Source organism: Staurois parvus, unplaced genomic scaffold (genome assembly GCF_062004578.1).
Source record: "Staurois parvus isolate SC_StPar_1 unplaced genomic scaffold, SC_StPar_1.0 ptg000302l, whole genome shotgun sequence".
NCBI classification, from domain to species: Eukaryota; Metazoa; Chordata; class Amphibia; order Anura; family Ranidae; genus Staurois; species Staurois parvus.
The window spans coordinates 144785-433142 of record NW_028318098.1 but is presented as its reverse complement, the minus strand read 5'-3'; the positions used below and the strand labels follow the sequence as shown (position 1 = coordinate 433142).

General features: G+C 45.3%; 1 protein-coding gene across 1 annotated transcript; it reads left to right on the top strand.

The window, feature by feature from the left end:
* The first annotated feature begins 51731 nt into the window (after positions 1-51731).
* Positions 51732-186319, top strand: LOC149457841 (proteinase-activated receptor 1-like). Its single transcript, XM_089683087.1, has 5 exons — positions 51732-51845; positions 56228-56285; positions 57262-57429; positions 123541-123567; positions 185213-186319. Exons 1-5 carry the CDS (start codon positions 51732-51734, stop codon positions 186187-186189), a joined length of 1344 nt encoding a protein of 447 aa, XP_089539213.1. The 3' UTR covers positions 186190-186319.
* Positions 186320-288358: the final 102039 nt, after the last annotated feature.

The following is a 288358-nucleotide window of genomic DNA, read 5'->3' as shown; positions in this document are numbered from 1 at the left end:
CCAGTCATTGCCCAGCAGTTGCACCAGTCAATGCCTAGCAGCGCCGCCAGTCATTGCCCAGCAGTGATGCCAGTCAGTGCCACATATCAGTGCTGTCTATCAGTGCCACCTAGCAGTGCTGTCTACCAGTGCCACCTATCAGTGCCGCCTATCCGTGCCACCTCATTAGTGCTGCCCATCAGTGCTGCCTATCAGTGCCCATCAGTGCTGCCTATCAGTGCCCATCAGTGCTGCCTATCCGTGCCCATCAGTGCTGCCTATTAGTGCCCATCAGTGCTGCCTCATCAACGCACATCAGTGAAGGAGAAAAATTACCTGTTTGAAAAATTTTATAATAGAAACAAAGAAACTTTTTTTTTTTTGTTTATAGCACAAATAGTAAAGTGCCCGACAGTGATTAAATACCACCAAAAGAAAGCTCTATTTGTGAGAAAAAAATGATAAAAATTTTATATGGGTACAATGTTGCATGACCGCGCAATTGTCAATCAAAGTGCGACAGCGCTGAAAGCTGAAAATTGGCCTGGTAAAGAAGGGGGTATAAGTGCCCGGTAGGCAAGTGGTTAAATCTGTTCTTTCATCTGTTATATTGAGGATTTGAATAACAGGGGGTGAAGGAAGAATGTCCAGGTTTGGGGCACACCTGAAACACTGGAACATGACCAGATACCCCACACTTCGCAAACTATTTTCACTGAGCTCCTGGAGAGGCCTCGGGCCTCCCTGACAGAGTTTGAACAATACCATGTGATCACCCAGACACAGCGCTAATGTGATGATAACAGCAATCATTGGCTCCCAGGTACATGCTCTGTGAGCCAATCATGAGCCTCTGATGCAGGGAGATGTATAGGTACATCCCGTCCAGCCATTTATGTACATGGGCCAGATGGGAAGCAGCTAAGAAACATTGCAGCACAATTTCTGCTTACAGAAAGAGGAGATGGAAGAAGGAGGCAGAGTGCGGCCCTCTTGCTGTCTACTGCCATCCTTCAGGTGCTGCTCCCACCGAGCTGTGTGGTGAGAAGTCATGTCTTCTTCATACATGCAGGACCCAAATGACTGATGCTATTACTATGCTTGAAACGCTGGTGACAGATACTGATAACAGCTAAGGAGTGGTCTGCAACATGTGCTGAAAAAGGCAGACACAACTGAGCTCTGTGGAATGGACTGGGGATGACAGTTGCCTCACCATGGAGCTCTGCTATCTAGTGGAATAGGGGTGTCTGTTCTTTTCACTCCCCTGTGAGATCCCCCAAATTACATCCTGCTTTGCTGATCTTGTGCTTCTCCCTCAATTTCCTCCATTACTATATCTGATACCCAGGTATGGGTGGAAACCTCATCATCACACTATGCTCCCATAGCTCTCCTCCTCACCCTATGATGCAATGAATTGCTGTGCATCCTTTTGCAGCAAGTGGCTGACGCTGTGTCCAAATAATGCAGCTGACCCCTCAATGCCAGTTTGTGAGGTAATGGTAGGAGTAGCTATGGATGAGGAGGACAAGCAGGGTGCCCTTGTAACTGAAGATGAGTTCAAGATACTCTTCTCCTGGAGACAAAGGAGGTTCTAAGGTTAAAAGAAAGGTATATTTGTCCTGCCTCTTGATGCTGCACCCTGACCACTGCTCTGATGTGTGCATACAGAAGCCACTTGCCCCCTAATAGCTCTAGGGGAACCTCTGCCTCTCCCTTTAGGTCTCCCAGACTTTATGCTAGTGTGAAGGTTATTACCTTCTTGTATTAACAGTTATGAACACATCCTCATTTTACAGTTTTTTCGGAGGTCCATGCAGTCCCCAACCAATCAGAGAACAGGGAGAGAAAGGCCACAAGCAGCTATACATTCTACAACCATCTGGCCATTACTTTCACTTTAGTTCCCTGTTTTCTGATTGACTGCGGACCATATGGACTGCCTATATATGTGTGAGAGGGATAGGTAAGTCTTATGACTGCCCTATGTACGAAGCAATGCAGCCACATAGTGTTCATACACGGTGCACACATCCATGACACCATTACATCAAACATCATGTGTGCATAGTGGCTGTGAGGGGAAGATAAGAGATGAGATGCTCAGCACCATATTTGTTGGTGCTGGCCCATGGGCAAGACATACAAGGAGGACAGCTAAAGGTAAAAGCATAGGATTGTGGGCAGAGGGCAAACCTTATGTAGGACAGTCATCACCAATGGATGGCTAATATTGGTCTGATGATGTAAAAATTATTTTTCAGATTTTTTTTGTTTACAAACGATTTTATTGCATAAAAGTAGACTGTAAAACTACAGCACATTGTCAAATAGAACGTTCAACAATAACAAGGCACTTTTGAATAGTACAATACAGAGAAGTATATTAATGTAAGAAAAAAAAGGAAAATTAAGATTGCAAAAACATGAAGTGTGTAGATGATGAGGTAAATTAAAAGATACATCTGTCAACAGTATATGCCATACGACTTTCACTGGGAATGTTATTAATCATGCAATAGATGTCTACAGTTCCTCCACGACTCCCACTTTTTATCAAATAAGTGCATCCTATCCAATAGGGTATAATGAATGCATTCCATGAGCATTACAGTATCAATTCTGTGTAGGACGGAGGTCAAGGGTATATCATTGGATTTATATTGGCCAACAGCATCTCCTCAGGGAACTTACCCCCCTGCAGAACATCAATAAATAATGTTATTAAATAGGGAGCCAACGTAGAGACAAAATGTTTATAATAACTAGCGGTGAATCCATTGGGGCCTGGTGCAGTAGATCTTTTAAGCGCGCTAATTGCGTGAGTTATTTCCTCTATAGTACAAGGGGCATTAAGAGAGGCAATCTGAGAAGGTGTAAGGGCAGGGAGGGGTATCGAGTCCAGCCATGAATCAGATGGAGAAACAGAGTCTGACTGGGGAGGAGCTAGTAGACCAGAATAAAAGTTTTCAAAAATACCCAAAACTTCTTGAGGTAGAGATGAAATAGCGCCCGAGGTAGTGCGCAATTTATAAACATGTGGGGGGAGTGGTTCAATTTCCTTGCAAACATAGTGGAAGCTGAGTTGCTATGTAGCAAGTATGAAGCCTTCGACCAACGGAGAGCTTTTTCAGTCTTTTGGGAAAGTAGGGTATTCAATTCTAGACGCTTTTGAGACAGCAACTGTTTATTGAGAAGAGATGGATTAGCAACGTGACTTCTATAATGCGCGTCTAACTCACGGGTAAGAAGTAGTATTTGTTGCCATCGTTTTCTATTCCTGGATGAGGCCATGGAGATAAGGCGGCCACGTAGGACTGCCTTATGGGCTACCCATAATGTGGCAGAAGACATATCAGGAGTAGAGTTAGACTGAAAATACTCCCGGAGAGATGTAACCACCTCTTGGCGGAAGTCAATATCAGTAAGCATAGAGTCATTAAGTCTCCAAGAGAAGGGGGTAGGCGCCAATCCTATAAAGGTGATAGATAGAGCCACAACATTGTGATCCGACCAGGGGCTCCGATGAATGCAAGCTGACCTAGAATTCGCCAATAAAATAGGGGTACAATAGATATAGTCTAATCTGGCATATGAGTCATGTGGGTGAGAATAAAATGAATAGTCCCTGGCTCCCGCATTGTGCGCTCTCCAGGCGTCCACCAACTGGAGGGCATCTAACTTCTTAGTAAGGGATTTTGGGAAAGCCTGGGAAGATTGCGAGGAGGAGCTCCGGTCCAAAAGAGGGTTTGCTACCAGGTTAAAATCCCCACCCACCAAGAGATGGGGGGACAAAAACCTATCTAGAACATCAAAAAATTTAGAAAAAAAAGATGCTTGTGCCGAATTTGGTGCATAGATATTTGCAATAGTAAGTTCACGACCTGAAAGGGTGCCTTTAAGAATGATAAACCTACTGTCCGGATCACGGTATATATGTTGGACTTCAAAGGGGAATGAATTATGTAGAAAGATAGCTACTCCTCTGCTCTTGGAGGAATGTAAAGTATAATACCCTGCCTATAGGATTTATGAAAATATGTTGGGTGTTTTGCGGCTGCAAAATGAGTTTCCTGTAATAAAATAATTTTAGCCCCCAATCGCTTATATTGAAGAAAGGCTGTTTTGCGCTTATTTGGTGAATTGAAACCCTGGACATTATGTGAAATACATTGAATTGCCATGGTATACAAAAGTTGTGGCCATCAGCATAAAAATACACATTGAAAAGACATCTCCCAGAATCCTTTGGCTAAACACAAGGACCCATGAGTCCACATCAGACAGATTAACAGACAGTAGTACTAGCAAAGGAGACATCCAGACCCCAATATAGGGGTCTCGACATCCACAAGCCAGCACAAAACCAACATCATATGCAAAAGCTTTGAAAAGAGAAAAAAATAAAAGATAGTAGAAATGAAGCTTTAATAGCTCCAATAATTATAAAGGTAACTGAAAAACATGGATCAGGCAGACAGCCTGCCATGCCTGAAAAAATACCGAGTTCTAACATCAAAGGGCCAAATAAGCCCAAACCCTGCCTCCATAAAACATGGAAAACAGAGCCGCCACCCCACAGTCAGGCGGTGACAACTCCGGCCATGTCAGACGGCAGGGTGGGGAAATGTGTTCAAGGGTTATGAAACCATAAATTAATGGGCGGTATTAAGAGGGTCCGAAGACCCTTGTTAGACTGCAACACATCCAGTTATCAATGAGAAAGCATACATAAGTCTCAGAAATGCAGAAACAGCACAGCAGTAACCACAGAAATGCACATCCTTAAAATATAAAAAGGTACAAATGGGCAAAATCCCTATAACCCGATTTTTGTCTCAGTCATAATAAACTGTGGATCAGGACTAAGGGTAGTTAGAATAATGTGTAATAGACAGGTAAGCAAGGTCCCGTCAACCCGGTTCTTGTCGGACTCTTCTTCTATCCCTCAGTGGAGATGGAGTGTGCCAAATGGGAGAGACACGAGGGATGGAAGGTGGACGTTGAGGTGATGGGGCGTCCGCCAGGCCCAACTTGGCCAAGATTTCTCTTCCTTCGGGAAGGGATGTGGCTATGTACGTGCTCCCATTATGTGGAATTATCAGCTTAAAAGGGAAGCCCCACTTGTAGCAAATACGAGCTGAGAAAAGGGCAGTTGTAACTTCCTTCATTTTTCTGCGTTTTTCCAACGTAGCTGGAGAGACATCTGGAAAGATTTTCAAAACCGAGCCATCCAAGGAGATTGTTGCGGTATTTCGAGCAGCTCTAAGAATATCTTCTTTGGTCAAAAAATCCTTCATACACAGGACAGTGTCCCTAGGTGGTTTATCAATAGGAGGTTTAGGGCGCAGGGCTCTGTGGATGCGATCACACACGAAGGACCCCGGTCACGATCTGGAAGGAGTGACTTGAATGTCTTGGTTATGGTTAGTGAGAGGTCAGACACAGACTCTGGAATTCCCCTGACTCGCAGGTTATTCCTGCGATTGCGATTATCAAGGTCCTCAACCTGCGCCTGCAGTTGTGAAAAGGCCGTTTGTAAATGATCATGATACCTGGAAAGTTCACCATAGGCCAGGCTAAGCTCATCGTGTTTGGTTTCCAAGCAGTCGGTCCTGGAGCCCAATGTGGCGATTTCCTGAGAGAGAACATTAGTGCTTTTATGCAGTTCTGATTGGAATTTAGTGGCCAGCTTGGTGTACATAATTTCCAGGCAAGATTCCAAGTCTCCCTTTGTGAGTTGCTGTGTATCTACATTAACCAGAGCCATTGAGGGAGCTGTGGTATCCTGCGTGAGATCGGACAGGGATGCTCATTCTGCATTATCCGAAGACATGCCGCAAAACTCATGTGTTTTAAGTAGGTATGTCGTGAGGGACTTTTAAACTTGTCCCCTTTTCTTCTTGGTGGACGGCATACAGGGAGTCTCCTGGGGGTGTTCAACTGGAAATTGGATAGCCTAAAAAGATAATAACCCCAGGGGACCTATAGCGCCCAAAACAGGTTTAGGATTGTAGCTACATAGATGCTGACTAGAGATGAGCGAATCGAAGTAGGCGAAGTGGAATTCGTTTCGAATATTAGAAAAATTTTGATTTGCGCCAAATCCGAAAATTAGCATACTTCGGATGCGCGAATCGAAATTTTTCCTAAAATGGCGGCGACATGTGCGGCGACGGAGCGGGGATGTCTGGGAAGGCGCGCAGACAAGGCGCGCTGACCCATAATGCATTCATTCATGACATGTGATCGCATTAGCCAATCAGCAGCCAGCCAGCCAGCACTGTGTAATGGTCGAGCTATAAATGGCGGCCATTTTAGAATTCTCCATTTGCCTCCAGTCATTCAAGAGAGGCAGACCTCTCTGTATTAGGGACAGAGTTAGGGACACAGAAACGTTACTTAGGGACACAGAAACGTTACTTAGGGCCACAGAACCGTTACTTAGGGCCACAGAAACGTTACTTAGGGACACAGAAACGTTACTTAGGGCCACAGAAACGTTACTTAGGGACACAGAAACGTTACTTAGGGACACAGAAACGTTACTTAGGGCCACAGAAACGTTACTTAGGGCCACAGAACCGTTACGTAGGGCCACAGAAAAGTTACTTAGGGCCACAGAAACGTTACTTAGGGCCACAGAAACGTTACTTAGGGACACAGAAACGTTACTTAGGGACACAGAAACGTTACTTAGGGCCACAGAAACGTTACTTAGGGCCACAGAAACGTTACTTAGGGCCACAGAATCGTTACTTAGGGACACAGAAACGTTACTTAGGGACACAGAAACGTTACTTAGGGACACTGAATTGTTACTCAGGGACAGACACTGAATTGTTACTCAGGGACAGACACTGAATTGTTACTCAGGGACAGACACAGAATTGTTACTGAGGGACACATAATTGTTACTGAGGGACACAGAATTGTTACTCAGGGACAGACACAGAATTGTTACTCAGGGACAGACACAGAATTGTTACTGAGGGACACAGAATTGTTACTGAGGGACAGAGAATTGTTACTGAGGGACACAGAATTGTTACTCAGGGACACAGAACTGTTACTCAGGGACACAGAACTGTTACTTAGGGACACAGAACTGTTACTCAGGGACAGACACAGAATTGTTACTGAGGGACACAGAATTGTTACTGAGGGACACAGAATTGTTACTGAGGGACACAGAATTGTTACTCAGGGACAGACACAGAATTGTTACTCAGGGACACAGAATTGTTACTCAGGGACACAGAACTGTTACTCAGGGACAGACACAGAATTGTTACTGAGGGACACAGAATTGTTACTGAGGGACACAGAATTGTTACTGAGGGACACAGAATTGTTACTGAGGGACACAGAATTGTTACTCAGGGACAGACACTGAATTGTTACTCAGGGACAGACACTGAATTGTTACTCAGGGACAGACACTGAATTGTTACTCAGGGACAGACACTGAATTGTTACTCAGGGACAGACACAGAATTGTTACTGAGGGACACAGAATTGTTACTGAGGGACACAGAATTGTTACTGAGGGACACAGAATTGTTACTGAGGGACACAGAATTGTTACTCAGGGACACAGAACTGTTACTCAGGGACACAGAACTGTTACTCAGGGACACAGAACTGTTACTCAGGGACAGACACAGAACTGTTACTGAGGGACACAGAACTGTTACTCAGGGACACAGAACTGTTACTCAGGGACAGACACAGAATTGTTACTGAGGGACACATAATTGTTACTGAGGAACACAGAATTGTTACTCAGGGACACAGAATTGTTACTGAGGGACACATAATTGTTACTCAGGGACAGACACATAATTGTTACTCAGGGACAGACACATAATTGTTACTCAGGGACAGACACAGAATTGTTACTGAGGGACACATAATTGTTACTGAGGGACACATAATTGTTACTGAGGGACACATAATTGTTACTGAGGGACACAGAAGTGTTACTGAGGGACACATAATTGTTACTCAGGGACAGACACAGAATTGTTACTCAGGGACACAGAATTGTTACTCAGGGACACAGAATTGTTACTCAGGGACACAGAATTGTTACTCAGGGACACATAATAGTTGAATTAAAGAGTATGTCAGACAACATGCAGAGGAGTGGCAGAGGAGGCAATGTTTTAGGAGCGAGCAGACGTGGCAGCAGAGGAAGAGGTCGAGGCAGCACTAGTCGCAGCCAGAGGCCAGTGCTCCCGGTGTCATCCAGCGGTTGTGTCTCCACCGACAACCCTGCCGTCATCGATTGGTTGGCTCGGTCGTCTTCCTCTTCCCAGGTCACCTCTGACACCTACAGCCAACGGTCGGTGTGTATGTCAGACACAACCGTTAGTTGGCATGGCCCGGGAGCAAGCCCACTGAAATCACGTGTCCTCTACCTGCCCCTGTCCTTTGCTTTTCCCTCACCAAGCGAAGTATCGCATGCTGTGGGCTCAGCCCCACTGTACAGTGAGGAAGAGCTAACAGAGGGCGGTCAGGAACGGGGGGAGACATCTGCCTCTTCAGCAGCCAGGTGAAGAAGTACTGGCGAGGAGAGTGGCTCGGTAGCCGGTCTAGAGACAGGTCTGTCTCCTGACCCACACGCAGCCGAGGGGGCTAGTAGTGAGGCGGAGACCCTAATTGATGATGAGGAGGTTGATCACACTTGGCAGCCTCGTCGTCATCAGGCAATTTCTTCCGCATCATCAGGAGAAGAGGGTGCCAGCTTGGCAGCGAGCAAAACAGTCGGTGGGTTGCCCAGGAGGCAGCAGGGTCGCAGCAGTGTCAGTGGAGGCAAACGGCCACGGAGTAGAGCACCAGCTCCACTGCAGCCTACCACCACGGCCAGTAGTGGTGCCGGTGTGCACGGAGGAAGTAGCAGTCAGCCAGTGAGGAGTAGCGGGGGCAAAGTTTCCTACTCAGCGGTGTGGCAATTTTTTGTCAAGCCGCCCGAGGAAGTAAACGTAGCCGTATGTCGACTATGTGGCCAGAAAGTCAAGCGTGGCCAGGGGGCCCATGTTGGGACTACAGCGTTGCGTCAGCATATGCAGCGTCGCCATTTGGTGGCCTGGGAAAACCGTGATAAAGATACGGCGGTTCTGCCTGCCCCAGCCCCCGCTCCATCACCCGCTCCGTTACTTGCTCCGTCACCCGACGTCAATCGCCCTCTATCAGCCAGTCAAGGCTCCAAGACCTCTGCTGAGGGGAGTTGTTCCGCTCGTTCAGATGCTCCTTCTCCTGCTACTCCTCTTCACGGATTCCGTCAGCAGTCTTTTTTGGAATCCGTTTCCAAGAGACAACAGTTTGCGAGCACGCACCCGACGGTGCAAAAGCTGAACGTCCTCCTGTCCAAGTTGCTGGTGCTGCAGTCCCTACCTTTCCAACTGGAGGACTCGGCACCTTTCCGAGAAATGATGACTTGTGCCGCGCCGCGGTGGAGAGTGCCAAGCCGGCATTTCTTCACCAAAAAGGCAGTGCCAGCCCTGCATTCACATGTAGTAGAGATGGTGGGCCAGTCTTTGAGCATGTCGGTCTCTGCCAAAGTGCACGGCAGCGCCGACGTGTGGATCTGTAACTACGGTCAGGGACAGTACATGTCATTTACGGCCCACTGGGTGAACGTGGTGCCGGCACAGCCGCACCAGCAACTTGGACAGGTCACAACGCTTTTGCCTCCACGTTTGCATGTCCTTGGTCCAGCAAAGATGTCCGCCTCTACCACCTCTTCCTCCGCCGTGTCCTCAGCCGCCACCCCCGTGCCAAGTCCCATTACCTGACCGGCATATCACATGTGCAGGGCGCAACGGTGTCACGCTGTGCTGCACCTGGTATGCCTTGGCGAACGTAGTCACACAGGGGAGGAACTTCTGAGTGTAATGAACAGAGAAATCGACAGATGGCTGTCTCCGCGCAAACTGAAAATCGGAACCATGTTGACCGACAACGGAAAGAACATGGTGTCTGCTCTGCGTCAAGGAAGGTTGTGCCATGCGCCATGCATGGCTCACGTGTTCAATCTGGTTGTCAAGCGGTTCCTAAAATCCACCATCCCACTGCAAGACATCCTTAAAATGTCACGTAAACTTTGCATGCATTTCAGCCATTCCTACACCGCAAAGCACACCCTCCTTGAGCTGCAGCGGCAGAACGGAATTCCACAGCATCGCCTGATCTGCGACATTGCAACAAGGTGGAATTCAACCCTACACATGTTAGACCGCCTTTACGAACAGCGAAAGGCCATCACCGATTTCCTGATGTTACAAGCGGATAAAGGTACTCCCCTGTGTAACTTCGATGTCAGCCATTGGCAGCTCATGCGTGACACCTGCCGCTTGCTCAGGCCCTTTGAGGAGGCCACGCTATTCGTGAGTCGGCAGGACTATGGGATGAACGACGTCATTCCTCTGTTGCACGTCCTGGAACAAATGCTGTTAACAATGGCTGGTCAGGGTGCGTTAGACGTGGCGCACAGATCTCAACGCCACATGACCCCTGTGGGGGCAGGACAGGAAGAAGAGGAGGAGGTAGAGGAGGACATTGGTGCTCAGGAATTATTGAGTGAAATGGGTGGTTTTTCCACTCAGCGGACAGGAGTGGAGGAGCAGGAGCATCTGGTAGAGGAGGAGGAGGAGGAGACAGAGGACCCAGACGCACCGTGGCAGTATGCTGTGGAGATGGAGGCAGGGAGTCCCTTGCATTCCTTGGCACAAATGGCCCATAGCATGCTCGGTTGCTTGCGTAGCGACAGCCGAATAATAACCATCAGACAGAGGGATGACTTTTGGCTGTCCACCTTGTTGGACCCTCGCTACCGTTCCAAAATGGTGGCCTTTTTCACACCTGCTGAGAGGGAGGCCAAAATTACGTACTATAAAAACCACCTATGTAGTCAGTTGGTCTCTGCCTTTCTGCGCCAACGTCCATCCTCAGACACTGTGGGCCCTGTGCGCTCGCGTTCCGCTGTCATGGCAGCAGGGGAGGGGTGGGGTGGTAGGAGCAGTGGCAGCTCCACCAGCAGCGGCTGCCTCAGTCTGCAGTCGATGATGAGTAGCTTTCTTCACCAGCGCAGTGAGGAAACTACTAACCAGCCGCAGCAGCAGCAGCAGCAGCATCAGGTGGACCTGGAGTAGGAGCTCAAACAACAGGCTTGGGCCTACTTGGACAGCACCCTGCCAACCGAGGTAGACAATCCCCTTGACTACTGGGCAACAAAACTTGACCTTTGGCCCCAACTAGCTGAATTTGCCCTTGAAAAGCTGTCATGCCCGGCCAGTAGCGTGGCATCGGAGCGCGTGTTTAGTGCGGCAGGAGGTATTGTAACTCCGCGGAGGACACGACTGTCCACCCAAAGTGTGGAGAGACTCACGTTTGTGAAAATGAATCAGGCGTGGATTAGTCTGGATTTCAAACCACCAGTTCCTGACACAACTGACTAAATCCGCCATGAATCATGCCCCTGCCATGTGCCACTTTCAGGTCTCCTCACACTCCTGCTGGGTTCCATTTTGTCATAGGATGCTGGCAGATTACAGGCCTCCCATAGCTGCTGCCAGGCCCTTAATCTGCCATGGGCCCCCGTACCGCCTCCTCACGCTGCTGCCAGGTCCACAGTGTGTCATGGGTCCCTGTACCGCCTCCCATTGCTGCTGTCTCCATCGCCACACTCTGCCATGTGCCACTTTCAGGTCTCCTCACACTGCTGGTGTGTTCCATTTTGTCATAGGGTGCTGGCAGATTACGGGCCTCCCATAGCTGCTGCCAGGCCCCTAATCTGCCATGGGCCCCTGTACCGCCTCATGCTGCTGCCAGGTCCACAGTGTGTCATGCCATGTGCCACTTTCAGGTCTCCTCACACTGCTGGTGTGTTCCATTTTGTCATAGGGTGCTGGCAGATTACGGGCTCCCATAGCTGCTGCCAGGCCCCTAATCTGCCATGGGCCCCCGTACCGCCTCCTCACCCTGCTGCCAGGTCCACAGTGTGTCATGGGTCCCTGTACGGCCTCCCATTGCTGCTGTCTCCATCGCCACACTCTGCCATGTGCCACTTTCATGTCTCCTCACACTCCTGCTGGGTTCCATTTTGTCATAGGATGCTGGCAGATTACGGGCCTCCCATAGCTGCTGCCAGGCCCCTAATCTGCCATGGGCCCCTGTACCGCCTCCTCATGCTGCTGCCAGGTCCACAGTGTGTCATGCCATGTGCCACTTTCAGGTCTCCTCACACTGCTGGTGTGTTCCATTTTGTCATAGAGTAATGGCAGATTACGGGCCTCCCATTGCTGCTGCCAGGCCCCTAATCTGCCATGGGCCCCTGTACCGCCTCCTCATGCTGCTGCCAGGTCCACAGTGTCTCATAGGTCCCTGTACGGCCTGCCATTGCTGCTGTCTCCATCGCCACACTCTGCCATGTGCCACTTTCAGGTCTCCTCACACTCCTGCTGGGTTCCATTTTGTCATAGGATGCTGGCAGATTACGGGCCTCCCATAGCTGCTGCCAGGCCCCTAATCTGCCATGGGCCCCTGTACCGCCTCCTCACTCTGCTGCCAGGTCCACAGTGTCTCATGGGTCCCTGTACGGCCTCCCATTGCTGCTGTCTCCATCGCCACACTCTGCCATGTGCCACTTTCACGTGTCCTCACACTCCTGCTGGGTTCCATTTTGTCATAGGATGCTGGCAGATTACGGGCGTCTCCCATTGCTGCTGCCAGGCCTGTAATCTGCAATGGGCCCCTGTACCGCCTCCTCACGCTGCTGCCAGGACCACAGTGTGTCATGCGATGTGCCACTTTCAGGTCTCCTCACACTGCTGCTGTGTTCCATTTTGTGATAGGATGCTGGCAGATTACGGGCCTCCCATTGCTGCGGCCAGGCCCCTAATCTGCCATGGGCCCCTGTTCCGCCTCCTCACGCTGCTGCCAGGTCCACAGTGTGTCTTGGGTCCCTGTACGGCCTCCCATTGCTGCTGTCTCCATCGCCACACTCTGCCATGTGCCACTTTCAGGTCTCCTCACACTCCTGCTGGGTTCCATTTTGTCATAGAGTGCTGGCAGATTACGGGCCTCCCATTGCTGCTGCCAGGCCCCTAATCTGCCAGGGGCCCCTGTACTGCCTCCTCATGCTGCTGCCAGGTCCACAGTGTGTCATGGGTCCCTGTACGGCCTCCCATTGCTGCTGTCTCCATCGCCACACTCTGCCATGTGCCACTTTCAGGTCTCCTCACACTGCTGCTGGGTTCCATTTTGTCATAGGATGCTGGCAGATTACGGGCCTCACATTGCTGCGGCCAGGCCCCTAATCTGCCATGGGCCCCTGTACCGCCTCCTCATGCTGCTGCCAGGTCCACAGTGTGTCATGCCATGTGCCACTTTCAGGTCTCCTCACAATGCTGCTGTGTTCCATTTTGTGATAGGATGCTGGCATATTACGGGCCTCCCATTGCTGCGGCCAGGCCCCTAATCTGCCATGGGCCCCTGTACCGCATCCTCACGCTGCTGCCAGGTCCACAGTGTGTCATGGGTCCCTGTACGGCCTCCCATTGCTGCTGTCTCCATCGCCACACTCTGCCATGTGCCACTTTCATGTCTCCTCACACTCCTGCTGGGTTCCATTTTGTCATAGGATGCTGGCAGATTACGGGCCTCCCATAGCTGCTGCCAGGCCCCTAATCTGCCATGGGCCCCTTTACCGCCTCCTCATGCTGCTGCCAGGTCCATAGTGTGCCATGCCATGTGCCACTTTCAGGTCTCCTCACACTGCTGGTGTGTTCCATTTTGTCATAGAGTGCTGGCAGATTACGGGCCTCCCATTGCTGCTGCCAGGCCCCTAATCTGCCATGGGTCCCTGTACCGCCTCCTCATGCTGCTGCCAGGTCCACAGTGTGTCATGCCATGTGCCACTTTCAGGTCTCCTCACACTGCTGCTGTGTTCCATTTTGTGATAGGATGCTGGCAGATTACGGGCCTCCCATTGCTGCGGCCAGGCCCCTAATCTGCCATGGGCCCCTGTACCGCCTCCTCACGCTGCTGCCAGGTCCACAGTGTGTCATGGGTCCCTGTATGGCCTCCCATTGCTGCTGTCTCCATCGCCACACTCTGCCATGTGCCACTTTCATGTCTCCACACACTCCTGCTGGGTTCCATTTTGTCATAGGATGCTGGCAGATTACGGGCCTCCCATAGCTGCTGCCAGGCCCCTAATCTGCCATGGGCCCCTGTACTGCCTCCTCATGCTGCTGCCAGGTCCACAGTGTCTCATGGGTCCCTGTACCGCCTCCCATTGCTGCTGTCTCCATCGCCACACTCTGCCATGTGCCACTTTCAGGTCTCCTCACACTGCTGCTGTGTTCCATTTTGTGATAGGATGCTGGCAGATTACGGGCCTCCCATTGCTGCGTCCAGGCCCCTAATCTGCCATGGGCCCCTGTACCGCCTCCTCATGCTGCTGCCAGGTCCACAGTGTCTCATGGGTCCCTGTACCGCCTCCCATTGCTGCTGTCTCCATCGCCACACTCTGCCATGTGCCACTTTCAGGTCTCCTCACACTGCTGCTGGGTTCCATTTTGTCATAGGATGCTGGCAGATTACGGGCCTCACATTGCTGCGGCCAGGCCCCTAATCTGCCATGGGCCCCTGTACCGCCTCCTCACGCTGCTGCCAGGTCCACAGTGTCTCATGGGTCCCTGTACGGCCTCCCATTGCTGCTGTCTCCATCGCCACACTCTGCCATGTGCCACTTTCAGGTGTCCTCACACTGCTGCTGGGTTCCATTTTGTCATAGGATGCTGGCAGATTACGGCCTCCCATTGCTGCTGCCAGGCCCCTAATCTGCCATGGGCCCCTGTACCGCCTCCTCACGCTGCTGCCAGGTCCACAGTGTGTCATGGGTCCCTGTACCGCCTCCCATTGCTGCTGTCTCCATCGCCACACTCTGCCATGTGCCACTTTCAGGTGTCCTCACACTGCTGCTGGGTTCCATTTTGTCATAGGGTGTTGGCAGATTACGGGCCTCACATTGCTGCGGCCAGGCCCCTAATCTGCCATGGGCCCCTGTACCGACTCCTCATGCTGTGACGTTGCAACAAGGTGGAATTCAACCCTACAAATGTTAGACCGCCTTTACGAACAGCGAAAGGCCATCACCGATTTCCTGATGTTACAAGCGGATAAAGGTACTCCCCTGTGTAACTTAGATGTCAGCCATTGGCAGCTCATGCGTGACACCTGCTGCTTGCTCAGGCCCTTTGAGGAGGCCACGCTATTCGTGAGTCGGCAGGACTATGGGATGAACGACGTCATTCCTCTGTTGCACGTCCTGGAACAAATGCTGTTAACAATGGCTTGTCAGGGTGCGGTAGACGTGGCGCACAGATCTCAACGCCACATGACCCCTGTGGGGGCAGGACAGGAAGAAGAGGAGGAGGTAGAGGAGGACATTGGTGCTCAGGAATTATTGAGTGAAATGGGTGGTTTTTCCACTCAGCGGACAGGAGTGGAGGAGCAGGAGCATCTGGTAGAGGAGGAGGAGGAGGAGACAGAGGACCCAGACGCACCGTGGCAGTATGCTGTGGAGATGGAGGCAGGGAGTCCCTCGCATTCCTTGGCACAAATGGCCCATAGCATGCTCGGTTGCTTGCGTAGCGACAGCCGAATAATAACCATCAGACAGAGGGATGACTTTTGGCTGTCCACCTTGTTGGACCCTTGCTACCGTTCCAAAATGGTGGCCTTTTTCACACCTGCTGAGAGGGAGGCCAAAATTACGTACTATAAAAACCACCTATGTAGTCAGTTGGTCTCTGCCTTTCTGCGCCAACGTCCGTCCTCAGACACTGTGGGCCCTGTGCGCTCGCGTTTCGCTGCCATGGCAGCAGGGGAGGGGTGGGGTGGTAGGAGCAGTGGCAGCTCCACCAGCAGCGTGGGTCCCTGTACGGCCTCCCATTGCTGCTGTCTCCATCGCCACACTCTGCCATGTGCCACTTTCAGGTCTCCTCACACTGCTGGTGGGTTCCATTTTGTCATAGGGTGCTGTATGGCCTCCCATTGCTGCTGCCTCCACCGCCACACTGTGGCTCCAAACTCTGGTTTTGGCCCGTGACTGCCCAAATGAGTGAAGTGTGCGGTGATTCTAAGATCGACGGCACTCATCTGCATGTCATACTGACTGACAGTATTATTTCTCTTCCCCAGCAGACTCCAAGGGCATTTAAATTAAAGGTACAGTGTTCTGCACTAATATAAAGGCTCTCTGAAGCCTAGAAACACCCTTTTATAAGTTAAATTCACAGCGAATATATTCGACTCAAATCAAATTTTTTTCACGAATTCGCCGAATCAGTCGTATCGAATTTTTGAATACTTCGCTCATCTCTAATGCTGACAGGCTTATCCGCAGAAACTTTGTATTGTAAAAACATTTAGCGAACCGTGAGGGCATAGAGAAGGCATGGGCCGTGGTATATCATTGATGACTTGCAGAAGCAAGATGATGGCTTCAGCTCCCACCTCAGGGCCCGAGAGGGACAAGGGGCATGTGAGGAGTAGAGGTCCCCCAATGATGAGCTCTTGGCCCTCCAACTGGCACTGCAACGGAGCACTATATAGGCCTCAATAGGCCTCTGGGCCCAACGAGGGCCGTGATAACAGAGTAAGGCAGTTTCTGGATCAGCAGATGGAAGCCCCGCTCCCCGAAACACTGGAGGGGGACCTGATGATCAATGGCTGTCAGCCCCTCTGTCCTCACTGTGACCCGGATGAGGGGGGGAGACCGTATCAGATGTAGCAGGCCACGGATGTCCAGTGCCAATAGTCAACTGCACCACCCTTGCAGACCCAGGGGGGGCAGAAATGTCCCAGGCAATCCTCCGCTGCTCGGATGGGTGTATGTATTAACCACTGGAGCCCTGGATCATGCGGCCTTGCCAGGCCTCAGATGGCGCCGTTATCAAGGGCGATGATATCACCCAGAGCCCCTCTCCCAGGGCCAGGAGATGCGCCCAGGAGCCTCCGCAACCCCGCCGCAGCCCGCAGCCGCCCGGATGGCGGTGGATTTTGCAGGCCTACGCCGGAGCCCTGGATCATGCGGCCGTGCCAGGCCGCGGATGTTCGCCACCGCAGATGGCGGAGATATCGCCCGGGGCCCCTTTCTCAGTGGCAGGGGACACCTCCAGGAGCCTCCGCTACCCTGCCGTGGTCCTCTGCTGCCCGGATGGCAGCAGATTTCGCAGGTCGGCGCCGGAGCTCTGGATTATGCGGCCGCTCCAGTCGCCATCTTGGACACACCCCTATTTTTCATTTTTTATTACAGAAGACTGCAATATACTTTGTTTTTGTCTTAGGTGACTCAAGTAATATGAGGATTGATAAAAAATACAAGTGGTCAAAGGAAGGAAGGGGTGGGTAGAAGGAAGGAAGGGATGGAAGGAAGGAAGGGGTTGGTGAAAGGTAGGATGGGGTGGGTGCAAGGAAGTAAGGAAAGAAGAGGTGGATGAAAGGAAGGAAGGGTGGGTGGATGGAAGGAAGGAAAGGACAGGTGGGTGGAAGGAAAGGGTTGGAGGGTGGATGGAAGGAAGGAAGGGTGGGTGGAAGGAAGGAAGGAAGGGTGGGTGGGTGGAAGAAAGCAGTGGGTGGAAGAAAGGAGGGGAGGAAGGGAGGGGTGGAAGGAAGGGGTGTGTAGAAGGAAGGAATGGGTGGGTAAAAGGAAGAAAGGGTGGGTGGAAGTAAGGAAGAGTGGGTGGAAGTAAAAGTGGGTGGGTGGAAGGAAGGAAAGGAGGGGGTGGGTGGAAGGAAGGAAAGGAGGGGGTGGGTGGAAGGAAGGAAGGAATGGTGGGTGAAAGGGAGGGTGGGGTGGGTGGAAGGAAGGAAGGGGTGGTTAGAAAGAAGGAAAGAAGAGGTGATGGAAAGGAGGGGTGGGTGAAAGGAAGGAAGGGGTTGGTGGGTGGAAGGAAGGAGTGGAAGGAAGAGTGGGTGGAAGAAAGGAATGGAGGAGTGGATGGAAGGAAGGGGTGGATGGAGGGAAGGAAAGAAGAGGTGGATGAAAGGGAGGAAGGGGTGGGTGGAAGGAAGGGGTGGGTAGAAGGAAGTAGGGGAGGGAGGAATGGGAGGAAGAAAGAAAGAAAGGAAGAGAGGGGTGGAACGAAGGAAGGAAGGGGTGGATGGATGGAAGGAAGGGGATGGAAGGAAGGAAGGGATGGATGTAAGGAAGGAAGGGGTGGGTGGAAGGAAAGAAGGGGTGGGTGCAAGGAAGTAAGGAAAGAAGAGGTGGATGAAAGGAAGGAAGGGTGGGTGGATGGAAGGTAGGAAAGGACGGGTGGTTGGGTGGAAGGAAAGGGTGGGTGAGTGGATGGAAAGAAGGAAAGAAGAGGTGGATGGAAGGAAGGAAGGAGTGGGTGGAAGGAAGGAGGGGAGGAAGGGAGGGGTGGAAGGAAGGGGTGTGTAGGAGGGAATGGGTGGGTAAAAGGAAGAAAGGGTGGGTGGAAGTAAGGAAAAGTGGGTGGAAGTAAAAGTGGGTGGGTGGAAGGAAGGGTGGGTGAAAGGGAGGATGGGGTGGGTGGAAGGAAGGAAGGAAGGGGTGGTTAGAAAGAATGAAAGAAGAGGTGATGGAAGGGAGGGGTGGGTGAAAGGAAGGAAGGGGTTGGTGGGTGGAAGGAAGGGGTGAAAGGAAGAGTGGGTGGAAGAAAGGAACGGAGGAGTGGGTGGAAGGAAGGGGTGGATGGAGGGAAGGAAAGAAGAGGTGGATGAAAGGGAGGAAGGGGTGGGTGGAAGGAAGGGTCAGGTAGAAGGAAGTAGGGGAGGGAGGAATGGGTGGAAGGAAGGAAGGATGGAGGGAAGGAAGGAAGAGAGGGGTGGAAGTAAGGGGTGGATGGAAGGAAAGAACAAGTGGATGGAAGGGAGCGGTGGGATAAAGGAAGGAAGGAAGGGGTTGGTGGGTGGAAGGAAGGAAGGGTGGTTGGGTAGAAGGAAGGAAGGGGTGGATGGAAGGAAGGAAAAAAGAGGTGGATGGAAGGGAGGAGTGGGTGAAAGGAAGGGATGGTTTGGTGGGTGGAAAGAAGGAAGGGTCAAAGGGAGGGGTGGGTGGAAGGAGGGAAGGGAGGGGTGGGAGGAAGGAAGGGAGGGGTGGGTGGAAGGAAGGGAGGAAGGAAGGAGTGGGTAGAAAGGAGAGGTGGGAAGAAGGAAAGGAGGGGGTGGAAGGAAAAGGGTGTGGAAGGATGGAAGGAAGGAAGGGGGGTGGAAGGAAAGCAGGCTGGGGGGGAAGGGAGGGAAATGATGGATGGGTGGAAGAATGGGAGGAAGGGGGATGGGTGGTGGAAGGGGGGATTGTAAGGATGGAAGGAAGGAGGAGGGAGGTGGAAGGATGGAATGGAGGGGGGGTGGAAGGAAGGGAGGGGGAGGTGCAAGGATGGAAGGGAGGGGGGAGGTGGACGTGAGGGTGGAAGGGAGGGGGTGGGATGAAAGAATATAAGGTTAGGTCAAACTCACCATGACTCCTTCAGAAGCATCAGAGCTGTCACTGTCGGCTGCTGTGTTCCGTTTCCCATCCACACCTCCTCTGAAGCTGCACAGACTGGAGTGTGGGTTGGCACAGGGGACCAAGCAAATCCAGCCTCTCTCCCCTCCTATTTCTCCTATTGGTGCGGAGGATGGAGGGAGGGGCTGGGCACTGAGAAGAACACAGTGGCTGGAGGCGGCGGGAGGGGAGGCAGAAAGAAAACCGAACCATTCTATGCAGCGGTGGGGGTGGCAGTGGTTGTGGTGACAAGCAGCAATCTCCTGTATGGCTTTCAATGAAGCAGCTGGAAGTCGAATCTCCTCCTCTCCCTCCTGTGGCTTTCAGATGCTTCATTGAAAGCCATACAGGAGACCGCTGCTTGTCATCGCAACCACCACCACCCCTCACACACACCCCTAACCCTGGAGCTGTTCACCGGCTCCACCCTATTTCCACTCGCAGGCGAGTGGAAGTTTTGAGGGCTGCAGCCTGCAGGGATGGTTGGCAATTCTCCTCTGGGGGGTTCTGACCCCCCCCCCATCTACGCCCCTGCTTACTGGGATATGACTCTATGAGACAGGTGTGCTTATGTATACTTCTATGGACTGTTTATTGAAATATATGTTCATACTGTATATACCAATGGGATAAATTTATACTGCATACTGTATCGTAGATCAAGGCACCTAATATCTCCCCCTGCATTCTCCACCATACTGGGGTTAGCTATTAGTTTGTAACATTCATGTACACAGCGTAAGATTAACCACTTTCTGAAAAAATGGATACAAATTCTCCTGCGTTGCCAGTACCCCTAGAAATCTTCAGTAAACTGTGAATCAAGTAGTGACCACTGAAAAAACTCTTCCACCAGCTAGCGTGCGTGCTCACCTCCAGCTATGACCCATAAAGGGTCATACACACTTCAAATGATATGTTCAGCGATGGTATTCTTAGATGTCCCCTCTATAATATGTCAAGGAAATCCTCTTAAATGGGTCAAACACCAACTATCTCAATGGTCATGTCCCCCCCCAGATGCGCCACAGAACTCCTCCCACATGGGCCACACATGGAAGAACAAATCACAAAGGACTTCCCATAGTGTAATATGTTTCTCACATTTATTAAATATATACGCAGAGTGATTACTCACATACAAATCTTGGTTGACAGACCCATACTGGCATGTAGTATTAAATGGCAAAGATGGGTGTATCAAGATGAGTGCACCAAGATGGTGGCTGCTGTCCGAACAGGAACAATGTCACCACGCTTCCGTCCTACACGAAACATCACAAATCATGTGATTTCCTCAGGGTGCCTCAGGGTATTTACATTCCCTGTGATAGCAATAAAAGTGATTAAAAAAATGAAAGGGACAGTGTAAAAATAAAAAAAACTTAAAAAAAACAGCATACTCCCCCCCCCCCTTGTGCGTGCACCTGTGTGTGCAAGCGTTGACCCTGTTTCGTTATGTAAACAGCAGTTGTACCATGCATGTGAGGTATCGCTGCGAACATCAGATAAAGGGCAGTAATTATAGCACTAGATCTCCTGTGTAAATATAAATTGGTGACCTGTAAAGGCTTTTAAAGCATCACCTATCAATATTAAAAATGTATTTACTTTGTTGCCATTGCACGGCCATGCGCAATTTTAAAGCATATCATGTTTGGTATCTATTTACTTGACGTAACATCATCTTTTATACTTTATCAAACAGTTGGGCAATATATTGTGTTTTTGTGCATTAAAATTCTAAAAAGTGTATTTTTCCCAAAAGATTTGCGTTTGAAAAATTTCTGCGCAAATACTGTGCAACGTAAAAAAATTCAGCACCCACCATTTTATTCTCTAGGGCCTCTGCTTTAAAAAAAATATAATGTTTGGAGGTTCAAAGTAATATTCCTGTAAAAAAACCTTTTTCATGTGAACAAAAAGTGTCAGAAAGGAAAAGAGGAAGGAGCCTGACCATGGCTTGGTGCGGGATGCTCGATGTGAGGGCTCCCGGCTCCTGGCTCCCAAGCACCTCCAGTGTCCTGCCAAGAAGGGGAGAGATGTGCAGGAAGCCCTGGAGAGACTAGTTGGGGAGAGGGGGGGATTGCCTGGTGGGGTGCGAGGACCGAAGACCTCCGGGAGTGGCGGCCATCGCTGAGGGTCTTCCTGTGCTCTCGGTCCAGCGCTGTGTGTTCCCTGGAGCTCAGTGGATGCTGGGCAATCAGGTGATCTGCTGAAAGGAACTCTGGGAGGCAGAGGAGCCAGCCGGCGTTTCTTGGAGCAAGGGAGATGCCGGCTCTCTTCCTCCTGTACACACAACCGTGGCAGCTGGAGACACGCGGACATGGGCAGGGTGAACCCCCCTGCAATCCACTCATTGTGTGAGGGGAATGTTGAGTGCAATGTTCCCCAGAAGAGAGTACCTGGAGCCGCCTCACCCCTCAATTGGAGTAAAGGAAGAGATGTCCTAAAGTGTGGGAAAGTCTCTCAGAGAAGTTCAATCTCTATAGAAACCAGAGATCTCACATGGGGGAGAAGTATTCCTGATTTGAGTTCAGGAAATGTTTTTCATAGAAGTTCTATTTTTATATATACCAGTGATAATACAAGAGGGAGCAGCTATACTCTTGTTCAGAGTGCGGGAAATGTTTTTCACAGAAGTCCAGCCTGTATATATATCAGAGACCTCACATGAGGAAGATGCTATATCCCTGTTCTAAGTGTGGGAAATGTTTTCTCAGACAAAATTAGACTTTACATATATCAGAGATCTAATACAGGTGAAAAGCCATATGCCTGTCCTGAGTGCGGGAAATACTTTTCAGTGAAGCTCAGTCTTCACACACATCAGAGATCTTACACGGAGGAGAAGTTGTATACCTGTTCGGAGTGCAGGAAATGTTTTTCAGAGAAGCCCATTTCTTCATATATAACAGAGATCTCATACGGGGGGAAAAGCCATATTGGGGACAAGAGGGTGAGTGAGAGCGGCAAAAGTACTGAGATTAATATATTGCATGGGAACTGAACTGTATGTATTGAACTATATATTTAAACTGAGGAGGGGTTCACCCAGGGGGTCTTAGAGGAAAATCAGAAGGAGGACAATGTAAAATAGACTTAGAAGAAGAGGACCCGGGGAGATGAGTCCGGGAGTGGGGGGAGACAAAAAGCAAGAAAAGAATTGAGAGGGGGATACCCATGGAAGACAACAAATGTTGATATCAAATCAAAAATAGACCCCCCCCCCCAAAACCAGAACTGCAGAAAATTGAAATAGTCCCTGACAGCATGAAAAACAAAGTATCAAAGGGAGGAGGGACTAAGGCTTCCCAAACAGGGTCAATTAAAAAATATATACCCTCACAGGAGAAACAGACTCCAGAGAGACAACAGGGAATGAGTGTAAGAGGTGAGAGGGAAAACGGGGCGGGGAATGTTCCAGACTATCCCTGGGAATAGCTAACAGTAGTCAACATATGGAAGAAGAAGTGGATCTGGATAAAGTAGAAGAACAAGAGGACAGCTCACAGATGCCTACTAAAGCAGAAATAGCAGAAATGTTTAAAGGAATTGAAAGATCCCTAAAACAGGAACAGGCAAAATTACGCAAAGACCTGGGGCAAATATTATCAAGGGTGGAGGAGACGGAAGAAAAACTTGATAAACATGCCCAAATTATACAGAAATTAGAAAAACGGGCGATGGAAATGAGAAAAGAACAAAGAAATCTGTTATATGAATTGGAAGACCAGGAGTATAGGGATAGGAGATGCAATCTAAGGATACAAGGCTTTCCAGAGATCTCCCAAGGAGAAGATTTGATGAGAATAATAACGAGAATGCTGAATACTATAATGGATAGAACTATAACAGAACCTCTCAAATTGGAGGGAGTATATAGAATAGGAAAATACATACAAGAAGATAGAAAGGCAAAGCCAAGAGATGTAATAGTGCAAATCCATAATTTTTGGGATAAAGAAGAGCTTTGGAAGAAGATAAAAGGAAGATCAATAATCATATATGGAGAAATAAATATACAGATCTTTGCTGATTTAGCAGTGGAAACACTAATAAGAAGGAGAACTTTGAAACCGTTATTGGAACAGATGAGAAAACAGAATGTTCGATATAGCTGGGGGTTTCCAGCGTGTTTGATCGTATGTAGAAATGGACATTCAGCAAGACTGAGATTTCCCGAAGATCTGAGAGACTTTTGTGAGAGACTTGATATACAGAAAATAAATATCCCTGGTTGGGAGGAAGAAGGAGAAATGTGGGCTATGGGAAATGAGGGGAGGCAGGTAGCTCTAAGCAGAAATAGAGAGTAGGAATAGTAAAGAGCACTAAGATGGGGGGTTCTCTCTTTTTTTTTTTTTTCTCTCTCTCTCTCTCTCCCTCCATTTCTGCCTCTCTCTTATGATCTTTGAAGTTTACTAGAGTATGGCAGGACATGGAGGATGAGACACGCTTATGGGGGAAAGTTCATGGTCAGAGCTTCACCTTAAAAGCTGAATCAAAGGTGGGGTTAGGACCACAAGTGATTCATAGGCAAAATGTAAGCCTAAAGGGAAGGGGCGGACTGACAACTCATGGGGCCCCCGGGCAATAGGGGATCATGGGGCCCCTGTGTCCTTGCCCAAACTCAAAAAAGCCTATGAAAAAGGTACCAGGGGCATATCATGGGGCCCCCTACTGACCCCAGGCCCTCAGGCAGTGCCAGAGTTTCCAAATGGTCAGTCCGCCCCTGCTAAAGGAAGATGGGGGGTGGGAGGAGGGAGAGAAGAGGGAGGGAAGAGGGATGGGAGGGGGGTATGGGAAGGGGATAGGTAGTTTAAGACTCTGCAAAATAGTGGGAGAAACATCAGTCCAGAGAAATCCTAGAGATCAAAGGGAAAGATGTGGAGAAAAGAGGAAGAGAGAAGAGATGGGGAACTGTGTACCGACCCCGGCTTCGTTCCTGACATTGCTAGTTTTCCACCTGTCCTGACCTCAGCTTGCCAACTGGATCTCCTGTGTCTACTCCTGGTGTACCCTGGTCCCGCTAACGGTCTCCTCTACCTCAGCTGGGTGTACCTGGGGCCGCAACCTGGTTCCAGCTTGCTCCAATTCCATCCCCACCCTCGGGCCCTGGTGAACAAGCAGGCTGGGGTTTAGATTCCGCTCCCTGGGGAACCCCAAGCTGTGGTTTTATAGAGCTCACTACCATAGGTGCTGACAGTTTGCTCAGGCCATGAGCTCTTTGGAGACACTGCAGCCTGTCCTGGAACAACTTTAGGCTTTGGCACTGAGAGTTTAGGTCCAGCAGGCCTTCCAAGAACAAATCATGCACTGTCTGCAGGAACTCTACTCCTGGTTGGATCAGCTACAGCTTGCGTCCACTTCCTCATCCTCTTTTTCGGCCCCTGCTCCGGTTCCCGCTGCTCCACCTTCCGCTATTCCCCCAGTGGAACACTGTCCTTTGAGACTCCAGATGCCTCCACCACCTCACTTCTCTGGTGATCTCAAAGCTTGTCAGGGCTTCATCAACCAGTGCTCAATCCACTTCGAGCTAGTAGCCCACCATTTTTCTACTGATCGTTCCAAGGTGGCGTATATGATTTCCCTCCTATCTGGTGAAGCATTGGCTTGGGTCTTGCCACTGTGGGAGTGACAAGATCCAACTATTGGTAGCCTCCCAGCCTTCCTGCAAGCTTTCCGTAAGACATTCAATGTGCCCGGCAGGACTTCCTCTGCCGCAGGAGCTCTTCTTCTGCTTTGTCAAGGTAGCAGGACTGTGGGACGATATGCAGTTCTGTTTCGCACCTTAGCCTTGGAACTGGCATGGAATAATGAGGCCCTCTCTGCAACCTTTTGGCAGGGTCCAGCAGACCGTATTAAGGATGAACTAGCTGGGAGAACCATACCCTCCTCCCTGTATGACTTGATTGCTCTTAGCATCCAGATCGATATCCGCTTCCAGGAGCAAGATCTGGAAAGGGCTCATCCAAGTCACCCTCCAGTGAGTTCTCTTTCTCCTGTTTTCCAGAAGGTCCCTGATCAACTTACCTCTGCAACTGTACCAAGGTCTGAAGAGCCCATGCAGTTAGGCCGAACACACCTTACTCCACAAGAGCGATCGCATCACCTAAGATTCTGCCTGCACCCTACAGTGCCTTCTGTCCCCTGTCCTGTCCCCATACATCCTACAGTGCCCTCTGTTCCTTGTATCACCCCAGGTTCCTGTTCTGCACAGCCTGTTTTGTCCACTGTACAAATCAAAACCTCACCTACTCCTGTGCCCTCCCTGGCAGCCTCCTCACCAGACCCTTCATCCTGGTCATTGGGGTCTGCTCCAGTCCAGATTCCTGTTGTATGTTCTCCTAGTCTTACTCCTTCTGAGGCAAATGTTTCCAAGAGTGTACATAGGTCAGCTTCTAAGTACAAAGTAGCTGCAGATTGTCATCACCGGGTGAGTCCCAAATATTTCCCGGGTGACAAGGTTTGGCTCTCTACCAAGAGTATCCGTTTACGGGTACCCTTTATGAAATGTGCTCCTCAGTTCTTTGGTCCCCTTACCATCCTTCGCCAGGTCAATCCTGTTGTTTTCAAACTCTGCCTCCCTTCACATCTGAGAATCCCTAATGTTTTCCATGTTTCTCTTCTGAGACCGTATATCATCAACAGATTTCCCTATCCTCATTATCATTCTTCCCCAATAGCAAGTTCTTCGGATCAGTATGAAGTCAAGCAAATGTTGGATTCTAAATTCATAAGAGGGAAGTTCTTGTATCTAATTGACTGGAAGGGATATGGTCCTGAGGAGAGGTGTTGGATTCCTTCTACTGATGTTTCTGCACCCCGTCTGGTGGAATTGTTTCATCAGAGGTTTCTCCTTAACTTTGGCCCTAAAAAAGTGGGGAGACCTCGTAAGAGGCGGGGTACTGTCACAAGTTAGCTTGCAGCCTCTTGTGTGTTTACTCTTACCTCCTTGCTGCTCTTGATTTCTTCACATGTGTGTTTGTCTGTGCTCACCTGTGGGTGGTGTCTGCTATTCCCTGGGTTTTATGTCCTTCCCTTCCATCACTTCCTGTCCTACCTCCTTGTCTGCCTGTCTATTTAAGATGTGCTCAGACTGGGCCATATGGCCTGAGCAACTTTGCCTGTTGTCGGAGCTCCCACATGTTTCTCCTGTGATTCCTATTTAGTCTTTCTGTGTACCGACCCCAGATTTGTTCCTGACCTTGCTTATAGTCTATCTGTGTACCGACCCCGGCTTCATTCCTGACCTTGCTTATAGTCTTTCTGTGTACCGACCCCGGCTTTGTTCCTGACCTTGCTTATAGTCTATCTGTGTACCGACCCCGGCTTTGTTCCTGACATTGCTAGTTTTCTGCCTGTCCTGACCTCAGCTTGTCAACTGTATCTCCTGTGTCTACTCCTGGTGTACCCTGCTCCCGCTAGCGGTCTCCTCTACCTCAGCTGAGTGTACCTGGGGCTGAGACCTGGTTCCAGCTTGCTCCAAGTCCATCCCCACCCTCAGGGGCCCTGGTGAACAATCAGGCTGGGGCTTAGATTCCGCGCCATGGGGAACCCCAAGCCGTGGTTTTATTGAGCTCACTACCATAGGTGCTGACAGGAAAATAGAGGTGTGGAGAGGAGAAGAATGGAAGAGATACACTTTGTGACTTATAATGTTAAAGGGTTAAATAGCCCTGGGAAGAGATTTGGGATTTTTCAAGAAATTCAACATAGATTTTCTTCAGTGTTTTTTTTACAGGAGACACATTTGGTGCAAGAATCAAATGTGAAATTAAATTCCAGATATTATCCAATGTGGTTTTATGCAGATTCCCCAATTAAACGTGCCATGGGAGTGGCAATAGGTTTTGCAAAAAATATAATGTTTAAGCTGAAAGACAGATTGGTAGATCCGGAAGGGAGATTTCTGTTTCTGAAAAAATTACAGGAAATAGACTGTACATTAACAAATATTTATTGCCCGAATAAGAAACCGGAAGGTATTCCTAAAAAATACTCTGAGGAAGTTAATGGATTTCAAAAAAGGCAATTTAAGTGGCAGGTGATTTCAATCTCTGCATGGATCCCCAGATGGATATGACATCCCCTGTGCAGAGAGATGGTAGTAGGTCTTTGAATTCCTTGAAAAAATTATATACCAATGTCAACTTGTAGATATATGGAGAATTAAGCACATGAAGGACAGAGACTATACATTTTATTCTCATGCACGAGATGTATTCAAGACTGGATTATATATTGCGGACCAAAGACTTATCAAGTCTCTGGTCAAACTAAAAATAGAAGTGATGTCATTATCAGACCATGCCCCTGTCACAATGCAATTATTATGGGGAAATGAGCAGATCGGGGGGAAATTATGGAGGTTAAATGAGATACTTCTCCAGGATTCAGAGGTGGATCAAAGAATTAAAAAAAAAATAGAGCAATATTTTTAGGAAAATTATTCTGGGGAATTGTCCGTAGCAACAGTGTGGGAGGCTCATAAGGCCTATATTAGAGGAATCCTGATAGCGATTGGAGCAAAAAAGAAGAGGGAAAGAAGAGAAAAAATAAACACACTTTTTTTTCCAAAAAATAATTTTATTGACATAAGAGCAAACAAGATAGCATATAAAGCACATACAGCTATAAATCACATTCAGAATACGGACGTTTCGCAGACGGGACTCATTGTACACTGTAATTCAAGGCCATATGGAATGGAACAATACATCAAACATACACTACAACCAATGGATACGCAGAGGAAAGAGAATCCAGTAATGTAGGTGTGTATGATCACGTCTTGAGTCTCCACTAGAGATGAGCGAATCGAACTAGGCGAACCGGAATTCGAGTCGAATTTCAGGAAATATTCGATTCGTGTCGAAACCGAAATTTTGCCTACTTCGGGTGCGCGAATCGAACATTTCCCGATCAGCCGGCAAAAGTGTCCCTGCAGTGAGCTCCGCTATTTCTGACAGTTCTCTGACAGAAGGAACACATGTTTAGCGGTTGAAACATTGTAGCTATTAGTTTACATTTAGGATACAGATGTTTCAACCACTGTACATGTGAAGAAGCTGTGAGAGAACTGTCAGAAATAGAGGAACTCTGCACATACACTTTTTGCCGGCTTGGAATTATTCTTCTTTTCATCCTACTTCTTCTTCTTCTTCATCCTCATCCTCAGAAGATGAGGATGAGGATGAAGAAGAAGAAGAAGAAGAAGAAGAAGAAGAAGAAGAAGAAGTAGGATGAAAAGAAGAATAATTCCAAGCCGGCAAAAAGTGTAAGTGCAGAGTTCCTCTATTTCTGACAGTTCTCTCACAGCTTCTTCACATGTACAGCGGTTGAAACATCTGTATCCTAAATGGAAACTAATAGATACAATTTGTATCTATTAGTTTCCATTTAGGATACAGATGTTTCAACCGCTGTACATGTGAAGAAGCTGTGAGAGAACTGTCAGAAATAGAGGAACTCTGCACATACACTTTTTGCCGGCATGGAATTATTCTTCTTTTCATCCTACTTCTTCTTCTTCATCCTCATCCTCTTCTTCTGAGGATGAGGATGAGGATGAAGAAGAAGAAGTAGGATGAAAATAAGAATAATTCCAAGCCGGCAAAAAGTGTATGTGCAGAGTTCCTCTATTCTGCAGATACACTTAGAGGAGCTCTGCAGATACACTTAGAGGAGCTCTGCACATACACTTTTTGCCGGCTTGGAATTAATCTTATTTTCATCCTACTTCTTCTTCTTCTTCTTCTTCTTCTTCCTCTTCTTCCTCTTCTTCCTCTTCTTCCTCTTCTTCCTCTTCTTCCTCTTCTTCCTCTTCTTCCTCCTCATCCTCTTCTTCATCCTCATCCTCTTCTTCATCCTCATCCTCAGAAGAAGATGAGGATGAAGAAGTAGGATGAAAATAAGAATAATTCCAAGCCGGAAAAAAGTGTATCTGCAGAGCTCCTCTAAGTGTATCTGCAGAATAGAGGAACTCTGCACATACACTTTTTGCCGGAAACCGCTGTATGGAGTGAATGTCCCAGAACTGTCAGAAATAGACTATTTATGACAGTTCTGGGACATTCACTCCATACAGCTGTTTTAACCGCTGTATGGAGGGAATGTCATGGAACTGTCAGAAATAGACTATTAATGACAGTTCTGGGACTGTCCTTCCATGCAGCGGTTGAAACATTGTATGTATTTGTTTCCATAAATGGATCCATTTATGGAAACAAATACATACAATGTTTCAACCGCTGTATGGAAGGACAGTCCCAGAACTGTCATTAATAGTCTATTTCTGACAGTTCCATGACATTCCCTCCATACAGCGGTTAAAACAGCTGTATGGAGTGAATGTCCCAGATCTGTCATAAATAGACTATTTATGACAGTTCTGGGACATTCACTCCATACAGCTGTTTATCCATTTATGGAAACAAATACATACAATGTTTCAACCGCTGCATGGAAGGACAGTCCCAGAACTGTCATTAATAGTCTATTTCTGACAGTTCTATGACATTCCCTCCATACAGCGGTTGAAACCGCTGTATGGAGTGAATGTCCCAGAACTGTCAGAAATAGACAGAAACTGTCACAGAACTGTCCTTCTTCTCATCCTTCTCATCCTTCTCCTTCTTCTCATCCTTCTTCTCATCCTTCTTCTCATCCTTCTCCTTCTTCTCATCCTTCTCCTTCTTCTCATCCTTCTCCTTCTGCTCATCCTTCTTCTCATCCTTCTCCTTCTTCTCATCCTTCTCCTTCTTCTCATCCTTCTTCTTCTGCTTCTCCTTCTCCTTCTTCTCATCCTTCTCCTTCTTCTCATCCTTCTCCTTCTTCTCATCCTTCTCCTTCTTCTCATCCTTCTCCTTCTCCTTCTTCTCATCCTTCTCCTTCTTCTCATCCTTCTCCTTCTTCTCATCCTTCTCCTTCTCCTTCTTCTCATCCTTTTTCTTCTCATCCTTCTTCTCCTTCTTCTCATCCTTCTTCTTCTCATCCTTCTTCTTCTCCTTCTTCTCATCCTTCTCCTTCTTCTCATCCTTCTCCTTCTCCTTCTTCTCATCCTTCTCCTTCTTCTCCTTCTTCTCATCTTTCTCCTTCTCCTTCTTCTCATCCTTCTCCTTCTTCTCATCCTTCTCCTTGTTCTCATCCTTCTCCTTCTCCTTCTTCTCATCCTTCTCCTTCTCCTTCTTCTCATCCTTCTCCTTCTCCTTCTTCTCATCCTTCTCCTTCTTCTCATCCTTCTACTTCTTCTCATCCTTCTCCTTCTCCTTCTTCTCATCCTTCTCCTTCTCCTTATTCTCATCCTTCTCCTTCTCCTTCTTCTCATCCTTCTCCTTCTTCTCATCCTTCTCCTTCTCCTTCTCCTTCTCCTTCTTCTCATCCTTCTCCTTCTCCTTCTTCTCATCCTTCTCCTCATCCTTCTCCTTCTCCTTCTTCTCATCCTTCTCCTTCTTCTCATCCTTCTCCTTCTTCTCATCCTTCTCCTTCTCCTTCTTTTCATCCTTCTCCTTCTCCTTCTTCTCATCCTTCTCCTTCTCCTTCTTCTCATTCTTCTTCTTCTCATCCTTCTCCTTCTTCTCATCCTTCTTCTTCTCATCCTTCTCCTTCTTCTCATCCTTCTCCTTCTTCTCATCCTTCTCCTTCTTCTCATCCTTCTCCTTCTTCTCATCCTTCTCCTTCTCCTTCTCCTTCTTCTCATCCTTCTCCTTCTTCTCATCCTTCTCCTTCTCCTTCTTCTCATCCTTCTCCTTCTTCTCATCCTTCTCCTTCTCCTTCTTCTCATCCTTCTTCTTCTCATCCTTCTCCTTCTTCTCATCCTTCTTCTTCTCATCCTTCTCCTTCTTCTCATCCTTCTCCTTCTCCTTCTTCTCATCCTTCTCCTTCTCCTTCTTCTCATCCTTCTCCTTCTTCTCATCCTTCTCCTTCTTCTCATCCTTCTCCTTCTTCTCATCCTTCTCCTTCTTATCATCCTTCTCCTTCTTATCATCCTTCTCCTTCTTCTCATCCTTCTCCTCATCCTTCTCCTTCTCCTTCTTCTCATCCTTCTCCTTCTTCTCATCCTTCTCCTTCTTCTCATCCTTCTCCTTCTCCTTCTTCTCATCCTTCTCCTTCTTCTCATCCTTCTCCTTCTCCTTCTTCTCATTCTTCTTCTTCTCATCCTTCTCCTTCTCCTTCTTCTCATCCTTCTCCTTCTTCTCATCCTTCTCCTTCTTCTCATCCTTCTCCTTCTTCTCATCCTTCTCCTTCTCATCCTTCTCCTTCTCCTTCTTCTCATCCTTCTCCTTCTTCTCATCCTTCTCCTTCTCCTTCTCCTTCTTCTCATCCTTCTCCTTCTTCTCATCCTTCTCCTTCTCATCCTTCTTCTTCTCATCCTTCTCATCCTTCTTCTTCTCATCCTTCTCCTTCTTCTCATCCTTCTCCTTCTTCTCATCCTTCTCCTTCTTCTCATCCTTCTCCTTCTTCTCATCCTTCTCCTTCTTCTCATCCTTCTCCTTCTCCTTCTTCTCATCCTTCTCCTTCTCCTTCTTCTCATCCTTCTCCTTCTTCTCATCCTTCTCCTTCTTCTCATCCTTCTCCTTCTTCTCATCCTTCTCCTTCTCCTTCTTCTCATCCTTCTCCTTCTTCTCATCCTTCTCCTTCTTCTCATCCTTCTCCTTCTCCTTCTTCTCATCCTTCTCCTTCTCCTTCTTCTCATCCTTCTCCTTCTCCTTCTTCTCATCCTTCTCCTTCTCCTTCTCCTTCTTCTCATCCTTCTTCTTCTCATCCTTCTCCTTCTTCTCATCCTTCTCCTTCTTCTCATCCTTCTCCTTCTTCTCATCCTTCTCCTTCTCCTTCTCCTTCCTCATCTCCAAGGGCATTTAAATTAAAGGTACAGTGTTCTGCACTAATTTAAAGGCTCTCTGAAGCCTAGAAATCCTTTAAATAAGTCATCTTCGTAGCGGAGAAATTCGCATCGAATCGAATTTCACACTGGAATTCGCCGAATCAGCCGAATCAAATTTTTCATTTCTTCGCTCATCTCTAGTCTCCACATTTAGTTATGATGAAGTGGTAGGAAGAGTAGGGTATGGAGGGCACTGAATGTTTTGGACATCATGGCTTACTTATTCAGAACGTTAGTGTATGATATGGTTGCGGTGAGTCATTTCTGTGTTAAGGTGGGTGCTCTATTCTGGATGGTGGTGAAAGAATAATAAGGTGGAGTGACAGATGTGAAAAAAAAAAAAAAGGAGAGATAGGAAGGAAGAACAGAACGAAAAAGAAATGCAGGATGAAATGGTGGGGGAATATGGGGGAAGAAAGAAAAAAAAAAAGGAATTTTTTATGGGGGGGGGGGGGAGGGTGAGAAGTAATAGGTTATGCGGAGGTAGCGTGTACAGGTACTAAGAAATTAAGATGGATCACATCCCCAAGTATTAGCCAAGCCAGAAAGGTAGTTATAAAGCTTAGAATATGGAACGAGTAAGGTCGGACAGCGGGGTAACACGCGGATCAGAGACCCCGTTAGGCTTGTCAGAATATGTCTCTACAGCCCATCTTTACGCATGGTAGAAGTGTCCCCGGTGATCCGAGTATTCCCTTATTCAGCGTTGTACGGGGTCATTTAGTCCAGGGATATAGATTGATCATTTACTATTAATTGATAGGCAGAAGTGGATTTGAAATGATTCCAGCAGACACATGATTTCCTAAATCTCTCTGGATGTTCCTTAGCTATAGAAATCAGTTCCTCCATTTCTTCAGTTTTGTTGATCCTAGCATACCATTCTCGTACAGTGGGAACATGTCGAGTGCCAGTGTACTGGAATACATTGCTTTGCCGCATTCAACATGTGCATAGCGAGTGACTTACGGTATGTCCAAAATGGAAGTGCTGTATGGTGTATCAGAAATTGTGCGGGGGAAAGGTCTAGGGCATACATGGTAACTTGTGCGATTGTAGATTGAACTGTCTACCAGAAGGGCTGCAACAATGGGCATTCCCACCAAATGTGCAGGAGTGTACCCGTCGCTTTATGGCATCTCCAACACAGATCAGGAATGTTGGAGTCAAAGCAGTGAAGCAGGGATGGAACCCTATACCATCTAGAGTATACTTTAAAGTTATTTTCCTGTGTGGAGACACATAAAGACCCTTTGTGCATGTGTTCATATATGTGGCCCAAGTCTTCAAGTGAAAGTTGGATTTGTAAGTCAGCGCTCCAGGCCTTGCAAGCTTTCCTGGTTGAGAGGTCACTGGTGTGTTCTAGACATGTATAAAGCAGGGATATAACATGTCTCTGGGGAGAGTCCGTTGAGCAAAGTTTCTCAAAGGGGGTAAGATGTCTAGTGAAGTCTTTTAGATGGGATGAGCTGTGGATAAAGTGGTGGAGTTGCCTGTACATCCACGGCGATAAGGTCAAGGTGGGCCATTTGTTCATCAGTCGGTCTCTGGATAAAAGCAGTCCATCTCTGAAAAGGTGATGCAGACTCACACTGCCTGCGAAACCAGTTCCCACAAGAAAGGCATGAGACATACCAGGGGGGAATTCAGGGTTCAATCTGACAGGAGTGAGTGGGCCAGGTGTGGATGAGAACACCATATGCTTGCTGATTTGATGGTAACAGGACAGAGTAGGGCCTATGAGGATGTGTTCCTTGAGTTCAGATGGAATGTGAGGTTTTAGCAGCCAAGGGAAAGTGGCGAGCGGGGTATCCGAAAAAGCCGCTTCTAATTCAACCCTTGCCTTGCGCGCATGGTTCAAGGACCAGTCGACTATTCTTGCCATCTGACACGCTTTGTAGTAGCAGGCGAGGTCGGGTTGCCCTATACCACCACATGTTTTGGGTCTGGTTAGTTGGTCAAAGCCAATTCTAGGGCGTTTATTACTTCATAGAAATGAGGTGCATAATGTTTTGTATGACTTGAAGAAGGAGTTGGGCAAGTGAATTGGAATGGTTTGTAGTAGGTACAAAAGTCTAGGAAGCACGTTCATCTTAATGATAGCTGCTCTGCCAAACCAAGAAAAAAATCGGTTTATCCCATGTTTGTAGATCTTTAGTAATGTTACGCAGGATGGGTAAAAAGATTTTGGCGTAGAATTCTGCAAGATGGGTTGGTAATTGGATTCCTAAATATGTGATGGCTTTTGATTGCCACGTGAAGGGAAAATTAGATTTTGCATGCCTAATCGCATCTTGTGATAAGAAAACATTGAGTGCTTGGGATTTATTGAAGTTTATTTTAACATAGGCCAGACACTGAAACATCTTAAAATGATGTAGTAGGTTAGGTAAGGTATTGTGTGGATGTGTCAAGAAGAGCAAGATGTCATCAGCGAAGGCTGCTACTTTGTGAATTTTGCCATTTATAGAAATCCCTTTAATATTGTCATTCTGTTTAATGCAATTCAGGAATGGTTCTAGTGTAAGAATAAATAGGAGCGGAGATAATGGGCAGCCCTGTCTGGTCCCATTACTTATGGAAAAAGCTTCTGAAAGAAGGCCATTGACTTTCACTTTAGCAGTCGGTGAGGTATATAGCGACATGATAAAGGTCAAAAGACGAGGAGGTATCCCAAGACCGACCAGAACTGCTTCCATGTAGTCCCAGGCCAGTCTGTCAAAGGCCTTTTCAGCATCTAAAGAGAGGAAAAAGCCCTATTGTTGCTTCTGCGTTAACCAGTGATGTATGTTGATGGCCCTGATCGTGTTGTCTCTAGCCTCTCTACCGGGGACGAACCCCACCTGGTCAGTTGAGACAACACAATCTACAATATGCAGTAAGCGGTTGGCCAATATCTTGGCAAAAATCTTTAGATCAACATTCAATAGGGATATTGGGCGATAGTTTGCTGGCAATGTCTGGTCTTTACCCTCTTTAGGGATTAGTGTGATATGGGCCTCGGAGAGAAAGCACATGGGCTGTCCTGGGGTATCTAGTAAATTGAAAGCTTTTAGGAATGGATGTGCTAGGACGTCAATGAAAGACTTGTAATACGTGGTAGTCAGTCCATCAGGTCCCGGGCTTTTGCCTGGTTTCAGTTGTGCAATGGCCTGTTGCAGTTCTTCAGCATCAAGATACCATCCAATTCTTTTGCTTGTGACTGGGAAATGGGTTTAGGGAGAAATTGAGCAAGAAAAGACTGGATGATGACCTTACGTGGTCTAGCGTCCCCTGATGGTTTGGGTGGTAGAGGTAAATTGTACAGGGAAGCATAATATTTTTTTAATTCTGCTGCGATATCCGTGGAGGAGGAAAGTGAGTGACCTTGTTTAGATTGAAGTTGAGAGGTGGTACGAGACGCTTTTTTAGATTGCAAGGCCCGAGCTAAAAACCTGCCGCACTTATTTCCATGTTCATAAAAGAGTTTTTGCGTTAAAATGTATTTCCGTTTTGTTTTCTTTTCCACTATGTCTCGAAGTTGTTTGCGGGCTTGGTCAAGTTCGTATGCAGACTCGACCGCCTTAGTGCGTTTATGCAAGCATTCCAATGTACAAACTTTTTGAAGTAAGGAGGTAAAAGACACTTGAGCCATACGTTTCCTAGAAGCAGATATGGAAAGCAAGCGTCCACGAATCACACATTTATGTGCTTCCCATTGAGTAAGGGGAGACGTTTCCGGGGACGAGTTTTCCTTAAAGTAATTGGTTAGAGCTTTGCGTATTTGAGTAATAACGGACGAATCGGTAAGGAGAAAGGAATCTATTCTCCATGTTTTAGATGTAGGAGGGGCATCGGGAATTTGTAAAGTCATCGTAATCGGATGATGGTCAGAAAGAATCATTGGTTCGATGGAGGCAGATTTCAATGTGTGCAAGTCTTTTTGTGAAAGAAAAAGGTAGTCAATTCTAGAATAACCTTTGTGCGGTGCTGAGAAAAAAGTATAATCTTTGTCTGTTGGATGTAGCGTACGCCATGTATCATGAAGGGTCAGGTCATTCAATTCAATTTTAATCTGCCTAAGCGCGGTAGGGTTGTGACGAAAAGCCTGTTGATGTATCCATTAAGGGGTTCAGTGCTACATTAAAATCACCTCCAAGTATCAAAAGACCCGATTGGAATGATGCTAGAGTTTTGGAGATTTTACAAAAAAAACTCACTTGAGCAGTATTTGGGCTATAGATGTTAGCTAAGGTGAGCGATTTATTGTGTATGGTGCCTTTAAGGAAGAGGAATCTTCCCTCCGGATCCTCGAGAGATTCAGAAATCATTAGCGGGAATGTTTTAGAGATCAAAGTGGATACTCCTTTTGCTTTTACCTCTGTGTTAACCAAATGATATACTGTGGGATAATTGGCATTGGCAAATTTAGGGATGTGATCAGCTCGAAAATGAGTTTCTTGAATGAAAAGCACGTCTGCGTGCAGACTTTTCATGTAGGTCAGGAGTCGTGAACGTTTCTCTGGTATATTTAGGCCTTTTGCTTTAGGGATGCCACAGTGAGTGTACAGTGGGTCCATACAGATGTGCGATTAGTAGGCATTATATTGGCAAGAGAGGGGAAAAAAAAACACAAAAAAACAAAAAAAAACAAAGGGAGGGTGGGAGTGGTTGGGGGACAAACGGAGATAGAGGAGCGAGTAAGAATTGAAAGAGAGGGAAAGAAGACTGAAGAAGAGTTCAGGAAATCAGTAGAGGTGAGAAGCATTAGGCATTCTCAAGCAAGAACTTACAGATGTGATGATGTTTAATCCCAAGACTTATCTAGAGGAGTAAATTCCAGGGACAGAGTAGTCCAGCTATGCTGTCCTATATAAGCAATCGTAAGGTATTTGGTGTATGGCGTAGTAGAAATCGGAATTTTGTCAGATCCAGAGGAGGCCTCCGTGAGGTGCCTCAGGACAAACCCAACTAAAACCTCAAGGGCCCACCAGATATCATGGGCATGAGAAATATGTGTAGTGTAAAGTTCAGTAAATGAACGCCATGACACAAGGAGGTAGGTGAATATAAGCTAGTTGTGAAGGAGAGAAGTGCAGAAGGTAGTATGGGGCTAAACGTTGGCGATAATACCTATTAAGGTGTGTTAGGTGTAATATGGTCACCATTTGTAGGTGAGACTCGAAGTGGTCACTCATGTGTATAAAGGAAATGTGATCTAATGGTCATTGCTAATGTGGTTAGTAATGTGTAATAATATTTTAGTAGAACATTAAGGTGTGACTATGTCACCGGATTTGGTGTCTGTATACAGTTACAGTACTATAGTATCATGAGGTGAGGAAGAAATTAGAGTATTGATTCTGTAAATCTGCGACTGGTCACACGTCATGTAGTGCGGCTCAAGAAGGAAGCATGATAAGCTCTCTTATAATATGTCAAAGTATACAGCAAAAACATTAGTTATATATGAAACCATAGACATAGTAAATACGTGATGTAATAACAATCAGAAACGTAGTTCAAGAGCCGACATTCAGGTTAAACTGCAGCTCTCTAATCCTAGTAAAAGAGGTGAAAATGAACTCAAACAGGACGTAGTACGCTGTACAACAGGCCACCACCGTACAAGGAGAAAAACTCCAGAAGCACGTGGTTATGAAAGACCATTGATGAAATATTGTGTGGTTGTGGCCATTTGAGAGCGTGGTCCAACATAATCCAAGAACACATAATTAAAGACCAACACAACTTTAAAGCACACTGATATTGTGCATAACGCATTAGTGAACTCCTATTCAGTGTACATGTTGCTACCTCAGGTTTGAAAACAGTTAAGAAACTGAATTTTGAGAACTAGGAAAGTCCTAGCTTGCTAGGGTAAACATATCCTAAATTAAGATGGATGGGAAGGCACTCAAGCTATAATAAAAGAGAGAGGTGATAATGAATTGGTATTAAAGGGAAGGAGGAAAGGACAGTAGTGCATTACCCGCAGTGTGTCACTAGTAACTGCATACACCTGGATGCGTATGTGTGAGTAGGGGTAAACATTATAATCTGGACAAAGCGCATAGGTAGTTAAGACTTTTGCGGAGAAACTTAAGGGGGGAGGTATGGGCACAAGCATGGCATAACTCTGAACCAGCAATGTCACAGGACCGTAATGTCAAATATGAGCTCATATATATCTGTCTCCTTCCAGAATAGCTCGCGGGTCAACGCACGTACTCAGCGAGCAAGTCAGGAAGGCCTCAGCATAACAAGATAAGATAAACAAAAAATCACAGTTGCATGACCTGTCCTATCTGGGGAAACCATCTGCCAGGTTTGTTACGATTCAGTGACGTATACATAAAGCCAAGTAAATAAGCATTCTGTAGCACCAGTGTTCAAAATCGCATCAAAATCGGCCGATACCACCAGCAAAGTGCGCGAGGTCGTCATTGACCGGTCCTATAGAAGTCAAAATCGTTAACAGTATTTACCATAACTCTGTGGACACCACTACCATGCAGCCTGCAAAAGTCAATAGCTAGCATAATCCCGGTGTCATCAATCAAAATCAATGTACACATATAATGAGCAGATGATGTACATAAGAGTTGAAGCAGTCCATTGCAATACACATACACTAGCGCCTTGTCTCAAAGTGTTTAGGATTACCTTCGGCGGTGAAAATGAACCAGCATTTGGAACGTTAGTTCAGCTATAAGGATAGCCATGTAAGAGATAAGTGGTAATGCACTGATGTAGGGAGAGGGGGAAAGGAAAAGTGTTATTCATGACATGCCTTACGGTGCACTGGAGAAGCTGGAAGATTCTCCCCAAGGTTGAGCCGTCGGCTTGCAGGAGAGGACGAGATGCGATGAGACAGTCTACGTCGCCTTGTACCTCCAAGGTGTCCAGCAGAGTGGGCCTCCATTGGTTCTTCTTCTTCCAGGGATGTGAAGCGTGAATCGCCTGACCAATTAGGTATGTCCACTTTAGGAATGTTGAGTGCTTCACAAAATGGTGCTACATCTTCCGGGAATCTTAGGAGTGCTGATCTCCCCATGTGTGTTGCTGAGAGGCCAAATGGGAATCTCCAGTGGTAAGTAATACCCCTGGAGCGTAGGAGCTCTAATAAGGGGCGCAAGTCCTTTCTACGTTGTAAGGTGAGATGTGATAGTTTTTGAAAAAATATAATGTCTGCTCCATTGAAGATCACACGATTGCGCTCCCTAACTCTACGCAATATTTCTTCTTTAAGACGGAAATCGATTAAGCAACAAATTATGTCCCTTGGGGGGTCAGACTCCCTACCCCTAGGTCTTAATGCCCTATGGAGGCGTTCAAACTCAATAGGAGACTCTTGCAGCCGTTCCAGCAGATCATTGAAAATGGTTAAAAGCGTTTGGTTGAGTTGACCAGGTTTGATTGTTTCAGTTATGGCGTCGCCCCCTGTTGTCGAGGTCTTCGATGTGGCGGTCCAGCTCTCTTAGGTGCATAGTTTGCGTATCTACCAGCATGCGAATATCATGAATGGCAAGGTCATGAGTGATAACTTTATCCTCCACCGCATCAAGCCTTTGGGCAACTGCCTGCATATCGATATGCAAATCTGCTATTGCAGCAGAGAGGGTCTCTTTAATATCTGAAGCAACCGCTTTCAAATCCTCTATAGTGAGAGATGGGGTGTCAAGATGACAGGCTGTGGTTGCTGTGGCTGAGTACCTGTTTTGCGAGTAAGGGGTCTTGTGAAGCGACTGTGTTGGAGAAACAGGAGCCGAAGCCTCAGCGTGTTCTGGTGTTAGAGAGCGGAATAACTCTGGAATGCTGCGATTTGTGGAGCTGTTAGGCCTGCGGGGGGATCTGGAGCGTGGTGTAGCAGGTTTCCTATCTGTTTTCCCCATAGCAACAGTGTCTCTCCTAGATAGTATCAAAGCTTTCACCTCCTTGTGTCAGGTCTCCCGTAACTAAGCCACCATGTTTTCTAGACCCAGGCTGGTCCCCACAATGATTATAAACTTATGTGCGACTCTGTCAGGCCCCGTAATGCGTGGGTTCTCGGGTCCCACAGGGTGGATGTAAGGGGCCCTTCTGCATTCCCCAGATGCCAGGCTGCAGGAGCTGAAGGTTTTGTGGACCCTTTGGTGACTCAGCAGGGTCTATAGCAATGTGGGCACCTTGAGGCCCCCAATGTAGGCTGTGCCTCTGGCCCACTGAAGGCTCAGTGAGGCCTGTGTAAGTGTGGGCGTCCTTAGGCCTATATTTGCAGGCCATATCTCCTGGTCTGAAAGGGTGGATGGGTCCACTTGGCTGGGGGGAGGATTGCCCGCTGATCTGGGAAGGGGGGCTCTGATCCACAGGGGCCCCCTCCCGCCTCCCACTGCTTACACCCGGCTCCCAGGCGGTAATGATTTTAGCCGTGGCCGCGGCTTCAGCAGGCCGTAACTGGCCACAGGGGATTGCAGCCGCGGAGGGGGGCGATATGCACCCGGCTCAGCTCCGCTGAAATCCCGCTTGTGTCACGCTGTCTCCGCCTGTCGCTCCGGGTCCACTGCCGCCCAGATGGCAGCGGATTGTGTTAATCACCGCCGGAGCTCCGGGTTATGCGACTTGTCCGGTCACCATCCATAAACACACTTTTTAGTGAACTCTGTGAGTTAGAGCAGATACATAAACATAAAGTAACAAAAGAGATTATGCAGAGGGTAATAAATAAAAGAGAATAATGAAATACATTTCTGGAAGAAGATAAGAGAAGCGTGTTCAATAAAATGATAAGTGAGAGATACAGATGGGGAGATAGGTCAGGAAAGTATTTAATGAAGGCTCAGAGAAAAAAAAATCTAGGAACTATATAGAGAAAATAAGAGACCACAAAGGAGAATTAATGTAACTAAAGATATAGCTAAAGTGTTTAAAGAATATTATAATACGCATATAATATTATCCCCCACAGCTCCATAAGTAAAGATGAAGTAGGAAAAATAAAAAAAAGACAGACATACTTAAAAAAGGCAGGATTACCAAAATTAAGTGAGGAACAATTAAAATCCCTAGAATCAGCAATAACGCAGGAGGAAATACACTTAGCATTAAAGAGCACTATAGCTGGGAAAAGTCCAGGACCTGATGAATACACCGTGAGATATTATAAAAAATATAAAGAATTATTAGTACCTAAACTCAGGATATCTTTGAATGCATTGGGAGGAGAGCTGGAAATGAGGAGGGAATCCCTACAAGCTCATGTAGTTCTCATACATAAGGAAGGTAAAGATGATACTCACTGTTCAAGTTATAGACCGATCTCCTTATTAAACACAGATACCAAACTATATGCAAAAGTTCTGGCAAATATGTTGGAATGGATACACATAGACCAAGTAGGCTTTGTCCCAGGGAGAGAGGGTAAAGATAATGGACTGAGATCTCTGTTTCTCATACAAAAAAGTAGGAAAGAGAAAATTCCTGCGGTGTTACTCCCTATTGATGCTGAAAAGGCATTCATTTGATAGAGTAGATTGGGGATATATGTTGGATACATTGGAATTGTATTGGGGATGGGACCTAGAATGAGAGAGTGGATAAGGAAATTATATAGTCAGGCCTCTGCAGCAATCATGGTTAATGGGGAATTGTCAGAGTATTTTGGGATGCAGAACGGAAATAGACGGGGTTGCCCTTTGTCTCCATTGCTATATGTTTTATCATTGGAATGTATTTTGGCTACAATAAGGAATAATATAGATATAAAAGGAATTTGGATAGGAGATACAGAGCATAAGGTGGCAGGTTATGCAGATGACATGCAGTTCAATGTGGGAAACCCAAGGATAGCATTGCCAAATTTATTGAAATCACTGAAAGAATATGGGGATATGTCAAACTTAAAAATTAACCCAACAAAAACAGAAATTTTAAACTTAAATCCTCCAAATAGAGAGAAAAATAGCTTACAGGAGGAATTTCCCTTTGTTTGAAGAGAAAAAGAATTGAAATATCTAGGAATAAAATTAACTGTTTCCTCCAAGAACTTGTATAAATTGATTTATATCCCATTGTTAAATGAGATCAGGGATGAACTAAGGGAATTAGGCGGGAGAACCCCGTCATGGATAGGTCGTAAATATTTGATAAAAATATTATTGGGTGATTGTTCCAAAAATATTATATAAATTTCAAATGATACCAATTAAACTACCAGAAGTATTCTTTAGATCAATTGAGAAAATGTTAATAAGATTTATTTGGAGAAATAAAAAACCGAGAATGAGCCAGGAAATTTTATGTAGAAATAAAGAGAAAGGAGGATTGGGAGTCCCAGATTTAAAAAGATATTCTAACTCGGTAATAATGGTGAGAATTTTAGACTGGACATATAATGCAGAGGGGAAAAGCTGGGATAAAATAGAAAATATACTAAGTAATACTATATTAAGTGGAATTGTATGGTTACCTCCACAATACAGGGGATTAGCAGACAGCACAAGTTTGTTCACATTTAATGTTTTAAGAGTTTGGGATGTTTTACAAAAACAGATGAGATGGGAATTTAATTAATTGTTAATGTCCTTAAAGTCCACAGAGTTTTTCCCCCCGGGTAAATAAGGTATCACAGGGAAGTGGATTAAGAAGGAAGATGCACAATTAAGGGATATAATGGTGGGGGAGGATATAAAATCACTTAAGGAATTGGAAAAAAAAGTGTTTACAAGAATGGATGAGTGGCGTTATTTTCAGATGAAACACTTCATAGGAAACTTCCAAAGCCTTTAAGACTAAGAGAGGATTGGAATCCTTTTGAGCACTTATTAGGTATACGGGGAGGTGGGAAACAGGGAACCTCTAAAATATATAAGATTCTCACCGAAATAAATGCAGATATAAGTCCTACATATATAGAAAAATGGGAAAAAGAAATAGGAGTAACAATAGATGCGGAGAAAAAGAGAAAAATGTATAGAAAAATCCACGGAAATATAAATAGGCAGGAGGTAGTAATAAATTATAAGCGTTTGGCAAGATGGTATATCACACCGAGTGTGGCACACAGATTGAGAGGAGATATTTCACCTTTATGTTGGTGTTGGTGTTGGTGTGGATGTGGAGGTAGAGGCACAATGTATCACATATGCTGGGAGTGTTCTAAAATACAAGAGTGTTGAGAGAAAATAGAAAGCTTGATTCAGAAAATTACAGAGGTTGATATTCTAGTAGACTCAGAGATTTGCCTTTTTCATAGTACTAAGCTTTCAGTTAAAAAATACAAAGAATGGAGTGCGCATGCGCGGCCGGAGGGACGGACATGTCCCGATGAGGCTCCGCTTACCCGTCGGGTGATGGCACCCAGAAGCGGTGGGTCCCGGTCCGCGAAACACTCTGGGGGGATCCGATCCCCCGGGCAACCATCCCGGAGTCTGATCCGCCTGGGTCTGCAGCGGATTCTCCGCTCCAGGTCAGAGTACTCTGACCGAGGACTCGATTCCCCGCTGCGAGCTGTGCACAGGCCCGCACACTGCTGCACACAGCTCACCTCAGCACACAGCTCACCACTGCACACAGGCTGAAGAGGGAGAGAGCTGGAGGGACTGAGTCCACTATAACAGCCCCCCCCCATCCTGACAAGCAGCAAAATGGTTAAAGGGGCATCCCGGCACCAGGTACCCCCATCAACTAAAACCATCAAAGAGGCCCTGGCAAAGGCCTCCACCAAAATGGCCACCGCCCCAGCACGTGGAAGCGAGCATGCAGCAGGGGCATTTGCAGATCTGCAGGTCCCGCAGCCCAGCCATCCCTGCACGTCTGAGGGTGAGTCTGACACTGAAACCGATGCCCCTACACAAGCCCTGATGCCTGACCTTACACCTCCTGACCTCTTATCACGCTTTGAAAAAATGCTACACAAAGCTCTGAAACAAACCTCAGACCGCATCACTGCCACGCTATCTAGGGAAATCCGTGAGCTAGGACAACGCACAGCGGACCTAGAACAGAGGGAAGATGGTCTTGACGCCTCGCTTCAGACACATGCGGATGACCTGGAGCTTCTGCGTGACGAAAACGCAACACTATTAACACGACTCGAGGACTTTGAAAACCGAGCGCGACGCTCAAACTTACGTATCCGTGGCCTTCCAGAAACGATAGTCGATGTCCAATCCACGATAACAGCTCAGTTCCAAGAGCTTGCCCCGGCTATCCCAATCGACAGATTGGAATTGGACAGAGTCCACAGGGCGTTAGCGCCACGACGCGCAGATGGTCCACCACGCGATATTATTGCCAAGCTCCACTTTTTCCGTACTAAGGAGCAACTCCTACAAGCTGCCCGTAGCGCGGAAACTCTACAATTCCAAGGTCATCCCTACCAATTATTCCAAGATCTATGCCCCACAACAATCTCCAAGCGCAGGGCTATGAAACCCCATCTACAGGTGCTTCAACAACACACTATACAATATAGGTGGAGCTTCCCTTTCGCAGTGCGATTCCGATACCAGTCCCAAGATTTCACCTGCAAAACTCCAGAGGATCTTTTGGACACCCTACGGGATCTGCAACTACATCCCCCAGCGACGCCTTCAGAAAGCGCCAAGCGGAGGTCCACATCCTGCTCGCCGCGGAAGTCCCTCCCCGCACGTGCAACTGAAGGTCAATCCAATTTCCACAAGAGAGGGCGTTTTTCGTCTCCAGGACTAACCTCACAAGATACCATGGACTGAACGCGGTCCTACATTTATTCTTCTCTTTTCTCCCCTTTTTATGCCACACACACCATATGGTGTACTTGTTTGGTTATCAGGGCGGTTAATACTGTTGTTATCCTTTCTTCCTCTACCTGTTGAATTTTGGTTGCCCCACTACCCGGGGATTGTTCTTCACCCCCCTTTGGTGCTACATTGTTGCTTATATTTGGGACCCTGGACTCCGGCGACATGGGATGCTACACCCCTGCGCCAATGTTGTCTCACCAGCACTACTAATGCCGTCGTAGTCTAGGATCCTTGATTTTCTTGAATGTTGAATGTTCTTTTTATGTACCTGTGTTTTTGTTTTTTACCGGGACCTTGCCACTGTTTGTTAATTACATTGCTGTCATCCTCGCGGTCCACGTACCTGCACACTCCACCCTAGCCCCTGTGTTATTGGTTATTTATTAACACTTGGGCTACTACTGTTCCCTGGCCCACCCTGCTCAGGGTGTCCTTGGGAACCCACCTTTTTGGCCACTAATGGCCTACTACACCCCCTCTTTCCTGTTACCTGTCTCATACCGTACCCCCCCCCTCCTTCCTTTCAACATGACTCCATGACTTTGCGCAACACACTCCGTAATGCTCTCATCCCCAACAGTAATTGTCAGGCTACATCCCGAGTGAGAGGGCCCTACTATTCAAACCACTATCCACTTTGTCCATGGGCTCGTTGAATATCCTTACCCTGAATGTACAGGGTCTCAATATTCCACAGAAACGGAATAAGGCTTTCCGAACCTTTGCAACACTTAAAGCTCACGTGGTCTGTTTACAGGAAACACACTTCACTCCCAACTCCACTCCTAAGTTTTTTGGTCCCCAATATCCTCAGGTCTATACAGCCTCTGCCTCCACCAAACGCAGGGAGGTACTGATTGCTTTCCACCGCACAACACCTTTCACGCTATGCACCGAAATCAAGGACCCAGAGGGTCATTACCTCCTGTTAGTAGGGCAACTCCTAGATGTGGATGTCACCATTGTGGCATACTATGCCCCAAACCAAGACCCCTTACCATTCCTCTCTCACCTACTATCGGTTATAGACCACCATAAGCGCGGAACTTTAATTGTTAGCGGAGACTCTAACAGTGTAATATATCCCTTTCTCGACAAATCTCCTCAACCATCCCCCGTCCCTGCCCCTAAACAAACCTTCCAAGCCATACTACAACGTTATTCTTTGATAGACACATGGCGGGAACTTAATCCGACTAAACGCCAATACACCTTCTATTCTCATCCCCACCAGTCATTCTCCAGAATAGACCATATTTTCATTACCACCGCCTCTTCCACTCGGCTTCTGACCTCTGAAATAATTCCAATCCCCTGGTCTGACCATTGTGCCGTATTCACGGCTATGGCCTCGTTAGCTGCATCCCCCACTGAATCCTCTTGAATCATTAATGATAACCTGCTTGCAAACCCAGCACACTGTCTAGAAATCGAAGCAGCATTAAAAGACTATTTCACTCTTAACCAGTCGCCCGATATATCCCCTCTCCTGTTATGGGAAGCGCATAAACCGGTATTACGAGGGTTCTGCATTAGCAAAGCATCCTTCTTAAATAAAACCAAAAGGCAACAACGCCTCCTACTGGAGCAAACCTATGATCGTTCCCATCAAACCTTTCAGACGGCTCCTACGCCGGCCAATCGTGAAGCCTTGGAGCGATCTAGATTGGCTCTAGATCTCTTTCTCACAGATCAAGCTGAACTCTCACTTCGTAGATCTAGACATAAATATTATACTAGGGCGAATAAACCGAATACATTCCTCGCCCTCTCTCTTCGTAGGCTCGACCAACTCACTAAACCTATCCGGATTCGCACCTCCTCTGGCAACCTTACCAGTAACCCAGAACATATTCTACAGACCTTCCATAAACACTTGTCACAGCTCTATTCTTCTTCCACACCTTTTGACCCCGCACAAGCTGATATGCTTCTCACTTCCATTTCCTTTCCAAAACTCTCAGAGTGCCAGTTGGCGACGCTTGAGCGACCCATCTCCCCTGCCGAAACCCTAGACGCTATTAAAAATCTAAAATTACGGAAACGCCCAGGACCGGATGGCTTCTCGGCTACCTATTATAGGAAATTTGCTCATCTCCTCACTCCCATCCTTACTAATGCTTTTAACGCTTTACTATCAGGCCAAACCTTCAACCATGAAACAGTGCAAGCGAACATCTCAATGATCCCAAGGCCGAATTCTGATGACACGCATTGGTCCAATTATAGGCCAATTTCTCTCCTTAACATTGATATCAAACTGTTAGCAAAAATCCTCTCTTCGCGTCTTAACTTGTGTATTGGTTCTCTAATTCATAATGACCAAGTGGGCTTTATCTCAACTAGACAAGCAGGAGATAACATCAGGCGTGCATCTCTTTTAGCTAACTTAGCCAGGTCTCGTAATATTCCTACCTGTTTCCTCTCCCTAGATATCCGGAAAACATTTGATACCGTCTCATGGCCATACCTCAACTATATTTTGCACCGTTGGGGTTTTGGCTCACACTTCTTAACCTGGATCTTCTCGCTGTATCAAGAGCCTTCAGCCAGAATTAGGTATCTGGGGCACAGGTCAGCTCAGTTCCCGATTTCTAGAGGCACGAGACAGGGCTGTCCTCTGTCCCCCCTGCTCTTTGCCCTGGCTATAGAGCCCCTAGCCCTCTTAATCAGAGCTAATCTGGATGTTAAGGGACTCGAAATAGGGGGCACACATCATAAATTATGTCTCTTTGCGGATGACGTCTTGCTCTTTCTCACATCTCCATTGACTTCCTCGCCTTCCTTACTCCGGCTTCTCGAGAAGTTTGGCGGGCTCTCGGGCCTAATAATAAGCCCTAATAAATCAACAGCACTCAACATTTCTCTCCCCCCTATAGAATTGGCGCACTTGAAGCAGATTTTACCATTCCCTTGGTCACAGTGCCATATCCCTTTCTTGGGAATCAAACTGACACCTAAGCTATCAGACCTTTACGCAGCTAATTATCTTCCGATGCTAAGCCACCTTTCTGCCCTTCTGACCAAATGGTCTTCCCTTCCCCTCGCATGGCTAGGCAGAATAGCAGTTATTAAGATGGCAATCCTCCCAAAAATTCTATATCTGTTTAGAGTCCTCCCAGTCCCAGTCCTCCCTCATTACCTCCGCACACTGCAGCGTCGCATCTTTTCCTATATTTGAGGCAATACTCGCCCTCGTATACCTCGCTCCACCCTCTATCGCCCTAAGCTCAGTGGAGGTCTAGGCCTACCCGATATTAGCAAATACTATCTAGCAGCGCACTTAGCCCAGTTACCTAAATATCATGCAACTTTTGAAATCCCTCAATGGGTTGTGCTTGAATCGATTGAATGTGACCCCTTATCCACAGCTAACTTGCTCTGGTTGAGACCAATAGACCGCCGCACTATATCCAACCCCATCACGTCTCACTTCCTATCCTTGTGGGACAAATTGAAAACCTGCTATCTCCTCCAATCTCCACATAATCCTATGCTCTCGTTCTTGCGAAACCCAGCTTTTCCCCCGGCCTGGCAGACACCCCTTTTATTCAAAGCCTGGTCCTCTGCTAATTTATTCCGTACACATCACTTCCTACAGAGGAATACGTTTAAATCCTTTGCCTCGCTGCGGGAAACACATGGCCTCCCAGCCTCCGAGATATTTCGGTACTTGCAGCTACAACACTTTTACGCCCCCCTATACCACAATAATCAATCGACCAGACACCATGTCTATCTTTGAACGAGCGTGCTGCAAAGACCCTCATAGACGTGGGCTTATCTCCTGCTTATATTCACTCTTTACTACCTCGATTACCACGTCCCCCCCTCTGTATACCCACAAGTGGGAAGTGGATTTGGGTAAGGAACTTGATCCGTCTGAATGGGACCATATTTGGGCCAACACAATCATCCTCACAGAACATCATAGTATTGGAAACGAATTATAAAGTTTTAACCCGCTGGTACTTGGTCCCGGCGAGAATCGCAAAATTCACCCCTAATTACTCGCCCAACTGTTTTAGAGGCTGTACAGACACAGGAACACGTTACCATATATGGTGGGACTGCCCAATAGCCCGAATCTTTTGGGATGAAATTTTCGCCATGTTATCTACACTTAGCACTACTACCCTACAACCCGACCCAACGACCGCCCTACTCAACCATTGCCCCCCTGGCATCTCCAATTCGCAATTTAAGCTCAGCATGCAAGTTACGACAGCGGCTAAACAGGTTATAGCGAAATCCTGGAAATCCCCCACCCTAAGTGTCGTGGCCGTCAAAACCAGAATAACGCAAGCCATGATACATGCAAAGGTGGAAGCCACAATTCTCGACACGATTCCTAAATTCTTACGCATATGGAGCCCCTGGGTAGAGCGCTTCCTCCCGCCTAATTTTGACGAATCACTCCTTCTCCCCTGATTTGTGTATTATGCGCTAAAGATATTGTCATTGGCCCTTGTACACAATACGTAGGAGTTATTGTACACCTGCCGAACGCTCATGGAGTCATTGTTGCTGTTCCTCTTCCCCTCCCCCCCCACCCATGTCTGACCCCCCTTTAAACTTTCCCCTATTTCTTTAACGCATTTGGGAGACATCATTTTGATTGGCTGGAACAATAATGTCTTTTGTTGTCAACTATTACCTACCTGTTTCCGCTAGTAATGCATAGACAACTGTACTATGACCCTCTTTCATATTGTTTTTTTTTTTCATGTTCTATTGCCATTTCAATGTCCAATGTACATTAGCAATGTCTCTTTGTTTGTCCCACTCTGATTTATTGTTAATAAAATTGTTTGAACAAGAAAAAATACAAAGAATCTAGTTTATTGTACTATTTGAATGCAGCAAAGGGACTGATACCCAAGTATTGGAGGAGACAGGAGGTGCCGAAAATAAAAGACTGGGTGGATAGGGTGGATCAAATATGTAAATTGGAGGAACTTTATCATTTGAATGAAGATAAGATGGAGAGTCACCATACAAGATGGAACAAATGGGAGGAATTCAAAAAGTGAAGGCTAGCCTTAGAGGTTGTGGGGGATTAACATAGAATAATATGGAAACACATTTTGTTCTTCTTTTATAGGGATTCTGATCTCCAGAAATGAACCGGAAAATGCAGAGCAGAAGGGGTTAAGGATTGGATTGGAGGGGGGATGGGTGGTATATAGGTAGACGGAGGGGGGAAGGGATGAAACAATAAATGTTTTGATAATATGCTAAGGTTTTAATGAGTGTTTGTATAACTTGTTTATCTGAAAAATTAATAAATATTAAAAATTAAAAATAAAAAAAATGTCGGAAAAGGCTTGGTCTTCAAGAGTGCATGGCATAAGCTTCTAATGTTGGCCCTGAAATGCCAGGATAGTAGAAGCTCCTCCAAATAACCCCTTTTTGGAAAGTAGACACTCCAAGGTGTTTGCTAAGAGGCATGGTGAGTATTTTGCAGATCTCATTTGTTGCCACATGTTTTTGGAAAATGAAGAAAGAAAACAAAAAAGTAAAATAGTATTTTTTTTCTTTTCTTTTTTTTCAAAAGTCTGTGACAAAAATGATATCTGTAAAATGCTCAACATTCCTCTTATCAAATTCCTTGGGGTGTCTACTTTCCAAAAAAGGGTCATTTCGGGTGGGGGGTGTTTTTACTATCCTGGCATTTTAGAGCCTCCGAAACTGTGATAGGTAGTGAGTAAGTGATATGAGGAAATATTCCCTTTGAAATCCTGAAGGTGGTCATAGGCTGCCAAAAAGTCTCTCACATGTGGTATCCCCATACTCAGAAGAAGTAGGAGAATGTGTTTTGGGGTGTTATTCTACATATACCCATGGCATGTGTGAGAAATATATCATTTAAGTGACAAATGACAAAAAGTGTCATTTTTGAAAAATATGTGGCAAAACATAAAATGTTCCATGCACTCAACATGCCTCTCAGAAAAATCCTTGGGGTGTCTGCTTTCTAAAAAGGGATCATTTGGGGGGGTTTAATGCCCTGGCATTTTAGCACCTCAAGAAAAGGTCAGAAAGTACCGTATTTTTGCTTCATAAGACGCACCTGACCATAAGACGCACCTATGTTTTAGAGGAGGAAAGCAACAACAAAAAATATTCTGAACCAATGGACTGCAGACATAGTACAGGGAATGACCGGTGACTGCAGACATAGTACAGTAAATGACCAGAGACTGTGGACATAGTCCAGGAGATGGCCAGAGACTGCGGACTTAGTACAGGAGATGAGGTAAAGAAATGGTAAAAAACCGGGATGCCCCTATATCAGTTATAGAAAATTAACCAACAGGAGGGATGTCAACCAACAATTCCCTAATTGAAAATAATATATGAATGTCGGCTCACATGAGAATGACACAGTGGTGTCCTCAGAACCAATAACAACATGGAAAGAACAGGAGAAGGGAGACCAGAGGAAAGAAATCCCTAAGGTCAAGAAGTCCCAATGAGGACAAACTGCGGCTAATTCAAAAAAATATATATATATATTTTTATTGCAAAATCTTAGTGAACAACCTATATAGACATAAATGGATAGACCTCACCACCACCAACAGGAAAGATGAAGGATGGAGATGACCTGATAGACCGTGGTGATGCCACGCGGTTGGAAATCCCGATACCTGTGTTAGAGTGCCGTGCCAAGTCCAGAGAGGAAAATGAGGACAGGAGAGCCGTATGATAAATCTATGGAAAATTGAAGACCATCAATATGCATGTAAAAGATAATATCATAACAATAATTCTAATGCCAGGAAATAGTCTCCTCAATCAGACTTCCTTGTGAACAGGAAATAGTGACAGAGGGGGAGACACAAGAAATGAAATATGATATATTATAATATATTCTTCCAGATGGTAGGTAAGGATGGGGTCTTCTTGTATAAAGGAACAGATTCCAGAGTACTCTGGGATAAAGGCAGCTCCTCCAGTGATAATCAAATAAAGATAACACCATCATAGTCCCCTTGGTGGTAGGGCCTCATCATAAACATACTGCAGATGTATTGAATAATAATCAGCACAGAGATAATGATGATGATAAACACAGTTAGATTTGTTGTATAATGACTTTCATATATTTCCAGCTAACTGGGTCAAGTGATGACCATAGTGCTAGTTACTGGCTTAGATAGAGGCCATATATTACATAACATAGAGCTGCTGAGAAGGTCACCCCACTCACTATCCCACATAATGGAGGGGATGTAGTCCCACAATATAACAAGGTGAAGGAATGGCCATGGCTGCTGGCTGGTTTAACCAGAATGGTATATCATATGCATGCAAATAACAGTTCAAAGGTTGCCCTTTAGGGATAAGTAGTGTCAAACCTTCCACTCATGAGTGCAGAGTATGCAGCGGTGCGGTTCGATCCACCTGAAGAGTCAGGGATATGTATGCACAGCTTTCCTCATGATAATTGCAGAGTATGCAGCGGAGCCATTTGGTTTTCCTGGGGTATCAGGAGTATTTACAGAGCCTGCAGCTGCTTGGCCAGATGAAAGTTTAGTTGGTGGTAGCATGGGAGACCATAAATGAATCCAGGCAGAGTGCGCAGGGAAGGAGCAGCGTGTCACTGCTGGTGTGGACCACACGGATACATTCACAGACGCTACTGGAACCAAAAAGTTCCATATAAAACATTTTGCTAATTGTACAACTACTAGAGTGATCTATATGCTATGCTGTCCTTGCAATAAATTTATGTAGGTAAAACCAAATGCCCATTTGGAGTCTGAATGGGTGAACATATCAATAGTATCTGTAATCACCAAGACCGCACTCCAGAGTTGGAACATTTCGCACAGGTGCACCAGTCTTCTCCCACTGGACTGAGGGTTAAGGTTATTTATACTTTGAAGCTGTCATTGAGACATGGTGATTTTGATACTATTTTGTTGCGCAAGGAAAAAGAATGGATATTTAAATTAGGCTCTATGGCGATGATCGGTCTGAACAATGAATGTAGTCCTCAGATATTTTTGGACCCATAGCTGAATAATTTGGCCTTTTTCTCCTTTTTCCTTTCCCTTTTATTTCCACCTCAATTATTTTGATCCAATTTTTATTATATTATTAAGTATGTGTATGCATGTATTTGCATATTGTGGTCTATTATTTCCCAGTAGTGGTCCACATATTTTTATCTGGACTGAATATGTGGCATAAAGATCTTGTTTTTATATGATTCCTACTTGTCCCCTTTTAGAGATGACAATGTTCTCTGGCCTTTGTTTAAATATGTGTGGAGCACACGGGAATATTCCAAAATGAGGCTCCCTGGTGGTATACAAGACTCCAGAAACATTGCCATCATCATCTGAAGAAGTCCATGTGACTCAGTGGGCGAAGCAGCTGCAGGCTCTGTAAATACTCCGGATACCTCAGGAAAACCAAATGACTCCGCTGCATACTCTGCAATTATCATGAGGAAAGCTGTGCATACATATCCCTGACTCTTCAGGTGGATCGAACCGCACCGCTGCATACTCTGCACTCATGAGTGGAAGGTTTGACACTACTTATCCCTAAAGGGCAACCTTTGAACTGTTATTTGCATGCATATGTTATACCATTCTGGTTAAACCAGCCAGCAGCCATGGCCATTCCTTCACCTTGTTATATTGTGGGACTACATCCCCTCCATTATGTGGGATAGTGAGTGGGGAGACCTTCTCAGCAGCTCTATGTTATGTAATATATGGCCTCTATCTAAGCCAGTAACTAGCACTATGGTCATCACTTGACCCAGTTAGCTGGAAATATATGAAAGTCATTATACAACAAATCTAACTGTGTTTATCATCATCATTATCTCTGTGCTGATTATTATTCTATACATCTGCAGTATGTTTATGATGAGGCCCTACCACCAAGGGGACTATGATGGTATTACCATCTTTATTTGATTATCACTGGAGGAGCTGCCTTTATCCCAGAGTACTCTGGAATCCGTTCCTTTATACAAGAAGACCCCATCCTTACCTACCATCTGGAAGTATATATTATATTATATCATATTTCATTTCTTGTGTCTCTGCCTCTGTCACTATTTCCTGTTCACAAGGAAGTCTGATTGAGGAGACTATTTCCTGGCATTAGAATTATTGTTATGATATTATCTTTTACATGCACATTGATGGTCTTCAATTTTCCATAGATTTATCATACGGCTCTCCTGTCCTCATTTTCCTCTCTGGACTTGGCACGGCACTCTAACACAGGTATCGGGATTTCCAACCGCGTGGCGTCACCACGGTCTATCAGGTCATCTCCATCCTTCATCTTTCCTGTTGGTGGTGGTGAGGTCTATCCATTTATGTCTATATAGGTTGTTCACTAAGATTTTGCAATAAAAATATATATATATTTTTGAATTAGCCGCAGTTTGTCCTCATTGGGACTTCTTGACCTTAGGGATTTCTTTCCCCTGGTCTCCCTTCTCCTGTTCTTTCCATAGTACAGGAGATAACCAGCGACTACGGACATAGTACAGGAGATAACCAGCGACTACGGACATAGTACAGGAGATGACCAGAGACTGCAGACATAGTACAGGAGATGACCAGAGACTGCAGACATAGTACAGGAGATGACCAGAGACTGCAGACATAGTACAGGAGATGACCAGAGACTGCAGACATAGTACAGGAGACGACCAGCGACTATGGACATAGTACAGGAGATGACCAGAGACTGCAGACATAGCACAGGACATGACTAGAGACTGTGGACGTACTAGAGGAGATGACCAGAGACTGTGTACATACTACAGGAGATGACCAGAGACTGCAGACAGTACAGGAGATGATCAGAGACTGCGGACATAGTACAGGAGATGACCAGAGACTGCAGACCTTTGGTGAGCGAGTACCTGAATTTGACAGGTACCTCCTCCCACTTCCACTGAGTTTTCCTCCCTCCCTCCCTGTAGTCTTCTGGGACACATGACAGGTCCCAGAAGACTATGGGGCCATTCACAAAGTGCAGCGCTTCTCGCACATGTGCAGTGGGCCTCCAGCTGTAAAGCCACAAGCTGTCACAGCCGGGTGCCCACACTAAAGATGCCGACACAGGGGAGAGAAAATGGTGAGGACACCGCTGGACCGAGGAGCAGGTAGGACCGAGGAGCAGGTAGGACCGAGGAGCAGGTAGGACCGAGGAGCAGGTGGTACCGAGGAGCAGGTAGGACCGAGGAACAGGTAGGACCGAGGAACAGGTAGGACCGAGGAGCAGGTAGGACCGAGGAGCAGGTAGGACCGAGGAGCAGGTAGGACCGAGGAGCAGGTAGGACCGAGGAGCAGGTAGGACCGAGGAGCAGGTAGGACCGAGGAACAGGTTCTGCTGCACAGAAGAGCCGAGCGGCCAGCCCGGTGTTCTAACACGGCGGTGGCGACGGGGGTAGTACCAGGGCGGCTGCTCCATATTCGCTTCATAAGACGCACAGACATTTCCCCCCAATTTTTTATATGTTTTATAACAAAAAGTTAAACATCTTTACATTTTTTAAATTGTTGTCCTTTTTTCTTTTATATAAAAAAATCTCAGTGGTGATCAAATACCAAGAAAAATAAAGATCTATATGTGTGAAAAGATATAAGTTTTGCTTGTGTACAGTGTTGCATGACTGCGCAAATGTCAGTTAAAGTAGAGTATTGCCTCATACCAAAAAATGGCCTGGTCATGAAGGGGGGCAAATCTTCCGAAGGGCAGGTGGATAATGAGGGGGCTGGCACATAACAAAGCCTCCAGGATTGGTCCTTCTAAGCCAGCTGACCTAAGTTCAAAGCCTGAGCAATGCATTATAATGACAAAGAATTGCGTTAGTTCTCCAGGCTGGTGAACCTCAAACATGCAGGATTCACTGCAAACCCGTGATAGCGCTGAACCTGAAACGTATCCCTAGTGATGACAGGCCGGTATCATGGGAAGCCATTTGTAATAAGAGGGGCTCTATGATCTCCAGATATCAGACAATATCAGCTGGACTATTTGGAATCGTGTATCCTGAAAAATATGTATTTATGAAATATTTCTTTATTGTTCTTCTTGCAGGATGAGGATGACAGTTTGTTTTCCCTGGACCGCATTAACATTTCCATCAAGAGAAAAGGTAACATACCAAAAAATGTAAACTGTAAGGATATTTTAACAACAATTTAAACTTGTCAGCACAGTGTTCAGATGTAAATGTACTAGTCCAAGTTTAAGGGTCATTCCATTCAAAACTGACATTTCAGTGTTTCGTTAATGCTGGAATGTTAAACCCCCTGACAGTCTCTTCTATCTCTCAGGAGTTACCAGGTATGCACACTGTGGTGACTATGAGGAGTTCTCACGATACCTGCCCTGAGATCCAGGGTCTGCATATCTGCTGTGCCCATTATGAGGAGTTCCACCATCCCTCCACAGAGTTCCCAGCTCTACTTATCTGCTGTGCTCATGGGGGACATTTTTATGACACCCACAGTCATGTTCACCACTGTTGGCGCATGTTCTCACCCTACCTATCCCCAATAATTTCTGTACAAGTATCATTATCTATGTGCAGAACTGGTCTCTGTGTACTGTGTCCCTGTGTCGTAGTCCATCTCTTGATCAGCATTGTATACTAGCAGTCTACCTTTTATCTAAGACCATCTACACCCAGTATTCACCCCGGACACAGTAACCCCATACAGGTTGTATCTTTGCCTAATATTATATTCTTGAGTACTAGTCCTAGTCTTGTTCCTTTCATCCATTTTCATTAGTCCCTACTATAATCAGTTGGTCCATGGTGTCATGGCCTGAACTGCCTTCTGTCCATACACTAATCTAGGCAGGATTACAACCATTTTCTTTGTTGACCCTACTTGTATTTTTTTCATTGCTTGTTTGGGAAATGCTCCTTATGGTCCTCAACTGGGCTGCCTTACAAATCAGTATATTAGTCTAGGCAGGTATGGCATCGTTCTCTTTGTATCCCAGCTCTAGCCATGTCCAGCCTTGTTTCCTATGTATACCATCCCCTGACCGCACATCATTTGTCTTCCTATACTTGTCAGTCAGGATCAGATATAAACTATCTGTCTCTTTTTGCTTTACAGAGGAGAACTTCATAGGTAAATATTTCTTTAACTATGCGATGGGTACCCCATTCGGACAATCATTTACCAGTAAAGAAGTGAAATTTAGGGTTAGTCCTGAGGTGAGCGTTGTGTTCGTGGATGTCAAGGTTCAGGCCTTTGAACCGAAAGGGGACAATTTTGGAAGAGGTAAGTCACTCTATAGGATGACAATATCAACATTCATTATGTAGCATGTTTTCAACAGTAAAAATATATTAAACATTTTTCATGGTTACAAAATGACCATGTACAAGAAACAGTACCACATCTCAGTTACAGCACAGGAAGGTAGCAAAAAGGAAGACATATGACATACGGAGTCCTCATGAGATTATATCACATAACAGTCAATACAGCAAAACACAGATGAGAAATATCACCATTACATTCATAGATAAACTTAGCATTATAAATAAAAAGGGGGAGGTGAGGGGCAAGATCAGGTACAGTTTATCCATGTGTGCCAGATTTTTTCATGCTTAGTTGGACAACCTCTCATCATATACGTCAACTGATACATAGAGAGCAGAACACCAGGCATTATAAGATGGAGGGGTATGAAGTTTCTATTTGAGAAGGATCTCCCCTCTATCATAATAAAATACATAAAGAATTAGAAGTTTGTTATGGTTTTTGATTCCACTGCCAACTTTTTCGCAACCTGTTTTAAAAAACCAGGCAACAGTGCCATATCATATGATAGAAAGTACCAGTGTCACTTTGATATTTATTACAAAGAGGAGAAAGGGCTGGGTTGATAGGATGTAACTTCTGGGGACTGTAATAGTATATTCTATGGGGAAATTTCAATAGGACAAATTTGTCTCTAGCAGAGATCATCAAAGTAATGTATCAAGTCACCCCGTCCTCTCACTCTTCCTCTAATAGAGCTGGTATATGGCTCATCCACTTTTGGAACAGAGATCTTAGAGGCCATGATGAGCTAAGAAGAGGGCATATACAGAAGAAATTTGTTTTTGGAGACCAGGCATTCTCAATAGAGATTCAAGGGGATATTTCTGGAGAGATAGAGAGATAAGAAATTGAACTCTAACAGTATGCCTAAGGTGGAGATATTAGAAAAAACTCTGGTTTGGAAGCCCATAGTCCTCTTTCAGAGAATTATTGGTATGGAGTTTACCCACCTGGAAAAGTTGGATAATACCTTGGTTACCCACTCTCTACCAGACAATAGGGACAGGGTGACTAGTTAAAGAATAAGCATAGGACTGTTCCATAGAGAGGTACGCGAGTACCAGAATTCAGGAATTAGGTACCAGTTGATAATAGATGATCAGGCCCTCACTGTAGCTTCAATTTGAGTTGGGCAATAATCGGGGGCGATATAAAGATCTAGGAAAGACTTAAGATCAAGTGAGACATGAATTCCTAAATATTTAAACTGCAGAAACCATTGCAATGGTGTAGAGCCGGTCAGCATTGATGCATGTCTATCCAGGGGAAAAAGGGTGGACTCGAACCAAGTTATCTTAATACAAGAGTAATGCTTGAAATTATTAAAGGTCTGCAGGGTGGCCATCAAGGAGGACTGCAATACAGAAACATATCATCTGCATACAAAGATAATATATTTTCCAATAACTCCACCCAAAAATCATGAATATTAGGCCAGAGGTTCCATAGCCAGTGCAAAGAAACCTGTAGAGAGGGGACAGCCCTGCCTCCGACCTCTATGGAGGGTAACAGGAGTTGAAAGGACATTGTTATGTAGCATTTTACCTGCATATTCAGGTCATGGTAATCTGATCTCAGCATTGCAGATGGATCACCAAACTTTGGAGAAGTTATTTATTATATGTCTTCTTCCTCTGTTAACATTTGTTTTTCATGACATAATTAAGTTGGCTTTATATTATTGTAAACCTTAAGGCAATTTTTATGGTTTTGAATAGATTGGAGAGGGATTAGAGCCCCTGTCAGGGTTTCATTGCCATCTGTGAGATTTATAGATGTGGTTATAGTAGATGTCTATGTTTTCAATTACACATGGTAAAACCTCATTTATATCCACAGCTAATAGTAATAGTTGGTTGACTGAATTGTTTCTGGACTTCAGTACGCAATATGTCATCTACAGTATATTATAGAGTGCCCCTGTGGTCTACAATATGTTGTACGTAATATGCAAATGTTATGGAAACGTCTACATAACACAGGTTCAGTATACACACAAACTTCTAAAAAAATAGTTTATCTAGACATTCTTCACAATACCATATAAATGACCCTATAGCATTCTGTACTACGTCTATCCAATCAATTCCAAATTCTATGGAGTACAATAGATTTACTAATTTGTGAAACTCTGAAACTGATGTGGATCTATAAACGAGGTATATTATTTCTGGATGATCTTAATAAGAGTTTCTATCTATTAAAATAAAATGATTTATTATATTGAACCTATTTATCACCCTGTTATGGCTCTATACAGTCATGGGCAAAAAAAATATTGGCACCCTTCCATTTCTGTCAGGTAATGCACAACTTCAAATAGGTCATTCACCCTCAGTGTCTATTAGAAACTACTCAAAAGACACCTTTACACTAACATCATCGCGCCATTGTGTTTAAATTGTAAATATAAGTATTGTGTGCTGCTATTAATAATAATACACTGTAAATAATAATAAATTGTGATAAACCAAATAACCACAAATATTAGCGCAACCCTAAACCAAATCAATTAATAAATAAAATTATTTTTTTTTCCAAAAAGAAAGCCTTTATTAATACAAAACAAAATGGTACAAAATACATGTACAGGGTGCCTAAGCGAAACAGCAGGCACAATCTACAGCGACACAGCAGTAACTCAAACAAGAAAATACAGATAATGCAATGATACAAAACCCGAGTACAATAAGGTTATGCTTGCAGCAAACCGGAGCCAATATAGTATAGTATGGGGTGTAAATGCATCATATAATATCCCCTGCGCTCGTGCGTCGTCATGTAGGGCTGTAGCGATAGGAAGAGTGGTCATAGCACCTGAACGTAAGATTCGGTCAAAAACTTATGACGATGGGGAGAGTTACAAAATCGGGAAACGTTGCGGTAGGAGCCGTTGATGGAAGTGGGGAGAGTGAAAGAATGGCATGTCTAATGTTCCAGGTAGCATAGCAAAGCAAAAGGCAAGAAGAAAAGAGAAAGGAGAAAAGAAAGAAAGGGAGGTAGAAAGAAAAATGATGGGAACAGAAAGGGGAGGATGGGGGTGCAAAGAAAAAAAAAAAAAAAAATTTAATAGTGGGGAGGGGGGGGGGAAACATATGGGGTGAGTAATGACAGCAATATCTGGGGTTAATCATGTATGGGGATAAGAGTTGAGCCAACGCCAGAGTCGCATGGGAAGGGAGACATTATCGAAAAGAGTCACAGTGCCTACCACAGAAACTACTGTAAAGAAGTAACATCGGCAGGAAAGCTGGACCAAGTCAGACCTAGTGGTCCATAAGAGACCTGTATGTAGGAGTAGTTGTGAAATAGATCCAGCAGGCCCAGATGTGGGAAAATTTAGTGGGAGTGTCAAGGGCCGACGCAATCAGTTCCTCCATGTCTGCCATTTTACCCACACGGACAAGCCAATCACGAACCGAGGGGGGGCGAGAAGAGCCCCAAAGAACGGGAAGGCAGAGTCTGGCCGCGTTGATCATATGCATGGCCAAAGATCTATGATATTGTCCCCCCGGAAGGGAGGAATGATGGAGGAGAAACTGGGCCGGAGACAGATCCAGAGGCACGGTCGTCACCGAAACTACAATCCTATGAACCTCTTGCCAGAACGGTTGAATGCTCGGACAGGACCACCAGATGTGTAAAAATTATCCGTCCGCAGCCCCACACCTCCAACAGATATTGGGATAAGAAGGATTAAAATGAGCAATTCGTGAAGGGGTGCGATACCACCTCGATACCAATTTGTAACCGTTTTCCTGCGTTGAGACATTAAGGGAGCATTTATGAGAATATTTGAATACACGTGCCCAGTCGGAATCCGACAAATTTTCATCCAGATCTCTATTCCAGGCCTGACAAGAGGGTAGGGAGTTATAGGCCCTATTCTCAATTAAGAGGGGGTAAATTTCTGAAATCAAATGCTTACGCGGTTCTCCTCTCGAGCAAATATCCTCAAAAGGGGTAAGAGGGCGGGTCCAATCACGGAAAGGTTTATGCGAGAGCAGATAATGCCTTATTTGCAAATAAACCCAGAGAGGAAAATCGCGGGTACCCAAGCTTTCACGCAGTTCGTGGAGTGATTTCATCTGGCCTTCGTGGAGAAAGTGTTTGGCTAAAATTTGATCATGAGGCCAATGTTCAGATAGAAAGTTCTTGTGCATTCCAGGGGGGAAGTCAGGGTTGAGTCGGATGGAAGTGAGACAGTTCGGAGACGCAGAAATAGATGATGATTTGCAGGTATAGCGGAAGGCTTTCAGGGTAGGGCCTATCAAAGGGTGAGTGAGAAGAACCTGAGGCGTATGCTTCAGCGGCAGCCAAGGGATCGAAATCAGGGGTGCGAATGAGAAGGCATGTTCTAGCTGCACCCAATCTTTAGAAGCAGAATGGACGTGCCAGTCCACTACACGGCAGAGCTGACACGCCAAATAGTAACGGTGAAGGTCAGGAAGGCCAATACCACCATCAAGTTTAGGGAGAATCAGTTGGGAATAAGCAATGCGCGGGCGTTTATGGTTCCAAAGGAACAGAGAACAGAGCCTCCTACAGGATGTGAAGAAGGCAAGCGATATGTGGATGGGCAGAGTTTGAAAGAGGTAGAGAAGGCGAGGAAGGATGTTCATTTTAATTATCGCAGCTCTTCCAAACCACGAAAAGCAAGGACGGTGCCATTTATTCAGATCCCCTTGGAGAGAACGAAGAGTGGGTAAAAAATTCTTAGCGTATAAATCGTCGGGGTTGCGGGTAAGCTTTACACCTAAATAAGAAAGTGAATCCCTTTCCCACTGAAACGGGAAACGCGACTCACAATCAGAAACCACCTCCGAAGGCAAGGTGACGTTGAGAGCGAAAGACTTGGAAAAGTTAATCTTGAAGTTTGACAAATAACGAAAAAATGCAAAGTCCTTTAGTAAATTCGGCAGAGTAATATGCGGTTCTGCAAGGAAGAGAAGAATATCGTCCGCGTAGGCCGCAAGCTTATATTCCTTATCCGAGACCACAATTCCTTTGATGTCGGGGTTAGAGCGCAACCTCCGTAGAAGGGGCTCCAAGGAAAGGACGAACAAGAGTGGAGAGAGGGGGCAACCCTGACGCGTGCCGTTGCCCAAAGAGAAAGAGTTTGACAAATGGCCATTGACCCGGACACGCGCAGTAGGGCTTGAATACAGGGACATTATGAAATTGAGCATCTTCTCACCCAGACCCAATTGCACCAAAGACTCCTTCAGATAGTCCCAGGCGATCCTATCAAAGGCCTTCTCCGCATCCAGGGAAAGTAAGAAACCGGGAAAGGTAGATTTACAGAGCCAATGTTGGAGGTTGAGGGCCTTAATGGTATTATCCCTGGCCTCCTTACCCCGGATAAATCCAACTTGATCCAAATGGATCAAGGAGGGGAGCAGAGGAAGAAGTCGATTGGCAAGGATTTTCGCAAAGAGTTTAATGTCAACATTCAGCAGGGAGATGGGTCTATAATTAGAAACTTGTGTGGCATCCTTGTCACCTTTAGGAATAACTGTGATATGGGCTTCCAGAAGGCGATTTTGAGGTTGGGGGTCTTGCGAGAAAGTGTTGAATGCCGATAGGAAAGGGGTACCCAGGATGTCGAGGAAAGATTTATAATAGGCCGCCGAGAAGCCGTCCGGGCCCGGACTCTTACCCGGTTTCATCCGTTGCAGAGCACACTGCAACTCATTCAATGTCAGGTCTGTGTCCAGCAAAGCAGCCAAGTCCTCCGGGAGGGCCGCCGGGCCGTGAAGGCGGAGAAACTCGGAAATCAGGGAGGCCCTAGAGTTGTCAGTGGGCAGAGGGGGGTGTTCCGGAGGAAGATTATATAAGGAAGTGTAAAAGTGTTCGAAGTGGGTGGCAATGTCAGGGTTAGAAGTAGCTATAGTGCCATCAGAACCCCTGATTCTGTGCACCGTCATGCTGGATCTTTTCTCACGGAGAGCTCTGGCGAGAAACTTCCCACTCTTATTAGCAAATTCATAATACAGCTTTTGTGAAAGGATGAACCGTTTCTTAACCACCCTGCCCAGTTCGTTAAGAAGTTGTGAGCGTAGACTCGTTAGTTCAGATAAGGTCGACGCAGCCAGAGACCGTTTATGCGCCCTCTCCAGGGAGTGTATCCTGCCCGTGAGGAATTTCAAATGTTCTTGTCTATCTCTTTTGCGCTTTGTCGCTGCTGCAATGAGAAAGCCACGGATAACACACTTGTGGGCTTCCCACAGCGTGAGGGGGGAGATATCAGGAGAGGAATTTAGGGAAAAGTATTCCGTCAGATTGGAGCGTATCTCCTGTAAAATAGCGGAATCTGCCAGAAGGGAAGCATCCAGGCGCCAGAATTTCGAGCGAATAAACACATCAGGGAATCGCAAGGTCATGGTGATGGGGTGATGGTCGGAAAGAACCATTGGTTCTATCGAAGCAGCATGGAGGAGTGGAAGATCCGATTGCGACAGGAAGAAATAATCTATCCTGGAATATTTATTATGGGGAGCTGAGTAAAATGTGTAATCTTTCACAGAAGGGTGAAGGGTTCTCCAGGAGTCATGCAATTGTAGATGTTGTAATTGTGTGCGTATGTGTGTAAGGGCCTTGAACGGCAGAAAGGAGCTACCTGAAGAGGAGTCTAACAGTGGGCTTAGTGGAATATTCAAGTCGCCCCCGAAAATCAACATTCCGGATTGGAACCCAGCCAGGGCGGTGGTAATTGAGCGCATGAAAGTAACCTGCTTGGTGCTAGGAGCATAGACATTGGCCAGTGTAACAGGTCGCTTAGCACAAAAACCCTTTACAAACAGGTATCTACCTTCTGGATCAACAAGGGAGTCCGTCACCGAGAAAGGACAATGTCTAGCGAGTAAAATGGCAACACCCTTTGATTTGGCTAGCGGGTTAGCAGCATGGAGAACCGTAGGGAAATGGAAATCAAAAAGTTTGGGGATAGAGTCCTGGCGAAAGTGCGTCTCTTGGAGGAAGACTACATCCACTTTTTGTTTGCGCACGTAAGAGAGCAACATGGAACGCTTCTCGGGCACGTTCAGGCCCTTGGCATTGAGTGATAGGCATTTCAAGGACAATGGTCCTGAGACTGAGGTGGAGGCCGACATGATAACCCGTCAGTAAATTGCACTAGGGATGAGGGGAAAGGGAAGAAGGGAGATAAAAAAAAAAAAAAGGGGGGGGGGGAGAGTATAAGAAGAAAAAGTGGAAAAGATAAACGGCTTGAGGAAGAGACCCGCTGTTCCTTATAAGAAGAAAAGGAGAAGAAAACTAGGAGAGAAAGTATGAAGGCGGTGGAAAGAGAAAGAAAAGAAAGAGAAGCAAGAAATAGAAACAAACGATATAGTAAAACGCGCCGTATAGACGATCAGTAGGAGCTCACAGAGCCCACTGTGTGGGGAACGAGGAGGACGCCGAGACGAGAATTAACGCCACCGCCGGCCGGTGGTCACGCCAAAATATGTAAGCAGGTGAGAAGTTATGTGATGAGGAGGGAGGAGTTCGATATTGACATAAGGTTTAGGATGTTCTAGAGAAAACACGCGTAGGAAGGGACTCATACCAACTCCATGAAGTGGCAAATTGTAAGCCATGTAGGGGGCACTAAAGCGCAGGCTGTGACAGAAAAAAAAAAAAAAAAAATTCCTGAGAGGTGTAAATCAGGTGAAAAACCGTCCCCACGCTATCCAAGCCCAAGTGTCTGGTTAACTCTAGGACACATATATAAGAGAAGGGTTGGAGAAAGTGGAGACGGTCGCAAGGCCTGAAACGAGGGAAGACAAATGTGGGAGGGTGGAGGGCCAAGACGGATATTGCAAGCATCTCCTGAACAAAAAAACAAAGTTATCAACGGGTTAGCAGAGGCAAAACAAACAAAAATCAAGACATTAACAATGAGAAACACAATGGAACCCCAAATGGTTAGCAAATACAGGCTAAACAACCCAGGATCAGCACCAATGAAGCCGATACTAAACAAAGCACTGACCCTATACTGCGAGTATATATAAGTAGTACAATCAATGACCCCAGCATCACAAAAGGGACGAGCAACACCTCCCCCCACAACCGCACCACCACTAAGATCCTTAGAGCAAAGGGGAAATGAACCTCAAGGGGGCCCCGCCCATGCTATTATCCCTAGAAGCCGCTTGACAGCAAGAGCAGGAAACAGGAATAACCCAATGAGAAGAAGGCAAGGCCAGGCGGGACAACCCCAAAGGAAGCAGGGAAGGGGATGCTCGTCCATCTAACCATAGGCAAGAAGCAGTAACCCCAGGAGCCACCCCACCAGCTCCCCCCACCACAACCATCCCCAAACCCACCCCCCATCCCGACATCAGCCCACCTCCACATTCCCAAATACAGTGCAAGCAATACTCAGCCCTCTTGCGCCAGCACTGAAGAAGTCAACTGGGTATAGCCGGTCATAGAACGCCAGGGAGAGGCTGAGTTCAGCTGGGAGCCGCATCAAAGATAACAGAGCGTCAGACAATGAAGCAGGAGGGATTCCCTTGGGTACGAAGAGGATGCAGCAAAAGGTGGGCGGACGATCCGGAGGCCGACCACTAAGGCAGATACAAGAGCGACCAGATCACGGGGCGGAATCCAGATGAGGAGGGGACAGAAGGTCAGCTGGGGGATCCGGGGAGCCAAATCTCAGCAGTAGAGAGCGAGCCAGGGGTTAAGAAATCCACCACGGAGCAGCCGACTATCACTCGGAGCAGGTCCTGGAACCAATGAGGCAGGGGTACAGTGGAGACATCCCCATGGCGTCTTTCCCTTAGTGGGTGCTGGTCGGAGTCCAGAAGCGTAGGTTCCCCAAAAAGCTAACAAATGACGTGGCAATCAGAAAGGGAGTCCAGCGCAAAACAGGTTGTGAGAGAGGAGGCATGCGGGGCTCCATAGGGAAGGCCATGGGAACAACAGAAGAAGTATAATGAACCACAGGCAGCTGAAAAAAAATTACACAGAAGTGGCCCGATGAAAGGGGAGTGGTAGCCAATTAAGGCTCGTGCCGTTGCTTTCTGTGCGCAGGGGAGGCCGATGGGCTAGAAGCGGCCACCGCGCCTCCAATGGGAGGTCTTGGAGGAGTCGAAGGGACAGACCGTCTTCTACGAAGGGAATGGCCCTGCCAGTCCATGGCACCATCTGCTGAATCTGGGGACAGGGTCGGAAGCCCTCTCAGAGATCCCTGCCAGTCAGGCAGGTCAATCAATGGGTTATTCAGTGACGAGCAAAAAGATGGAAGATCTTCAGGAATTCGCAAATCATATGTGTGGCCGCCAACCCGAGCTGAAAGGCAAAACGGAAATCTCCATCTATATATAATATTGTGGGAACGGAGCGACTCTAGTAGTGGCCTCAAAGCTCGCCTTTGTTGTAGGGACATGCTGGATAAATCCTGGTACAGTTGTATATCCGCTCCTTCATATGACAGATGCCTTCTGATCCTAGCGCATCTAAGTATATCTTCCTTGAGCGGGAAGTTAACAATGCAGCAAATGATATCTCTGGGTGGATCCACATCGCTCCCCCTGGGCCGACTTGCTCTGTGTGCACGCTCAATCTCAATGGGGGTCGCCGGCGGGCGACCCAGAAGGTCGTTAAAGATGGTTGTCACCGCCTTAGGTATATCAGGGTTTTCCACGGATTCTGGTACACCGCGAAGTCTAATGTTATGTCTACGGCCACGGTTATCCAAGTCTTCAATCTGCCTGTAGAACTCTCTGATAGTCGCAGTGTGGGCCCCTGACTGTCGCTGTAAGTGGAGTATAGCATTCTTGTTGCTACTGGAGACCGTTTCTACCTGAGCCAGTCTTGAGCCCATTGCGCGAATGTCTTCCCTTAAATCATTAAGGGCAGTGGTCAGGGTACTGGCCAGAGAGGCCTTTATATCAGAGGCCACAGCATGAAGATCTTTAAGGGACAATGACTGTGTGGCAGGAGAGAGATCATGCTGTGGCACTGTGTCACTTCCAGCCTGCATAGCCATGCAGGAAGAGCAGCCTGTGTCAGAGGCTGAGGCTGCAGAGGGAGGGGGAGAGGGGGATTGAGAGAGAGAGGGAGGTGGCTGCGGCCCTGCTCTCTGTGCCTGGGAGCTAAAGAGCTCCTTGATGTGTCTCCCTGCTGGTTTGGGGCCCCTTGGGGACCGCGATCGGGTGCCGGAGAGCGTCTGGTCGTGTTTCCCCATGTTGTGAGGGGTCTGTCTTACCCCTCCCGATCACGCTGTTTGGCAGTCCGATCCGGCCGGCGGGAGCTCCTACATTAAGCGGCCATTCCGCTCGGCGCCAAGCCACGCCCCCCAATAAATAAAATTATATATTCAATATATTAATAAATTAATATATCCACCACCATGTGTGTGCAATAAATTAATCAGTGCAAAAATCATGTATAGGCAGTCCACATATAATCCATCCAGCGAAGTCCATATATTGTTGAATATGATCCTCAATAAATGAAGCAATGAGATCCTCCTTCACCAATGTGATATTCAGTGCACAAAACACCCCATCAAATTGCACACTCACCACAAACTGGTGATAAACCAGCGTATCTTTAAATATCCAGCATTCCACCACTGAGCTCCAGCTTAAAGAATTTCCAAATAGTACATGTGAATAATATTGTGCAGTATCATCCAGCAAATTTATTAAGATAACAAACCCCCCATTAAAACCGCACTCACAATAAATTTGAAAATATACAGCATTTGTTAACAATCAGAGCCACAAGCTCTCTCTCCAGCGTAAATTAATTAAATTAAGAGACCGTTTAAGGTCAGGGTTCTTGAACATTTGAGGAATATTAGTAAGGGTTATAAGTACCACAGTGTATCCTTACACTTTAAGAAACATCATAATTGTGATCCAACTAATATAAAATTTTGGGCCATAGAATCTATTCCTAAAGCTTGGATAATAGAATTAGGGAGCTATCAAAATGTGAAACCAAATGGATATATTTAACTGAAGCTTTATCTTCCAAGGGATTGAATGTTGAACTAGACTTAAATTGTTTCATTAGTGATGCATAATTTTATTTTATTTTATTTTAATTTTACTTAATTAATTTATCTAATTCATTTATGTATTTTATTAATGTATTATTTTATTATAGCATTTAATGTATAATTGTGGTTATAATTATGTTGATTGTTATTCCATTTATATGTATTAATATTGCACTGTTACTATACTATTTGCACACAAGATGGTGCTGTTGTAATGAGGTAGTCCTTTGTATATACATTGGATTGTGCATACTAATGGAATTACACCTTCAGGTGTTTTATTGATTGGGCCAATTATTGATTGGACCACTCCCTCAGAAGAAGTCTTATGAAGGAACACGTTAGGGCGTGGCTAGTCGGTGACATCACCACGCACGCTGATTCACGTGTCCGGACCACGTGATTGCACCATCGCCATCTTGGTTGCAGGCAGGCTGGTGAGAAGCTAGAGAGAGAGCATGTGGCTCTGATTGTTAACAAATGCTGTATATTTTCAAACTCATTGTGAGTGCGGTTTTAATGGGGGGTTTGTTATCTTAATAAATTTTCTGGATGATACTGCACTATGGTGAGTATTCTTTTTATTCACATGTACTATTTGGAAATGTGAGGATTTCTTTAACCACCCAGGTGGTATTCCCGAGTGAAGCTCGAGGTAAAGTTTCAGTACCACAAACGGTAACCCCCCTGAGCTACACACGGGAATACCATGCGGCGCTGCTCCGCGATCCCTCGATCACTTACCTTGTCCTGCGCTCCCGCGATGTCCCTCCTGCAGTGTCCCCGGCAATGTAATCCAGCGGATGCCGGCATCTGTCTTCTGGGTTTGGTCCCCTGCGAGCGTCAGGACATACGGGGGATGGAACCGGCAAGAAATTTGAAAATGACAAAAAGTGACATTCACTCAATACACTAAAATCACATAGTATAACATTCCTGTATCAAACCATTTCACATACATTTTGTCCCGAGTGCTTTGTCCGGCGCCCTGCCTGCATTTTTACTGTTCTTATTGCCTGCAAACTGAGAGACGTCCATGGCATCCAAAAAGCGTCCCTTTTGGTCAAAAGCAGTTTTAGAACTTCCGGTTCCGGCGCCGCATGAGGTAGGGAAGGCATCCCGCTGCTCCAGAACAACCGGCATAAAAATACAGCCTCTTGCACCAGAGGTCTGTGCCGTAGTGCTCCCCTGCCTCTCCCGCTCCCAACCACCTATGGAGCGGCACTTGCGGCCGGCGGCACCCGGCCAGGATCCCACTCCCTGCACATAGAGGGACAGGTCTCCCATCTGTGCAGCCAAGATGGCCGCCGTGGACCACGCTGCTGATAGCAGCTCCACAGCCTCAGCCACACAGCACAGCAGCCACAGTTCTTCTCCCCTGATGGCCAGTATGGAAACAGAGCGGGAGCCAGACCAGGATCCAGGGCCAGGACCAGGTAGGAGAGAGGCACAGCCGCCCCACACTCTCCTGATAAGGCATGCTTAGCACAGTAGTCCCACGGATCAGTATGAACAAATTGTACAGGCTGTTGCTTCTCTGTTGCTGCCCACCATTACACAAGCAGTAGACAGAGCAGTACATCAGGGCATAGAGCAGCTTAGAAGAGATTTGGGAGAAAACGCCAAGTGCATAACCGAAGTTGAACACTGCCTCTCAGACTTAGAGGATGAGCTTCAAGCTATGCAGGCGCGGTCTACACATGCCAAACGTGAGCAACAGACCATCCTAGAAAAATTGGATGACTTAGAAAACCGCTCACGCAGGAATAATCTACGGGTTGTGGGCCTCCCAGAATCCTACAGTTCAGGCCAACTATCTGAAATATGCTCTAAACGTATACCCACAGCATTGGGAATCACAACACATTGCCAGGTTGAAAGGGCACACCGATTAGGCGCCCCTTCAAACAATCGGCGCACGCCACGGTCTACAATTGTTAAGTATCTTATTTACACTGACCGAATAGCCATTCTTAATTAATTTCGCAACTCACGCTCCCTGCAACTGGATGGTCACAAGCTTTTACTGTTTGCTGATTATTTGCCAGAAGTCTCACGCAAACACAAGTCGTTCCAACAAATTTGTGCTACACTATTTCAGAAAGGGGTAAAATTCACCCTAGCCTACCCCGCTACACTTCGCTTCACTACGCCTGCAGGGGAACCCAAATAGTTCACGCATCCAGAGGAAGCCGTTTTATTCCTACAAAATAATTTATCTGATCTCATGGGCCCTCTACAACCATCACGAGATCTCGGCCCTCGAGATCAACGCAGCTCAGGAAAGGACCCGCCAAAGCGCCAGCGCATTAAAAACACGTCAGCAAAGTCAAGACCACCCTGAAGGCCGGGATAAACCTTACTGGCAAACTTATAGACTGGTAATCACCGCCTCACGCTCATGCTTTTAGTTCAGTTCTAATTAGAGATGAGCGAATTGAACCAGGCGAACCGGAATTTGATACGAATTTCAGGAAAAATTTGATTTGCGGCGAATCCGAATATTTGCCTACTTCGGGTGCGCGAATCAAATTTTTCCCGATCAGCCGGCAAAAGTGTCCCTGCAGAGAGCTCCGCTATTTCTGACATTTCTCTGACAGTTCCTTCACATGTACAGTGGTTGAAACATTGTATCTATTAGTTTCCATTTAGGATACAGATGTTTCAACCGCTGTACATGTGAAGAAGCTGTCAGAGAACTGTCAGAAATAGAGGAACTCTGCACATACACTTTTTGCCGGTTTGGAATTCTTATTTTCATCCTACTTCTTCTTCTTCTTCATCCTCATCCTCAGAAGAAGAAGAGGATGAGGATGAAGAAGAAGAAGAAGAAGAAGTAGGATGAAAATAAGAATAATTCCAAGCCGGCAAAAAGTGTATGTGCAGAGTTCCTCTATTTCTGACAGTTCTCTGACAGCTTCTTCACATGTACAGCGGTTGAAACATCTGTATCCTAAATGGAAACTGCAGAATGTCAATTTTAAGTATGCAGAATTTCAACCGCTGTATGGAGTGAATGTCCCAGAACTGTCAGAAATAGCCTATTTCTGACAGTTCTGGGACATTCACTCCATACAGCGGTTTCAACCGCTGTATGGAGTGAATGTCACAGAACTGTCAGAAATAGCTTATTTTTGACAGTTCTGGGACATTCACTCCATACAGCGTTTGAAACATTGTATCTATTTGTTTCCATAAATGGATCCATTTATGGAAACAAATAGATACAATGTTTCAACCGCTGTATGGAGTGAGTGTCCCAGAACTGTCAGAAATAGCGGAGATCTGCAGATACACTTAGAGGAGCTCTGCAGATACACTTTTTGCCGGCTTGTAATTATTCTTATTTTCATCCTACTTCTTCTTCTTCTTCTTCTTCTTCTTCATCCTCATCCTCAGAAGAAGAAGAAGAGGATGAGGATGAAGAAGAAGAAGAAGAAGAAGAAGTAGGATGAAAATAAGAATAATTACAAGCCGGCAAAAAGTGTATCTGCAGAGCTCCTCTAAGTGTATCTGCAGAGCTCCGCAATAGTCTATTTCTGACAGTTCTGGGACACTCACTCCATACAGCGGTTGAAACATTGTATCTATTTGTTTCCATAAATGGATCCATTTATGGAAACAAATAGATACAATGTTTCAACCGCTGTATGGAGTGAATGTCCCAGAACTGTCAGAAATAGGCTATTTCTGACAGTTCTGTGACATTCACTCCATACAGCGGTTGAAACCGCTGTATGGAGTGAATGTCACAGAACTGTCAGAAATAGACAGAAACTGTCACAGAACTGTCCTTCTTCTCATCCTTCTCCTTCTTCTCATCCTTCTTCTCATCCTTCTTCTCATCCTTCTCATCCTTCTCCTTCTTCTCATCCTTCTCATCCTTCTCCTTCTTCTCATCCTTCTCCTTCTTCTCATCCTTCTTCTCATCCTTCTCCTTCTTCTCATCCTTCTTCTCATCCTTCTCCTTCTTCTCATCCTTCTTCTCATCCTTCTTCTCATCCTTCTCCTTCTTCTCATCCTTCTCCTTCTTCTCATCCTTCTCCTTCTTCTCATCCTTCTCCTTCTTCTCATCCTTCTCCTTCTTCTCATCCTTCTCCTTCTTCTCATCCTTCTCCTTCTTCTCATCCTTCTCCTTCTCCTTCTTCTCATCCTTCTCCTTCTTCTCATCCTTCTTCTCATCCTTCTCCTTCTTCTCATCCTTCTCCTTCTCCTTCTTCTCATCCTTCTCCTTCTTCTCACCCTTCTCCTTCTCCTTCTTCTCATCCTTCTCCTTCTTCTCATCCTTCTCCTTCTTCTCATCCTTCTTCTTCTCATCCTTCTCCTTCTTCTCATCCTTCTTCTCATCCCTCTCCTTCTTCTCATCCTTCTTCTCATCCTTCTTCTCATCCTTCTCCTTCTTCTCATCCTTCTCCTTCTTCTCATCCTTCTCCTTCTTCTCATCCTTCTCCTTCTTCTCATCCTTCTTCTCGTCCTTCTCCTTCTTCTCATCCTTCTTCTCATCCTTCTCCTTCTTCTCATCCTTCTCCTTCTCCTTCTTCTCATCCTTCTCCTTCTTCTCATCCTTCTTCTCATCCTTCTTCTCATCCTTCTTCTCATCCTTCTTCTCATCCTTCTCCTTCTTCTCATCCTTCTCCTTCTTCTCATCCTTCTCCTTCTTCTCATCCTTCTCCTTCTCCTTCCTCATCTCCAAGGGCATTTAAATTAAAGGTACATTGTTCTGCACTAATTTAAAGGCTCTCTGAAGCCTAGAAACCCTTTTTATAAGTTAACTTCGTAGCGAATTAATTCGCATCGAATCAAATTTCTTCCTGAAATTCGCCGAATCAAATTTTTGAAAAATTCGCTCATCTCTAGTTATAATGTTATTGGTTAATGACGCTGCTCAATCCTGTTCTTTATGGATTCATGGGCTCTCTCTTGTTCTTACTTATTTACAACAGTTTATATACAATGTGTATGCAATGTCTTATTATACCTTTGGCTGTTGCGCTGCCGCAGATAATAAGGTGATCTGATCCCTCTTTTCACTAATGGCCTATGCCGTCATAAGGGGCTCTTCCTTCCTCTTATCTGATTACGCGACTCCACACCTAATCATTTCCGGTAACTCAGGCTAAAGAAAGGAGATCACATGCGGAATAATGTGAAGTCTGAGTTAACTATGCAGTTTATTGTTCTTTTCAGTTTTTTGATCGACCCATGTTGGATTGGTCTGATTTTTGTATGTTCTCCCCCCCTCTTCTCTTCTCTTCTTCCTCTTTGCTATATCTTTTTCTTGCCCGGAGACCCCACAACGCCCCTTCTTCTCCTACAGAGCCGAGGGGGCGCAGACCATGCGACTGAGTTCGCGGATCTGCTACCCAACAAGGACAATATTGATACCTTTCTAATCATCCTTGCATTTATTTTCCTATGCTTCGTGTAATTTCATGGAATGTTAAGGGCCTGAGATCGTCTCATAAATGCATGGCCATTCTTCGCCATCTAAAACGCATGAACACAGACATTGCGTTCCTCCAAGAAACTCACCTAACCCAAACAGACTTTATACGTATGAAAAAATTATGGGTAGGACAAGTGCTGGGGTCGCCATCTCCCTCTGGCAAAGCAGGGGTACTCATTCTGTTTCATAAACACCTCACACCTGACATTGTCACATTAGACACAGATGAGGAGGGCCGATACGTTGCGGCTAGAGATGAGCGAAGAAATGAAAAATTTGATTCGGCTGATTCGGCGAATTCCAGTATGAAATTTGATTCGATGCAAATTTCTCCGCTACGAAGATGACTTATAAAAAGGGTTTCTAGGCTTCAGAGAGCCTTTAAATTAGTGCAGAACACTGTACCTTTAATTTAAATGCCCTTGGAGATGAGGAAGGAGAAGGAGAAGGAGAAGGAGAAGGATGAGAAGAAGGAGAAGGAGAAGGATGAGAAGAAGGATGAGAAGAAGGAGAAGGAGAAGGATGAGAAGAAGAAGGAGAAGGATGAGAAGAAGGAGAAGGATGAGAAGAAGGAGAAGGATGAGAAGAAGAAGGAGAAGGATGAGAAGAAGGAGAAGGAGAAGGATGAGAAGGAGAAGGATGAGAAGAAGGAGAAGGATGAGAAGAAGGAGAAGGATGAGAAGAAGGAGAAGGATGAGAAGAAGGAGAAGGAGAAGGATGAGAAGAAGAAGGATGAGAAGAAGGAGAAGGATGAGAAGAAGGAGAAGGATGAGAAGAAGGAGAAGGATGAGAAGAAGGAGAAGGAGAAGGATGAGAAGAAGGAGAAGGAGAAGGATGAGAAGAAGGAGAAGGAGAAGGATGAGAAGAAGGAGAAGGAGAAGGATGAGAAGAAGGAGAAGGATGAGGAGAAGGAGAAGGATGAGAAGAAGGAGAAGGATGAGAAGAAGGAGAAGAAGGATGAGAAGAAGGAAAAGGAGAAGGATGAGAAGATGGAGAATGAGAAGGATGAGAAGAAGGAGAAGGAGAAGGATGAGAAGGAGAAGGATGAGAAGGAGAAGGATGAGAAGAAGGATGAGAAGAAGGAGAAGGATGAGAAGAAGGAGAAGGATGAGAAGAAGGAGAAGGATGAGAAGAAGGATGAGAAGAAGGAGAAGGATGAGAAGAAGGACAGTTCTGTGACAGTTTCTGTCTATTTCTGACAGTTCTGGGACATTCACTCCATACAGCGGTTTCAACCGCTGTATGGAGGGAATGTCATAGAACTGTCAGAAATAGACTATTTATGACAGTTCTGGGACATTCCTTCCATACAGCGGTTGAAACATTGTATCTATTTGTTTCCATAAATGGATCCATTTATGGAAACAAATAGATACAATGTTTCAACCGCTGTATGGAAGGACAGTCCCAGAACTGTCATTAATAGTCTATTTCTGACAGTTCTATGACATTCCCTCCATACAGCGGTTGAAACCGCTGTATGGAGTGATTGTCCCAGAACTGTCATAAATAGTCTATTTCTGACAGTTCTGGGACATTCACTCCATACAGCTGTTTCAACCGCTGTATGGAGGGAATGTCATAGAACTGTCAGAAATAGACTATTAATGACAGTTCTGGGACTGTCCTTCCATACAGCGGTTGAAACATTGTATCTATTTGTTTCCATAAATGGATCCATTTATGGAAACAAATAGATACAATGTTTCAACCGCTGTATGGAAGGACAGTCCCAGAACTGTCATTAATAGTCTATTTCTGACAGTTCCATGACATTCCCTCCATACAGCGGTTGAAACAGCTGTATGGAGTGAATGTCCCAGAACTGTCATAAATAGTCTATTTCTGACAGTTCTGGGACATTCACTCCATACAGCTGTTTCAACCGCTGTATGGAGGGAATGTCATGGAACTGTCAGAAATAGACTATTAATGACAGTTCTGGGACTGTCCTTCCATACAGCGGTTGAAACATTGTATCTATTTGTTTCCATAAATGGATCCATTTATGGAAACAAATAGATACAATGTTTCAACCGCTGTATGGAAGGACAGTCCCAGAACTGTCATTAATAGTCTATTTCTGACAGTTCTATGACATTCCCTCCATACAGCGGTTGAAACCGCTGTATGGAGTGAATGTCCCAGAACTGTCAGAAATAGTCTATTTATGACAGTTCTGGGACATTCCCTCCATACAGCGGTTTCCGGCAAAAAGTGTATGTGCAGAGTTCCTCTATTCTGCAGATACACTTAGAGGAGCTCTGCACATACACTTTTTGCCGGCTTGGAATTATTCTTATTTTCATCCTACTTCTTCTTCTTCATCCTCATCCTCTTCTTCTTCTTCTGAGGATGAGGATGAAGAAGAAGAAGAAGAAGAAGTAGGATGAAAATAAGATTAATTCCAAGCCGGCAAAAAGTGTATGTGCAGAGCTCCTCTAAGTGTATCTGCAGAGCTCCTCTAAGTGTATCTGCAGAATAGAGGAACTCTGCACATACACTTTTTGCCGGCTTGGAATTATTCTTATTTTCATCCTACTTCTTCTTCTTCATCCTCATCCTCTTCTTCTTCTTCTGAGGATGAGGATCAGGATGAAGAAGAAGAAGAAGAAGAAGTAGGATGAAAATAAGATTAATTCCAAGCCGGCAAAAAGTGTATGTGCAGAGTTCCTCTATTTCTGACAGTTCTCTCACAGCTTCTTCACATGTACAGTGGTTGAAACATCTGTATCCTAAATGTAAACTAATAGATACAATGTTTCAACCGCTAAACATGTGTTCCTTCTGTCAGAGAACTGTCAGAAATAGCGGAGCTCACTGCAGGGACACTTTTGCCGGCTGATCGGGAAATCTTCGATTCGCGCACCCGAAGTAGGCAAAATTTCGGTTTCGACGCGAATCGAATATTTCCTGAAATTCGACTCAAATTCCGGTTCGCCTGGTTCGATTCGCTCATCTCTAGTTGTGGCCCATGTCCTGCTAGATTCTTCTCCTTTGGTATTGGCCAATATATACGCACCAAACTCCTCGCCCAAACCTTTCTTCCAAGATTTGTCCTCAAAATTGTCAAATTTTGTACACCTCCCTGTATTGTTGGGAGGAGACTTCAATTAATGTATGAACATGCGGGAAGACAAAAAAAAACCCTTCACACTGAATTGTCCAGCTGATCCCACCTCCACATCAACACACACACTATTGAACAAATTCACAGAGTCGCTGTAGCTCACGGATGTGTGGCGACTAACACACCCAGAGGGAAGGGATTTCACTTTCTTCTCCCCCGTACACCATACCCTATCCAGAATCAATTACTTCTTTGTAAACCACATACTCTTACAAAACATCAAAGGCTCTGATATACATGATATAGTGATTTCCGATCACTCCCCGATCTCCATCTCCATACGACACACGCAAAATAAACACCACTCACGTACCTGGCGTTTCCCCTCCTTTCTGGCACACAATCAGGACTTGCTCCGGGTATTGAATAATGCTTGGAGCGAGTTCTGTGAAACGAATGCGGAACATCAAGCAAACCCCAACCTCTTTAGGGAGACGGGCAAAGTGATTTTTTACGTGGCAGAATCATAGCGTTCACTTCCACCTATAAGAAAAACCTTCTCCGAAACTACTCAGCAGCTAGCCTCCGATTAAGACAAGCACAGCAAGATCTAGCAAATCTTAATTCTCACGAAACTAGGACTGCATGGTCAGAGGCCAAGCATCAATTTGATACATGGGCAGCGGCCCAAGAGGCCATACACCAATCACATACTGACCTGCAATTTCATAAGTTTGGCAATAAGCCGGGCAAGTTGTTAGCAAGACTATGCAAAAAACCGTTTACACCTACCCTCTTTATGTCTCTGAGAGACGCGCAGGGAATACTGAAAAGTGATCCCCTAGACATAATATCTGTTTTAGAACACTTCTACCGCTCTCTCTATGGCCCATACCCTATAGACATTTCCAAAGCTACCTCCTTCCTGGATCATGTCTCTCTGCCACAGTTAGATCCCACCTTATTTCAAGCCTTGAATGCTCCTATTACTCTGGCGGACGTATCTTTAGCTATTAAGTCACTTGCAAATGGTAAAGCTCCGGGCCTCGATGGCTATACAGCCACATTTTACAAGTTAATGGCCGAAACCCTTTCCCCTACACTACAATCGGTGTTTCAGACCATTCAGACAGGAGGACACTACCTTCCCTCTGGTTCCCAAGCCCACATTAAATTGATTGTCAAAAAGGATAAAGACCCGTTAGAACCTGACTCGTATCGTCCTATATACCTACTGAATCTTGATGCAAAACTCTTGTCAAAAATTATCGCCTCTCGCCTAGCAACTATTTTACCTACTCTTATTCATCCTTCCCAAGCGGGTTTTGTGCAGGGACGCTTGGCAGCCTCGAATATTCGGAAGGTGATATCCGCTCTGAATCAAGCCTCGAATGACACACTTCTAGACGCAGCAATAATCTCGTTAGATGCCAAGAAGGCTTTTGATAATGTTAGTTTTGAATGGCTTTTCTTAGCGCTGAGAAAGTTTGGGTTTGAAGGCTCATTTATGCATTTAATCCAAACCATGTACTCATCTCCAACAGCCCGAGTTGTAGCAGCAGGTCACATGTCTAACCCTATTCATCCACAAAGGCACTAGACAGGGGTGTCCGTTATCCCCGTTACTTTTCAACTTGGCCCTAGAACCGTTAGCACGCTTTCTATTATTTCAATCTGATCTCCATGGCATCAATATTGAACAAGAGGAGCTACGACTTGCATTGTTTGCAGATGATATTTTAATTTTCACCTCGCACCCTTCCCTCGACTTACTCTATATCCAACATATTTTTTCTTCTTTTCGTCTTTGCTCCGGACTCCGCATTAATTTTTCTAAGAGTTAGGTGCTTCCCTTATTCCACTCCCGCCTTCCGGTATGGCCCCAAAACTCGACATTCAAAATCGCCCCCAAGCATATCACCTACTTAGGTATAAAGATAGGGAAACTAGCCTCATCCCTATATACGTTAAATCATACGCCAACGATCGCCAAAATGATTGGGAAACTAGATATTTGGAAGGACTTACCGCTTTCGCTCCTGGGCAGATCGCATCTTTTTAAGATGGTCAGCTTTCCGAAGCTTCTCTACCCACTCCAAACCATACCTCTCTTGCTTAAACACAGCGACATAACGAGGCTAAATCGGGCAATATCAACCTTTTTATGGAAAGGCAAACGTCCCCGCATAGCACTTGATAAATTATTCCTACCAAGATGCGAGGGAGGCTCTGGTCTCCCGAATATTCGTATCTATAATATTTCCTGTTTACTTTGGATAGGCTTAGACTGGCTCACCCAATCCTCTAATTACTCTATCACTTGGAATCTGCACTAGCATACCCTTATGATCTCTCGGCTTTATTACATTCCAATGTTAACTCCTTGCCATCCCACTTAAAACATAACCCACTCATTCCCGACACCCTAAATCACATGGAGGGAAGTCAGGCGTAAATTGGGGGTCTCCCCGTGGCTTTCACGTTTTTTTCCTATTCATCACAATCCCTCCTTTCCTCCTCCTCAGTCTCACAATGCATATGATACTTGGCGAGTTCAACACCTAACTCTGGTACATCAATTTGTATGACACCTTTACGGGTTCCCCAAGACCTCTTAACAGTATCCTACAAACCTTTGGACTTCTGGCACACCATTTCTTCTTCATACTCCAAGTAAGGAACTTTGTCAAATCAGTGGCACGTCTTGGTGAACTCTCGAAAATACAACATTTCAAATATATATAGACCGCTGAACCTTCTATTTGACAAACCTTTCAAGACATTCAATGCTGTTAAATCCTGGGTTAAAGATTTCAACAACGCACTCACAGCTGACCAATTACTATCAGGCTTCCATTCCACTTGTGCCTTCAATTGCAATGAATTCTGGCGTGAACAACAACTTAAGATTCTTCACTGTGCCTACATGCCCTGTCTACTCCAAAACAGATCCAGCTCTGTCTACCTGCCCTCTGTGTGGAATTCAAAAGCCATCATTACAACACAGATTTTGGACCTGTCCAGCTATTTCTACATTTTGGAAGCAAGTAGTTCATTTCATATGCGTCATCACTGCTTTGCGATTACCCATCCACAGGCTATCATTACTTTTCGGATTTCTGGAACAGCCAATCATTGTGTTTTTTTTTTTTCTCTTCACAAATGTCATCATTCAGAGATAACAAATCTTGGATATCCACATGCCTTCTATTTGCACGATGGGCCATTCTACGCAAATGGATCTCCAACTGCCCTCCAACTATGACAGACATCAAACAGGAGCTTAACTCTCTTCTCCGCTTGGACAGGCTTCATCTAATCACATCACGACTACCTCAAAGGAATCCCATTACTTTAGAAAATGGAAGTCCTATATCGCAGGCTCCCTATCCATACAGGAGCAGGCCTTCTATACTCAGACGCGGACTTGTAGTTCCATCTTCTAATTGGTCATGTACGTGGTATATTGTTTCATTGACATTGATTTTTTTTTTTTATCTTTATCTCTCACTCATTTCCACTTTGTTTTCATCTCCTCTATATCCTGTCTCAATATTCATTTTATCGACCTGTGGGCTTTTATACACTCAATATTGTCCACACAGCATAGACCTTCATTTGTCAGGTGGAGGGTGACACTTCCGTCTCATCACATCTTTCATGGTGGAACCCGTAATACTTAATACATACTTAATACATACATAATATATAATTATTAACTAATCATTTAATTAATAATTACTACTCTCCAATTTTTTCTTTATTGCCACTTTCTAAATACGATTCACTGATTTTCATCTTCTAATTCTTCACTTACCTCAGTCTCTCGGTCTCCTATCTCTACATATTTTACTCACATCTTTGAGTAAAATCTTCTCTACCTCTACTACTACTTTTGCGTGTTTCCTGACTCCAGATGACATACCATCTTCTCATCTCATCACGTTACACTATTCTCATCAACGCTGTTTATTTTATTTGTTCACAATTTCCCCCTTCTTCTATGTCTACCCCTTTCCTCTTTCACCTCTTGTTACCACTACCATTTACTCCCACCATCCGACTTCCAGATATTGTTCTATGCACTGTATTTTGAACACAATATTGGTGGGACACTGATGATATCTAGGTACATCCCCATTATCCAACACCAGTTACTGGCAAATTACATCTTCACCATATTAAGTCTGGTATCTATCATCAACACAACTGGTATTAGCATTGTATCAATGCCTTTTCTTACTTCCTAACTTCGCACTATGTTTATTTGCCATAATACTGTATTCTTGACCAGATTTGATGTAACATGGGTGTCATAACTGCAGCATTTATCAGTGGTTGTAATTTGTTTTGTTTTTTTTTTCATAAAGTTTATTAATAAACTCAGAGCATACAATAGGTGCAGGTAATACAAGGTATCAGTCGGAAATACAATAGGAGGTAATACACATACAGCAAAAGATACATAGCAATACATAGGCAAAGAATCAGACGTAAGTCATCCCAGGGAAAAGAAAACAGGGGAAAAATGAGGACATGCAAATGCAGGAACATTAAAGGCATATCTGGTCTTAAGCCCTTATTCAGCATATTGGAATCACAGCACTGGCAGGGTCGATGATATATAACCTCAGTTACCGAGCAGCAGCAAAGAGCAGGGCCAGTGAGTCAAAGGTATGCATTAGAAATGTATACAGTAGGTGTGGAGGGGGGGGGGTGCAAGGGCTTGTAGGATAGGACCTTTTACTTTTCTTGTTCAAACATTTTATTAGTTTTGAAACAAAGGGGTGAAGACATTGACATTTGACAATAGACATTATGTTGGCTGCAAAGCATAGTAGAAAATATATACAGTACAAATGTCTATAAAGGAAGGGGGAGAGAGAGTCAAACTAACAATGCAACAAAACTTATGTCTCATGGTATACAGAAAATATTTTAGCATAAGATAATATGTCAAAGAGAGACTTGTTCAATGAGAAAAGAGACTCCCCCGCACTATGTGGGAAGTTAGGGAGGAACCTGGGGAGGTCAGGAGAGGGGGGGAGGGGAATGGGGGGGTAGGGATGGCTCCATGACTAGTTAGAAGGGATATAAATAATTTGTGGGACCGGTTAGAAGTGGTACCAGTACTGTGCAAAGATTATTTAATTTGAATATCATGGAAGAAGGAGGGATTCGTCAAAGTTTTGCGGAAGGAAACTCTCAACCCAGGGAGTCCACATATTCAAAAACTTAGGAATTGTATTGAGAATTGTGGCTTCAACCTGAGCGTGTATCATAGCCTGCGTTACTCTAGTTCTAACAGCGGCAATGCTTAAGACAGTGGTTTTCCAAGATTTTGCTATGACCTGCTTGGCTGCTGTGGTAACCTGCATGATGAGTTTGAATTGTGACATAGTCACATTGGGAGGGCGTAGATTGAGAAGAGCCATTATCGGGGTGGGTTGGAGCGCATTTGTACTAAGTCTGGATATCATAGTGAAGACATCCGTCCAGAAGGTTTTGGCTACCGGACAACCCCACCAGATGTGATAGTATGTTCCGGGGTCTACACAGTTTCTGAAGCAGTTGGGGGAGTAGTGAGGGGTAAATTTTGCAATTCTTGATGGAGTCATGTACCAACGAGTCAGAACTTTATAGTTAGTTTCCAAAGCTACAACATTCTGTGAGGATAATTTTGTATTGGCCCATATGTGTTCCCAGTCGGATTGATCAAGCTGCCTGTTCAAGTCTGTGTCCCACTTATGGGTATATGAAGGGGAAGATGCGGAGGCCGGGGCTGTGAGGAGGGAGTATAGGCTAGAAATGAGGCCGCGCCTATGAGGATCTTTATAGTAAGCTCGCTTAAAGGAAGTCGTGGTGTTAGTTTGGTTGGGTATTTTAGTGTAGGGGCCGTAGAAGTGTTGTAGTTGTAAGTATCTGAATATTTCGGAGGCTGGGAGGCTATGTGTCTCCTGCAGTGAGGCAAAGGATTTGAATTTGTTCCTCAGCAGAAAGTGGTGGGTACTGAGTAGGTTAGCAGAGGTCCATAGTTTGAAAGAGACGACCATGCCGGGGGAAAGGCTGGATTATTGAGATGTGAGAGTAGGGGATTATGTAAAGCCTGGAGAAGGTAGCGAGTCTTAAATCTGTCCCATAGTGATAAAAAGTGAGACGTGATGGGGTTTGTTATCGAGCGGCAATCACTTGGTCTAAGCCAGAGTAAGTTTGTCATAGAGAGGGGATCACAATCTATAGATTCAAGCACAACCCATTGGGGTATTTCATAGGTCGCATGGTATTTTGGCAGTTGAGCCAAGTGCGCCGCCTGATAATATTTAACAATATCGGGAAGGCCAAGACCTCCGTTGAGTTTGGAGCGGAAGAGGGTTGAACGAGGTATGCGGGGGTGGACAGTGCCCCATATATAGGAAGAAATGCGACGCTGTAAAACACTAAGATAGTGAGAAGGTACAGGGATTGGGAGAACTCTGAATAGATACAAAATTTTTGGGAGTATAGACATCTTTATGACTGCTATCCTGCCCTGCCCTGCCCAGCCACGCGAGTGGTAAGGAGGCCCACTTAGTCATAAGAGCGGTGAGATGCGTCAGCATAGGGGTATAGTTAGCTGCAAAGAGATCTGATATATTGGGGGTCAGTCTGATTCCCAGGAAAGGAATGTGATTCCGAGACCAAGGAAATGGAAGTATCTGCTTCAAGTGTGCCAGTTCCATAGATGAGAGGGAGACATTAAGTGCCGTGGATTTGTGAGGGTTTACTATAAGGCCAGAGAGTAAACCAAACCTCTCGAGAAGCCGGAGGAGGGGAGGAAGTCAAGGGAGAAGTGAGAAAAAGCAGAACGTCATCCACAAAGAGGCATAATTTATGATGGGAGCTACCTATTTGAAGCCCTCGAACATCCGGATCAGCTCTGATTAGGAGGGCGAACGGTTCTAAGGCCAAAGCGAAGAGTAAGGGGGAAAGAGGGCAACCTTGCCTAGTGCCCCGGGAGATTGGAAAGTGAGCAGACCTATGTCCTAGGTACCGAATTCTGGCCAATGGCTCTCGATACGGTGAGAAAATCCAGGTTAAAAAGTGTGGGCCAAAGCCCCAGCGACTCAGAATGTACTGTAGATATGGCCATGAGACTGTATCAAATGCCTTCCTGATGTCCAGAGACAGGAAACAGGTAGGAATGTTACGGGACATAGCGATATGCGCTAGGAGTGTTGCGCGTCTGACATTATCTCCGGCCTGTCGAGTTGGGATGAATCCCACCTGATCATTAAGAATTAAGGAGCCTATACACAGATTAAGACGTGTGGAAAGGATTTTGGCAAGTAGTTTAATATCAATATTGAGGAGGGAGATCGGCCTATAATTGGACCATTGCGTATCGTCCAAATTGGGTTTTGGGATCATGGAGATGGTAGCTTGTACTGATTCCGGGTTGAAGGTATGGCCCGATAATATGGCATTGAAAGCATTGGTGAGCGTGGGCGTTAGAAGATGGGCAAATTTTTTGTAATGTGGTGGAGAAACCATCCGGTCCCGGGCGTTTTCTAAGTTTTAGGTTTTTAATTGCGTTTAGGGTTTCGGTTGGGGCAATGGGTTGTTCTAAGGCCGCTAATTGGTGCTCAGAAAGAGCCGGGAAAGAGATAGGGGCCAGGAGAGCATCCGCCTGGGTGGGGTCGATGGGAGTGGAGGGAGAGTAGAGTTGTGAAAGGTGCCTGTGGAAAGTTTGTAGGATGCGTTCCGGATTACTAGTAAGGTTGCCAGAAGAGGTGCGTATTCGAATGGGCCTAATTGTCTGATCGAGCCTACGAAGCGAAAGAGCTAGAAAGGTACAGGGTTTATTTGCTTTTGTGTAGTATTTGTGTCGGGATCTACGAAGTGAGAGCTCTGCTTGGTCCGTGAGAAATAGATCAAGAGCTAATCGGGCTCTCTCAAGAGCTTCACGGTTGTCTGATGAAGGGGTTGTTTGGAAGGCTTGATGGGATTGGTTATATGTGCGCTCGAGAGAGAGACGTCTTTGTCGTTTTGCTTTATTTAAATAGGATGCTTTACTAATGCAGAACCCCCACAAGACCGGTTTATGTGCTTCCCAGAGGAGGAGAGGAGAAATATCGGGTGTTTGGTTTAGTGAAAGATAATCTTTGAGAGCAACCTCAATTTCTAGACAATGAATCGGATTTGTTAGCAGATTGTCATTAATGATCCAGGAGGGGTCAGAAGGGGATGGGGCTAAGGAGGTCATGGAAGTAAATATGGCGCTATGATCAGACCAGGGAATCGGAAGTATTTCAGAGCCCAGGAGCCGGGAGGAGGAGCCGATAGTTATGAAAATGTGATCTATCCTGGAGAAGGACTTATGAGGGTGTGAATAAAAGGTGTATTGACGCTTAGTTGGGTTAAGTTCCCTCCAGGTATCTATTATGGAGTGAAGTTGTAGTACGGCTTGGAAAGATTGCTTGGAGGTAGGGAGAGGGGGGGATTGGGGAGATTTGTCAAGAAAGGGGTATAAAGTGCAGTTAGAGTCTCCGCAGACAAAGTACCTCGCGCATGGTGTTCTATTACCGATAGTAGATGGGATAGGAATGGTAAAGGGCCTTGATTCGGGGCGTAATATGTCACTATGGTAACGTCCACGTCTAGGAGTTGCCCTGTTAACAGGAGGGAACAACCCTCAGGATCCTTGACTTCATGATATACTGTAAAGGGTGTTGTACGGTGGAAGGCGATGAGTACTCCTCTGTGCTTTGTTGCAGCTGAGGCTGTGTAGACCTGCGGGTAACGGGGGCCAACAAACTTGGGGGTGGAGTTAGAAGTGTAGTGTGTTTCTTGTAGGCAAACGACATGGGCCCTAAGTGATGCAAAAGAGCGAAAGGCTTTGTTGCGCTTCTGTGGAGCGTTGAGGCCCTGAACGTTCAGGGTCAGGATATTAATTGGGCCCATAAGGAAGGTGTATGTTGTATCAGAGGATAAAGTGTTGTTAGCCATGAGTGAGACTGGTAGCCACTATGTAAGGTTGTCTTAATGTGAAAGAAACTGGGTAAGGTCATGGAGCCATTTAAAGGGAAAAGTAGGGGGAAATGAATAGGGAAAAATATCAGGGGGAGGTGGTGTGGGGCCATACTAGGCCCGAGAAGCGGTCCCCGAGGCAACCTAAAGTCAGGTTGGCTCGGGGAGCTGTGGTAGTCCAAGCGCTATTAAATAAGCAATAGCGCAGGGCCTAAAGGGGAGTGCACAGATATGCGGACCGCGGGGATGTCAGAGGTTTTGTTAAGAAAAAGAAAGGGAATACATAGTAATAAGATCCCGGAAAAGAGTGGGCAGATCAGTACTCAAACAACTGAAGAGGTCCTGAGCTCTGGCGACTATTTGCTTGAAAACTGACCAACGGGGAGGGGGGGCTGTAGCATCCAATGCCGCCAAAGCTGAGGCCCCTACAAACAATCTAAGACCCGACTGAGGGGTAGCGGTATCAACAATAACACACATTGAGCAACATGCTCTAAAGAATACATGGGAAACAAAGAAATATATTGGCCTTCCCTTATGAGGAAAGCCCAAATAAGGGTGTTTTCCAAAGGCAGAAGTGAACATTATGAAGAAAAGGAACTAGTGGGCTAATCAAGCCCCTATGATCAACGGGAGGTTACACAATGCCTGCCGCTAAGCGTGAGGCAGGGAAGGTGGATATCATAGGCGGTAACCTTGCCGCTGATCAATTGAAGATCAGTCCACTTGATCACTTGTGTGGTAAGAAAGAAGTGAATGACGCGGTTCAGTCCATGGTGTCTTGTGGAGGTGTGCCCGGTGAGGTGAAGCGCCCACGTTTGTGGACACTGAGTTGACCGCCAGCTGAGCGTGGAGGATAGGGTTTCTGTGGTGAGCAGGATGTAGATCTGCGTTTGGTACCCTCCGGCTGGCTCGAGGGGGAGTGTAGCTGAAGGTTCCGCAGGACGTCCAGTAGATCTTCAGGGGTTTTGCAAGAGTAGTCCCGGGACTGGTATCTGAAGCGTACTGCAAAGGGGAAGCTCCATTTATATGGTATCGCATGATGCTGAAGCGCTTGCAGATGTGGTTTCATAGCTCTGCGTTTAGTGATGGTTGTTGGGCAAAGATCTTGGAATAATTGGTATATGTGGCCTTGGAACCGTAGGGAGTCTGTGTTGCGGGCTGCCTGCAGGAGTTGCTCCTTAGTACAGAAAAAGTGGAGCTTGGCTATGATATCCCGTGGTGGGCCCTCAGAGAGTCGTGGGGCTAATGCCCTATGGACCCTGTGCATTTCTAATCTGTCAATTGGAATGGCTGGGGCGAGCTCCTGGAACAGTGCCGTTATAGTAGACTGGACATCAACGATCGACTCTTGAAGGTCACGGATGCGCAGGTTTGAGCGTCTTGCTCGATTCTCGAAGTCTTCTAAGCGCACTAACAATGTAGCGTTTTCATCACGCAAGAGATCAAGATCGTCAGCATGTGTCTGAAGTGAGGCGTCAAGATCGTCTACTTTTTTTCCAGGTCCGCCGTGCGTTGTCCCAGTTCGCAAATTTCTCTTGACAGCGTAGCGGTGATACTGTCTGAGGTTTGTTTCAGGGCTTTATGCAGCATCTTCTCAAAACGCACCAGAGGATCAGGGGGTGTAAGGTCAGGATTCATGGTGTGCGTGAGGGCGTCTTCATCTACATCGGACTCACCCCCAGATGCGTTGGGATGGCTTGGCGGTTCGTCCCTCAGCGCTGCGTAGGATCCTGTAGCCTGCTTGCTACTGTGTGATGTAATTGTGGCCATTTTGGATGAGGCTTTTGCCAGTGCCTCCTTTATGGGCTTCTGCTGTGGTGGAGCCTGGTGGCGGGGTGCCCCCTTCGCCATGCTGCTGTCAGGTGAGAGTGCCGTTCAGAACAGAGCCCCCTTCGATCTGGTAATGGCAGTGGGTGAGCTAAGATGCAGACCTGCGGGAAGTGGGCGTGTCCCTGTGCGGCCTGCGAGGGAGACGGAGCTGCGGCTCCTTATAGCTGTATCGCCGACCGCTGGCCTGCAATCGAGTCGGATCGGATCTGGGGGGTGTCACAGTGGAGGTATGTACCTCTCCAGGTGCCGTGCCGGCCGGGATCTGTGGGCGGATTACCTCTGCAACCCGATGGGGGGACGGAGCTCTATCTCTCCATGTCCGTCCCGCCGGCCGCGCATGCGCATTCAGGGCCTTTTACTTTTGATGAAACTGGGGTAACCCACTACAGGTTGCCAGCATGTGGGTAAAGGGTTTGGGAAAGGAGATGTAAAAGTAAAACATATGTGCAGCTGGAATGCAGATAGGGAGTAGGGCTCCTATGCGTAGAGAAGTGTACCAAAATGGAAAGGGGAGAATGAAAGCTAAACTCTGAGTAGGAAAGCAAGGAAATGAGGATTAAGAATTTAAGAATAAGCATGAAAAAGAAGGGAAGAGAGGGGAAGAAGAAAAAGAGGAAAAAAAAAAGTGGGGAGGGTGGGGGGAGGTAGATGGGGGGGTTGGGGAAGGGTCGGATGGGGAGGAGGTGTGGAGGAGTAGGAGGGTAGGTAAGTCACCTTTACTCAAGACTCCCAAGACATGAGAGATACGCGCAACCCTGGCAGAGAAGCAAACTGGGGAGAGTTGCAGGCGTAGCAGGGTGCCAAGCGTAACTTGTTCCAAGCAGTACAGGATATCGAGACAAAGGACTTCATTCACCACCTTGAAAAAACAGAGAGCCGATATATCACCAGAAACACTTTGGGGTATCAGAGAAGTTCAGAATCAGTCAGCAAGGCCCATGAAAGAATGATATTCAGGGGTCATTCGGAAGTGAATCCAACAGGACCACGTATGAGAATTTAGTAGGGTTATCCAGAGAAGAAGCAATCGGCTCTTCCATTTCATCAATTTTGTTCAAACGTATGAACCAATCTTGCACTATGGGCGGGTGAACAGACCCCCAGAGAACCGTCAAGCAGAGTTTAGCCGCGTTAAGCATATGCATAGCCAGAGATTTGAAATATAGACGTTTGGGAAGTGGAGTGTGGTGGAGGAGGAGTTGGGCTGGAGAGAACTCAATATCAAGAGTAGACACCGAAGAAGTAATCCGATGTACCTCCTGCCAAAAGGGCTGAACCATAGGGCAGTCCCACCAGATATGAAGAAGAGATCCAACAGGAGCCCCACATCTCCAACAATTACTAGGTCTGGATGGATCAAAATGATGGATTCTAGAAGGTGTATTGTACCAACATGTCGCCAACTTGTATCCATTTTCTTGTGCCGAAACATTCAAGGAGCACTTATGAGAAAAGGTAAAGATTTGATCCCAATCAGAGGAAGAAAAGTCAGTTTAAGTCTCTTTTCCAAGCTTTGCAGGCGGGAAGTGAATCAGAGGTTCTGTCACCAAGAAGAAGCAGATAGGTAAATGATACTAAATTCCTCCGTGGTTCAGCCTTTGAACAGAGTGACTCAAAGGAGGTGAGAGGGCAGACCCATTTATGGCGATATGCAGGAGAGAGAAGATAATGTCTGATTTGAAGATAGTCCCAAAAGGGAAAGGTGAGATCATCCATAGTACTTGCCAGGGAAGAACAAGACTTCAGCTGACCTTTGTGAAAAAAGTGGTTCGCCAATACTTGACTGTGTGGCCAATGTGCCGATGGAAAGGACTTATGCATACCGGGAGGGAAGTCCGGATTGAGGCGAAGAAAAGTTAGTGGGTTGGGGGCATTGGAAATGGAGGCCGATTTACAGGCTAAGCAAAAGGTTTTAAGGGAAGGACCGATTATTGGATGTAGGAGGAGGTCTTGAGGAATGTGTTTGGTCAGAAGCCACAGGATCGATGCCAAGGGGGAAGTGGAACAAGAGTGTTCCAGCTGGACCCACGCTTTGGTGGTAAAGTGAATATTCCAATTGATTATCCTAGTAAGATGGCAGGCCCGATGGTAAAGTTGCAGGTCAGGTAGTCCAATCCCCCCTTTTGGATTTTGGGGAGCACAAGTTGGAAGAAAGAAATATGTGGCCGTTTATGATTCCAGAGAAAAGGAGAGCACATTCTTTTGCATGAAACGAAAAAGGTGGGTGGTAAATGGATAGGTAAGGTTTGAAATAGATAGAGGAGGCGCGGGAGGATATTCATTTTTAGTATAGCAGCCCTACTAAACCAGGAGAAGCATGGGCGATGCCACCTAATTAAGTCTGCTCGGATGGCACCAAGGGTTGGAAGAAAGTTTTTGACATACAGATCAGAGAGGTTACTTGTAAGCTGTATTCCCAGATAGGTAAGGGAGTCCCTTTCCCATTGAAACGGGAACTGTGACTGACAAAAGGAAACCAGGTCTGGAGGAAGAGTAATGTTTAAGGCATAGGATTTGGAATGATTCATTTTGAGGTTCGAGATATATTGAAAGAAGGAAAAATCCTTAAGTAGGTTGGGCGAGGTAATCCGGGGCTCCGTCAGAAACAAAAGAATGTTGTCTGCGTAGGCAGCAAGTTTGTATTCCTTGTTCACCACGGAAATACCCCTGATATCTGGGTTTAAGCGGAGTTTGTATAACAATGGTTCTAGTGATATCACAAAAAGAAGCAGGGATAGGGGGTAACCTTGGCGCATACCATTCCCAAGAGGGAATGGATGAGATAGATGCCCATTCACACGGACCTGAGCTGTTGGACCAGAATACAGTGCCGGCATCTAGGGAAAGAATAAATCCTGGACTGCGAGAATCGTGAAGTCGGTGGAGAAGGTTAAGAGCCTTGATGGTGTTATCCCTTGCTTCCCTTCCCGAGGATGAAGCCCACTTGGTCAAGGTCAATCAGGGACAGTAACAAGGGAAAGAGACTGTTGGCTAGAATCTTTGCGTAGATTTTGATGTCTACGTTCAAAAGAGAGATGGGCCTATAATTGGTAACCAAAGTGACATCTTTACCTTCTTTGGGGATGACAGTGATATGAGCTTCCAGGAGGCAATGATGTTGCATGGAGGGTGAAGAGAAAGTGTTGAAGGTGGAGAGGAAGGGTCCACTCAAAATATCTAGAAACTCCTTGTAATATGCCACAGAAAGACCATCAGGGCCCGGGCTTTTACCAGGTTTCATTTGCTGGATAGCTTGGGAGAGTTCCTCTGCCGTGATATGATGTTCCAAATCCTGAACAGTATCATCAGGTACAGTGGAAGGACTATAGAGGTGAAGAAAGTCAGAGATTAGGGTGTCTCTAGGCTTATTGGCCTCAGAAGGGCGACGTTCTGGAGGAAGATTGTATAATGTTTTGTAGTATTGCTCAAAGTGAGATGCTATATCCGCATTTGAGGTGGCCAAAGAGCCATCCGAGCCCCTAATCTTGTGAACCGTTAAACTCGACTTTTTTTGTCTGGAGGGATCGGGCTAAGAATCTCCCGCTTTTGTTAGCAAACTCATAAAAAAACTTTTGCAACAGAATGAATCTGCACTTAGCTGCCTTGCCTAATTTGTTTTAAGAGCTGTGTGCGGGTGTTCATAAGATCAGATAAAGTTGAGGAGGCCTGATTATGTTTGTGCGCCTTTTCCAGGAATTTAATGCGATCTAAGAGTTGTTGTAAGCGAGTCTCTCTCTTTTTTACGTTTTGTGGCCATAGCTATTAGGACTCCTTGAATGACGCATTTATGTGCCTCCCATTGAGTTAACAAAGAGGTATCTGGAGTTTGATTGTTCGAAAAGTAGTCCGTTAATTGGGAGCGAACCTCTGCTTCATTGGCCAAGTCAGAAAGAAGAGAAGCATCCAAACGCCATATCTTAGAACGGGAATGTTTCTCCGGAAATCGTAATGTCATAGTGATAGGGTGATGATCAGAGAGGATCATCGGTTTGATGGAGGAATCATGGAGGAAAGAGAGGTCAGCTTGTGTGATAAAGAGGTAATCGATTCTGGAATATTTTTTGTGTGGAGGGGAGAAAAATGTATAGTCTTTGACATTCGGGTGGAGGACTCGCCAAGAGTCGTGAAGTTGCAGATCTTGAAGTTGAGTGTGAATCTTTCTAATGGATGTATATGGCAAGAAAGGGCTTCCCGAGGAAGAGTCCAATAAAGGGCATAGAGGAACGTTAAGATCACCTCTCAAGATTAGGATACCCGTCTGGAAGGAGGAGAGTGAAGAGGTAATGGAGAGGAAAAAGGATACCTGTCTAGTGTTGGGTGCATAAAGATTTGCTAAAGTGATGGGCCTATTGGAAAAATTACCTTTTTATAAACAGGAATCTACCATCTGGATCCGGAAGTGACTCCGAGATAGCCAGAGGGGGGTGCTTTACAATCAAAATGGCAACGCCTTATGTTCAGCATGAGGGTTAGGAGCATGATAAACTGTCGGAAAATGGGAGTTGGTAAGCTTGGGTATGGCATCATGACGGAAGTGCGTTTCCTGAAGAAAGACAATATCTGCTCTGTTTAAAAAGGTGCAAAAGCAGAAGACAGCGCTTTTCAGGGGTATTCAGACCCTTCACATTAATAGACAGAGCTTTCAGCGAAAGATGTCCTGACAGGGAGTTGAGAGATGGCATGTCCAGGAGAGTAAAGGGAACCTAAATTGATAGGAAAAGGGAATAAGAAGAAAAAAAGGGGGGGTTGTAGGGGGAAGGGGAGAAGAAGGGGGGAGAGGGGAAGGAAAAGAAAATAAATGAAAAGGAAGAGGAAATGAGGGGAGAAAAGAGAGAGCGAGAGATAACCGGCAGTGGGGGTAGACCAGCTGACCCACCAAAATGTGGGAAGGAGGAAAGAAGAACAAAGAAGAAGGGGTAGGAGGGAAATGGCAAAAGATGAACAGTAAATGAAAGGAGATGAGAAGCAGAGGACAAGGGAGTAAAGACGGATGGAAAAAGTTCAGCGAGAGCTCTTAAAGCTCACTGTGTGAGAAACGCGGTGGACTTAGATCCAAAATGAAAGAGTCCGCCGGGCCATGGACCTTAAAAAAATGCAAGAATCGGGGAGGGAGGGTGAGCACAATTCGTTTGAATGAAGATATAGATGGGGGCACAACCGCCATCATCCAGCATAATGGGTGAGGTAAGACAACAGCAACAAGCTTAGGGATATCAGAAGGAAAATGTAACAAATGTCATGAGGGCAAGGAGACCGAATATATATCATTAGGGCGTATTGTGGTGGAAGCATTGTATGTAGGGAAATGAGAAAATGCACATATAAGTGGAATGCAGTCGTGGCATGATCCTAAAGTTATGGGCAGAGTTGTGGTATTGTAGGTGTGCCATGGTAGGGCCAGTGTGCGAGTCCATGCTGAAAATAAAACATCAGTGAAAGCCAGATGGAAAACCTGCATATCATTAAGATGAAAAGCAAATCGTATCCTGATCTGTTTCGGGCAAAAACATTGCAACATCACAGAAACAGCAGGGCAACCATTCAGAAAAAAAAAAAGCAACCATCAAAGGAAACAGTTGGGAAAAATGAGACATAGTGCACCATTTCTTTTTGAAACCCTAAGGTATCTCTCATCTGTCCTAACTCTTCTCTTCCCGACTCCCTCCAAAAAACTCAAACCATCCATCTCCCACCCCGCTCCCGCAGGACTCCACGACATTCTAAAAACCAAGTAGCACCTCCTGTCTGAAAAGAAAAAAAATTGTGGTAGCTAGGCAAGGGGAGAGGATGGGACTAGGGGGGAGCTCAGCAGAAGCTCCAAATGATGGTTTCAAAATCTGTAAGCAGTAAATGTGGTTTAGATGGGTACTATGACATGAGGTGGAGGAGGAGGCTGGACCCCGCAGGGAACAACACCTGGAGAGTGTAACGAGGTGATACTTGATTTCAAACAGATGTAACATAATAATAGTATGGAAATGACAGCCTGGGTCCCGGATCCTCTCCTTCCCCCAACCCAGTCCCCCCCCCCCCCCATCCCACACTACCCCTGGAAAAGGTATAAAGACGAGCTGGAGTATGAAGCCTCTCACAGTAAACTCTGATGAAGAACAGTAGGGATCATGGTCAGGGAAATACAGACAATATGTAATGGAGGGCATGGAAATCACCCATGACCACTGCAAGACCAACAAAAGACCCCTGGGAGGCCATACAACCAAACAGGGGCCGGGCATAGAGGGTCTGGAGATCCTTACTCTCCAGAGACTCTAGGCAGCGGACAAATCAGCATATACATTACAAACAGGGCTAGAGAAAGACTGTAGGACCATTCCCCAGGCTTCCATCAGAGGTAGTAAAAATGCAGCAATAAAAAGGTCGGTGACATGGAGGGTGCCTGCGGAGGTACATCAGGACTGGCAGTCCATTGGAGAAGCTGAGATGGAGAGGAAAAAGGTCTTCATGATCGATAAGGCAAATTTGACAACATCTGCAGGGACATTAAAAGACCTAAACTTCCGGTTCCGTCGCCGGATGCTGTAAACGCGGGACCCGCGGCTCCCGGGATCCCGGCTATACAAATCCCGCTAACTGCCTCCGGGTCCCCGCTCTACAGCCCTCGGGTGTCCCTTACCTTCTGGCAGTGGCCCCAGCATGGAGCGGTACCTTCTGCCGGCGCAGTCCGGCCACGAGTCGGCGGCTAGAGCGGAGGGGTGCGGCTCTCCCCCTCCTGCAGCCAAGATGGCCGACGATGCCTGTCACGCTATGGACACAGGCAAGGAGCGACATCACACTGTGGGAGCAGGTATAATGGAATCTCCCTCCAACCTCCTCACTGACTCTCCACTCCCTTTTGGCACTGACTGCCTTAATGAGCAGTATAATATGATAGCACAGGCAGTGTCCTCTATATTGCTCCCTAATATCACTCAGGCTGTAGATAGAGCTGTCACAATGGGCATGGAACAGCTGAGAAAGGATTTATGTGATCATTCTAAACGATTGACTGAGGCTGAGCAGCGTTTATCTGATTTAGAGGATGAAGTCCATTCCATGCAAGCGGGTACATCACAATCCAATAGTATACAGCAAAGTATTTTGGATAAAATTGAAGATTTGGAAAATCGATCACGTAGGAATAACCTACGCATTGTAGGTCTTCCACAATCTTTTAATACTGGATCTCTCCCCGATTTATGCTCAACACGGATCCCGGCGGCATTAGGCCTATCCTCCTCCTGCCAGGTCGAGAGAGCTCACCGCCTGGGGCCTCCGTCTACCGAGCGCCGAACGCCTCGCTCAGTGATTGTCCGCTATCTCAATTATGCTGACCGCGTGGCGATGCTCACCTCTTTCCGTAATTCACGCTCTTTGCAGATTGAGGGTCACAAATTACTGCTATTTGCGGACTACTCGCAGGAAGTGTCGCGTAAACGGAAAGCATTCCAACAAGTATGTGGCACTCTTTATCAGAAAGGAATAAAGTTCACATTGGCGTATCCGGCCACGTTACGGTTCACTGCACCATCTGGGGTCTCTAAATCTTTTGTCCATCCTGAAGAAGCCCACCAATATATCCGAGATCACCTAGCCGAAGGGGATCCGGCATCACAGCCAGCGGGTAGAAATTTTGGGCCCAGAGATCAACGCAGTCCCCGCAAAGACCCACCTAAACGTCAACGCATCATTCCATCGTCCTCTAAAGCTCGTCCGCCTTGAAGGTCTAGGAGGCCATTGGTCTCTACATTAAAGCTTCAAGCTTTTCTCTTGATTCGATTGGCTCTGATGAAAGAGCTTTCTATTGGTATTCTTATTTTTGAATGGTATTTTTTTTTTGAATACTGACTGACAGCTCACACGTTCTACAGTCTGAGTCTGTTCGGTTGTTCAGCACTAGATGTTCTATGTATTATTTGTTTGGCACAAGGCCTTTGCATTGTCGCCTACTTCAATGTCATGTTTTATTTACATATATGCCTGAATTTTACTTCTTCCTGCCTGCATTTGCCTTGCTCCATACATCAGCGGTGCTGCGGGGGAGGGGTGCTGGAGCCGCTGTCGGGAGTTCATTTGAGGGACGCCCTCACGTATCCTTAGCAATTATAACTTGGTCCCTGGGGCAGGCTCCTCTCACTGCTACTCCCGGTCACGCTGATGTTGGTGGATACAGCATGCGGAATGACGTGAAGTCCTTTATACTGTTGTGGTATATTTAATGTTTGGTATTTTTGTTGGGCTCTGCTAGGGCCCCTGCTCTTGTCTTCGCTTTCTCTCCTCTTTTTTCTCTCCAATTTCACTTTCTCTTCTTTGGAGATCTCCGTCGTCTTCTGAGACCAGATTTACACCACCCACGTCCGCCTAATGAAGCAGCGCTAATTGTTTCTACATCTCTAATTGGTAAGTCTCGTATCTTCTTATCACATACCTTATCCCAGCTAGAATGACACATATTTTTTCCTGGAATGTTAAGGGCCTCAGATCCCCTCACAAGCGCATGGCAGTACTAAGACATTTGCGGCGCTTATGCGTGGATATAGCTCTACTCCAAGAGACTCATCTCACACAGCCTGACTTTGTTCGTATGCGAAAACTCTGGGTGGGTCACGTCTTCGGCTCCTCCTCCCTTAATAATAAAGCAGCAGTACTTATTCTTATTCACAAGAGACTTAATCCTGAATTGGTCTCTGTGGACGCAGATGCCGAAGGCCGTTTCATAGCAGCGCATGTCAAAATAGGACCCCAAGAGTTGGTCCTTGCCAATATATATGCTCCTAACTCCCCGACGAGGCAGGTTTTTCAGGGCCTGTCTTCACGGCTGGAACCCTATATCCACAAGCCGCTTGTCATAGGAGGTGATTTTAATTCTGTTATGCAGGAGCAGGAGGATAAATCGCAGAGTGTTGACCGAGCCTCTCGCTCTACTCAGCCTCCCCGTCCAACGCCCACTTTACTTGGCAATTTTGTTGAAGCTATGCAATTTACTGATATATGGCGCTTGACACACCCAGATGGTAGAGATTATACTTTCTATTCTCCCGTTCACCACTCTTTATCTCGAATCGATTATATTTTTTGCAACCCCACAACGTTGCAACATGTTGTATCATCTACTATACATGACATAGCCATATCGGATCACTCTCCAATTTCTATCATGATAAATTTCTTAGATCCTACACCGCACCCTAGGATATGGCGTTTCCCCTCGTTTTTGGCAAATAATCAGGAGCTTTCCCGGCAGCTACAAGACACCTGGGCAGATTTCCAATCTACTAATGCGGCTCATGTTTCTAATCCAAATTTATTTTGGGATACGGGGAAGGCGGTATTACGCGGTAAAATTATTGCTTTTACGTCCGCATATAAAAAAAGAATTCTGCACCATTTCACGGAGGCTAGTAACCTTCTTAGACTGACTCAGCGCAGGATGACGGACTCAAATACGCAGGACAATAGGACAGCTTGGGTGGACACTAAGAACCAGTTCAACACTTGGGCGGCAGCACAAGAAACACTTCATCACTCATACCTTGACTACAGTATCACAGATTTGGTAACAAACCAGGAAAATTTTTGGCGCGCATGTGTAGGAAGCCTTTTACCCCCACACAATTCACCTCTTTAAAGGATTCTCAGGGGATACTTAAACAATCATCGGAAGAGATTATATCTATTCTGGAAAGTTTTTACGCAAATTTATATGGGCCGGACCCTATAGACCAGGCACGGGCACACTCCTTTCTTGACAGCGTACATCTACCACAAATTGATCCAATAGCACTGCAATCTTTAAATGCCCCGATATCGCAGGCGGATATTTGTTTAGCTATTAGTTTCTTAGCCAATGGTAAAGCTCCAGGCTCGGACGGGTACACTTCTGAATTTTATAAACTTATGGATAAAACTCTCTCTCCTACTCTACAGCTGGTATATCAGTCTATTCAGGAGAGCGGGGTATATCTGCCTTCAGCTTCGCAGGCCCACATTAAATTAATAGTCAAAAAAGGCAAGGACCCCTCGGATCCTGGTTCTTATCGACCGATTTCTCTCCTTAATCTAGATGCAAAGATTCTCTCCAAAATAGTAGCTAATCGTTTGGCCATCATTTTGCCCACCCTTATTCACCCTTCTCAAGCTGGCTTTATAAAGGGGCGCTCGGCCACCTCAAATATTCGCAAAGTGCTCACAGTTTTACATCAGGCTAAACATAACCCATTACAGGATCTAGCGATTGTTTCCCTCGACGCTGAAAAAGCGTTTGACAATGTAAGTTTTCAATGGCTTTATTCGGTCCTCACTAAATTTGGCTTTCCCGGACCGTTCACGCGTTTAATTCAGGCTATGTATTCCGCCCCGACGGCGCAGGTAGTGGCGGCGGGGAAAATATCCAATCCCATTCCATTACATAAGGGTACAAGACAAGGCTGCCCATTGTCCCCCCTGCTTTTCAACTTAGCTTTAGAACCCTTAGCCCGCTTCCTGTTGTTTCAATCACGACTCCATGGCATTCAAATTGCCCAACAGGATCTTCGTCTAGCTTTATTTGCGGACGACATACTAATATTCACCTCCAACCCGACTCTAGACTTACCGTACATTCAGTCCGTTTTCGCAGATTTTCGATGCTGCCCGGGCCTCCGTATTAATTTTGCGAAAAGTGAGGTTCTGCCGTTGTATCACGCTCGACTCCCTGAGTGGGCTGGCGACTCACTCTTTAAAATTAATACGAACCATATCACTTATCTAGGTATTAAAATTGGGAAATTGGCCTCGTCCCTTTATTCTCTGAACTATTCACCAGTAATTCAAAAAATTTTAGGGGAATTGGAAATGTGGAAAGAACTGCCATTATCACTTATGGGTAGAGCCCACCTCTTCAAGATGACGAGTTTTCCGAAGCTTCTGTATCCTCTTCAAACTATCCCTCTCCTGCTCAAACATGCGGATATAGTCAGGCTGAATAAAGCGATTTCTAGTTTCTTATGGAGGGGGCGCCGTCCGCGAATAGCTATACATAAGTTGTTTCTTCCTAGATGTGAGGGTGGTCTGGGCCTTCCTAACATTAGGCTTTACAATCTATCTTGTATTTTACGGGTGTGTGTAGATTGGATCTCCCGTTCGTCCGTGTTTTCTAATTACCGACTCGAATCTGCCATGGTGAGCCCATATGATCTGTCGGCCCTCCTACATTCTAATTCTGCCTCACTTCCTCCGCATCTTCAACACAATCCACTCATACGGGACACCCTCTTCACATGGAGGGAGGTCAGACGTAGACTAGGAGTTTCTCCCTGGCTGTCTCGATATCTTCCTATCCATCACAATCCTTCCTTTTCTGTCTCTCAACAGTATGCAGCTTATGAAAAGTGGTATGACCAGGGTCTTAGATTTGTAAGTCAGTTGTATGACTCAGCATCAGGATCCCCCCTTCCGTTCCAACAAATTCTCAGCGCGTTTGACTTACCTTCCCATCATTTTTTGTATATTTTGCAAGTTAGGAATTATGTGAATTCCATAGTACAAAATAAGTCTTCTCGCTTTTGTTCTACTATGATAGAAGTCCTTGTAAGGAATCAAAAATACAACATATCCAATATCTATGGTCAACTATCTATGCACTATGCAAAACCGCTGGATTCTTATACTTCCATCAAAACGTGGATACGAGACTTTGACAATGCCTTCACCGCGGAGCAATTGCTCACAGGTTTTAATACTACCTGTGCGTTCAATACGAACAAATTTTGGAGGGAGCAGCAATTCAAAATTATGCACCATGCATATATGCCTTGCCTGTACTCCCGAGCAGTCTCATTGATCTCTACATGCCCGCTCTGTGGTTCATATAAACCGTCACTTAATCACAGATTCTGGAATTGTCCACGGGTCTGTATCTTTTGGAACCAACTTTTGAACTTTGTGCTTTTCGTCACTACTCTCCAGTTACCTAGGGACCCGCTGCTTCTTCTCTTTGGCAATCTGGAAATATCAGTGTCTGCTGCCTCACACTGCAATCTTGCTTTGTTCAGAGCAACCAAACCTTGGCTATCCATTTGCTTGATGGCGGCGAGAAGGTCTATTTTGAAAAAATGGGTCTCCAACTGTCCACCTACCATCTCAGACGTCAAATTGGAACTCAACTTTCTACTTCGATTGGATCGGCTTGGTCTGCATATAGCTCCTTCTACAACAGGAGTGGAAAAGTTCAACCGCAAGTGGGGTCAATATGTTTCAAAAGTTCTCCCAAGTCCTGAGCCCCAGCACCCTTCTCATGGTTCTCTAAGCTAGATTTAAGCTAGTTTCCAGGGTATTCCTGATGCATGGTGTTTCTATTGCTCAAGGGGTCAAATGATTGCAACATTATAAATGCTGTGTACCTCTCAGAAATCTCTTTTGTTCTCGCTTTGCTCCACTCCCACTTCGCCAATCTGGCTTATTAATCTCTCTCTCATTTTCCTGGCGGACCTATATGAAGTGGTCCCCTACTAGCACATCTTTATACATACTGATGCGCTGCTTCTCACTATACTTTAATATCTCATTATACTTTACTATCTTATTACTTTATCAATCTATTACTTTTTTATCCTAATCTCTTTACCCTGGCTTGTTTTCATGGTCCTCTGGCCTCAGACTTTTGGTACATAACTTCTTGTACTCCAGTTCTCCTTTTTTTCTTTCCCTTTTGGCATATTCTTTATATGCTGGCTTTTCCAACTCCCTGGTCTTATGTCCCTACTGCTCTATCTCTATCCTATATTTTTACTTTCTTTTTTCCTTTTTTAATCTCATGCACGATGACCTCCCTATCGGTCGATATGACAAATGGTTAACATTGCTCAAGTCGCTTATTCTTTTGCTTTACGTATGTTTATATATATATATGTGAATTTTCGAAATCCTGCATACTTTAACTTCAAGCCCTTGTACCCTGACATATTACATGTGCTATATTTTCCCATAGATACTCTTCATTCCAAACTTCTCCATTCCCTCTCGGATTCTTTCGGGGCTTCTGTAATATGTTTATGAGTAAATTGTTATCCTGGAATTTATTCATCTGTTTTGGCATGTTGCCACGCTATGAATACTGACAAACCTCATCGTTGGTTATTTTGTGTGTACAATAAAACCCAATAAAGCTTCTTTTAAAAAAAAAAAAAAAAAGACCTGGACCAGGGCGGATGGGTTAGAGAGCAGAAAATGAAAGGGTGAAGGTGTCCAGTTAAGGGGCCAAATAGGACCCGAGGTGCTACTGGCATGGTCCTGGAGTCGGGTGGGAGGGATGTGATAAGATCATAGTCTGGATAAGTATTGCTGATGAGAGAAAGTCAGGGAAGAGATCGAAGAAAGGCCTTTAGGCATCATGGCGGGGTCTGCGATGTGCAGGAGAGGCCGTTGGGCTGTTGTTGGTAGTGGAGCCTCTGGCAGGAAGTCTCAGAGGAGTGGAAGGGACCGATCGGCGGCGGCGGAGATGGAGGCCTTGCCAATCCATATCACTTGGTACTCGACCAGATTCAGTAGCATTTAGAAGACGCAGAGATCTGTACCAATCTGGAAGCTCAACTAGAGGAATGTCTAGTGTGGAAAAGAAGCTGGGGAGATCATCTGGAACTCGCAGGTAGGCTGTGCGCCCCTGAGCTTGAGCGGAGAGACAGAATGGAAATCGCCACCTGTATGGTATGTTATGAGAGCGAAGTGTGTCCAGCAGGGGGCGAAGTTCTCACCTTTGTTGCAAGGTTATGGAGGAGAGGTCCTGGAACAGGTGTATCTCATTACCCTGATATAAAAGGCGTCTTCTTTCTCTGGCCCTTCTGAGAATGTCTTCTTTGATTGGAAAGCTGACCAAGCAACACACCACATCTCTTGGGGGTCAGAATCTCTGCCTCTGGAGTGAAGAGCTCTGTGTGCATGTTCCAGATCAATGGGTGCAGCAGGTGGACGGTCCAGCAGATCATTGAAGATCGCAATTACTGTTTTGGGGATGTCGCTCGGCTCCACAGATTCAGGCAAGCCACGCAATCTGATATTATGTCTGCGACCTCTATTATCCAGATCTTCAATCTGTCTATAAAAATCATGAATATGAGATGTGTGCGATACTGACAACTGCTGTATCTCCACTATGGCATCAGCATTAGATCTGCTTGTGAATTCCACCTCCTCTATTCTTGTACTTAACAAATGGAGGTCTTCCCTTAGGTCACTGAGGGCTGTGGTAAATGTGGCTTTAATGTCAGCTGCAACTGCCTGCAGATCTCTTATAGAAAGTGTATGAGTGTCTGAAGAGAGATCGTGCTGTGGGACAGATTCCATGCCAGCCCCAGTGTCTGTGCTCTGTACTCTCTGAGCACATGTTTCTGTAGTGGAGGGGGGGAGAGGGGGATACTGCATGTGGTCTGTCCCTCTGTTGAGAGCTGAACAGCTCCTGAATATGTCTGGATTGCTGGGGGTTATACGCCCACAGAGAGCGGGAACGGGTCATGTAATGGCTCTGTCTCACCCGCTCCTCTGCTAATATCGATGCAAGGTCTCTGGCTAGCAGGAGCTCCTGTATCACACGACCATCTTTGATCTCGGCAGACCACGCCCCCCTGTAATTTGTTAAAACTTAATAAACTTTTCTTTAAAAAAAAAAAGCGGTTTTAGACCGGCTAGAGAATAGCGATAGTAAATCAGAACCACTTGCAGAATTGAGTGATAATGATTTGTGGGGAAATTCGTCATCAGACACTGAAAACGATTCTGCGACTGAGCTCAGTGATGTGCGAACTTGGCGCTATATTTCAAATGTCAGTGTTTTTGGTTTGATTATATTATTGAATTAAATTTATTATTATTATATTATTATTTTTTATGATTATTTATTAAATTATAATTTATGATTTCGTGTTTCAAGTTTTCTCCTATCCAGGATGTTTACTAGGCTCTTGTTCGGACAGATTTCAGTGAGTTATTCCTAAGCATTACAGGCCTACAATAGAAAACGCCAAATTTCCATGCAAAATAATGGTACCGCTTTCAGCACCAAAAATCTGAAATAATCATACTGCCAGGGAGGTTAAGCTGGAGCTCAGTGGTGGAATGCTGGATATTTAAAGATACGCTGGTTTATCACCAGTTTGTGGTGAGTGTGCAATTTGATGGGGTGTTTTGTGCACTGAATATCACATTGGTGAAGGAGGATCTCATTACTTCATTTATTGAGGATCATATTCAACAATATATGGACTTTTCTGAATGGATTATATGTGGACTTCCTATATATGATTTTTGCACTGATTAATTTATTGCACACACATGGTGGTGGATGTATTAATTTATTAATATATTGTATATATAATTTTATTGATTTGGTTTAGGGTTGTGCTATTATTTGTGGTTATTTGGTTTATCACAACTTATTACTATAATGCACCACTTCGCCCAGAAAATTGTTGCAATTATAAATGTTTCGGAATTCTCATGTTTATTTTGTTTGTTTGCATTGGTATGACACAAAAAAGTGGAGAAACAAAAAGCAAAATCTGATACATTTCACACAAAACTCCAAGACTGGACAAAATTATTGGCACTCTCAATTTAATATTTGGTAGCACACCCCTTGGAAAAAATAACTGAAATCAATTGCTTCCTGTAACCATTAATGTGTTTCTTACACCTCTCTACTGAAATTTTCGACCACTCTTTTTTCACCAAATACTCCATATCTCTTAGATTGGAAGGGTTCCTTTTCCCAGCTTCTGTTCTGAGATCTCTCCACAGGTGCTCTGTGTGATTTAGATCTGGACTCACTGCAACCAGTACAGTTCTCTCCAGCGCTTTGTCTGAAACCATTTCTGGGGGCTACTTGGCAGGGCAGCTTCAATCCCTCCGTGTGTATTTCCCCTCTGAACTATCAGCTTTTTGACATGTCCTTATCCTGCTGTAGGTCATTGTCCTGCTGTAAGACCCATGACTGCTGATGGAGACCCAACTTTCTGACACCGGGCCCTACATTGCACCCCAGAATTCTTTGGTAGTCTTCAGATTTGATAATGCCATGCACTCAATCAAGACATCCAGTGCCTGAAGCAGCAAAGCAAAACCAAAACATCAGTGATCCTCCACCAAGTTTGACTGTATGGACTGTATTCTTTTCTTTAACCCCTTGCCCTCCAGAGGATTTACCCCCCTTCCTGACCAGGCCATTTTTTGCATTACGGCGCTGCGTTATTTTAACTGACAATTGCGCGGTCATGCAATGCTGCAACCAAATGAAATTTGTGTCCTTCTTTCCCACGGATTGTGCTTTCTTTTGCTGGTATTTGATCACCATTGCGTTTTTTACATTTTTTGCACTATAAAAAAAAATAGACCAACAATTTTGAGAAAAAAAACAATATTTTTGACTTTTTGCTATTAAACATGTCTAGTAAAACAATTTAAAGAATCCCATTTCGTCATAAGTTTAAGCCAAAATGTATTTTGCTATACATCTTAGCTAAAAAAAAAATCCCAATACGTGTAAATTAATTGGTTTACATGAAAGTTATAGCGTTTACAAATGGCAGTGTATATACTATACTGACTTATTTCGGGACTGCGGGACTGTAGTGGGCATTCTGACACTGGGGGGAACTAACTTGGTGTCATTGACATCCCCAGTGACACCAATACAGTGATCAGTTAACTGTGTGCTGTTTTACTAGGGGCTGTGTGTTAGTGCTTCACTGTGAGCACACTGCTTTACATGGCTGTGCCATACACAGCCATGCAAAGCAGTGTGCATGAGCTGACAGGGAGGACAACTGTTTTGTTTACAATCAGTTCTCTCCCCCCATTGGAGATGCTCGGCAATCACCGGGCGCTATCGTGTAATCACCTGTTGGGACACGGTGATTAACAGACGCGGCTGTGAATGGTGGCGTGGGTAGGGCGCGCACACGTGCCCCTTACCTAGAGATGCAAAATCACATATATATGCGTAATTTTGTGTATCCGTGCTGCCCTGTAGCAGTACTTCTGTAGTAGTACTTCAGTACGGGAAATGGTTAAAGGCCTCATTTCTTTTTCTGAAAACAGTAGATGATGGGCTTTACCAAAAAGCTGTCATTTTGTTTCATCTGTTCACACAGTACATTCTCCCAAAATAATTTTGGCTTCCTCAGGTAAGTTTTGGTGAACTCCAATCTGGCTTTTTTATGTTTCTGTGTCAGCAGTGGGGTCCTCCTGGGTCTCCTACTATAGTGCCCCTTTACATTCATTCAGACTCCAGATCCATGCCCACCTCTCTATTAGCAACACACCTTCATATGCCACTCCACAAAGTTGACCCCTCAAACCAGTCTCTGGACTGCTAAGTATAACATTTTTTTTTTCTATTCTGCACCCATATTTTATCTCTTAACATCAAGGACCTTAATTCTAACACCAGAAACACCTGGTGCTAAGGGGGTTTAGGCATTCTACAGCAGATATCATTTTTGTACAGTAGACTCATCTGAGAAAAACTGGTATGAGGGCATTTGCTTTTAAAGGCTTAAGGTTAGGTGCGCATGCGCGGCCTCCGGGATCGGATGTCCCGGCACTAGCTCCGCACATCTCCGGCACTGACAGCAGCCCATAAAAGGGCATAGTGCCGCTTCACCCCCGGGGCCCCCCCCTGCCTTTCTCCGGATCTCGGGCACCTGATATAATGCCCGAAAAGACGATGGTGAAGAGCCGTGGAGGCTCCCAGCTGCGGCTCCCTGCGGGGACTGGGGGATCCAAGATGGTGGCCGGATCGGCGCCCGTGGCTCCTGGTGCCTCCTCTGCCTCTATTGCAGCAGCACCTCTCCCTCAGAGGGAGAAGATGGGCTCCTCGTCCCATGCTGGTCAGGGAGGACTGCAGCAGCATTGTTGGCTGGAGTGAGTGACTCCCTGCAGCCCCCCCAGTCACCCTCCAGCCCTGTGCCACTAGAGTCCCAGGCTTCGGCCTGTTCATTGAGCCATGACTCCCCTGCATCCTCGCCCTTGAGCAGCGAAATAGCTGCCATTTTTTCAAGCCAGCATAGCGGTCCTGAGCCCGCGGATGATAGCCCGGCTTCCTCGCCAACAATTCCTCCTGACCCGCCTCTATACTCTGGTGATGCAACTTTGATAGCTCGGTTCGCGGATTTGCTGCAACGCGAATTAGACAGCGCTACCTCAAAACTGGCGGCTGATCTTAAGCAGGATTTTCAGGCCTTGGGCCACCTTCTAGACAGTATTGAGGCTAAAGTTGATGCGACAGTCCAAAGTATCTCCCAAAATTCTAACATGATCACTGACTTGCAAGATCGCCTGGAGGAGGCGTATTCTAAAATTGATGACCTGGAGAATCGGGCCAGGCGATACAATTTTCACATTCGAGGTCTTCCTGAGTCGGTAAAGGAGCTTACTAGCTGCGCACACACCCTCATACGGTCCGCTATGCCTGCTATTGATGACCTTCACCTTGAGATTGATCGCATTCACCGGGCACTGATCCCCCCCCCTGGCAAGGGGGGCCTCCTAGAGATATCATCAAGCCTCATTTTTTCCAGGTTAAGGAAGCGGTCATGCGGTATGGCAGGGAGAATCCGGATATAGAGCTTGCAGGGCACAAGGTACAAATCTTTGCTGATGTCTCGTCGGCCACTATCCAGAGGCGGCGATCCCTCAAGCCACTTCTCTCTCACTTGGTTCAAAAGGGCATTAAATATCGTTGGGCCTACCCTTTTCGTCTACAGTTCACTCTTAATGGAAAGTCCTATGGGTTTGCTACATTCCAGGAGGGCGAAGAGTTGCTGCTTCAGTTAGGTATTATATCTCGCAGTCCGACGTCCCCATTCTCCTACGGGATCGGCTCCTCAACCTCCGCTGCTCCAGCCATTGTGGACTACTCCATCATCTAAGAAGAGGGGTCCCGGAATCCACCTGGGAGGATTTCTTGAACTTACGTGTTCTTTTGGGGACTTTTCGCTGGGATACGTTCGTTGATGGCAGCCTCTCTGTGGCTCTTAAGGGCGTTGGCCGCTGTTGCTGTGTTGGTATGGGGGGATGGGCTGGGGGTGGGACTTGGGGTGTTGATTGCATCTGTTTGCTGAATACAATTTCAGGTGGTTTTAATTGCTTTGTTTTTATGTTCAATGCGCTGTGCGTTTGATTTATTGTTGATGGGTTATAATTGTTGTCGATGCCGGAGAGTGTCTTTGCGCTCTCCCTGATTGGAAGACTCTTCCCCGGGATTGTTTCTCTGGGCGGATCTATTCCACCACAGGGCTATTGCTCTGTATTTCCTGGTACATTGTTTCATTCATTTACTAGTACTGTTTCGTGTACCGCGGTCACTTGGCATTTGGACTGTTGTGTTCCAAATGTCCTTTTCTTTTTTCTTTTTTTTCCCGATTTTTTTCTCTTTGTTTTTTTCTGATTTTTTTGGGGGTCAGCTGCCGACATTTAAGGACTTCTAGGGATCTTCATACTCTTAAGGAACGAGGGGTCTTTATTATGCTTAGTTCCATAATTAATTATTATGTCTTCCTTACGGTCTACTAGCGGAGAAATTTTCTTCCTTTCTCACAATGTTCAGGGGCTTAATTCCCCATCCAAACGCATACAGGCCTTTAGCTCATACCACTCCCCTGGGGCGGATATAGTTGCCTTACAGGAGACTCATTTTCCCCCCTCCTTCTCTCCACGTTATGTTCATAAAAATTACCCTCTCTGCTTTTTTGCTAATGCTTCAGAGAAAAAGCAGGGGGTGGCCCTATGCTTTTCTCGCCGAGTGTCCTTTGTCGAATCTAAAATTGTCCGGGACAAGGAGGGGCGATATCTTTTGGTGAAAGGCCACTTGGGAGGAAACCTTATCACTTTTATAATTTATTATACCCCCAATGCCAATCCGGTTGAATTTTTCCAATCTTTGCTAAGCACTCTGGCCGGAGAATTTGAGGGTGACGTTATTCTAGCTGGTGACTCTAATTTAGCGTTGGACCAGACTCTGGATCGTTCCCGAACCGCCACGCTTCAGCCTCCTTCTAGACGGAGCCGTAAATTGGCTCAACTCTTATATCGATATGATTTTATTGATGCGTGGAGGGAGGCTAATCCTATTTCTCGAGACTACTCCCATTACTCCCGGGCTCATAATAGTTATTCTCGCATTGACCATATTTTTCTTCATACATATTCACTCCCCAAACTTGTTACTGCTAAAATCTTTTCCACGCCCTGGTCTGACCACGACCCAGTTTCTATCACCTTGTCGTCCGAGACTCCTGGTAAGACAACTTTTTTCATTGGCGTCTTAATGACTCTATTTTGTGTAATCCCTCTCATTGTCGGGAAATCTCCTCACACCTACAAATATTTTTTGATTTTAATAAAGCAGAGGACACGAACGCGGCGATTAATTGGGCAGCTCATAAGGCCTCAGTCAGGGGATATATTATTCAATCCAAATTAAAAGGTATGCGCTAATAACAAACTTATACAAAAGTGTATGTCATCATCCAAAAAAACATTAGTGTTTTAAATAAATTATAGTGTCCAAACATAAATTAGTGTCCAAAAATATATATATAAGTGTCCAAAAAAATATATATATCTTCAGTGACTTGAACCAATTGTGAGAAATCCACCACCAAAGGAGATTAAATGAACTCACCAGAGCTAATGGCTGGTCAGATTATAAACCAGCAACAGCGCTTGTGCTCTGGGAGCAATGAACCCGATGTCCAAATAGATATGGTGATGTTTCAGATACTTCCAGATAATAATCACAGCCAAACAACTTTGCAGCCCAAGCTCTTATGATGAACTTCTCCACTCTTTCTCATACCTCCATGAGAGCATGCAGTACACTCAGGGACAAAAAAGAGAACATAATGGTGCAATACGTTTTTTTCATTTATCTCTTTATTAAAAAAGGTATAAGGAAACTCACAAACAAGGTGTCCAACAGACACCGGCTTTAATCGCAAAAAAAGGGTTGAGATACAGTTAACGCTCACCGCAGATCTCTCCCATACAGCACAGACCAGCAAGGCTCTCTAACGTCCACATCAAATAGGCTACGCCCGACCGGTTTCGTCACACCGACGTCATCAAGGGGCGGTACAGATGGGAACGTCAGACAGCTCTTATAAATACCACCCTTCAGGGTGAATTAAAACTGCTGATTAATAAAGGTAAAGACTTAGGAGTCTTAAACGAGAAAGAGGCGAGATATTTATGTATTAATAATCCAAGAATTCCTACTATATACTACCTACCCAAATTACATAAAAATAAAAAATCACCCCCTGGTAGACCCATTGTGAGTGGGAATAATTCTATTTTCTCTCGAGTCGGAGAATACATAGATTCATTTTTACAACCGATAGTGAAGAACAATCATTCCTTTTTAAGGGATAGTGGAGAACTTATTGGTATATTGGCGAGTTTAGAGAATATTGAAGGTTGCTACTTGGTCACTATTGATGTTGAGTCCTTATATACCAGCATTAAACAAGATGATGGGTTGAAAGCAGTTAAATGGGCATTGAAACTTAAATCACATATTAAAAGAACTCAAAGAGCATTTATTTGTGAATTACTAGAATTTGTGATGTCGAATAACTTCTTCTGGTATAATAATACTTTTTTTCAGCAATGTAGGGGCGTTGCTATGGGTGCTAAGTATGCTCCCAGTGTAGCTAATATCGTTATGGATAAATGGGAAGAAGAATGTATATTTGAAAAATGGCCACAGGTGGCGCTGTATAGGCGCTACATAGACGATATTATAGTAATTTGGAGGGGTTCTGAAATAGATCTTGAAGGATTTTCAAACTATATTAATGAAAACCGTTATGGGTTGAAGTTTACTGTTACTAAAGATTTTGAAAAGGTTAATTTTTTGGATTTGATCTTATATAAATATGATGGACAGATTTATACTAAAACTTTTTTTAAAGATATTGATAAAAATAGCTATATCCCGGTTTCAAGTGGACATCATCCTAAATGGCTATATAATACCCCAAGAAGTCAGTTTACAAGAATTAAAAGGAATTACAGTTTAAGGAAAGATTTTGTTGATCAAACTGATGTATTGATCGATCGGTTTATTGAGAAAGGATATAAAAAACCTTTTTTGTCAACAGAAAGGGAAATGATTGATAAAAAGGATAGAAGTACTTTTCTGTCTAATAGAAAGATAAAGAATAACAACTTTGATATGGCTTTTATTACCAACTTTAATAATCAATATAAAGAGATTGAGGGTATTTTCAAGAAATATTGGCCGATTTTGTTAAAAGATGAGGTATTGAAAAAGATCATCCCAAAAAAACCTAAATTTATTTATAAGAAAAATCGATCTATAAGGACGAAATTAGTGCATAATGTTTTAGATCCACCAAAAGAGGTGGATTTTTTTCCCGATTTGAAGGGATTTGTTCATTGTAACAGGTGTAAAGCATGTAGAACGATAAATAGATCGAATAAAATAAAGAGGAAGAAATTTATTTCAAATATAACTAAGAAAGAATATAAGATCGAACAACTTATTTCGTGTAATTCCTCTCATGTGATTTTATGTTTTGGAATGCCCGTGTCATTTTCAGTACGTGGGAAGAACAGGGAGACAGTTGAAGACTAGGATAAATGAACATTTGAACAATATAAAGAGAGGGTTTGACAAACATAGTGTTTCAAGACATTTTAAATTAAGACACAATAGTGATCCGAGTTTAGCGACATTTTATGGAATTGAGAGAGTAAAAAGTCATTGGAGGGGTTCAGATCTGATTAAAGAAATATCAAAAAAGGAGACTTTTTGGATATATGAATTGGAGTCTTTAGTACCAAGAGGTTTAAACATAGATATTGATTTAAATTGTTTTTTGACTAATTTTTAAGATAAATATTTTAAAATATTGATTACATGTAGTGATCGTTATATATAGTTTATTTTAATTTGGTTTATATTTTTATAAAAAAAATTTTATATTTTTTTAATTTTTTTGTGTATGAGAAGAGTTGTGCTTTAAGTTCTGTGCATGGCCCTTTAAGGGTTTTTCTGTGGTTTGAAGAGCCATGCACAGGATGGTATATATTGCTTTTCTGCATATATTTATGTTTTTATATTTTTTTTTTTTTTTTGTGGGTGATTTTGAAGAACGGTATTGTGCTGATTCAAACCTGCAGGGTATATATATTTAGCTTTTTTGTTTATATAATAGAGTATATGTATAATTAAATTGGGAAACACCTGTTCTAGCCGGCGTGATTAAGGAGACTAGGAACGCAGTGATTGGCTGGGTGTTAAAACTATGTAGATGAAGGGTGGTATTTATAAGAGCTGTCTGACGTTCCCATCTGTACCGCCCCTTGATGACGTCGGTGTGACGAAACCGGTCGGGCGTAGCCTATTTGATGTGGACGTTAGAGAGCCTTGCTGGTCTGTGCTGTATGGGAGAGATCTGCGGTGAGCGTTAACTGTATCTCAACCCTTTTTTTGCGATTAAAGCCGGTGTCTGTTGGACACCTTGTTTGTGAGTTTCCTTATACCTTTTTTAATAAAGAGATAAATGAAAAAAACGTATTGCACCATTATGTTCTCTTTTTTGTCCCTGAGTGTACTGCATGCTCTCATGGAGGTATGAGAAAGAGTGGAGAAGTTCATCATAAGAGCTTGGGCTGCAAAGTTGTTTGGCTGTGATTATTATCTGGAAGTATCTGAAACATCACCATATCTATTTGGACATCGGGTTCATTGCTCCCAGAGCACAAGCGCTGTTGCTGGTTTATAATCTGACCAGCCATTAGCTCTGGTGAGTTTATTTAATCTCCTTTGGTGGTGGATTTCTCACAATTGGTTCAAGTCACTGAAGATATATATATTTTTTTGGACACTTATATATATTTTTTTGGACACTAATTTATGTTTGGACACTATAATTTATTTAAAACACTAATGTTTTTTTGGATGATGACATACACTTTTGTATAAGTTTGTTATTAGCGCATACCTTTTTAATTTGGATTGTTGTTGCCAAAATTTATTTTGGGTGGGATATGCTGCTGACACTTTTGTGGTTTTTGTAAGTGGCGCTTTTTTCTTTTTTAATTTGGTATTGATATATTATTCAACTCTCTTCTCATTTAAAAAAAGCCCGAAATGACCTACTTGCTACTAAAACTCAATTGTATACTGACCTGGTTGCTCAACATAAGCGACATCCCAGTTCTGATTTGTTACTTAAACTGGATCAGGCCCACCTAGAACTTAACTTATGTCTTACTACCACTGCGGACAAACAACTTTGTTGGTCTAATCATAAATTCTTTACTTGGAGGGACAGGCCTGGCACCCTGTTAGCTCGCAAGCTGACTCCTAGACATTCCCAGACGGCCCTCCCCAAGCTCAGACTGGACAACGGTTCGTTATCCCAGGACCCGGGTAAGATCCTCCACAAATTCCATTCTTTTTATTCTCAGCTTTATAGTTCGCCCATGGGGGGTTGTTGTTCTTCCTCTCTGGAGGCTTTTTTGGAGTCTGTCTCATTTCCCCCCCTCCGGGAGGCCCATAGGGAGCTAATGGAACAACTTATCTCCTGTGAAGAAGTTGGGAATGCGGTGAAATTCCTGGCCTCTCATAAGGCCCCGGGACCGGATGGTCTTCCCAATAATTACTATAAAGCTTTCCCGGACATTCTGATACCCCATCTGGCCCTGTACTTTAATTATTTGTGGGAGGGGGGAGTGGTTCTCCCAGAGGAAAATAAGGCATTCATTAGTGTCATTCCCAAGCCTTTCAAGGATGCCGCTATGGGCTCCAATTACCGGCCTATTTCTTTAATTAACTGTGATTTAAAGATTCTAACTAAAATCCTGGCCCTACGGCTCCATAACTTCTTGGCTTTCTACATTCATGATGACCAATCAGGATTCATAAGTGGTCGACAAACATCGGACCAAATTAGGCGGACTATAGCTTTGCTGTCAGCTGTGCAGTCCAATTGGGATGGATCGTCGCAAAGGGAAATTTTACTACTGTCACTGGATATTCAGAAGGCATTCGACAGTCTGTCCTGGGACTATTTGTTTAGAACGTTGGACAGGTTTGGGTTTGGCCCTTATTTTACAACGCTGTTGCAGGCCCTCTATTCTACTCCGTCAGCTCAAGTTTCCATTTGTGGATATAAATCAGTCCCTTTTTCGATAGAACGAGGAACTAGACAGGGATGTCCTCTTTCTCCGTTGCTCTTTGCGTTGGCGATGGAACATCTTGCGATTGCTATTCGCGCTGATTCCACTATATCGGGTGTTACCTGTGGTCAAAGGGTTCATAAATGCGCCCTATTTGCCGACGATGTTCTTATGTACATATCTAATCCTCGAACGTCTCTGCCTGGTTTCTTCCATCTGTTTCATCGGTTTTCTGAGGCCTCTGGTCTTACGCTTAACTCATCTAAAACTGTTGCTTTATATATCTCGTTACCCGATTCAGAGGTTCACTACTGCCGGGAAAACTTTGATTTTCAGTGGGCCCCTGGTTCTCTCCCCTATCTGGGGATTCTCCTTACAAAATCTTTATCGACGCTATACCAGGCCAACTATCTCCCGCTTTTCAAACGACTTAAAAATGACTTATTAGCCTGGCAGGATCTTTCACTTTTCTGGTTCGGTAGAATTAATTCTATTAAAATGACCTTCCTACCTAGATTATTATACTATTTCAGGACGTTACCAATTCTGATTCCCAAACGAGAACTAGTCTTACTACAGGCTGCAGTCTCCAGATTTGTTTGGAGGGGAAAGCGCCCTAGGCTGAACAAATCTACCTTATTTTCTTTGAAGAGGCATGGCGGTTTGGGACTCCCTAATCTTTTTTCATACTTTCAGGCGGCCCAAATAGCACAACTATCTTGTACTACGGCCAGGGGATATGTCCCCCAATGGGTTGGGATTGAGGCTCTTTCGTGCCGTCCATATGCTATTGGTACTCTTATGTGGCTTCCCAGTAGATTGCGCCCTCCTATTTTGTGTCCTACTCTATCCTATTCATTGTCGGTGTGGGATAGATGGCGAGCTCGTAAACCTTTCTTCTCTCCGCATACCCCGTTGGCTCCGGTGTTTGGTAATCCTGAGTTTGCCCCGGGTTTATCTTTTGCGAGGTTCCAATGGTGGATTAATAAGGGGTTGCTACGTATTGGGGATTATTTGGATGGGGTTCGCCCTCGGTCTCTTCATTATTTTGTGAATTTTTGTGGGATGCCTCGTGGAGAGATATTTCGTTACCGTCAACTTCGCTCTTTTATTGATAGCAAACTTAGACTACTCACAGAACCTTGTGCGCTTACTTCCCTTGAGGTCTCCTGTGGGGCAAGTGGGATGATGTGAGGTTGCTTGTCCATTGTTTATGCTTTGTTGGCTGATCCCCTAACTAAATTATCTTACATGACTCTATGGGAACGGGATTTAAATAGTTCATTTGATTTGGATACCTGGCGGACTGCGGCCCATGCCCTATCGAAGATTTTGATTAACACTGATCTTGTTGAATCTAACTACAAAACACTACTTCGGTGGTATTTGGTTCCTGCTCGCCTAGCCATAATGTATCCTCCTGTTTCATCTGGCTGTTTCCGATGCTGTGGTCAAGAGGGTACCATGTTCCACGTCTGGTGGAAATGTCCAGTCGTGAGTAGGTTCTGGATCCGCATATTTAATTTTCTTTACTCAGTGACAGGAATTAATATCCGTAGATCGCCGGAAGTGGCCTTGTTTAATATACTACGCTCTGATGTTCCCAAAAAATCGATTAAATTAATTTTATATATCATATTGGCGACTCACATTACCAAAGCTAGGAGTTGGAAGCAATCCTTGATCCCGCTGGATAGAGTGAAACAAAAACTCAACTGGATTATGGTTAATGATAAACTGACGAGTATCGTCACTGATGATGTGTCCAGATTTGAGAGGACTTGGGATCCTTGGATTAATTATATTACTGTATCGTGAGTGTCTGGCAGCTGACCCCCCCCCCACCCCCCCCTTATATATATATATTTTTTTTTTTTTCTCTTTCTTTCACTTGAGAGTACTTTCCTTTTCGTCTCTCTTCCTCTCTTTTTCTACTATTTGTTGAAACATTTTTTTTCTCTCTGTTATTTTTGGTTCATTTTGATTCAATTTTTGTTTATTGATCTATGAAACCTATATGTTTTGATGGCTATGACATTTCTTATGTGAATTGTAATGCTATTGTCTGCTAATCTTTTTATGTACCTACCAGCGTTATGATTATGATTCTACATCTTGTTCCACCTTGCGGGTGGGCCCTTATTTTTTTTTTCTCTCTTTTATTGTTTGCCATCATGTTTTATGCTTTAATATGCTTGTTTCTCAATAAAAATATTGAAATATAAAGGCTTAAGGTTTTTTACCCGAATGTATTCAATGCTAAACTCTCCCTTATACAGGTGAAACTCAAAAAATTAGAATATTGTGCAAAAGTTAATTTATTTCAGTAATGCAACTTAAAAGGTGAAACTAATAACTGAGATAGACTCATTACATGCAAAGCAAGATAGTTCAAGCCGTGATTTGTCATCATTGTGATGATTATGGCTTACAGCTCATGAAAACCCCAAATCCACAATCTCAGAAAATGAGAATATTGTGAAAAGGTGGAATATTCTCGGCTCAAAGTGTCCCACTCTAATCAGCTCATTAAGCCATAACACCTGCAAAGGGTTCCTGAGCCTTTAAATGGTCTCCAAGTCTGGTTCAGTAGGAATCACAATCATGGGAAAGACTGCTGTCCTGACAGTTGTGCAGAAAACCATCATTGACACCCTCCATAAGGAGGGAAAGCCTCAAAAGGTAATTGCAAAGGAAGTTGGATGTTCCCAAAGTGCTGTATCAAAGCACGTTAATAGAAAGTTACGTGGAAGGGAAAAGTGTGGAAGAAAAAGATGCACAAGCAGCAGGAATGACCGCAGCCTGGAGAGGATTGTCAGGAAAAGGCTATTCAAAAGTGTTGGGGACTTTCACAAGAAGTGGATTGAGGCTGGAGTCAGTGCATCAAGAGCCACTAAACACAGACAGATCCTGGACATGGGCTTCAAATGTCATATTCCTCTTGTCAAGTCACTCCTGAACAAACAACGTCAGAAGCGTCTTACCTGGGCTAAAAAAAAACAGACCTGGTCTGTTGCTCAGTGGTCCAAACTCCTCTTTTCTGATGAGAGCAACTTTTGCATCTCATTTGGAAACCAAGGTCCCCGAGTATGGAGGAAGAATGGAGAGGCCCAAGGACCCCGAGTATGGTGGAAGAATGGAGAGGCCCAAGGACCCCGAGTATAGAGGAAGAATAGAGAGGCACACACTGCAAGATGCTTGAAGTCCAGTGTGAAGTTTCCACAGTCTGTGTTGATTTGGGGAGCCATGTCATCTGCTGGTGTTGGTCCACTGTGCTTCTTTAAGTCCAGGGTCAACACAGCCGTCTACCAAGGGATTTTGGAGCACTTCATGCTTCCTTCCACAGACAAGCTTTATGGGGATGTTGACTTCATTTTCCAGCAGGACTTGGCACCTGCCCACACTGCCAAAAGCACCAAAACCTGGTTCAATGACCGTGGGATTACTGTGCTTGATTGGCCAACAAACTCTCCTGACCTGAACCCCATATAGAATCTATGGGGCATTGCCAAGAGAAAGATGAGAGACATGGGACCAAACAATGCAGAAGAGCTGAAGGTCGCTATTGAAGCATCCTGGTCTTCCATAACACCTCAGCAGTGCCACAGGCTGATAGCTTCCATGCCACACCGCATTGAGGCAGTAATTGCTGCAAAAGGGGCCCAAACCAAGTACTGAGTACATATAAATGCTTATACTTTTCAGAGGTCCGATATTGTTCTATGTACAATCCTTGTATTATTGATTGCATGTAATATTCTCATTTTCTGAGAATGTGGATTTGGGGTTTTCATGAGCTGTAAGCCATCATGATGACAAATCATGGCTTGAACTATCTTGCTTTGCATGTAATGAGTCTATCTCATATATTAGTTTCACCTTTTAAGTTGCATTACTGAAATAAATGAACTTTTGCACGATATTCTAAGTTTTTGAGTTTCACCTGTACTTGCCTGAGCCCAATCTTGACCCAGCGATGTGAAGAAGAGCAGCTCTATCCCTTCTCATTGGCTCAAAGATAACAGTAGGAGCCATTGGCTCCCACTGCTGTCAATCACAGCCAGTGAGGAGGGAGCAGCAGATAGGGCGGAGCCACACTCTGTGTGTCAATGGACACAACAATCGGGGCTCTGGAGCAACTCTGCACAAGTGTCCCCACAGCAAGTGGCTTTCCATTGGGAAACCCAGCAGAGGGGAGGAGCCAAGAGCACTGTTGGGGACCCAGGAAGAGGAGGATTGGGTCTGCTGAGTACAAAACCATTGCACAGACCAGGTAAGTATAACATGTTTATTATGTTTACAAAAAATAAAGTTTACAATTACTTTAAGCATTTCCCCAAATCTATATAGCTTCTAATTCTAAGAAAAAAGCAGGTGTAGCAATCCTCATTAGAAAAAGGTTCCGCATCCCAATTTGAAAATTTCCAACTGACACCCTAGGCCAGTGATGGCGATCCTTTTTGAGTCCGAGTGCCCAAACTGCAACACTAAACCAACTTAATTATTCCAAAGTGCCAACACTGCAATTAAACCTGAATACTGAGGTTTTAGTTTAGAAAAAACAACTCACACAATTGTCTGAACTAGATCACATCTTTTGTCTTAAAAGAAAAACACAATAACAGGGCTTTCAGTGATACAGATTTTGATGGGTAACACTTCTGGGCACTGATGGGTGACACTGCTGGGCACTGATGAGTGGCAGTGCTGGGCGTCACTGATAATCGGTGCCCTGATTTTTAGTGCAGATCTCCCCTGTCACATCTGCCCATCTGCTGGTTATCGGCAGTACATTCTCTACACTGTGACAGCATGAAGAAAGTGCAGCCGATAACCGGCAACTGTATTTACATTGTGATCATCTGTGTCATTGGACACAGCTGATCACGTGGTAAAAGGCCACTGTATTTACATTGTGATCATTTGTGTCCATAGGACACAGCGATCACCGACAGCACCAGGTGTGCATCACTGGGGGTGCACAGGGGGCGTGTTCTGGAAGGCCATAATTTGGCTATAGTGCAGTTGGCAAGTATTTTTAATCTCACCTCTGATAGTGTCGGTGTGGCTTCCAACCCAGCAGCCTATTCCCATCCACACTGAACTCATCACCCCTGGCCCCGGAGCAGTGTGGGAGCCGCTTCTTCTCATCCACGCCCATCCCTGGATATGTCACCCCTGGGGCCAGAACCATGTGGGAGCCGCTTCCTCTCATCCACGCCCACTCTGGCCCCAGAGACATGTGGGAGATGTAGTTCGATGGGAGGTATAGTGTGGACAAGATCTGGATGGCCGGTCTGTGTGCGCGGTCTGTGTGCGCTCATCTTCTTCTTCATAGCGTGCCCACTGAAATGGCTCTACGCGCCAGCTCTGGCACGCATGCCGTAGGTTCATCATCACTGCCCTAGGCCATTCATTCTTAAAACCATATGGAAGACCACTGACCTTACCTTCTGTAATCTATACCTTCCCAATTCAAATCAAACAACCTTTCTGGCAATGGGCTACAAATATCTTTTCAGCTTTCAACACAAATCTCTATACTCTTGGTTACTGGTGGGATTCAAACATGTCCTATTCCTCCTATATTAATAAACCCACAATCAAAAAAAAAAAATATATATGTATGTATATATATATATATGTATATATATATATATATCACTTTCCATAGAACATGCCTTGTTCAATGTGTGGAGAACAGCCCACGCGTTGGATGAGCTATTTACTTTTTACTCGTACCCTCACAAATCCCATTTGTGAATAGATTGCTTTTTGTTATTGCATCAGCACTGAGGGTATGTAGAGGCCCCAACATTCACCCTATATCTTGGTCTGACCATGCGCCCATAACCCTTTCACTTTCGCTTCATCACATGCCATTTAGATCATTTGTTTTTACTCAAACATGGACAACATGGACATGTGCATATGTATCTGGATATCCAAGATGGCGTCCACATCCGGAATGACATCACCAAGCCTCGCCCTGTCACTGCGTGCTGACGCGTTGTGTCACGATAACCACGTGACCCTGAAGAAGTCACGTGGTTATAGTGATGCCACGCGTCGGCACGTAGTGACAGGGTGAGGCATGGTGATGTCATTCCAGACGCGGACACCATCTTGGATATCCAGATACATATACACATTCCCTTAGCAGTGGATCTTTGTGAGTTATATGCATCTTCCATGTGAGTGGGCAATTTTATTCTTCATTAATAAAGCGGTTTGCAGTATTACACTATGGGAGGTCTGTTTTGTTGTTTATGACTCTCTGGTGAGATCGGGTACGGATTGGAGCCAGGTGACAGGAGACCATGGTGGAGACATTTGAACATCTAGAGGGGCTCATCAGCGGTTGTGACCATCCTGGTTTATGTGGATATTCCACAAAGTGAGTTGACCCTTGTGGTTGCATTAAGGAGGTGAGGAGGCACTTTGGCTGTTCATGGATATCACTTATAGAGTGTGGCACTTATGATCATCATCCACCATCCGTGTGTCTGTGTTCCTGCACCTCAATAGAACATTTGGACTAATATTTATACACAGTGTGGACTTTTTACACGTGTTATGTTCCCTTGAGAGGAATCACTTGTGTCACTATCACTTGATCCCCATATTGGGTGTTTGTTTTGTTGATGGTCACGTGTGTGTATATGTCCTAATTAGAGATGAGCGAATTATTCAAAAATTTGATTCGGCTGATTCGCCGAATTTCAGGAAGAAATTTGATTCGATGCGAATTAATTCGCTACGAAGTTAACTTATAAAAAGGGTTTCTAGGCTTCAGAGAGCTTTTAAATTAGTGCAGAACACTGTACCTTTAATTTAAATGCCCTTGGAGATGAGGAAGGAGAAGGAGAAGGATGAGAAGAAGGAGAAGGATGAGAAGAAGGAGAAGGATGAGAAGAAGGAGAAGGATGAGAAGAAGGAGAAGGAGAAGGATGAGAAGAAGGAGAAGGATGAGAAGAAGGAGAAGGATGAGAAGAAGGAGAAGGATGAGAAGAAGGAGAAGGAGAAGGATGAGAAGAAGGAGAAGGATGAGAAGATGGAGAAGGAGAAGGATGAGAAGAAGGAGAAGGAGAAGGATGAGAAGAAGGAGAAGGAGAAGGATGAGAAGAAGGAGAAGGATGAGAAGAAGGAGAAGGATGAGAAGAAGAAGGATGAGAAGAAGGAGAAGGATGAGAAGAAGGAGAAGGATGAGAAGAAGGATGAGAAGAAGGAGAAGGATGAGAAGAAGGAGAAGGATGAGAAGAAGGAGAAGGATGAGAAGAAGGAGAAGGATGAGGAGAAGGAGAAGGATGAGAAGAAGGAGAAGGAGAAGGATGAGAAGAAGGAGAAGGATGAGAAGAAGGAGAAGGATGAGAAGAAGGAGAAGGATGAGAAGAAGAAGGATGAGAAGAAGGATGAGAAGAAGAAGGATGAGAAGGATGAGAAGAAGGGGAAGGATGAGAAGGAGAAGGATGAGAAGAAGGAGAAGGATGAGAAGAAGGATGAGAAGAAGGATGAGAAGGATGAGAAGAAGGACAGTTCTGTGACAGTTTCTGTCTATTTCTGACAGTTCTGGGACATTCACTCCATACAGCGGTTGAAACATTGTATCTATTTGTTTCCATAAATGGATCCATTTATGGAAACAAATAGATACAATGTTTCAACCGCTGTATGGAGTGAATGTCCCAGAACTGTCAGAAATAGCGGAGCTCTGCAGATACACTTAGAGGAGCTCTGCAGATACACTTTTTGCCGGCTTGGAATTATTCTTATTTTCATCCTACTTCTTCTTCTTCTTCATCCTCATCCTCTTCTTCTTCTTCTGAGGATGAGGATGATGAAGAAGAAGAAGTAGGATGAAAATAAGAATAATTTCAAGCTGGCAAAAAGTGTATCTGCAGAGCTCCTCTAAGTGTATCTGCAGAATAGAGGAGCTCTGCAGATACACTTTTTGCCGGCTTGGAATTATTCTTATTTTCATCCTACTTCTTCTTCTTCTTCATCCTCATCCTCATCTTCTTCTTCTTCTGAGGATGAGGATGAAGAAGAAGAAGTAGGATGAAAATAAGAATTCCAAACCGGCAAAAAGTGTATGTGCAGAGTTCCTCTATTTCTGACAGTTCTCTGACAGCTTCTTTACATGTACAGCGGTTGAAACATCTGTATCCTAAATGGAAACTAATAGATATAATGTTTCAACCGCTGTACATGTGAAGGAACTGTCAGAGAAATGTCAGAAATAGCGGAGCTCTCTGCAGGGACACTTTTGCCGGCTGATCGAGAAAAATCCGATTCGCGCACCCGAAGTAGGCAAATATTCGGATTCGCCGCGAATCAAATTTTTCCTGAAATTCGTATTGAATTCCGGTTCGCCTGGTTCGATTCGCTCATCTCTAGTCCTAATCATTTATTTAGATGCACATAGCGCTACACCATTTTTTGCATTACTATTAAGAGCTTTGTGGTTGAAGTTAGGTGTTAGCTGCTTAGGAGAGGGCATCCATTTGCAGCGCAGGAGGCCTTTCTTTTTCTTTGTGTAGAGGGGAGACTGTTGGGCAGAGTAGCAGTGGAAGCGGCACTTGGAAGAATGAATGAAAAACCTTTGTCACAGTGCCGGAGTCCAAGAAGTAGCAGAGCCGGCAGTGGTTTCCCTAGCCTGTCCCTCATCATCAGAAACCTCTCCCTAGAGCTAAGAATGCTGCCCCTATCCAGTCTGGATCCTGTCCCTAGTATATTCATTTTGCAACTGTGTACCAACTGCAGCAGGGCATTGCCCCTACTAAAGATGGCTGCTGAGATCATCCAGTGTTGCAGTGTCCAGTCGGATCACTGCTCCTCTGGTGACACCTAAGCAAGCTGAAGAAGTACTGTGCTCCTCTCCCCCTCCATTTCCTCTGCACAGTGGTCAGCAACACAGCACCATCTACAGAATGGAGGGTAAACTACACCTGCCTACAAGTGGAAAGAAAAAATATGCCGAATGTTAAAGGTTAATGAGTTTTAAAAATACAATGTAAAAGGAACTTTCACCGACACATACAGTATAATCAAAAGGTACAAGAGGAGAGAGTATGCATATCTTAAAAAGAAATGTTATACTTTATTTACACCATCTAAAACCAAGCAAAACATAATGTGATGAAATGTTAAGTTACAGCTGGAAAAAAATAGAACTCTGAATGGTTATATGTCTCTTTGGTAATTCCAGTTTGTAAAGACTGTGGATGTATAATCAAGTTTTTAGCCAAGACTAGGGGTTTTAGATGGTCAATGTCTGTGGTCAATGGAGAGGGGGTAAGGGGACACCCAGTCCTCAGTTTGGGGAGAGAAGGGCACAGGTACTCTGTTAAGGGAGGGCACTGGTGTTCTGTGCAGGGAGAGAAGTAACACTGGTATGCTGTGTAAGGAGAAGGGGGGCCATTGGTATGTTATGGAGGGAGAGAGGGTACTGATACTCTGTAGAAGGAAAGGAGGGGCACAGGTATGCTTTGGAGGGAGAGGGGCACTAATACTCTAAGGATGGAGAGGGGGCACTGGTACTCTGTGGAGGGAGATGGGGCATTGGTATTCTGTGGAAGTGGAGGGGGCACTGGTACTCTGTAGAGGTGGAGGGGGCACTGGTACTCTGTAGAGGTGGAGGGGGCACTGGTACTATGTGGAGGTGGAGGGGGCACTGGTACTCTGTGGAGGTGGAGGGGGCACTGGTACTCGGTGGAGGGGGCACTGGTACTCTGTGGAGGTGGAGGGGGCACTGGTACTCTGTGGAGGTGGAGGGGGCACTGGTACTCTGTGGAGGTAGAGGGGGCACTGGTACTCTGTGGAGGTGGAGGGGACACTGGTATTCTTTGGAAGGAGAGGGGGCACTGGTACTCTTTGGAAGTGGAGAGGGCACTGGTACTCTTTAGAAGTGGAGGGGGCGCTGTACTCTGTGGAGGTGGAGAGGGCACTGGTACTCTGTGGAGGTGGAAGGGGCACTGGTACTCTGTGGAGGGAGAGGGGGCACTGGTACTCTGTGGAGGTGGAGGGGGCACTGGTACTCTGTGGAGGGAGAGGGGGTACTGGTACTCTGTGGACGTGGAAGGGGTACTGGTACTCTGTGGAGGTGGAGGGGCACTGGTACTATGTGGAGGGAGAGGGGGCACTGGTACTCTGTGGAGATGGAGGGTGCACTGGTACTATGTGGAGGGAGAGGGGGCCCTGGTACACTGTGGAGATGGAGGGTGCACTGGTACTCTGTGTACCTGCATTACCAGGAAAATCTGTTCAGAAATTTGCCAGGACTGCAAATTTAATACCCCCAGGTCTCACCTCGAACCCATGGCAGCAGCACACCCATACTTCATCCCTATTTACTGATTGTTATTCTTGAGGTTTCTAGAAAAAAAACCTAACATGGATAGTTGGAAGTTATATTTTGTAATTGAAAAAAAAATTGTTTAATTAAAGAAGAACTGAATTGTATGTCCTGATTGGATGATTCTCTGACATTATACTCTGATACTTTTGCAGATGACGGTTCCACGTTTCCCATCTTAGGTAAGGAAATCGTCATACAATATTATTTCATGTTTAACAAATTACTGTTTTGACTTCAAATATGTCTACAAGTTGCTTTGTTTCTATCATTCTCCTATTTGCTTTAAAAGGTATAACTCTTTGCCCTGAGATACGGACACTTTAGTTCCAGCAATACGCATATCACCTAATGTTCTAATTATTATTATTATTATTATACAGGATTTATATGTAGCCAACAGTTTATGCAGTGCTTTACAACTTAAATAATAATCAGGATTGGAGTAAGAGGACCTGTCATGTTATTACGGACAGGATTGGGGTAAGAGGACCTGTCGTGTTATTATGGACGGGATTGGGGTAAGAGGACCTGTCGTGTTATTATGGACGGGATTGGGGTAAGAGGACCTGTCGTGTTATTATGGACGGGATTGGGGTAAGAGGACCTGTCATGTTATTATGGACGGGATTGGGGTAAGAGGACCTGTCATGTTGTTATGGACAGGATTAGGGTAAGAGGACCTGTCATGTTATTATGGACAGGATTGGGGTAAGAGGACCTGTCATGTTGTTATGGACAGGATTAGGGTAAGAGGACCTGTCATGTCAAGCCAAAAAAAAATCTAATTTCTTTATAAATTTTGGCCAAAATGTATTCTGCTACATGTCTTTGGTAAAAAAAAAAAAAAAAAAAGTCCCATCAAGTGTATATTAAGTGGTTTGTGTGAAATTGTTAGTCTACTATGGTATATATATTTTCAAATTGATCAATCCTAATGTACTGATGGCCAATCTCATTTCGTGAGGGCCTAAAATGGCAGGAAAGTACAAATTCCCCCCAAATAGCCCTGTTTTGGCAAATGGACAATCTGAGATATTTAGTAAGAGGCAAGGTGAGTTTTTTGCACTTGCAATTTTTTTGGAGTATGAAAAAAATTTGTTTTTTCTCACTTTTGTTTCTTATTACATACTGTCACTAGAGCAGGACAACATCCTCATATGACTGGTGTAGCGGTGGTCAGGGATACTGACTGGTGAAAGCATGTAGAACGAAAAACTTTTTTCCTTTTTTTTACTATTTTTTTTACATCCTGTCATCAGAGTAGCTCAGTGTCACCATATGACACTGTATTATTCTAGGGGGTGATCAGGAATTGTTTTACACTGTTTTTGCTTATACTGTGAGGATCACTGTATACACAATAGTTTTTGCTGTCATGAATGGGTTATCCATGCATGAACAGCTTGCTTATGGTTGTGATCTGTGATTGGCTACAGCTAATCATAAGGTACAGGTAGCCAGGTACCATGTGATTGCTATGAGCCAATCATAGATCACAACAGTAAGCAAGATTTATGTCAGGAATGGACTTGCCAGTAATGGTGGGACTCACCTGCCTTGTGGGCTGCAGTACCAGGGCTGGCCAGCGGGTGCTCTCAGCAATCAGAGACTCAACCCTGCAGCCAGCCAAACACCTGAAGCTGATTATGCAGGTGTATTTAAGGGATGGCCAGACCTGCAGTCTGGGCCTTGGTGTGTGTTTTTCCTGGGCCCCTGTATCTTGTTACCTGCATCCCTGTCCCTGTCCCTGTTCCTGTCCCTGTTCCTGTCCCTGTCTGACTGATTCGTTGCTGACCCTGCCTGATCCGGACCTCTGCTGACTTCTCCTGTTTGATCCCTGGCTTGTGACCCCGACTATTCTCTGCCTGACCCCCTGTACCTACCTGCTCGTTAGTTGCTGTACCCGGCTCGTGACCTGACTACTCTCTGCCTGCTCCCCCTTTTCCTACCTGCCCGATTGTTATTGACCCGGCCTGCCTGACGACGCTTGCATTGTATGTACTGTCATCTGTGGGTGGTTTGGTTTGGTTCATTTGCACTGTGTTATATTTTAGTATTGCACTGCGTTTATGTATTGTTAGTGTTAATAAATTATATTGTTATAACATATCTGAAGCCTGCGTTTCCCTGCGTCAGTTCACATACCTCTGGTCACACCCTGGAGCCCTGACATTACACCAAGGCCAATCCTGACCAGAAGTGGCTGCACAGGGAAGCCATCTTGGCTTGTTGCTGGGAAGGATGGATCTGGATGAGGTTGTGTATTTATCTCTGCTGGTTTTTGATGACAGAGAATATGCTTATCAGACTCTGAGGGAGTATACCCGGGATCAACTGCTAGAATGTATACGGCTCGCTCATGTTCTAGTAGATCAGGGCACAGGGTTCTCTGAGGTGCAACCTTTGATTCAGGTTTGTGTAGAGTTGGCTTCATCTGGTACCCCCGAATGCAGGGATGAATTTTTGCCACCATTTAGTGCAGACCTGGTAGAGTCCCTGGTATGGTTATTAGAGGATGATGTGGATTGCTTCTTGGAGCATTATGCTGCATGTTCACCACAGGGATTAAGGGAATGTATAAACGCAGTGCAGTCTTTGGTCAGACAGGCTTTGTGTAACCTGAGCTTTGTTCAACCCATACTGCAGACATGGTCAGACTTGTTGCACCCAGCCTCAGTCAGCTTGCAAAAACCCAGTCCTGCTTCTAATCTATTTCTTCAAAGTTCTATTCCTGCATTCCCAACAGCACCTCCAGTTACAGCTCAGTATACCCTGCTATCTACCGCATGTCAGTACCCTGTTCCCACTCGCTGCACCTATCCTGCCTTTAACCCTGTAAAGAAGCCCTCTGTAGCAACTGTTCCCTCCCCTGTTCCATCCTCCAGCTCTTCTCTGTCTCCAGCTGCTCCATCCGTTTACAAACCTGCGCTTACTTACAGTGCTCCGGTAACTAAAGCCAGGAAAAGGCAAAAGTTCTTTCCAACCAATACCATCCTGCCAGTATCCAAACCGGTCAGCCTCCCATCTGAGAGAACCTGCCTTCCGTGGTGCAGCCTGGTGCCTCGGCGCCCACATTTCAGCCTGATGCCTCTACCCAGCCTGATGCCTCTACCCAGCCTGATGCCTCTACCCAGCCTGATGCCTCTACCCAGCCTGATGCCTCTACCCAGCCTGATGCCTCTACCCAGCCTGATGATCCTATTAGGCCAGTTGACTCGATGCCCGCTGTCGATCCAGACGATCCGGTACCTGATGACCCGGTGCCCGCTGTCGATCCGGTACCTGATGACCCGGTGCCCACTGTCATGCCTGGTGGCCCGCTGTCGAGCCAGACGATCCAACGCCAGATGACCCGGTGCCCGCTGTCGATCCGGTACCTGATGACCCGGTGCCCACTGTCATGCCTGGTGACCCGATGCCCGCTGTCGAGCCAGACGATCCAATGCCTGATGACCCAGTGCCCGCTGTCATGCCTGGTGACCCGATGCCCGCTGCCGGGCCAGACGATCCAATGTCTGCCCCAGCGCCCGCGGTCATGCCAGTTGACTCAGAGCCCACTGTCGTGCCTGGTGACTCGGTGCCCACTGCCTTGCCAGATGACGCGGTGCCCGCTGGTGAGCCAAATGACCTGATGCCTGGTGACCCAGTGCCCGCTGTCATATTCATAGAACTGATCCAGCCTGATGATCCTATTAGGCCAGTTGACTCGATGCCCGCTGTCGATCCAGACGATCCGGTACCTGATGACCCAGTGCCCGCTGTCATGCCTGGTGACCTGATGCCCGCTGTCGAGCCAGACGATCCAACGCCAGATGACCCGGTGCCCGCTGTCGATCCAGACGATCCGGTACCTGATGACCCGGTGCCCGCTGTCATGCCTGGTGACCCGATGCCCGCTGTCGAGCCAGACGATCCAATTCCTGATGACCCAGTGCCCGCTGTCATGCCTGGTGACCCGATGCCCGCTGCCGGGCCAGACGATCCAATGTCTGACCCAGCGCCCGCGGTCATGCCAGTTGACTCAGAGCCCACTGTCGTGCCTGGTGACTCGGTGCCCACTGCCTTGCCAGATGACGCGGTGCCCACTGGCGAGCCAAATGACCTGATGCCTGGTGACCCAGTGCCCGCTGTCATATTCATAGAACTGATCCAGCCTGATGATCCTATTAGGCCAGTTGACTCGATGCCCGCTGTCGATCCAGACGATCCGGTACCTGATGACCCAGTGCCCGCTGTCATGCCTGGTGACCCGATGCCCGCTGTCGAGCCAGACGATCCAACGCCAGATGACCCGGTGCCCGCTGTCGATCCAGACGATCCGGTACCTGATGACCCGGTGCCCGCTGTCATGCCTGGTGACCCGATGCCCGCTGTCGAGCCAGACGATCCAATTCCTGATGACCCAGTGCCCGCTGTCATGCCTGGTGACCCGATGCCCGCTGCCGGGCCAGACGATCCAATGTCTGACCCAGCGCCCGCGGTCATGCCAGTTGACTCGGAGCCCACTGTCGTGCCTGGTGACTTGGTGCCCACTGCCTTTCCAGATGACGCAGTGCCCGCCGGTGAGCCAAATGACCTGATGCCTGGTGACCCAGTGCCCGCTGTCATGCCTGGTGACCCGATGCCCGCTGTCGAGCCAGACGATCCAACGCCAGATGACCCGGTGCCCGCTGTCGATCCAGACGATCCGGTACCTGATGACCTGGTGCCCGCTGTCGTGCCAATTGACTCACAGCCCACTGTCGTGCCTGGTGACTCGGTGCCCACTGCCTTGCCAGATGACGCAGTGCCCGCTGTCGAGCCAAATGACCTGATGCCTGGTGACCCGATGCCCGCTGTCGAGCCAGACGATCCAATGTCTGACCCAGTGCCCGTGGTCATACCAGTTGACTCGGAACCCACTGTCGTGCCTGGTGACTCGGTGCCCACTGCCTTGCCAGATGACGCGCTGCCCGCTGGCGAGCCAAATGACCTGATGCCTGGTGACCCGTTGTCGTGCCTGATGACCCGATGCCTGTCGCTCCGCCTGGGGGCCCGATGCCTGTCGCTCCGCCTGGGGGCCCGATGCCTGTCGCTCCGCCTGGGGGCCCGATGCCTGTCGCTCCGCCTGGGGGCCCGATGCCTGTCGCTCCGCCTGGGGGCCCGATGCCTGTCGCTCCGCCTGGTGGCCCGATGCCTGCCGCTCCGCCGGGGAGCCCGGCGCCCGCCGCTCCGCCTGGGGGCCCAGTGCCTGCTGCTGCGCCTGGGGGCCCAGTGCCTGCTGCTCCGCCTGGTGATCCGGAGTCCAGCCCGATGTGCCGCTGCCCGGAGTCCAGCCCGATGTGCCGCTGCCCGGAGTCCAGCCCGATGTGCCGCTGCCCGGAGTCCAGCCCGATGTGCCGCTGCCCGGAGTCCAGCCCGATGTGCCGCTGCCCGGAGTCCAGCCCGATGTGCCGCTGCCCGGAGTCCAGCCCGATGTGCCGCTGCCCGGAGTCCAGCCCGATGTGCCAGTCTTTGATATCCCACCAGTTATCAGACCCGGGCGGTGGAACATTTTGCCCAGCTAGGACTGTTTGGAGCGTCCTGAGGCCACTCCTTGAGGAGGGGTACTGTCAGGAATGGACTTGCCTGTAATGGTGGGACTCACCTGCCTTGTGGGCTGCAGTACCAGGGCTGGCCAGCGGGTGCTCTCAGCAATCAGACTCAACCCTGCAGCCAGCCAAACACCTGAAGCTGATTATGCAGGTGTATTTAAGGGATGGCCAGACCTGCAGTCTGGGCCTTGGTGTATGTTTTTCCTGGGCCCCTGTATCTTGTTACCTGCACCCCTTTTCCTGTCCCTGTCTGACTGATTCATTGCTGACCCTGCCTGATCCGGACCTCTGCTGACTTCTCCTGTTTGATCCCTGGCTTGTGACCCCGACTATTCTCTGCCTGACCCCCTGTACCTACCTGCCCGTTACTTGCTGTACCCGGCTCGTGACTTGACTACTCTCTGCCTGCTCCTCCTGTTCCTACCTGCCCGATTGTTATTGACCCGGCCTGCCTGACGACGCTTGCATTGTATGTATTGTTATCTGTGGGTGGTTTGGTTTGGTTCGTTTGCACTGTGTTATGTTTTAGTATTGCACTGCGTTTATGTATTGTTAGTGTTAATAAATTATATTGTTATAACATATCTGAAGCCTGCGTTTCCCTGCGTCAGTCACATACCTCTGGTCACACCCTGGAGCCCTGACACTTTATATCAATGGAAAACCATTCATGACAGGGTGTTTAGATTGTTAACATGCAATCACTTTGACCAATCACAGCGATCACATGATACCCGGATACTGGTAACTGTGGCAGGGCGGCAAGTGGCTGATGGACAGCTTGAATTCTTCATTTGGAGTTTCTTTAAGACCTTCTCTAAGAACTCCTTATGCTATTCATGGGTTCTGCTAAAGACAATTATGTCTTCCAAGTACCCTATTACCTCAGTCAAGTTCACATTGCTCACCATCTGCTCCATCAGTCGCTGTAAGGTTGTAGGAATTAAAAACAGATTTTTGGGGGATCCTGTCATATTCATAGAACCCCAACAGGCAGATGAAGGAAGTCTTTTCCTGATCTTCTGGATGCATGGGAATCTGATGGTACCCACTGCTTGGGTCCAAGACACTGGACAGCTTCACCCACGACAGACATTGTATAGCATCCTCTATCCATAGGGTGGTATACTGGTCAGGAATAGTCCTTCTGCTGAAGGTGCGGTATTCAATGCACATCTTCAGGGAACCATTCTTCTTTATTGGTTCCCCTTCTGTAACATGGGATACATTCCGTTTTTAAACATGTGTAGTTAGTTTTGGCCTAAAACTAAATTCGGACAAATGTTTGGTTATTTAGAGCAGCGTTTTTCAACCACTGTGCCGCGGCACACTAGTGTGCCGTGAGATATTGTCTGGTGTGCCGTGGGAAAAATTCCAATTTCATCTGTAACATGTGGCTTCGGCTCACAAATAGACCAATCATTAGAATCTAATGATTCAGTGGTCGGCAAGCCGCGGCTCGCGAGCCACATGCGGCTCTTTACCCAGTCTAATGCGGCTCTTCTGTGTGCCGGGCGCCTGCTCCCCTCCCTCCTCTCGGTCGGCCGCTCCCCTGCCTCCTCTCGGTTGGCAGCCCCAAAAGTCCGCGCGGACCTTTTAATCCGGCTTGCGGATGTGGCTGTCAGGATGTGTGTAGGCGGGGCAGCGTGCCGAACGTGAGGGGAGGGGAGCTAGGCTCCTCTCACAGTCCGCCCTGAAGACCCGAACGGCGCGGGAAGACAGCGAGAGGAACGCAAAAGGTAAGTGAATTGACACGGGGGACTTGGCTTACTAGAAGGGGGGGGGGGGAATAGTACTGTGGGGGATGAAATACTATATGAGGGATGAATTACTTTATGAGGGATGAAATACTATATGGGGGGATGAAATACTATATGGGGGATGAATTACTATATCAGGGATGAATTACTATATGAGGGATGAAATACTATATGGGGGGATGAAATACTATATGGGGGGATGAAATACTATATGGGGGGATGAATTACTATATGAGGGATGAAATACTATATGGGGGGATGAAATACTATATGAGGGATGAATTACTATATGAGGGATGAATTACTGTATGAGGGATGAAATACTATATGGGGGGATGAAATACTATATGAGGGATGAAATACTATATGAGGGGATGAAATACTATATGGGGGGATGAAATACTATATGGGGGATGAAATACTATATGAGGGATGAAATACTATATGAGGGATGAAATACTATATGAGGGATGAATTACTATATGAGGGATGAAATACTATATGGGGGGATGAAATACTATATGGGGGGATGAAATACTATATGGGGGGATGAAATACTATATGAGGGATGAATTACTATATGAGGGATGAAATACTATATGGGGGGATGAAATACTATATGGGGGGATGAAATACTATATGAGGGATGAATTACTATATGGGGGGATGAAATACTATATGAGGGATGAATTACTATATGAGGGATGAAATACTATATGAGGGATGAAATACTATATGGGGGGATGAAATACTATATGAGGGATTAATTACTATGCTTACTATGGGGGAATATTACTATACTTACTATGGATGACACATACACATCATTCATCTACTCTTGGTCCGGCCCCCGGGTCCAATTATAAAATACTTTATTATTTCATAATAAAGTAATTATAAAATAATTTCTTTGTGTTTGATTCCTATTCAAGAGAATTACTTTATATATAGTCAATATAGGCACAGAGGTAAATTTTTTTAACATTTTCTAATGGTGGTGTGCCTCGTGATTTTTTTCATGAAAAAAGTGTGCCTTTGCACAAAAAAGGTTGAAAAACACTGATTTAGAGATTCGTATGTATCCAAATCTCTGAACAACAATAGTAACAAATTTCATTAAAATTCTTTGTTTTTTTCTTTTCTAACAACTTTAAAATTTTCTGAACAATTTGAATCGGTTGAAAAATGTATCAATGGATCTGAATTCTGTGTGAAGACTAGCTGAATGTTAATGAGTGGGCTGGGAAGCTGTCCACCTTATCCCTAACAAGCGATGATTCATCAGCTGTCAGTCGTTTCCCCACTGACAGCTGAATGTAAAAAAAACTAATTTATCTGAAACAAAATGATTTTTTTGTTCTGCACATGTCTATTCTATCACAGAGCTCCTTGTAAGTCCAGGAGGAGGATGAGGGCACACAATAACCAAGGTGTTGAGTGTATTAAACTACTACAGAGGGATAACATGCCAGTCCGACAGGCTAATACCCATCATAAGGGAACTGTTTAGCTCCAATATCCCCAGTTTCCAGATCCTACAGATTCAGCAGGGGTAGGTGTTTTAAATGTTTATAGAAGTCCTGGTACAGCAGGGTCACTTGAGCATCCAAATCAATATGGGCATTTGTGTAGAAACTGGGGTTGCAAATCCATGTGGCTTATGCTTGCACTTCCCTCTAAGCATGATGATGCTTTTGCTGTCTATTCTGAGTTTTAGAAGATTGGCATGTATGGTCTTTCCTGGATGAAATATCTGGGGTCAAAGAAAGTGAGTTGGATGGCCTTTCAGTAGGTGGGGCCCTATCTGAGACTTTAGGCCTCCCCTGTCATTTCTTTTCTTCTTTAGAATTGAAGATGGCTGGTTGCCTCCTGGCACTGGCTTTTGTACTTTAACTGTCTCATACAACTGTGTCAGCAGTGTCCCACTCCGCCACAATTAATGCAAATCACTTGGCTTTGAACAGGGTTTGAAGATGGATCATACCCCAGAACACTCTCTTTAGGAGATTTAGTGATTTTGTCAACCAGTAGTCATCATTTCTATCACTTGTGACATCTGAGATTTCAGGGTTGCTATTTTTAATTTGACTTCTACCTCATTCACTGACCCAACTTCACCTGACAATCCCATTCTCAAACTAAGCATGACTTCTTGGCCTCAAGCATTGCCTCCAATTCTCTCTCTACCATAACGAATTTGGCATATCTTAGCAATGTGTCCTTTTTCAATGTCTTCAACTGGATCCAGGCTGGGTCAGAATGTAGGGCACCTCTCAGGATCTGCTTAACTACAGCTTTATCTACAAATACAGGCTTTTTGCTTTTTGAGCACAATTTGGTACAGTGTCTTGTATATTCTCTGGATATACTCAGACAGTCCCTAACTCTTATGTTGAAACATGGTTGAACTAATAAAATCATAAGATTTCTCCTTTCTCCCAAATTACTGTAGCAACTCCTCTCAAACTCTTGGTGACACATTGTTTCTACTGAGCTTCTGACATTTCCTATTCTTCCAAAGTCTGCACAGTCTGTTCTATTCGGGTCTCATATTGTTCTTCAATGAGCATTGGCTGTATCCCAGAAAAGATTCTTCAGAGCACCCTGTAGCTTTCTCCTGAGTAGATAATGCTAACCTGATCACACCTGTCTTGAAGTCTCCCAAAGTAGTGAAAAACGGGACTACAGTGGTGACTGAGGTTGTTGAAACAGAAACCCCTTCCATTGGTGTTGCCTGAATTTTACGCTCTGGGTTGTCAGTTTTAGCTGAACTAAAGCAGCCTCAAGTTGTTGGTCATCTGTAGATTAGCCCCTTGGAAACAGGCTGGGACTCTTCTCTTGACAGAGGATAGTTGCAGGAGTTTGCCTGGTACACTTTATCCAGCATTGTTTTGGAGCGAATGCTATCACTGCCTGACAAATCTGTTGTTCATCCCAGGGGACTCCAGGGACACCCAGAACTACAATGAGGCTTGGTTAGCTGTTTTTCTCTCTGCACCACTGGGCAGCTCTGACAGAGTCCATGATGGCCATTGCTATTTACTCATGGAACAGGCAATCCCACATTCGAGTTCCCACATGTAGTGCTCCCCCCAAAAAAGAAGTATCTGATGTATGGGTCTCTTGATTACTGATTCTCTTCATTGGTGTGCCAGAGGATGTGGCAATAATACCACAACCTCTGGCACACCAAGGCTGAAGGAGAATGTATTTGGTATAAACACTCTTTGAGGCAACAATGAAAGAAAAAAACTGCAATAAATAGTAACAGATAAACAAATTTGTACAATGCCACAAACAATGAGGACCACGTGCCTCTGCACCTGAATCTTGGATCTGGGGAGTGCTAACTAAAAGGATCATACTAGAAACTAAAAAGGTCCTTCAGTCTTTCCAAACCCCCCACTAGCTAGTGAATTTTTAATCATGGGACCCAATGTTTCTGTGTTGCAGCGTTCATGTTTAGGTAGATCCCACAATACGATGCATAAATTCCCAAACTATATCCCAAGTTAAGATCATAGCATCCTTTGAAGAAGTGGTTAAGTAAGTTGTGACCAACAGCCTCTCACCACTATGTAGTCTGTAAATAAGTCTCCTTCCACTCTCTGGCATCTGGAATCAGTGACACTGGCGGCAATTCAGGACCTGGTAATGGCAATCTCTCCCATAAATAGTGATGCCCCTTTCCTCCAACTCACCCGCTCTGTCTATGACAGCTATAAACTCTATGCAAATTTAGTAGCCTAGTCTCTCCTCCCTCTGAACCCCATCCTCATAGGACTTGTAGTCCCATCCAGTGCTTGGCTTAATAGAGCTTGTATCCTTTGGACTACATCCCCTGTAGTCTCTTCAGAGTTTTCAGGGCTGCAGGATGTGAAACACTCATTCATACTATCAGCAAGTGTCTCCTGCTTAAAATCTCCTCAGGGTCATTTAAGGAAGTCTCTCCAAATTTGAATACATGCATTGAGACTCAGGAATAAAATCATTCCTGCGGTCATGGCTGCAGCTCCCTGCAAAGCCTCACACTAACAATGCAAAAGTCTGAAAGCAAGAGCTGCTTACCGATAGTAAGATACCAATACTTATAAGCACCAGCACAAAATTAAAAGTCGTGTTCACAAATGCTAGAAGTCTAGCTAACAAAATGGAAGGACTGGAGCTGCTGATACACAAGGAGGATTTCAACTTTGTGGGAATATCAGAAATTTAGTTTGACAGCTTATATGACTGGCTTGCAACTGTCCATGGATACTCTTTGTATCGGGACAGGAAAGGTAGAAAAGGTGGAGGGGTGTATCTGTATGTCTAGAATGATTTGCTAATGAACACGAGGGATGAAATTACTAATGGGCCAAGGGAGGAGGTGGAATCCCTGTGGCTGGAGCTTCAAAGGGAAGAATCAAAAGGGGAAATTAATAGTGGTGTTATTCTACAGGCCACTAACCTTAAGGATGAGGAGAAGTCTGATCTCCTGTCACAGTTAGGAATGGTAGCAAGGCAGAGCAATGGTATTATAATGGGGAACTTCAATTATCCAGATATTGACTGCATATACAGAACTGTTCACTCATCTAAGGGCCATCATTTCTTAAATGTCTTGCAGGACAATTTCATCTGTCAATAGGTGGATGACTGGGCTAGAAGTAATGCTCTGCTAGACAAATCTTACAAATCACACAGATAGGGTTGCAGATGTGGAAATAAGGGACACTTACTGTAATAGTGTGAGGCCCTGTCACTTTGGAAATGATCAAGAAAAGCACACAGGGTTTGCATATTTGCTAAGTGCAGGACTATGGAGTGTTGATTTTTATTGGAGAAAGCAGCTTTTGCAGATATCTCCAGATCTTGGTATTTGTGGATGGGACAGTTTGGAGATCTGAAAGTGCCTTGGGAGGGAAGAAATCTCCAATCCAGTGTTAGGGGTTTGTGGAAAACCAGAAGGGCATGTGCCCAGGTACACACAGCCCTTATAATGATGGTCTGGGGAGAGCAGGTGGAGGACAGAGGTGGAGAAGCACTTGCAGCTGCGTGGAAACAGACCCATGTTAACAGATTTAATCCCTGCTGTGGGACTTCTTACCAAGGGACTGGGAAATTCATGACCGGTACAAAAGCCTGGGAGACCAAGAGAGGGTCTGGGAGGTTGAGAAAACTGAGGTGCATAATGGGTCCAGAAAGGTTGGAGAAAATCTAGAGGTCTCCAAGTGAGTGAGTGGACCTGGGGGGGATGGGGCTGGAGAAACCTTTTTGAAGCCAGGAGTAGGCCTCAAAGAATCCCAAAAACAATATCTTAATAGTAAGAAAGTAAGGTCACACCATATTGACTCTGTAAAGGATGATCAGGGGACGTTGGTTACAAATGACAAGGAAAAAGCAAATGTAATAAATGCATTGTTCTCAGTTTTTACAAAGGAAAAAAAGGGGTATAATAATCAACACTGTATTGTTATTAACACAACAAGGAAACTTGTAGTTAACAGAAGCCAGTGTCCAAAAAAGAAACAAAAAATTTAACTTAAATAAATCACTAGAACCAGTTGGCTTACACCCAAGAGTCCTTAAAGAACTTAGCCAGGTAATAGCGACACCGTTATTCCCAAATTTTAAGGACAACTTAGTGACTGGTACCAGCTGATTGGAAAAAAGCCATTGTGGTACCAATATTAAACAAAGGGCCAAGATTTATACCTGGAAACTATGTGCCAGTCAGCCTAACATCAGTAGTATATAAACAATTGGAACAAACGTTGAGTGACTATATCCAAGCATTTTCTTATAAAAATGGTATCATTAGTAGTGACTGGAATGGATTTATGAAAGATCATTCTTGCCAGCCCAATCTTTTAACATTGTATGAGAAAGTATGCTTTAATCTACTCAGAGGAAGACCTTTTAATGTAGAGTATCTGGACTTTGCCAAAACATTTGATACAGTTCCCCTTATACACTCAATTTACAAATTGAGGTCTGTTAGCATTAATAACATTGTATGTTCCTGGATAGAAAACTGGTTATAAGGGAATGTCCAAAGTGTGGTGATAAAAAGCATGTACTCAGAATGGTCTGGAATTGTGAGAGGGGTGCTTTATAGCTTTGCTCTGGGACAAATTTCAGATTAGTTCAATCTCAGTGTTTGCTGACAATACAAAGAAAACCAGGTCAATACCTTCAGGACTAGGGTGTGGTGGTGGATCACAAACCGAAGGATCCTGATGAGCTGGCCCAATGTTTCTGGTAAAGCTCAGAGTTTCCACCAAATTAAAAAAAGAAAAGGAGGTGGGAGCGTCCTTTATAGTACATAGTACAATAGATTAATTCATAATCTAGAATACAGCACTTCCATAATAATAAAAGTCAAAATGGGCTTCCAACTATTGAGGCTGTGGTCACCCAATAAGGGGGAGCATGTGGCCTTCCTAGTGCACAGGTGGAGAAAATCTGTCTCCACGCAGGGTCAGTGTGGTCGCTCTCTGCCTCAGACATTCCCATCCTAGGTGCTCTGTGATGGTTCTCAGGTGGGTGAACGGAGGGGTAGAAAGAATCAGTGTAAAAAGGACCCTTAGGAAGTTTGATTAACAGAGGCGCCCAATGTGGTTGTTCAAAGGATAGGCATGAGTTGTCTGCCTTAGTAAAACATCCAATTACTTTATTTCACAAAATAATGGCTTTAAATTGCCACTTCTTCAGTTGAAGGTGATAAATTTGGTGTCTGGGTAAAAAGCTGTCATAGGGTACAATAGGTATTTAATGAACCTCAAAAGCACAGTGCAAAAAGAAAAGCTTAAAATATATAAAAAGCAATAAAATATGCGAGGGAGAAGTGTGCAAAGCAAATAATAAAATGTAGCAGATGTTGCTGATGTTTTGGATGTTAAAGTTAATCCATGAATCAGGTGTCTGCGGCGGGGAGATGGCCTGAATTGCAGTGATTGAATGCGGTGCTTGCCTCAGGGGTCATCCATCAAAAATGACAATTTTCTTCCCAGCACTAGCTCCCTGCAGCCAAGATAGCGCCGGCCCCTTGCAGAATGGCTTGTCTGCCCAGCAACAGCAGCAAGAAGAGAACACAGACCACCAGGCAGCATATCATCCAGACCCCAGGCTGAAGGGATCGCTTTACCCAGGGGATCCTGGTGAGTCCTCTCCCCCCCGTCTCCTACATCCAGCAGCCCAGCAAAATCCAGACCCAGGCTGGACACAGGATCACCCCCTGACAGACATCAGCCTTCTCTCAACTACTATCCTATCTGCTAATGCTCCATCTTTAATTGAATCCTATCCTGCTTCTGACCAACCTATCACAGAGATTTCCATGAAGAACATGCTCCTTTCCCTGCGACAAACACTACATAATGACCTGACGACTTCATTGTCCCAAATTTCAAATACAGTTCTAAATCAAGAAAAAACGCATCCGCCATATCGAGAACAAACTAGGGAAATGGGTACTACACATAACGACCTTATAGATGCACACACAGACCATGTTACAGACATCAAACAAATCAACCTCAAACTAGCAGACATTGAAGATCGCTCCAGGCTAAACAATATTAAATTCTGTGGGATCCCAGAGTCCATCACCACAGACGCCATAGTCCCATATCTACAACAATATATGAAAAATCTCATCCCCACCCTCACTGACGTGGAATTGGCTATAGATCGAGCACATCGAATCCCCAAACCGTCATTTCTACCTGCGACGGTCCCCAGAGACATATTGGCGCGCATACATTTTTACCACGTGAAGGAAATAATAATGATCGCAGCCAGAAATTCGACCTCCATTCCTCTAGCCCAAGCAAACATCAAATTGTTCACAGACCTGTCCAAAACCACACTCTCCAACCCTAAGAAGCTCATCAGCATAACCAAAGCATTACGAAATCACAACATCGCATATCAATGGGGCTTCCCTATGAAATTAAATGTCAAATACCAAGGCAGATTTTTCACTATCAAATCCCTAGAAGCAGGCATCGAACTATTGAAATCGTGGAGCATTTTACCAGCAGGTTCCCATCAACCAGCATCCAATCGGCAGCAACAGATGGAAGCAGAATGGTCATAGCCTCCACTCAAGTATATTACCTTCACGCCCAATTCCCAGGACACCACTCTCTAAGGCTACGTTCACACTAGCGTTGTGTGCAGGCGGCAGAGAGGCATTTGGGAAGCATTTTTACCGCTTCCCAAATGCCTCTGCCAATTCTGCACATTGCAGCATATGGTGCTGTTCTAACGGGAGTGTTTGCATCGCATTGCGTCACGGTAAAACGAACGCCTCTGGTTGAGTCAGGAGGCGTTGAAGCCTCCTGTTCTAGTCTATGGTGCTGCTCTGCAAACGCCCGGCATTTGTGGTTGCGACACGGTTGTGGGGCGTTTGCGGAGCGGTAACACCATTCAAACGTCATTATAGGCGTTTGTCAGGTGTTTTTAACGCTCAGTAAATGCCTAGCAACCACCGCTAAACCGTGCATGAGGCGTTTGCGGAGCGTTTGCCAAGCGTTAAAAAACGCTCCGCAAACGCCAGACCAACGCTTGCCAAACACTATAGGGGCATTTGGCAAGCGTTGGTAAAACAGCCAAGTGTGAACGAGCCCTAACACACAAGCTGGCAATCAGTCCCTGATCAAACATACTGATCGTTCAAGTTCGTCTCAATCATGTGCTCTCGAAAGAGTCATGCTTTCTCGTGCCTCCACTTTACACAGTAGCAGATACTGCTACACATGTTACTTGCATTGTTTGCAAGTCTTTTTTACCCCTGTTTTTACCTTTGTTCTTACCCCAAACTACCAGTCATCAGTCGCTAGAACTGCCCCGCTCAACAATCCCCTCCACACAATTGAACACTCACTCCACAACAATGACAAACCCATGCTCACTAAGCCGCACACCTGGCGGTTCATCACCTCCACATTGTGGAAAACCACTTATCTCCACAACATCTGAATCACCACTGCTACAGAATCCAAACCATCTACAACCAACAAAATGATTACGATATCTTCGCTAAATGTCCGAGGTCTCAACTCCCCCTTCAAAAGGTCCCTACTTTTAAGAGAAATCCACACCATTCAACCCGACATCGTATTCCTACAGGAGACCCACTTCACCTCATCCAAAATCCCTAAATTCAACATTCCTCAGTTCTCCACAGTATATATGGCAACAAACCCTAAAAACAAAAACGGCGTCATTACAACCATAAGAGACTCCCTGAAGTTCCAATTTATTTCGGCAACAGCGGACCCACAAGGTCGCTACCACATATTGATCTGCAATATCAATGATTCTACATATACATTGGTGAATGTCTATGGTCCTAACTAGAGATGAGCGAATCGAAGTAGGCGAAGTGGAATTCGAGTCGAATATTGGAAAATTTTCGATTCGCGCCGAATCCGAAAAATAGCCTACTTCGGACGCGCAAATCGAAATTTTTCCTAAAATGGCGGCGGACATGTGCGGCGACGGAGCGGGGATGTCTGGGAAGGCGCGCAGACAAGGCGCGCTGACCCATAATGCATTCCTTAATGACATGTGATCGCATTAGCCAATCAGCAGCCAGCCAGCCAGCACTGTGTAATGGTCGAGCTATAAATAGCGGCCATTTTAGAATTCTTCATTTGCCTCCAGTCATTCAAGAGAGGCAGACCGCTCTGTATTAGGGACAGAGTTAGGGCCACAGAAACGTTACTTGGGGACAGAGAAACGTTACTTAGGGACAGAGAAGCATTACTCAGGGACACAGAATTGTTAATGAGGGCCACAGAATCGTTACTTAGGGCCAAAGAAACGCTAGTTAGGGCCACAGAATTGTTACTCAGGGACAGACAGAATTGTTACTGAGTGCCAGAGAATTGTTACTTAGGGCCACAGAAACGTTAGGGCCACAGAATTGTTACTCAGGGACAGACACAGAATTGTTAATGAGGGCCACAGAATCGTTACTTAGGGCCAAAGAAACGCTAGTTAGGGCCACAGAATTGTTACTCAGGGACAGACAGAATTGTTACTGAGTGCCAGAGAATTGTTACTTAGGGCCACAGAAACGTTAGGGCCACAGAATTGTTACTCAGGGACAGACACAGAATTGTTACTGAGGGCCACAGAACTGTTACTTAGGGCCACAGAAACGTTATTAGGGCCACAGAATTGTTACTCAGGGACAGACAGAATTGTTACTGAGTGCCAGAGAATTGTTACTTGGGGCCACAGAAACGTTAGTTAGGGCCACAGAATTGTTACTCAGGGACAGACACAGAATTGTTACTGAGGGCCACAGAACTGTTACTTAGGGCCACAGAAACGTTATTAGGGCCACAGAATTGTTACTCAGGGACAGACAGAATTGTTACTGAGTGCCAGAGAATTGTTACTTAGGGCCACAGAAACGTTAGTTAGGGCCACAGAAACGTTAGTTAGGGCCACAGAATTGTTACTCAGGGACACAGAATTGTTACTGAGGGCCACAGAACCGTTACTTAGGGACACAGAATTGTTACTCAGGGACACAGAATTGTTACTGAGGGCCACAGAACTGTTACTTAGGGCCACAGAATTGTTACTCGGACAGACACAGAATTGTTACTCGGGGACACAGAATTGTTACTGAGGGCCACAGAACCGTTACTTAGGGCCACAGAATTGTTACTCAGGGACACAGAATTGTTACTGAGGGCCACAGAACTGTTACTTAGGGCCACATAATTGTTACTCGAACAGACACAGAATTGTTACTCAGGGACACAGAATTGTTGCTGAGGGCCACAGAACCGTTACTTAGGGCCACATAAACGTTACTCAGGGACAGACACAGAATTGTTACTGAGGGACACATAATTGTTACTGAGGACCACAACCGTTACTTAGGGCCACAGAATTGTTACTCAAAGACACAGAATTGTTACTGAGGGCCACAGAACCGTTACTTAGGGCCACAGAATTGTTACTCAGGGACACAGAATTGTTACTGAGGGACACAGAACCGTTACTTAGGGCCACAGAATTGTTACTCAGGGACACAGAAGTAATACTGAGGGCCACAGAACTGTTACTTAGGGCCACATAATTGTTACTCGGACAGACACAGAATTGTTACTCGGGGACACATAATTGTTACTGAGGGCCACAGAACTGTTACTTAGGGCCACAGAATTGTTACTCGGACAGACACAGAATTGTTACTTAGGGCCACAGAATTGTTACTCAGGGACACAGAATTGTTACTGAGGGCCACAGAACCGTTACTTAGGGCCACATAAACGTTACTCAGGGACACAGAATTGTTACTGAGGGCCACAGAACCGTTACTTAGGGCCACAGAATTGTTACTCAGGGACAGACACAGAATTGTTACTGAGGGACACAGAATTGTTACTGAGGGCCACAGAACCGTTACTTAGGGCCACAGAAACGTTACTCAGGGACACAGAATTGTTACTGAGGGCCACATAACCGTTACTTAGGGCCACAGAATTGTTACTCAGGGACAGACACATAATTGTTACTGAAGGACACAGAATTGTTACTGAGGGCCACAACCGTTACTTAGGGCCACAGAATTGTTACTCAGGTACACAGAATTGTTACTGAGGGCCACAGAACCGTTACTTAGGGCCACAGAATTGTTACTCGGACAGACACATAATTGTTACTCGGGAACACATAATTGTTACTGAGGGCCACAGAACCATTACTTAGGGTCACAGAATTGTTACTCAGGGACACAGAATTGTTACTGAGGGCCACAGAACTGTTACTTAGGGCCACAGAATTGTTACTCGGACAGACACATAATTGTTACTCAGGGACACAGAATTGTTACTGAGGGCCACAGAACCGTTACTTAGGGCCACAGAAACGTTACTCAGGGACACAGAATTGTTACTGAGGGCCACATAACCGTTACTTAGGGCCACAGAATTGTTACTCAGGGACAGACACATAATTGTTACTGAAGGACACATAATTGTTACTGAGGGCCACAACCGTTACTTAGGGCCACAGAATTGTTACTCAGGTACACAGAATTGTTACTGAGGGCCACAGAACCGTTACTTAGGGCCACAGAATTGTTACTCAGGGACACAGAATTGTTACTGAGGGCCACAGAACCGTTACTTAGGGCCAAAGAATTGTTACTCAGGGACACAGAATTGTTACTGAGGGCCACAGAACTGTTACTTAGGGCCACAGAATTGTTACTCGGACAGACACATAATTGTTACTCGGGGACACATAATTGTTACTGAGGGCCACAGAATCATTACTTAGGGTTAGAGATGAGCGAAGAAATGAAAAATTTGATTCGGCTGATTCGGCGAATTCCAGTGTGAAATTCGATTCGATGCAAATTTCTCCGCTACGAAGATGACTTATTTAAAGGGTTTCTAGGCTTCAGAGAGCCTTTAAATTAGTGCAGAACACTGTACCTTTAATTTAAATGCCCTTGGAGATGAGGAAGGAGAAGGAGAAGGATGAGAAGAAGGAGAAGGATGAGAAGGATGAGAAGAAAGAGAAGGATGAGAAGAAGAAGGATGAGAAGAAGTAGAAGGAGAAGGAGAAGGATGAGAAGAAGGAGAAGGATGAGAAGAAGGAGAAGGAGAAGGATGAGAAGAAGGAGAAGGAGAAGGATGAGAAGAAGGAGAAGGAGAAGGATGAGAAGAAGGAGAAGGATGAGAAGAAGGATGAGAAGAAGGATGAGAAGAAGGATGAGAAGAAGGAGAAGGAGAAGGATGAGAAGAAGAAGGATGAGAAGAAGGAGAAGGATGAGAAGAAGGAGAAGGATGAGAAGAAGGAGAAGGATGAGAAGAAGGAGAAGGAGAAGGATGAGAAGAAGGAGAAGGATGAGAAGAAGGAGAAGGATGAGAAGAAGGAGAAGGAGAAGGATGAGAAGAAGGAGAAGGATGAGAAGAAGGAGAAGGATGAGAAGAAGGAGAAGGATGAGAAGAAGGAGAAGGATGAGAAGAAGAAGGATGAGAAGAAGGAGAAGGAGAAGGATGAGAAGAAGGAGAAGGAGAAGAAGGAGAAGGAGAAGGATGAGAAGAAGGAGAAGGATGAGAAGAAGGAGAAGGATGAGAAGAAGGAGAAGGATGAGAAGGAGAAGGAGAAGGATGAGAAGAAGGAGAAGGAGAAGGATGAGAAGAAGGAGAAGGAGAAGGATGAGAAGAAGGAGAAGGATGAGAAGAAGAAGGATGAGAAGAAGGAGAAGGAGAAGGATGAGAAGAAGAAGGATGAGAAGAAGAAGGATGAGAAGAAGGAGAAGGATGAGAAGAAGGAGAAGGATGAGAAGAAGGAGAAGGATGAGAAGAAGGAGAAGGAGAAGGATGAGAAGAAGGAGAAGGATGAGAAGAAGGAGAAGGATGAGAAGAAGGAGAAGGATGAGAAGAAGGAGAAGGAGAAGGATGAGAAGAAGGAGAAGGATGAGAAGAAGGAGAAGGATGAGAAGAAGGAGAAGGAGAAGGATGAGAAGAAGAAGGATGAGAAGAAGGAGAAGGAGAAGGATGAGAAGAAGGAGAAGGAGAAGAAGGAGAAGGAGAAGGATGAGAAGAAGGAGAAGGATGAGAAGAAGGAGAAGGATGAGAAGAAGGAGAAGGATGAGAAGAAGGAGAAGGATGAGAAGAAGAAGGATGAGAAGAAGGAGAAGGATGAGAAGAAGAAGAATGAGAAGAAGGAGAAGGAGAAGGAGAAGGATGAGAAGAAGGAGAAGGATGAGAAGAAGGAGAAGGAGAAGGATGAGAAGAAGGAGAAGGAGAAGGATGAGAAGGAGAAGGATGAGAAGAAGGAGAAGGAGAAGGATGAGGAGAAGGATGAGAAGAAGGAGAAGGAGAAGGATGAGAAGAAGGAGAAGGAGAAGGATGAGAAGAAGGAGAAGGATGAGAAGGAGAAGGAGAAGGATGAGAAGAAGGAGAAGGATGAGAAGAAGGAGAAGGATGAGAAGAAGGAGAAGGAGAAGGATGAGAAGAAGGAGAAGGAGAAGGATGAGAAGAAGGAGAAGGATGAGAAGAAGGAGAAGGATGAGAAGAAGTAGAAGGAGAAGGATGAGAAGAAGAAGGAGAAGGATGAGCCGAAGGAGAAGGAGAAGGATGAGAAGAAGGAGAAGGATGAGAAGAAGAAGGATGAGAAGAAGGAGAAGGATGAGAAGAAAAAGGATGAGAAGAAGGAGAAGGAGAAGGATGAGAAGAAGGAGAAGGATGAGAAGAAGGAGAAGGATGAGAAGAAGGAGAAGGATGAGAAGAAGGAGAAGGAGAAGGATGAGAAGAAGGAGAAGGAGAAGGATGAGAAGAAGGAGAAGGATGAGAAGAAGGAGAAGGAGAAGGATGAGAAGAAGAAGGATGAGAAGAAGGAGAAGGAGAAGGATGAGAAGAAAAAGGATGAGAAGAAGGAGAAGGAGAAGGATGAGAAGAAGGAGAAGGATGAGAAGAAGGAGAAGGATGAGAAGAAGGAGAAGGATGAGAAGAAGGAGAAGGATGAGAAGAAGCAGAAGGAGAAGGATGAGCAGAAGGAGAAGGATGAGCAGAAGGAGAAGGATGAGCAGAAGGAGAAGGATGAGCAGAAGGAGAAGGATGAGAAGAAGGAGAAGGATGAGCAGAAGGATGAGAAGAAGGATGATAAGAAGGAGAAGGATGAGAAGAAGGACAGTTCTGTGACAGTTTCTGTCTATTTCTGACAGATCTGGGACATTCACTCCATACAGCTGTTTTAACCGCTGTATGGAGGGAATGTCATGGAACTGTCAGAAATAGACTATTAATGACAGTTCTGGGACTGTCCTTCCATACAGCGGTTGAAACATTGTATGTATTTGTTTCCATAAATGGATCCATTTATGGAAACAAATACATACAATGTTTCAACCGCTGTATGGAAGGACAGTCCCAGAACTGTCATTAATAGTCTATTTCTGACAGTTCCATGACATTCCCTCCATACAGCGGTTAAAACAGCTGTATGGAGTGAATGTCCCAGAACTGTCATAAATAGTCTATTTCTGACAGATCTGGGACATTCACTCCATACAGCTGTTTTAACCGCTGTATGGAGTGAATGTCCCAGAACTGTCAGAAGCTGTATGGAGTGAATGTCCCAGAACTGTCATAAATAGTCTATTTATGACAGTTCTGAAAAATTCACTCCATACAGCTGTTTCAACCGCTGTATGGAGGGAATGTCATGGAACTGTCAGAAATAGACTATTAATGACAGTTGTGGGACTGTCCTTCCATACAGCGGTTGAAACATTGTATGTATTTGTTTCCATAAATGGATCCATTTATGGAAACAAATACATACAATGTTTCAACCGCTGCATGGAAGGACAGTCCCAGAACTGTCATTAATAGTCTATTTCTGACAGTTCTATGACATTCCCTCCATACAGCGGTTGAAACAGCTGTATGGAGTGAATGTCCCAGAACTGTCATAAATAGTCTATTTCTGACAGTTCTGGGACATTCACTCCATACAGCGGTTTCCGGCAAAAAGTGTATGTGCAGAGTTCCTCTATTCTGCAGATACACTTAGAGGAGCTCTGCAGATACACTTAGAGGAGCTCTGCACATACACTTTTTTCCGGCTTGGAATTATTCTTATTTTCATCCTACTTCTTCTTCTTCTTCATCCTCATCCTCATCCTCTTCTTCTTCTGAGGATGAGGATGAGGATGAAGAAGAAGAAGAAGAAGAAGTAGGATGAAAATAAGATTAATTCCAAGCCGGCAAAAAGTGTATGTGCAGAGCTCCTCTAAGTGTATCTGCAGAGCTCCTCTAAGTGTATCTGCAGAATAGAGGAACTCTGCACATACACTTTTTGCCGGCTTGGAATTATTCTTATTTTCATCCTACTTCTTCTTCTTCTTCTTCTTCATCCTCATCCTCATCCTCAGAAGAAGAGGATGAGGATGAAGAAGAAGAAGAAGAAGAAGTAGGATGAAAAGAAGAATAATTCCATGCCGGCAAAAAGTGTATGTGCAGAGTTCCTCTATTTCTGACAGTTCTCTCACAGCTTCTTCACATGTACAGCGGTTGAAACATCTGTATCCTAAATGGAAACTAATAGATACAATGTTTCAACCGCTAAACATGTGTTCCTTCTGTCAGAGAACTGTCAGAAATAGCGGAGCTCACTGCAGGGACACTTTTGCCGGCTGATCAGGAAATGTTCGATTCGCGCACCCGAAGTAGGCAAAATTTCGGTTTCGACACGAATCGAATATTTCCTGAAATTCGACTCGAATTCCGGTTCGCCTAGTTCGATTCGCTCATCTCTACTTAGGGTCACAGAATTGTTACTCAGGGACACATAATTGTTACTGAGGGCCACAGAACTGTTACTTAGGGCCACATAATTGTTACTCGGACAGACACAGAATTGTTACTCAGGGACACAGTATTGTTACTGAGGGCCACAGAATTGTTACTTAGGGCCACATAAACGTTACTCAGGGACACAGAATTGTTACTGAGGGCCACAGAACCATTACTTAGGGCCACAGAATTGTTACTCAGGGACAGACACAGAATTGTTACTGAGGGACACAGAATTGTTACTGAGGGCAACAGAACCGTTACGTAGGGCCACATAAACGTTAATCAGGGACACAGAATTGTTACTGAGGGCCACAGAACCGTTACTTAGGGCCACAGAAACGTTACTCAGGGACACAGAATTGTTACTGAGGGCCACAGAACCGTTACTTAGGGCCACAAAATTGTTACTCAGGGACACAGAATTGTTACTGAGGGCCACAGAACCGTTACTGAGGGCCACAGAATTGTTACTCAGGGACAGACACAGAATTGTTACTGAGGGACACAGATTTGTTACTGAGGGCCACAGAACCGTTACTTAGGGCCACAGAATTGTTACTCAGGGACAGACACAGAATTGTTACTGAGGGACACAGAATTGTTACTGAGGGCCACAGAACCGTTACTTAGGGCCACATAAACGTTACTGAGGGCCACAGAATTGTTACTGAGGGCCACAGAACCGTTACTTAGGGCCACAGAATTGTTACTCAGGGACAGACACAGAATTGTTACTCAGGGACACAGAATTGTTACTCAGGGACACAGAATCGTTGAATTAAAGAGTATGTCAGACAACACGCAGAGGAGTGGCAGAGGAGGCAATGTTTTAGGAGCGAGCAGACGTGGCAGCAGAGGAAGGGGTCGAGGCAGCACTATTCGCAGCCAGAGGCCAGTGCTCCCGGTGTCATCCAGCGGTCGTGTCTCCACCGACAACCCTGCCGTCATCGATTGGTTGGCTCGGTCGTCTTCCTCTTCCCAGGTCACCTATGACACCTACAGCCAACGGTCGGTGGGTACGTCAGACACAACCGTTAGTTGGCATGGCCCGGGAGCAAGCGCACTGAAATCACGTGTCCTCTACCTGCCCCTGTCCTTTGCTGTTCCCTCACCAAGCAAAGTATCGCATGCTGTGGGCTCAGCCCCACTGTACAGTAAGGAAGAGCTAACAGAGGGCGGTCAGGAACGGGGGGAGACATCCGCCTTTTCAGCAGCCAGGCGAAGAAGTACTGGCGAGGAGAGTGGCTCGGTAGCCGGTCTAGAGACAGGTCTGTCTCCTGACCCAGACGCAGCCGAGGGGGCTAGTAGTGAGGCGGAGACCCTACTTGATGATGAGGAGGTTGATCGCACTTGGCAGCCTCGTCGTCATCAGGTAATTTCTTCCGCATCATCAGGAGAAGAGGGTGCCAGCTTGGCAGCGAGCGAAACAGTCGGTGGGTTGCCCAGGAGGCAGCAGGGTCGCAGCAGTGTCAGTGGAGCCAAACGGCCACGGAGTAGAGCACCAGCTCCACTGCAGCCTACCACCATGGCCAGCAGTGGTGCCGGTGCGCACGGAGGAAGTAGCAGTCAGCCAGTGAGGAGTAGCGGTGGCAAAGTTTCCTACTCGGTGGTGTGACAATTTTTCGTCAAGCCGCCCGAGGAAGTAAACGTAGCCGTATGTCGACTATGTGGCCAGAAATGCAAGCGTGGCCAGGGGGCCCATGTTGGGACTACAGCGTTGCGTCAGCATATGCAGCGTCACCATTCGGTGGCCTGGGAAAACCGTGATAAAGATACGGCGGTTCTGCCTGCCCCAGCCCCCGCTCCATCACCCGCTCCGTTACTTGCTCCGTCACCCGACGTCGTCAATCGCCCTCTATCAGCCAGTCAAGGCTCCAACACCTCTGCTGAGGGGAGTTGTCGCTCGTTGGCATCTTCCGCTCGTTCAGATGCTCCTTCTCCTGCTACTCCTCTTCTCGGATTCCGTCAGCAGTCTTTCTTGGAATCCGTTTCCAAGAGACAACAGTTTGCGAGCACGCACCCGACGGTGCAAAAGCCGAACGTCCTCCTGTCCAAGTTGCTGGTGCTGCAGTCCCTCCCTTTCCAACTGGTGGACTCAGCACCTTTCCGAGAAATGATGGCTTGTGCCGCGCCGCGGTGGAGAGTGCCAAGCCGCCATTTCTTCGCCAAAAAGGCAGTGCCAGCCCTGCATTCACATGTAGAAGAGATGGTGGGCCAGTCTTTGAGCATGTCGGTCTCTGACAAAGTGCACGGCAGCGCCGACGTGTGGAGCAGTAACTACGGTCAGGGACAGTACATGTCATTTACGGCCCACTGGGTGAACGTGGTGCCGGCACAGCCGCACCAGCAACTTGGACAGGTCACGCCGCTTTTGCCTCCACGTTTGCACGTCCTTGGTCCAGCAAAGATGTCCGCCTCTACCACCTCTTCTTCCGCCGTGTCCTCAGCCGCCACCCCCGTGCCAAGTCCCATTACCCGACCGGCATATCACATGTGCAGGGCGCAACGGTGTCACGCTGTGCTGCACCTGGTATGCCTTGGCGAACGTAGTCACACAGGGGAGGAACTTCTGAGTGTAATGAACAGAGAAATCGACAGATGGCTGTCTCCGCGCAAACTGAAAATCGGAACCATGTTGACCGACAACGGAAAGAACATGGTGTCTGCTCTGAGTCAAGGAAGGTTGTGCCATGCATGGCTCACGTGTTCAATCTGGTTGTCAAGCGGTTCCTAAAATCCACCATCCCACTGCAAGACATCCTTAAAATGTCACGTAAACTTTGCATGCATTTCAGCCATTCCTACAGCGCAAAGCACACCCTCATTGAGCTGCAGCGGCAGAACGGAATTCCACATCATCGCCTGATCTGCGACGTTGCAACAAGGTGGAATTCAACCCTACACATGTTAGACCGCCTTTACGAGCAGCGAAAGGCCATCACCGATTTCCTGATGTTACAAGCGGATAAAGGTACTCCCCTGTGTAACTTCGATGTCAGCCATTGGCAGCTCATGCGTGACACCTGCCGCTTGCTCAGGCCCTTTGAGGAGGCCACGCTATTCGTGAGTCGGCAGGACTATGGGATGAACGACGTCATTCCTCTGTTGCACGTCCTTGAACAAATGCTGTTAACAATGGCTGGTCAGGGTGCGGTAGACGTGGCGCACATATCTCAACGCCACATGACCCCTGTGGGGGCAGGACAGGAAGAAGAGGAGGAGGTAGAGGAGGACATTTGTGCTCAGGAATTATTGAGTGAAATGGGTGGTTTTTCCACTCAGCGGACAGGAGTGGAGGAGCAGGAGCATCTGGGAGAGGAGGAGGAGGAGGAGACAGAGGACCCAGACACACCGTGGCAGTATGCTGTGGAGATGGAGGCAGGGAGTCCCTCGCATTCCTTGGCGCAAATGGCCCATAGCATGCTCGGTTGCTTGCGTAGCGACAGCCGAATAATAACCATCAGACAGAGGGATGACTTTTGGCTGTCCACCTTGTTGGACCCTCGCTATCGTTCCAAAATGGTGGCCTTTTTCACACCTGCTGAGAGGGAGGTCAAAATAACGTACTATAAAAACCACCTATGTAGTCAGTTGGTCTCTGCCTTTGTGCGCCAACGTCCATCCTCAGACACTGTGGGCCCTGTGCGCTCGCGTTCCGCTGCCATGGCAGCAGGGGAGGGGTGGGGTGGTAGGAGCAGTGGCAGCTCCACCAGCAGCGGCTGCCTCAGTCTGCAGTCGATGATGAGTAGCTTTCTTCACCAGCGCAGTGAGGAAACTACTAACCAGCCGCAGCAGCAGCAGCAGCATCAGGTGGACCTGGAGCAGGAGCTCAAACAACAGGCTTGGGCCTACTTGGACAGCACCCTGCCAACCGAGGTAGACAATCCCCTTGACTACTGGGCAACGAAACTTGACCTTTGGCCCCAACTAGCTGAATTTGCCCTTGAAAGGCTGTCATGCCCGGCCAGTAGCGTGGCATCGGAGCGCGTGTTTAGTGCGGCAGGAGGTATTGTAACTCCGCGGAGGACACGACTGTACACCCAAAGTGTGGAGAGACTCACGTTTGTGAAAATGAATCAGGCGTGGATTAGTCTGGATTTCAAACCACCAGTTCCTGACACAACTGACTAAATCCGCCATGAATCATGGCCCAAACATGTGCCACTTTCAGGTCTCCTCACACACTGCTGGTGTGTTCCATTTTTTGTCATAGGGTGCTGGCAGATTACGGGCCTCTCATTGCTGCTGTCTCCATCGCCACACTCTGCCATGTGCCACATTCAGGTCTCTTCACACTGCTGGTGTGTTGAATTTTTTGACATAGGGTGCTGGCTGATTACGGGCCTTCCATAGCTGCTGCCAGGCCCCTAATCTGCCATGGGCCCCTATATACCGCCTCCTCATGCTGCTGCCAAGTCCAGAGTCTCTCATGGGTCCCTGTACGGCCTCCCATTGCTGCTGTCTCCATCGCCACACTCTGCCATGTGCCACTTTCAGGTCTCCTCACACACTGCTGTTGTGTTCAATTTTTTGACATAGGGTGCTGGCAGATTACGAGGCCTCCCATAGCTGCTGCCAGGCCCCTAATCTGCCATGGGCCCCTGTACCGCCTCCTCATGCTGCTGCCAGGTCCACAGTCTCTCATGCCATGTGCCACTTTCAGGTCTCCTCACACAGCTGGTGTGTTCCATTTTTTGTCATAGGGTGCTGCCAGATTACGGGCCTCCCATTGCTGCTGCCAAGCCCGTAATCTGCCATGGGCCCCTGTACCGCCTCTTCATGCTGCTGCCAGGTCCAGAGTGTGTCATGGGTCCCTGTACGGCCTCCCATTGCTGCTGCCAGGAGGCAGCAGGGTCGCAGCAGTGTCAGTGGAGGCAAACGGCCACGGAGTAGAGCACCAGCTCCACTGCAGCCTACCACCACGGCCAGTAGTGGTGCCGGTGTGCACGGAGGAAGTAGCAGTCAGACAGTGAGGAGTAGCGGGGGCAAAGTTTCCTACTCGGCGGTGTGGCAATTTTTCGTCAAGCCGCCAGAGGAAGTAAACGTAGCCGTATGTCGACTATGTGGCCAGAAAGTCAAGCCTGGCCAGGGGGCCCATGTTGGGACTACAGCGTTGCGTCAGCATATGCAGCGTCGCCATTCGGTGGCCTTGGAAAACCGTGATAAAGATACGGCGGTTCTGCCTGCCCCAGCCCAGGGTTCCATTTTGTCATAGGGTGCTGGCAGATTACGGGCCTCCCATAGGTGCTGTCAGGCCCCAAATCGGCCATGGGCCCCCGTACCGCCTGGTCACGCTGCTGCTGAGCCCACAGTGTGACCTGGGTCCCTGTACCACCTCCCATTGCTCCCACTCTGCCATGTGCCACTTTCAGGTCTCCTCACACTCCTGCTGGTTTCCATTTTGTCATAGGTTGCTGTATGGCCTCCCATTGCTGCTGCCTCCACCGCCACACTGTGGCTCCAAACACTGGTTTTGGCCCCGTGACTGGCCAAATGAGTGAAGTGTGCGGTGATTCTAAGATCGACGGCACTCATCTGCATGTCATACTGACTGACAGTATTATTTCTCTTCCCCAGCAGACTCCAAGGGCATTTAAATTAAAGGTACAGTGTTCTGCACTAATATAAAGGCTCTCTGAAGACTAGAAACACCCTTTTTTAAGTTAAATTCACAGCAAATATATTCGACTCGAATCAAATATTGTCCACGAATTCGCCGAATCAGTCGAATCAAATTTTTGAATACTTCGCTCATCTCTAGTCCTAACACCAATCAAATCCAATTCTTCAACAAACTTAACTCCATCATAAATCAACACAGAAAAGGTAGACTACTCATCGGTGAAGACTTTAACATTATCGGTAATCCAATTCTGGACTCCTCATCCAACAAAAGATCTTCAAAACAGTCCTTCAACCAATTTCTTCATTCCAATGATCTCTGGAGATGCCAGCATAGTACAGAAAGGGACTATACCTACTATTCTCCATCCCACTCATCCGACTCTAGAATCGACTTCTTCATCACTGATAAATGGACTCTACCACACGTCACCTCCTCCAAGATTGGTACTAGAGATGAGCGAATCGAAGTAGGCGAAGTGGAATTCATTTCGAATTTTGGAAAATTTTCCTAAAATGGCGGCGGACATGTGCGGCGACGGAGCGGGGATGTCTGGGAAGGCGCGCAGACAAGGCGCGCTGACCCATAATGCATTCCTTAATGACATGTGATCGCATTAGCCAATCAGCAGCCAGCCAGCCAGCAATGTGTAATGGTCGAGCTATAAATGGCGGCCATTTTAGAATTCTTCATTTGCCTCCAGTCATTCAAGAGAGGCAGACCGCTCTGTATTAGGGACAGAGTTAGGGCCACAGAAACGTTACTTGGGGACAGAGAAACGTTACTTAGGGACAGAGAAACGTTACTTAGGGACAGAGAAACATTACTCAGGGACACAGAATTGTTAGTGAGGGCCACAGAATCGTTACTTAGGGCCACAGAAACGCTAGTTAGGGCCACAGAATTGTTACTCAGGGACAGACAGAATTGTTACTGAGGGCCACAGAATTGTTACTTAGGGCCACAGAAACGTTACTCAGGGCCACATAATTGTTACTGAGGGCCACAGAACTGTTACTTAGGGCCACAGAAACGTTAGTTAGGGCCACATAATTGTTACTCAGGGACAGACACAGAATCGTTACTGAGGGCAACAGAATTGTTACTTAGGGCCACAGAAACGTTACTCAGGGACACAGAATTGTTACTGAGGGCCACAGAACTGTTACTTAGGGCCACAGAAACGTTAGTTAGGGCCACAGAATTGTTACTCAGGGACAGACACAGAATTGTTACTGAGGGACACAGAATTGTTACTGAGGGTCACAGAACTGTTACTTAGGGCCACAGAACTGTTACTCAGGGACACAGAATTGTTACTGAGGGCCACAGAACCGTTACTTAGGGCCACAGAATTGTTACTCAGGGACAGACACATAATTGTTACTCAGGGACACAGAATTGTTACTGAGGGCCACAGAACCGTTACTTAGGGCCACAGAATTGTTACTCAGGGACACAGAATTGTTACTGAGGGCCACAGAACCGTTACTTAGGGCCACAGAATTGTTACTCAGGGACAGACACAGAATTGTTACTGAGGGACACAGAATTCTTACTGACGGCCACCGAACCGTTACTTAGGGCCACAGAATTGTTACTCAGGGACACAGAAATGTTACTGAGGGCCACAGAACCGTTACTTAGGGCCACAGAATTGTTACTCAGGGACAGACACATAATTGTTACTGAGGGCCACAGAATTGTTACTTAGGGCCACAGAAACGTTACTCAGGGACACAGAATTGTTACTGAGGGCCACAGAACCGTTACTTAGGGCCACAGAATTGTTACTCAGGGACAGACACAGAATTGTTACTCAGGGACACAGAATTGTTACTGAGGGCCACAGAAACGTTACTCAGGGACACAGAATTGTTACTGAGGGCCACAGAACCGTTACTTAGGGCCACAGAATTGTTACTGAGGGCCACAGAACCGTTACTTAGGGCCACAGAATTGTTACTCAGGGACAGACACATAATTGTTACTCAGGGACACAAAATTGTTACTCAGGGCCACAGAACCGTTACTTAGGGCCACAGAAACGTTACTCAGGGACACAGAATTGTTACTGAGGGCCACAGAACCGTTACTTAGGGCCACAGAATTGTTACTCAGGGACAGACACAGAATTGTTACTGAGGGACACAGAATTGTTACTTAGGGCCACAGAACCGTTACTTAGGGCCACAGAATTGTTACTCAGGGACAGACACATAATTGTTACTCAGGGACACAGAATTGTTACTGAGGGCCACAGAACCGTTACTTAGGGCCACAGAAACGTTACTCAGGGACACATAATTGTTACTGAGGGCCACAGAACCGTTACTTAGGGCCACAGAATTGTTACTCAGGGACAGACACAGAATTCTTACTCAGGGACAGACACAGAATTGTTACTGAGGGACACAGAATTGTTACTGAGGGACACAGAATTGTTACTGAGGGACACAGAATTTTTACTGAGGGACACAGAATTGTTACTGAGGGACACAGAATTGTTACTCAGGGACAGACACAGAATTGTTACTCAGGGACAGACATAATTGTTACTGAGGGCCAAAGAAATGTTAATTAGGGCCACAGAAACGTTACTCAGGGACACAGAATTGTTACTCAGGGACAGACACAGAATTGTTACTGAGGGACAGACACAGAATTGTTACTGAGGGACACAGAATTGTTACTGAGGGACACAGAATTGTTACTGAGGGACACAGAATTGTTACTGAGGGACACAGAATTGTTACTGAGGGACACAGAACTGTTACTTAGGGCCACAGAAACATTACTCAGGGACACAAAATTGTTACTCAGGGACACAGAATCGTTTAATTAAAGAGTATGTCAGACAACATGCAGAGGAGTGGCAGAGGAGGCAATGTTTAGGTTGTGCCATGCTCACGTGTTCAATCTGGTTGTCAAGCGGTTCCTAAAATCCACCATCCCACTGCAAGACATCCTTAAAATGTCACGTAAACTTTGCATGCATTTCAGTCATTCCTACACCGCAAAGCACACCCTTCTTGAGCTGCAGCGGCAGAACGGAATTCCACAGCATCGCCTGATCTGCGACGTTGCAACAAGGTGGAATTCAACCCTACACATGGTAGACCGCCTTTACGAACAGCGAAAGGCCATCACCGATTTCCTGATGTTACAAGCGGATAAAGGTACTCCCCTGTGTAACTTCGATGTCAGCCATTGGCAGCTCATGCGTGACACCTGCCGCTTGCTCAGGCCCTTTGAGGAGGCCACGCTATTCGTGAGTCAGCAGGACTATGGGATGAACGACGTCATTCCTCTGTTGCACGTCCTGGAACAAATGCTGTTAACAATGGCTGGTCAGGGTGCGGTAGACGTGGCGCACAGATCTCAACGCCACATGACCCCTGTGGGGGCAGGACAGGAAGAAGAGGAGGAGGTAGAGGAGGACATTGGTGCTCAGGAATTATTGAGTGAAATGGGTGGTTTTTCCACTCAGCGGACAGGAGTGGAGGAGCAGGAGCATCTGGTGGAGGAGGAGGAGGAGACAAAGGACCCAGATGCACCGTGGCAGTATGCTGTGGAGATGGAGGCAGGGAGTCCCTCGCATTCCTTGGCACAAATGGCCCATAGCATGCTCGGTTGCTTGCGTAGCGACAGCCAAATAATAACCATCAGACAGAGGGATGACTTTTGGCTGTCCACCTTGTTGGACCCTCGCTACCGTTCAAAAATGGTGGCCTTTTTCACACCTGCTGAGAGGGAGGCCAAAATAACGTACTATAAAAACCACCTATGTAGTCAGTTGGTCTCTGCCTTTGTGCGCCAACGTCCATCCTCAGACACTGTGGGCCCTGTGCGCTCACGTTCCGCTGCCATGGCAGCAAAGGAGGGGTGGGGTGGTAGGAGCAGTGGCAGCTCCACCAGCAGCGGCTGCCTCAGTCTGCAGTCGATGATGAGTAGCTTTCTTCACCAGCGCAGTGAGGAAATTACTAACCAGCCGCAGCAGCAGCAGCAGCATCAGGTGGACCTGGAGCAGGAGCTCAAACAACAGGCTTGGGCCTACTTGGACAGCACCCTGCCAACCGAGGTAGACAATCGCCTTGACTACTGGGCAACGAAACTTGACCTTTGGCCCCAACTAGCTGAATTTGCCCTTGAAAGGCTGTCATGCCCGGCCAGTAGCGTGGCATCGGAGCGCGTGTTTAGTGCGGCAGGAGGTATTGTAACTCCGTGGAGGACACGACTGTCCACCCAAAGTGTGGAGAGACTCACGTTTGTGAAAATGAATCAGGCGTGGATTAGTCTGGATTTCAAACCACCAGTTCCTGACACAACTGACTAAATCCGCCATGAATCATGCCCCAAACATGTGCCACTTTCAGGTCTCCTCACACACTGCTGGTGTGTTCCATTTTTTGTCATAGGGTGCTGGCAGATTACGGGCCTCCCATAGCTGCTGCCAGGCCCCTAATCTGCCATGGGCCCCTATACCGCCTCCTCATGCTGCTGCCAGGTCCACAGTCTCTCATGCCATGTGCCACTTTCAGGTCTCCTCACACTGCTGGTGTGTTCAATTTTTTGACATAGGGTGCTGGCAGATTACGGGCCTCCCATAGCTGCTGCCAGGCCCCTAATCTGCCATGGGCCCCTATATACCGCCTCCTCATGCTGCTGCCAGGTCCAGAGTCTCTCATGGGTCCCTGTACGGCCTCCCATTTCTGCTGTCTCCATCGCCACACTCTGCCATGTGCCACTTTCAGGTCTCCTCACACACTGCTGGTGTGTTGAATTTTTTGACATAGGGTGCTGTCAGATTACGGGCCTCCCATAGCTGCTGCCAGGCCCCTAATCTGCCATGGGCCCCTATACCGCCTCCTCATGCTGCTGCCAAGTCCAGAGTCTGTCATGGGTCCCTGTACGGCCTCTCATTGCTGCTGTCTCCATCGCCACACTCTGCCATGTGGCACTTTCAGGTCTCCTCACACACTGCTGGTGTGTTGAATTTTTTGACACAGGGTGCTGGCAGATTACGGGCCTCCCATAGCTGCTGCCAGGCCCCTAATCTGCCATGGGCCCCTATATACCGCCTCCTCATGCTGCTGCCAAGTCCAGAGTCTCTCATGGGTCCCTGTATGACCTCCCATTGCTGCTGTCTCCATCGCCACACTCTGCCATGTGCCACTTTCAGATGTCCTCACACACTGCTGGTGTGTTGAATTTTTTGACATAGGGTGCTGGCAGATTACGGGCCTCCCATAGCTGCTGCCAGGCCCGTAATCTGCCATGGGCCCCCGTACCGACTCCTCATGCTGTGACGTTGCAACAATGTGGAATTCAACCCTACATATGTTAGACCGCCTTTACGAACAGCAAAAGGCCATCACAGATTTCCTGATGTTAAAAGCGGATAAAGGTACTCCCTGTGTAACTTAGATGTCAGCCATTGGCAGCTCATGCGTGACACCTGCGCTTGCTCAGGCCCTTTGAGGAGGCCACGCTATTCGTGAGTCGGCAGGACTATGGGATGAATGACGTCATTCCTCTGTTGCACGTCCTGGAACAAATGCTGTTAATAATGGCTGGTCAGGGTGCGGTAGACGTGGCGCAAAGATCTCAACGCCACATGACCCCTGTGGGGGCAGGACAGGAAGAAGAGGAGGAGGTAGAGGAGGACATTGGTGCTCAGGAATTATTGAGTGAAATGGGTGGTTTTTCCACTCAGCGGACAGGAGTGGAGGAGCAGGAGCATCTGGTAGAGGAGGAGGAAGAGGAGACAGAGGACCCAGACGCACCGTGGCAGTATGCTGTGGAGATGGAGGCAGGGAGTCCCTCGCATTCCTTGGCACAAATGGCCCATAGCATGCTCGCTTGCTTGCGTACCGACAGCCGAATAATAACCATCAGAAAGAGGGATGACTTTTGGCTGTCCACCTTGTTGGACCCTCGCTACCGTTCCAAAATGGTGGCCTTTTTCACACCTGCTGAGAGGGAGGTCAAAATAACGTACTATAAAAACCACCTATGTAGTCAGCTGGTCTCTGCCTGTCTGCGCCAACGTCCATCCTCAGACACTGTGGGCCCTGTGCGCTCGCGTTCCGCTGCCATGGCAGCAGGGGAGGGGTGGGGTGGTAGGAGCAGTGGCAGCTCCACCAGCAGCAGCTGCCTCAGTCTGCAGTCGATGATGAGTAGCTTTCTTCACCAGCGCAGTGAGGAAACTAATTACCAGCAGCAGCAGCAGCAGCAGCAGCAGCAGCATCAGGTGGACCTGGAGCAGGAGCTCAAACAACAGGCTTAGGCCAACTTGGACAGCACCCTGCCAACCGAGGTAGACAATCCCCTTGACTACTGGGCAACGAAACTTGACCTTTGGCCCCAACTAGCTGAATTTGCCCTTGAAAGGCTGTCATGCCCGGCCAGTAGCGTGGCATCGGAGCGCGTGTTTAGTGCGGCAGGAGGTATTGCAACTCCGCGGAGGACACGACTGTCCACCCAAAGTGTGGAGAGACTCACGTTTGTGAAAATGAATCAGGCGTGGATTAGTCTGGATTTCAAACCACCAGTTCCTGACACAACTGACTAAATCCGCCATGAATCATGCCCCAAACATGTGCCACTTTCAGGTCTCCTCACACTGCTAGTGTGTTCCATTTTTTGTCATAGGGTGCTGGCAGATTACGGGCCTCCCATAGCTGCTGCCAGGCCCCTAATCTGCCATGGGCCCCTATACTGCCTCCTCATGCTGCTGCCAAGTCCAGAGTCTCTCATGGGTCCCTGTACGGCCTCCCATTGCTGCTGTCTCCATCGCCACACTCTGCCATGTGCCACTTTCAGGTCTCCTCACACTGCTGGTGTGTTCAATTTTTTGACATAGGGTGCTGGCAGATTACGGGCCTCCCATAGCTGCTGCCAGGCCCCTAATCTGCCATGGGCACCTTTACCGCCTCCTCATGCTGCTGCCAAGTCCAGAGTCTGTCATGGGTCCCTGTACGGCCTCCCATTGCTGCTGTCTCCATCGCCACACTCTGCCATGTGCCACTTTCAGGTCTCCTCACACTGCTGGTGTGTTGAATTTTTTGACATAGGGTGCTGGCAGATTACGGGCCTCCCATAGCTGCTGCCAGGCCCCTAATCTGCCATGGGCCCCTATATCGCCTCCTCATGCTGCTGCCAAGTCCAGAGTCTGTCATGGGTTCCTGTACGGCCTCCCATTGCTGCTGTCTCCATCGCCACACTCTGCCATGTGCCTCTTTCAGGTCTCCTCACACTGCTGGTGTGTTGAATTTTTTGACATAGGGTGCTGGCAGATTACGGGCCTCCTATAGCTGCTGCCAGGCCCCTAATCTGCCATGGGCCCCTATACCGCCTCTTCATGCTGCTGCCAGGTCCAGAGTCTCTCATGGGTCCCTGTACGGCCTCCCATTGCTGCTGTCTCCATCGCCACACTCTGCCATGTGCCACTTTCAGGTCTCCTCACACACTGCTGGTGTGTTCAATTTTTTGTCATAGGGTGCTGGCAGATTACGGGCCTCCTATAGCTGCTGCCAGTCCCCTAATCTGCCATGGGCCCCTATACCGCCTCCTCATGCTGCTGCCAGGTCCAGAGTCTCTCATGGGTCCCTGTACGGCCTCCCATTGCTGCTGTCTCCATCGCCACACTCTGCCATGTGCCACTTTCAGGTCTCCGCACACTCCTGCTGGTTTCCATTTTGCCATAGGTTGCTGGCAGATTACAGGCCTCCCATAGGTGCTGCCAGGCCCCAAATCTGCCATGGGCCCCCGTACCGCCTCGTCACGCTGCTGCTGGGTCCACAGTGTGACATGGGTCCCTGTACCGCCTCCCATTGCTCCCACTCTGCTTTGTGCCACTTTGAGGTCTCCTCACACTCCTGCTGGTTTCCATTTTGTCATAGGTTGCTGTATGGCCTCCCATTGCTGCTGCCTCCACCGCCACACTGTGGCTCCAAACACTGGTTTTGGCCCCGTGACTGGCCAAATGAGTGAAGTGTGCGGTGATTCTAAGATCGACGGCACTCATCTGCATGTCATACTGACTGACAGTATTATTTCTCTTCCCCAGCAGACTCCAAGGGCATTTAAATTAAAGGTACAGTGTTCTGCACTAATATTAAGTCTCTCTGAAGCCTAGAAACACCCTTTTTTAAGTTAAATTCACAGCGAATATATTCGACTCGAATCAAATATTGTCCACGAATTCGCCGAATCAGTCGAATCAAATTTTTGAATACTTCGCTCATCTCTAATTGGTACCATTACTTGGTCAGACCATGCTCCGATTACTATCTCTCTCGACAACAAGCAACATTCGTCGATATCCCGTTTATGGCGACTGAACACGATCTTGCTGAAAAACCACGACTACAAGCAACAAATATTAGATGCACACAGAACATTCAACGATACTCCTGATATATCTATAACCACTCTATAACTTATAAAGCATTCATGAGAGGTATTCTGATACAACTAAATCCTCACGTCAATAAAAACAGAACCCAACAAATAGATAATCTCCTAACCTCAATCAAAACAAATGAGGAAATAAACAAAAAATCTCAAGACCCAAAAATCTCTGTGTCCGTGATAGCAGATAGCAATAAATTAAGATCCCTGCTACACAAATATGATCTAAATCTCCAAAAAATGAAAGCAAAATTCTATTCCCTAGGTAACAAAGCCAGCTCTCTGCTAGCCAAATCAATAAAACAAAAATGGCTGAAATCCAATATTGCCTCAATTAAACATCCATCTACTAATACCCTAAGCACAAACCCGCAAGACATAGCGAACACCTTTGCAGCATACTCCCAAAATCTATACAACCTTAAAAATGACCCTGACAAAACACAACCAACAATCACATCCATACAACAATTTCTTCAAACGACCTATCCTCAGACCAACTTGATTCCATTTTGTACCCCAATATCATCCAAAGAAATAGAAACGACCATTAAAACACTCCCAATTAAAAAATCACCAGGAAATGATGGTTACAATAATGAATACTATAAACACCTCTCCACAGAACTATCACCACACCTGACCAAACTCTTCAATCACACTGCCACCACAGGTTCATTCCCTAAAGACATGTTGCAATCCATCATAACGACTATACCAAAACCAGGTAAAAACCCCCAACTCATCCAAAACTACAGGCCAATTTCATTACTCAATACCGACATAAAACTATACGCGAAAATCATATCCAAAAGAATCCTCCCCTACCTACCCACCTTAATACATCCGGATCAAGCAGGTTTCATCCCAGGTCGCCAAGCACCCGGTGCTACCAGAAGAATTATCTCCCTCCTACAAAACCTAGAAAATACTAAGAGACCCTCTTTATTCCTATCTCTAGACTCACAGAAAGCATTCTACCGGATACATTGGCAATTCGTGCAACTCACACTTCAAAAATTCTGTATCACAGGTTGGATGCTGAACGCCATCTTGTCATTATATTCACATCCATCCGCTAGAGTGCTGACAGATGGCACATTATCTGATCCCTTTGACATCTCAAATGGTACAAGACAAGGCTGCCCACTTTCCCCGATAATATTTACACTCCTTATTGAACCCCTAGCTTCCAAACTCAGAGAGGACCGAACATTTACAGGAATCACACATCTTAACAAGGAACACAAAATCAGCCTATTTGCGGATGATATAATATTAATGGTGACCAACCCAAAAAAATCCCTCCAAACGATTCGCTCACATCTACATACATATTCGACAGTTTCATACTACAAACTTAATGAACCCACATCTCTCCTTATTTAGGAATCAGACTCACACTGGCGACAGACCAACTATACACAGAAAATCACAAAACCTTGCTTCAAACTATACCCCGAGAACTAAACTCTTTACGCACCGCAGAACTCTCCAAACTTGGCAGAGTGGCGACTCTAAAAATATATATTTTACCCAAAATCTTGTACATATTCCGCACACTACCCATACCAATCCCTAATTCATTCATCTCTAACCTCCAAACAATCTTCACAAAGTTCCTATGGAACTCAAGAAAACCGAGATGTACCACCAATCTTCTAGTATGACCTACAACTAAAGGAGGTGCAGGACTCCCACACCTCAAGTCTTACTACACAGCTACTCCCTTAGACCAACTATATTTCTGGTGGAACCCATCGAAGGAAAAAATTTGGTCCATAATGGAAACTCTCCTTTTTCATCCACTTAAACCCCAAAATATACTTTTAACCCCACCATCCAAATGATTAGAACCCCAACTAAAACATCCATGTATTCTAGCCTCCCTACAAGCTCGGCAAGACCTCCTATCCACTAAATTCAAAGATGTTAAACATATACCTACCCCAACCAATATACTACACCTTCTCATTCCCTCATTAGACCTATCCCAATGGACTAAACAAGGAATAACCAGCTTAACCGACTTCTATACCAATCAATCTTTATGCCCCTTCCAAAATATCCAATCCAAATACAATATCCCTACAACTGAAAATTTCACATACCTAAGAGTCGCTCATTGTCTACAAACAACTAGCCTTCCCCACAACACTATGATACCAATTACAGCCTACCTCTCCTTCACCAAACCTCAATACCCAGGTAAAGGCATACCCACCTTCTATACATACCTCATAAACTTACAATTCACTCTACAAACAACCTCCCTAACCAATTGGGAAAAAATCCTGTCAGACCAAATAACTTTAAAATGTTGGGAAAATACCTTCAACATTACTTATAAAGCTACCCAATGTAGCTCCCACTGGGAATCATATCTAAAAATACTCCACCAATGGTAACTGACCCCGGTCAAACTCTCCATCTACTACCCGAAACTATCTCCTACATGCTGAAGACAATGTGGTGATCCAGGCTCAACACTACATATTCTGTGGTCATGCAAGTCACAATCCAATCCTTTTGGAACACTACTTTTCAATTAATATCCAAAAAAAAACAAAATTTCGATAGCCCCGAACCCCTCATTAGCACTCCTATACTTTGGAATCGAGAAACTCCCTCCCCACTCCCCAACAATTATCACCCACATACTCTTTCCCGCCAAAATTAACATCACTAGATTATGGAACACAAACAATACCCCCTCAATCACTTCACTAATTACAGACTTTAACACTCAATGTCAAATAGAAAAATTATCCACAATTAACACTTCTTCCTATCACAAATTCAATATCCAATGGACCCGATGGCTAAATCACCCAAAATGCTCAGTACAACCCTGATGACATTTCATGAGATGAAATCACACCCCGATGAAATCACACCCCATACCAAGACTGGTATCTCCTCAAATACCCAGTTACATCCCTCCTCCCTTCAATCCTATCCTCCCCTACCTCTCTACCAAAAACCCCTTAACACCCCAAACTCATCACCAAGGTTCATCATTTACACACAAATACCTCTGATGATATTGCTAAACAAGACCAACACCTCATCCGTCCAACGGGCGGAACTACAGCAAAAATAATCAACTATAATTTGTCTATTGCAATATTGTATGCATGAATGAACCATATTTCTTGTCTGTTACTTTTTTTTTTTTCCTGTTTATCTCTGAAAAACTTAATAAAAATATTGAAACATAAAAATACAACCCTATATAAAATAAACAATGATCATAAATAGCAATCATTAAAACAGGTGGAAGAAAAAATATTAATAATAGTTAATAAGTGATTATGATGGATGGTAAAATATATAAATAGTGATTACTAAAAATTAATGGGTATAAAAGAGTAAAAATCATGGTCAGGAATGATGAGTAGGGGGCTGAAATATGAATATGAGATGTAATGGTAAAGAAAAAAAATTGTATAACATGCTTAAAATAAAAAGGGAATATACTGTATGTATGCAGCAAACAATTATGTCATTGATAGTGATTTAGTCATAGGTAAAAGTTGATAGAAGTAGAGGTAAAATGAATATGTGAGGTAGTGATACTGTATGTAGTGTATATACAGTACATGTCCAAAAATAGAAGTACACACACCTCCATGTATAAATACATACTACATTTTGGAAGATATATAAACTTGTGCATATGCACATGGGAACGTAGGTGGGTAAAAACGTGGGAACATTGGTGATCAAAGTAGTTTTAGAAATATTTTCCAAAATTCTTAAAAGTTCAATCAGTGGTCTTGATAATTTAGTTGAGGCTGCCCAGGTGCAAGGACACAGAAAGATTCTCTTGATACTAATTTCTGGAATCAGTTATAGCTGCTTGAGGATGGGATCTGCTCAGCTGGCATAACTGACAGGTGATATGCATGTTTGTTGTGGATCAAGGCAGAGTGTTTTGAAACTCTGGGGTCCAGGAAGCCTTTTTCAATGTTCATCAATCCTTGTTCTCAGTTTTTGTGTTGTGCGACCCACATATTGTAGGCTGCAGGGACACTCCAAGGGGTATATTAAACCTTCTTTGTCACAGATAATAAGTGATTTAATGTGTTAATACTAAGTGTAACCTTAGTATTAAAGGAGGAGAATGTCCTTGTTCTATTTGCCATGACTGGGCACATCATACACTTGGGGTGTCCACATAGCTGTTTGCATTAACTTTTTTAAAAGAGGTTTTTGAGGTGTTTAGTGATGTGGAGATTTTAATCCTGAAAGCCAATGTTCTTAGGCTCTGTGTGGTAGGTAAATATGAGAGTGCCTTTCTGTTTAGAATTGCACAAAGTCTGCAATTGTGTTCGGATCACCTTCCCATACGATAATAAGGTCATTGATATGGTGTTTGTATAGAATGATATAGGGTGCATATTCAGTGTAAGTGCTCAAAAGGTCGATCTCAAGATATCTCCATATCCCTTAGCTGTGCCTTTCTTCTGTATATAAAATATAACTATGCAGTGCTACACAACAGATATAAATAAATATGTGAACTTGTGAATAATAAAATTCATATAAAAAGTCCCAATAGATTTCTTCTTATCTAATATCCCTCAAAGTATGGGCTTTTTTATATATAAACCTTGGTGTATCTGAAAGAACAGAACTAAGATGTTTATCCAATTTAAGTATGGGCCAATATTGCCTGACTATATGCTCCACTTGTTTAAACTGAATATTATAATTAGAGATGAGCGAAGTATTCAAAAATTCGATTCGACTGATTCGGCGAATTTGTGGAAAAAATTTGATTCGATTTGAATATATTCGCTGTGAATTTAACTTAAAAAAGGGTGTTTCTAGGCTTCAGAGAGCCTTTATATTAGTGCAGAACACTGTACCTTTAATTTAAATGCCCTTGGAGTCTGCTGGGGAAGAGAAATAATACTGTCAGTCAGTATGACATGCAGATGAGTGCCGTCGATCTTAGAATCACCGCACACTTCACAGGCCGTACAGGGACCCTATGACAAAATGGAAACCAGCAGGAGTGTGAGGAGACCTGAAAGTGGCACAAGGCAGAGTGTGGCGATGGAGACAGCAGCAATGGGAGGCGGTACAGGGACCCATGACACACTGTGGACCTAGCAGCAGCGTGACAAGGCGGTACGGGGGCCCATGGCAGATTTGGGGCCTGGCAGCACCTATGGGAGGCCTGTAATCTGCCAGAAACCTATGACAAAATGGAAACCAGCAGGAGTGTGAGGAGACCTGAAAGTGGCACATGGCAGAGTGTGGCGATGGAGACAGCAGCAATGGGAGGCGGTACAGGGACCCATGACACACTGTGGACCCAGCAGCAGCGTGACGAGGTGGTACGGGGGCCCATGGCAGATTTGGGGCCTGGCAGCACCTATGGGAGGCCTGTAATCTGCCAGCAACCTATGACAAAATGGAAACCAGCAGGAGTGTGAGGAGACCTGAAAGTGGCACATGGCAGAGTGTGGCGATGGAGACAGCAGCAATTGGGGGCGGTACAGGGACCCATGACACACTGTGGACCCAGCAGCAGCGTGACGAGGCGGTACGGGGGCCCATGGCAGATTTGGGGCCTGGCAGCACCTATGGGAGGCCTGTAATCTGCCAGCAACCTATGACAAAATGGAAACCAGCAGGAGTGTGAGGAGACCTGAAAGTGGCACATGGCAGAGTGTGGCGATGGAGACAGCAGCAATGGGAGGCGGTACAGGGACCCATGACACACTGTGGACCCAGCAGCAGCGTGACGAGGCGGTACGGGGGCCCATGGCAGATTTGGGGCCTGGCAGCACCTATGGGAGGCCTGTAATCTGCCAGCAACCTATGACAAAATGGAAACCAGCAGGAGTGTGAGGAGACCTGAAAGTGGCACATGGCAGAGTGTGGCGATGGAGACAGCAGCAATGGGAGGCGGTACAGGGACCCATGACACACTGTGGACCCAGCAGCAGCGTGACGAGGTGGTACGGGGGCCCATGGCAGATTTGGGGCCTGGCAGCACCTATGGGAGGCCTGTAATCTGCCAGCAACCTATGACAAAATGGAAACCAGCAGGAGTGTGAGGAGACCTGAAAGTGGCACATGGCAGAGTGTGGCGATGGAGACAGCAGCAATGGGAGGCGGTACAGGGACCCATGACACACTGTGGACCCAGCAGCAGCGTGACGAGGCGGTACGGGGGCCCATGGCAGATTTGGGGCCTGGCAGCACCTATAGGAAACCTGTAATCTGCCAGCAACCTATGACAAAATGGAAACCAGCAGGAGTGTGAGGAGACCTGAAAGTGGCACATGGCAGAGTGTGGCGATGGAGACAGCAGCAATGGGAGGTGGTACAGGGACCCATGACACACTGTGGACCCAGCAGCAGCGTGACGAGGCGGTACGGGGGCCCATGGCAGATTTGGGGCCTGGCAGCACCTATGGGAGGCCTGTAATCTGCCAGCAACCTATGACAAAATGGAAACCAGCAGGAGTGTGAGGAGACCTGAAAGTGGCACATGGCAGAGTGTGGCGATGGAGACAGCAGCAATGGGAGGCGGTACAGGGACCCATGACACACTGTGGACCCAGCAGCAGCGTGACGAGGCGGTACGGGGGCCCATGGCAGATTTGGGGCCTGGCAGCACCTATGGGAGGCCTGTAATCTGCCAGCAACCTATGACAAAATGGAAACCAGCAGGAGTGTGAGGAGACCTGAAAGTGGCACAAGGCAGAGTGTGGCGATGGAGACAGCAGCAATGGGAGGCGGTACAGGGACGCATGACACACTGTGGACCCAGCAGCAGCGTGACGAGGCGGTACAGGGGCCCATGGCAGATTTGGGGCATGGCAGCACCTATGGGAGGCCTGTAATCTGCAAGCAACCTATGACAAAATGGAAACCAGCAGGAGTGTGAGGAGACCTGAAAGTGGCACATGGCAGAGTGTGGCGATGGAGACAGCAGCAATGGGAGGCCGTACAGGGACCCATGACACACTGTGGACCTAGCAGCAGCGTGACGAGGCGGTACGGGGGATCATGGCAGATTTGGGGCCTGGCAGCACCTATGGGAGGCCTGTAATCTGCCAGCAACCTATGACAAAATGGAAACCAGCAGGAGTGTGAGGAGACCTGAAAGTGGCACATGGCAGAGTGTGGCGATGGAGACAGCAGCAATGGGAGGCGGTACAGGGACCCATGACACACTGTGGACCCAGCAGCAGCGTGACGAGGTGGTACGGGGGCCCATGGCAGATTTGGGGCCTGGCAGCACCTATGGGAGGCCTGTAATCTGCCAGCAACCTATGACAAAATGGAAACCAGCAGGAGTGTGAGGAGACCTGAAAGTGGCACATGGCAGAGTGTGGCGATGGAGACAGCAGCAATTGGGGGCGGTACAGGGACCCATGACACACTGTGGACCCAGCAGCAGCGTGACGAGGCGGTACGGGGGCCCATGGCAGATTTGGGGCCTGGCAGCACCTATGGGAGGCCTGTAATCTGCCAGCAACCTATGACAAAATGGAAACCAGCAGGAGTGTGAGGAGACCTGAAAGTGGCACATGGCAGAGTGTGGCGATGGAGACAGCAGCAATGGGAGGCGGTACAGGGACCCATGACACACTGTGGACCCAGCAGCAGCGTGACGAGGCGGTACGGGGGCCCATGGCAGATTTGGGGCCTGGCAGCACCTATGGGAGGCCTGTAATCTGCCAGCAACCTATGACAAAATGGAAACCAGCAGGAGTGTGAGGAGACCTGAAAGTGGCACATGGCAGAGTGTGGCGATGGAGACAGCAGCAATGGGAGGCGGTACAGGGACCCATGACACACTGTGGACCCAGCAGCAGCGTGACGAGGTGGTACGGGGGCCCATGGCAGATTTGGGGCCTGGCAGCACCTATGGGAGGCCTGTAATCTGCCAGCAACCTATGACAAAATGGAAACCAGCAGGAGTGTGAGGAGACCTGAAAGTGGCACATGGCAGAGTGTGGCGATGGAGACAGCAGCAATGGGAGGCGGTACAGGGACCCATGACACACTGTGGACCCAGCAGCAGCGTGACGAGGCGGTACGGGGGCCCATGGCAGATTTGGGGCCTGGCAGCACCTATAGGAAACCTGTAATCTGCCAGCAACCTATGACAAAATGGAAACCAGCAGGAGTGTGAGGAGACCTGAAAGTGGCACATGGCAGAGTGTGGCGATGGAGACAGCAGCAATGGGAGGCGGTACAGGGACCCATGACACACTGTGGACCCAGCAGCAGCGTGACGAGGTGGTACGGGGGCCCATGGCAGATTTGGGGCCTGGCAGCACCTATGGGAGGCCTGTAATCTGCCAGCAACCTATGACAAAATGGAAACCAGCAGGAGTGTGAGGAGACCTGAAAGTGGCACATGGCAGAGTGTGGCGATGGAGACAGCAGCAATTGGGGGCGGTACAGGGACCCATGACACACTGTGGACCCAGCAGCAGCGTGACGAGGCGGTACGGGGGCCCATGGCAGATTTGGGGCCTGGCAGCACCTATGGGAGGCCTGTAATCTGCCAGCAACCTATGACAAAATGGAAACCAGCAGGAGTGTGAGGAGACCTGAAAGTGGCACATGGCAGAGTGTGGCGATGGAGACAGCAGCAATGGGAGGCGGTACAGGGACCCATGACACACTGTGGACCCAGCAGCAGCGTGACGAGGCGGTACGGGGGCCCATGGCAGATTTGGGGCCTGGCAGCACCTATGGGAGGCCTGTAATCTGCCAGCAACCTATGACAAAATGGAAACCAGCAGGAGTGTGAGGAGACCTGAAAGTGGCACATGGCAGAGTGTGGCGATGGAGACAGCAGCAATGGGAGGCGGTACAGGGACCCATGACACACTGTGGACCCAGCAGCAGCGTGACGAGGTGGTACGGGGGCCCATGGCAGATTTGGGGCCTGGCAGCACCTATGGGAGGCCTGTAATCTGCCAGCAACCTATGACAAAATGGAAACCAGCAGGAGTGTGAGGAGACCTGAAAGTGGCACATGGCAGAGTGTGGCGATGGAGACAGCAGCAATGGGAGGCGGTACAGGGACCCATGACACACTGTGGACCCAGCAGCAGCGTGACGAGGCGGTACGGGGGCCCATGGCAGATTTGGGGCCTGGCAGCACCTATAGGAAACCTGTAATCTGCCAGCAACCTATGACAAAATGGAAACCAGCAGGAGTGTGAGGAGACCTGAAAGTGGCACATGGCAGAGTGTGGCGATGGAGACAGCAGCAATGGGAGGTGGTACAGGGACCCATGACACACTGTGGACCCAGCAGCAGCGTGACGAGGCGGTACGGGGGCCCATGGCAGATTTGGGGCCTGGCAGCACCTATGGGAGGCCTGTAATCTGCCAGCAACCTATGACAAAATGGAAACCAGCAGGAGTGTGAGGAGACCTGAAAGTGGCACATGGCAGAGTGTGGCGATGGAGACAGCAGCAATGGGAGGCGGTACAGGGACCCATGACACACTGTGGACCCAGCAGCAGCGTGACGAGGCGGTACGGGGGCCCATGGCAGATTTGGGGCCTGGCAGCACCTATGGGAGGCCTGTAATCTGCCAGCAACCTATGACAAAATGGAAACCAGCAGGAGTGTGAGGAGACCTGAAAGTGGCACAAGGCAGAGTGTGGCGATGGAGACAGCAGCAATGGGAGGCGGTACAGGGACGCATGACACACTGTGGACCCAGCAGCAGCGTGACGAGGCGGTACAGGGGCCCATGGCAGATTTGGGGCATGGCAGCACCTATGGGAGGCCTGTAATCTGCAAGCAACCTATGACAAAATGGAAACCAGCAGGAGTGTGAGGAGACCTGAAAGTGGCACATGGCAGAGTGTGGCGATGGAGACAGCAGCAATGGGAGGCCGTACAGGGACCCATGACACACTGTGGACCTAGCAGCAGCGTGACGAGGCGGTACGGGGGATCATGGCAGATTTGGGGCCTGGCAGCACCTATGGGAGGCCTGTAATCTGCCAGCAACCTATGACAAAATGGAAACCAGCAGGAGTGTGAGGAGACCTGAAAGTGGCACATGGCAGAGTGTGGCGATGGAGACAGCAGCAATGGGAGGCGGTACAGGGACCCATGACACACTGTGGACCCAGCAGCAGCGTGACGAGGCGGTACGGGGGCCCATGGCAGATTTGGGGCCTGGCAGCACCTATGGGAGGCCCGTAATCTGCCAGCAACCTATGACAAAATGGAAACCAGCAGGAGTGTGAGGAGACCTGAAAGTGGCACATGGCAGAGTGTGGCGATGGAGACAGCAGCAATGGGAGGCGGTACAGGGACCCATGACACACTGTGGACCCAGCAGCAGCGTGACGAGGCGGTACGGGGGCCCATGGCAGATTTGGGGCCTGGCAGCACCTATGGGAGGCCTGTAATCTGCCAGCAACCTATGACAAAATGGAAACCAGCAGGAGTGTGAGGAGACCTGAAAGTGGCACATGGCAGAGTGTGGCGATGGAGACAGCAGCAATGGGAGGCGGTACAGGAACCCATGACACACTGTGGACCTAGCAGCAGTGTGACGAGGCGGTACGGGGGCCCATGGCAGATTTGGGGCCTGGCAGCACCTATGGGAGGCCTGTAATCTGCCAGCAACCTATGACAAAATGGAAACCAGCAGGAGTGTGAGGAGACCTGAAAGTGGCACATGGCAGAGTGTGGTGATGGAGACAGCAGCAATGGGAGGCAGTACAGGGACCCATGACACACTGTGGACCTAGCAGCAGCGTGACGAGGCGGTACGGGGGCCCATGGCAGATTTGGGGCCTGGCAGCACCTATGGGAGGCCTGTAATCTGCCAGCAACCTATGACAAAATGGAAACCAGCAGGAGTGTGAGGAGACCTGAAAGTGGCACATGGCAGAGTGTGGCGATGGAGACAGCAGCAATGGGAGGCGGTACAGGAACCCATGGCACACTGTGGACCTAGCAGCAGCGTGACGAGGCGGTACGGGGGCCCATGGCAGATTTGGGGCCTGGCAGCACCTATGGGAGGCCTGTAATCTGCCAGCAACCTATGACAAAATGGAAACCAGCAGGAGTGTGAGGAGACCTGAAAGTGGCACATGGCAGAGTGTGGCGATGGAGACAGCAGCAATGGGAGGCCGTACAGGGACCCATGACACACTGTGGACCTAGCAGCACCGTGACGAGGCGGTAAGGGGGCCCATGGCAGATTTGGGGCCTGGCAGCACCTATGGGAGGCCTGTAATCTGCCAGCAACCTATGACAAAATGGAAACCAGCAGGAGTGTGAGGAGACCTGAAAGTGGCACATGGCAGAGTGTGGCGATGGAGACAGCAGCAATGGGAGGTGGTACAGGGACCCATGACACACTGTGGACCCAGCAGCAGCGTGATGAGGCGGTACGGGGGCCCATGGCAGATTTGGGGCCTGGCAGCACCTATGGGAGGCCTGTAATCTGCCAGCAACCTATGACAAAACGGAAACCAGCAGGAGTGTGAGGAGACCTGAAAGTGGCACATGGCAGAGTGTGGCGATGGAGACAGCAGCAATGGGAGGCCGTACAGGGACCCATGACACACTGTGGACCCAGCAGCAGCATGACGAGGCGGTACGGGGGCCCATGGCAGATTTGGGGCCTGGCAGCACCTATGGGAGGCCTGTAATCTGCCAGCAACCTATGACAAAATGGAAACCAGCAGGAGTGTGAGGAGACCTGAAAGTGGCACATGGCAGAGTGTGGTGATGGAGACAGCAGCAATGGGAGGCCGTACAGGGACCCATGACACACTGTGGACCTAGCAGCAGCATGACGAGGCGGTACGGGGGCCCATGGCAGATTAGGGGCCTGGCCGCAGCAATGTGAGGCACGTAATCTGCCAGCATCCTATGACAAAATGGAACCCAGCAGCAGTGTGAGGAGACCTGAAAGTGGCACATGGCAGAGTGTGGCGATGGGGACAGCAGCAATTGGAGGCCGTACAGGGACCCATGACACACTGTGGACCTAGCAGCAGCGTGACGAGGCGGTACAGGGGCCCATGGCAGATTAGGGGCCTGGCCGCAGCAATGTGAGGCACGTAATCTGCCAGCATCCTATGACAAAATGAAACACACCAGCAGTGTGAGGAGACCTGAAAGTGGCACATGTCATGACACACTGTGGACCTTGCAGCAGCGTGAGGAGGCGGTACAGGGGCCCATGGCAGATTAGGGGCCTGGCCGCAGCAATGTGATGCCCGTAATCTGCCAGCATCCTATGACAAAATGGAACCCAGCAGCAGTGTGAGGAGACCTGAAAGTGGCACATGGCATGACACACTGTGGACCTGGCAGCAGCGTGAGGAGGCGGTACAGGGGCCCATGGCAGATTAGGGGCCTGGCCGCAGCAATGTGAGGCACGTAATTTGCCAGCATCCTATGACAAAATGAAACACACCAGCAGTGTGAGGAGACCTGAAAGTGGCACATGGCATGACACACTGTGGACCTTGCAGCAGCGTGAGGAGGCGGTACAGGGGCCCATGGCAGATTAGGGGCCTGGCAGCAGCTATGGGAGGCCTGTAATCTGCCAGCACCCTATGACAAAATGAAACACACCAGCAGTGTGAGGAGACCTGAAAGTGGCACATGTTTGGGGCATGATTCATGGCGGATTTAGTCAGTTGTATCAGGAACTGGTGGTTTGAAATCCAGACTAATCCACGCCTGATTCATTTTCACAAACGTGAGTCTCTCCACACTTTGGGTGGACAGTCGTGTCCTCCGCGGAGTTACAATACCTCCTGCCGCACTAAACACGCGCTCCGATGCCACGCTACTGGCCGGGCATGACAGCCTTTCAAGGGCAAATTCAGCTAGTTGGGGCCAAAGGTCAAGTTTTGTTGCCCAGTAGTCAAGGGGATTGTCTACCTCGGTTGGCAGGGTGCTGTCCAAGTAGGCCCAAGCCTGTTGTTTGAGCTCCTGCTCCAGGTCCACCTGATGCTGCTGCTGCGGCTGGTTAGTAGTTTCCTCACTGCGCTGGTGAAGAAAGCTACTCATCATCGACTGCAGACTGAGGCAGCCGCTGCTGGTGGAGCTGCCACTGCTCCTACCACCCCACCCCTCCCCTGCTGCCATGGCAGCGGAACGCGAGCGCACAGGGCCCACAGTGTCTGAGGATGGACATTGGCGCAGAAAGGCAGAGACCAACTGACTACATAGGTGGTTTTTATAGTACGTAATTTTGGCCTCCCTCTCAGCAGGTGTGAAAAAGGCCACCATTTTGGAACGGTAGCGAGGGTCCAACAAGGTGGACAGCCAAAAGTCATCCCTCTGTCTGATGGTTATTATTCGGCTGTCGCTACGCAAGCAACCGAGCATGCTATGGGCCATTTGTGCCAAGGAATGCGAGGGACTCCCTGCCTCCATCTCCACAACATACTGCCACGGTGCGTCTGGGTCCTCTGTCTCCTTCTCCTCTTCCTCTACCAGATGCTCCTGCTCCTCCACTCCTGTCCGCTGAGTGGAAAAACCACCCATTTCACTCAATAATTCCTGAGCACAAATGTCCTCCTCTACCTCCTCCTCTTCTTCCTGTCCTGGCCCCACAGGGGTCATGTGGCGTTGAGATCTGTGCGCCACGTCTACCGCACCCTGACCAGCCATTGTTAACAGCATTTGTTCCAGGACGTGCAACAGAGGAATGACGTCGTTCATCCCATAGTCCTGCCGACTCACGAATAGCGTGGCCTCCTCAAAGGGCCTGAGCAAGCGGCAGGTGTCACGCATGAGCTGCCAATGGCTGACATCGAAGTTACACAGGGGAGTACCTTTATCCGCTTGTAACATCAGGAAATCGGTGATGGCCTTTCGCTGCTCGTAAAGGCGCTCTAACATGTGTAGGGTTGAATTCCACCTTGTTGCAACGTCGCAGATCAGGCGATGCTGTGGAATTCCGTTCTGCCGCTGCAGCTCAAGGAGGGTGTGCTTTGCGCTGTAGGAATGGCTGAAATGCATGCAAAGTTTACGTGACATTTTAAGGATGTCTTGCAGTGGGATGGTGGATTTTAGGAACCGCTTGACAACCAGATTGAACACGTGAGCCATGCATGGTGCATGGCACAACCTTCCTTGACGCAGAGCAGACACCATGTTCTTTCCGTTGTCGGTCAACATGGTTCCGATTTTCAGTTTGCGCGGAGACAGCCATCTGTCGATTTCTCTGTTCATTACACTCAGAAGTTCCTCCCCTGTGTGACTACGTTCGCCAAGGCATACCAGGTGCAGCACAGCGTGACACCGTTGCGCCCTGCACATGTGATATGCCGGTCGGGTAATGGGACTTGGCACGGGGGTGGCGGCTGAGGACACGGCGGAAGAAGAGGTGGTAGAGGCGGACATGTTTGCTGGACCAAGGACGTGCAAACGTGGAGGCAAAAGCGTCGTGACCTGTCCAAGTTGCTGGTGCGGCTGTGCCGGCACCACATTCACCCAGTGGGCCGTAAATGACATGTACTGTCCCTGACCGTAGTTACAGCTCCACACGTCGGCGCTGCCGTGCACTTTGGCAGAGACCGACATGCTCAAAGACTGGCCCACCATCTCTTCTACATGTGAATGCAGGGCTGGCACTGCCTTTTTGGCGAAGAAATGACGGCTTGGCACTCTCCACCGCGGCGCGGCACAAGCCATCATTTCTCGGAAAGGTGCTGAGTCCACCAGTTGGAAAGGGAGGGACTGCAGCACCAGCAACTTGGACAGGAGGACGTTCAGCTTTTGCACCGTCGGGTGCGTGCTCGCAAACTGTTGTCTCTTGGAAACGTATTCCAAAAAAGACTGCTGACGGAATCCGTGAAGAGGAGTAGCAGGAGAAGGAGCATCTGAACGAGCTGAAGATGCCAACGAGCGACAACTCCCCTCAGCAGAGGTGTTTGAGCCTTGACTGGCTGATAGAGGGCGATTGACGTCGGGTGACGGAGCAAGTAACGGAGCGGGTGATGGAGCGGGGGCTGGGGCAGGCAGAACCGCCGTATCTTTATCACGGTTTTCCCAGGCCACCAAATGGCGACGCTGCATATGCTGACGCAACGCTGTAGTCCCAACATGGGCCCCCTGGCCACGCTTGACTTTCTGGCCACATAGTCGACATACGGCTACGTTTACTTCCTCGGGCGGCTTGACGAAAAATTGCCACACCGCCGAGTAGGAAACTTTGCCCCCGCTACTCCTCACTGGCTGACTGCTACTTCCTCCGTGCACACCGGCACCACTACTGGCCGTGGTGGTAGGCTGCAGTGGAGCTGGTGCTCTACTCCGTGGCCGTTTGGCTCCACTGACCCTGCCTCGACCCTGCTGCCTCCTGGGCAACCCAACGACTGTTTCGCTCGCTGCCAAGCTGGCACCCTCTTCTCCTGATGATGCGGAAGAAATTGCCTGATGACGACGAGGCTGCCAAGTGCGATCAACCTCCTCATCATCAAGTAGGGTCTCTGACTCACTACTAGCCCCCTCGGCTGCGTCTGGGTCAGGAGACAGACCTGTCTCTAGACCGGCTACCGAGCCACTCTCCTCGCCAGTACTTCTTCGCCTGGCTGCTGAAGAGGCGGATGTCTCCCCCCGTTCTGTGGCCCTAAGTAACGGTTCTGTGTCCCTCAGTAACAATTCTGTGTCCCTCAGTAACAATTCTGTGTCTGTCCCTGAGTAACAATTCTGTGTCCCTAAGTAAAGTTTCTGTGGCCCTAAGTAACGGTTCTGTGGCCCTCAGTAACAATTCTGTGTCCGAGTAACATTTCTGTGGCCCTAAGTAACGGTTCTGTGGCCCTCAGTAACAATTCTGTGTCTGTCCCTGAGTAACAATTCTGTGTCTGTCCCTGAGTAACAATTCTGTGTCCCTGAGTAACAATTCTGTGTCTGTCCCTGAGTAACAATTCTGTGTCCCTAAGTAACGTTTCTGTGGCCCTAAGTAACTGTTCTGTGGCCCTCAGTAACAATTCTGTGTCCCTGAGTAACGTTTCTGTGGCCCTAAGTAACGGTTCTGTGGCCCTCAGTAACAATTCTGTGTCCGAGTAACATTTCTGTGGCCCTAAGTAACGGTTCTGTGGCCCTCAGTAACAATTCTGTGTCTGTCCCTGAGTAACAATTCTGTGTCTGTCCCTGAGTAACAATTCTGTGTCCCTGAGTAACAATTCTGTGTCTGTCCCTGAGTAACAATTCTGTGTCCCTAAGTAACGTTTCTGTGGCCCTAAGTAACGGTTCTGTGGCCCTCAGTAACAATTCTGTGTCCCTGAGCAACGTTTCTGTGGCCCTAAGTAACGGTTCTGTGGCCCTCAGTAACAATTCTGTGGCCCTCAGTAACAATTCTGTGTCTGTCCCTGAGTAACAATTCTGTGTCCCTAAGTAACGTTTCTGTGGCCCTAAGTAACGGTTCTGTGGCCCTCAGTAACAATTCTGTGTCCCTGAGTAACAATTCTGTGGCCCTAAGTAACGGTTCTGTGGCCCTCAGTAACAATTCTGTGTCCCTCAGTAACAATTCTGTGTCTGTCCCTGAGTAACAATTCTGTGGCCCTAAGTAACGTTTCTGTGGCCCTAAGTAACGGTTCTGTGGCCCTCAGTAACAATTCTGTGTCCCTGAGTAACAATTCTGTGGCCCTAAGTAACGGTTCTGTAGCCCTCAGTAACAATTCTGTGTCCCTCAGTAACAATTCTGTGTCTGTCCCTGAGTAACAATTCTGTGTCCCTAAGTAACGTTTCTGTGGCCCTCAGTAACAATTCTGTGTCCCTGAGTAACGTTTCTGTGGCCCTAAGTAACGGTTCTGTGGCCCTCAGTAACAATTCTGTGTCCCTCAGTAACAATTCTGTGTCTGTCCCTGAGTAACAATTCTGTGGCCCTAAGTAACGTTTCTGTGGCCCTAAGTAACGGTTTGGTGGCCCTCAGTAACAATTCTGTGTCCCTGAGTAACAATTATGTGTCTGTCCCTGAGTAACAATTCTGTGGCCCTAAGTAACGTTTCTGTGGCCCTAAGTAACGGTTCTGTGGCCCTCAGTAACAATTCTGTGTCCCTGAGTAACAATTCTGTGGCCCTAAGTAACGGTTCTGTGGCCCTCAGTAACAATTCTGTGTCCCTCAGTAACAATTCTGTGTCTGTCCCTGAGTAACAATTATGTGTCCCTAAGTAACGTTTCTGTGGCCCTAAGTAACGGTTCTGTGGCTCTCAGTAACAATTCTGTGTCCCTGAGTAACGTTTCTGTGGCGCTAAGTAACGGTTCTGTGGCCCTCAGTAACAATTCTGTGTCCCGCAGTAACAATTCTGTCTGTCCCTGAGTAACAATTCTGTGGCCCTAAGTAACTTTTCTGTGGCCCTAAGTAACAATTCTGTGTCCCTGAGTAACGTTTCTGTGGCCCTAAGTAACGGTTCTGTGGCCCTCAGTAACAATTCTGTGTCCCTCAGTAACAATTCTGTGTCTGTCCCTGAGTAACAATTCTGTGGCCCTAAGTAACGTTTCTGTGGCCTTAAGTAACGGTTTGGTGGCCCTCAGTAACAATTCTGTGTCCCTGAGTAACAATTATGTGTCTGTCCCTGAGTAACAATTCTGTGGCCCTAAGTAACGTTTCTGTGGCCCTAAGTAACGGTTCTGTGGCCCTCAGTAACAATTCTGTGTCCCTGAGTAACAATTCTGTGGCCCTAAGTAACGGTTCTGTGGCCCTCAGTAACAATTCTGTGTCCCTCAGTAACAATTCTGTGTCTGTCCCTGAGTAACAATTATGTGTCCCTAAGTAACGTTTCTGTGGCCCTAAGTAACGGTTCTGTGGCTCTCAGTAACAATTCTGTGTCCCTGAGTAACGTTTCTGTGGCGCTAAGTAACGGTTCTGTGGCCCTCAGTAACAATTCTGTGTCCCGCAGTAACAATTCTGTCTGTCCCTGAGTAACAATTCTGTGGCCCTAAGTAACTTTTCTGTGGCCCTAAGTAACGTTTCTGTGGCCCTAAGTAACGATTCTGTGGCCCTAAGTAACGTTTCTGTGGCCCTAAGTAACGTTTCTGTGGCCCTAAGTAACGATTCTGTGGCCCTAAGTAACGTTTCTGTGGCCCTAAGTAACGATTCTCTGTCCCTAAGTAACGTTTCTGTGGCCCTAAGTAACGTTTCTCTGTCCCTAAGTAACGTTTCTGTGGCCCTAACTCTGTCCCTAATACAGAGAGGTCTGCCTCTCTTGAATGGCTGGAGGCAAATGGAGAATTCTAAAATGGCCGCCATTTATAGCTCGACCATTACACAGTGCTGGCTGCTGATTGGCTAATGCAATCACATGTCATTAATGAATGCATTATGGGTCAGCGCGCCTTGTCTGCGCGCCTTCCCAGACATCCCCACTCCGTCGCCGCACATGTCGCCGCCATTTTAGGAAAAATTTTGATTCGCGCATCCGAAGTATGCTAATTTTTCCAATATTCAAAACGAATTCCACTTCGCCTACTTCGATTCGCTCATCTCTAATTATAATCCACAATCACTGGTACCCCTTGCATCATATCATCCACCTTATTTTTATCTAACAGCAGGGAAGCTCTGTCCAAAGATCTTACTTTATCGCTTTCAGATTCTATAAATTGTGGTTCATATCCCTCTGTTATGAATCTTTGTGCCAACATAAAGTGAAGGAAATAACTATTTGCTCCCCTGCTGATTTTGAATGTTTGCCCACTCACAAAGAAATGATTGGTCTAAAAATCAAATGTTCGGTGTATTGTAACACTGAGGGACAGAATAGCAACAACAAATTCAAAAGAAATGCATGTCTAACAAATGATGCATTGATTTGCATGTTCATGAGTATTTGATCCCCTGTCATTCAGCAGGATTTCTGGCTACCAGGTGTCTTTCATACAGGTAACAAGTTGAGATTAGAAGCAGTCTCTTAAAGGGAGTGCTGCTAATCTCATTTTGTTACCTGTGATTTGTCATATAAGTTCTAATCATTATGTAATTGTTAGTCACCTTTTAAAGTTGAACACAAGATGGCAATAGGGAGTAATTGTTTGGTCCCCTCTTGATAATACGTCTATTTAGGCAAATCAGTAGAGTATGTGCCATCATGTGCTCATTCATTAGAGGGCAGTAGTGCATCAATTAAATCCAACCTATCGGAGTACGAGTGGCTCTATAACAGTCCGTATGTCTGACTTCTGATCACACCCTCGGATGAAGTCGTGTGACAAAACACGTTAGGGCGTGATCGAGCAGTGATGTCATCATGTACGCCGCTACCATGTGGCCGGACCATGTGATTGCAACCGCGTCATCTGTTGCTGAGTACGGCTGATGAGATGCCACTATGGGAGCTGGAGACTGTTTGTTGCAGGCTGCAGACGTGTTTATATTATTGAAGGCTGTTTTTTAACTTGCATATTGTGAGTTTGGTTTTAAGGGGGGAATTTGATATAATAAATAGTCAAATGTTATTATGCTATGGCGAGTGTTCTTTATTTATCCACATATGGATTATATTTACCATGACGGAGTATAATGGGATCAACCATCTGATGAATGATTATAATTTGGAGTATTTGCAGTTATGCTGCTGAATTTTCCACATCCACTGATATTTGAAAGATATTCTGATTAATCACCAGCATCTGGTGAGTTAGCACTTTGATGGGGTGTTGAGCACAGAAGAATTCACGATTGTGGAGAATATATCTTTATTGAAGAAATATTTATATATATGGACTGCACTTAGTGGATTTTTTTCTGAGTTTTTTTTATTGCTTTGGCACAATGTTGGCACTTTATTTGGTGGCAGTTTTTCTTTTTCTTTTTCCTTTTTCATGTTTATTTATATATATACATTTATTATTTTTTTTTAATTTAATCTAAGTGTATTTGAGGGCTGAGAGCGCTGTTTATGGTATTTCCATTTACTTTACACGTAGTTATTAGATGTCCTGTTGAAAATAAGGTCATATTCCTTCAGGTGATCTTTCAGTGGATTATATGACAGTTTCTGGTAGTATGTTTTTTGATCCATTTTACTCAGTGAAGTGAAGTAATTGGATGTTTTACTAAAGCAGACGACTCGTGCCTATCCTTTCAACAAACACATCTGGTGCCTCTGCCAATCTAACTACCTGTGGGCCCTCTTTGTGATGACTCTTTCTACCACAGCAGGGTGTAAAAACTTATGAAGTAGACAACTACATGACAAATGAGGTTTAATGCAAGAATCCAAGATGGAAAAAGATCTGGGGGTCCTAATAAATCATAGGCTCAGCAAAACCATGAAATGCCAAGCTGCAGCAAACAAAGCTAGAAGAATATCAGCATGTATTAAAAGGGTATTTAGTCAAGACATACAACTGTAATTCTGCCGCAATGCAAATCTATGGTCTGGTCACATCTTGAATATGCCATCCAGTTCTGGTCATCAATCCTCAGGAAGAATAAGCTGGAACTGTAGAGTCCAGAGAAGGGGAACAAAGCTAATAAGGGGACTGGAGGACCTCAGTTATGAGGAACATCTACCGTACAAGCATTAACCACTTCCCGTCCTGCCGTTTGTATATAAACGGGCGGACGGTGGCAGTGCAGGGTCGGGTGACCATTTATAAATGGTCTCCCCGCCCCCTGCTTGTGCCGCGCTCCCTGGGAGCACACAGCACCGAGATCCGGTGCCTGCTGTGTCCTCCGGACACAGTGGAACACCAATCGTCATACAGGACCTCTGTGCGAGGTCCCGATCATGTGATCACTGATTGGCCAATCAGTGACCACATGCAGAGTAGTAATCAAAATGCCACATCTGACATCATTGCTTAATACTTGTAAAATCTGTGAATGATCACAGAAGTAACATGGTACAGGGCTATTCACAACAGCCTTGTACCATGTGACAAGCTGTGACCAATCACAGATCACACAGTATTTCTCAATGGCTGCAGGAATGCAGCCAGAGAGAAGGAGAAATGATTGCTTTTACAGCCTGTATGTGTAGAAAAAAAAAATCTTCATCACCCCCCACAAGTAGTACAGTGTCACCATGGTGACACTGTACTGCTAGGGTAACAGTATGTGTAAAAAAAAACAAATATATAAAAAAAATGTAAAAAATTATAATTTTTGGTTATAAACCAATTTGGGTTATTTTTGTTTTCACTAAAAAGATAACTGAATACATTTTGGCCAAGATTTATGATGAAATATTATTTATTTGCAAAATGTTATAAGAAAAACACTTTTTTTTCAAACTTTTTGGACTTTTTCATTTATATAGCAAAAAAAATAAAAATCCCAGTGATGAATAAATACCACCAAAATAAAGCTTTATCTGTCTCAAAAAATGCTAAATAATTCATATGGGTACAGTCTTGCATGACCGCGCAATTGTCATTCAAAGTGTGATAGGGCTGAAAGCTGAAAATTGGCCTGGACAGGAAGGGGGTGAAAGCGTCCAGACTTGAAGTGGTTAAAGAGATATGATACTGATGAACAAATATCTGAAAGGTGATTCTATCATAGGGAGAGAACTACTCAGTCTCAGGTCGCTTAAGAAGACACATGGGCACTCAATGAAGTTGGAAGAGAAGCAGTTTCTGACTTGTAAACGAATGGTGTTGGCCACCAATCCCAGTGTCAACCTAGCCATGTCCTGTAAAAAGACAGAAGAGCTGAATTTTAAAACTCTGCAATGTAAAATTCTGAAAAAATTATATTTATTTTGAAAGACACTTTCAAGTGCCTTTGGCTTGACCTTTAAGGCTTGTTGGTGCTGACATCCAAATGTGGTACCATGGCAGTGTTACATGAAAAATGATACCCAATATAAATATGCAAAGGCTGACACTCTAAGTTGTTAACAAGACAGATATTTTTTTTGCAATGCTATGCCATGAAAATGGAGTGTCACCCATAACCTATTAACCAGCCAACCCAGAGGGATGAAGCTCTAATTTTTGTTACTAAGGCAAGTGCCAACCATCACGTTTATTTTTGTCCTAAGTTTAGACCTTCCTTTCTGCACAAGGCTTGGCCCACAAAGGCCACAAAGGCCACCAAACCCTCTCCAAAGCCCTTTGCACAATGAAGAGGAGCCTTCATTCCTAAGAGTGAGGGGACATCTGTTACAGTTTGCATCCCTCTGGATCACAGATGACCCAGACCTATGGGATCAATTGGTACTTTCAAAAGGATAAAGGATAGAGTTCAAAACTATCACCTCAGTGCTTTCATCTTTGAAATGAACAAAGGACAATCTTATTTGTAGAAGGACTTGAACCACGTCTTGTCCCTGGGAGTAGTTGTACCAGTACTAACACAAGACAGGTTTAACCACTTCAAGTCTGGACACTTTACCCCCTTCCTGTCCAGGCCAATTTTCAGCTTTCAGTGCTATCACACTTTTAATGACAATTGTGCGGTCATGCAACACTGTACCCATATGAATTTTTTATAATTTTTTTAACACAGATAAAACTTTATTTTGGTGGTATTTATTCAGCACTGAGATTTTTATTTTATTTTTTTTTTATATATATACAAATGAAAAAGTCCCAAAATTTTGAAAAAAGTGTTTTGCAAATAAATAATCTTTCTTCATAAATCATGGACAAAATGTATTCGGTTATCATTTTAGTAAAAACAAAAACACAAATTAGTTTATAACCAAAAAATATAATTTTTTTAAAACATTTTTTTATTTATTTTTTTTATTTTGCAATAATATTATTTATGTTTTTTTTAAAAATTTTAACTACTGTCACCCTAGCAGTACAGTGTCACCATAGTGACACCCATAAAGGCTGTAAACGCAATCATTTCTCCTTTTCCCTGGCTGCATTCCTGCAGCCATTGAGAAATACTGTATGAGCTGTGATTGGTCACAGCTTGTCACATGGTACAAGGCTGTTGTGAATAGCCCTGCACCATGTGATCTCTGTGATCATTCACTGATTTCACTAGTAGTAAGCAATGATGTCAGATGTGGCATCTTGCTTACTACTATTCATGAGATCACTGATTGGCCAATCAGTGATCACATGATCCGGACCTCACACAGGTCCTGTACAGCAATTGGTGTTCCGCTATGTCCTCCAGACACAGCGGGCACCGGATCTCATTGCTGTTTGCTCCCAGGGAGCGTGCACAGCTTGAAAATGCTGGCATCATTTATGAATGGCAACCCGCTCCTGCACTGCTCCCTTCCAGCCGTTTATGTACATGACATGGACGGGAAGTGGTTAAATCAAACCTCTTTATGGTACCAAAGCCCAATTTCGGTATCTGTTTTATCCTGGACTGTAAATTCCTCAACAAATCCCCTCACATTCCAACATTTTTCATGGAATCTGCAAGTGCAGTGTTTGCTTTTGAGACAAGAGGAACACACGGCATCCATGAACATCCAAGATGCCTGTCTATATGTTCCTATTTACCCACCTCATCAGTGGTTTGTTCACTTTGTAGTGGCAAATTGCCACTTTGTCTGTTGATTTTGATTACAAGAGCATATATTCTAAAACATCCACCCTCCAGTACAGATCTTCAGAGTCTCACAGGCCTTTAAGCACCAAGTTTCTGTTGCCCAACTCTGTAAGGCTGCTGCCTTGCCTTCTATTCATACTTTTCAAAGTTTTACCAGGTTAATGTCCAATCTGCACATGAAACTTTTGGCCACATCGTTATTGTAGCAGCACTGTGAAATGTACCCCTGTTGTTTTTTTTGGGGGGGGGCTTTGGTTACCTAGTTGTTGTCCACCCTTTAATTTATTGCTTTGGGATGTCCCATTGTGTCTGAATAAGTTGCCTGTGTCCTATACTGTATGACTAAAATCAGAGGAATTTTGACTTACCTGAAAATTTGGAATATAGTACAGGGCACAGCCCCCCCCCCCCAACTCTCCATGATTGCGTCCAATCACCTGAAGATGTGAGCCAATAACCCATGGTGAATGAATAAGTTGCCTGTATCTTGTACTGTACACTAAAATGTGGAAGTTACAGGAAAGTCTAAATTCCTATTTTTTTTTCTTTATACTTTTATTCGCTATTCATTTTGATGTTTAAAATTGAATTCCTCTTTAAAGAAAAGATAAACATATCTGGTTCATTTATTTATGCTAATACTGTGTTTTACTTTTCTTATTTCAGATAATTACTTCAGTATTATATTCACACATTGGAGTGTGACCAGGCTTGCCCCATCGATCTATACTGTTGTGTTCCTGGTGGCTCTTCCTCTCAATATCATGGCGATCGTCATATTCCTGGTGAAAGTGAAAATCAGGAAGCCGTCAGTGGTCTACATGCTGAACCTCGCCACTGCAGATGTCCTCTTTGTTAGCATCCTACCTTTTTATATTGCCTACCGATTCTTGGGATCTAACTGGCTCATTGGAGAAGGAATGTGTCGCTTTGTCACCGTAATATTTTACTGTAACATGTACTGCTCCATGCTGCTCATGACAAGTATCAGCGTGGACCGTTTCCTGGCCGTAGTCTACCCGGTGCGGTCTCTCTCCTGGCGCACAGTGAACCGAGCCTGGCTGGTGTGTGGTGTCATCTGGGTCATCTCATTGGTCAGTACTGTGCCTCTTCTCATAACAGATCAAGCCTGGAAATATTCTAACCTAGATATCACATTATGTCATGATATTCAGTACTTTGGTATAAATCTTAAGTTCTATTATTACCATTTCACCTCTCTTATCTCACTTTTCTTTTTCTTACCATTATTCATTACAACTTTCTGTTACATTGGAATCATCCGCAGTCTCAGCAGATCAAAATTTGATCGCACACATAAGAGGTCACGAGCTATCCGCCTCACCGTGGTTGTGCTGAGTGTGTTTGTTCTTTGTTTTGGCCCCACCAATGTAATCTCTTTAATTAACTATGTGAAGGTGTATAAGAATTATGATCACTCTCTGTATATTCCCTGCATCCTCTGTGTCAGTATCAGCAGCATCAACTGTTGTCTGGATCCTCTTATCTATTATTTTACATTCTCCGAGTATAAGAGATACGTCTACAATTTGCTGTGTTGGAGGAAAGGTTATCACCCTCCAGTACAAAGTCTTCCCTTAAACACAAGGAGCAGAAACCAGAGAGGACCAGAGGAGACCTAATCTGCTCAACCCAATAAGAGGGGATGAGTTATTTCAACACCTCTCCTTATTTTATCTCACAGTAATTTTCCTGAAAAATATTTAAATAACACACATCACTAAGATCTGTAATGCCTAAAGGTCCACTTTACTGCCCTGTAAATTATGTTTTTACTGATCCTCATGGAAAAGCTGGGTGCTTGAAATGCTGTGTGAATCGATGACATCATAGACGTGATAGTTTGAATAAGGGACTTGGCAGGCATACTATAGTTAAAGATTATTTTTTTTCTAGCTGGTTCTTAAGGAGTAAAGGGACCCCAGATTCATCCCCTCATGTGAATGAGTACTGGGGTACATAGTACCACTAATCATTCACCAAAAAAAAGTGCAAAGTAAATAAAAACACACAGTTTTTGAAAAGTCTTTTTTTTAACCACATGCCGCCCAGCCACTGTAGAAATACAGTGGCAGGGCGGCACGGCTGGGCAAAACCACATTTTTAAACGTGTGTTTTTAAAACAGGTAGAGGGCGTGCACTACCTGTCCCGCCGATCACGGCCACGGATGTCAGTCAGTCGTTACCGGCTATGACCCGGCGATTAGCGGCAATCAGTGACAGAGAGCACAGCTGCCGTAGCTGTGCTTTCTGTCAGTTCCATGACAGCTCCTGACATGCTGATCGGGACAGAAGAGTTTATCTGTCGCGATCAGCGGCGTTCCCTGCAGTACACACCCCCGCCCCCTAGTAAAACACTCCCCTCACACAGTTAACCCTTTCACTGAATAATAAAGTTAACCCCTTCCTCCCCAGTGCCATTAGTACAGTGTCAGTGTTTTTTTTTTTGCACTGATCACTGTATTGGTGTCACTGGGGATGTCAGTGACCCCAAGTCAGTTCCCCCCAGTGTCAGAATGTCTGCCGCAGTCCTGCAGTCTCGCCATAAGTCCCTGATCGCCGCCATAAGTCGCTGATCACCGCCATTATTAGTATAAAAAAAATTAAAAATCCCAGTATCTTTCCCGCCATTTGTAAACGCTATAACTTTCACGTAAACCAATTAATTTACACATATTGGGGTTTTTTGTAGCAAAGACATGTCGCAGAATGCATTTTGGCAGAAATTTATGACTAAATTTGATTTTTAAATTTTTTTTTACTGGAAATGTTTTATAGCAAATAGTCCAAAATATAGTTTTTTTTCCTCAAACTTGTCAGCCTTTTTTTTATAGCGCAAAAAATAAAAACCGCACAGGCGATCAAATACCACCGAAATAAATCTCAATTTGTGGGAAAAAAAAGAATGTAAATTTCATTTATATACCGTATTGCATGACCGCGCAATTGTCCGTTAAACTAGCGCAGCGCTGTATAGCAAAAAAATTAGCGTAAATTGCAGTATCTATACCATAGTTTGTAGATGCTATAACTTGTAGCAGAATACATTTTGGCCTAAATTTATAACCAACTTTGAATTTACTATATATTTTTTATAGCTGAAAGTAAAAAATATTGTTTTATCTTCAAAATTTTTGATATTTTTTTGTTTATAGCGTTAAAAATAAAAAGCGCACAGGTGATCAAATACCACCAAAAGAAAGCTCTATGTGTGTGAAAAAAAGGACGTAAATTTAATTTGGGTGCAGCATTGCATGACCGCACAACTATCAGTTGAATTAGTGCAGCACCGAGTAGCAAAAAGAGGCCTGGTCATTAAGGGGGGTAAATCCTCAGGAGGGCAAGGGGTTAAAAAGTCAAAAGGCCCCTGAGGTAGATCCAATGTCAATCACAAGGAACGCTGGGCACTGACTCAACTGAAAAAAAAAAAAAAAAACAACCTACACCAATGCTTGGCTCCTATCATATGACATCTCGGCCACCTCCTGCCACTAAATAAAGTAAGGGGCTGGGCCACCCAATGTTTTATGTCATAAAGGGGCGGGGTTACCCAATGCGGCAAGTATCAGTGCAGGTGGTGTTTTTTTTTGTTCAGGTCAGTATCTGGCATTCATCATCGTTGATGTTGGATCTACTTTGGGGGTCATTTTTTGGGGGGGCTTTGAATAAAGGACTTGAATAAAGGATCAAAAACTGGCTGTGTGATATTATTTGCTTTTACTTTTTTATTTTTGCTATGTACTCCATACTCATTCCCATGGGGGGGGCAAAATCTAGGGGGCTTCCAGATGCCAATAAATCAGTCCCCCACACCCTCAAAACCACCAGACCAGGGTTGTGGGGAAGAGGCTCTTGTCCTCATAAATATGGGGACAAGATGCTGTAGGTGGGTATGAATTTCAGATTTATTTAAACAAAAAAAATTGCCATGGGGTTCCCTTTAAAATCCATATCAGATCCGAAGAGCCTTTTCTTTAAAAAAAAATGTAAATGCCATAATTTCTCTTATTTACATTCTGCTGTCAGCGGGGAACCCCGCTATTTACTTGTTAAGGATGCAGCGCACTCCCGCTCCTTAGCAACCATGATAGTTTATTGTTGTTAAGAACGCTGGCTGCCATCTGCATTAAAATTTTGCTAGCTTTCACTATTCAAATACATCATCACTTCATAAAATAGCTCAAGAGGAATTTTAATAGAGTTTCTAAATTAATCGCAAACTTTGTTTGAAAACGCTAAGAAGTATTTTACTGCAGTTCCTAAAACGGTAGATATTGCTTCATGAATTGAGCCCAATGTGTATAAAATAAATACTCTTAGTAGTGGGATGTATCTCAGCTTGTTGGCAGCTTCATAGTTACTTGGCTTGTAAATGTAGATATAAACCCAATACAGACCTACAGCACTGCTTCCAGCTGGCCACGTCTGTACGCTGTATGGACCTGACATTCCTCCCTCTTCCAGCCAGCTGTCATCTTCCCAACTCTCCAACCTCTCCCACTGGCTTCAGGGCACCCACAGAGGCTTTACAAATATTTTTCACACATCCCCCTGTTGCTCTGACTCCTCCTCAATGCCCCCTCCCTTATGATCCCTCAGCATCCATCCCTGCTGTGCTTCTGGCTGGCCTCCCCTCCTCCTCCCCCTCCTGTCTGCTGCAGCTGCTGCTTGGGGACATAAGCTGTCAGGATGGAGAGCAGTGGGGGAGAGGGTGTTGCTAAACATGTATTTACCAGCCAACTTCCTTTTCTTGAATGGGCACAGTGAGCGAGTCCTACTGATCACTACTGTGTCCATTCATGACTGTAGCATAGCAAATATTGTTTCACTATTATGCTTCAGTTTCTGAATGAATAGGAGCCTCTATACAGACTCCTATTCATTCATGTAGTGTGCAGCTCAGGCTGTGGAGAAAGGGACTGTCTGTCAGTCAAAAAAGAGACATCAGGGGTCTGTTTAGACCTGTGATATCTCATGGAAGCCCCACCCCTAAAAATACAAAATATTAAAAAAAAAAAACATAATACAGCCCTGCAAGGCCGTGTTTACCTGTACAAAGGATGCACAGTTGTTCCGTGCATCCCTGTGCATGCAGTCCCATTGATGTCATTAGCTCCTAATTTGACATCCATGTGAGTTTTCAGTGCATGCCCCTGAGCTCACAACATCTATGTTCGGGGTCGTGCACCCACACGGATGTCAGATTGGGAGCAGTAGCTGTTCCCGTGCACACGTTGTATCCCATTTGACATGAATAGGACTGCCTGCATGGGGATGAATTGAACACCTGTGCATCCCCGTTTGGGTAAACACGGCTCTTCCATGGGTGTACACCTTAGTATGCCCCATGTGAACGAGGCCTTAGTAGCAATTTAGCAGGAATTGTGTAAGTTATGTTATGTTTGTGTGTGCTAGTAATGAAAATTGTGATTTGATGAACATTTGTGCAACTATTGCGGGCCTAAAAAATCAGTAGCACATTTATTTTCTTCTACAGGTCATGTGCTTTCAGAAAATATATGGTTTGGTGGATCTTTTCCAAACTCTGAAAGCTGTAAGTGAAAAATGGTAACCTCCAGATTTTTACTCTGAGTAAATTGTTATTATTACAGATTTCACCATTTTTCAAAAAGGCGCAATTTAAAGTGTACAAATATTTGTGATGTACTAACTCAATACAGTTTTAGCTTTTATATTTAGTAGGAATTTAGCGGGAATGTTGTAAATGTTGCCATGTATGTATCCATTAATATTGATTTTACTGTATTTTTTGTGAAAATAGTGATTTGATGAACATTTGCGCTAATATTGCAGAGACTAAAAAATCAGTAGCACCTTCCTTCTATTCTAAAGGTCATGTGCTTTCAGAAAATTTATGGCTTGGGGAGTCTTGTCCAAACTCTGAAAACTGTAAGCCAAAAATGATAACCATCAGATTTTTAGAGTGAATTATTATTTAGTTTTGCGCACCTTCAGATTTCACCATTTTCACAAAAAGGCATGATTTAAAAAATGCAAAAATTTGTTATGTATTAACATTATACGGTTTAGGATTTTATATTTAGTAGGAATTTAGCAGGAATTTTGTACATTTCGCCATGTATAACATTTGTTTTTTTTTTTCATTACAACCTTTAGAATCACTTTAAGGAAGAGGGAAACCTTGCCGTGTTGATGATACTGAGCATGTGCAGAGTGCCGTGTAGTGGGTGTAACTACATTGCACTAAATGTTTGCCATGACTCAGTTACATAGAGTGTGAGCCTACTTGCAGTATACACCGCACACAGAAGCTGCAGTCCTTGTACCCACAAAATACGTCTTACAGGATATGTACACCTAAGAACATAAATGTAATATATTGAAGATTACCAGTCCTTGAATGTGATGGCTGTATTAGTTATCTTTTTTATAACTAAGTTCCATTTCTGGAAGTGCTTGTTGATCCTGCCAGAAAATCCAGTGTCCTTGTAACTTCCTGTGCACTGAATTGCTATATTAAATAAGCGTGTTATCGGAAGAATTACCAGGTGACATAAAAAAATATCCTGAAAAAAGAAAAACAACACAGCCTCCAAATCTAAGGATCGATAAACTGGATTGAAGTAGTTGGTGACCTCTTAGCAAATCAGAAACAGTTCAGACAATACCTTGGTGTAATGTACAGTGAAGCTTACAGAGTAGTGAGGTTAGGACTCTGTAATGTACAACACATTGTGTAGGGTGCAGGGGTCAGGACTGTGTAATGTACTACACATTGTGTAGGGTGCAGGGGTCAGGACTATGTAATGTACAACACATTGTGTAGGGTGCAGGGGTCAGGACTGTGTAATGTACAACACATTGTGTAGGGTGCAGGGGTCAGGGCTGTGTAATGTACTACACATTGTGTAGGGTGCAGGGGTCAGGGCTGTGTAATGTACTACACATTGTGTAGGGTGCAGGGGTCAGGGCTGTGTAATGTACAACACATTGTGTAGGGTGCAGGGGTCAGGGCTGTGTAATGTACAACACACTGTGTAGGGTGCAGGGGTCAGGGCTGTGTAATGTACAACACACTGTGTAGGGTGCAGGGGTCAGGGCTGTGTAATGTACAACACACTGTGTAGGGTGCAGGGCTCAGGGCTGTGTAATGTACAAGACACTGTGTAGGGTGCAGGGGTCAGGGCTGTGTAATGTACAACACACTGTGTAGGGTGCAGGGGTCAGGGCTGTGTAATGTAAAAGACACTGTGTAGGGTGCAGGGGTCAGGACTATGTAATGTACAAGACACTGTGTAGGGTGCAGGGGTCAGGACTATGTAATGTACAAGACACTGTGTAGGGTGCAGGGGTCAGGACTATGTAATGTACAACACATTGTGTAAGGTGCAGGGGTCAGGGCTATGTGACATAGTGACCATTACATTACTGGTCAGTGAGAGGTGAAAATGTCCTAGGTGTTATTGGGAAAATACCTTGGTGAGGAAAAATACTCTGGTGTTGTTTGGAGAAAAGATTCCTCAAGGTTAATGGTAGGAAAAATTCCTCAGTATTGGTGGTCATTTGGAGGAGAAAAAAATCCCTCACATTGGTGGTCAGTGGCAGAAGACATTCATGAATTGTCAGCCAGTTTGGTCCGGCAGCCACCTATTCTCTTCCATTGGTGGACAACTGCAGAGGCGGCCTAATTACTTCTATGATGATGAGGCCAGATAGTCAGATTGTAAATTTAAAGAAGATTGTACAATCAGATTGTGGGGAGAAATGTAGTTTATACTATTAGAGTTCTTTAAATGAATGATTGATTGAATGATTTAATTATTTGATTCTGCATTTGTATAACAGAGCACTGAGGGCACCCATAGGACATTGTACATGGGGGGCAGAGCAATGTTAGTGTGCTCTAGACCTGATGTCCAGTAACCTTCTCCTAGGACCACCCTGTACACCGAAGCCCCTTGGTGCTTTCTTGACATAATTCCTCTGTCCCATCTTGCTGAAGTAATTGAATTTTCTCTTCAGGGGTGTATTCTCAGAAATTCTGGCTTATGATAGGAAGTCAAAATGGCCAGTCATAAACTGGCAACACAGAGAACATGGATCCCTCATAGGAAGGTCCAGCAGGGATTGATACATGACCACCACTGCCTGGAGTTATGACTTGTGGATTATTATACATAAAATCAGCAGGGAGATAACATGATATTGGATATATTGTCCAAGATTAAATACAATTTCATTGTCCATAAAAAATGACCCCCAGAGCCCCCACCCTCCATGGATGTCCATGACTTCACGTTTTAGGAATTCCGGGAACTCTAGAAGATAAATGAGGTATGGGAAGGCTTTCCATCCTCCTGTATGCATTATTACAGGTCCTCTTTGACTGGCTCAGCTCTCTTGTACAATAATTATATATTCATGTATTTGATATTATTTGTTATTACTCTGCCTATAATAAAGACGATTGTTAAGTGTTAGATGTGTGTCCTGTCTCTGTGATGAATTGTATTGCTGAAAAAGAACACAATGACCAAAAACTCATTTTAGTCCACCTGGAAAACTTACAGCGGGCTGTGTGTTAGGATATTCATGGGGAAAATCCAACTCTAAAAGAATAAACACTTCTGCTCAGTTCTCATTGCTGTCCCATTGGAGAGATTTCACCTCATTTCCTGTGTGACAGCAGGTGCCTGAGGATCGCCCTATCTGGATTAAATTGTTAAGATCAGATATGACCCAATATCACCTCGTGATTCTTCCAGAATAAAAATAAAACAGTGTATCATCGATATGTCTCAGCTGCACACCTACAATCTCCTAACCCAAACAAAGCTCAAACATTGCTTGGTCGGACTCGTGTGTCTTTTCATACTGACTTCGTACTGTAACTATGTCAAGATAAAAAAGTGACCGATCTTTCATGGGAGAAAAAAGTTACATACTTAAGTAAAACTATTGCAGTGAGCTGCATTCCAATGAGGCAAGGCCTAGAGGAGAAAGAACGCTCTGGAAGGTTTGCTCCAAACATTTATCACATTCGCTCAGCTCCACTACTGAACAAATTCCTCATTGATTGGCTGGAGTGGATAAATATCACGATTCGGATATTGTTCCATTCCACACTAACAAATGGAGACAACTCTACAGCAGCAGGCACATGGAATGAGCTGAGGAAAAACCTACAGAGCACAGAAAAGGAAAACAAAGCTCAGACTTGCTACAGCCTTACTGGAAAAGGAAACACAGAATGTAATTACAGGCACTCCAGCTTAGGGCAGGGTCCCTACACTCGCCCTCTACTTAAAATGTGCTTTGTCCTCACAGGCCAAGCCAAAAAATACTCACAGTCCTGAGAATTGGATATCCTGCTTTAAAATGTATAGGAAAAGGGTAACTGAGGGGAAAAACAAACAGATTGGCTGTTATAGCCTCACATGTGAAATCTTGCATGAAATGAGCAGAACATACCTGGGTTTGGTTTCATCAAGGTTCACCAAACATGACTAAAGTTCAGGTGCCGAATGGGAAGAGAAAATTATAAAAAAAAAAAACAGTTCTGAATAATTTCTCGGGTAATAGGCAAGAGATTGGAAAAAACATTTTTCTTTTACACGAGTGTCACTTTAATTAGAAATTCTTCACACAATCCATGGGTATACATAGAATTACATCCCAAAACACTTTTTGCTACTTCTCCTGAGTATGGGGATTCCACATGTGTGAGACTTTTGGCAGCCTAGCCACTTACAGGGGTCCAATATCCAATGATCAGCTTCAAGCTTTCAAAGGGCATAACTTGGGCATTTGATTTTCTGACTACCAATCACAGGTTTGAAAGTCCTAAAATGCTAGGGTGGTACAAACACCCCCCAAATTACCCCATAGTACATACCCCCAAGGTATTTGCTTAATATTATTTGCCACAGTTTTTAAAAAAAATGAAAAAAAAAATCACACAAAGTTGTCACTTTACTGAGATATGTATCACATACAGTTGTGACCAAAATTATTCAACCCCCAATGCTGTAAAGGGGTTTAGGGACTATAGTGTACATTTGGAATTGTATTCAGAATCAAATCCTACAAGGACGTTGTAACTACCCAAATGCAACTAAAATGACATCAATTGTTTATGTAATACAGTAGTAAATGGTTCTTATGTGGTTTCTTCATTGCCACAATTATTCAACCCCTTAAAGACTACCACTCTGAAGAACAGAGGTTCATACAGGTGCTTTCCATCAGGTATTGAAAACACCTGTGGATGTCACCGAGCAGCAATCAAGCATAATAAGCACCAATTAGGCAGCTTTAAAATGACTGTGATACTCAGCTCCTTCTAGACATTTACTGGTGTGGTTACAAACATGGTGAAGGCAAGAGAATGGTCCAGGAAGACAAGAGAAGAGGTGATTTCTCTTCACAGGAAGGGCAATGGCTATAAGAAGATTGCAAAGATGTTAAACATACCAAGAGACACCTTAGGAAGCATCATTCGCAAATTCAAGGCAAAGGGCACTGTTGAAACGCTACCTGGTCGTGGCAGAAAGAAGATGCTGACTTCGACTGCTGTGCGCTACCTGAAGCGTAGAGTGGAGAGAAGTCCCCGTGTGACTGCTGAGGAACTGAGAAAAGATTTGTCAGATGTGGGTACAGAAGTTTCAGCCCAGACAATAAGACGCACACTGCGTAATGAAGGCCTCCGTGCCAGAACTCCCAGGCGTACCCCCTTGCTGTCTCCAAAGAATAAGAAGAGTCGACTGCAGTATGCCAAAAGCCATGTGGACAAACCACAAAAGTTGTGGGATAGTGTTCTGTGGACTGATGAAACAAAATTAGAACTGTTTGGGCCCATGGATCAACGCTATGTTTGGAGGAGGAAGAACAAGGCCTATGATGAAAAGAACACCTTGCCTACTGTGAAGCATGGTGGAGGGTCAATCATGCTTTGGGGCTGTTTTGCTTCTGCAGGTACAGGGAAGCTTCAGCGTGTGCAAGGTACCATGAATTCTCTTCAGTACCAGGAGATATTGGATGGAAACGTGATGCAGTCCGTCACACACCTGAGGCTTGGGAGACGTTGGACCTTTCAACAGGACAATGATCCCAAGCATACCTCCAAGTCCACTAGAGCATGGTTGCAGAGGAAAGGCTGGAACATTTTGGAGTGGCCATCGCAGTCACCAGACTTAAATCCGATTGAGAACCTCTGGTGGGACTTAAAGAAAGCAGTTGCAGTGCGCAAGCCTAAGAATGTGACTGAACTGGAGGCCTTTGCCCATGAAGAATGGGCGAAGATACCCGTAGATCGCTGCAAGACACTTGTGTCAAGCTATGCTTCACGTTTAAAAGCTGTTATAACTGTAAAAGGATGCTGTACTAAGTACTAAGATTGAATGTCACTTGGGGGTTGAATAAAACTGATAATGCTGTGAGCACAGAAAAGACATTTGTGGTTATTTCATTATAACTGTTATGTTATATTTGTCTGACCTACAAGTGCCTCTTTAATGTAAATGTAAGCAAGATGACTGAATGATCAAAAGCAATGTCAAACTGGCCAAAACACTCAATTTCAGTGGGGGTTGAATAATTTTGGTCACAACTGTAAGTCAAAGGTATACATGGCATTACACTCCAAAAAGCATTATGATACTTCTTCTGAGTATGGGGATACCACATTTTTGAGACTTTTTGGTAGCCTGGCTGTATACAGGGGCCCAAAATCTCAAATGAGCACCTTCAGTCTTTCAAAGGGTGTAACTTGTGCATTTGATCTCCTGACCAACTATTAAAGTTTCTGAAGCCCTAAAATACCAGGAGAGTAAAAATAACTCCCAAATGACTCCTTTTTGGAAAGTAGACACTCCAAGGTATTTGATGAAAGGCAAGTTGAATCTTTGGAGGATCTTATTTTTTGCCACAAGTTTTTGTAAAATGAAGAAAGAATTCTCCTTGAAACACTGAAGGTGGTCATTGGATTTTGGGGCCTATACTTGGCTAGGCTGCCAAAAAAGCCTCTCATATGCGGTATCCCCATACCTGGGAGAAGTAGCAGAATGTGCTTTGAGGTGTAATTCCACATATACCCATGGCATGTGTGAGAAATATCTAAGTGACAATTTTGTGTAAAGAAAAGAAAAAACTTTTTTCAGTCACATTCCAAAAAGTTGTTGTAAAAAATAAAATTTTTAATAGACTCAACATGCCTCTCAGCAAATACCTTATGGTGTTTACTTTCCAAAAAGGGGTCATATGGTGAGCATTTGTACTGCCCTGGCATTTTAGCACCTTAAGAAATGCGATAGGTAGTAAGAAAGTCGGAGCTGATTAATATACACTCATTGGGATTTTTTTTACCAAATACATGTAGCAGAATACATTTTGGCCTAAATTTTTGAAGAAATGTGATTATTTTGGATACGTTTTATAAAATAAAGTGGCAAATATTTTTTTTTTTCAAAATGTTCAGTCTTGATGGTGATCAAATACCCCCAAAAGAATTTGCATGAAAAAATTATATAAATTGAATTTGGATACAGTGTTGCATGATCACACAATTGGCAGTTAAAGTAGCACACTGCTGAATAGCAAACGTTGTCTTGGTTATGAAGGGGATAAAAGTGGTTAATCTATACCAAAGCCTTATGCTAGATATGGGTCTAGTATAGATGTTAATAAGGGGCACACACACACACATAAAAAACATTTTTAAACTTTCTTTTTAAGGATTTGTCAAAAATGTTGTGTGTGTATTTCTTAGGTCTCATTCCTCATAGGATGTTTTCAATTGTGAGCAGAATCGCTGCAATACTGCCCATGATTTTAAAATGCTACTCATTTTAATGGCACCTGAAAATGCGGTGTGGTTCTGCCATTATTGTCATGCAATAATTGTGCTGCAATTGCGGCAAACCGCATCACATGACGTGTGTTGCCAAAAAACAGTTCTTAAAAAAAAAAAAATAGTTCTTTGTATACAGATTCATGGTGCCTTCAACATGTGTAGTGAGTGTTACTCTGAGTGGTGGTTTCAACATGTTTAACTTGTTCCTTCATCAGGAAACCACAATATTCCAAAGAACACGGCACAGAAAAGAACATCATTACATGAGATTATCCGTACACAATGTTCTCACCATCCTTATTACTAGAATTTATAATAAAAACGCAGCGCAAAAACATTATATTAATAAAAAACAATACAAGTTGAAAAAAAGAATCCAAAAGTCCCAAACAAAGTCTTGTGCTCCAATAATAGAAAACGTGATAGAAAAAATTATATATTTTCCAGCGTGCTCAAATCATCCAAGATGTCCAATGTCACCCGCACTCACCAGATGAAGTGCCCTCCTAAGCTGATATGGCTTAAGCATCAAACAGGCTGAGGTGAGGTGTAACCTCCACAGATGCATCTCACTTTGCAAATCTTCCCTGGATAACCTCCCAAGATGATCTCCCATAAATCAATGGAAATGCAAAAAAAAAAGAAACCAACAGTGTAATACTGCATAAACCTTTCAATAGTACAAAAAAATGCCCATAATTGCACTCACATTAATAAAATGTAACCAGCTTAACTGGACATATAAACTTCTCAGGCAGCTACCGGCGATCCCTCCTTGGCAACCTCCAAACACTTGCTCATGGTGGACAGTAAAGCCAAAAAACAGGAGAACCAACCAATAGCCCGATGCTGTGTAAACCTTTTAATATTAAAGCGATGCCCATAATGCTCTGACATTCTGAGAATGAACACCAAGCCTTTTCATTGATAAAACCTCCTTAGGCAGACAAAAGATCCCATCTGGTACTTCACAAGTGTTATGGTACAATCATCTCAGCATAGAAGGAAATGAACTGGCAGCAGTATGGAGATGAGCTCTCTTTCCCACACCAAAAATGGCCGCGGAATGCCGCAACAGCCTGTGTTCCACTCACCGGATGTGACATCATGGCCCTGATTCACTAAGATGTGAGTGTAATAGCAGAGACTGACCATTCAGGCAGACTCCGGTCAATCAATCAGTCGTCTGACCAGCGTCTAGCAAGCTCATTGACGAGCGTCTATTGACTACTTTGCTATCACTGGCACATTTTTAGGTGCAATACCGGATATGTTCGCTAGATGGCGCACAAGCGCGGGCTTTATTACATTGGCGTTTTCATGATGGCAAAAGAATTCTTAGAATGTAATAAATACACCTGTACACCTGTATTAGAATTTTCTATTTTCTTCTATTTCTTTTCTTGCTGTGTCTCCAAAATGATCAGGAAATAATGCATTTACTAATGAATGTCATACATTCTGTACTCAAATGTTAAACATTTACACACTTATATCTCAAATAATTTATATACTTCTAATTTCCCAATATAATTATATATCTTCATTCTCTTTAATCACGTAACTATTCTATGGTAAAGACAAGTGCAGCGCTATAAATGCATGTGATCAATAATGAACGCATGTAAAAACCAAAAAGTGCAAAGAATTGCAACAATGATGTAATATTGTAAATGGTGCTAAAATAAGTTCATAGAATCATTCCTGAATAATGGAATGTCCTTCGTGTGAGAGTACCAACTCAGAGAGTGCCTATGAATGGCACGTGTGGTCTCTCCGTGACGGACAGTAGTGCATGAACTTGTGAAAGGTAAACCACCCTTGGGACTGGTCTACACTCACCAGAACAAAAGTATTAATGTGTATGGGTTATACACATCACACATCTGGGGGTGCAGCGGTATGCTGGCAGTTATGGGTTAGTCATCCAGCTCCATCCATCCATCCATCAGGGTGGGTGCCCAAATGGTCCTGGGGAGGAATTAGCTCAGCCACAGGAGCCAGAAAGGTGCTCAATAGTGTAGTACACTGTCACAGGGGTGGATGACCTTTCACGAGTTCATGCACTACTGTCCGTGGTTATATTTATCTTGTGTAATACCATTTTACTAGTCTATATCATGTGACCAGCGCTCGCTCTATCATTTTTAAACAATGTAACTATTCTACATTATAACTCAAACTGTGTCTCCCACAGTGGTTTAGTGGTTAGAGCTCAGAACTTACAGCACTTGGGTCATGGGTTCGAATCCCAGTCATGGCTACATCCTAAAAAATGGAGATCAATTTTCTGGGTTGTGTCAGTGCCAGGAATATTGATCAAACAATTGTGATTTTGCCTAATGACTAGAAAGTGGATGAATGTACTCTTCTGCCAATTAGGAAATGTGCAAGTTTCATGCCGTGTATATTTCATTGTAACATTTTTCTCTTTTAAATCTGTCTCCTTATACAACTTGACCCCCTCCCCCACCCCGCCATCACCTGTCCCATATGCAAATCTATGGATCACCGCCCCACTCTTTAACTATCTATTTACTGATCAAGTGAATGTGTCTCATTTTCTATCAGCTACAGTTCAGATCTCACATTATTATACAATTGCTGATTGTATCTCACCACTAGTCTGATTGAATTCACAATTCCTGGTCAGTCCTGTTCCCTGACCTCTAATAACCTTTAGGGCCAGTTCACACTACATGTGTTTCAGTTGCTTTTTCGGCATCACAAACGCACAGAAAGGTTATGTGGTTGTCAATGTCATAGTTCACATCAGCACTTGCATTTTCAGTGCATTGCAGGTGCTGTAAACAAAGTTGACCACGCTGCATTGTTTCTGCACAGAACTGTACTGGAACACATTGAAACGTCCTTGAATGTACTAAAACGCACATGTCCCTAACTACATTGAATACAAAGAAAATAGAAAAAAATAAGTGGAAGGGATATAAAAATGCAATGTAAACATGTCCAAAACGCATCCAAAATGTACTGGAACACACTAAACATGCATGCCAAAAGGGCATGAAAAAAACCCATCAGGAACACATCTAGACTGTTTCTATAGTGTGAACCAGCCCTTAGGACTTGTTCACACCATTGGTGGTGCAGAAACGCATGCAAGAACACACATTTTCCAGCACAGCAAAGAAATGCAATGCCCTATGTAGATGTGCGCAGGTACCATGATGAAAACGTTGTTGCACCTACACACGTCTATTAAAAACAGCCCCATTCACAGCCACAAATACGCATGGCACCACACTACTGTGCGGTTAGGTGCGACACACTTGGAAAATAACATAAAAATAAGCCAACATGGCTAAAACATATCTTGAAAATATGGGGACTCTGATATCCGGCGACAGTCCGTTCACGAATGAGAAGCAATTCTGCACCCTAAAACCAACATAGAGGAAAGGGATGGTCAAATTGCTGTGCTGCTTCCAAACCACCTCTGGCATGCCAGGGTCATTATGCAGGTCCTCGATGCCAGTTCTTGCCTGCGGCCACAAAATATCCACTGGGCACAAGTGAAGGTGAGTGGAGGACGTGAAGGTGGATTTCTACCAGCTTCAACCGCAAGCAGTACCACTCCTGAACAATGAGAGCAAATAATCATTGACACGTCATCATGGCAGTCAATTCTCAGTGCAGGCTATCTAGAGGGTCTTTCCTTTTTAACCATTTCAAGAGTTCAAGGAAACATTCTTGGAGCATCTACTGTGTTTGGAAAGGCCCAAGGTCCCCCCCTCCCCCAGGCACACTAATGCTTATGCAGGCCATAGACGGGGAGAAAAACAGCCGATTTTTCTTTTAAAAAATGAAAAATCGGTTGTTCAAGCGGCCGATGTTACTAGCAATGGTAAAAAAAAAAAAATCGGCCGATTTTCATCCCGTCTACAGCCGGCAAAAAGTGTCCCTGCAGAGAGCTCCGCTATTTCTTTGACAGTTCTTTGACATTTATAGCGGTTGCAACAATGTATTTGTATCCATTTCGGATACAGATGTTTTTATTCGGAAACAAATAGATACAATGTTGCAACCGCTGTAAATGTCAAGGAACTGTCAAAGAAATAGCGGAGCTCTCTGCAGGGACACTTTTTGCCATACTGGAATTCCTCTCATTTTTCATCCTTCTTCTTCCTCTTCTTCTTCTTCTTCATCATCATCCTCTTCTACTTCTTCTTCATCATCATCCTCTTCTTCTTCATCATCATCCTCTTTTTCTTCTTCATCATCATCCTCTTCTTCATCATCCTCTTCTTCTTCTTCATCATCTTCATCATCCTCTTCTTCTTCTTCATCATCATCCTCTTCTTCATCATCATCATCATCCTCTTCTTCTTCATCCTCATCTTCACCATCATCCTCATCTTCTTCTTCACCATCATCCTCTTCTTCTTCTTCTTCTTCTTCTTCATCATCATCATCTTCTTCTTCTTCTTCATCATCATCTTCTTCTTCTTCTTCATCATCATCCTCTTCTTCTTCTTCATCCTCATCTTCTTCTTCACCATCATCCTCTTCTTCTTCTTCATCATCATCTTCTTCTTCTTCTTCATCATCATCATCATCCTCTTCTTCTTCATCATCATCCTCTTCATCATAATCCTCTTCTTCATCATCATCTTCTTCATCATCATCATCCTCTGCATCATCATCCTCTTCTTCATCATCATCATCCTCTTCTTCTTCTTCATCATCATCATCCTCTTCTTCTTCTTCATCATCATCCTCTTCTTTTTCTTCTTCATCATCCTCTTCTTCTTCTTCATCATCTTCTTCTTCATCATCTTCTTCTTCATCATCTTCTTCATCATCATCTTCTTCATCATCATCATCTTCTTCTTCTTCCTCTTCATCATCATCTTCTTCTTCATCATCATCCTCTTCATCATCATCCTCTTCTTCATCATCTTCTTCATCATCCTCTTCTTCTTTTTCTTCTTTTTGTCTTCCTCTTGCAGGTCACTGCTCATGTGCAGATTTTTTATCAGTAAAAAATCGGCCGATTTGCCCATCATTGCCGCGAAAATCGGCCGATCGGCAAATTCGGCCGTTTTTTTTCCAACTTTACCGAAAAAAAAATCTGCCAAAATACCGAAAAACGGCCGAACAAATAGCCCACTAACGATCCGAAAATCGGCCGATCTTATTTTCGGCCGAAAAATCGGCCGATTTTCGACCCATCTATGGCCTGCATAAGATATGGTGTGGCCCTAGGGTCAATGTGTGTTTAGAATACTTCCAAAATGCACATACAAAAACACTCCATCCAAATGCATGTTCCATGTCTATAGCATGTTAAACAGAAGAATAACGCACTTCCATAATGTTAACATGCCAAGTAAAAGTAGACAAAATCCACATCCTTTTATTCTGGCTTCACATACATGCATTGTGGTCTAACACCGCACTCCTGGGCAATTCACATGCAATTTGTGTGCGTTGCAATTAGAGACAAACATTTTGCACACCTCAAATTGCACCGCATCCGGGCCAAAAATGTGCAGGACCCTTTTTCAGGGTATGCACATGGGTGTGAATAGGCATGCCATCCAATTTGGCAAATCGCAATACGCTTTGTGTACCAATATTGGTGTGTTGGTAACTTCACCTAGAAAGCCGCAGCAGGTGGCATGAAGGGGTTGCGGTTGTGATGCGGTGCAGCGCTTGCACAGAAAACACTGCAAATTTCACATCGCATCTGTGTGACACCAGAATGTGCCAATATGTGGCTGACAAAGCACAGTGGTCAGTGCAGATTATTTTCAATCCATGTTTTTTGACACTTTTCATTCACTGGTTTAACTCAGGTGATCGTTAATCCCAATTATCTCCGGAGATCACATGCAGCCCCTCAACCATCTACACAGATCTCTGGAAATCTATACAGATCTCCTTGAAAAAATGTCTCCTCTCTTCTTTGGAAAACAATTGTCCTCCACCTCATAAACAGGGGGACAGAGAAGACTTCTCCTTGTAACTAAAATCAGATGAATTATCTGTGCTTAATAAACATACACCAATACTGCAAATGCATTGTACTGTCCAAGGCATTGCACACTAACGCATTGCACACTAGAAATGTCAAATGCGTTAGTGTGTACAGTGCATGAGTGTAACATGTGTTAGTGTGTACAGTGCATGAGTGTAAAATGCTTTAGTGCACACTGCAGTGTACAACGCATTGCACACTGTAATATACTGTACAATGTAATACCGTGTACACCCACACATTGTAGACTGTAATGCACTGTACACTGTCATGCAGGATGGAGCAACGCATTGCACACTGTGATACCGTGTACACCAACACATTGTAGACTGTGATGCACTGTACTCTGTCATGCAGGATGGAGCAACGCATTGCACACTGTAATACCATGTACACCCACACATTGTAGACTAATGCACTGTACACTGTCATGCAGGATGGAGCTACGCATTGCACATTGTGATACCGTGTTACACCCACACATTGTAGACTGTAATGCACTGTACAATGTAATACCGTGTTACACCCACACATTGTACAATGTAATACCGTGTTACACCCACACATTGTACAAAAACAGCCCCATTCACAGCCACAAATACGCATGGCACCACACTACTGTGCGGTTAGGTGCGACACACTTGGAAAATAACATAAAAATAAGCCAACATGGCTAAAACATATCTTGAAAATATGGGGACTCTGATATCCGGCGACAGTCCGTTCACGAATGAGAAGCAATTCTGCACCCTAAAACCAACATAGAGGAAAGGGATGGTCAAATTGCTGTGCTGCTTCCAAACCACCTCTGGCATGCCAGGGTCATTATGCAGGTCCTCGATGCCAGTTCTTGCCTGCGGCCACAAAATATCCACTGGGCACAAGTGAAGGTGAGTGGAGGACGTGAAGGTGGATTTCTACCAGCTTCAACCGCAAGCAGTACCACTCCTGAACAATGAGAGCAAATAATCATTGACACGTCATCATGGCAGTCAATTCTCAGTGCAGGCTATCTAGAGGGTCTTTCCTTTTTAACCATTTCAAGAGTTCAAGGAAACATTCTTGGAGCATCTACTGTGTTTGGAAAGGCCCAAGGTCCCCCCCTCCCCCAGGCACACTAATGCTTATGCAGGCCATAGACGGGGAGAAAAACAGCCGATTTTTCTTTTAAAAAATGAAAAATCGGTTGTTCAAGCGGCCGATGTTACTAGCAATGGTAAAAAAAAAAAAATCGGCCGATTTTCATCCCGTCTACAGCCGGCAAAAAGTGTCCCTGCAGAGAGCTCCGCTATTTCTTTGACAGTTCTTTGACATTTATAGCGGTTGCAACAATGTATTTGTATCCATTTCGGATACAGATGTTTTTATTCGGAAACAAATAGATACAATGTTGCAACCGCTGTAAATGTCAAGGAACTGTCAAAGAAATAGCGGAGCTCTCTGCAGGGACACTTTTTGCCATACTGGAATTCCTCTCATTTTTCATCCTTCTTCTTCCTCTTCTTCTTCTTCTTCATCATCATCCTCTTCTACTTCTTCTTCATCATCATCCTCTTCTTCTTCATCATCATCCTCTTTTTCTTCTTCATCATCATCCTCTTCTTCATCATCCTCTTCTTCTTCATCATCTTCATCATCCTCTTCTTCTTCTTCTTCTTCATCCTCATCTTCACCATCATCCTCATCTTCTTCTTCACCATCATCCTCTTCTTCTTCTTCTTCTTCTTCTTCATCATCATCATCTTCTTCTTCTTCTTCATCATCATCTTCTTCTTCTTCTTCATCATCATCCTCTTCTTCTTCTTCATCCTCATCTTCTTCTTCACCATCATCCTCTTCTTCTTCTTCATCATCATCTTCTTCTTCTTCTTCATCATCATCATCATCCTCTTCTTCTTCATCATCATCCTCTTCATCATAATCCTCTTCTTCATCATCATCTTCTTCATCATCATCATCCTCTGCATCATCATCCTCTTCTTCATCATCATCATCCTCTTCTTCTTCTTCATCATCATCATCCTCTTCTTCTTCTTCATCATCATCCTCTTCTTTTTCTTCTTCATCATCCTCTTCTTCTTCTTCATCATCTTCTTCTTCATCATCTTCTTCTTCATCATCTTCTTCATCATCATCTTCTTCATCATCATCATCTTCTTCTTCTTCCTCTTCATCATCATCTTCTTCTTCATCATCATCCTCTTCATCATCATCCTCTTCTTCATCATCTTCTTCATCATCCTCTTCTTCTTTTTCTTCTTTTTGTCTTCCTCTTGCAGGTCACTGCTCATGTGCAGATTTTTTATCAGTAAAAAATCGGCCGATTTGCCCATCATTGCCGCGAAAATCGGCCGATCGGCAAATTCGGCCGTTTTTTTTCCAACTTTACCGAAAAAAAAATCTGCCAAAATACCGAAAAACGGCCGAACAAATAGCCCACTAACGATCCGAAAATCGGCCGATCTTATTTTCGGCCGAAAAATCGGCCGATTTTCGACCCATCTATGGCCTGCATAAGATATGGTGTGGCCCTAGGGTCAATGTGTGTTTAGAATACTTCCAAAATGCACATACAAAAACACTCCATCCAAATGCATGTTCCATGTCTATAGCATGTTAAACAGAAGAATAACGCACTTCCATAATGTTAACATGCCAAGTAAAAGTAGACAAAATCCACATCCTTTTATTCTGGCTTCACATACATGCATTGTGGTCTAACACCGCACTCCTGGGCAATTCACATGCAATTTGTGTGCGTTGCAATTAGAGACAAACATTTTGCACACCTCAAATTGCACCGCATCCGGGCCAAAAATGTGCAGGACCCTTTTTCAGGGTATGCACATGGGTGTGAATAGGCATGCCATCCAATTTGGCAAATCGCAATACGCTTTGTGTACCAATATTGGTGTGTTGGTAACTTCACCTAGAAAGCCGCAGCAGGTGGCATGAAGGGGTTGCGGTTGTGATGCGGTGCAGCGCTTGCACAGAAAACACTGCAAATTTCACATCGCATCTGTGTGACACCAGAATGTGCCAATATGTGGCTGACAAAGCACAGTGGTCAGTGCAGATTATTTTCAATCCATGTTTTTTGACACTTTTCATTCACTGGTTTAACTCAGGTGATCGTTAATCCCAATTATCTCCGGAGATCACATGCAGCCCCTCAACCATCTACACAGATCTCTGGAAATCTATACAGATCTCCTTGAAAAAATGTCTCCTCTCTTCTTTGGAAAACAATTGTCCTCCACCTCATAAACAGGGGGACAGAGAAGACTTCTCCTTGTAACTAAAATCAGATGAATTATCTGTGCTTAATAAACATACACCAATACTGCAAATGCATTGTACTGTCCAAGGCATTGCACACTAACGCATTGCACACTAGAAATGTCAAATGCGTTAGTGTGTACAGTGCATGAGTGTAACATGTGTTAGTGTGTACAGTGCATGAGTGTAAAATGCTTTAGTGCACACTGCAGTGTACAACGCATTGCACACTGTAATATACTGTACAATGTAATACCGTGTACACCCACACATTGTAGACTGTAATGCACTGTACACTGTCATGCAGGATGGAGCAACGCATTGCACACTGTGATACCGTGTACACCAACACATTGTAGACTGTGATGCACTGTACTCTGTCATGCAGGATGGAGCAACGCATTGCACACTGTAATACCATGTACACCCACACATTGTAGACTAATGCACTGTACACTGTCATGCAGGATGGAGCTACGCATTGCACATTGTGATACCGTGTTACACCCACACATTGTAGACTGTAATGCACTGTACAATGTAATACCGTGTTACACCCACACATTGTACAATGTAATACCGTGTTACACCCACACATTGTACAATGTAATACCGTGTTACACCCACACATTGTACAATGTAATACCGTGTTACACCCACACATTGTAGACTGTAATGCACTGTACACTGTCATGCAGGCTGGAGCTACGCATTGCACACTGTGATACCGTGTACACCCACACATTGTAGACTGTAATACCGTGTACACCCACACATTGTAGACTGTAATACCATGTACACCCACACATTGTAGACTGTAATACCATGTACACCCACACATTGTAGACTGTAATGCACTGTACACTGTCATGCAGGATGGAGCAACGCATTGCACACTGTGATACCGTGTACACCCACACATTGTAGACTGTAATACCGTGTACACCCACACATTGTAGACTGTAATACCATGTACACCCACACATTGTAGACTGTAATACCATGTACACCCACACATTGTAGACTGTAATGCACTGTACACTGTCATGCAGGATGGAGCTACGCATTGCACACTGTGATACGCTGTCCACTGTCATGCAGAATCCAGCAACGCATTGCACACTGTAATACACTGTAATACCGTGTACACCCACACATTGTAGACTGTAATGCACTGTACTCTGTCATGCAGGATGGAGCTACGCATTGCACACTGTAATACCGTGTACACCCACACATTGTAGACTGTAATGCACTGTACACTGTCATGCAGGATGGAGCTACGCATTGCACACTGTAATACCGTGTACACCCACACATTGTAGACTGTAATGCACTGTACTCTGTCATGCAGGATGGAGCTACGCATTGCACACTGTGATACCGTGTACACCCACACATTGTAGACTGTAATGCACTGTACACTGTCATGCAGGATGGAGCAACGCATTGCACACTGTTATACCGTGTACACCCACACATTGTAGACTGTAATGCACTGTACACTGTCATGCAGGCTGGAGCTACGCATTGCACACTGTGATACGCTGTCCACTGTCATGCAGAATCCAGCAACGCATTGCACACTGTAATACCATGTACACCAACACATTGTAGAATGTAATGCATTATACGCAGTATACATGTCCAGATATTCAAAGATTAGCCATGAAGGCCTAGCTGGTTTCCTATTTGGTGACCGCAGATAGCCGAATAACGCTACACTGCATCCAGGCAGCGCTGGGAGGGTGTCATATGACATCCTGGCAGAACGCGCTCTCCGTGATTGCTGTGTCCTAAGGACACAGCTGATCACGTGATGTGGTGAAGGCCAATCACAGCGGCTTTTTACCATGTGATCAGCCATGTCCAATGACACGCTGATCACCGGGAAATGCATTTGCCGGGTCTTGGCTGCACTTTCATCACGCTGTCAGAATGTGTGGAAAGTACTGCCGAGAACCAGCAGTTATCAAAGCAGGGGTCGGCCCCGATGATCAGTGCCCACCAGTGCCACCCAACAGTTCCGCCCACCTGTGGCCAGCAGTGCCGCCCACCAGTGCTGCCTCATCAACGCACATCAGTGTTGCTAAATTACCAGTTTACCAAATGTTATAATATAAACAGACTTTTATTCATTATGAGCTATTTTGTGGTTTATCGAGCAAAAAGTAAAACTCACAGCAGCAAGTCAATACCACCCAAAGAAAGCTCTATTTGTCTGAAAAAACTGATATAAATTTAAGATGGGTACAATGTGGCATGACCGCACAATTGTCATTCAAAGTGTAACAGTGCAGAAAGATGAAAATTGGCCAGGACAGGAAGGGGGTAGGAGTACCCAGTAGGCAAGTGGTTAATATCATTGACCCATCAATACCCAGGAGCTAATGTGCAGATAAGTAGCATGTGCACCAAGTGAGATTCTGCTAGGCCCCACCCACAAAATTACAATTACCTGTCCCTCACATGTTATAAACATATTTGCAATGGCCACACTTACTTTACATATAAGGATCATCTCCTCAGTTGAGAACTGTGCTCTCGCCATGTCCAAATGCCAATAAAGTTATCAAAATTTTCAACCAACACAAAACCTCCATCCACTTACACTCCCCACAACCACTTCCGGGTGCGCGCGCACGTGATGACGGACTTCCAGGATAGCCGTTCATGCGCCATGCGGACACCTGTTTGGTGCTTATTTGTTTGCAATCGCACATTTCTATGCACGGCTATGATAGCTTTCGCGAATGTGTGTTTCTTATTGATTTGTTTTTTTTAACCTTAGCTAATATTTGTTGCCAAAGGCCAAAAATCAACAAAGTGTGGACGATTTTATTACTGTAAATCGAATTGTAGAAAACTTGTAGCTGGCTGCACAGTGAATGTGACATTCATTAGTACAGAACAATATTGTGGTGCAAGTGGGTTTTCTTTTTTTTTTGGTTTTGAAAAAGCCAGTTTACACACACTTGCATATTCACACTCATATAATCTGCTCAAATGTAGCTTGTAAAAGTATACAAAGTAACTATTAAGGTTGTTCATATATTGAACATAAAATAAACACAAAAACATCGGTCAAACATTTATTGATCAAATATATCTTCATTTATTTGGTCAGCAGGAACAAGTAGGTACAGTCAATATCTTGGTGAGTCACAAAAATAGGATTGATGTGGCAAAAATAAAACACTCCTGGTCATAAGAGCTTACAATCTAAAGATACTTCTAGTGAACTGTGTGTGCTCAGGTTATAGCAGGAAACAAAGGGGAAGATGAATCAAGTAACATTTTCATGCACATAGGATTTACTTACACAATCACTTAGTATGAAGATCCATTCACAAAAAAAGTATACAGATCAAAATATCAAGAAAACAAGACATATGTGAAAAACCCCTCCCACCTCTACAAATCCCCTCCCACCTCTACAAATCCCCTACACATACATTTGTCAGGTTTGTAAGAAAAATGCATTTGAGTCTAAATAAGCAAGCAAAATTAAAACAAGGGCAGATTTTAAACAAAACGATTGACATGTGTGAGGCTTTCAATGCAAAGAGAAAAAACACAATCATTGTGCAATAACACAAACACACTTTACAAGGCCAAAAATATGCCAACATTTCCAGCCCACTTCCAAACACAGCCTGAGTGGTGTCTGGGGCAATTCAGCACAAAATCTCTTCCTCCCCCAAACCACACCATGCAAGGACTTAGTCACAAACCACCCGGCCTAGTAACAGGCCAACTCACTCCCTACTGCACATCTTTATATAAGCTAGGTTGTATTTGGAGCGCCAAACAAGGCCCCACACCCAATGAAGCCACACCCACCACTGACCTTAATTTGGTCAGTGAAAGTGTTTTCACCTGACGAATCCTCTTCCTACCTGCATTAACCCTCGGTATACAGGCCCCACAAATCAGAAAGATATATACAGTGAAATGTGCGTGTGCAGCATACAACAGAACATTGAGCAGGGATGTGAAAGGGAACCCCAATTGGAACCTTTATTGCTACTATGGTCACAATTCCCTCCAGATTCTCGCATGAGTTAAGACAGTCACATGACCACATCTTGTATGCAATACTGAAAATGACAAATCGATTTGACTAGTATGGTGAATTTCCCATCAATTGGCAAAACACTCCAGAAATCAAACATCACCAAACATTACACTCTGGGCAAAGCGGATTTACAAATCATGCAACTTACAGTAAAGTTGACCATTTCAATGCAATTTCCAAGACATCTGACACAGATCTCTATGCAAATTGCCACTAAAGTAGTACATGTACTACTATAGAAATCAGTGTTTGAAACACACCCATATGGTCGCTCTAATAGCAGACAATAGGGTGCGACTTTGCAGACGATTTACAACTTGCATGTTTTGCAAATCACATGCCAAGTCCCACTCAATGTGCACGCTATTGGAGCGTTCATATTGTTGTGGTTCAAACTTGGTTGGAGCCGCAAGTAATAATAGAGTAATGAATACACTACTTTTCATGCAATTTGCTGAGAGATCGATGTCGAATGTCTTGCAAATTGCACTTGAAATCACCATGTACCCCGACTTTGAAATCATGCAACTTCTATGCAAGTCACATGATGTGACTGTGGTGTCAATAACACCACTTAGAAATCTGCTTTAATGTGACCGGGTAGCCCCCAGTAACATTGTTTGCGATTGCCATGCAATTGGCATGACAGGCGACTTGCAAATCGTAGACCAAGTCGCACCCTATTGGCCACTGTAGGCTCTGTTCACATCCAATTGGATTGTGAACTCGTGGAACTTCACTGTAAGTTGGACAATTGCCGCATCGGATTAGATGTGACAGTGGTGTTGGCCCCCAGTAACATTGTGTGCAATTTGCCATGCAAAGAGCAAGCTGCTGGCCATGCCAATCACATGACAAGTCACATCCAGGGTGTGCAATTTCAGGTGCGATTTGTGCATTGACATCGTACCTGATATTGGATATAATGAATGTGAGTGTATTAACATACACCATTTGTTGCAGCGAGAGTTCAAAGGTATATGAGAATTGTGGCCATTTATTAGCAATTTAACATCTAGACTCAAATAGAAATCGCAATGCTACACACAATTGAAAACACAACTAGTTAGTAATTCTCTAGAAAACACAGTAAAATTGGCAACTTAAAGAGTAATTTTCAATTGCATATAGTGTGAGCGAAGCAGGAAAATCAACAAAGGAAATAAATCTTTGAAGGCGTGCGGTACCTGCCTGCTGGGATAAGGGTCTGCTATGCATTTGGGGGAAAAATGCACGCCAGGATTTGTGACAAGTTTGATGTGTGGATTCACCAACCAAGTCTTTTCTCTCTCGTTCACTCTTCTGAATGTCTCTCTTTATCACTCTTCAGTATGTATCTCTCGCTTACTCTTCTTTGTCTCACTGGCTCGCTCTTCTCTCTCGCTCACTCTTCTGAATGTCTCTCTTTATCACTCTTCATATGTATCTCTCGCTCACTCTTCTTCGTCTCACTCTTCTCTCTCTCTGTCAGCTCTTTGCTTGCCAAATCCTTCACAAAAGTGGGTGGAGTGTAAACCATCATTATCAAATCTATTAGTGATTCAGGCCCTTATCTTATACCATTGTATGACATTCACATAAGGTGCAGCTTTGAAGGTGTTTCAACAGACAAGGCCTCATTCTAATTCACATTTTAGGGATCATTTAGACAGAAAGCAAAGATGTTGCCAGAACATGTATGTGAAGACAGCCACACACGGAGATCATGCTACTACCTCGCCGGGGTTGGGATTCAAACCGACAACCCTAGAGTTATGAGGCAGTAGTGCTAACCACTAATCCACGGAGCTACATTGCTAATCCAGCCTGTATTTCTGTGCTGTGAATCAATCCTAGGTCCCTGGGCATGGTCAGTATAACTACCAGATATCTCCAATGTCACACAAATGTTGTGCTATGTTGCCAATTCACATGTATGATGGTTCTATGTATCCCAATACAAAGGATTGCAATACTAATACAGGCGTACCTCGGTTTACCAACGCCTCAGGGAACGTCATATTTGGGGTACAAATGCCAAACCATTTCAGTTAATTGGTCTGTTTACAAATGTTTGAATAATTTGGTGTGGGCATGTGGCCTGGTATGGTTCAGGAGGGGGGGAGGCGCTCGCTCGTCCCCCCCCTTTCCTGACCTGCCGGGCTGCATGCTCGGATAAGTATGTGTTATGGATTTAGGGGGGTACCCCATGCTGTTTTTTATTTAATTTCAGCGTGGAGTTACCCCTTAACATCCATACGAGACCCGAAGGGCTTAGTATGGATGGGAGGGGGGACCCCACGCCAGTTATTTAAAGAACTGTTTATAAATCACTGCAATACTTTGACATTCAACTGTCAGTGGGGAAATCCGCCGACAGCTGAAACATGAGCGCTGCATTGGTTTTCACTACTAAAATGCTGCATGAGTTGATAACATAACTCATGCGGGATTGTAGGAGCGACAGCCATGAGTTAATGTTTCAGCTGTCAGCGGGGTTCCCCACTGACAGCTGAATGTAAAATAATTCCCTTTATTGCATAAATAATAAAAAAAAAAGCGTGGGGTCCCCCCTCCCATCTGTACCAAGCCCTTCGGATCTGGTATGGATATTAAGGGGGAACTCCACGCTGGAATTAAAAAAAAAAACAGCGTGGGTCCCCCTCAATATCCATACCAGACCCTTATCCGAGCATGCAGCCCGGCAGGTCAGGAAAGGGGGGGGGGGGCGAGCGAGCGCCCCCCCCCCCTCCTGAACCATACCAGGCAACATGCCCTCATCATGGGGGGGGTGCTTTGGGGTGTTGATGAGGACAAGGGCCTCTTCCCCACAACCCTGGCCGGTGGTTGTGGGGGTCTGCGGGCGGGGGGCTTATCAGAATCTGGAAGCCCCCTTTAACAAGGGGGCCCCCAGATCCCGGCCCCCCCCCCTACGTGAACGAGTCTGCGGTACATGGTTCCGCAGACTTATTCACAAAAAAACTAAGTGTGGTGTAAAAAAAACACAGTACAGGGTCTTTGACAAGTCTTTTATTAAAACAATGTCCCCCGAAGTAGATCCAACGTCAATCGCGGCGGCGGCGGCAGGGACCCGAAAAAAGCAAAAAAAAAAAAAAGGTTCTGCTCCCGTCGGAGGCTTCCAGCCATGTGAAGAAGAGGCTAGCTGACAGTTCTTATATAGGTATGGGGCGGGGCCAGCCGTGCACATCATCCCCGCCCCTTACCTATTTGAGAAATGTCAGCCTGTCTCTCCACTGAGGCTAACTAGCTGAATGCAGGAGACAGTCTGACATTTCTTATATAGCTATGGGGCGGGGCCAGCCAGGAACAGCAAGCATGTGACATGGGGCGGGTCACTCGGATGATGTCCCCGGCTGGCCCCGCCCCATACCTATATAAGAACTGTCAGCTAGCCTCTTCTTCACACGGCTGGAAGCCTGGGACTGGAGCGGAGCCTTTTTTTTTTTTTTTTCGGGGCCGCTGCCGCCGCCGCCGCGATTGACGTTGGATCTACTTCGGGGGACATTGTTTTAATAAAGGACTTGTCAAAGACCCTGTACTGTGTTTTTTTTACACCACACTTTTTTTTTTTGTGAAGGAGTCTGCGGGAGCATGTACCGCAGACTCGTTCACGTAGGGGGGGGGCCGGGATCTGGGGGCCCCCTTGTTAAAGGGGGCTTCCAGATTCTGATAAGCCCCCCGCCCGCAGACCCCCACAACCACCGGCCAGGGTTGTGGGGAAGAGGCCCTTGTCCTCATCAACATGGGGACAAGGTGCTTTGGGGGGGGGAGCCCCCCTGCCCCAAAGCACCCCCCCCATGTTGAGGGCATGTGGCCTGGTATGGTTCAGGAGGGGGGGGCGCTCGCTCGTCCCCCCCCCTTTCCTGACCTGCCGGGCTGCATGCTCGGATAAAGGTCTGGTATGGATATTGAGGGGGACCCACGCTGTTTTTTTTTAAAATTTCAGCATGGAGTTCCCCCTTAATATCCATACCAGACCTGAAGGGCTTGGTATGGATGAGAGGGGGGACCCACGCTGTTTTTTTTTTTTTTTTTTTTTATTGCAGACCTTTATTTTTACATTCAGCTTTCAAAATAAATATTATCTAGACCTTCAAAATAAGTAAAATCATAACAGAAATAATTATAAAGGATAAGAAACAAAAATAGAATCACTAAAACTAAGGAAATCTAATTAGATTACATGAAGATATGCCGAGTGCTGTTTATTAAACACAGTAGTCGCCGGCTGTCAGAGGAATCCACAATCAGATTCACTATTAGTCAGTGGCTAAAAAGCAAACGCCCATGGCAGAGGTCTAAAAGGTGTTCTGCACATGCTCAGTTCTATCTGCCAAAGACACTGCACGGGCATCTAGATTTTTACTGTGTCGATTTCCTTGAAAAAAACGATTTTTAACACATTCTTAATTTTTTTGGAAATAGCAGATATTGTTTAAAGTGAAGTCCTGATATTTGGCAAAGCAAATTTCTAAGTGAACATGTCTCTACAGTGATTTTTCATTGTGTTAGACTTGCTTCTTAGCAAGTCTGCTTTTGTGAGTCTGATTCCGGGCGTGTGTCTTTTTGTGAATTAGATTGGGCGTCTGCTTATGGGCTCTGCTCAATAGTGAATTAGGTTGCAGGGTAAAAAATGGACGGACGCCCATGAAAATTGGGCTTAAGCCCATAAATATGCGCCCACGCCCAATAGTGAATCAGGGCCCATGAGTCATACGTCGGAACCGGAAACTGCATCAACGCTTTTCGCCCCTCCTCCAAGGCGACGTCACAGACAGGTGAGATGCATCTGTGGAGGTTACACCTCACCTCTAAGCCTGGTTGATTCTTAGCCCGGGTTCACATATATGAGGCCGTGAGGGCCACATTTTACGAGGGCATGAGAGCCAATTCATTTGACACACAGGGAAGAAGTCCCTACACTTCTTCCAAAAACGCAGCCCACACAGGAACCTCGGTTCCCAGTACAGTTGCATTTTCCAGTGCGGGTGGCATGCCTTTAGAATTAATGGCACCCAACTGTGGGTCCTCATTCCTCTGTGTGGGTGGTGCAGCTGCACGGATTTTAGTGATGATCCGCAGTAGCACCACCCGCACACATGTGAACCTAGCTTTAAGTCATATCAGCTTAGGAGGGCACTTCATTTGGTGAGTGCGGGTGACATTGGACATCACTAGAGATGAGCGAATCGAACTAGGCGAACCGGAATTCGAGTCGAATTTCAGGAAATATTTGATTCGTGTCGAAACCGAAATTTTGCCTACTTCGGGTGCGCGAATCGAACATTTCCCGATCAGCCTGCAAAAGTGTCCCTGCAGTGAGCTCCGCTATTTCTGACAGTTCTCTGACAGAAGGAACACATGTTTAGCGGTTGAAACATAGTATCTATTAGTTTACATTTAGGATACAGATGTTTCAACCACTGTACATGTGAAGAAGTTGTGAGAGAACTGTCAGAAATAGAGGAACTCTGCACATACACTTTTTGCCGGCTTGGAATTATTCTTCTTTTCATCCTACTTCTTCTTCTTCTTCATCCTCAGAAGAAGAGGATGAGGATGAGGATGAGGAAGAGGAAGAGGAAGAGGAAGAGGAAGAGGAAGAGGAAGAAGAAGAAGAAGAAGAAGAAGAAGAAGAAGAAGAAGAAGAAGAAGAAGAAGAAGAAGAATGAAAAGAAGAATAATTCCAAGCCGGCAAAAAGTGTATGTGCAGAGTTCCTCTATTTCTGACAGTTCTCTCACAGCATCTTCACATGTACAGCGGTTGAAACATCTGTATCCTAAATGGAAACAAATACATACAATGTTTCAACCGCTGCATGGAAGGACAGTCCCAGAACTGTCATTAATAGTCTATTTCTGACAGTTCTATGACATTCCCTCCATACAGCGGTTGAAACCGCTGTATGGAGTGAATGTCCCAGAACTGTCAGAAATAGACAGAAACTGTCACAGAACTGTCCTTCTCATCCTTCTCCTTCTTCTCATCCTTCTTCTCATCCTTCTTCTCATCCTTCTCCTTCTTCTCATCCTTCTCCTTCTTCTCATCCTTCTCCTTCTGCTCATCCTTCTTCTCATCCTTCTCCTTCTTCTCATCCTTCTCCTTCTCCTTCTTCTCATCCTTCTCCTTCTCCTTCTTCTCATCCTTCTTCTTCTGCTCCTCCTTCTTCTCATCCTTCTCCTTCTTCTCATCCTTCTCCTTCTTCTCATCCTTCTCCTTCTCCTTCTTCTCATCCTTCTCCTTCTCCTTCTTCTCATCCTTCTCCTTCTTCTCATCCTTCTCCTTCTTCTCATCCTTCTCCTTCTTCTCATCCTTCTCCTTCTTCTCATCCTTCTCCTTCTCCTTCTTCTCATCCTTCTTCTTCTCATCCTTCTCCTTCTTCTCATCCTTCTCCTTCTTCTCATCCTTCTCCTTCTCCTTCTTCTCATCCTTCTCCTTCTCCTTCTTCTCATCCTTCTCCTTCTTCTCATCCTTCTCCTTCTTCTCATCCTTCTCCTTCTCCTTCTTCTCATCCTTCTTCTTCTCATCCTTCTCCTTCTCCTTCTTCTCATCCTTCTTCTTCTCATCCTTCTCCTTCTTCTCATCCTTCTCCTTCTTCTCATCCTTCTCCTTCTTCTCATCCTTCTCCTTCTCCTTCTTCTCATCCTTCTCCTTCTCCTTCTTCTCATCCTTCTCCTTCTCCTTCTTCTCATCCTTCTCCTTCTTCTCATCCTTCTCCTTCTTCTCATTCTTCTTCTTCTCATCCTTCTCCTTCTCCTTCTTCTCTTCCTTCTTCTTCTCATCCTTCTCCTTCTTCTCATCCTTCTCCTTCTTCTCATCCTTCTCATCATTCTCCTTCTTCTCATCCTTCTCCTTCTTCTCATCCTTCTTCTTCTCATCCTTCTCCTTCTCCTTCTTCTCATCCTTCTTCTTCTCATCCTTCTCCTTCTTCTCATCCTTCTCATTCTTCTTCTTCTCATCCTTCTCCTTCTCCTTCTTCTCATCCTTCTCCTTCTTCTCATCATTCTCCTTCTTCTCATCCTTCTCCTTCTTCTCATCCTTCTTCTTCTCATCCTTCTCCTTCTCCTTCTTCTCATCCTTCTTCTTCTCATCCTTCTCCTTCTTCTCATCCTTCTCCTTCTTCTCATCCTTCTCCTTCTCCTTCTTCTCATCCTTCTCCTTCTTCTCATCCTTCTCCTTCTTCTCATCCTTCTCCTTCTCCTTCTCCTTCTTCTCTTCCTTCTCCTTCTTCTCATCCTTCTCCTTCTTCTCATCATTCTCCTTCTTCTCATCATTCTCCTTCTTCTCATCCTTCTCCTTCTTCTCATCCTTCTTCTTCTCATCCTTCTCCTTCTTCTCATCCTTCTTCTTCTCATCCTTCTCCTTCTCATCCTTCTTCTTCTCATCCTTCTCCTTCTTCTCATCCTTCTCCTTCTCCTTCTTCTCATCCTTCTCCTTCTTCTCATCCTTCTCCTTCTTCTCATCCTTCTCCTTCTTCTCCTTCTTCTCATCCTTCTTCTTCTCATCCTTCTCCTTCTTCTCATCCTTCTCCTTCTTCTCATCCTTCTCCTTCTCCTTCTTCTCATCCTTCTCCTTCTCCTTCTCCTTCCTCATCTCCAAGGGCATTTAAATTAAAGGTACAGTGTTCTGCACTAATTTAAAGGCTCTCTGAAGCCTAGAAACCCTTTAAATAAGCCATCTTCGTAGCGGAGAAATTCGCATCGAATCGAATTTCACACTGGAATTCGCCGAATCAGCCGAATCGAATTTTTCATTTCTTCGCTCATCTCTAGACATCACGGATGATTTGAGCACGCTGGAAAGTATATACTTTTTTCTATCACATTTTCTATTATTGGAGCACAAGACTTTATTTGGGACTTATGGATTCTTTTTTTCACCTTGTATAGTTTTTTATTAATATCATTTTTTGCGCTGCGGTTTTGTTATAGTATATTGATGTTCTTTTCATCTTTGAGCAGAAGCATTTATTGATTGAGTTTTATATATTTGTATTTTTTTGGCTCAGGTTTTTTCTCATTTTTATTACTAGAATTGTTGTGTGCTCTTTATCAAGGATCACATACCCCTCTGCCTAAACTCTCCAGCACCACCCCATCCTCCAAAGGAAAGAAACTCCCGGCAAGCGCCCCAATCCAGCCAATGGGGGCATTCTGGCACTGATATTCAGTAAATATTTTTGGAATATTTTGATAGTATTAGTACACTTCCCTGTCTCCTCCTATGTTTCACGTTCTGCTCCTCCCCCATTGGCTGGATTGAAGTCCAAATGAAGCATTAGAGAAACGTGGAAACTCAGAGTAACACTCGGTAAACATGCTGAAGGCGCCTTGAATGTGTATACAGACACGTGTACTATTTTACTGCTTATTTTTCACTATTTTAAACCAGCATCCTTATTTATTTTTTCGTATAATAAAAATTTATTTTATTATTAAAAGGTATGTTTTCTTGTTGGCACCTGAAAAGTCCCACTTTTTACTGCTTGAATTGTTGATTAACCATTTGTCACTGAAGCCAATTCTGACATTTCTCTCACACATAATTACTTAGACCCACAAAACATTGTATATTTTTAAGCAGAGGCCATAGAGAATAAAATGGTGGGGGTTCCATCTTTTATGCTACACGATATTTGAGTAGTGATTTTACAAAGGCAGTTCTTTTGGGGAGAAAATACACTTTAATGAATTTTAATGCACACAAACATAATATAATGCACATGTTTTTGGTAAAATATTAAAGAGAATGTTATGTTGAGTAAATAGACACCTAATATGTCACGCTTTAAAATTATATACGTCTGTGGAATGACACCAAACTTTGGTACCTAAAAATCTTCATTAAAAGCCTTTACAGGTTGCCAGTATAAAGTCACACAGGAGGTCTGGGACTACAATTATTGCTCTCATTCTGATGGTCGTGGCAATATGTAACATGTGTGGTGTGATTACCATTTACATATGTGTGCGAGCAGGGCCGCTGTTAGATATCACAGTGCCCCATACAGCCTACCTGACAGGGCCCCCCCCCTCCCATACGGCCAGATACAATTTCAAAATAATATGTATTTATTATTATTATTATTATTATTATACAGTATTTATAAAGCGCCAATAGTTCGCTCAGCGCTGTACATTACAAAGGGGGACAGAACATGTGACAGAACAATACCAATACAATGCAAAACATGAGGGGATTGAGGGCCCTACTCTTTCCAGCTTACAATCTAGGAGGGAGGGGATGGTGGTACAGGAGGAGATAGCTGTGGGGAATGGAGTGGTAGGAAGAGTGGAGGAGGTCGGCAAGTTAGCAGGGGGTGGGGTAGGCTTCCCTGAAGAGATGGGTTTTCAGGGTGCACCTAAAGGAGAGGAGAGTAGGTGATAATATGATGGGTTGGGGCAAGGAGTTCCAGAGGATGAGTGACACCCTGGAGAAGTCCTGGAGGCGGGCATGGGAGGAGGAGACCAGGGAACTAGAGAGAAGGAGGTCTTGTGAGGAGCGGAGTGTGCGTGTTGGGCGGTACTTGGATATTAGGTCAGTGATGTAGTTCGGGGCAGTATGGTGGACGGCTTTGTACGTCAGTGTTAGGATTTTGAATATGATCCGTTGCGCAATCGGAAGCCAGTGGAGGGATTGGCAGAGGGGGGTGGCGGAAACGGAGCGGTTGGAAAGGTGAATGAGTCTGGCAGCCGTATTCAAGATGGACTGAAGTGGGGATAGCCAGCGGTGAGGCAGGCCAGTAAAGAGGGAGTTGCAGTAGTCGAGTCGTGATATGATGAGGGAGTGGATGAGCTGCTTAGTGGTTCCTGGGGTTTGGCGATGTTGCGGAGGTGGAGTCTGCACAAGTGTGTTAAAGATTGGACTTGGGGCTGGAAGGATAGATTGGAGTCCAGAATGACACCAAGTACTCTGGCCTGCAGGGCGGGTTTGATGGTGGCGTTGTTGGATGTGATGGAGGAGTCAATGGGGGGTGGTGTCCGGGCTGGGGGGAAGACAAGAAGCTCGGTTTTGGAGAGGTTCAGTTTAAGGAAGTGAAGCTACATCCAGTCTGATATGTCGCTCAGTAGGTGTGTGATTCGGGCGGAGATCGAGGGGGTGAGGTGGGGAGTTGAGAGATAGATTTATGTGTCGTCGGCATAGAGCTGGTAGTTGAAGCCGTGAGAGTGTATGAGTTGGCCAAGGGAGGAGGTGTAGATGGAGAAGAGAAGGGACCCGAGGACAGAGCCTTGAGGGACCCCAACAGAGAGGGGGAGTGAGGGGGAGGTGGTAGATGGTAAAAATACACTAAAATCGTTCTTAATGTTCACAATCCCAACAACATTCCTGTGAAATCTAAACGATAAAACTGTACTGAGGTCATAAATAAAGCCGTGTGTGTAATGGAGGTCTTGGGGCTCATTCACATGGGTGCTGTGGCCTGTAGAGTGGGAATCTGTGGTTGGTTTATGTGGCTGGAGTCGCTTGGAGCCGTTTCAGGCAACTGATGTTACACTATGGAAATGCTGCAGGTCCTAATCTGACAGGCATATGGGTGCAGGTGTACAGCCCTGAACTCAGACATTAAGCATTCAGGGCCACTTCCCCACGCCTGCACACCTGTCAGATGGGAACCTGTGTTCATACAGCTGCTGTGTCCCCATAGTGTAACTGGTGGCTCAAGCCACATGAACAACCCCCTCATTCATGCTGTACAGGCCAGAGGGCCCGTGTGAATGGGGCATTTTTGACAATTTTTGTTCCTAAGCCCATTCATTTCAATGGGATGCCTAACATGTGGGAACATGCAAATATACTGCAGGCAATATATATAAAAAGTGTGTTGCACCTAACCGCACAGTAGTAGTGTGGTGCCATGCGTTTTGGTGGCTGTGAATGCATCTGTGTTTACTAGACGTGTGGAGGTGCAATTAAGTATTCACGGTGCCTGCGCACATCTGCAAAGGGCATTGCGTTTCTTTGCTGCACGTTTTTTAATGCAATTTTTGCATGCACGTTTTTTTATGCGATTTTAGCATGTTCCGGTGCATTTTTGATGCGTTTCTGACATGTTCCAGTTCATTTTACCCCTCTTTTTATTCAATTTAATTAGGGACATGGATGTTCCAGTGCATTTTTGATGCATTTTACCATGTTCCAGTACAGTTCTGTGCAGAAAAAAATGCAACATGTCCTACTTTTTTTCTGCAACCGGAACGCACCAGCACTGCTTGCACTGATGTGAACTATGACATTGACCAACATATAACCTACTTTCTGTGCATTTTGCATGCAGAAAAAAAGCAACTGAAATACATGGAGAGTGAACTGGCCCTGAGGGCTGGTTCACACTATGGAAACACAGTCCAGATGCATTCCAGATGCGTTTTTGAATGCACATTTTTGGAGCTTTCCGGTGCATTTTTGTGTTTTTTACGAATTCCGGCGCATTTTTATGCATTCCAGTTCATTTTTTCCCATCTCTTTTTCTTCAAATTAAATAGGGGCATGTGCATTCCAGTGCATTTTTGGTGCATTCCAGTGCGTTCCGGTGCATTTTACCGCTTTCCAGTACAGTTATATGCAGAAAAAAATGCAGCATGTCCTACTTTTTTTCTGCAACCGGAATGCACCGGAACTGCATGCACTGATGTGAACTATGACATTGAGAAACATATAACCTTCTCTCTGTGCATTTTGGATGCAGAAAAAAAGCAACTGAAACACATGTAATGTTAACTGGCCCTAAGGGTTGGTTCACACTATAGAGACGCAGTCCAGATGTGTCCCAGATGCATATTTGCATGCACGTTTTTGCCACATTCTGGTGCATATTTTAAAGCGTACTGGTGCGTTTTTATGCATTCCTGTTCATTTTCTCTCCCTCTTTTTTTCTTCAATTTAAATAGGGACATGTGCACTCCGGTGCGTTTTTGGTGTGTTCCAGTGCATAGAGGTGTGTTTTTGGTGCTTTTTTTCCGCGTTCCAGTACAGTTCTGTGCAGAAAAAACGCAACATGTTCTACTTATTTTTCTATGACCGGAACACACTGGAACTGCCAGCACTGATGTGAACTATGACATTGACTACCATATCACCTACTTTCTGTGCATTTTGGATGCAGAAAAAACACAACTGAAACACATGTAGTGTGAACTGGCCCTAAAGGTTATTATAGGTCTCACTAACCGTTCTGTATCTGCCATCCCTCTCTGCCAATCCCTCCACTGGCCTTCACCCCTCTCTGCCAATCCCTCCACTGGCCACCATTCAGTGTCCTCCATCCCTCTCTGCCAATCCCTCTACTGGCCTCCACCCCTCTCTGCCAATCCCTCCACTTGCCTTCACCCCTCTCTGCTAATCCCTCCACTGGCCTTCACCCCTCTCTGCCAATCCCTCCACTGGCCTCCATTCAGTGTCCTCCATCCCTCTCTGCCAATCCCTCTACTGGCCTCCACCCCTCTCTGCCAATCCCTCCACTGGCCTTCACCCCTCTCTGCCAATCCCTCCACTGGCCTTCACCCCTCTCTGTCAATCCCTCCACTGGCCTTCACCCCTCTCTGCCAATCCCTCCACTGGCCTTCACCCCTCTCTGCCAATCCCTCCACTGGCTCCCAGTTGCCCAACAGATAAAATTCAAAACACTAACTATGACATATAAAGCCATCCACAACACTGCCCCAATTTACATAACCGATCTTATCGCTAAATATCACCCAAACCGTACACTCCGCTCCTCGCAAGACCTCTTACTCTCTAGCTCCCTTATTTCCTCCTCCCATGCTTGTCTCCAAGACTTCTCCAGGGCGTCACCCATCCTCTGGAACTCCCTACCCCAATCTATCAGACTATCACCTACTCTACTTGCCTTTAGGTGATCACTGAAAACCTATCTCTTCAGGGAAGCCTATCCCACCCTCTGCTAATTCTGGAATACTCTACTCTTCCAACCACTCCACTCCCCACAGTGACTACCTACTGTACCACTCACCCCGCCCTCCTAGATTGTAAGCTCCAAGGATCAAGCCCTCAAATCCCTCGTGTATTGAACTATATTGTTACTGTATTGTCTCCCCCTTATATTGTAAAGCGCTGAGCAAACCGTTGGTGCTATATAAATCCTGTATAATAATAATAATAATAGGTCAGGGAACAGGACTGACCATGAATTGTGAATTCAAACAGACTAGTGGTGAGATACAATCAGGAATTGTATAATAATGTGAGATCTGAGCTGGAGGTGATAGGAAATGAGACACATTTACTAGATATAACAATAAATAGTCAAATAAAAAGAGTTGGGCGGTGATATATAGATTGGCAGATGGAACAGGTGATGACAGTTTGGGGGAGGGGGTGAAGTTGTAGGAGAGAGGTTGGTAGCAGTGAACAAAAAGGGATCAGCAGTCTGGGGAAGAGAGACAAAGTTGCAATCAAATGTAAACAGAAGGAAACTTGAAAGTGTCAAACCTGTGGAGCGGAGCTCCTCCAACATCACAATACTGAGCCACTGTGCGATAGGATGACAGGAAGCTAACAATGGAATTTAGCAGCTGCAGATGGGATTTTCAGCTGTCCGGGCCCCCTTCTAAAGGAGGGCTGGGGTACCCCCTTAGGAGGGCCAGGGGTACCTCCTTATCAGTGGCCCTGTGTGCGAGACTTACATACATGTTTGTATTTGCACATGAGCAATTTCAATTTTTATTATTAATATTTATTTTGTTTAAAGCTTGTGACGAACCGTCCCTTTGTGTTCACATTTTTCCCTTTCTGTTCCAGTTGTATCCCCTTGGTAAGTGGTCTTCCCGCTCTCCCCTTGGTAAGTGGTCTTCCCGTTCTCCCCTTAGTAAGTGATCTTCCCGTTCTCCCCTTGGTAAGTGGTCTTCCCGTTCTCCCCTTGGTAAGTGGCCTTCCTGTTCTCCCCTTGGTAAGTGGTCTTCCTGTTCTCCCCTTGGTAAGTAGTCTTCCCGTTCTCCCCTTGGTAAGTGGTCTTCCCGTTCTTCCCTTGGTAAGTGGTCTTCCCGTTCTCCCCTTGGTAAATGGTCTTCCCGTTCTCCCCTTGGTAAGTGGTCTTCCCGTTCTCCCCTTGGTAAGTAGTCTTCCCATTCTCCCCTTTGTAAAGCTGTATATGTTTAGCATCTGTTATGTAGACAGACATTCTACACTGTTTGTTTAGGGGAATGGGGACTTGTAGTCTTTCACTTCTATAGAGTTCATACTGTATTGTTGTGTTGTAGGGTTTTGTTGTGGGTGTGGAAAACCCGGTGCCAGACTGTCTGGTGGGGGTTGGGATAAAGCTGTATATACTGAGTTGTGTTCAATAAAAATTGGTTCATTTCACTCTACATGAAGTTCCGACTCGTGGTTTGGGATATCAGGGAAGGATTGTCTTTGAACTCTAATACCTGCCTTGACAGAGCGCTGGAAGACTTGCCGGAAAAGGGGACCATTGGCTGAGACGCCTCACCCCGCACGAGGAAGCCCAGGTGGAACAGTTCCGCCACAATTGGCTGGCAGCAGTTGGATCTACTGCAGCTGTGCTGTCTGTCACTGTTTGCTGCCGATCATCGGGAAACAGCCGCTAAGGACCGGCTGTGACCCGGTGACTCACATGTGCGGCGGTGATCGGTGGGACAGATAGGGCGGCGGCGCGACTCGCGCGCGCCCCCTATTTGTTTACAAAACACACATTTTAAAACGTGGTTTTGCCTGCGAGTGCTGCCCTGCCACCGTATATCTACAGTGGCTGGGCGGCAAGTGGTTAAAAAAAAGACTGACCATTTAAAAAAAAAAACAAATATTTTCTACTTTCTGTTATAAAACGTATCCAAAGTAATCACATTTCTGCAAAAATTTAGGCCAAAATGTATTCTGCTACATGTATTTGGTAAAAGAAAAATATAATAAGTGTATATTAATCAGCTCAGGCTTACTTACTACCTATCACATTTCTTAAGGTGCTAAAATGCCAGGACAATACAAATGCCCACCAAATTACCCATTTTTGGAAAGTAGGAAGCACAAGGTATTTGCTGAGAGGCATGTTGAGTCCATCAAAAAACATATTTTTTACAACTTTTTGGAATATGGCAAAAAAAGTTTTTCCTTTTTTTTTACACAAAATTGTCACTTTAATTAGATATTTCTCACACATGCCATGGATATATGTGGAATTACACCTCAAAACACATTCTACTACTTCTCCTAGGTATGAGGATACCACATAAGAGAGGCTTTTTTGGTAGCCTAGGCAAATATAGGCCCCAAAATCCAAGGAGTCAAGGAGTTGTTTTTACTCTCCTGGCATTTTAGGGCCTCTGAAGCTGTGATAGTTGGTCAGGAAATCAAATGCACAAGTTGCACCCTTTGAAAGACTGAAGGTGCTCATTTGAGATTTTGGGCTCCTGCATGCAGCTAGGCTCTCAAAAAGTCTCAAACATGTGGTATCCCCATAGTCAGAAGAAGTAGCATAATGCGTTTTGGAGTGTAATGCCACGTATACCCATGGTGTATGTGAGAAATATCTCAGTAACAAAGTGACAACTTTGTGTAAAAAAAAATTGTTTTATTTAAAAAAAAAAAACTGTGGCAAATAATAATGAGCAAATACCTTGAGGTGTGTGCTTTCCAAAAAGGGGTAAAAAGGGGGGTGTTTGTGTCACCTTAGCATTTTAGAGGTTTTGAAACTGTGATAGGTAATCAGGAAATCAAGTTATGCCCTTTGAAAGCTTGAAGGTGGTCATTGGATTTTGGGCCCCTGTACATGGCTAGGCTGGCAAAAGTCTCACACATGTGGAATCCCTATACTCAGGAGAAGTAGCAAAAATTGTTTTGAGATGTAATTCAATGTCCAATCCAATCTCTTGCTTATTAACCTAGAAATTATTCAGAGCTGTTTATTTTAACTTTCCCTTCCCATTCAGCACCTGAACTTTAGTCATGTTTAGTGAACCTTGCTGAAACCAAACCCAGGTGTGTTCTGCTCATTATTATTATTATAGAGTAATTATATAGCGCCAAAGGGTTTGCTCAGCACTGTACATTAGAATGGGGGACAAGACATGAGACAATACAGTAGCAAAACAATACACGATACACGAGGGTTAGAGGGCCCTGCGCTTTCGAGCTTACAGTTTAGGAGGGAGGGGATGGTGGTACAGGAGGAGATGGCTGTAGGGGATGGAATGGAGTGAGGAGTGGAGGGGATCAGCTGTTAGGTGAGGGTGGGGTAGGCTTCCCTGAAGAGATGGGTTTTCAGGGTGCGCCTAAAGGTGAGGAGGGTAAGGGACAATCTGATGGATTGGGGAAGTGAGTTCCAGAGGATGGGGGAAGCTCTGGAGAAGTCCTGCAGTTGGGCGTGAGAGGTGGAGACCAGGGAGCTAGAGAGTAGGAGGTCTTGCGAGGAGCAAAGATTACGGGTAGGGTGGTATTTGGTTATCAGGTCGGTGAGGTAGTTTGGGGCAGCATTATGAATGGCTTTGTATGTCAGTGTTAGTAGTTTGAATTTGATGCGTTGGGCAATCGGGAGCCAGTGGAGGGAATAACAGAGGGGGGTGGCAGAGGTGGATCGGTTGGTAAGGTGGATGAGTCTGGCCACTGTTGAATGTTGGGGGTGGAAGTCGGATTGTAGGGGATTGAGGAGGTTGTTGTCGGTGAGGCTGGCACTTAGGCGATTGTAAACTAAGCGCTCAAGGAGCTTGGAAGTGAATGGCAGCAGTGACATGGGTCTGAGGTTGTTCAGGTCAGTGGGGCCTAGGGAGGGTTTTTTGAGTATGGGGGTGATGTGGGCGAGCTTTACGGGGGAGGGGAATGTGCCAGTACAGAGGGAGAGATTGAAGATGTGGGTGAGGGAGCGCAGGATGGAGGAGGAGGGTGACCGGAGGAGTTGCGAGGGGACAGGGTCAAGGGGGCAAGTGGTGAGACGGGCTTTTGAGAAGACCTTAGTGACCTCCTCAAAGGTAGCAGGGCTGAATGAGTGGAGTGTAGGGGAGGTGAAGCTGTGTGGAATGTTCGGTGTGGTGGGTCAGAGGGCGGTAGCTAGGTCAGAGGAGGGGAAAGTTGATGGGGTTATGGTGGGGGGGAGGCCAGGTAGGGAGGTGGGTTGAGCATTGGTGATGTCCTTACGGATTGCGTTGATTTTATTCTGGAAGTGTTCGGCAATCTCGTGGGCAGTGAGTGAGGTACTGGGTGGGGGTGGGGGGGAGAGAGTAGGGAGTTGAAGGTGGAGAAGAGCCGGCGGGGATTGGAGGAGAGGGTGTTAATGAGGGTTACAAAATATGCTTGTTTGGCTGCGTGAAGGGAGGAGGTGTAGGTGAGAAAGGCCGATTTGTAGGGAGAAAGCTTGGGGGGATCTAGTTTTGTGCCATAGGTGCTCCAGCGTGCGACTGCGTTGTTTAAGATTTTTTGTGTGGTCATTCTGCCAGGGTTGGAGCGGTCGGGGTCTGGTGTTGCGTGTGGTTGGGGGTATCAATGAGTCTAAGGCAGCTGATAGCAGGTTGTTATACGCAGTAGTAGCCAGGTCAGGGCATGACAGTGGAAGGATGCTGTCGTAGAGACGATCAGCTGCAGAGTGGAGAGGGGCAGGGTCCAGGTTGCGGAGGTTGCGGCTGGTTATTGTTTGACATGTGGGGGGGAGGTGTTAGAGGATCGGGAGATGGAAAATGTAATGAGGTTGTGGTCAGAGAGGGGGAAAGGGGTGTCTGAGAGGTTGCAAGGGGTGCAGCGATGGGAGAAGACGAGGTCGAGGGTGTTCCCGTCAATGTGGGTGGAGGACTGTGTGCACTGTGTGAGCTCAAAGGAGGAGGTTAAGCGGATGATTTGGGAGGTGGCCGGGTTGTTGACATTGATGGGGATATTGAAATCTCCAAGGATGAGGGTGGGTAGCTCAGAGGAGAGGAAGAAGGGTAGCCAGGCGGCAAAGTCATCAAGGAAGCAGGATATGGAACCAGGGGGCCTATAGATCACTTCAATCCTCAGAGGGGTGGGGGAGAAGAGTCGAATGCAGTGGGCCTCGAAGGAGGAGAAGGATAGAGGGGGGGTTTGGGAGGACCTGGAAGGTGCTCAGTGGTGACAGGAGCATGCCGACCCCACCACCTCTATGACCGCTCGGTCTGGGTGAGTGGGACCAGACAAGACCTCCATAGGAGAGTGCTGCAGGGGAGGTGTAGTCGGTGGCCTGGATCCAGGTTTCAGTGACCGCTAGGAGGTTGAGGGAGTGGGAGATAAAGAGGTCATGGATGGCGGTGAGCTTGTTGCAAACCGATCGGGCATTCCGGAGTGCAACCGAGAGTGGGGGGGGTGGATGCGGGGAGGAGGGGGACAGGTATAGGATTGAGGGGGTTGCGGCGGTTAGTGGGAGTAGGAGGGTGCCTAGTGGGTGAGTGGGGTGGTGAGGGGCCGGGGTTTGGGGAGATGTCCCCAGCGGTAAGGAGGAGAAGGAGGGTGAGAAAGGTGGCATGGGATCAGGATGTGTGGGATCATGTGGGTCTGTTAGTGGAGGTGCGTGGGTCGGTGGGAGAGTGGAGTATCAGGAGGAGGTGGTGAGAGCTGTAGTGGGGAGATGGTAGTAGTGAGGGTCCGACAGGAGACACTTGAGAGCTCTCAGCAGAAGAAACTCCCTCCTGGCACAGTAGGTGGTGGCCACTGGCCACTCGCTGTAACACCGAGATCAGATCCCCTGTCTGGGAGAGTGCGGGAGGAGGAGACGGCTGGTGGAGGGAAAGGAGTGGCGTCACGTGAACCGCACAGATCATAACTACTAGACAGTAGTAGGATTCTGCTGTTATATGATGTAATGTTACTTTTAGGAACTGAAGAGAGTGACTGTCTGACTGTTTGGGCCTAGTGACACCTATCCTTTGTTATTTAGTGGTATGTAACTACAGTCATCTGTAACTATTTCATGCAAGATTTCACATGTGAGGCTATAACAACCAAATCTTTGTTTTTTTCCCCTCAGTTATCCTTTTCCTACACATTTTAAGCAGAATATACAATTCTCAGGACTGTGAGTATTTTATGTCTTGGCCTATGAGGACAAAGCCATTTTTAAGTATGGGGAGAATGTAGGGACCCTGCCCAAAGCTGGGGTGTCTGTAATTATAATTCTGTGTTTCCTTTTTCAATGAGGCTGTAGCAAGCCCGAGCTTTGTTTTCCTTTTCTGTGCTCTGTAGATTTTTCCTCATCTCATTCCATGTGCCTGCTGCTGTAGAGTTGTTTACAGTTGTTAGTGTGGAATGGAACAATATCTGAATCATGATATTTATCCTCCCTAGCCAATCAATGAGGAGTTTGTTCAGTGGTGGAGCTTAGCGAAGGTGATAAATCTTTGGAACAAACCTTCCAGAGAATTCTTTCTCCTCTAGGCCTTGCCTCATTGCTCACTGCAATAGTTTTTCACTTAAGTATGTAACTTTTTTTCCATGAAAGATCGGTCACTTTTTTGTCTTGACACAGTTACAGTACGAAGTCAGGATGAAAAGACACACGAGTCCAACCAAGCAATGTTTGAGCTTGTTTGGATTAGGAGATTGTAGGTGTGCAGTTGAGACCTATCGATGATACACTATGTTACTTTAATCTTGGAAGAATCACGGGGTGATATTGGGTCATATCTGATTTTAACAATTTAATCCAGATAGGGCGATCCTCAGGCACCTGCTGTCACACAGGAGATGAGGTGAAATCTCACCAATGGGACAGCAAGGAGAACTGAGCAGAAGTGTTTATTCTTTCAGAGTTGGATTTTCCCCATGAATATCCCAACACACAGCCTGCTGTAAGTTTTACAGGTGGACTAGATGTGGTCTGTGATGGGAGTGACTTTTGGGGGTGGGGGGACCTCTGTGTCAGCTCATGTTCTCCCCATTATGTTTAAGGCACCCTGTGCCTGTTAAGGGGTACAGGGTGTGTACATGTGACTGTCTTAATATTGTGTATTGGTGTGTTCCTTTGTCCTTGCCATGTGCTGCCCCCTTGTTCTTTGTCTTGGCTGGAAGGGGCTGGCTGATTAGGTATTTCCTGCAGCCCTCCCACTGATGGGGCAGGCTGATGATGTGTTTCCTGTTCCTGGTTGTCCTTCCCCGTCCTCTGTATAAAACATGTTGTTTGTGTAAAATAAATGAGTAGTTGGCCTCCTGTTTTAAAAAGAGCTGGGTGCTGTCTATTTCCTGAGGGATTTCAAGGGTGTGGTCCATGAATGGTGTTCGGACAGGGGAAGCTGCAATATAACAGAATATACCCAAGAGTGGTCAGGTTCTGGTTCCGTTACATTGGTGGCAAGCGGTGGGATTGTGCTTCCAAGCTGTAAACACATCCAAACCACCACCGGGATTCAAGAGCAGGAAAAGACGTCAGTCATCCCAGTGAAGCTAGGGACCTGGCATCACAGTTCCCAGGGCTGCTGCAGACTGTTCTTGCAACATATCCCAGGACTGTGTCTACGGATCAGTACCTGGAGCTCAGGCAGCGGATTTGGGAGGTCCTTTGGAGAGGAGCCATCCAGGCTGCTGGTATGGAGAAAGGCAACTGGTATCCAACCCCAGAGGAAAGGGCCAGGGAGCGTCGGAAGTCACGGATGCCATTCCTGGGAGAGCAACCCCAGTAGAAATGGGTGGCTGAGTTGGACAGGCTGATCCAGCAGGAGATACAACTGGACAATTGATATCGGGCTCTGCGGTGGTACGCAGAGCAAGAATATTTAGGGGTGTCAACAGAGTGCTCTCCTGAGGGACTTGACTTTGGTGGGCCTGGATTGTTGTGGGAGAGCCTTACAGATCTTTTTGTGTTTGGCGATGGAGGAAAACCTACTCTGGAGGAGTTGCGGGAAGGCAGAGAGGCTATGTTTGGTCTCAGAGGGGTCTCAGAGCTTGAGCCAGATCTGCAATACCTGCTGATGAAAGAACAGCATTTGGAAAGGGCATACATGCAACTGCTAGGACATCAAAAAAATATAGGCTGCGCTTAAATACATACAAAAGTGTAACAAAAAATTTTACAAAACAATAAGAAACAATATTTTAAATCAAAATAAAATCCAGCAAAAATGAAAAAGTCCAAAAGTTCAAATAATCAATAATGTGCAAAATAATTATTCACCAAGTGAATCCACCACCAAAAATGGTTAAATAGAACTCACCAGAGTAATATGCTGATTGTTGAAAAACCAGCATATAGTACTTGTTACTCTGGGAGAAATGAATAATATGATGACAGCAACACTGAAGAAATGAGGGATGAACTCCAACAGATGATGTACTGCAAAGCTGAAAATCCACTCCAAAGGTGATTTACTGTAATTGTGAAGTGGAAGGAAAATGATAAATGGTTTAAAAAAATTTTTACAATCTGAAAAGTGTGGTGTGCATTTGTATTCAACACCCTTTACTCTGATACCTCTAACTAAAATTTAGTGGAACCAATTGCCTTCAGAAGTCACCTAATTAGTAAATAGAGTCCACCTGTGTCATTTAATCTCAGTATAAACACAGCTGTTCTGTGAAGCCCTCAGAGGTTTGTTAGAGAACATTAGTGAACAAACAGCATCATGAAGGCCAAGGAACACACCAGACTGGGCAGGGATAAAGTTGTGGAGAAGTTTAAAGCAGGGTTAGGTTATAAAAAAAATATCCCAAGCTTTGAACCTTTCACAGAGCACTGTTCAATCCATCTGAAAATGGAAAGAGTATGGCACAACTGCAAACCTACCAAGACATGGCCATCCACCTAAACCAACAGGCTGGGCAAGGAGATCATTAATCAGAGAAGCAGCCAAAAGGTCCATAGGAACTCTGGAGGAGCTGCAGAGATCCACAGCTCAGGTGGGAGAATCTGTCCACAGGACAACTATTAGTCGGGCACGCCACAAATCTGGCCTTTATGGAAGAGTGGCAAGAAGAAAGCCATTGTTGGAAGAAAACCATAAGAAGTCCCGTTTTAAGTTTCTTTTTTTTTTATTGAACTGCTGCTTTAAAGAAATAATGTACTACCCCCCGGTCGCACTGGGTGTGACTTGGCATGCAATTTGCATGCCCTGCGACTTGAAAATTGCATGCCAAGTCGCACTCTATTGTCCACAATTGGAGCGGTCATATTGGTGTTGTTCCGACTTGGTCAGAGCAGCACCAATTTCAAAAGTAGTTCATGCAGTACTTTTGGTGCAATTTGCATAGACAGCTGTATCAGATGTCTTGCAAATTGCACCTGAAATCGGTGAGTTCCCCAACTTAGAAATCGTGCGACTTTACTGTAAGTTACACAATTTCAAAGTCGGGCTTGATGTGACCGGGGTGTTAAACAGCAGAGGCTAAGCTGAAAAGCATGCTGGGAATCCAGAAAATTGTGAGGGCCAGCAGACGACTCGGACTTACAACGTGAAAGGAGATTATTTTCAAACTTATATTAGATTGGCAATAATAACTATTGTTTCTATTGCTATTACAATGCTGATGGTATAAAATATAAATGTACACGGAGACCATAGATTTTACTTACAAGTCATGAAATAAATTGCTGAATTATTGCTGAATAAACAGACCCGTGGTGTAAATTTACAAATGGCTTTGCTTCATAAGATACAAGAGCTGAAGTTATTAATAAACATTGATTCCGTGCAAACTATTATCCTGTAAGATGCCGAGATAAAATAAAATCTGATAATGGCAAGCTTTCAGAAATCACATGACCTTCTAGTTCTTATCCTGATAAACCAAAAAACGTTTTCTGATGTCTGATTCTATAGAATTCTTTGTGCTCAGATATCTTTGTGAAACCATCTTGTCCGCTCATTCTGTATTTTGCTAAGCACATTTCTCTTGTCCACAGACCAATCTACCATTCCACCAGTATGCAGATATATTGTATAACAGAGGAATCTGCAGTAAATGCACATTAAATCATTTAACATTTCCCAGCTGTGACCACTAAAGCAGGGCTAAAATGTATAAAAAATGATTATTGTAATACAGGATTTATATAGCGCCAATAGTTTGCACAGCGCTTTACATTATAAAGGAAGGCAGTACAATTACAATACATTTCATCACAGAAGGAATAGGAGGGTCCGGCTTATGGAGCTTACATTCTAAAGGAAGGGGGAGGTGGTACAAAAGGTAATAGCTGCCGAGGATGATCTGATGGAGGTGACTCAACTACAGTTCTCAAGTGGAGGTGGGTATGCTTACCTGAATAGGTGAGTTTTCAAAGATTGCCTAAAGGCAGACAGGGTGGGGGCTGACCGGACATACTGGGGTAGCAATTTCCAGAGGATGGGAGAGGTTCTGAAGAAGTCCTGGAGGCATGGGAGGAGGTGACAAGAGAGCTAGGGAGCAAGATGTCTTGGGAGGAGCAGAGCGGGCGATTTGAGTGGTATCTGCGGATGACGCTGGTGATGTAGCTAGGGGAAATGTTGTGGATGGCTTTGTACGTTGTGGTTAGTATTTTGAATTTTATACGTTGGGTTAGTGGAAGCCAGTGAAGGGATTGGCAGAGAAGGGCAGCAGTCGCTGATCAGTTGGTAAGGTGTATGAGTCTAGCAGCAGCATTCATAATAGACTGAAGGAGGGATAGCCTGTGTAACAGTAGACCAGTGAGGAGGGAGTTGCAGTAATCAAGGCAGGATATAACTAAGGCATGGATTAGTTGTTTTTTGGTGTCATTGGTCAGAAAGGGGTGGATTTTGGAAATGTTGTGGAGGTTGAGGCGACGGGATTTAGCCAGTGATTGGATTTGGGGCCCAAAGGAGAGGTCAGAGATTGCTCAAATTTTTAGTAGGAGCTTCTTTGTAAATCCCTTCTGCCAGAACATTTTTCCCTCCTTGGGAGGGATTTTCTAAGGTGTATGCACCATGCAGTGTACCCCCCACCACCTGTACAATGCTGAGAGTAGGAGCCAGATACAGGGAGAATGCAACTCTCATGAGGCGTACCCATATGAGAGAATGACATCGTTGTGGCTGCTCAGTGAGCAAAGAGAGAACATAAAAGGTCAGAAGAAATAATCCAGAAGATGGCCGCAGTGATGACAGAACATTGAGACATCCCACAGATGAAGGAGGACAAACTGGGAGGTAAGATTGTCATATTTCCCTGTTATATGTCTGCAAGGTGGCGTCTGATATTATGTAGGGATGAGATGAACATAACTGGGTTCGGCTCACAGGACGTTTGGTGCACAAATGAGTTTGGATGTCAAATCCCAACCCCACTGAAGTCAATAAGAGCCAGACCTTTAAAATAAATTATTAACTGCTTCTGTGCCGCCCCCATAGCAGAAATACTGCTACAGGGCAGCACGGGTGCACATAATCACGTATATATACATGATTTTGCAGGTAGGGAGCGCGTCCTACCCGTGCCACCATTTGTGGCTTTGGCTGTCAATCACCGAGTCCCGGTTGGTGATTCCCCACCGGCACCCGGCGATCTCTGAGGATTTCTGATGGGGTAGAAACTTGTATGTAAACAATACCGATCTCTCCCCTGTCAGCTCCTACACACTGCTTTGTATGGCTGTGCATAACAGTGTGCTTACAGTGAAACACACACACAGCACACAGTAAAGCCTTTGATGGCACCAGATGTTAACCCCTTCCTGCCCAGTGTCATTAGTACAGTGTCAGTGCTTTTTATTAGCACTGATCATTGTATTGGTGTCACTGGGAATGTCAGTGAAACAAAGTCAGCCCCCCCCAGTGTCAGAATGTCCAGCGCAATCCCACTATAAGTTGCTGATCGCCACCATTACTAGTAAAAAAAAAAATCCAGTGTATATACCGCCATTTGTAAATGCTATAACTTTCATGTAATCCAATTAATTTACACGTATTGGGATTTTTGAGCAAAGCCATGTAACAGAATACATTTTGGCCTAAATTTATGACAAAATTAGATTTTTTTAATTTTTTACTGGACATGTTTAACAGCAAAAAGTAAAAAATATAGTTTTTTTGTTTATAGAGCAAACAATAAAAACCGCACAGGTGATCAAATACCACTGAAAGAAAGCTCTATTTGTGGGTAAAAAGGACATAAATTTAAATTGGGTGCAGCGTTGCATGACCACAAAATTGTCAGTTAAAGTAGCGCAGCGCCATAAAGCAAAAAATGGCCTGGTCAGGAAGGGGGGAACCCTGTGGAGGACAAATGGTTAAAGTATAACTAAAGGCAAAACTTATTTTTTTAAATTTTGGATAGAGTGGAGATGCATTAGACCCCCTGTCAGTTCTTCTTGCTGTCTGCACCCCTGTTAAGGAGATTCCCCCTCTCTATTTGTCCTGTTTACCAATGTCATTAAAAGTGAAAATGAAAGTAAAAGAAAATCCCTCATTTTTTTTTTCCTCAGAAAAGTAAATCTTCCAATGGGGAATTCTTCCAATGGGGACTTTAGTTCTGGTGACCTGGGGGTCCCCAAGGAATTCCCTTAATTTACAGCGATTTACTTTTGCTTCCTGTTTGGCTTTGGTACAGGAAGTGGAGAGAAATCTCTGCAATGGGGCACAGATGGTGAAAAAAATCTGACAGGGGTTATAACACACTATACACTACCGCACTGTACTCTAATGCATTGTACTCTAAAGCGTTGAACAGTAACGCATTGTACATTAACACACTGTACACTAAAGCACTATGCACTAAAGCACTGTACACTAACGCACTGTATATTAACCTCTAGATGGCAAGAGGATTCTAATCTTTAATTGCACAATAAACCATAAGAAATACACTCACATTCCGGAGGTGCATACCGCACCATGTATGATGAACATCCAGTAATGTACTTCTTTAGGCACTAGATGGCAGTATCATCCCCAGCAGCATAGACCAGTCAAGGCTCCAAACATCACCACACTGTGTAATGCAAGGCAAGGGCCCGTATCATTACTGCCATCTAGAGCCTAAAGAAGGTCATTACTGGATGTTCATCATACATGGTGCGGTATGCACCTCTGGAATGTGAGGTCATTTCTTATGATTTAAACTCATTGTACTCTAACTCGTTACACTAACGCACTGTACTCTAATGCACTGTACACTATAACGCACTTTAAATTAACAAACTGTACATTATCACACTGTACACTAACGCACTGTACATTCTAATGCACTATAAACTAACACACTGTACACTAACGCATTGTACACTACGCAATGTAAACTAATGTACTGTACATTCTAACATACTGTGCACTAACACACAGTACAATCTAACGCATTGGAAATTAACACACTGTACACTAATGCACTGTAAGTAACACACTGTACACTAACGCACTGTAAGTAACACACTGTACACTAACGCATGGTACAATAATGTATTGTACTCTAATGCAATGTACACTAATGCACTGCACACTAATGCACTGTACACTAATGCACTGTACTATAATGCACTGATCAATAATGCACTGTACATTCTAAAGCACTGTGCACTAACACACTGTACACAAGTCCACTGTACACAAACGCACTGTATACAAATGCACTGTACAAAAACACACTGTACACAAACACACTGTACACTGCCGCACTGTACACTAACGCACTGTACACTAACACACTGTTTACCCTAACACATTCTACTTGTAATCTAACACACTGTACACTAACGCACTATACACTAACGCACTGTACACTCTAATGCGCTGAACACTAATGCATTGTACTTTAAAGCACTGTACACTAACACACTGTACACTCTCACACGCTGAACAGTAATGCGCTGAACAAAAATGCACTGTACACAAACGCACTGCACACTAACGCACTGCACACTAACGCACTGCACACTAACGCACTGTACATTCTAATGCACCGTACAGTAACGCACCATGTATTAACACACTGTACACTAACACACTGAACAATAACACACTAAACACTAACACATTGAACACTAAACGCACTGTACACTAACACCCTGCATATTAACCTCTAGAGGGAAAGGGGTAAAAATCTTTTATTGCACAATAAACCATAAGAAATGATCTCACATTCCGGAGGTGCATACCGCACCATGTATGATGAACATCCAGCAATGTACTTCTTTAGGCACTAGATGGCAGTATCATCCCCAGCAGCATAGACCATTCCAGGCTGCAAACGTCACCACACTGTGTAATGCAAGGCAAAGGCCCGTATTATTACTGCCATCTAGTGCCTAAAGAAGGTCATTACTGGATGTTCATCATACATGGTGCGGTATGCTCCTCCGGAATGTGAGTGCATTTCTTATGATTTATTGTGCAATAAAAGATTTTAACCGCTTGCCATCTAGAGGTTAATATACAGTGCGTTAGTGTACAATGCATTAGTGTACAGTGCATTAGTGTATAGTGCGTTAGTGTACGGTGCGGTAGATAGAGTGTGTTAGTGTAAAGTGTGTTAGTGTATACTGCATTAGTGTACAGTGCGTTAGTGTATTGAGTTAGAGTACAATGCGTTTAAACCATAAGAAATACATTCACATTCCGGAGGTGCATACCGCACCATGTATGATGAACATCCAGTAATGTACTTCTTTTAGCACTAGATGGCAGTATCATCCCCAGCAGCATAGACCAGTCCAGGCTCCAAAATGTCCCCACACTGTGTAATGCAAGGCAAGGACCCCTATCATTACTGCCATCTAGTGCCTAAAGAAGTACATTACTGGATGTTCATCATACATGGTGCGGTATGCACCTCCGGAATGAGAGTACATTGCTTATGGTTTGGAAGCATTATACTCTAACTGATTACACTAACACACTGTACACTAACGCACTGTACACTAACACACTGTAAGGACTAATGCATTGGAAATTATTGAACTGTACACTAACGCACCACACACTAACACACTGTACCTAACGCACCATACACTAACGCATCGTGCATTAACACACTGTACACTAACGCAGTGTACACTAATGCACTGTACACTAGCGCACTGTACACTAACGCACTGTACTCTCTAACGAACTGAACACTAATGCACCGTAAACTAACGCACTGTACCTAACGCACCATACACTAACACACCATGCATTAAAACACTGTACACTAACACACTGTACACTAACACACTGTAAGATCTAATGCATTGGAAATTATCGCACTGTACACTAACGCACTATACACTAATGCACTGTTCATTAACACATTGTATATTACCGCACTGTACATTAACGCACCATACACTAACGCACCACACACTAACACACTGTACCAAACGCACCATACACTAATGCACCGTGCATTAACACACTGTACACTAACGCAGTGTACACTCTAATGCGCTGAACACTAACACACTGTACACTAATGCACTGTACTCTCTAATGAACTGTACACTAATGCACCGTAAACTAACGCACTGTACCTGACGCACCATACACTAACACACCATGCATTAACACACTGTACGCTAACACACTGTACACTAACGCACTGTAAACGAATGCACTGTACATTCTAACATACTGTGCACTAACACACTGTACACTAATGCACTGTAAGTAGCACACTGTACACTAACGACCTCACATTCCGGAGGTGCATACCACACCATGTATGATGAACATCCAACAATGTACTTCTTTAGGCACTAGATGGCAGTATCATCCCCAGCAGCATAGACCAGTCCAGGCTCCAAAGGTCACCACACTGTGTAATGCAAGGCAAGGGCCCGCATCATTACTGCCATCTAGTGCCTAAAGAAGGCCATTACTGGATGTTCATCATACATGGTGCGGTATGCTCCTCCGGAATGTGAGTGCATTTCTTATGATGTACTATGCAATAAAAGATTTTAACCTCTTGCCATCTAGAGGTTAATATACAGTGCGTTAGTGTACAGTGCATTAGTGTATAGTGCGTTAGTGTACAGTGCAGTAGTGTAAAGTGTGTTAGTGTAAACTGCGTTAGTGTACAGTGCGTTAATGTACAGTGCGTTAATGTTCAGTGCTTTAGAGTGTACAGTGTGTTAGTGTTCAGGGTGTTACAGTGTGTCAGTGTACAGTGCGCTAGTGTATTGAGTTAGAGTACAATGCGTTTAAACCATAAGAAATGACCTCACATTCCGGAGGTGCATACCGCACCATGTATGATGAACATCCAGTAATGTACTTCTTTAGGCACAAGATGGCAGTATCATCCCCAGCAGCATAGAGGAGTCCAGGCTCCAAACATCATCACACTGTGTAATGCAAGGCAAGGGCCCATATCATTACTGCCATCTAGTGCCTAAAGAAGTACATTATTGGATGTTCATCATACATGGTGCGGTATGCACCTCCGGAATGTGAGGTCATTTCTTATGGTTTATTGTGCAATAAAAGATTTTCACCTCTTGCCATCTAGAGGTTAATATACAGTGCGTTAGTGTACAGTGCGTTAGTGTACAGTGCAATAGAGTACAGTGCGTTAGGGTACAGTGCGTTAGAGTACAGTGCGTTAGTATACTGTGCGTTAGAGTACACTACGTTAGTGTACAGTGTGTTAGTGTATGGTGCGTTAGGTAGAGTGTGTTAGTGTAAAGTGTGTTACTGTACAGTACGTTAGAGTACAGTGCGTTAGCGTAAGTGCGTTAGTGTACAGTGCGTTAGTGTATTGAGTTAGAGTACAATGCGTTTAAACCAAAAGAAATGACCTCACATTCCGGAGGTGCATACCGCACCATGTATGATGAACATCCAGTAATGTACTTCTTTAGGCACTAGATGGCAGTATCATCCCCAGAAGCATAGACCAGTCCAGGCTCCAAATGTCACCACACTGTGTAATGCAAGGCAAAGGCCCGTATCATTACTGCCATCTAGTGCCTATTGCATTGTACCTAACGCACCGTGCATTACCACACTAACGCACTGTACACTCTAATGTTCTGAACACTAACGCACTGTACACTAACACACTGTGCACTAACACACTGTACACTAATGCACTGTACACTAACGCACTGTACACTAATGCACTGTACACTAACGCACTGTATATTCACCTCTAGAGGGCAAGAGCTTAAAATAATTTATTGCACAATAAACCATAAGAAATGACCTCACATTCCGGAGGAGCATACAGCACCATGTATGATGAACATCCAGTAATGTACTTCTTTTGGCACAAGATGGCAGTATCATCCCCAGCAGCATAGTCCAGTCCAGGCTCCAAAATGTCCCCACACTGTGCAATGCAAGGCAAGGGCCCGCATCATTACTGCCATCTAGTGCCTAAAGAAGGTCATTACTGGATGTTCATCATACATTGTGCGGTATGCAACTCTGGAATGAGAGTACATTTCTTATTGTTTGAAAGCATTGTACTATAACTCATTACACTAACGTACTGTACACTAACGCACTGTACACTAACGCACTGTACATTGTCACACACTGTACTCTAACGCACTGTAAGATCTAACACATTGGAAATTATTGCACTGTACACTAACGCACTATACACTAATGCACTGTTCATTAACACATTGTATATTAACACACTGTAGCTTAACGCACCATACACTGACACACCATGCATTAACACACTGTACACTAACACACTGTACTCTAACACATTATACACTAACGCATGGTAATCTAACGCACTGTACTTTAGTGCACTGTACACTAACGCATTGTACAGGGTGCACAATTTCAGGTGCAATTTGGGAATTTAAATCGTACCTGATATCGGATCTAATGAATGTAGATGTGAGTGTCACTAACGCACCGTGCATTAACACACTGTACACTAACGCACTGTACACTAACGCACTGTACACTAATGCACTGTACACTAACGCACCACACACTAACACATTGTACCTAACGCACCATACACTAATGCACCGTGCATTAACACACTGTACACTAACGCAGTGTACACTCTAATGCACTGAACACTAATGCACTGTACACTAGTGCACTGTACACTAACACATTGTACACTAACGCACTGTACTCTCTAATGAACTGTACACTTATGCACCGTAAACTAACGCACTGTACCTGACGCACCATACACTAACACACCGTGCATTAACACACTGTACACTAACACACTGTACACTAACACACTGTACACTAAAGCATGGTAATCTAATGCACTGTACACTAATGCACTGTACACTAACGTACTGTAATCTAACACACTGTACTTTAGCGCACTGTACAATAACGCACTGTACAGGGTGCACAATTTCAGGTGCAATTTGGGAATTTAAATCGTACCTGATATCGGATCTAATGAATGTAGATGTGAGTGTCACTAACGCAACGTGCATTAACACACTGTACACTAACACATTGTACACTAACACACTGTACACTAACACACTGTACACTAACGCACTGTACACTAACGCATGGTAATCTAACGCACTGTACACTAATGCACTGTAATCTAACGCACGGTACACTAACGCACTGTACAGGGTGCACAATTTCAGGTGCAATTCGGGAATTGATATCGTACCTGATATCGGATCTAATAAATGTAGATGTGAGTGTCTTAATTAGAGATGAGCGAATCGAACCAGGCGAACCGGAATTCGATACAAATTTCAGGAAAAATTTGATTCACGTTGAATCCGAAATTTTGCCTACTTCGGGTGCGCGAATCGAAATTTTCCCGATCAGCCGGCAAAAGTGTCCCTGTAGAGAGCTCCGCTATTTCTGACATTTCTCTGACAGTTCCTTCACATGTACAGCGGTTAAAACATTGTATCTATTAGTTTCCATTTAGGATACAGATGTTTCAACCGCTGTACATGTGAAGGAGCTGTCAGAGAACTGTCAGAAATAGAGGAGCTCTGCACATACACTTTTTGCCGGCTTGGAATTATTCTTATTTTCATCCTACTTCTTCTTCTTCTTCATCCTCATCCTCATCCTCTTCTTCTGAGGATGAGGATGAGGATGAAGAAGAAGAAGAAGAAGAAGAAGTAGGATGAAAATAAGATTAATTCCAAGCCGGCAAAAAGTGTATGTGCAGAGCTCCTCTAAGTGTATTTGCAGAATGTCATTTATGGAAAAAAATAGATACAATGTTTCAACCACTGTATGGAGTGAGTGTCCCAGAACTGTCAGAAATAGACTATTTCTGACAGTTCTGGGACATTCACTCCATACAGCGGTTTCAACCGCTGTATGGAGGGAATCTCATCCTTCTCCTTCTCCTTCTTCTCATCCTTCTCCTTCTCCTTCTTCTCATCCTTCTCCTTCTCCTTCTTCTCATCCTTCTCCTTCTCCTTCTCCTTCTTCTCATCCTTCTCCTTCTTCTCATCCTTCTCCTTCTCCTTCTCCTTCCTCATCTCCAAGGGCATTTAAATTAAAGGTACAGTGTTCTGCACTAATTTAAAGGCTCTCTGAAGCCTAGAAACCCTTTTTATAAGTCATCTTCGTAGCGAATAAATTCGCATTGAATCGAATTTCTTCCTGAAATTCGCCGAATCAGCCGAATCAAATTTTTGAATACTTCGCTCATCTCTAGTCTTAATGTAAGCGATTTTCTGCAGCACAATTCCAAATGTAGTTCTTGTCTAACATTTTCTGCATTTTGTAGCGATTTTACATATAGACTACAATAGAAATCGCAATGCAAAACACAATTGAAAACGCAATAACTCATTGGTAAATCTACAGAAAACACGGTGAGATTGCCAACAAAAAGCACAATTTTAAATCACATCGAGTGTGAACCAAGCAGGTAATTCAACAAAGGAAATAAATCTTTGAAGGCATGCGGTATCTGCATGCTCAGATAAGGGTCTGGTGTGGATTTGGGGGGGGGACGGACTCCATGCCATTATTTTATACGTTTTTTTTAAATCCTTTTCTCTCTCTCAGCTCTTGGCTTGACAAACCTTCCTAAAAGGGGGTGGTGGAGTGCAAACCAGCATTATCCAATCAATCATTAGTCCAGGCCCTCATGCCATTGTTTGTCATTCACATAAGGTGCAGCTTTGAAGGTGTTTGAACAGACAAGGCCTCATTCTAATTCACCTTCTAGGTATGCTTTAGAGAGAAAGCAAAGAGGCTGCCACCAGCACATCTATGTTAGGGTAGTCACATGGAGATCATGCAAATTCATTGCCATGGTTGAAATTCAAACCAACAACCATAGCATTGTGAGGCAGTAGTGTTAACCACTAATCCACTGAGCTGTTGAACACTAGTCCTGCCTGTTTTTCCGTGGTGTGAATCAACTCTAAGTCCCTGGGCAAGGTCAGTGTAACTAGCCAGATATCTCCAATGTGACACAAATGTTGTGCTATGTTTCCAATTCAGATGTACAGGTAAAACTCGAAAAATTAGAATATTGTGCAAAAGTTCATTTATTTCAGTAATGCAACTTAAAAAGGTGAAACTAATATATGAGAGAGACTTATTACATGCAAAGCAAGATAGTACAAGCCGTGATTTGTCATAATTGTGATAATTATGGCTTACAGCTCATGAAAACCCCAAATATGGGGGTGCATGCACGGCCGGCTCCGGGATGACAGCTCTGTGAAGAGAGCTCCGTATCCCCGCCAGCCTTAACCCGGCATTTGCCGCACCCAGTGACACTACAGACCTCTCCCCGCACTGATAAGGGGACACAGGTCTCCTCTGGATCACCGGTGATAATGCCCAGATGCCGCAGATCACCAGGGAATCAGGGAAAGCTGACTAGCTTCTTCCCAGCTCTCAGCCCCTGCAGTCAAGATGGCGCCGGCTCCTAACAGCGTGAGATGACACAGCAGGAACACAGCACGGATCACACCACAGATCCCAGGCTCAAATCATCCAACGAAACGCGTTAGAGAGGTGCCCTACATCCTGTGACGTCACACCGCACGGCCCCTGTGGATGGCCGGTGGCCATTTTGGAATTCCCTATCACCAGCTGCTTATTACTGCATGTGAGTACCAAATTTAAGTACTCTGTATATTTTACCCCCGTGGATAATAAAGTACTACACTATCAGATCTTTCTGTTGTTCTGGCTCGTTACTTCCGAGCCCCCCCCCCCTCCTTCAAGGCTTGTTTGGGATGATCTGGTGGCCACATCAGGAATGGTTAAACTCCCCCTGCTGGTGAGATGATTGCATATCCCCTGATATCTGGAGACCCTGAGGTTGCGATATTTGCCCAGCTGACGCAGGCCAGACGACCCTCTCTGTGATCCAGTTTCAATAGGCGGATGACCAGGAGTTGGTTAACACTCAAATGCGCATTACCATTGCACTTTCTGGTTAGTGCAATCTACACTTATCTCTGTGGGAGGAATATGGTCACAGAAGTCACTAATTTTTTCACCACCTTGCCTTGAAATTTTGCATGATGCACCGCAAGAACACTCTTGTTGGAGATATTTATTTACCATTATCACCATTCCTGGATGTTTAGACATGTTTAGATCGATTCTATTATCAAGTGGTGTTCACAATAGCATTTTTTAATTATATGCACCGTAAGACTATATGCATGTATTATTGAATTTTCAAATCTTGCCACAGTTTCTCCATTGGATTTAGGTCTGGACATTGACTGGGCCATTCTAACACATGAATATGCTTTGATCTAAACCATTCCATCATGTTTCACAGTAGGGATGGTGTGTTCAGGGTGATGTGCAGTGTTAGATTTCCACCACACAAACACTGCAAACAGAAAACGGGACTTCTGATGGCTTTCTTTCAACAATGGCTTTCTTCTTGCCACTCTTCCATAAAGGCCAGATTTGTGGAGTGCACGACTAATAGTTGTCCTGTGGACAGATTCTCTCACCTGAGCTGTGGATCTCTTCAGCTCCTCCACAGTTCCCTGTGACCTGTATGGTATGTTCCTTGGCCTTCATGATGCGGTTTGTTTACTAATGTTCTCTAACAAACCTCTGAGGGCTTGACAGAACAGTTGTATTTATACTGAGATTAAATCACAAACATGTGAACTCTATTTACTAATTCTGTGACTTCTGAAGGCATTTGGTTCCACTAGATTTCAGTTAGAGGTATCAGAGTAAAGGGGGCTGAATACAAATGCATGTCACATTTTTCAGATTTTTTTTGTAACTAATTTTGAAAAACATTTATCGTTTTCCTTCCACTTCACAATTATGTGCCACTTTGTGTTGGTCTACCATATAAAATACATTTACATTTTTGGTTGTAGCATGACAAAATGTGGACTGGTTGTAGCATGACAAAAGGCGGAGCAGAGTAGGACTGGCCATAGAGGGATTACTTTGACGCAGTTGGCCAGCTTAAGCATGTATTGCAATATGTGTGAACTAAATATCCCTATTTATTGCATAGTCTGCTTGAAAGGGTATATACCAGTGTGCAGAGGGTCCTCCAGAATCTCTAGTGTTAATATGTGGTTACACCCCTTTAGCACCTGATGAATAAATGCATGCACTAGCTTTTGGGATTTGAGCACAGGTATCTCTTGTTTGTTGTATTGTTGGGTAAGTAGCCAGACCTGAACCTTGTAGCTCTCCCCGATTGTGTCTTTTCCCCTATTCTAGCATTGTGCCCACAGTAGCATTTGCGTAGGCAGAGCAGAGTAGGACTGGCCATAGAGGGATTACTTTATTACTAAATGCATGCACTAGCTTTTGGGATTTGAGCACAGGTATCTCTTGTTTGCTGAATACGAATGCATGTCACATTTTTCAGATATTTATTTGTAACTAATTTTGAAAACCATTTACATTTTTGGTTGTAGCATGACAAAATGTGGAAAATTTCAAGGGATATGAATACTTTTTCAAGGCACTGTATACACAGGTTATAGTGAATATGTGGAAGCAAATGTGTGAGGATCTTCACAAAGTAAGTTTAAAAAAGTCAAGATTATTTAGATTAATAAGAGTAAGATAGAAATATTTGAAATACAATGTGGAGACAAATATATGATTTTAAAAAAATTAGGATTTCAGTCATTTATATTTTATGTACTTTATAAACAAAAGATTGTTAGTTTTAAGTTTACTGTAAGTACAAAATATATAATTTATTCTGTAATGCGTTCTGTTTAAAATTATACTAAAATAAAGAATTCTGGGATAAAGCATGGCATGGTTATTTTCAAATCAAAAAAAGGTTTTTTTGCTTATTTTTTAACATTTTGTCATACAATATTGAACAACAAACAAAATGAATGAAAATTGAAAAAAAAAAAAGAATGGATACAACATAGAAATAATAAATAGCAGATACATAATAGCTAAGAGGAGAAAGGGGGTAAGGTGTTATTTAGGGCTAATTCAAGTTAACTGAAGGTTTATGAGGAGTTAAATAAGAATATACTTGATTTAATTTTTATAAATTTTTTTAAATGTAATATTTCACTAACTGATACAGATCAATAGCCACACCATTAGAAAGTAGATTGTGTCACTGAGTACACCATTGGTACACTTTATTACTCAACTCTCTTCTTCATTCACCTCTTAGAGGATAGGGGGTGTTGGGCGTGTTGGTCAAAGGAAAATGATGGCGGCCCAGGATATGGGGAAATGTCTCCAGATGTTAGGAGAAGAAGAAGGGTGAGAGAGGTAATATGGGAGTAAGGTTTATATGAAGGGACCTGGAGGTTTTATTAGTAGGTGGGTTCAGGATAGGCAGGAGTTGATCAGTGCAGTAAAGGTGAAGACAGGAGTGAGGGTGATATATATAAGCTGTGGGGTGGAGAGTAGGGGCGAAGGAGAGAGAGTTGGAGGAGAGAGGATACAACTGTGAGATGAAGGAGTAGGGAGTGTGTGTTACAGAGAGGTGAGATTAGGAAGCAGACGGGGTAGGAGATGGAAAAGCTGGATGGGGAAACCGGTCACCTGCAGTCTGTTTAGTGTTTGTACTTCTCTGCTGTGGATTCTCACTTTGTGCATTCGCTGAAGTGCAGACCCCGAAGTGCAATACTCAATACTTAATTCAAGATTAATACTTTATCCATGATGACAGTTGCCAGTGCTGTCCCTGCCTGTGCTAACCCCTGCCTGAAGTACAAGAACAGGATCTTTGAGTAATAAATTGTAATAATGAACTCATATCAGTGAAACTATCTACTTTCTAAAGGTGTGACCATTGATATGCATCAGTTAGTGAAAGATTACATTTAAAAGATACATTGAATAAAGTATATTCCTACTTAACTCCTTATAAACCTTAAATTAGTTCTCATTAACATCTTACCCCCCCCCCCCTTAGCTATTATTTATCTATTTATTAATTTTATGTTGTATCCATTTATTTATTTTATTTTTTTTTTTTCATTCATTTTGTTTGTTGTTCAAGACTGTATGCAAAAATGAACAAAATTGAATAAAAAAAAGTTTTTTTTCAATTGCAAAATGATCATGCCATGCATTATCCCAGATTTCTTTATTTTAGTATAATTATAAACAGAACACATTATATAATAAATTATATATTTTGTATTTACAGTAAAATGGTTTTCTTAAAACTAACATGGTTACAAAAAATAAAAAAAATATACCCTGTTGTCTATAAATTACATAGAATTGAAATGACAGAAATCCTAAATTGTCTAAAAAAATGTATGTTTTACTTTGTTATCCTAAAGTGTATCTCTGGTCAAAATGTAAAATCATACATTTGTCTCCACATTGTATCTCAAATATTTCTAGCTTACTCCTATTAATCTGAATAATCTTGAAGTTTGTAAACTTACTTTGTGAAGATCTTCACACATTTGCTTCCACATATTCGCTATAACCTGTGTATAGACACTGCTGTGTCATACATTTCACAGAGCCTGCCTTCTGAACTACAGAGCTGCTGAGAGGAGGAGTTTCAGGAGGCGGAGTCAGTACCGGAGTCACTGCTTACAGGCAGCAAACTCCATGGGTTATGTAGTCCTTAGAAATTTCAAGAAAACAGCAGAGGAGAAGCTGCAAAGCATGCTGGGAATCCAGGAAGTTATGGAAAGAGACACCCAGCAGACAGGCAGAATGTACAACATGAAAGGAGATTTTTAAAAAACTTTAGATTGTGTTGTCAAATATAGCTATTGTTTGCTTTGCTATTACAATGCCAATGTTGGAAAATGAAAGCTACCTTTTGTATCACTCAACCCTTCCTCCTAGATTGTAAGCTCTAACGAGCCGGGCCCTCTGTTTCCTCTTGTACCAAAGTGCATTGGAACGGAAATGTCTGCCTTCATTTTGTAAAGCGCTGCACAAATTGTTGGCGCTATATAAAAACTGTATAATAATAATACATAATTATAATTAATTTAGTTTATAACAGACATTGGTATTCTTTAATAATTCTGATTCTCCAAAGTCTGCATATTGAGACTCAGCATTAGCTAGATTAAAATGAACTGTGTGGATGGGCTCTGTAAGCCGGGGTTCAAGTGCACCATGGTATTTCATGGCTAAGAGGTCAGTAGGTCAATGGCTTCCCATCCTAAAATATCACTTGGAATGCAGTAAAGAGTTAAGTAAGAGATAAGAAAATATATTTTATAAAGAAAATCATTTCTAATCTATAATATAGCTAGTTAGTTATTTCATATAGTTAGTTAACTAATTCATTAGGAATAGTGTGTGATAGTATATTCTCAATTATTGTTGATTATGTTTATGCATTTATGTGTTCTCTGTCCTTAAACTGAAGGTTGGACCTGTTTTAAGAAGAATAGTTATGTGATCCTATAGTACGGAAGATCATATAACAGTCCAATGTAACAGTATTGTATGTTTCTGCCGAGCAAAGTATTTTGTAGATAACATCAGCTAAGAACCAGACATATGTTTAGAACACTTACTAATATGACTATTACACATTTCGCTCAGACTGAATTCGAACATAGATGTAGCTTCTAGTTGTTATCCTGCTAAACAAGAAAATGTTTCTGGAGGGGCGTGGTCTGCCGAGATCCAAGATGGCTACGTGACACAGGAGCTCCTGCCAGCCAGAGACCTTGCATCAATATACGCAGAGGAGCGGGTGAGACAGAGCCATTACATGATGGGGAAAGCGGACCGGAAGGTCACCGTCTCCTGTTCCCGCTCTCCGCAGGCACATAACCCCCAGCAGTCCGGACATATTCAGGAGCTGTTCAGCTCTCAGCAGAGGGGCAGGCCACATGCAGCATCCCTCTCCCCCCCTCCTCCCTCCACTACAGAAACATGTGCTCAGAGAGTACAGAGCACAGACACTGGGGCTGGCATGGAATCTATCCCACAGCATGATCTCTCTTCAGACACTCATACACTTTCTTTAAGAGATCTGCAGGCAGTTGCAGCTGACATTAAAGCCACATTTACCATAGCCCTCAGTGACCTAAGGGAAGACCTCCATTTGTTAAGTACAAGAATAGAGGAGGTGGAATTCACAAGCAGATCTAATGCTGATGCCATAGTGGAGATCCAGCAGTTGTCAGTATCGCACACATCTCATATTCATGATTTTTATAGACAGATTGAAGATCTGGATAATAGAGGTTGCAGATATAATATCAGATTGCGTGGCTTGCCTGAATCTGTGGAGCTGAGCGACATCCCCAAAACAGTAATTGCGATCTTCAATGATCTGCTGGGCAATCCACCTGCTGCACCCATTGATCTGGAACATACACACAGAGTGCTTCACTCCAGAGGCAGAGATTCTGACCCCCCAAGAGATGTGGTGTGTTGTTTGGTCAGCTTTCCAATCAAAGAAGACATTCTCAGAAGGGCCAGAGAAAGAAGACGCCTTTTAATTCAGGGTAATGAGATACACCTGTTCCAGGACCTCTCCTCCATAAGCTTGCAACAAAGGTGAGAACTTTGCCCCCTACTGGACACACTTCGCTCTCATAACATACCATACAGGTGGCGATTTCCATTCTGTCTCTCCGCTCAAGCTCAGGGGCGCACAGCCTACCTGCGAGTTCCAGAGGATCTCCCCAGCTTCTGTTCTGCACTAGACATTCCTCTAGTTGAGCTTTCAGATTGGTACAGATCTCTGCGTCTTCCAAATGCTACTGAATCTGGTCGAGTACCAAGTGACATGGATTGGCAAGGCCCCCATCTCCGCCGCCGCCGATCGGTCTCTTCCACGTCTCTGAGACTTCCTGCCAGAGGCTTCACTACCAACAACAGCCCGACGGCCTCTCTTGCACATCGCAGACCCCGCCATGATGCCTAAAGGCCTTTCTTCAATCTCTTCCCTGACTTTCTCTCATCAGCAATACTTATCCAGACTTTGATCTTACCAGATCCCTCCCATCCGACTCCAGAACCATGCCAGTAGCACCTCGGGTCCTATTTTGCCCCTTAACTGGACACCTTCACCCTTTAATTTTCTGCTCTCTAACCCATCCGCCCTGGTCCAGGTCTTTTATATTCAAATGGTATTTATTGAAAAAATTTTCCAACATACAAAAACATAAACATAATAACAATAAACTGGAAAGGTTCACATGAAGGATCATAATACATGGGTAGAAAATAGGAGTATAGGATCCCCACCAAGAGGCCGGGGATCTTTTAGGTTCTAATTGTATACATGAGAGGTATGCTCATTGTCATGCGAACCGTTCTAGAGGAATATATATATTAAATTATTATTATTATTATACAGTATTTATAAAGCGCCAATAGTTCGGTCAGCGCTGTACATTACAAAGGGAGACAGAACATGTGACAGAACAATACCAATACAATGCAAAACATGAGGGGATCAAGGGCCCTGCTCTTTCGAGATTACAATCTAGGAGGGAGGGGGTGGTGGCACAGGAGGAGATAGCTGTGGGGGATGGAGTGGTAGGAAGAGTGGAGGAGGTCGGCAAGTTAGCAGGGGGTGGGGTAGGCTTCCCTGAAGAGATGGGTTTTCAGGGTGCGCCTAAAGGAGAGGAGAGTAGGTGATAATCTGATGGGTTGGGGCAGGGAGTTCCAGAGGATGGGTGACACCCTGGAGAAGTCCTGGAGGCGGGCATGGGAGGAGGAGACCAGGGAACTAGAGAGAAGGAGGTCTTGTGAGGAGCGGAGTGTGCGTGCTGGGCGGTACTTGGATATTAGGTCAGTGATGTAGTACGGGGCAGTATGGTTGACAGCTTTGTACGTCAGCGTTAGGGGCTGGAAGGATAGGTTGGAGTCCAGAATGACACCCAGTACTCTGGCCTGCAGGGCGGGTTTGATGGTAGCGTTGTTGGATGTGACGGAGAAATCAATGGGGGGTGGTGTTCGGGCTGGGGGGAAGACAAGAAACTCGGTTTTGGAGAGGTTCAATTTAAGGAAGTGGAGCGACATCCAGTCTGATATGTCGCTCAGTAGGTGTGTGATTCGGGCTGAGACCAAGGGGTTGAGGTGGGGGGTTGAGAGATAGATTTGTGTGTCGTCGGCATAGAGGTGGTAGTTGAAGCCGTGAGAGTGTATGAGTTGGCCAAGGGAGGAGGTATAGATGGAGAAGAGAAGGGGCCCGAGGACAGAGCCTTGAGGGACCCCAACAGAGAGGGGGAGTGAGGGGGAGGTGGTAGCATTATAGGTAACGCTGAAGGAGCGTTGTGACAGGTAGGATGAGAGCCAGGAGAGAGCAGAATCTCTGAGGCCGAGGGAGTGTAGTTTTTTGAGGAGGAGGGGGTGGTCGACTGTGTCGAAGGCCGCAGAGAGGTCAAGGAGTAGGAGCACTGAATAGTGGCCATTAGCTTTGGTGGTTAGCAGGTCGTTGGAGAGTTTGAGTAAGGCAGTTTTGGTGGAGTGTAGGGGACGGAAGCCGGACTGTAGGGGATCAAGGAGGTTGTTGTCGTTGAGGTGAGAGCATAGGCGGGTGTAGACTAGGCGTTCGAGGAGTTTAGATGTAAATGGGAGCAGGGAGATGGGTCTGAGGTTGTTTGGGTCATTGGGGTCCAGGGAGGGCTTTTTAAGTATGGGGGTGATGTGTGCATGTTTCAGAGGGGAGGGGAAAGTGCCTGAGGAGAGGGAGAGATTGAAGATGTGGGTGAGGGAGCGTAGGATGGAGGAGGAGGAAGGTCGTAGGAGTTGTGAGGGGATAGGGTCGAGGGGGCAGGTGGTGAGGCGGGCATCAGAGAGGATCTTGGAGAGTTCCTCGATGGTAGTAAGGTCAAAGGTGTGGAGTGTTGGGGGAACTTCAGTATGAGGAATGTAGGGTGGGGTGGAAGAGGAGGTCAGAGCAGTGGTGGGGCTGTGGGAGAGGGGTGATGAGGGGGTAGCTGAGTGAGGGTGAAGGGGGTTGGAGAGAGTTTGAGCAGCGACGAAGTCCCTGCGGGTTATGTCGAGGGGGAGGGGGGATAAGGGGGTAGCTGTGTGAGAGGGGATAGGTTGAGAGGGCGTGTGAGTTGTGGCAATGTCCTTGCGAATTGTGTCAATTTTGTTTTTGAAGTGATTGGCAATCTCAAGGGCAGTGAGTGAGGTGCTGGGTGGAGGTGGGGGTGGAGAGAGTAGAGAGTTGAAGGCAGAGAAGAGTCGGCGAGGATTGGAGGAGAGGGCCTTGATGAGGGTCAAGAAGTAGGCCTGTTTGGCAGCATGGAGGGAGGAGGTGTAGGTGTGGAAGGCAGATTTGTAGCGGGTGAAGGCTTGTTGGGATTTGGTTTTGCGCCATAGTCGCTCCAGGGCACGACTTTTAGTAGTGTGACATTTGGAGGGGTAGGCGTTGGAGGACGAGGAGATAGAGAAGGTGATCAGGTTGTGGTCAGAGAGAGGGAAGGGGGTGTTAGTGAGGTTGTGGGGAGCGCAGCGGTTGGAGAAGACAAGGTCCAGGATATTTCCGTCGGAGTGGGTGGTGGATTGTATGCACTGTGCAAGTGCAAAGGAGGAGGTTAGGTGGAGGAGACGGGCTGTGTCCGGGTTGTCGAGGTTGACAGGGATGTTGAAATCCCCAAGAATTATGTTGGGTAGCTCAGAGGAGAGGAAGAAGGGTAGCCAGGAGGAGAAGTCATCCAGGAAGTGGGGTATGGATCCAGGAGGCCGGTATATCACAGCAATCTTCAGGGGGGTTGGGGAGAATAGTCGGAGGCAGTGGGCCTCGAAGGAGAAGGATAGGGAGGGGGGGTTTGGGAGGACTCGGAAGGTGCTCTGCGGTGACAGGAGCAGACCAACCCCACCACCTTTACGACCGTTAGGCCTGGGTGAGTGGGTCCAGGTGAGACCTCCGTAGGAGAGTGCAGCAGGGGAGGTAGAATCAGTGGGCTGGATCCAGGTTTCCGTGATCGCTAGGAGGTTGAGGGAGCGGGAAACAAAGAGGTCGTGGATGGCGGTAAGCTTGTTGCACACCGAACGGGCGTTCAGGAGTGCACATGAAAATGGGGGGGAGATTTTAGGGAGCAGGGGGACAGATACTAAGTTGTGGGGGTTGCAGTAGGACGCGGAGGTGGGAGGGTGTTGAGCGGGTGAGGGAGGTGGAGGGCCAGGATTCGGGGAGATGTCCCCCGTGGCTAGGAGGAGGAGAAGGGTGAGAAAGGTGGCATGGGAGCGGGATGTGCAGGAGCGTGAGAAACTCCTAGTGGAGGTGTTGGGGTCAGTGGGAGAGCGGAGTAATAGGAGGAGGTGGTGGGTGCCATAGAGGGGTGAGGGAAGCAGTGAGGACACGATATACAAATGTTTGGGAGGGGCAGAGGGATATAGTGAATGGATTTTGGGAACGGAGGAGAGGAAAATGAGAAGAAGGAGTGGAAGAGACATTTTGGGGAGGTGAAGAGAGCAGTAGTAGGGAGATGATAGCAGTGAGGGGGAGATGTACAGGTTGTGGGGTGGAGCAGAGGGGTAAAGAAATGAGATTTGGGAACAGAGGGTAGTAATATGATAAGGAGAAGAGGGGTGTATTATATAAAGGTACACAGAGTGGGTCTCAGGCATGTAAGAGGTTTCCCAGGGTGTTTCCTTGCAGTCTTCCAGCATGCAGTAGAGCTTCTTGCTGTTGTTGTGTCTTCCTGCTGCTTGAGTTCTCCTGCTTTAGTTCAACTGCTGCGTTTAACTGCTTCTTCTATGCACTCGTTCAAAGCCGCACTCAATCTGAAGCAGCACCCCATCAAAGACTGTGCCCCCCATCAGAGATCTCCCCCATGAGCTGATCTAAATTTATAGGGAGATGCTCAAAAAAATGGGGGGGAAATGGGAGATGGGGAGGGAAGACAAGAAGAGAGGGCACCAGCGGAGTACAGGTTACGTGCATTACAATGGGTAGTATTTGTAATCATTTTACAGTGCAATTTGGGTTTTTTAGCCATCGAGACCATTGGTTATTAAATTTGTGAGAGGAGGAGTTTCGGAGAGCTGTCCGTCTTTCCATTTCACATTGGAGGTTAAGATCTGAGAAGAGGCGAGATAAAGGGGGGGGTGGTGGTAGAGCGCCACAGTCTGGTAATATTGATTTTTGCAGCTGCTAAGGTGTGTATAATGATGGTCCGTAAATTTGTAGGAAATTTATCTATGCCAATGTGGAGGAGAGCTAAAGCGGGGTTCGGGGTTACTAAGGTACCTGTAATTGAGGAGATTATTTGGAAAATTTTATTCCAATAGGACTTAATGGACCTACAATTCCAGAGTATATGGAAAAGTGTACCAGACTCTCCGCAGTGACTCCAGCAGGTTTGCGAGTGTTGTGGGTAGAATAGGGCTAATTTAGTGGGGGTCAAGTACCATTCGTGTAAAATTTTTAAATATGTTTCCCAGTGGGATGAACATTTTGAGGCCTTGTACGTAATGGTGAATGTTTTTTCCCATATACTTGGGGTTGTTGATTGGTGGAAGTTTCTCTCCCAATTGGTTAAGGAGGACGTATGTGTTGCAAATTGTGTTTCAAGTATAAGTGTGTAAAAGATAGAAATTCCTTTTTTTGGGTAGTTGGTTCTTTGAAAAAAGTGGTGTGCCGTTGCAGGAATTTCTGTTGTGTGCGGGATATTTGTTTTTTTTAGTGCATGGGCTATACGTATGTACGTAAATTGTTAGTTTTCGGGGAGGTGGAATGTGCTTTGAGTGGTGTAGAAGGAGTTTAATTTATTTGAGGAGTATAAGTCTTGAATGTGGAGTATGCCAAGGGCCGACCACTTTGTCAAGTTTAAATGGGGAATGATGTGATGTAGGGACAATAGTGGAGTAGGGATTCGGACGTTGTTGTTCTCTAATTTATTATAATCAATAAAATCATACCATGCTGTTAAGGAGGCTTGTATGCATGGGTGTTTGTGAAGATTTTGAATATGCGCCGCTCGGGGTAAATATAGTACGTCTGCTATAGAATGTGGAAGGTACAGAGATGTTTCCAAGGTGGTCCAGATTTTTTCAGGGGAGGGGTGCCACCAAAAGAAGAGCTGATCCAATAGAACAGCTTGGTAGTAGGACTTCATATGTGGTAGGCCTGCTCCACCTCTGGAGGTTGGACGTATTAGAAGATTCGTGGTGCATCTGGGTTTTTTTGAGTTCCATAGGAATTTGTTTAATATGGCCTGGAGTTTAGTGAAAAATGAATGTGGGACCGGGTCTTAATTCGTTTTTGTTTAATAGTCTTAGCAAGAAGAGAACTTGCTTTGTTTCCGAGAGCATAGAATTTGGCCTTTGTTTTTTGGAGGTTGATGTCATAAGAATGGAGTAATAGGGTGCGTAATTTGTTTCTATCACGGTTTAGAGTTGCAGAAATGGAGGCGTTAGGGTATTTTTTGTTGATTTCCTCATTCAGATTGATGGAGGTTAGAAGTTGGTCAATTTGTTGAGAGCGCTGCCTATTTATACGGGAATTTAATTGTATGAAGATACCTCTCATGTAGGCCTTGTATGTTTGCCATAGTGTAGTAATTGAGATATCCGGAGTGGTGTTGGTAGCAAAGAACAGGTTGTGGGCTTCTAAAATATGTTTCTGATTGTCCGGAGATTTCAGTAGTGAAGAGTTAAGTCTCCAAATCGGTGGGAGCGCCGAGCGTCGATCATCGTCCAAGGATATGCTGGTTGGTGCGTGGTCCGACCAGGAAATGGTTCCAATGTTAGAGGAAGTCACCTGTTGTAGTGTCCATTTGTCAGTGATAAACATGTCTATTCTGGAGTATGAAAGATGTGCCGGGGAGTAGTAGGTATAGTCTCTTTCGGAACCATGTTGGCATCTCCATATATCATACAAGTCGTGATCATGTAGAAATTGATTAAAGGTGTATTTAGTGGGTGGCTTCTTAGAGGAAGAGTCCACTAGTGGGTTGCTCATAATGTTAAGGTCTCCGCCGATTATGAGTTTGCCTTGTTTATGGTCAGAAATGGTCTTGTAGAGCGTTCGATAAAATTTCATTTGGTTGTTGTTTGGGCCGTATATATTCACCAATGTGTGGGTTATGTCATTAATCTTGCAAATGAGGATATAAAAGCGTCCAAGTGGGTCAGCTAGCTGTGAGATGAGGCGGAAAGGGAGAGAGTCTTTAATGGCTATAAGAACTCCGTTTTTCTTTTTGGGATTGGTTGCCATAAATAGCTGTGAGAAATGGTGAAGGTGTAGTTTAGGCGTTTTTTCCGTGGTGAAGTGGGTCTCTTGTATAAAGAGAATGTCGGCTTGGGATTTCCGGGTTTCTTTAAAGAGCAGCGATCTCTTGAAAGGGGAGTTTAGGCCTCTAACGTTCAGAGATGTGATATTAGTCATTTATATAAGTTCCTTCAGTGATAATATACCGTCGGGTTGTTGTTTGAGAAGGTCGTGACTTGGCAATCTCTCGGTAGAGGAAGAAGATAGAATAATTGTGGTACCAATAAGGCTCGATTGAAGGTTTAGAAGTAGTAGTCCAAATAGCCGCAAGGATTACACGTTCAGGAGTAAGGGGGAGTAGCTGGTGGTGCCATAGGAAAAGGTGGGAGGAGACATAGGGGATAATAAAAATAGTTTTGCAAAAAAAGCAAATAAGCCAAGTAGCCAACATCGCTACTTCAGAGCAGGGGGGTATAAACAGGCATTGACCGCTGGGAGGGTCATGCCGAACGTGAGCTTGGAGAACGAACTTCATCGAATGTAGGCCGATCGCCAGAAGTGTAGGTATAGAGAAAATACCCCCGGGGGGGGGGGAAGGAAAGATGTCAGCACCTGGAATGTCCCGTGCAACTGCTTATGTTGCCTCCATGTGTTGAGCAGAGTTAGAGGTGGTATCCTGTGTATCGGCAGGGAGGATGTTCCATGTCTTAAGCAGGTCTAAGCCCGCTTCCAGGTTCCTGACAGTGAATATTCTGCCTTGTCATCGTACTATTAATTTAGTAGGGAAGCCCCATTGGTAGGCTATGCCGTGATTCCTCAGGGCCTTAGTGATGGAGATAATTTTTTTCCTGTTAAGGAGCGTGGCTTTGGACAAGTCCGCATAGAGGCGGAGATTTGCGTGTGATGACGAGAGAGGTGGCGGATTTCTAACCGCAATCATAATTTTTTCTTTCACGTGGTAAAAATGCACTCGGATCAGTACATCTCTTGGGATAGATGTTGGCAGAAACGCCGGTTTGGGCAGTCGGTGGGCTCGATCAATCACGAGCTCTAGATCTGAGAGCGTTTGGAGGAGTAGCTTGAAGTATTGCTGTATGTAGGGTAGCAGATTTTCACTCGGCACTGATTCAGGGATCCCTCTGAATTTGATGTTGTTGCGGCGCGAGCGATCCTCTAGGTCTGCTAATTTTAAATTGATTTGCTCAATATCAGAGGAATGATCTGCGTGAGCGTCAATCAAATCATTATGTGCTGTTATTATGTCGCCCAAACTACTTTCAATATGGCAAATTCTGCATGCTTGGTGCTGTACCACGCTAGTTATTTGATTTAAAGACGCAAATATGTCGTTTTGCAGAGATTGGCGGCGTGACGTCAGTAGGTGTTTCATGGACACCTCCGTTAGTGGCTGTTCTGCCGCTGGAAATGCGTCAATATCTGGCAAATTTAAGGTAGTGGGAGGAGGTATGATGTTTAGGGCTTGATAAGATATGTCAGGGTCCTGGTCCAGCCGTGGCCTGGATTTGGCAGGGCTGCTAGTCGTGGGGGACAGAGGGGGTGACAACTCACCAGGATCCCCTGGGTAGAGTGATGCTTGCAGCCTCGGATCCCTGTGCTGGGCCCTGTAGTCCTCCTCGTGGCTGCTGTCTCCCTGTGAGTCTCTGCTGCAGGCGCCATCTTGGATTCCCTGCACAATAGCAGGGAAGAACTTTGTTAATTTCCCGGGGTGATCCGGGGCTCTCCTTCTGCGGGGCATGGTGATCGGGATGCGGGCAGAGGCAGGTAAGCTTGCAGGGTGGTTTGTTTCCCCCGGGGCCGGTTAGTGCCGCTTTATAGTTGGTGGGTGGACGGAGCTGAGCTCAAAGCGCGTCCATCCCGCAGCCAGCTGCGCATGCGCCCCCTTTAGTATAATTTTAAACAGAACACATTACAGAATAAATTATATATTTTGTACTTACAGTAAAAATGCTTTTCTTAAAACTAACAATCTTTTCTTTATAAAGTACATAAAATATAAATGACTGAAATCCTAATTTTCTAAAATCATATATTTGTCTCCACATTGTATTTCAAATATTTCTATCTTACTCTTATTAATCTAAATAATCTTGACGTTTTTAAACTTACTTTGTGAAGATCCTCACACGTTTACTTCCACATATTCACTATAACCTGTGTATACAGTGCCTTGAAAATGTATTCATATCCCTTGAAATTTTCCAAATTTTGTCATGCTACAACCAAAAATGTAAATGTATTTTATATGGTAAACCAACACAAAGTGGCACATAATTGTGAAGTGGAAGGAAAACGATAAATGGTTTTCAAAATTAGTTACAAATAAATATCTGAAAAATGTGACATGCATTCGTAGTCAGCAAACAAGAGATACCTGTGCTCAAATCCCAAAAGCTAGTGCATGCATTTATCCATCAGGTGCTAAAGGGGTGTAACCTCATATTAACACTAGCAATTCTGAAGGACCCCCTGCACACTGGTATATACCCTTTCAAGCAGACTATGCAATAAATAGGGATATTAAGTTCACACATATTGCAATACATGCTTAAGCTGCCAACTGCGTCAAAGTAATCCCTCTATGGCCGGTCCTACTCTGCTCTGCCTACGCAAGTGCTACTGTGGACACAATGCTAGCATAGGGGAAAAGACACAATGGGGGAGAGCTACAAGGTTCAGGTCTGGCTACTGACCCAACAATACAACAAACAAGAGATACCTGTGCTCAAATCCCAAAAGCTAGTGCATGCATTTATCCATCAGGTGCTAAAGGGGTGTAACCACATATTAACACTAGAAATTCTGAAAGACCCTCTTCACACTGGTATATACCCTTTCAAGCAGACTATGCAATAAATAGGGATATTTAGTTCACACATATTGCAATGCATGCTTAAGCTGCCAACTGCGTCAAAGTAATCCCTCTATGGCCAGTCCTACTCTGCTCTGCCTTTTGTCATGCTACAACCAGTCCACATTTTGTCATGCTACAACCAAAAATGTAAATGTATTTTATATGTAGACCAACACAAAGTGACACATAATTGTGAAGTGGAAGGAAAATGATAAATGTTTTTCAAAATTAGTTACAAATAAATATCTGAAAAATGTGACATGCATTTGTATTCAGCCCCCTTTACTCTGATACCCCTAACTGAAATCTAGTGGAACCAAATGCCTTCAGAAGTCACCGAATTAGTAAATAGAGTTCACATGTTTGTGATTTAATCTCAGTATAAATACAACTGTTCTGTCAAGCCCTGAGAGGTTTGTTAGAGAACATTACCAAACAAGCCACATCATGAAGGCCAAGGAACATACCATACAGGTCACAGGGAACTGTGGAGGAGCTGCAGAGATCCACAGCTCAGGTGGGAGAATCTGTCCACAGGACAACTATTAGTTGTGCACTCCACAAATCTGGCCTTTATGGAAGAGTGCCAAGAAGAAAGCCATTGTTGAAAGAAAGCCATCAGAAGTCCCGTTTTCTGTTTGCAAGAAGCCATGTGGAGGACACAGCAAACATGTGGAAGAAGGGGCTCTGGTCAGATGAGACCAAAATTTTACATTTTGGCCTAAAAGCAAAACACTATGTGTGGCAGAAATCTAACACTGCACATCACCCTGAACACACCACCCTACTGTGAAACATGATGGAATGGTTTAGATCAAAGCATATTCATGTGTTAGAATGGCCCAGTCAAAGTCCAGACCTAAATCCAATGGAGAAACTGTGGCAAGATTTGAAAATTCAATAATACATGCATATAGTCTTACGGTGCATATAATTAAAAAATGCTATTGTGAACACCACTTGATAATAGAATCGATCTAAACATGTCTAAACATCCAGGAATGGTGATAATGGTAAATAAATATCTCCAACAAGAGTGTTCTTGCGGTGCATCGTGCAAAATTTCAAGGCAAGGTGGTGAAAAAATTTGTGACTTCTGTGACCATATTCCTCCCACAGAGATAAGTGTAGATTGCAATAATCAGAAAGCGCAATGGTAATGCGCATTTGAGTGTTAACCAACTCCTGGTCATCCACCTATTGAAACTGGATCACAGAGAGGATCGTCTGGCCTGCGTCAGCTGGACAAATATCGCAACCTCAGGGTCTCCAGATATCAGGGGATATGCAATCGTCTCACCAGCAGGGGGAGTTTAACCATTCCTGATGTGGCCACCAGATCATCCCAAACAAGCCTTGAAGGAGGGGGGGGGGCTCGGAAGTAACGAGCCAGAACAACAGAAAGATCTGATAGTGTAGTACTTTATTATCCACGGGGGTAAAGTATACAGAGTACTTAAAGTTGGTACTCACATGCAGTAATAAGCAGCTGGTAACAGGGAATTCCAAAATGGCCACCGGCCATCCAAGGGACCGTGCGGTGTGACGTCACAGGATGTAGGGCACCTGCCTAACGCGTTTCGTTGGATGATTTGAGCCTGGGATCTGTGGTGTGCTCCGTGCTGTGTTCCTGCTGTGTCATCTCACGCTGTTAGGAGCCGGCGCCATATTGACTGCAGGGGCTGAGAGCTGGGAAGAAGCTTGTCAGCTTTCCCTGCTTTCCTGGTGATCTGCGGCATCTGGGCATTATCCCCGGTGATCCAGAGGAGACCTGTGTCCCCTTATCAGTGCGGGGAGAGGTCTGTAGTGTCACTGGGTGCGGCAAATGCCGGGTTAAGGCTGGCGGGGATACGGAGCTCTCTTCACAGAGCTGTCATCCCGGAGCCGGCCGTGCATGCGCCCCCATATTTGGGGTTTTCATGAGCTGTAAGCCATACTCATCACAATTATGACAAATCACGGCTTGAACTATCTTGCTTTGCATGTAATAAGTCTCTCTCATATATTAGTTTCACCTTTTTAGGTTGCATTACTGAAATAAATGAACTTTTGCACGATATTCTAATTTTTCGAGTTTTACCTGTACATCTGAATGGGAAACATAGCACAATATTTGTGTCACATTGGAGATATCTGGCTAGTTACACTGACCTTGCCCAGGGACTTAGAGTTGAATCACACCACGGAAATACAGGCAGGATTAGTGTTCAACAGCTCAGTGGATTAGTGGTTAGCACTACTGCCTCACAATGCTATGGTTGTTGGTTTGAATTCCAACCACGGCAATGAATTTGCATGATCTCCATGTGACTACCCTAACATAGATGTGCTGGTGGCAACCTCTTTGCTTTCTCTCTAAATTATCCCTAGAAGGTGAATTAGAATGAGGCCTTGTCTGTTCAAACACCTTCAAAGCTGCACCTTATATGAATGTCAAACAATGGCATGAGGGCCTGGACTAATGATTGATTGGATAATGCTGGTTTGCACTCCACCACCCCCTTTTAGGAAGGTTTGTCAAGCCAAGAGCTGAGAGAGAGAAAAGGATTTAAAAAAAAAACGTATAAAATAATGGCATGGAGTCCCCCCCCACCTTCCAAATCCACACCAGACCCTTATATGAGCATGCAGATACCGCATGCCTTCAAAGATTTATTTCCTTTGTTGAATTGCCTGCTTGGTTCACACTCGATGTGATTTAAAATTGTGCTTTTTGTTGGCAATCTCACCATGTTTTCTGTAGATTTACCAATGAATTATTGCGTTTTCAATTGTGTTTTGCATTGCGATTTCTATTGTAGTCTATATGTAAAATCGCTACAAAATGCAGAAAAAAGTTAGACAAGAACTACTTTTGGAATTGTGCTGCAGAAAATCGCTTACATTAAGACACTCACATCTACATTCATTAGATCCGATATCAGGTACGATTTCAATTCCCGAATTGCACCTGAAATTGTGCACCCTGTACAGTGCGTTCGTGTACAGTGTGTTAGTGTACCATGCGTTAGATTACAGTGCGTTAGTGTACAGTGCGTTAGTGTACAGTGCGTTAGATTACCATGCGTTAGTGTACAGTGTGTTAGTGTACAATGTGTTAGTGTACAGTGCGTTAGTGTACAGTGAGTTAGTGTACAGTGCGTTAGTGTACAGTGTGTTAATGCACGGTGCGTTAGTGACACTTACATCTACAGTACATTCATTAGATCCGATATCAGGTACGATTTAAATTCCCAAATTGCACCTGAAATTGTGCACCCTATACAGTGCGCTAAAGTACAGTGCGTTAGATTACAGTGCGTTAGATTACAGTGCGTTAGATTACAGTGCGTTAGTGTACAGTGCGTTAGTGTACAGTGCGTTAGTGTACAGTGCATTAGATTACCATGCGTTAGTGTATAATGTGTTAGTGTACAGTGCGTTAGTGTACAGTGTGTTAGTGTACACTGCGTTAGTGTACAGTGTGTTAATGCACGGTGTGTTAGTGTATGGTGCATCAGGTACAGTGCGTTAGTTTACGGTGCATTAGTGTACAGTTCTTTAGAGAGTACAGTGCGTTAGTGTACAGTGTGTTAGTGTACAGTGCGCTAGTGTACAGTGCATTAGTGTTCAGCGCATTAGAGTGTACACTGCGTTAGTGTACAGTGTGTTAATGCATGGTGCGTTAGTGTATGGTGCGTTAGGTACAGTGTGTTAGTGTGTGGTACGTTAGTGTACAGTGTGTTAGTGTACAGTGCGTTAGTGTACAGTGTGTTAGTGTACAATTAGTTAGTGTACAGTGCATTAATATACAATGGGTTAATGAACAGTGCATTAGTGTATAGTGCATTAGTGTACAGTGCGATAATTTCCAATGCGTTAGATCTTACAGTGCGTTAGAGTACAGTGGGTGACAATGTACAGAGCGTTAGTGTACAGTGCGTTAGATTACCATGCGTTAGTGTACAGGGTGTTAGTGTATAATGTGTTAGTGTACAGTGTGTTAATGCACGGTGTGTTAGTGTATGGTGCGTTAGGTACAGTGCGATAGTTTATGGTGCATTAGTGTTCAGTTCATTAGAGCGTACAGTGCGTTAGTGTACAGTCCGTTAGTGTACAATGTGTTAGTGTACAGTCCGTTAGTGTACAGTGTGTTAGTTTACAATGTGTTAGTGTACAGTGCATTAGTGTTCAGCGCATTAGTGTACACTGCGTTAGTGTACAGTGTGTTAATGCACGGTGCGTTAGTGTATGGTGTGTTAGGTACAGTGTGTTAGTGTGTGGTGCGCTAGTGTACAATGTGTTAGTGTACAATGTATTAGTGTACGGTGCGTTAGTGTACAGTGCGTTAGTGTACAGTGCGTTAATATACAATGTGTTAATGAACAGTGCATTAGTGTACAGTGTGTTAGTGTACAATTAGTTAGTGTACAGTGTGCTAGTGTTCAGTATGTTACTGTACAGCATTAGTGTATAGTGCATTAGTGTACAGTGCAATAAATAATTTCCAATGCGTTAGATCTTACAGTGCGTTACAGTACAGTGTGTGACAATGTACAGAGTTTTAGTGTACAGTGCGTTAGTGTACAGTGCGTTAGTGTACAGTGTGTTAGTGTACAGTGCGTTAGTGTACAGTGCGTTAGTGTACAGTGTAATGAGTTAGAGTACAATGCTTTCAAACCATAAGCAATGTACTCTCATTCCGGAGGTGCATACCGCACCATGTATGATGAACATCCAGTAATGACCTTCTTTAGGCACTAGATGGCAGTAATGATAGGGGCCCTTGCCTTGCATTACACAGTGTGGGGACATTTTGGAGCCTGGGCTGGTCTATGCTGCTGGGGATGATACTGCCATCTTGTGCCAAAAGAAGTACATTACTGGATGTTCATGTTTATTGTGCAATAAAATATTTTAAGCTCTTGCCCTCTAGAGGTGAATATACAGTGCGTTAGTGTACAATGTGTTAGTGTTCAGCACATTAGAGTGTACACTGCGTTAGTGTGGTAATGCACGGTGCGTTAGTGTATGGTGCGTTAGGTACAATGCATTAGTGTACAGTGCATTAGTGTAATGAGTTAGAGTACAATGCATTTAAACCATAAGAAATGCACTCACATTCCGGAGGAGCATACCGCACCATGTATGATGAACATCCAGTAATGATCTTCTTTAGGCACTAGATGGCAGTAATGATACGGGCCCTTGTCTTGCATTACACAGTGTGGTGATGTTTGGAGCCTGGACTGGTCTATGCTGCTGGGGATGATACTGCCATCTAGTGCCTAAAGAAGTACATTACTGGATGTTCATCATACATGGTGCGGTATGCACCTCCAGAATGTGACTTCATTTCTTATGGTTTATTGTGCAATAAAAGATTTTAACCTCTTGCCCTCTGGAGGTTAATATAGAGTGCATTTGCGTACAGTGCGTTAGATTACAGTGTGTTAGTGTAAAATGCTTTAGTGTACAGTGCATTAGTGTACAGTGCATTAATTTCCAATGTGTTAGTTTTACAGTGCATTAGTGTACCGTGCATTAGAATGTAAAGTGCATTAGTGTACAGTGTGTTAGAGTAATGAGTTAGAGTACAATGTATTTAAACCATAAGGAATACACTCACATTCCGGAGGTGCATACCGCACCATGTATGATGAACATCCAGTAATGACCTTCTTTAGGCACTAGATGGCAGTAATGATACGGGTCCTTGCCTTGCATTACACAGTGTGGTGACGTTTTGGAGTTTGGACTGGTCTATGCTGCTGGGGATGATACTGCCATCTAGTGCCTAAGAAGTACATTACTGGGTGTTCATCATACATGGTGCGGTATGCACCTCTGGAATGTGAGGTCATTTCTTATGGTTTATTGTGCAATTAAAGATTTTTACCCCTTGCCCTCTAGAGATTAATATATTTGCACTGTACACTAACACATTGTACACAAATGCACTGTACAATAATGCAGTTTACACTAACACACTTTACACTACCGCACTGTACACTGACACATTATACACTAACACAATGTACACTACCGCACTGTACACTGACACACTGTACACTAACACAATGTACACTACCGCACTGTACACTAACGCATTATACACTAACACCCTGTACACTTGCACATTATACACTAACACAATGTACACTACCGCACTGTACACTAACGCACTGTACACTGACACACTGTGCACTAACACATTATACACTAACGCACTGTACCTAAGGCACTGTACACTAACGCATCATGCATTAACACAATGTACACTAATGTAGTGTACACTAACACACTGTATACCAATGCACTGTAAACGAATGCACTGTAAACTAATGCACTGTAAACTAACGCACTGTAAACTAAAACAATGTGCACTCTAACACACTGTTCACTAATGCACTTTACACTAACACACTGTACACTCTAACGCATTGTACTCCAACGGAATGTACACTAATGCACTCTACACTAACATATTGTACTAACCCACTGTACACTAACACACTGTACACTAACGCACTGTACACTAACGCACTGTACACTAACACATTGTACCTAATGCACTGTACACTCTAACGCATTGTACTCCAACGGAATGTATACTAATGCACTGTACACTGACATATTGTACTAACACACTGTACACTCTAACGCGCTGAACAATAACGCATTGTACTCTAACAAACTGTACACTAACACACTGTACACTAACAGACTGTACACTAACACATTGTACACTAACGCACTGTAAACTAACACATTGTACACTAACGCACTGTATATTAACCTCTAGATGACAATAGGTTAAAATATTTTAATGCACAATAAACCATAAGAAGTGACCTTACATTCTGGAGGTGCATACCGCACCATGTATGATGTACATCCTGCAATGTACTTCTTTAGGTACTAGATGGCAGTATCATCCCCAGCAGCATAGACCAACCCAGGCTCCACACTGTGTAATGCAAGGCAAGGGCCCATATCATTACTGCCATCTAGTGCCTAAAGAAGGTCATTACTGGATGTTCATCATACATGGTGCGGTATGCACCTCTGGAATGTGAGTGCATTTCTTATGGTTTAAATGCATTGTACTCTAACTCATTACTCTTACGCACTGTACACTAACGCACTCTACACTAATGAAACATACATGGTGCGGTATTAACCTCTGGAATGTGAGTGTATTTCTTATGGATTAAGAACAGTGCATTAGTGTACAGTGTGTTAGTGTAATGAGTTAGAATACAATGTATTTAAACCATAAGGAATGCACTCACATCCCAGAGGTGCATACCACACCATGTATGATGAACATCCAGTAATGACCTTCTTTAGGCACTAGATGGCAGTAATGATGCAGGCCCTTGCCTTGCATTACACAGTGTGCTGTCATTTGGAGCCTGGACTGGTCTATGCTGCTGGGATGATATTGCCATCTTGTGCCTAAAGAAGTACATTACTAGATGTTCATCATACATGGTGCGGTATGCACCTCCGGAATGTGAGATCATTTCTTATGGTTTACTGTGCAATAATAGATTTTTACCCCTTGCCCTCTAGAGGTTAATATACAGCGTGTTAGAGTGTACAGTGTGTTAGTGTACAGTGCATTAGTGTACAGTGCGTTTATGTAATGAGTTAGAGTACAATGTATTTACATCATAAGAAATGCACTCACATTCCGGAGGTGCATACCGCACCATGTATGATGAAGATCCAGTAATGACCTTTATTTAGGCACTAGATGGCAGTAATGATACGGGCCCTTGCCTTGCATTACACAGTGGGGTGATGTTTTGGAGCCTGGACTGGTCTATGCTGCTGGGGATGATACTGCCATCTTGTGCCTAAAGAAGTACATTACTTGATGTTCATCATACATGGTGCGGTATGCACCTCCGGAATGTGAGATCATTTCTTATGGTTTATTGTGCAATAAAAGATTTTAACAACTTGCCATCTAGAGGTTAATATGCAGTGTGTTAGTGTACAGTGTGTTAGTGTACAGTGCGTTGGTGTGCAATGCTTTAAATGTGTTAGTGTACAGTGCGTTAGTGTACAATGCGTTAGTGTACAGTGTGTTAGTGTACAATGTGTTAGTGTACAGTGCGTTAGTGTAATGAGTTAGAGTGCAATGCGTTTAAACCATAAGAAATGCACTCACATTCCGGAGGTGCATATTGCACCATGTATGATGAACATCCAGTAATGACCTTCTTTAGGCACTAGATGGCAGTAATGATACGGGCCCTTGCCTTGCATTACACAGTGTGGGGACGTTTTGGAGTTTGGACTGGTCTATGCTGCTGTGGATGATACTGCCATCTAGTGCCTAAAGAAGGTCATTACTGGATGTTCATCATACATGGTGCGGTATGCACCTCCGGAATGTGAGGTTATTTCTTATGGTTTATTGTGCAATAAAAGATTTTAACCTATTGCCATCTAGAGGTTAATATACAGTGCGTTGGTGTGCAATGTGTTAGTGTACAGTGCAGTAGTGTAAAGTGTGTTAGTGTAAACTGCATTAGTGTACAGTGCGTTTGTGTACAATGTGTTAGTGTACAGTGCGTTAGTGTACATTGCATTAGGGTAATCAATTAGAGTACAATGCGTTTAAACCATAAGAAATGCACTCACATTCCGGAGGAGTATACTGCACCATGTATGATGAACATCCAGTAATGGCCTTCTTTAGACACTAGATGGCAGTAATGATACGGGCCCTTGCCTTGCATTACACAGTGTGGTGACCTTTTTGGATTCTGGACTGGTCTATGCTGCTGGGGATGATACTGCCATCTAGTGGTTAAAGAAGTACATTACTGGGTGTTCATCATACATGGTGCGGTATGCACCTCCGGAATGTGAGTGCATTTCTTATGGTTTATTGTGCAATTAAAGATTATAATCTTCTTGCCATCTAGAGGTTAATATACAGTGTGTTAGTGTACAGTGCTATAGTGCGTTAGTGTACAGTGCGTTAGTGTACAGTGTGTTAATGTACAATGCGTTACTGTTCAACGCTTTAGAGTACAATGCGTTAGAGTACAGTGCGGTAGTGTATAGTGTGTTATAACCCCTGTCAGATTTTTTTCACCATCTGTGCCCCATTGCAGAGATTTCTCTCCACTTCCTGTACCAAAGCCAAACAGGAAGCAAAAGTAAATCCCTGTAAATTAAGGGAATTCCTTGGGGACCCCCAGGTCACCAGAACTAAAGTCCCCATTGGAAGATTTCCCCATTGGAAGATTTACTTTTCTGAGGACAAACAAAAATGAGAGATTTTCTTTTACTTTCATTTTCACTTTTAATGACATTAGTAAACAGGACAAATAGAGAAGGGGAATCTCCTTAACAGGGGTGCAGACAGCAAGAAGAACTGACAGGGGGTCTAATGCATCTCCACTCTATTCAAAATTTAAAAAAATAAGTTTTGCCTTTAGTTATACTTTAACCACTTGTCCTCCACAGGATTCCCCCCTTCCTGACCAGGCCATTTTTTGCTTTATGGTGCTGCGCTACTTTAACTGACAATTTTGAGGTGATGCAATGCTGCACCCAATTTAAATGTATGTCCTTTTTACCCACAAATAGAGCTTTCTTTCGGTGGTATTTGATCGCCTGTGCGGTTTTTATTGTTTGCTCTATAAACAAAAAAACTATATTTTTTACTTTTTGCTGTTAAACATGTCCAGTAAAAAATTAAAAAAATCAAATTTTGTCATAAATTTAGGCCAAAATGTATTCTGTTACATGGCTTTGCTCAAAAAATCCCGATACGTGTAAATTAATTAGATTACATGAAAGTTATAGCATTTACAAATGGAGGTATATACACTGGATTTTTTTTTTTTTTACTAGTAATGGCGGTGATCAGCGACTTATAGTGGGATTGCGCTGGATATTCTGACACTGGGGGGGGGGGACTGACTTTGTTTCACTGACATTCCCAGTGACACCAATACAATGATCAGTGCTAATAAAAAGCACTGACACTGTACTAATAACACTGGGCAGGAAGGGGTTAACATCTGGTGCCATCAAAGGGCTAACTGTGTGCTGCTTTACTATGTGTGCTGTGTGTGTGTTTCACTGTAAGCACACTGCTATGCACAGCCATACAAAGCAGTGTGTAGGAACTGACAAGGGAGAGATCGGTATTGTTTACATACAAGTCTCTACCCCATCGGAAATCCTCAGAGATCGCCGGGTGCCGGTGGGGAATCACCAACCGGGACTCGGTGATTGACAGCCAAAGCCACAAATGGCGGCACGGGTAGGATGTGCCCCCTACCTGCAAAATCATGTATATATACGTGATTATGTGCACCCGTGCTGCCCTGTAGCAGTATTTCTGCTATGGGGGCGGCACAGAAGCAGTTAATAATTTATTTTAAAGGTCTGGCTCTTATTGACTTCATGGGGGTTGGGATTTGACATTCAAACTCATTTGTGCGCCAAACGTCCTGTGAGCCGAACCCAGTTATGTTCATCTCATCCCTACATAATATCAAACGCCACCTTGCAGACATATAACAGGGAAATATGACAAGCTTACCTCCCAGTTTGTCCTCCATCTATGGGATGTCTCAATGTTCTGTCATCACTGCGGCCATCTTCTGGATTATTTCTTCTGACCTTTTATGTTCTCTCTTTGCTCACTGAGCAGCCACAACGATGTCATTCTTTCATATGGGCACGCTGCATGAGAGTTGCATTCTCCCTGTATCTGGCTCCTACACTCAGCATTGTACAGGTGGTGGGGGGTACACTGCATGGTGCATACACCTTAGAAAATTCCTCCCAAGGAGGGAAAGATGTTCTGGCAGAAGGGATTTACAAAGAAGCTCCTACTAAAAATTCTAGCAATCTCTGACCTCTCCTTCGGGCCCCAAATCCAATCACTGGCTAAATCCTGTCACCTCAACCTCCACAACATTTCCAAAATTCGCTCCTTTTTGACCAATGACACCAAAAAACAACGTATCCACGCCTTAGTTATATCCTGCCTTGATTACTGCAACTCCCTCCTCACTGGTCTTCCGTTACACAGGCTATCCCTCCTTCAGTCTATTATGAATGCTGCTGCTAGACTCATACACCTTACCAACTGATCAGCGACTGCTGCCCCTCTCTGCCAATCCCTTCACTGGCTTCCACTAACCCAACGTGTAAAATTCAAAATACTAACCACAACGTACAAAGCCATCCACAACACTTCCCCTAGCTACATCACTAGCGTCATCCGCAGATACCACCCAAATCACCCGCTTTGCTCCTCCCAAGACATCTTGCTCCCTAGCTCTCTTGTCACCTCCTCCCATGCCTTCAGGACTTCTTCAGAACCTCTCCCATCCTCTGGAAATTCCTACCCCAGTATGTCCGGTCAGCCCCCACCCTGTCTGCCTTTAGGCAATCTTTGAAAACTCACCTATTCAGGTAAGCCTACCCACCTCCACTTGAGAACTGTAGTTGGGTAACCTCCATCAGATCATCCCCAGCAGCTATCACCTTTTGCACCACCTCCCCCCTCCCTTTAGAATGTAAGCTCCATAAGCCAGACCCTCCTATTCCTTCTGTGATGAAATGTATTGTAATTGTACTGCCTCCCTTTATATTGTAAAGCACTGTGCAAACTATTGGCGCTATATAAATCCTGTATTACAATAATAATTTTTTATACATTCTAGCCCTGCTTTAGTGGTCACAGCTGGGAAATGTTAAATGATTTAATATGCATTTACTGCAGATTCCTCTGTTATACAATATATCTGCATACTGGTGGAATGGTAGATTGGTCTGTGGACAAGAGAAATGTGCTTAGCAAGATACAGAATGAGAGGACAAGATGGTTTCACAAAGATATCTGAGCACAAAGAATTCTATAGAATCAGACATCAGAAAACGGTTTTTGGTTTATCAGGATAAGAACTAGAAGCTCATGTGATTTCTGAAAGCTCGCCATTATCAGATTGTATTTTATCTCGGCATCTTACAGGATAATAGTTTGCACGGAATAAATGTTTATTAATAATTTCAGCTCTTGTATCTTATGAAGCAAAGCCATTTGTAAATTTACACCACGGGTCTGTTTATTCAGCAATAATTCAGCAACTTTATTCATGACTTGTAAGTAAAATCTATGGTCTCCGCGTACATTTATATTTTATACCATCAGCATTGTAATAGCAATAGAAACAATAGTTATTATTACCAATCTAATATAAGTTTGAAAATCTCCTTTCATGTTGTAAGTCCGAGTCGTCTGCTGGCCCTCACAATGTTCTGGATTCCCAGCATGCTTTTCAGCTTACCCTCTGCTGTTTAACACCCCGGTCACATCAAGCCCGACTTTGAAATCGTGAGACTTACAGTGAAGTCGCACTATTTCTAAGTTGGGGAACTCACCGATTTCAGGTGCAATTTGCAAGACATCTGATACAGCTGTCTATGCAAATCACACCAAAAGTAGTGCATGTACTACTTTTGAAATTGCTCTGACCGAGTTCAAACCACACCAATATGACCGCTCCAGTTGTGGACAATAGAGTGCAACTTGGCATGCAATTTTCAAGTCGCAGGGCATGCAAATCGCATGCCAAGTCACACCCAGTGCGACCGGGGGGGGGGGGGGGGAGTAGTACATTATTTCTTTAAAGCAGCAGTTCAATAAAAAAAAAAGAAACTTAAAATGGGACTTCTTATGGTTTTCTTCCAACAATGGCTTTCTTCTTGCCACTCTTCCATAAAGGCCAGATTTGTGGCGTGCCTGACTAATAGTTGTCCTGTGGACAGATTCTCCCACCTGAGCTGTGGATCTCTGCAGCTCTTCCAGAATTCCTATGGACCTCTTGGCTGCTTCTCTGATTAATGATCTCCTTGCCCAGCCTGTTAGTTTAGGTGGATGGCCATGTCTTGGTAGGTTTTCAGTTGTGCCATACTCTTTCCATTTTCAGATAATGGATTGAACAGTGCTCTGTGAGAGGTTCAAAGCTTGGGATATTTTTTTATAACCTAACCCTGCTTTAAACTTCTCCACAACTTTATTCCTGCCCAGTCTGGTGTGTTCCTTGGCCTTCATGATGCTGTTTGTTCACTAATGTTCTCTAACAAACCTCTAAGGGCTTCACAGAACAGCTGCGTTTATATTGAGATTAAATGACACACAGGTGGACTCTATTTACTAATTAGGTGACGTCTGAAGGCAATTGGTTCCACTAAATTTTAGTTAGAGGTATCAGAGTAAAGGGGGTTGAATACAAATGCACACCACACTTTTCAGATTGTAAAATTTTTTAAAAGCATTTATCATTTTCCTTCCACTTCACAATTACAGTAAATCACCTTTGGAGTGGATTTTCAGCTTTGCAGTACATCATCTGTTGGAGTTCATCCCTCATTTCTTCAGTGTTGCTGTCATCATATTATTCATTTCTCCCAGAGTAACAAGTACTATATGCTGGTTTTTCAACAATCAGCATATTACTCTGGTGAGTTCTATTTAACCATTTTTGGTGGTGGATTCACTTGGTGAATAAATATTTTGCACATTATTGATTATTTGAACTTTTGGACTTTTTCATTTTTGCTGGATTTTATTTTGATTTAAAATATTGTTTCTTATTGTTTTGTAAAATTTTTTGTTACACTTTTGTATGTATTTAAGCGCAGCCTATATTTTTTTGATGTCCTAGCAGTTGCATGTATGCCCTTTCCAAATGCTGTTCTTTCATCAGCAGGTATTGCAGATCTGGCTCAAGCTCTGAGACCCCTCTGAGACCAAACATAGCCTCTCTGCCTTCCCGCAACTCCTCCAGAGTAGGTTCTCCTCCATCGCCAAACACAAAAAGATCTGTAAGGCTCTCCCACAACAATCCAGGCCCACCAAAGTCAAGTCCCTCAGGGGAGCACTCTGTTGACACCCCTAAATATTCTTGCTCTGCGTACCACCACAGAGGCCGATATCTATTGTCCAGTTGTATGTCCTGCTGGATCAGCCTGTCCAACTCAGCCACCCATTTCTACTGGGGTTGCTCTCCCAGGAATGGCATCCATGACTTCCGACGGTCCTTGGCCCTTTCCTCTGGGGTTGGATATCAGTTGCCTTTCTCCATACCAGCGGCCTGGATGGCTCCTCTCCAAAGGACCTCCCAAATTCGCTGCCTGAGCTCCAGGTACTGATCTGTAGACACAGTCCTGGGGTATGTTGCAAGAACAGTCTGCAGCAGCCCTGGGAACTCTGATGCCAGGTCCCTAGCTGACTTCTTTTCCTGCTCTTGAATCCCGGTGGTGGCTTGGATGTGTTTACAGCTTGGAAGCACAATCCCACCACTTGCCACCAATGTAACGGAATCAGAACCTGACCACTCTTGGGTATATTCCGTTATACTGCAGCTTCCCCTGTCCGAACACCATCCACGGACCACACCCTTGAAATCCCTCAGGAAATAGACAGCACCCAGCTCTTCTTAAAACAGGAGGCCAACTACTCATTTATTTTACACAAACAACATGTTTTATACAGAGGACGGGGAAAGACAACCAGGAACAGGAAACACATCATCAGCCCGCCCCATCAGAGGGAGGGCTGCAGGAAATACCTCATCAGCCAGCCCCATGGCAAGGACAAAGGAACACGCCAATACACAATATTAAGACAGTCACATGTACACACCCTGTACCCCTTAACAGGCACAGGGTGCCTTAAACATATTGAGGAGAACACGAGCTGACACAGAAGTCCCCCCAGCCCCAAAAGTCACTCCCATCACAGACCACATCTAGTCCACCTGTAAAACTTACAGTGGGCTGTGTGTTGGGATATTCATGGGGAAAACCCAACTCTGAAAGAATAAACTTCTGCTCAGTTCTCCTTGCTGTCCTATTGGAGAGATTTCACCTCATCTCCTGTGTGATGGCAGGTGCTTGAGGATCGCCCTATCTGGATTTAATTGTTAAAATCAGATATGACCCAATATCACCTCGTGATTCTTACAAGATTAAAGTAACATAGTGTATCATCGATAGGTCTCAGCTGCACACCTACAATCTCCTAATCCAAACAAGTTCCAACATTGCTTGGTTGGACTCGTGTGTCTTTTCATCCTGACTTCGTACTGTAACTATGTCAAGACAAAAAAGTGACCGATCTTTCATGGAAAAAAAGTTACATACTTAAGTGAAAAACTATTGCAGTGAGCTGCATTCCAATGAGGCAAGGCCTAGAGCAGAAAGAACGCTCTGGAAGGTTTGTTCCAAAGATTTATCACCTTCGCTAAGCTCCACCACTGAACAAACTCCTCATTGATTGGCTAGGGAGGATAAATATCATGATTCAGATATTGTTCCATTCCACACTAACAAATGGAGACAACTCTACAGCAGCAGGCACATGGAATGAGCTGAGGAAAAACCTACAGAGCACAGAAAAGGAAAACAAAGCTCGGGCTTGCTACAGCCTCATTGAAAAAGGAAACATAGAATTATAATTACAGACACCCCAGCTTAGGGCAGGGTCCCTACATTTTCCCCATACTTAAAAATGGCTTTGTCCTCATAGGCCAAGACATAAAATACTCACAGTCCTGAGAATTGTATATTCTGCTTAAAATGTGTAGGAAAAGGGTAACTGAGGGGAAAAAACAAATATTTGGCTGTTATAGCCTCACATGTGAAATCTTGCATGAAATAGTTACACGTGACTGTAGTTACATACCACTAAATAATAAAGTATAGGTGTCACTAGGCCCAAACAGTCAGACAGTCAGGTTACTCTTCAGTACCTAAAAGTAACATTACATCATATAACAGCAGAATCCTACTACTGTCTAGTAGTTATGAGCTGTGCGGTTCACGTGACGCCACTCCTTCCCCTCCTCCAACCGTCTCCTCGTCCCGCACTCTCCCAGACAGGGGATCTGATCTCGGTGTTACAGCGAGCGGCCAGTGGCCACCACCTACTGTGCCAGGAGGGAGTTTCTTCTGCTGAGAGCTCTCAAGTGTCTCCTGTCGGACCCTCACTACTACCATCCCCCCTCTACAGCTCTCACCACCTCCTCCTGATTGTAAGGGACAGCCCGGCGGTACCACTAGCACTCCACTGATCGGTCGTTCCCAGCGTACGGAGTCTAAGCCCCAGAGTACTTGTTCACCAGAGCCCCTGATGGTGGGGATGGACTTGGAGTACCCTGGGACCAGGTCGTGACTACTGAGGACACCCGTCAGTGGTAGCGGTATTCGCCAGGGGCTCCCACGGGAGAGAGCCAGGTATGAGGAGGTCTGGAGACCCCGTTGAGAGGGATGGATGGCTGAGCAAGTGCAAGGTCATACAAGCCGGGTCGGTAACTATGGGGACGGTGCGGTACAGAGCAGCGGGCAAAGAATAGTCGGGTCACACGCTAGGTCAGCAACAGCAGGTCAGATCCAATAGGGGGCATTCAGGAGAGAGGTCAGGCAAGCAAGGGTCAAGAACAGGAGAAAACAGCAAGGTCAGGGCACAATCCAGGTCAGTAACTTACTTTCACAGGTTCACAGGTACACAGGATTCAAAGAGACCAGAAGGCACTGAATGACAGCTCAGGGCCGTTTAAATATCCCGCCCTGCGCTGTCATTGGTGCCAGGCGAGCGCCCGCCATCTCTACTGCGCATGCGCGAACTTGGTTGCCGCGGTCGGCCAGGTCCCGGCGCCCGCGTCCCTGCACAGGGCGGTGCACTGCGCCTGCGCCGAGCCCAGCGGCATGGCGATCCCCGACACTGATACTCCACTCTCCCACAAACCCACGCACCTCCACTAACAGACCCACACGATCCCACACATCCTGCTCCCATGCCACCTTTCTCACCCTCCTTCTCCTCCTTACCGCTGGGGACATCTCCCAAACCCCGACCCCTCACCACCCCACTCACCCACTAGGCACCCTCCTACTCCCACTAACCGCTGCAACCCCCTCAATCTTATACCTGTCCCCCTCCTCCACGCATCCACCCCCCACTCTCGGTTGCACTCCTGAACGCCCGATTGGTTTGCAACAAGCTCACCGCCATCCATGACCTCTTTATCTCCCACTCCCTCAACCTCCTAGCGGTCACTGAAACCTGGATCCAGGCCACCGACTACACCTCCCCTGCAGCACTCTCCTATGGAGGTCTTGTCTGGTCCCACTCACCCAGACCGAGCGGTCATAGAGGTGGTGGGGTCGGCATGCTCCTGTCACCACTGAGCACCTTCCAGGTCCTCCCAAACCCCCCCTCTATCCTTCTCCTCCTTTGAGGCCCACTGCATCTGACTCTTCTCCCCCACCCCTCTGAGGATTGAAGTGATCTATAGGCCCCCTGGTTCCATATCCTGCTTCCTTGATGACTTTGCCGCCTGGCTACCCTTCTTCCTCTCCTCTGAGCTACCCACCCTCATCCTTGGAGACTTCAATATCCCCATCAATGTCAACAACCCAGCCACCTCCCAACTCATCCGCTTAACCTCCTCCTTTGAGCTCACACAGAGCACACTCCTCCACCCACATTGACGGGAACACCCTAGACCTCGTCTTCTCCCATCGCTGCACCCCCTGCAACCTCTCAGACACCCCTTTCCCCCTCTCTGACCACAACCTCATTACGTTTTCCATCTCCCGGTCCTCTAATACCTCCCCTCCACATGTCAAACAATCATCAGCCGCAACCTCCGCAAACTGAACCCTGCCCCTCTCCACTCTGCAGCTGATCGTCTCTACGGCAGCATCCTTCCACTGTCATGCCCGGACCTGTCCATTACTGCATATAACAACCTGCTATCAGCTGCCTTAGACTCGTTGGTACCCCCAACCACACACAGCACCAGACCCCGACCACTCCAACCCTGGCAGAATGACCACACAAAAAATCTTAAACAACGCAGTCGCACGCTGGAGCACCTATGGCACAAAACTAGATCCCCCAAGCTTTCTCCCTCTACAAATCGGCCTTTCTCATCTACACCTCCTCCCTCCACGCAGCCAAACAAGCCTACTTCGTAACCCTCATTAACACCCTCTCCTCCAATCCCTGCTGGCTCTTCTTAACATTCAACTCCCTACTCTCCCCCCCCACCCCCACCCAGTACCTCACTCACCGCCCACGAGATTGCCGAACACTTCCAGAATAAAATTGACGCAATCCGTAAGGACATCACCAATGCTCAACCCACCTCCCTACCTGGCCTCCCCCCCACCATAGCCCCATCAACTCTCCCCTCCTCTGACCTAGCTACCGCCCTCCCACCCACCACACCGAACATCCCACACAGCTTCACCTCCCCTACACTCCACTCATTCAGCCCTGCTAGCTTTGAGGAGGTCACTAAGGTCTTCTCAAAAGCCCATCTCACCACTTGCCCCCTTGACCCTGTCCCCTCGCAACTCCTCCGGTCACCCTCCTCCTCCATCCTGCGCTCCCTCACCCACATCTTCAATCTCTCCCTCAATACTGGCACATTCCCCTCCCCCGGAAAGTTTGCCCACATCACCCCCATACTCAAAAAACCCTCCCTGGGCCCGACTGACCTGAACAACCTCAGACCCATGTCACTGCTGCCATTCACTTCCAAGCTCCTTGAGCACTTAGTTTACAATCGCCTAAGCGCCCACCTCACCGACAACAACCTCCTCGATCCCCTACAATCCGGCATCCACCCCCAACATTCCACCAAAACCGCCCTACTCAAAATCACTAATGATCTGCTATCTGCGAAATCTAATGGACACTACTCTGTCCTCTTACTCCTCAACCTCTCTGCGGCCTTTGACACAGTTGACCACCTCCTCCTCCTTAACAAATTACACTCCCTTGGCATCAGAGACTCCGCTCTCTCCTGGCTCTCCTCCTATCTATCTCAACGCTCCTTCAGCATTACCTATAATGCTGCCACCTCCCCCTCTCTCCCCCTCTCTATTGGGGTCCCCCAAGGCTCTTTCCTCGGACCCCTTCTCTTCTCCATCTACACCTCCTCCCTCGGTAAACTGATACACTCCCATGTCTTCAACTATCGCCTCTATGCCGATGACATGCAAATTTACCTCTCCACCCCTCACCTCACTCCTTCAGTCTCAGCCCGTATCACCTACCTACTGAACGACATATCAGACTGGATGTTGCTCTACTTCCTCAAACTGATCCTTTCCAAAACCGAGCTCCCAATTTCCCCCCTGCCTGCACCCCCCCCCCCACCACCACCCTCTCCATCACGACCAACAACACTACCATCAGTCCCACCACGCAAGCCAAGGTCCTAGGTGTAATCCTAGACTCTAACCTGTCCTTCCAACCCCATTCCCAATTGCTGACTCCCGCATTCAGGTTCCACCTCCACAACATCTCCAAAATACGCTTGTTCCTAACGCCAGACACTACTAAACAACTCGCTCACTCCCTTATTATCCCACGCCTGGACTACTGCAACTCCATTCTCACCAGCCTACCCCAAAACAAGCTATCCCCACTCCAGTCTATTCTGAACTCAGCGGCCAGACTCATCCACCTTACCAACCGATCCACCTCTGCCACCCCCCTCTGTTATTCCCTCCACTGGCTCCCGATTGCCCAACGCATCAAATTCAAACTACTAACACTGACATACAAAGCCATTCATAACGCTGCCCCAAACTACCTCAGCGACCTGATAACCAAATACCTCCCTACCCGTAATCTTTGCTCCTCGCAAGACCTCCTACTCTCTAGCTCCCTGGTCTCCACCTCCCACGCCCGACTGCAGGACTTCTCCAGAGCTTCCCCCATCCTCTGGAACTCACTTCCCCAATCCATCAGATTGTCCCTTACCCTCCTCACCTTTAGGCGCACCCTGAAAACCCATCTCTTCAGGGAAGCCTACCCCACCCTCACCTAACAGCTAATCCCCTCCACTCCTCACTCCATTCCATCCCCTACAGCCATCTCCTCCTGTACCACCATCCCCTCCCTCCTAAACTGTAAGCTCGAAAGCGCAGGGCCCTCTAACCCTCGTGTGTCGTGTATTGTTTTGCTACTGTATTGTCTCATGTCTTGTCCCCATTCTAATGTACAGCGCTGAGCAAACCCATTGGTGTTATATAATTACTCTATAATAATAATAATAATAATAATAATAATATTAATAATAATGAGCAGAACACACCTGGGTTTGGTTTCAGCAATGTTCACTAAACATGACTAAAGTTCAGGTGCTGAATGGGAAGGGAAAGTTAAAATAAACAGCTCTGAATAATTTCTAGGTTAATAGGCAAGAGATTGGATTGGACATTGAATTACATCTCAAAACTATTTTTGCTACTTCTCCTGAGTATAGGGATTCCACATGTGTGAGACTTTTGCCAGCCAAGCCATGTACAGGGGCCCAAAATCCAATGACCACCTTCAAGCTTTCAAAGGGCATAACTTGATTCCCTGATTACCTATCACAGTTTAAAAACCCCTAAAATGCTAAGGTGACACAAACACCCCCCAATTTACCCCTTTTTGGAAAGCACACACCTCAAGGTATTTGCTCATTATTATTTGCCACAGTTTTTTTTTTAAATAAAAACTATTTTTTTTACACAAAGTTGTCACTTTGTTACTGAGATATTTCTCACATACACCATGGGTATACGTGGCATTACACTCCAAAACGCATTATGCTACTTCTTCTGACTATGGGGATACCACATGTTTGAGACTTTTTGAGAGCCTAGCTGCATACAGGAGCCCAAAATCTCAAATGAGCACCTTCAGTCTTTCAAAGGATGCAACTTGTGCATTTGATTTCCTGACCAACTATTACAGCTTCAGAGGCCCTAAAATGCCAGGAGAGTAAAAACAACTCCTTGACTCCTTGGATTTTGGGGCCTATATTTGCATAGGCTACCAAAAAAGCCTCTCTTATGTGGTATCCTCATACCTAGGAGAAGTAGTAGAATGTGTTTTGAGGTGTAATTCCACATATACCCATGGCATGTGTGAGAAATATCTAATTAAAGTGACAATTTTGTGTATAGAAAAGGAAAAACTTTTTTTGCCATATTCCAAAAAGTTGTAAAAAATAAGTTTTTCGATGGACTCAACATGCCTCTCAGCAAATACCTTGTGCTTCCTACTTTCCAAAAATGGGTCATTTGGTGGGCATTTGTACTGTCCTGGCATTTTAGCACCTTAAGAAATGTGATAGGTAGTAAGTAAGCCTGAGCTGATTAATATACACTTATTGGGATTTTTCTTTTACCAAATACATGTAGCAGAATACATTTTGGCCTAAATTTTTGCAGAAATGTGATTATTTTGGATACATTTTATAACAGAAAGTGGAAAATATTGTTTATTTTTTAAAATGGTCAGTCTTTTTTTTTAAAAAAAAAAACCCAGTGGTGATTAATACCCCCAAAAGAAAGCTATATTTCAGTGAAAAAATTACATAACATTCATTTGGATATAGTGTTGCATGATCATGCAATTACCAGTTAAAGTAGCTCAGTGCTGAATAGCAAAAATTGTCTTGGTTATGAAAGGGATAAACGTGGTTAATCTGTAACAAAGCCTTATCCCAGATATGGGTCTCGAATAGAGGTTAATAGGGGGCACACACACACGCGCACCCACGCGCACCCACGCGCACCCACGCGCACCCACGTGCACCCACGCACACACACACACACCATTGTTAGACTCTTTTTTAAGGATTTGTCTAAAGCTTTGTGTGTGTTATTCTTAGGCCTCATTCCTGCTAGGATGTGTTCAGTTGCGAGCAGAATTGCTGGGATTCTGCCCATGATTTCAAATGCTCTGTGAGTGTCGATAATCACGCTGCAATCGAGGTAAATCTAATCACATGACACTGATCGCCCAAAGCAATTCTTAAACAACAACAAAAAAAAGTAGATCTTTGTATACAGATTCAGGGTGCCTTCAACATGTGTAGTGAGTGTTACTCTGAGTGATGGTTTAAACATGTTTATCTGGTTCCTTCATCAGGAAACCACAATATTCCAAAGAACACGGCACAGAAAAGAACATCATTACATGAGATTATCCGTACACAATCTTCTCACCATCCTTATTGCCATATATTTTGTGTTCACTCAATCAAGGAGCACATACCCCTCTGCCCCTCCAGCACCACCCCGTCCTCCAAAGGGAAGAAACTCCCGGCAAGCACCCAAATCCAGCCAATGGGGGCATTCTGGCACTGATATCCAATAAATATTTTTGGAATAGTTTGACAGTATTAGTTCACTTCCCTGTCTCCTCCTATGTTTCACATTCTGCTCCTCCCCCATTGGCTGGATTGAAGTGCTAATGAAGCAATGAGATAAATATGTGGAAACTCAGAGTAACACTCGGTAAACATGCTGAAGGCGCCTTGAATGTGTATACAGACACGTGTACTATTTTTACTGCTTATTTTTCACTATTTTAAACCAGCATCCTTATTTATTTTTTTGTATAATAAAATTTGAGTTTATTATAAAATTTATGTTTTCTTGTTGGCACCTGAAAAGTCCCACTTTTTAGTTCTTGAATTGTTGATTAACCACTTCATCATTGCTTGCTAATTGCTTAGAACCACAAAACATTGTATATTTTTTAAGCAGAGGTCCTAGAGAATAAAATGGGGGTTTTCAATCTTTTATGCTACACGGTATTTGAGTAGTTGTTTTTCAGATTACATTTTTTTGGAAAAATATACACTTCAATGAATTTTAATACACACAAACATAAATATAATGCACATGTTTTGCTTAAAATATTAAAGAGAATGTTATGTTGAGTAAATAGACATCTAATATGTCACGCTATAAAATTGTATACGTCTGTGGAATGGCGCAAAACTTCAGTACCTAAAAATCTTCATTGGTGACGCTTTAAAAACCTTTACAGCTTACCCGTTTAAAGTCACACAGGAGGTCTGGAGCCAGCGATATCTTTAGAGAACAGGCTTCCAGAGATCCCATATAGCTGAGCAGTCCCGGTTGGTGGCTTTGACTTTCTCCGCAATGAGGAAAGATCCCACCGCTGCCAACCAATTGTGGCGGAACCAGGGACGGACTGACAACTCATGGGGCCCCCAGGCAATAGGGGATCATGGGGCCCCTGTGTCCTTGCCCAAACTCAAAAAAGCCTATGAAAAAAGTACCAGGGGCATCTCATGGGGCCCTCTACTGACCCCGGGCCCTCGGGCAGAGCCCGAGTTTCCAAATGGTCAGTCCGCCCCTGGGCGGAACTGTTCCATCTGGGCTTCCTCGTGCGGAGCGATGCGTCTCAGCAAAATGGTCCCCTTTTCCGGCAAGTCTTCCAGCGCTCTGTCAAGGCAGGTATTAGAGCTCAAAGACAATCCTTCCCTGATATCCCAAACCACGAGTCGGAACTTCATGTAGAGCGAAATGAACCAATTTTTATTGAACACAGCTCAGTATATACAGCTTCATCCCAACCCCACCAGACAGTCTGGCACCGGGTTTTCCCCACCCACAACAAAACCCTACAACACAACAATACAGTATGAACTCTATAGAAGTGAAAGACTACAAGACTCCATTCCCCTAAACAAACAGTGCAGAATGTCTGTCTACATAACAGATGCTAAACATATACAGCTTTAGAAAGGGGAGAACAGGCCCATATCTTAAATATAGACACAAAACTAAATTCTAAAGTACTAGCAATGAGACTGAAGGATACAATGCATAACTGTACATTGCGTTAGAGTGCACAGTTCGTTAGTGTACAATGCGTTAGTGTACAATGTGTTAGTGTACAGTGCATTAGTGTACAGTGCGTTAGTGTACAATGCGTTAGTTTACAGTGTGTTAGTGTACAGTGTGTTAGTGTACAATGCATTAGAATACAGTGTGTTAGTGTACAATGCGTCAGAGTGTACAGTGTGTTAGTGTACAGTGCGTTAGTGTTCAGTGCATTAGAGTACATTGTGTTTGTGTAAAATGGGTTAGTGTACAGTGTGTTGGTGTAAAATGCGTTAGTGTACAGTGCACTAGTGTACAGAGTGTTAGTGTAATGAGTTAGAGCACAATGTGTATAAACCATAAGAAATGACCTCACATTCCGGAGGTGCATACCGCACCATGTATGATGAACATCCAGTAATGACCTTCTTTAGGCACGAGATGGCAGTAATGATACAGTCCCTTGCCTTGCATTACACCAGTGTTTCTCAACTCCAGTCCTCATGGACCCCCAACTGGTCATGTTTTCAGGATTTCCATTATCTTGCACAGGTGATTTGATCAGTTTCACTGCCTTAGTAATTACCACAGCTGTTTCATCTGAGGGAAATCCTGAAAACAGGACCTGTTGGGGGTCCATGAGGACTGGAGTTGAGAAACACTGCATTACACAGTGTGGTGATGTTTGGAGCCTGGACTGGTGTATACTGCTGGGGATGATACTGCCATCTAGTGCCTAAAGAAGTACATTACTGGATGTTCATCATACATGGTGCGGTATGCACCTCCGGAATGTGAGGTCATATCTTATGGTTTACTGTGCAATAAAAGATTTTAAACCCTTACCCTCTAGAGGTTAATATACAGTGTGTTAGTGTACAGTGCGTTAGTGTACAGTGCGTTAATGTACAGTGCGTTAATGTACAGTGCGTTAGTGTACAGTGTGTTAGTGTAATGATTTAGAGTACAATGCATTTAAACCATAAGAAATACATTCACATTTTGGAGGTGCATACCGCACCATGTATGACCTTCTTTAGGCACTAGATGGCAGTAATGATACGGGCCCTTGCCTTGCATTACACAGTGTGGTGACCTTTGGAGCCTGGACTGGTCTATGCTGCTGGGGATGATACTGCCATCTTGTGCCTAAAGAAGTACATTACTGGATGTTCATCATACATGGTGCGGTATGCACCTCCGGAATGTGAGGTCATTTCTTGTGGTTTATTGTGCAATAAAATACTTTAAACCCTTACCCTCTAGAGGTTAATATACAGTGCATTTCTGTGCAGTGTGTTAGTGTACAATGTGTTAGTGTAGAGTGCTTTAGTGTACAGTGCGTTAGTGTATAATGTTTTAGTGTACAATGTGTTAGTATACAGTGCGTTAGTGTACAGTGTGTTAGTGTACAATGCGTTAGTGTACAGTGCGTTAGTTAGTACAGTGTGTTAATGTATAAAGTTTTAGTGTACAATGTGTTAGTGTACAGTGCGTTATTGTGCAGTGCTTTAGTGTGCAGTGCGTTAGTGTACAGTGTGTTACTGTACAGTGTGTTAGTGTACAGTGTGTTAGTGTACAGTGCGTTTGTGAACAGTGCGTTTGTGTACAGTGCGTTTGTGTACAGTGCGTTAGAGTACAGTGCGTTAGAGTACAGTGTGTTAGAGTACAGTGCATTTGTGTACAGTGAGTTAGTGTAATGAGTTAGAGTACAATGTATTTAAACCATAAGAAATACACTCACATTCTGGAGGTGCATACCGCACCATGTATGATGAACATCCAGTAATGTACTTCTTTAACCACTAGATGGCAGTAATGATACGGGCCCTTGCCTTGCATTACACAGTGTGGTGATGTTTGGAGCCTGGACTGGTCTATGCTGTTGGGGATGATACTGCCATCTAGTGCCTAAAGAAGTACATTACTTGATGTTCATCATACATGGTGCGGTATGCATCTCCGGAATGTGAGATCATTTCTTGTGGTTTATTGTGCAATAACATTTTTTAAAACCTTACCCTCTAGAGGTTAATATACAGTGCGCTCATGTGCAGTGCGTTAGTGTACAGTGCATTAGTGTACAGTGTGATAGTGAACAGTGCGTTAGTGTACAATGCTTTAGTGTATGGTGTGTTAGTGTACGGTGCGTTAGTGTACAGTCTTTAACTGTACGGTGCATTAGTGTACAATGCGTTAGTGTAATGAGTTAGAGTACAATGCATTTAAACCATAAGAAATGCTCTCACATTCCGGAGGTGCATACCGCACCATGTATGATGAACATCCAGTAATGACCTTCTTTAGGCACTAGATGGCAGTAATGATACGGGCCCTTGCCTTGCATTACACAGTGTGGGGACATTTTGCAGCCTGGACTGGTCTATGCTGCTGGGGATGATACTGCCATCTAGTGCCTAAAGAAGTAAATTACTGGATGTTCATCATACATGGTGCGGTATGCACCTCCGGAATGTCAGTGCATTTCTTATGGTTTATTGTGCAAAAAAAGATTTTAAACCCTTATCCTCTAGAGGTTAATATACAGTGCGTTAGTTTACAATGCGTTAGTGTACAGTGTGTTACTGTGCAGTGCGTTAGTGTTTAGTGCTTTAGTGTACAGTGTGTTTGTGTTAGTGCACAGTGCGTTAAATGTACAGTGCGTTAGTGTACAGTGCGTTAGTGTAATGAGTTAGAGTACAATGCGTTTAAACAATAAGAAATGCACTGACATTCCAGAGGTGCATACCGCACCATGTATGATGAAGATCCAGTAATGACCTTCTTTAGGCACTAGATGGCAGTAATGATATGGGCCCTTGCCTTGCATTACTCAGTGTGGGGACGGTTTGCAGCCTGGGCTGGTCTATGCTGCTGTGGATGATACTGCCATCTTGTGCATAAAGAAGGTCATTACTGGATGTCCATCATACATGGTGCGGTATGCACCTCCGGAATGTCAGTGCATGTCTTATGGTTTATTGTGCAAAAAAAGATTTTAAACCCTTATCCTCCAGAGGTTAATATACAGTGCGTTAGTGTACAGTGCCTTAGTGTACAGTGCCTTAATGTACAATGCGTTAGTATACAGTGCCTTAGTGTACGGTGCATTAGTGTACAGTGCCTTAGTGTACAGTGCGTTAGTGTACAGTGCGTTAGTGTACAGTGCCTTAGTGTACGGTGCATTAGTGTACAGTGCCTTAGTGTACGGTGCGTTAGTGTACAGTGCGTTAGTGTAATGAGTTAGAGTACAATGCGTTTAAACCATAATCAATGCACTGATATTCTGGAGGTGCATACCGCACCATGTATGATGAACATCCAGTAATGACCTTCTTTAGGCACTAGATGGCAGTAATGATACGGGCCCTCGCCTTGCATTACACAGTGTGGTGACGTTTTGGAGCCTGGACTGGTCTATGCTGCTGGGGATGATACTGCCATCTAGTGCTTAAAGAAGTACATTACTGGATGTTCATCATACATGGTGCGGTATGCACCTCCGGAATGTGAGTGCATTTCTTATGGTTTATTGTGCATAAAACATTTTTAACCCCTCGCCCTCTAGAGGATTTACCCCCCTTAATGACCAGGCCTCTTTTTGCTACTCGGCGCTTCTCTAATTCAACTGATAATTGCGCGGTCATGCAATGCTGTATCCATACAACATTTACGTCCTTTTTTCACACAAATCAAGCTTTATTTTGGTTGTATTTGAGCACCTATGCTCTTTTTATTGTTCACGCTATAAACAAAAAAATACTGAAAAATTTGGAAAAAACAATATTTTTTTACTTTCGGCTATAAAAATATATAGTAAACTTAAAGTTAGTTCTAAATTTAGACCAAAATGTATTCTGCTTCATGTTTTTTGGTAAAAAGATCCCAAAAAGTGTATATTGTTTGTGTGAAAGTTATAACATCTACAAACTATGGTATAGATAATGGAATTTACACCATTTTTTTTGCTATACAGCACTGCATTAGTTTAACTGACAATTGCACGGTCATGCAACAAGGTACATAAATTTAATTTATGTAATTTTTTTACACAAATAGGGCTTTCTTTTGGTTGTATTTGACCACCTGTGTGCTTTTTATTTTTGACACTATAAACAAGGACATTTTGATAATTTTTTTTTTTAAAAACAATATTTTTCATTTCTGTCATAAAAATTATCCAAAAAACTAAACTTTCACTATACATTTAGGCCAAAATGTATTCTGCTACATGTTTTGGTAAAAAAAAATTCCCAATAAGTGTATATTGATTGCTTTGTGTGAAAGTTATAACGTCTACAAACTATGGTATAGATAATGGAATTTACACAGCTTTTACTTTCTGACTGCTCATCACATTTATTGAGGTGCTAAAATACCAGGACAGTACAAACACCCCCAAATGGCCCCTTTTCAGAAAGTAGACACCCTGAGCTATCTGCTGAGAGGCATATTGAGTCCATGGAAGATTTATTTTTTTACACAAGTTTCTGGAAAATGACAAAAACATTTTTTTTACACAAAGTTTTCATTTAAATTATATATTTCTCGCACAAACCATGGGTATATGTGGAATTACACCCCAAAATACTTTCTGCTACTTCTACCGAGTATGGGGATACCACATGTCTGAGACTTTTTGGGAGCCTAGCCACATACAGGAGCCTGAAATCCAATGACCACTTTGAAAGCCTGAAGGTAC

Coding starts and splice junctions, on each gene's coding strand:
- LOC149457841 (XM_089683087.1), top strand. CDS start 51,732: ATGAAGGATGGAGATGACCTGATAGACCGTGGTGATGCCACGCGGTTG. Junction 57,430..123,540: donor AGGGGACAATTTTGGAAGAG/GTAAGTCACTCT, acceptor ATACTTTTGCAG/ATGACGGTTCCACGTTTCCC. Junction 123,568..185,212: donor TTCCACGTTTCCCATCTTAG/GTAAGGAAATCG, acceptor TTCTTATTTCAG/ATAATTACTTCAGTATTATA.